The sequence below is a fragment of the Epargyreus clarus genome, unplaced genomic scaffold, assembly GCF_041222505.1.
Source record: "Epargyreus clarus isolate Ecla_fem2 unplaced genomic scaffold, WU_Ecla_fem_2.2 ptg000018l, whole genome shotgun sequence".
Taxonomy (NCBI): domain Eukaryota; kingdom Metazoa; phylum Arthropoda; class Insecta; order Lepidoptera; family Hesperiidae; genus Epargyreus; species Epargyreus clarus.
In genome coordinates this window covers 583,612-871,969 of record NW_027332226.1, presented here as the reverse complement: position 1 = coordinate 871,969, position 288,358 = coordinate 583,612, and the positions used below count along the sequence as shown (strand labels likewise).

The 288,358-nt window shown below is 36.2% G+C and overlaps 21 protein-coding genes and 2 long non-coding RNA genes across 27 annotated transcripts; 10 read left to right on the top strand and 13 right to left on the bottom strand.

Moving 5' to 3' along the window:
• Positions 1-1,019: 1,019 nt before the first annotated feature.
• CPR54 (cuticular protein RR-1 motif 54) lies at positions 1,020-14,055 on the top strand. The gene is made up of 6 exons (XM_073082817.1): positions 1,020-1,081; positions 10,935-11,056; positions 11,610-11,733; positions 12,520-12,648; positions 13,014-13,271; positions 13,668-14,055. Exons 1-6 carry the CDS (start codon positions 1,061-1,063, stop codon positions 13,986-13,988), a joined length of 975 nt encoding a protein of 324 aa, XP_072938918.1. The 5' UTR covers positions 1,020-1,060; the 3' UTR covers positions 13,989-14,055.
• Positions 14,056-16,881: 2,826 nt separating this feature from the next.
• Positions 16,882-19,057, bottom strand: LOC140749777 (uncharacterized). The gene has a single exon (XM_073082933.1). The coding sequence runs from the start codon at positions 19,008-19,010 to the stop codon at positions 17,004-17,006; it is 2,007 nt and encodes a 668-aa protein (XP_072939034.1). The 5' UTR covers positions 19,011-19,057; the 3' UTR covers positions 16,882-17,003.
• Positions 19,058-28,208: 9,151 nt separating this feature from the next.
• CPH28 (cuticular protein hypothetical 28) lies at positions 28,209-84,944 on the bottom strand. The gene is made up of 4 exons (XM_073082517.1): positions 84,803-84,944; positions 30,846-30,959; positions 30,187-30,357; positions 28,209-29,971 (listed from the first exon to the last, which is right to left on the bottom strand). Exons 1-4 carry the CDS (start codon positions 84,818-84,820, stop codon positions 28,757-28,759), a joined length of 1,518 nt encoding a protein of 505 aa, XP_072938618.1. The 5' UTR covers positions 84,821-84,944; the 3' UTR covers positions 28,209-28,756.
• On the top strand, positions 55,056-56,164 carry LOC140749896 (uncharacterized). Its single transcript, XR_012103138.1, has 2 exons — positions 55,056-55,246; positions 55,425-56,164. It is a non-coding gene; the product is annotated as an uncharacterized LOC140749896 (long non-coding RNA).
• Positions 84,945-100,334: 15,390 nt separating the features above from the next.
• Positions 100,335-104,128, top strand: LOC140749797 (uncharacterized). The gene is made up of 3 exons (XR_012103126.1): positions 100,335-100,809; positions 102,775-103,053; positions 104,029-104,128. It is a non-coding gene; the product is annotated as an uncharacterized LOC140749797 (long non-coding RNA).
• An 8,661-nt stretch (positions 104,129-112,789) lies between these two features.
• On the top strand, positions 112,790-118,727 carry wap (DDB1 and CUL4 associated factor wap). Of its 3 annotated transcripts, XM_073082823.1 has the most exons (8): positions 112,790-112,971; positions 113,143-113,227; positions 113,782-113,884; positions 114,381-114,516; positions 114,922-115,172; positions 115,549-115,856; positions 116,269-116,480; positions 118,542-118,727. In XM_073082823.1, the coding sequence occupies exons 2-7, from the start codon at positions 113,163-113,165 to the stop codon at positions 116,465-116,467; spliced, it is 1,062 nt and encodes a 353-aa protein (XP_072938924.1). In that variant the 5' UTR covers positions 112,790-112,971; positions 113,143-113,162; the 3' UTR covers positions 116,468-116,480; positions 118,542-118,727. The 3 variants fall into 3 exon arrangements, with proteins under 3 accessions (XP_072938924.1, XP_072938925.1, XP_072938923.1); XM_073082824.1 differs by lacking the exon at positions 118,542-118,727 and having other exon boundaries at positions 112,790-112,936; positions 116,269-116,841; XM_073082822.1 differs by lacking the exon at positions 118,542-118,727 and having other exon boundaries at positions 116,269-116,841.
• A 948-nt stretch (positions 118,728-119,675) lies between these two features.
• LOC140749831 (ATPase family gene 2 protein homolog A) lies at positions 119,676-124,142 on the bottom strand. Its single transcript, XM_073083042.1, has 2 exons — positions 123,590-124,142; positions 119,676-122,671 (listed from the first exon to the last, which is right to left on the bottom strand). Exons 1-2 carry the CDS (start codon positions 123,936-123,938, stop codon positions 120,777-120,779), a joined length of 2,244 nt encoding a protein of 747 aa, XP_072939143.1. The 5' UTR covers positions 123,939-124,142; the 3' UTR covers positions 119,676-120,776.
• Positions 124,143-124,388: 246 nt separating this feature from the next.
• On the top strand, positions 124,389-126,981 carry aph-1 (gamma-secretase subunit Aph-1). Its single transcript, XM_073083043.1, has 3 exons — positions 124,389-124,825; positions 124,923-125,096; positions 125,530-126,981. The coding sequence occupies exons 1-3, from the start codon at positions 124,604-124,606 to the stop codon at positions 125,854-125,856; spliced, it is 723 nt and encodes a 240-aa protein (XP_072939144.1). The 5' UTR covers positions 124,389-124,603; the 3' UTR covers positions 125,857-126,981.
• Positions 126,982-127,016: 35 nt separating this feature from the next.
• LOC140749834 (uncharacterized) lies at positions 127,017-128,722 on the bottom strand. Its single transcript, XM_073083044.1, has 3 exons — positions 128,484-128,722; positions 128,301-128,411; positions 127,017-127,919 (listed from the first exon to the last, which is right to left on the bottom strand). Exons 1-3 carry the CDS (start codon positions 128,552-128,554, stop codon positions 127,715-127,717), a joined length of 387 nt encoding a protein of 128 aa, XP_072939145.1. The 5' UTR covers positions 128,555-128,722; the 3' UTR covers positions 127,017-127,714.
• A 420-nt stretch (positions 128,723-129,142) lies between these two features.
• Positions 129,143-138,940, bottom strand: LOC140749603 (uncharacterized). Its single transcript, XM_073082708.1, has 6 exons — positions 138,880-138,940; positions 134,881-134,931; positions 134,209-134,273; positions 133,287-133,505; positions 132,839-133,087; positions 129,143-132,463 (listed from the first exon to the last, which is right to left on the bottom strand). The coding sequence occupies exons 1-6, from the start codon at positions 138,938-138,940 to the stop codon at positions 132,296-132,298; spliced, it is 813 nt and encodes a 270-aa protein (XP_072938809.1). The 3' UTR covers positions 129,143-132,295.
• An 11-nt stretch (positions 138,941-138,951) lies between these two features.
• Dorsal (embryonic polarity protein dorsal) lies at positions 138,952-170,402 on the bottom strand. The gene is made up of 8 exons (XM_073083056.1): positions 169,840-170,402; positions 153,357-153,419; positions 152,428-152,557; positions 149,497-149,649; positions 143,650-143,831; positions 141,962-142,191; positions 141,277-141,432; positions 138,952-141,196 (listed from the first exon to the last, which is right to left on the bottom strand). Exons 1-8 carry the CDS (start codon positions 169,853-169,855, stop codon positions 139,892-139,894), a joined length of 2,235 nt encoding a protein of 744 aa, XP_072939157.1. The 5' UTR covers positions 169,856-170,402; the 3' UTR covers positions 138,952-139,891.
• Positions 170,403-173,227: 2,825 nt separating this feature from the next.
• On the bottom strand, positions 173,228-181,663 carry LOC140749852 (uncharacterized). 2 transcript variants are annotated; one of them, XM_073083075.1, is made up of 10 exons: positions 181,425-181,663; positions 180,836-181,042; positions 180,112-180,274; positions 177,892-178,044; positions 177,089-177,152; positions 176,301-176,312; positions 176,185-176,232; positions 175,473-175,615; positions 174,490-174,648; positions 173,228-173,859 (listed from the first exon to the last, which is right to left on the bottom strand). In XM_073083075.1, the coding sequence occupies exons 1-10, from the start codon at positions 181,523-181,525 to the stop codon at positions 173,722-173,724; spliced, it is 1,188 nt and encodes a 395-aa protein (XP_072939176.1). In that variant the 5' UTR covers positions 181,526-181,663; the 3' UTR covers positions 173,228-173,721. The 2 variants fall into 2 exon arrangements, with proteins under 2 accessions (XP_072939176.1, XP_072939175.1); XM_073083074.1 differs by having other exon boundaries at positions 176,185-176,312.
• A 7,158-nt stretch (positions 181,664-188,821) lies between these two features.
• LOC140749843 (apoptosis-resistant E3 ubiquitin protein ligase 1) lies at positions 188,822-230,943 on the bottom strand. Its single transcript, XM_073083055.1, has 17 exons — positions 230,697-230,943; positions 214,972-215,137; positions 202,909-203,117; positions 201,441-201,580; positions 200,306-200,446; positions 199,495-199,603; positions 198,756-198,940; positions 197,955-198,153; positions 197,408-197,632; positions 197,062-197,204; positions 196,681-196,858; positions 196,138-196,283; positions 195,633-195,776; positions 193,711-193,884; positions 193,097-193,249; positions 190,211-190,405; positions 188,822-189,244 (listed from the first exon to the last, which is right to left on the bottom strand). Exons 1-17 carry the CDS (start codon positions 230,860-230,862, stop codon positions 189,074-189,076), a joined length of 2,844 nt encoding a protein of 947 aa, XP_072939156.1. The 5' UTR covers positions 230,863-230,943; the 3' UTR covers positions 188,822-189,073.
• A 781-nt stretch (positions 230,944-231,724) lies between these two features.
• On the bottom strand, positions 231,725-233,932 carry Prx5 (Peroxiredoxin 5). The gene is made up of 3 exons (XM_073083127.1): positions 233,754-233,932; positions 233,410-233,676; positions 231,725-232,054 (listed from the first exon to the last, which is right to left on the bottom strand). Exons 1-3 carry the CDS (start codon positions 233,856-233,858, stop codon positions 231,857-231,859), a joined length of 570 nt encoding a protein of 189 aa, XP_072939228.1. The 5' UTR covers positions 233,859-233,932; the 3' UTR covers positions 231,725-231,856.
• Positions 233,933-234,180: 248 nt separating this feature from the next.
• Tnpo-SR (transportin 3) lies at positions 234,181-244,852 on the top strand. The gene is made up of 12 exons (XM_073083124.1): positions 234,181-234,485; positions 234,616-235,503; positions 236,017-236,196; positions 237,617-237,780; positions 238,191-238,407; positions 238,866-239,021; positions 239,544-239,776; positions 240,221-240,541; positions 240,741-240,916; positions 241,429-241,526; positions 242,405-242,556; positions 243,827-244,852. The coding sequence occupies exons 1-12, from the start codon at positions 234,372-234,374 to the stop codon at positions 243,885-243,887; spliced, it is 2,760 nt and encodes a 919-aa protein (XP_072939225.1). The 5' UTR covers positions 234,181-234,371; the 3' UTR covers positions 243,888-244,852.
• Positions 244,853-245,212: 360 nt separating this feature from the next.
• Caf1-105 (chromatin assembly factor 1, p105 subunit) lies at positions 245,213-249,185 on the bottom strand. 2 transcript variants are annotated; one of them, XM_073083126.1, is made up of 8 exons: positions 248,923-249,185; positions 248,483-248,713; positions 248,040-248,248; positions 247,664-247,842; positions 247,239-247,329; positions 246,658-246,864; positions 246,235-246,374; positions 245,213-245,922 (listed from the first exon to the last, which is right to left on the bottom strand). In XM_073083126.1, the coding sequence occupies exons 1-8, from the start codon at positions 249,049-249,051 to the stop codon at positions 245,294-245,296; spliced, it is 1,815 nt and encodes a 604-aa protein (XP_072939227.1). In that variant the 5' UTR covers positions 249,052-249,185; the 3' UTR covers positions 245,213-245,293. The 2 variants fall into 2 exon arrangements, with proteins under 2 accessions (XP_072939227.1, XP_072939226.1); XM_073083125.1 differs by having other exon boundaries at positions 245,213-245,940; positions 248,923-249,184.
• A 185-nt stretch (positions 249,186-249,370) lies between these two features.
• Positions 249,371-250,437, top strand: RpL36A (ribosomal protein L36A). Its single transcript, XM_073082492.1, has 3 exons — positions 249,371-249,500; positions 249,641-249,814; positions 250,272-250,437. Exons 1-3 carry the CDS (start codon positions 249,498-249,500, stop codon positions 250,407-250,409), a joined length of 315 nt encoding a protein of 104 aa, XP_072938593.1. The 5' UTR covers positions 249,371-249,497; the 3' UTR covers positions 250,410-250,437.
• Positions 250,438-251,033: 596 nt separating this feature from the next.
• CCDC53 (Coiled-coil domain containing 53) lies at positions 251,034-252,144 on the bottom strand. The gene is made up of 3 exons (XM_073082491.1): positions 251,932-252,144; positions 251,639-251,803; positions 251,034-251,338 (listed from the first exon to the last, which is right to left on the bottom strand). Exons 1-3 carry the CDS (start codon positions 251,977-251,979, stop codon positions 251,051-251,053), a joined length of 501 nt encoding a protein of 166 aa, XP_072938592.1. The 5' UTR covers positions 251,980-252,144; the 3' UTR covers positions 251,034-251,050.
• Positions 252,145-252,417: 273 nt separating this feature from the next.
• BCAS2 (BCAS2 pre-mRNA processing factor) lies at positions 252,418-255,035 on the top strand. Its single transcript, XM_073082490.1, has 5 exons — positions 252,418-252,633; positions 252,982-253,145; positions 253,696-253,908; positions 254,415-254,568; positions 254,842-255,035. The coding sequence occupies exons 1-5, from the start codon at positions 252,559-252,561 to the stop codon at positions 254,977-254,979; spliced, it is 744 nt and encodes a 247-aa protein (XP_072938591.1). The 5' UTR covers positions 252,418-252,558; the 3' UTR covers positions 254,980-255,035.
• An 893-nt stretch (positions 255,036-255,928) lies between these two features.
• LOC140749451 (ubiquitin thioesterase otubain-like) lies at positions 255,929-258,734 on the top strand. The gene is made up of 5 exons (XM_073082489.1): positions 255,929-256,085; positions 256,179-256,478; positions 257,305-257,526; positions 257,979-258,089; positions 258,609-258,734. The coding sequence occupies exons 1-5, from the start codon at positions 255,978-255,980 to the stop codon at positions 258,693-258,695; spliced, it is 828 nt and encodes a 275-aa protein (XP_072938590.1). The 5' UTR covers positions 255,929-255,977; the 3' UTR covers positions 258,696-258,734.
• A 246-nt stretch (positions 258,735-258,980) lies between these two features.
• LOC140749467 (uncharacterized) lies at positions 258,981-263,367 on the bottom strand. Its single transcript, XM_073082510.1, has 2 exons — positions 263,049-263,367; positions 258,981-261,865 (listed from the first exon to the last, which is right to left on the bottom strand). Exons 1-2 carry the CDS (start codon positions 263,211-263,213, stop codon positions 259,622-259,624), a joined length of 2,409 nt encoding a protein of 802 aa, XP_072938611.1. The 5' UTR covers positions 263,214-263,367; the 3' UTR covers positions 258,981-259,621.
• A 437-nt stretch (positions 263,368-263,804) lies between these two features.
• Rsph9 (Radial spoke head protein 9) lies at positions 263,805-264,856 on the bottom strand. Its single transcript, XM_073083045.1, has one exon. It carries the CDS (start codon positions 264,786-264,788, stop codon positions 263,973-263,975), a length of 816 nt encoding a protein of 271 aa, XP_072939146.1. The 5' UTR covers positions 264,789-264,856; the 3' UTR covers positions 263,805-263,972.
• Positions 264,857-282,989: 18,133 nt separating this feature from the next.
• Positions 282,990-283,988, top strand: LOC140749693 (fork head domain transcription factor slp2). Its single transcript, XM_073082815.1, has one exon. It carries the CDS (start codon positions 283,036-283,038, stop codon positions 283,738-283,740), a length of 705 nt encoding a protein of 234 aa, XP_072938916.1. The 5' UTR covers positions 282,990-283,035; the 3' UTR covers positions 283,741-283,988.
• The last annotated feature ends 4,370 nt before the right edge of the window (positions 283,989-288,358 follow it).

Below are 288,358 nucleotides of genomic sequence, written 5' to 3'. Positions count from 1 at the left end.
AGGAAGACACGCAGTGTTCCAATTTAGACCTCGAGAGTAGCAGCGCATCGGCTGACCTCAGATAGGACTCTAATCCTACCTGGGATTGATCGTGGATAAATCGATGTCCATAGCCGATAATAGCCTCTTATCATTAGGTGAAGTGCATGCTCTTTTGGTACCTCTTTAATACATTCTTGTTTTATACTACGATTAAAAAAATATATTAGAACTCTCACCTGAAGTTCAACTTCCAACGTTCATCCTTTCTAACGATCATCTAATCTAATCCCAAAATTTCCTTACGTTTTCGTCTACAAAGCTTCGAAAATACAGTGCTGCGTGGGATTTGAATCTGGGACTCCTTGTAGAATTGGAATCGATTACATATATTTACTATTTCAGCTTTGCCAGATGTTCAGCCATATCTACGAATGAGCAACCGAGATTATTTTACCTTCCTTCACTACTACTAAGATTTGAAAAAGAAAACTGTGCAAGGCAGTTAATATGCATTTCTTGTTCAGTAGTGTTACAAACACAAAATTTTCCTTGTCTCGAAATAATATGACAATAGCTGAAATATTTTACCTTAAATCATCGTGAACGTTAATAATCTAGTATTACCTCCAATTTTACTTATCAATTTATATAAAAAACTTACTTGTTAATCATTTTTGTCATCAATCGTTTCTCAAAAATAAAACGAAATAAACCTCGATATTTCCCGCCCAAATTCTTTTGTTTTCTCCCTTTTTGTTTTATTGAAAAAGTAACCGGTTAAATTAATGGCCAGAACTATCCGAGTGAGAGGTGCAAAATTCATTTATAAGAAAAATAATCTTATTTTTGTTTATAGTTGAAAATATCAAATAAAATAAATGGAATCACTTACTGGTTTATGTGGTTTTATTATTTTTTTCGTTCCAATTATTTGACAATAGGAAGGTCATTCCACTTAAATTTAAATATGACCCGTGACAGAAGCATCCCCTAGTTGATAAAAATGAAACTAATTCAGTGAAAGGTCCTACAGAGTATAAAAGCAACACGCGCCCGCGCCGCGCCTCCGTTTGGCAACATGGCGGCATTCGCGCGATTGGTACGTTATACTCTTGTCAATTGCAAATTGTATTAAATACTATACATTGATAACAATAAAATCATAAAAAGAATGCATTTTGATAATAATACAGATCATCTAAATTTTAAACATAATTTTAAAATTGAAATTATTACAGATTTGAAATTCGAATCATTTTTTTTTTAAATAAATATTTCGTTCAGAATTTTATAAATGTTATTACTTATGCTAAATAATAATTTAAAATTATGATTTCCAGGAAATGCATTTTTATTTACTTATTGTTATTTTTTTAACTGCTTCATGTAAAATAATTAGATCATTCAGCCATATTTTAGATTAATCAATTTTAACATTTTTTTATTTAAGTATAGTGCTTTGTTCATAAACTTTCTAATTATTATTGAAACGTTGCGTGTGATAAGAGCTGATAAGTGGTTTTCAACTGGTTCCTTTGTTACCCGCTGTTGTTAATTGGACTGATGTGTGGAACAGGTTGCAAGATAGTGCAGTGCTGGTGTTAATATAGATAAGTGATCGTGTTATGGTGGAATCCGTACTTTGTGTTGAGAAGAACATCATTATTTTGGAGTGAAATTGGGAAAAAAGAAACATGGATTTATATGTCCCCAACCAGATGTTAGGCTGATTTTAAATTTGCACTTTTTTAAAATAAATATATTTATCAATACTTACGTAAATAGTTTATTTGGACATTTACATTAAATAGGGGAAAGTTTAATAATACAGAACTAAATAAATAACAAGCCCATAAATAAGTTAAAATTATTTCAGCCTAAATTACTTATAAACAGTACTTAAGTGTCTACTTAATAAATAATAACTCAATAAATCAAATGTAGGTATTCCAGTCAATAAATTGTCATATTATTACGTATAAATTAGAACTCTATTCATAATAGTATGTCAATATCATAAAAGTAACAATAAATTTAAAAAATCCTCATAGGCCACTAAATCACAATATTCAATTATTGAGTAACAAATTGTTCGCAGGTGCAAAACATTACGACATGCACCACACTTTCTAACATCGATAATGCTATAATGATACAATACTGTTGCCTATTATTGAAATAAAAACTAAAAAATATCGTGGAAACAAAAAAATAAATGTTATTGAGCAGAGAGAATTAAGTTTTATCCGCTAAATCATGTTAAAGAAGTTGCTTGACCGCGAAAGAGAAACGAGTAACGATCGAGAATGACCTTATCTTTCAAGACCTGTCAAAAGTAAGGATGACAGTTTGTGGGTGTTCCACTTAAAGGTCACAACGACAACAGAACGCGGTCCAAATATTTAATTCCAATATAAAAATAAAACGACCAAATTTTCTGTCAATATATTGGACCAGATAATCACAAAGAATACGCGAAGCTTTCCATCCTATTAACATCAAAGGATTTATTATCTTTAATTAAATTCAGATCTTCACTCTTCATGTAGATGTACCTCCTACTTAAAAGACCTTGAACTGAAATAAATTTCTAAATAATATTGGTGACAGATTCGTCCTATATCTGAGGAATAAAGTGACGTTCACACTATTGGTGATTTCCATAATATTTTCATCTATGTTTTAATTTTAAATTCCATAAACTACTAAAAAAGCTAGTACGTTTTTAGTAGAACTTGTATTCGCATCTAAATCATTATAAAAATATTGTACTAATAACAAACTCAAAGAGTTTTACTTATATTAGAACTCAAAACCTATGTATTGACTACCTTTCACAATCAAAATGAGTTCTGTGGTCTATCTATTCTGAATGAAAATATTTTGATTCAATCAATTGCTAGCTAGCAAATTGCTTGCAAGTTACATTTTTGATTATATCACTATTTCTTACTCTATTCCTTTGTCATTTTACAAAACTAGTTATCGATTTACAATTACATTACTTTTTATAAAAATAATATTGTTAGATAACATCTTGTATCGATTCGTGTTATTAAATGCTGACAATTTAGGAAATTACTTTTTATAATTTTTATTATAGGTTTTATGTTAGGTATAAAAAATGTTTTTTTTTGTACCTGGTTCATTAATATTTCGAAATTTAAATCTTTATTATTATTTAAAAAGAAAAATAACGTTAGGTTTCATATTATGGAAACTATTCAAATATTGTATTATCAACTTATACAATTATAATAAGTTTTACAAGTGCTACGTATTATGCGTTTTATAGCTTGGCATTGACTAACTAGATTCATTTACTCTTTTATTTTAAAAGTAAATGAATAGTTTTTGTTATTAGTTTATTCTAGCTATTTATAGTTTCGGAAGTAGGCTAGATTTCCAACATTATTGCTTCGTGTACACGACCTTCGCTACAGTAAATCACAATTCTTACACATTCCGATGAGCCAACACTTGACTGACCGTTACAACTAAAGGTGCGTGTCCACTTGCCCAAGTGTAATGTAACCTAAGCTTCGCTTGCTGCAATGTACAAATGTAATGTAATACAATTTCTCTGCGAATTTCTGGGCTATTTACGACATATTTTACCGGTACCTAAAACGAAGGTTTAAATTGCTAGAAATGCAATATAAAAGATGGTTTTAATTTACTACGCCAGATATCCGAAGGCTATCTAATATGTTACTGTTGTAAAATTTCGCATTACGATCCGATAAAACAATTGTCAAATTAAAATGTTCGCACAATTTTAAAAGTTGTACAGAGTAAGATACCTATAAGATAAAGGGTTGATTTTCTGTAGATATAGAGAGTGTGTCAGACATATCTCATATGTGTTTGTATATAGGTACTTATATATATGCAGATATATCGTAACACAGTCGCGTAGACACGGGCAGTGCGTAGCAAAATGTTCTATAGAAAAATATGATTTTGTCTGCCACGGCCCCTGTCTGATACGTTCAATGTCTGAAGATATAAACGAGGCCTAAATCTCTATGATAGAAACAAGTTCAAAACCAAACTTGTGGTCAAATGTGGGTACGAAAACTATCCTTGTTCGAATAATATTTTATACCTAGTCGGATTATGCGTATCTAAATCTGTTGCCTTTGCAAGTTTCTAGTCGCAGGCCAAAACAAGTTTGTTATGTTCACTCGTTTCATAACGTTGGTAATTATTTCATTATCAGGAACATTTCCATGTTTCTTTCGAGATAAAAAAGGTTTTATTATAAGATTTATAACTGATGGCAAATGGTTACTTAAGTTTTTTATAATATTAAAGTGACAAACGAACAGTGTAGTCCATCAGTAAATAGCTATTGTCGACCTTTGTTTTTTTTTTGTTAACGAGGAGGAAACCTTCTAAAGGTACCCGGTGCCGTGGGAGCGACACAGGCTTATGTGGGACTCTTACCGCACTAAAACCCCCCCGGTGGTCGTTCTCGGCGCCGCGTAGAGGTTTTCCAACGGAACGCAACCGGAGTTTACTTAACGCTGTGCCCCGTCGGGCTCGGCCCAGGTGAGCTTGACGTTCACCACACCGTCTGGTGTGCACGACGGTATGCGACCACACATACCGCCGTCCTTCCCGGGGCCGCTGGCCGGGCGGTTTGAGTTCCCACTCTTGCCACCCGCAACCCCGTAAGTCCCCTTTTAGTCGCCTCTTACGCCAAGCAGAGGATACCGTAGCCCTATTCTGGTCCCGGAACTACAGGGACAAGCTATTGTTGAACTAGGACACCTATAAGATTAAATACGATGCTACCCCTAAAAACTAAGCTGCAAGAACTAGGAATAGTATGTCTCCCTCACCACACCCTTCATACTAGAACACAGCAGCACTTAACACTGCTGTATTACGTAGAAGTAGGTAGTTATTCATCTTAGTATGACCATAGGTACACTAAACCAGTCATAAGTAAATCGTGTCAAATCGTAGTTAAATGTATTAACTAGCCGTTCCGGTCGCGAGCAAGTAATATAATCCATTCATATTATTGTGAGTGCAATGCGTGTCTAAATGCATGTATGTACTTAAACTACATATTTGTAATTGTGTAAACAATACCACGAAATTAACCTATTCATGATATGGTCATATACTATATTGTCTAACAACACATTTTCCTGATGAAAAATATGGTTTGTGTAACTCCGCCCCTGGTTTAACGTGTGTACTAGGGGCGCACGCGGAATCGTCACGGGGGTGCATTTTACCAATTGATATAAATATAGAAAAAGAATCGAAGAAAAGAATTCATCAAGATTTTCAAACTTTTTCATTCTTAGTCTATTTTTATATTTTATTTCTAGCAAAAGTATGTAGGGTTGCAAAACTTCAAATCTTTCACTATATTTGATGACAGTTTTTTATACATAATGCATAGACCTTGCTTAAAATGAGTTTTATTTCATGATTTACAGACAGATTCAAATTCATAAAAAGTCAATTTTTTTGTCATACGTCCCTGCTCCAAGTTAAAACATAAGCGTAAATAACTAATGACTTCGATATATTTTTACAAAATTGGTATATTTTTGGAAAATTTATATTTATCACCAACCGTACCATACTTTATTCGTGTAAACCAATAGAGTTTCAACAATCCTTATATTTTACGATTGTTGCAACGAAATATCGTTGTTATAACACTTATAAACGCCAACACAACATGGTCTTACTTATCACAACATTTTCCCGTCTCAGTGGGCGGTTGCAATGATAATGGCCTGTGACGGCTGTAATTCCATACTGAAAAGGACCACACTTTGTGTTGAGTCAGGGAATTGCTGGGAATATTTTTGGAAAATTTAGGATTAGAAATTTTTAAGTCAGACAATTCCGAATTTGAATCTAGATCGATCGATCTTCCGAATTCCGAAATCGATCTATGACATTATAAAAAAGTAATGTAATATTACATTATTAGAATTTATGAGCCAAATCACTATTTAAAATAATGCATTCATGGATTCCTAAATAGGATTAAATATTAAAAAAAAAATTCTACACTCAAACCACTACCAGTTGTACAACAGGATTCAATGTGTCGTGGATGTTATGAATACACACAACCCAGACCCACAACATCAATCTAAGTTCATCATCTAGATTTCTGGCTGGCCGGGATTAAACCCGGAACTCTATGCGTGTCAGCGTGCTAACGTGGTCGCCGCCACTCCGCCACGTGGGCGTCAGTACTACATTTAGATTTTCTATCTTTTTTAATACACAGCAGTTTTCAGAGATTGAATTTACATATGTACAAAGTAACGGCCATATTAATTAAAGTTGCATTCAAACAACAAGTTGTAATTATGTTAATTGTTTAGTTATTCTCAACCGCTTTATCAATTAACGTAGTAATGGCTTCTAAATAATTGTTAAAATTTAAATATCAGGTGTCTACAAAGTAGTATAAATGAAACATTGATAATAAGTTAGTATTTGTATAACTTGATTCAATAAAGATCAAATAGATTAAGTAGAACAAGTTCTCATAATACTTATAGTATTATAAGTAATTTGGTGTTTATGTACATTATCTTAAGCTTGCTGCACTGCACACATAGTTATTTCGGTAATTTATTGCGAGCGGGCTTTATTTATTTATTTATTTAATAAGGCTTACAAGCTAAGTACATAAAATGATGTAACATAATTAGATACAGTTTTATATATGCACTTAAAGGTTTGCACAAAAATCAGACGCGCTAAGGTGTACTAAGGTATCTTAAAAAGAGATCTTACAATATAAGTCGCTTTTATTTTATTCATTTAACTACTCTTACATTAATTTTGTTACTAATTAGATTGTTCTTAGCCCCAGTGTCCTTAAATAGGTAACGTCAAAAAAGAAACAGGAGAGCTGTGAGATGGTATTATTTAAAGCATTTTTTTTCGAACACTGTTATATGGGTATCAAATGAATAATAATATGATTAATAAATGGAATAATTCCTAACGCTTTATCAAACAGATTCCATTCGGTAAAAAAAAATGAATTGTCTTGTATGTAGACGGTTATTTTACTAACAATGTATTGTGATAATAATATAACAGACTCTTAGCGTCTAGTCCAGTTCATTAGTCAACATTGTCGCTCGCCTTTCATCCACATGTTAGTTTAACTATTCACATGCGAAACAGGTTATTATGACATTCAGTGCGTGTACTGAAATGTAAAGGTTTAGTTCAAGGCTACCATTTAATGCTTACACTAAATTATTATTTAGTGGTACGGGATATGTCTGTAATTTTGATATCATAGTCTGTATTTTTTAACTATAAATTTAATAAAAGAGGAATATATCTTATATCTATATTATAATGATTAAGTACTTATAGTATTCAAAATGTATATTTTGATGATATATTTAACTAAGATTACTATTAGTTACATAAATTAATGATTCATTTTAAACATAAAATAACTTAGAGAAGGGCTTATAAAACCTTTGAATTAATACCGTAGGTACTTATTTGAGGGGTTTTCATACAAATAATCGAGTTATTACAATCAAAAACCCAACGCCTTCATTCATAGATCAAATGGTCTTAAGTCTACTGAACAACGTAGATTCCTGATTCCTTATAAGCACAGATAAATAATATAATGTAAATTATATAGATACTGTAGCGATAAGGTTAACTTCTTAAGACAAGATTTTAATTAGCGGGATTCATAATAAGCAATTGATTTAATGATACTATTTATTTCCGATTTCATATGTGAAATGAGGAAGCTGATAAGTATATCCTGACAATGAATCAATCAATCATCGGAAATATATGTACAATGAATAATTACACTTATGTCGTAAAAACTTCCAATTAAAACAAAAGTAACTGGTTTAAGTTAATGTTTGTAAAAAGAAAAATATACAAATTACAAATATACAACGTAAAGGGCATGAAAAGCAAAATAATAACATAAACAGAATGCCCTTTTGTTATGTCAACCATTACGTAAACAGAAAACAAAAACAAAACACATAAAACAAATCAACAACAAATTAATCGTAAATAAAAAATAAAACTAGCCGAAAATGGTACACTTAAGCATAAAATTCATAATTGTATTACAGTATCACTTCCTGCAAGTGTCTCGCATCGTGGCCACCGCAGCAGTGAACGGCCACAAACCGGACCATGGCCTCTAAATATTTCTACTTTCCGATTTGTCGCCCTTTGTATAAATTACCGGCTTGATACGAACAAAGAACTTGTATTAAAAATATTTCAACATGTAAGTGCTCTTATTTTTAAATGACAAGCACTTTTACGTCGCTATCGATATAAGTTAAGCATTAAGATGAATTTAAATTTTAATTATTTGAAGGTTATATTTTTATACAACTAGAATAAAAAAATGAATTTATTATTATTTGCAAGTGTGCCTGACCGGTGATTTAACCCGGAAACCTTTACGTGACAATTCGCAATGTTGTAGTTTAAGGCGGTCAGAGGACCTTTAATAGAATACCCACATAAATATTTTTATTAAGGCGCAGACTTTACAATATAAAAGAAAAAAAATACATTCTAAACAATGTATCTTTAAGATATATAAGTACTTAATATGTTATAAGTCTTGTGTTATCCTTAATAATAAGAATTACTTACTTATGGAATTAACCAAATAGTTTTAACATTATGACGTAATAATTCTTACAAGTAGATTGACTCAAGTTCTACTTTATCGTTATAAATAGGTCGGTAAACATGTCTCAATTGCAAAATACGTATCAAAAATCCAATTATAGCAGACAAAGTCACGAACAAACGTTAGTTTCTAAGCACGCACTGCCCATATCGCCAAGTAAGACGGCTCAGCGAAATAAAATAGAATAGTTTGACACGTAAACTCACCAATGCGTAAACTATAACATTGTGGTTCAAGTTACGAAAGACTAACGTTTCTAGAAAATATGTGGGTTATACAGGCGGCGACTCTTACAGTAGATAAACTAAGACATTAGAAGCAGTGATAGCCTAGTGGTTTAGAAACTCGGCCTCTTGATCGAGGGGTTCGAGGTTAAATCCCAGGCACGCACCTCTGATTTTTTTTAATTATGCGCGTATTTAGATATTAATTATAACTTGCTTAAACGCTGAAGTAAAACATCGTGAGGAAACCTGCATACCTGAGAAATCTTAAAAAAAACCTTTTCAAAGGTATATTAAGTCTGCCAATACGCACTTGGCCAACGCGGTGGACAATGGCCTAATCCTTCTCATTCTGAGAGGAGACCCGTGCCCAGCAGTGGGACAGTAATGGGTTGATGATGAAACAACTGTTGTTGTTGTCCAACTTAGTACTCAAGGATAACGACGTTGATGCATTATAAGTTCAGAAAAGGAAATACTGGTATATAAAGATTGATTATATACGAAGAGGCTGTACGTCATATTGAATTTACAGTTTCTGACCAGGTAGAACAATAAAAATCACTTTATATCGAGTAGATTGAATGTTTTGGACATTAAAATATCTATTTACTAGAACTGCATTGACTAACACCGCATTTCCCAACCTGTGGTCCGCGGACCCCTGGGGGTCCGCGAGTATATGTATGGGGGTCCGCGGGGTCATCTCTGGACCATACATAAATCGCTCATTTAATGCAACAGGGCCGCTTTACTGCTGTTTTCAACCACATACCTATGTGAAAAAGTATTCTCTACTCTTGTTTATACAAAAAACAAATACAGAAACAGATTACAAGTAGAATCTGATTTGAGATTACAGCTTAGTAGTAACATCAACCCGAATATTGAAAACCTGATTTAGTTGCAAAAAAGCAACACCAACACCAACAACAACACCAACCTTCACATTATATTTTTTTCTTATTTTTCATAATAAACAGTTACAGTTACCTTATGTACACTTCATCACACATCACACTACATCCACTGATGTATTATTGTATCATATGGAGACGAGGAGACTCCCTAAATCCAGCCTAAGAAATTGCAGTTTCAAATCGAGATTTAATACATCAACAGTAATATTACACACATAAATAAGAGTCACTTATAGCTCGCCTGTAGCTTATACCATTCAATGATTTTTTCTAAATAATCGTATTTTACGTAATCATAACGAATAATAGTAAGTAGCAAGGTCAGTCGCAATTTCGTGCGCTTGAACTAAATTTGTAACATTTCTGTTTTAGCGTAAATACCTGTTTTGTCACGATTATATCTTTACGAAAATTATAACGTAAATGGTAATAGCCGGGCTGTTGCGTTAAAAAATAAATAAGCGCCAACAGACTTTTTATTGCTTGTTTTATTACTTCATTTGTCTAAAATGTTAAACTTGTAATTAAAGTGCAGATATTTCCTAATAGTAAACCTAATGTTTGTAGAACACTGTTAATTAAAAAATGAAATGCTTGGAATGTAATCTATCCGTCAATAAAACAGTGAAGGTTGTATAGATTAATTTACATAACAGGCGATAGACACCACTTTATTAATGTGGAATCATAATAGTTTCAAGAACATCAATTTACGTCTGAAAGAACAGATGAGAATATTATTTACAAATTATACAAAAAATGTTATAGAAATTATCTGTCAAACGAAAGTTTATTTATAACTTATTATAATTATAATGCAAAAAACTACAATACTTAATGTGTGTAATACTAAATAATGTGCAATATAATCGTTATTTTTTAAAATCCTTAGTGTACATTTGACGTATGAAACTAAGTGCAACGACAACGCATTAATAATGGGAGGAAAAGCTCGCTAAAACGTTTCGTATAGCGTAATACACATTACGTGCGAATTTGGTGGACGCACAGCCGGGCGTCTTAATAATAAAACGCATATTTATCAGTACTGCCATACCTAACCATTGTACTTCTAAATGTATTTAAAGGTTACATTCTGTTTTTCAGACGATCCTAGCTCTGTGCGCGTGTGCGCACGCGCAATACGCTGAGGAGCGCGCGCCGCGGTACATCGCCTCGGAGCCTAAAGTGACCTCCACCCCGGTACCCATTCTCAAACAGATCAACAGGTGAGATTTATGTCATTTTCTTAAATGCAGACTTGGCGAGGTGATCGTATCTGGGCTTGTTACTGTACACTTCCGTAGCTTCCGAACGGAGCGTCAATAAGGATATAAGATGTTTAAAAAACGTTGATATTGTGACGTAGATTTATGTGTTGTTACCTTCAGTCGGGCTGCAGTATCTTTTTTCACATGGTTAAAGTGATAACTCGAACAGTATGGTCATAGACAAAAACCTTTATTTGTATTATCAGGTCTGATGGACGAGGAGAAACACATCATAACAATCATAGTCAGTAGCGTTGTTTAACTTAACATCGTGTATTGACCGATGTTGTACTAAAAACTGTATCATATCTATATCTTTATTTAGAATTATATTTTGTCGTATCTAGCAGTGACAACGTATTATTTTTCCGTTTTCTTCGGGATCTAAAATTAACATTACCCCTTTAGTATAACCATATTGCACCGATAAGGAGTATGTTCTGGATTCAACCCCGGAGGTGTCTTTGCCGGCGTAATACTTATTACTAACTTTATACGTTATCCATTGCAGGCACAACGAGGACGGTTCGTACACGTACGGCTACGAAGCCGCCGATGGTTCCTTCAAAATCGAGACCAAGAACCCCACTGGAGAGGTGAAGGGCAAGTACGGGTACAAAGATGACACTGGAAAGGTGAGTTAATCTTGGTTTCGACTGCTATAAGAACTTACCTCAAAATAAATAAGGAGCAAATATTTACTATTACTTTGCCTACCTATACCTTTGAGATCCTAGGCACAAAAAGATATTGTCCCTGTAGTACCGGGACCAGAATAGGGCTACGGTATCCCCTGCCTGTCGTAAGAGGCGACTAAAAGGGGATTCCGGGGTTGCGGGCGGCAAGAGTGGGAGCTCAAACCGTCCAGCAAGCGACCCCGGGAAGGACAGCGGTTTTGTGTGGTCGCATATCGCTGTAATCACCAGGGGATGTGAGAGGAGCGTAAATTGCTCCCCCCAGGGCAGAACCCGATAGAAGGGCATCGCGTTAGGAGGAATCCGGTTGTGTTCCGTTGGAGATCCCGGAGTTCCTTTTGAAGGTTTCCCCCTAGTCAACAAAAAAAGGCATAGAAAGATATAGGTGTTACGGAGTATAGAACTAGAAGGCTTTATCTTTATCTATGCAGTTTAAAAGGAAATCCAATAATTCGAATTAGTTTTCGTAGGTAAAAGCAGTTCTGTGGTTGATTCGAGGTACTGCTATCTTATCTAGGTTTTATTGTAGATATTCAAGGGCAAAGGCCACTTATGATAAATAAATAAATAAATAAATAAATGATAAGATAAATCGCAGTGGTCACCTATCATTAGTCAAATCACATGATCTTTAGCTATGAAATAGAAGTGCTTCTTAAAAATACATAGATACATTTTTAAATAATAAGTACATATAATATAATCCATGTCTTTAAATATTTCCAGCTCCGTGTGATAGAGTATGGTGCGAACAAGTACGGTTTCCAGCCAGCCGGAGAGGGTATCACCGTAGCACCACCCACCCTGGTCGATGAGTCCACCAGGGAGGAGGGCTTGAGGCCTAACAAGCACCAGGTAAGGTCCTATTACACATTGCTACGCCGTAGCTATCTACGAAATTTATTCATTACGATGAGCGTAATTAGATCCTAATCCTTTGCTACGGCGTAGCGGCCTACGATATTTATTGACTCAAAATCATCTGAGTTTAACGTCATTATGTAATTATTGTTTTTTCAGAGTTACGTTATTGTTGTTGGAACCGGCTCAGATTATGATAGGAAAATGTCTACCTTATACATTATAAATCATATAATATTTTTGTTTATAAAGTAGGTCTTAAATACAAAAAGAATGAAATGATCATGAATCATCATCACGGCATCAATGGAATCGTTCATAATTATCTTTTGCTTACAAAAATGTATATCATCTTCCAGCATCAAGACGGCAGATCTCAGTACCGCGCGCAGCCCGCCCAGTCGGTGGACTACGACTACGAGGACACCGCGCCGCCGCCGCCCCGCCCCGCGCCCCGCCCCGCCCCGCAGCAGTACCGCCCGCAGCCCGCGCCGCAGCAGCAGTACCGCCCGCCGCCCCCGCAGCCACAGCCCCAGTACAGGCCCCAGCCCCAGCCCCAGCAGCATCATCAGCCCCAACAGCAGTACAGACAGCAAAGTGCTCCAGCTCCTCCTAAGGTGAGTATTCAGACATTGGCCATAGCATGACATAATGAGTAAACTTAATGATAAAATGGACACAGACTGGAAAACTCATCCAAAAATCGCCTGTACAACCTGTAAGAATCCAAGGAGTCCATTTCATTCTAGGAAAATCTTCTATGTCAGGATGTACTATATTTATTTTTTGTGTGGCACAGACGAGACTAAAAATCTGTTATACGGAAAGTTTGGGATATAGGGTGCGTCAAGCACGCCACACCTAAATAATAAATGGAGAATAGGAGATAGGGTATTAAAATATTATCATTGTGATTTAATCTATCTTTGTGCAGGCATATACAATTGTTAGTACAAAACGAAACTAATAATATACTTTCTTTATTGTTATTCATAAAATACATTATATTTCAGCCTGCCTTCTTCGCTGGCGCTGCACCTTCTCCCGTAGAGGACAACTTCTTCAACCCCGAGCCCCAGCCCCGCCAGCAACAATACAGACCCAAGCAGGAGTTCAGGCCGGCACCCCAGCCGCAGCAGTTCGCCCCGAAACAAACCCAAATCGAATACCAGGACTTCAACCAAGCCCCCGCCCAGCCCAGCTTCCCCCCCGCGAACCAGTACCAGCAGCAGAGGAGCCAGCCCTACTCCATGCTGGATCAGTTGCTCAAGGAGTACTCCCTGCCCAAGGGCAACTCCGTCCCCCTCCATGATATCACGTTTGGATCCTATTAGTCGGATTAATTAACATGTTTTGTAAATATGTAGTGTATTTTTTAATTAAATTCAAATTTTATATTTATTTTGTTTTTTATTCATTTCTTGGACTGCATGCTCGTCTGCTACTCCTATATTACAAAAATATTAAGAAAAAACGCTGTCTTCCCTTAGTTTAACAAAAATATATTTATATTTACATCTTTACTATAAAATAAACCATGTTTGTCTTATGTTATGGAACAAGGAAGCGAGAACATTGATGTTAAATGAAATTATCGCCAATAGATCTCTAGGATGAAGATCGATCTGAGATTAAGATACAGGGTGGATACTATATTAAGGCAATAAATTTAACCACATGAACCTCCCAATCCATCTCCCAAGTCCTTTCTTATCTTATACTTTAAGCACAGGATTTTTTTCCAACCCAACCACAAAGACATCTTCGTGGTTGGAACTTAGAGGTATCACCACCACACGTAATTCTGACACATACCTATGTGTTTCTCATCCGGGAAATAAGCTGGATCGGCGCATAAAGTTTATCTACATCTACAGCTTTATAAAAAATACCCTTGAAAGACTAAAATAAATCCCCCCTGGAAGAGCTCTCTAAACAGCTTTCATGGCCTTGCGGGCACTGTTTGTCCCAAGTTTTACTTTCTTTAATTTTGAAGAACAATACGTACCTATGTTACAAATTTACTATTACGTTTAGCCTACTTGAAAAACCATAGCCTAAAGTTTCCATTCTCTTTTGGTATACTCTATTCTGGCAGCTCTATCCTATCACTGAGAAGCAAAGTATGCTTATTTATGTATGTATGTATGTATGATCATTTACAACAAAAACTTCGAAAAACCATACAAAATATCAGGCCAATGTCAAAACAAACCATAACAGTCCCATATAGTATTGTAATCCCAGAAGTATTACTCAACACCTTCCCGACAGCGCACCATTGTTACAAATGTGGTTTTTAATACCGTATGAGGCCGTGGGAGGGTTTCCCATGGGCCCAGAAACAATGCCTGCCTCTTACTGCATATGCTGTGCCATATTTTCCCACCGAATTATGTAAGCTGAATAAAATTTTACGTTTGATTGCAATGTCTGTATATTTAATTTGTTTGTATTTTCAAAGTAGATCGACTCATTGTGGTACGGCCTTGATGGAAGCATTTTTTGATGTATGGTCATAAGTATAACGAGATTGTCATATTTCAGTCATACATTTTTAATGAGTACGTTTTGATCTACTATGTTATATTAATTGTTTTAAGTGGTCAAAATAGCGGACATAACTGACAGCCTGAATGAATCGTAAAAATACCTTCTAGTTAAAATTTGATTTTGTCATAGAATAGTAAAGATTACTCACTCCTAACAAGAAAAATTAACCAGTTTTGACAATTGAAATTGTCACTGTCATCCATTTTCTTGTTTGAAAAATATTAAAAAATGTAGTTACGAATGAAACGATATTTCTCCGCACTTTTTCTTCGATATCGTGTTTTTGCACCACTTAAATGCGCATGTCGGCATTGTTCCGCGTAAATTACACCATGTCAGCCATTAAGTGGCTGACAGAATTGTCAGCCGTTTAAGCCATTTAATGGCTTCCTTTAATTACAAGGCGGTGAGATATCTATACTAATCTATGGATTTAATTTAGTTATTTCATATTATCGTTCTCATAATTTACAAACATAACAGCTTTATTGGATTTTGAAATGATACAATTAATCTATGTTAAATAGTAGAAAAGTATAATCTTCTAACTCATAAATAGACTAAATTTGACAACAAATTATGAATAAGTAATTGATCTTGTACCATTTTACAGAAAAAATCTTACACATAATAAAAATGTTATTTATACGGAACTTAGCTGCCGTTTCGTACAAATTTTGGAGACAAGTGATGATTATAAGGTGGTTGCACTCCCTTATCATGCAAGACTCAGTGCCGTGAAGGCCTGAGTATTGTTATGAGCTCGCAATGGACGAATGACCTTGGCGTGACAACTGCAAGTTCTAGAAATTGTCTTCGGTACTCATAATATTTATTTAAATTTCGAACTCATAATATAATAATTAGAGATATTTTTTGTACCTTCCCTTCCACCTTCATAAATAGTTTGAAATTAAACTTCAGAATTTAGAAGTCGAAGATATCGTAATAATGTATGAATGCTGTGGATAAATATAAAAATACATATCTTATTTTATCCAAGAGTATCTAAAAGCAAAACAGAAAAATATTCATTATGCCGCTTCATAATCAATGCTTTTCTGTTTTGCATAATGATCTGCTCTATCGGAGATCGAACCGGGTACGCTCTATGTAGAAGACCTATAAATAATAATTAATAAATGCCTGGATTAATATTAAAATAAACTGCCTTAAAATTTTGAATCTCCTGATATAATTATAGATTTTTAGACTCCTGTGGTTCGACTCCGGTGGCACCACCGCCACACCTATTTCTACCTAATAACAGCAGTGTTAGGCGCTGCTGTGTTCCGTTTTGAAGGATGTGGTAAGGCCGACAGATTTTTCCAAGGCGTTCCAGCTTAGTCCTCAGGGGTAGCGGCGCATCTGTGGCCGACCTCAGGTAGGAATATCTAATCCTATCTGGGGTTGATTACAGATGTCCATGGGCGGCAGTAGCCACTTACCATCAGGTGGACTGCATGCTCGTCTGCTACTCCTATATTATAAAACAAAACTTTAAAAGTCTACCTAATAATTTTCAGCAGTAAAATAAACTGATTTGACCCAATATAACGACATAACTATTTACATAAGGAAATAAGTAATTATTTTAACTGGCGCGAAGTCAACCAGCATTGAATTCGTACTGTCTCATTAACTCGTAAATGAGATACACATTTTATACAACAATTTCGTACAAAATCTTTATTACTACAGTTCGTGTTAAAATATTTACATTATTATCTATTACAACTAAAGGTACTTGAGTATTCTAATTTAAATATCACTGTAAATAACCGAATTTCATGGAGTTAATGCCTTTGCGCAGGTTTATTTTCGTTATTCGAGCCTTCTTCTCCTAAAATTTGGACATTTCTCACCTGCTTTCTTGGAGGAGCTGCAGTTGTCATTTCAGTTGCTGGAGCAGGAGTTGGCATGTAGTCAGGACTGATAGCCAGCATCAGCATCTTCAAGAGCAAGGCCTCCCTCACTTCGACTGGCAGAAACTCAGGCATGTCTTCTATATGGTTAGAAGACGACCCAGCATTATCGTAAGGGCGGGTGTACCTTCGACGTGGCACGTACCTCTGGCTCTCGTACTGTTGGTTGTCGTAATTCGATACCTGGTTTTGGTACAGGTCCTGTCTGTACTGCTGGTCGTACCTGTAGTCATAGCGGTCATCCTCTTGGTAGTTTTGCTGCCGATTGTAGTCGTACTCCTGTCTGTAAACTGGTTGGGGTTGATACGGAGGACCGGGAAGCATTTGATCCATTAAGGATTGAAGCTTAGCCTGCCGGAGGATCAGGATATGGAGCAAGCGTTTAAGATCCCTAGTGCTCACTGGAGCTGATATACGAGGTACGTCATCAACAGGATCGTAACGTTGAAAATATGGTAGTGGGGCTCTGTAAGGATTGACAAATCTCGCCTGATAGCCCTGAATTGGAACACCTCTCTCATCAACGGGTATTGGGATGATCCTGGTAACGGGCCTCACATCATATGCAACTGAAGCAGCTTCAGGCGCTGTTGCTTTTGGCTGGGCTTGGTTTGATTCCTTCAGAAATTGCTGGTCCAGTACTTTGTTCTGGTATTCATATTGGAGAAAGGGCCGCTGGTTACCAATAGGAACTGCGGCACCAGGATTGTCTCGCAAATATTCGTGTGTGCGGAATTGTACAGCTGTAGTCGGACGATGATAAATTGGCTGTTGCTGATATAATCTACCATCAGAGTCTCTTTGAAGTGGAATGTGCACTACAGGAATGGCCGTCGATGTTAATACTGTATCTCGATCAAAAACTCGACCTGTACTAGCTTCTACCGTAGTTTCCTCTGCCTCTTGCGGGATTTCTTGGTACTGGCGATGAATTTGTTGTCTTGCCGCTACTAAAGAATGTATCGGCACAAGTCTAGCACGTGGAGTAGTAGTAGTAAATAATGGACGTACCGTTCCAAGAGAAAGATGGCTGCCGTAGACATCAGTAGAATCATCGCCCATAGACTGCTGCAGGCTGACCATGTGAGGATTGGCACTTGTTTCAGTTAACTGACGCCGAATTGCATTTTTATTTTCAGGTGTATTTTCCTTCACTTCTTCGTACACTGGTTTTACTGTTTGGGGTATTTTGGTGGTAGTCTGTTTGGGTATTAAGTCATCTTTCACTGAAGCCGGCACTGGTTTCGAAAGTTGGGTCCGTGTTTTAGCACTATCGTCTTTCGGCTTGTATGGGTTCATATTGCTTGCAGAGTCATCAATCTTATACTCAGTTGTAGTTTCAGAATTTAATGACGTTCGTGTCGAACTCGCTCTCCTTCTTGGAATCGGTTGAATCACAGTTCCCCTTGTAGTTGCACTAGATCTGGTCGGGTATACAACTGTTGCTAAAGGTCGTCTAGTTGTTGAAGATACAGTCTTGTTCACTCTCACAACCATCATCGGTGTGCTGGGAGTGGTACTAGTTGTAACTGGAACTGGCGTGCTGTCACCAGAAGAGGTATATGTAACTCGTTTTATTTCACCATCTTGATCTATGTAGCCGAATGTACCCTTAACGTTGCCTTGCACATCTCTGCTCTCGATCTTGAAGGTACCGTCGTCTGCTTCGTAACCAATAGTATATGATCCATCTTCATTGAGGCGGCGAATCTGCTTGACGATCTCGACCTTCGCCGGATCTGCTGTTTCACTGGCTTTCAAGATTTCCTTGGTCCCATTTTTGGAAGATTCGATATCCGTCACATTTTGGGTCGAGTTAGTTGCTGCGACGGTTAAGATGCACGCGTAAATTACGGAGAGGTGTACGAGGAGGTTCATCTCGCTAGGGCAGCCGCAGCGGCATGTCGGCTATACGTCGCGCCCGCGGTCTCGGGTCCCCTATATAAAATATTTCCCCACTCATGTCCTCGCCGTGCGAACGCCTTACGCAAACACCACCATTGTTGTCACTTCATTATCTGAAACGGAAAATCTTTTTTCTGCACTTACCCGTGCCGTAAGATCTCAATTGTTTAATTGTCCGTTCGAAAAGTGCGTATGAATGTGGACAATATAGTTAATGTTTGGTTATTTATTATTGGTATTGGAGTAATATTTTATAAAATATGCAATTGGACATTCTATTTTAATTGGTCCATTGTTACGAATTCTATGTCTATTGTTCACACGGCTCGTCGCCGAGTCAATGTCATGATAATTACTCCATTTTGGGTCGACTTTAAAATGAAATCTTTTGTCCTTGATCCTTTCTATTCCAAAATTATGCCTAAATAAATCTTTATTATGCCTTAATAAACGGAAAATTATAACTATATCTCAAAACAGCACATTGTAATAGAAAGACCGGCCGTCCTTACTCAGGTATTACTGGTATATTCACTTTGATTGATGCTTCAATACAAATTCATATTTATATGTAAAATTTGTTAGCCAAATAAAGTATTTCAGAAAAATTAACGTGAAGCTCTAAAACATATTTCAAATTCATAATCTCCTTTACGCTTTGTTTTATAATAAGCCTGAATTGCCCTATTGGGTAGCAATAATCCATTCTGATTTTCAAACATTCGCAGCGGTTATTAATATTATCAGTAGAACAAGAGGCGTGAGAAAGAAACCACCGAGTGTCATAATTATGTGCGAAGATTCTTTACATTTACAAAAAACATTAACTAGTTGATAACTAGGCACATAACGCAATCAAGTGGATTGCATAGTACTTGCCTACTTAGGTTTCAACAAAGTAAGTACCTACTAGGTTACATTCGACTAAACAGGAATGAAACTTTGTGTGGGTGGAGTGCAATCGTTTAATTTACTTATAACAAGTTTTTTCTTCACTTGCTATCTTCAGTTCGTATTTGAGGACTAAATCTAGCAACTGAATTTTAAAATTGAACCTTTCCGATTTTTTTTTGTACTTATAAACATTTTTATAGTGTCACCGTTTTTACACTAGCGATTGTTTTATATATTTTTTTTAATTTAGCCCTCTTCATTCTTTCTGTAACTGCGTGTACAAATTTGGTGGTGCAATATTTATTTTTCTGTTAAATACTACCTGAAAGTATTTTACAACAAAATATTTTTTTCTCAGAGAGGTCAGACCCTAATCTATGTTCTCCCCAAGTTTGTCGTGGTACTTAAGGAACATACTGTATAAAGTTTTAATAATAAAACTTATACTTAGCGAACTGTATGATTTGATGCTTTAATCTTTAAAAATATAACAATTTGACTTACCACATCTGAACCTGTTTTCATAGAGGTTTTTATGTAATCTTTTTTTCTTTTTTAACTGGATACCTTACAATGATTTAATGGACTGGATATGTAACTACCACTCATTGCTGCATTGTTATGACTGATCTAAGATCAATAAATAATAATCATCACGTATAATAATCAACTTGCGAATGGTAAGTATATTATCAACTTACACGCAAGACATAATAGGCTTGGTGTTTTGAATACTAAAACTAAGATACAATTGTTCTGACGTGGTGTACTACGTGTTGATACACGTAGCCATCGTTACAGACATTGAACGTATCAGACACGTCCCGTGACAGACAATATCATGTTTTTCTTGATAATATTTTGCAGGCACGCCTCAAGTCTGCGCGGTCGTAATACGGTAGAAATGAAAATGTCAACACACTTATATTTTAACACTAGCTGACCCGGCAAACTTTGTACCACTTTAAAAACTATTTATCAAATATCATATAAAATATAGCCTATGTTACTCGTGGATAATGTAGCTCTCGAATGGTGAAAGAATTTTTAAAATCGGTTCAGTAGTTTTTGAGCCTTTTCATTACAATCAAACAAACAAACAAATGTTTCCTCTTTATAATTTTTATTTTATTTTTTATTTTTATCAAATCACAATTATATGTATATATGTATATCATAAGTGCCTCGCCATCATAAACATCATATTTATTACATATGTTATTCATGCCATATACTCATTGTTATAGTACATATTTCCATTTAATAATGCATAACATTTATATATATTTATTATCTATAAACATTAATTTCCTATTTTTTAGTAAGATTTTCTTTAGTTAGTTAATTTTAATTAGAATTTATATAATTTATATACTTATGACATATTTGCATACCCTTTGGGTTAGGATAGGAGCACAAAACTTATGTATTTCACGCATGTATACCACCTTATCCTGCAATAAATGAATTGAATTTGAATTTGAATTGAAAGATTCATGTTAATGCACCTACCTTTAATTGCTACGCATGTTGTGTTCATACGTAACTAAAATTACAAAAAGACTAATTTTAAGAAATAGATCCGTAAGAACTGCTGTATTTTGTAATTTTGTGTATGATCCTTAAATAAATAAATAAATAAATAATATTAGTATAGATAAAAATACTATCTTTACTGCCACGACGTCTTACGATCTGTAGATGTAAATGAACCCTATATATACGAGTATATCATATAGATGTCAACAGTAGACATTTCTTCAATTTATCAATCCTCCTGAAATTTACCTATTACTGAATATTTAGTAATTACAGCGCCATCTAACAGTAATACGATAAAACAACTACAATCAAGTAGAAAAGTGTTGCGTATACACCTAGCTATTGTTCTACTACTATGAATAGAGTGTAATAACCAAAAGAGTGCGCTGTTGTCTACGGTTACTTTAAAACTATATGGTCCATATTTTTTTAATTTAAAGATTACAAAGGTTTTATACCTCTGTAATTTGTAAATAAAAAAATATATCTGTATTCGGGGGCGTAGCTTTGACAAGGAGCAGAGTTCAAAACAGTGCAGATAATTCGCCAAGTACGAGTCGAAATCGCACATGGAGGCCACCAAATGTTTATTATTTTTTAACTTATTTTTATTCATCTCGTTATTTTTAACAATACTTAGTTATATGACACAACAATAGATGGCGTTGAGGTGATGATGAGTGATACGTAAATTTTCAATAATACTTAGTTATATCACACAAAAGTAGATGGCGTTGAGGTGATGATGAATGATATACAACGTATAATAAAATTAAAATAAGTATATTAAAATGTGCTTTATGGTTCTTATTTGTATTTATTGTAATACCAGTTATAGTAGTAAACGGATTGTAAAAATTTCAACTGTCTTCCTAATACGGTTTAACAGTTAGATTGAAAAATGCAGAAATATACCAGTTTGTTGTATGGAGACTCCCTTTAATATTAAACTTTATTTTATTTTTAGTATTTGTTGTTATAGCGGCCACCATTATGCATCCCCTGTAAATTTCATGTGTCTATCTATTACGGTTCCGGAGATATATGACATGACAGACGTGGTATGACAGACGGACAGACAACGAAGTCTTTCAAATCAAATCAAATCAAATCAAATTTATTGTGGAACATGGGTACATGGTGCATGGTACAAACATATTTTGAGTTCTACATATTCCCGCCACAGGTGGGCATACAATAATTGTGCAATAAAATATAAGTAGCAAATCATTAAAAAAATATTAATTACAACAATAGAAATATAATAATTATTATTAGTCATTTGAATTAAATTATAATGGAAAAATAATTAATATTGGATAACAATGTTTATTACATAGATTTGTCATTTAAAAAGTCATTTAGTGAGTAATAACTCTTGTCAATTAAAAAATTATATAATTTACGCTTAAATAGTTCAATTTCAATAGTGGAACGGATCGTTGCGGGTAACTTATTATATATAATTGGGGCTTTGACGAATATACTTTGTTTATATAAGTGTGTTTTGGATGCTAATATACATAAGTTAGCTGCTCTACGTGCTCGAGTCTTAAACTCAAATAGGTGAATGTTAAGGTATACAAATATACTGCACTCTAATATATAGAGACATGGCATTGGTAGGATTTTAAGATGTGTAAAATAAGGTTTGCATGACTCCCATGGTTTTAAGTTGCACATCGACCTGATACAGCGTTTCTGTGCTTTAAATGCAATATCTTTATCTATTGAATTACCCCAAAATATGATACCATATCTAAGTGTTGAGGCGACACAACCATGATATGCAGTCAGAACGGTTTTTTGAGGAACTGTTTTTCTCAACATACGAAGTGCATACGATAATTTATTCAATTTTTTGCATACAAAATCTATATGAGTTTTCCATTTTACGTTAGAATCTAAGTATAGGCCCAAGAACTTTGTGGTTTCTGTTTCCTCTATTTTGTGTCCTAAATAGTTAATGTTAAGATTCTGTGCAAAATTTTTTCGTTGTCTAAAGTTCATTATTTTAGTTTTTTCTAAATTTATTTTAAGATTATTTGATTCGAGCCATTCAATTAGACATACCAAGGATGCGTTTATGTCACTTTCTAAATTATTTATGTTTTCATTGAAAAATAATATGGTACTATCATCTGCGAACAAGGTCAGTGGATATTTGATTACTTGGGGTAGAGGATTAATATAAATGATAAATAATAATGGCCCCAGTACACTGCCTTGTGGTACACCAAATTTGATTACTTTGCGGTCTGATTCATATGTAAGGTTACAATTTGTTTTAGGACAGAATTGGCTAAGTTGTGTGTATTGTTGTCTGTCTGTTAGATATGACTTGAGAAGGTCATACACGTTACCTCTTATGCCGTAGTCATATAACCTACATAAAAGGATATTGTGATCCACGTGATCAAAAGCCTTAGTTAGATCAAGGAATAGAGCAGTCATCGGTATTTTATGATCCATCTTTGACATTACGTCCGATAAAAAATTGTATATTGCCATATTGATTGACTTGTTTTTCCTAAATCCGAACTGCTGGGGTGTCAATATTTCATTTTTATCTAAAAACGTTAGCAAAGACTTATAGATAACTTTCTCAAAGACTTTTGAAAGGATAGGAAGCAAAGCTATTGGTCTATAGTTACTCATGTCAGACTTGTCACCTTTTTTAAATAATGGCTTTATTACGACCGTCTTTAACTGATTAGGGAAAACACCTTTTTCAATGCAAAGATTTATTGCATGGGAAATGATAGGAGATATAATTTCCGAGCATTTTTTAATTATCTTAGTGGCAATTTCGTCGTGGCCGGTACTTTCGGTATTTTTTAATGATAATATTATCCTATGAATGTCATGTGGTATCGTCGGGGGTATAAAAATGGAATTTAATTTTTTATATGTCGGACCATTGTTAAATTGTTTATTAAATACATTATTGTCAGCCTTTGCTAGATCAACAAAATAATTATTAAATTCATTAGAAATTTGTTGTGGGTCTATGATATCTTTACCATTTATTTTTAACGTGGGTGCAGTTATCGTAGGACATCTAGTTTTTTTATTGTTAATAATTTTCCATGTAGCTTTATTTTTATTGGTAGCATTGTGTATATAGTAGCTGTTTTGAGACATTTGGGTCTGTTTAATGACTTGCTTGTAACGTTTATTATAGATCCTAAATAAATCTCTATTAATTTTATTAGGGGATGTTCTGTATAGCCATAACAACTGTCGGTTTCGTTTACTGCACGTTTTGATTCCTCGTGTGATCCATTTAGGTTTTACCTCACTTTTTATTTTTATTTTCTTTTGTGGAAAGCACAGGTCATATAACAATTTGAACCAATCATAGAAAATATTGAATGCCATATCAGGGTCTTTACTAGTATAGACATCTTGAAATGTAAGTTGTTTTAAATTGTTCTGAAACTTTTTTATATTTTCTTTGCAGTAATCACGTCTGAAAATATACCAAAATTTTAATTTACACTCTCTTTTAACGGGACATGTTAAGATTTGCGCTGTGTGGTCAGACAATGCTAACTCGATAATTTGGTTTTTACAGCCTTTTATGTTATGAGCGAAGTTATCAATGCAAGTTTTACTAACTAAACGAGTCGGTTCTTGTAATTCAAGACTCAGATTAAAAGAAGTTAAAATTGATTGGAATTCTTTTGAGCATTTGTCATTTTTTAAGGTATCAATATTGAAGTCTCCGCATAGTATAACTTGCTTTTTATTATGAAAGTGTTTAGACAGCATATAATGCAACTTCTCCCAAAAAATTGTATAAGACTGAGAGTTAACTTTTGGCGCTCTATATACACATATCACATAAATTTGGTGATCAATTAATTCAATAGCCGAAAACTCTACGACTCCCTCCAACGATATTGAGTTGATGTCATGTATAGTATTAAATTTATGCGTGTTCCTTACGAGAATGCAACTACCACCATGTCTATTTTGCCTCATATATGATGCAGCTAATATGAAATTGGGAATATATAAACTATATTCGTCATCGCTAATCAAGTTGTGCTCGGTAATACATAATACATCAACTTGCGTACCACTATTGCATAGTTCGTCAATACATACAATTAATTGGTCAGATTTATTGATTAATCCATTAATATTCTGATGTAGAATATTGATACAATTAAGAACGAAATAAATTATTTTCGTTTATTATTTCATGTTCAGAAGAATTATTATTAATTATAATGTCATTATTAATTACAGCCGGTATGTCAATATTTTCATTAATTAATGTCCTATTACATAGATCATATTTGCAGTTTTTACATACGGGTTTCTCAGAGGTGTTATTATAAGTCAGTACTTCCTCTGTTTGGGTGCTAACGTTATGAACTAATTTAATAACAGTGTTTCTTTGATTAAGAAATTTTTGATAACTTTCCCTCTGTCTTCTATAAAAGATATGTAAAATTTCTTTCAAAAATGATCTTGCAAGGTAAGTTGTAAAAAATCTATAATTGGGAATAAATCTAGAGAAATTTAAATCTATGTACGTTACATTATCATATTTATTACAAAGGAATTTCATTTCATAATTTAATTTTTTTACATTAAGGTATCTGTTGTATGGTATCTCACCGACAATAACATTAGTATTTGTCACAGAAGTTAACCAAAGATTAAGACTGAAATTAAATTCACATGGATTTTTATCATTGGTTCCTCCTAGCAGTATAACATAATCGTTTTTATTTAATTGTTTTATGTCACATATCATTGACTGTACAATATTTGAGGTAGATGCATTTGGTTTTATGAAGCTTTTTACTTGATAATTACTGCCTAAAAGATCCTGCAACTGTTTTCTTAAACTAATGCCTTGATTATCTGCGATAATGATGACTTGAGATTTTGTTTTAATATCATTATTTAATTGATTGTAGACAGATCCAGCCTTTGTGTTGTTTATGCTTGTGTTATAAAAGGAGTCTTTCTTTGGGACCTCAGTCAGTATTGCTTCCGATTGCTTAGTAGACTTTATATCATTGTCACTCTTCGAAATTTTTGCGGTAAACTCTTTCAAAGGCGTAGAACCGAGACTTCGACACACATTTTTCCCACAGTGAAGGGGAGATGTACGAGATGTATTTATTTTAATTTTTAACATTTTTTTAGACAGGGGTGTAGGTTGATTAGGTTCATGGCTTGGTAGAGTATAATTCTTTGATAATTTTTTCAATAGATCAATTTGATTTTTTTGCTCCTCTATGGTTTTTATTAGCCGTCTATTTTCGGATAGTAAATTGTCTATTTCTTGATCAGCGGCGCTTAATTTTTCTTTCAAGTTTTTTAGTTCAATTTTTTTTAATTCACATGTTTGAGAATCACTTGCTTGCGTCAGACTGTGTAAACTATATGTAGATGCATCAAATAGGGTAGAATTATAGATTTCTTCGTTATCTGTGATGAATCCAATGTTTGTTTCGGAGGTGGAACGCCTTAACTTTTTCCGTAAAGTGATGTTCTCCATTTTTTTTTTTTTTATTTACTTTTTTTTTTTTTTTTTTTTTTTTTTTTTTTTTTTTTTTTTAAGTAATAGGGTTAGTCTTAGTAATAGGGTTCCGTTTTTACCCTTTGGGTACGGAACCTTAAAAATATTTAAAACCAGAAGTAAAAAAGAAAGTCCTCCCGTTAAAAAGGATGGTACGATTTTAGGCGCCTTCTAAATAAAGTAATAACGATTACTTTAGTTAAACTTACTATATTTATCTAACTTTATGCAGCTAATGTCTTTTTATACCTGGACTGTCCAGGTATAAAAAGACATGGAGGAGAATTACGGTTTATAACTAATCCATATTATGATAAAATCTACTGTCTACGGACGTATTCTTCTAGTTTTCTGAACTTACATTAAGACAATATCTGATGATAAGCAAGTGTTTTTTTCATTGCCAAGAATCGTTTCATATCCAAAAAATAAGTCAGTAGGTATAAGTAAATGCAGTAAATTATTAAACATAGTTAAACGTTTTTAGGGTCACCGAATAGCTTTCTCAATCGAAGATATAATTAAGTTTTTATAGTAGATACTATGTACTTATTATACGTCTATATTTTAATAGTAGTATGTATCTGATATTTATTTGTATTTGATAATAAGCCTTAAATAATAAAAAGGTGTACAACCTCGTAGGAAAATTTGCTAAGTGTCAAACGGTATCTGTAGCGGTATCTGTTATATTAATATGTATTTATAAGGAAAACAGTAAAACAAAATCTATTTGGACAAAGATGTTTCTACGCATACAATATGTGAATACTAATTAATGCTAATCTTAATATTTAAATGAAAATTACACTTCACGGTTTACTGTATTACGGACTTTTTAATTCAGTTAAATTAAAATTATCTTTAATATCATAATCTCCATTTTTCTGTATTTTAAGTAATTAACATTCACACACGCATTCAAGAGCTAAGTTTGGGTACTTAATTTATTAACAATTAAGCGGGCACTTACCCGTATAAAGTGTTGGCGAAATTCAGTGAAAATTTTAGAAAGTACAACATTATTAAATGCGTGTATGCGCCTTCCTTGTGACTACCTACTTACTTTTATTTAAAGTTTGACAGAATGTCTTTAAAAACCTGTATTGATTGAAATAAAATATACTGTGTGGCTTCTATATTAAATGTATATTAAGATTTAATACAATGTAACGCAATAAAACACCAAATTAATATAAAAATATAATTTATTATAAAACAAATATTACAAAATTACTTTACAGAACGGTCGAATCGAGCGCACGGACTGTCGCGCACAAAACTGTTTACATTTTACACTTACCACTATTACTAGATTAACTTTAAGGTACTGATTAGACACAGCGTATGTACACTCGCGCCCTGCATAATGTCCGGAACTAGATATACCGCACGACTGTACTCTATACATCGACCGATAGACTACGATATATGGCCGGATGGACACTGGTATGACGTCTAGTAAACCCTTCAAACATTCTCAAAACCAAACATTTTAAACATATTTGAAGTTTACTAAATTTAATCGCTTAAAAAATGCTACTTTATTTTTATGGATAAAATACAATCTTAAATTGAGTACCTTAATAAGTAATTTACAGTTATATGACATTGTATACGACAAAAAAAAATTAACAAAGGAATACGAGATTTGAAAACAAATCGAAGGCGCTACTAGCGTCTATACCAGCTATAACGGTCGACCGTGCCACCTAGTTCAGATAATTCACTATTCACACTAGAATTGGATGCCGTGGCCTCTGAGGAAGGCGTCGATCTGCCCCGACGACGAGGACTCCCCGCGCGGCGCCACGAAGTAGTACTGCGGCGACTGCGCCCGCTGCGGCACCTGGTTCTGCGCGGCGATCGCTAGTCGCTGCGCCTGCGCCCGTGCCGCGGCCCGGTCGCGCTGCAACTGCGTCTGCTGGAGCTGTTGCTGCTGAGCAAACAGTTGCTGCGAGTTCTGGAACTGGTTCTCAGCCTGCTGTCTCTGGTAAGCCTCCTGAGGATTCTGCTGAACTTGCTGCCTGTACAACGGGCTGGGAGCGGCGGCGGGGATCTGAGGGGAAGGAACGAACGGCCGCTGAGCCTGGGGCTGCTGTTGAGCGACGTACGGCTGGAGACGTTGGTTAAGATTTAGCTCTCCCTTGGTCTGAGGAAGAGTCTGGAAGAGCTGAGTGTCGTACTGTCCGCTAGAAGGATCGTAGACTAATTCAGTCGAGTAAAGAGGGTTTCCGCTCGGCGCTGGTGCACCCACGCCGGCGGTCGTTTTCGAACTGCCCAAGCTGGCAGGAGTGGTGGATTGAATTTGATTTTCCCGGTGGAATTTGGCGAATTCTGCCGCGAAATCAATCTGGCCAGGTCTTGCGGAGCTGAGAATAGCAGCTGGAGTGGGGGATGGAGAGTAGTTTGGCTCGGGGCTGTACTGAATTTGAGGTTTGGGCGTCACTTGAACAAGTTGCGGCCTGAATGTTGTCGCCGGAGGCAAAGCGCGGGCGGTGGTGATGGGGACTGGGCGAGGAGTGATAGCGATCTGCTGGGCTTGGTAAGGCGGTCGTCTGATCGCCTGCTGTGGACGCTGAACCACGCGCTGTCTGATGTGTTGCAGAGGTTCCTCTTCGACTTCATCTTCATCAGCGTCTCTGAAGTCATTCTGGAAGTACGTAGTCGGTGGTCGCGCGGTCGTTGGCCTCAATACAGGTCTGGTGGGATAGTTAGGTTCAGCGTCGTCCCTTTCACCAGAGTCTTGCGCAGGCGCATCAGGCTCCTCGTCCTCATTCTGTTTGTTGGGATCGCAGGGGTTGCCAGAAACATAAGTGAACTCCCTCTTGTTGCCATCAGGGTCAACGTAACCATATTTGCCGCGGACAACACAGTCGGTTCCTCTGGTTTCTTCCTTGAAGGACCCGTCAGCAGCCTCGTAGCCAAAAGTAAAACTGCCATCATCGTTAACCTGAAAGTATGAGAAAGAGTTATTTGTAGCGCTATAAGTAATATAATGCTACTAGATTGTTTCCTTAATTATTTTTAATTATTCTTTAATTAGCGCAACAAAACGCAACAAAAATCAAAATATTTTCATATACCGTAGACTAAGTAAACTAGCGGTGGTGTAAGTTCATACAAATATGAAAGAGTAAAGTACAAAGTAAAGAGTGTTTTAATAACCTTATTATAGTTGCGAATGGTCTGCACAGGTGGTTGCTTGGGCGCTTCCTGGAGCGGCTGCTGCTTCAACCTGGCAGGCTGTCGGTGGACCGCCCTGGGCTCGTAGTCCTGGTCCAAACGGTCCTGTGCCTGGTAGAGCGCGTTGTACGCATCCTGAGACACGAGAACCACCTGGAATTACATGGAGAGGAATATTAGATTTTTCCGCCTTCAACCGCTGATTTCTGGTTTTGCAGGAAGTATACAATTAAAGATATTACTGTTACTGTCCGCGTCATTATTTTCTGAGTTATTGGTATGATCTTAACAATTATTACGTAATTGTAACACCTTCAGTAATAGCAAACGTTTGTTAGAGACTTCAGTTAGAGAGTTAGTTACAGGAAACTTCTGGCTGTATTACATCAAGAATCTTATATGTTTTCTTCTACGGAAACGGTCGGCCACACCAAGATATCTGGATTTGATCTTAATGCAGGGAGATATTTAAATAATTAAGGTGTCTGTTTAAGCCTGGGTGTATGTGTATCTATTTTTGTATGTCTATAGAACCTATTCTTTGAAAATAAATTGTATTTTTTGTCATGTCATTATTTTAAAAGTTGTTTGACTGAAGAATTTCTACTGCAATTGAGTGTAAATACAATGAATATCTTCACCTGTTCTCCAGCTCCTCTGTCCTGTGCTTGAGGTTCGTAGTCGTAGTCCTCGACGGGCTGCAGACGAGGTCGGGGGCGCGCGGCCAGCGCCGTGGCTGCCATCAGGCAAAGAATCTGAAAAGTAAATAATGCTGATTATTATACTGAAGAACATTAGCAGCAACCAAGGAGACATTTTGTAACATGTTGAAAGTAATAGTAACTACAAAAAATAAGTAACTATAATGTATAATTTGTATACTCTTGAAAAAAAACCGCCGATTGACTCGCCGAACAACGACGAGTATGTAAACGCACGATTACATACGTGTAGTCGTTGCCTTCTCATTGAAAAACCTACATCCTGCGGAGAAGGGACGAACATCATGGCCAGTACCGATAAGGTTATTTACATGATCGTACTCGCATCTATTCGCCCTTACTGGACGAGTATCTTAACCTAGTATAAGATGCAAATGCTGTACGCACCCGTTAAATGCATAAGCATTGGCTTGCCTAAAAATCCAGTATTGGTACAATATCTATACAGTTTTATAATGTCAAACTTGACTCCGCGAAATATCAAATTCGCGTGCTTTAAAAGTCGACCGATCTATAATGTCCATAGCGCCGAAGTTTTAAATGTGCACGTGAAATTATTGTACGTGTGTTGTAATCTGACATGTATATTCGATACTCTATGAATAATAGGATTAGCGTCTCGAAAAGGCAACATTTGTCTTAATTTTAAAACTCGATTTCGCTTGTCATAATATGAGTCACTTCATAAAAATTGTATTCGTTATCGAGAATCGAATTCGCTGTTTCACAGAATAGTACTGTTGTACAAGGTTTTTTTTTAACAAGTTCGTCGTATCAATCCATCTCTATTTAGTACGTTTCTTTGTTCAAGATCTCTTTGTTTCGCAGGTTTCCCTTGAGAGTGATTGCTGCGATAAATAATTACTTCTGATTGACCGCGCACGACGGCCACTCTTGAACTTTAGCTAGCCTTAACACAATAACGTATGGGCCCAACACACCCAACTGACAATAATTGATGGTTACATTACCTACAAATATATTTTTATGAGTAAATACGTGATAGTAAATTCTGAGATTTTCCTTATGAAATTGTAGTAATCAACGAGAATGCAGTCCACCTGTTAAGGGTTAGTACTACCCCTGGATATAATCGACCCCAAATAGGGTTGCAGTCCTGCCTGAGGCCTGAGGTCAAATTGGTTTAAAATCAAGACTTAGTTTCAATGACCTTCTAACCAGAACTTTAATGGCTACACCCATTTTACAAATCACATTCTAGTGAGCATTATTTAGCTGATATCAGTGAGATATATAACAAAAAAAGAAGCTACTTTTATTAAGTAGTTTTTATTTTATTTACAGCTAACATTATTTACAGCCTACCAAGGTCTTAAGCTGAATTTGCCGCCCGGAGCTACTAAAACGCTAGATCGCTAATTATAATTCAATATATTGTGATACAACGGTAGAGTTAAAGGTTAATGTTCGTTAATGGCAAAGCCGTGACCTTCTCTCGGCTGTGATGGCACCGTTATTACCGAATGTCCTCAATGTCATTACCTATAACGGTAATGACCGTAAATAGCTTGTCTGTTGTCTGTCTACACAACGTATGGGTCATGTGACGGTGTTTTCCTGTTGTTGTTGTTGTAATTTACGAGAAAAGTTTATAAGTCATTAAAATCGGCAGTTTGATAGGTTGGTAAACAGTTACTTCATTGTAATGAAGGTTTGTTTCTTAATTTAACGTAATATTGTGTTTTATGCCCGAGATATTTCGATATGAATAGGGTAAATATATGTGGGAGAATGCTTCATTTCATATATATAAATATTCCGTTTTTAAAATCACATGATATTAATTTCGAACTACCGCTCCGTATTAACAATTGGCTACCCGTATCATGGTATAAAAAAGGGGCGCGCAACTGTCAACAGATCAGAAGTTGTCCAATAGTGGGCACGGCACGGTGGTGCTCTGAACTGTTTGGTGTTTTGCTTGGGTGTTATTGTTACTATGGTGGCATTAACGCTTATTCATTTAATTATTTTAACTATATTTTTATAAATATTGGTTAAATTAGTTGAATCGAAATACCATTGTAGATCTACCTACCGGCGCGCCCACATCAGAATCGGGATAGGATACGCCCTTTTATTACGTAATAGTTTTAAAGTAACGGTAACAGAAGATAAATCAACCGCGTGTATAGGAAGTGTTCTACTGAAGAATTTATCGTGGCTGTACTCCTGACGACAGTTTGGGACGCGCAATGGAGGCGATATTGACAAGGCCTTCGACATTGGAGGAGCTGTGTGTGAAACACATGATGAAACCGGTTGCGTGAGTAACGTGTACGGTTTGTCTAAATATTGTAATAATTTTATGTGCATTATTTTAGCAAGCGTGTGAAAGCAACCGCAAGCTTGGGTACCGCAAGCTTGGGTATGAAAATTGAGGTGGAAGGTGGTTAGCATCGTCCATGTTAACCGTCTACGTAATTAAGACTCATTGGCGCCGAGACTCATTGGCGAACGATTGGCGCTCCGGTATGATAAAACCAATGGTTTTTATATTTTCGATTTTGCTATTTGAAAGTTGTTAAAGACTATAAGAATCACTAATATGAAAATATTTGGTTATGCGCGAAAAATTTAACAATCACACTCGTAGGTACCGACATTTTTTAGAAATGTTTTGGGTTTTTAAAATCTTCGAGTAATTTCAACTATGCTTTTCACAGTTTCGTTGCTTATATCAACTCTTTAGAGTCGATGCTTGCTTATGCTAAATAAGTAAATGAATAACGATCATATTGTTTTAAATTATTGCGCTGCAAAAAGTATTTTACGAAGAACTTGTATTCACAGTTCTGATATCTTCCCTTTTGTATGTACCTATTCGTTGTAATGCATTTAACTTTCTTAATAACTCCCAGTCTTAAAATAAAACTAGTCACAATGAAGATTATTATTGAAGTAAAAGGTTTGATAAATCAGGTAGCATACTTTTTGCCATCGCAATTCCATGGCCCGTGAATTTCGTAAGTTTTATTTCTAGTTTCACCTGGAACACCGTGATAGTGAGATATGTATTGTGCTCATTGAAAGGTGTACTCTCAACCAGCGCTTGTCATTTTTAGTAGGATGTTATCTAATAATATTTACCTAGCGCTTGTTCCCAGAATCTGTAACTAAAATGAAAGCTGCTTATTGGGGGTTTTGTAACAACACTTGACTTGTGATGGCCGTACACGTGGACCAAAATTGAATGAAAATGTAACATTTAGATTCTGGTGGTGAGTCAGTAAGTTGTTTATCGGTAAGCGACTTTTTGCTCTTACAAATTTGTGTATTTAAAGTTATTGATAAAGGTTACAATTTGCGAAGGATACATTAAGGTAAAGCTGAAGAAAAGGAGTGGTGAGTTGGTAACGTTCGCATCACCCCAAATGGTGTATTGGACTAGGCAAAAAAAAGGTGAATTAACGTAAGTTATAACTTATTAATAAACATTTAGTCTTCTGTGTTTTTCACATTGTTTTGTGACATAATGTGTAACTATTACTTGCTATTCACTTTAAAAACTGCAGAAGTAAAAATAATCGAAGCTTAGCTGACTGTAGAAAAAAAAACAGTTACTATAATGGTGCAAAGCTGTAAGCATTTTGATCTGTCAAATGTGTTTAAAGGTTTAATTTAATAAAGACAATTCATCAGCCTCGCTCGGAGTCGATCAAGTATTTTTAATAATAACTTAAAGTTTGAACTTGTTTTACAGTAGTTTAAATTGTTATTGGATCTTATTTCTTATTTTGTGTCATAGTAAATAATACCTTTCGAGATGACGTACATCACGATCCTAGACTTTACGTGTGAAATTATATTATGTTGGTACCTTTAGTGAATACTTTAACAGTGGTAAGTCAACTATACCATCATGTAATCTAGCTAACAATCTAAATGTTTTAATTATTCATTGACATAAGGAGTTTATTGTTATTTTATTTAGTTTTGTAACTGTGTAGATGACGACATTACGTCTAGATATACGGCTGTGGATATAACAAATTCAGAATATTCACGCACGCAATGTTTATATTATATGAAACAATTCGGCGTGTTTTTCTCCTATTCATAATTTTGTCGTCGTTACACTCAAGCAGATAAAGGTTATAAAGGTGGTAGAAACTTTTAGGGTCCGGCAATACCAATACCATACAGCAGTGTTAGGCTCTGCTGTGTTGAAGATATTGATGGGCCTCAGTAGCCACTTACCATCAGGTGGACTGCATGCTTGTCTGCTACTTCTAAAATTTGGTTTAAAGTTTTTGTGTGTGAGCGAATATTATGTATAAATCAATACGGGACGAAATAACGGTATTTGTAGGTATACTTATTATTCAAATGGTTAATTACAATAACTTTTGGAGGTTATTCACAATTTCTGGTGATAACAGTTACTTAACGTATGTGTTATATTAAATTGAAGTAGGTAATTCTATTATTATCAGATATTGTATTGGAACTCGCGGTTCATACCAGAAAATATTCGTTATTATTTTGTATTCATACTGTTTCGACCGCTGTTTGTTATTCTACTAATTAAAATGTATATCTTTGCAGATTTATAAGTCAAAGTCAGGTTCGGACGAGCAATTATATACCTACTGCAAGTTCTGATAAAATTCGAAAAATCGAATACTGCAAAAAGAAACGTACATACACTACTGTCAAATTGGACTCTGCAATGTGTGATCATTATTGTGTGGTAAAGACTTTGTTTGCAGCAATGCCTATCGCACAAACGAAGGTAATTGTAAAATTCAAGGTAAAAGTAAAATGATATAAGGTAAATAATATAATGAAGGTAGGATGACTCCAATAACTTATGATATTTTCTTTACTGTATGTAAAGTTGACATTAAAACTGTTTTGAACGTGACAATTCACTTTATTATTATTTTCACACATTTGTGTTGTAGACATCAGGTTTTTCGGTTTGAAATTAACTTTTACTTTTTTATTTTTATGCTTGTTACAGCTTATTTGTTTACAGTTCTAAATAAGAAAAGCACTCGTGCATGGTTTTGAGCAGGTCTCGAATAGTTTCTTATAAAATTCTGTCATAGTCAAATGAGCTGACTTAAAAGGCATTAATGATTTTCAAGAAATCCTGTCTGAGATAGTCAGACACATTATAACAAATTCAGTAAAGGAAGACATCGTGAAGAACTACACATCGGGAAATATATTCTCAAGGGTATCTGGAGTCTCTACCCAGTGTACGTTTGGCGATGCAGAAGACTATGCCATAGATTTAAGCGAGCCAAACGAAAAGATCTGTAGATTTTACTCTCAAACCATGAACGAAACGCGGAGCTCTCTCGTTATATCGTATATAATTATTGACTATACATATAATGTAATGTGTTTTCAGACTACGAGAACATGTGCTATGGAAAGTAAACTATTTGAACATGTCAGATGACTGTGAACCCTGTGAAGCAATGACAGTATCGACAGTCAAAAATCTGGTAAAAACTTTGTGTTTCTCTTGAGTACCTGCGAACTTTGGAACGGTATGTGGATTGTAAGTTCAGTGTTATCGGGATTGTCTTGCATATCGATGATTGTCTGGCCAACAGTCATGTTTATGTTTGATAATAACCCGAGTGCCATGTGACTTGGCAATTCTTTTCAGGGAATAATCAATTATGTACGTACGTTATGTGACTTAACGAATGTTTTTGATGTCATGTGACTTGACATCAGCCATGTGACTTGGCAATTCTTTTCAGGAAATAATCAATTATGTACGTACGTTATGTGACTTAATGAATGTTTTTGATGTCATGTGACTTGACATCAGCCATGTGACTTGACATCAGCCATGTGACTTGGCAATTCTTTTCAGAAAATAATCAATTATGTACGTACGCTATGTGACTTAGCGAATTTATGATGTCATGTGACTTGACATCAGCCATGTGATTTGGCAATTCTTTTCAGATAATAATCAATTACGTACGTAAGCTATGTGACTTAGCGAATTTATGATGTCATGTGACTTGACATTAGCCATGTGATTTGGCAATTCTTTTCAGGAAATAATCAATTATGTACGTACGCTATGTGACTTAGCGAATTTATGATGTCATGTGACTTGACATCAGCCATGTGATTTGGCAATTCTTTTCAGATAATAATCAATTACGTACGTAAGCTATGTGACTTAGCGAATTTATGATGTCATGTGACTTGACATTAGCCATGTGATTTGGCAATTCTTTTCAGGAAATAATCAATTATGTACGTACGCTATGTGACTTAGCGAATTTATGATGTCATGTGACTTGACATCAGCCATGTGATTTGGCAATTCTTTTCAGATAATAATCAATTACGTACGTAAGCTATGTGACTTAGCGAATTTATGATGTCATGTGACTTGACATTAGCCATGTGATTTGGCAATTCTTTTCAGGAAATAATCAATTATGTACGTAAGCTATGTGACTTAGCGAATTTATGATGTCATGTGACTTGACATCAGCCATGTGATTTGGCAATTCTTTTCAGATAATAATCAATTATGTACGTAAGCTATGTGACTTAGCGAATTTATGATGTCATGTGACTTGACATCAGCCATGTGATTTGGCAGTTCTTTTCATGTGACACGACCATTTATTTACACTATTAGACACCGGTTATGGGGTTAACCAATTAAAGTTACGTGTTTTGTGTACCATGAGATTTGGCTTCTGTGGTTAAAATTGAGACTATATTATCCGCGAATCTAAAGTAGTTTATCCACTTCTTTAATATTATTGAATTTGATTTTTTTAAACTTTTGTTCGCGAGCCGTAACGGCTGCTCGTCAGAATGGCCGTGTGGGAGAATGCTTCATTTCATATATATAAATATTCCGTTTTTAAAATCACATGATATTAATTTCGAACTACCGCTCCGTATTAACAATTGGCTACCCGTATCATGGTATAAAAAAGGGGCGCGCAACTGTCAACAGATCAGAAGTTGTCCAATAGTGGGCACGGCACGGTGGTGCTCTGAACTGTTTGGTGTTTTGCTTGGGTGTTATTGTTACTATGGTGGCATTAACGCTTATTCATTTAATTATTTTAACTATATTTTTATAAATATTGGTTAAATTAGTTGAATCGAAATACCATTGTAGATCTACCTACCGGCGCGCCCACATATAAACGCATGTTATTCTAGGAACCCATTCTCCTTCTTAATGTGACAGAGCCGTTTCCGAAATAAGCCTACGCAGTTGCACAAACAAACATTTTATAACACATTTTTTTTCCAATTGGACTAAATTTGTTTATTTATTTCTTATTCACAACTTATATGTAACATTAAAAACACTCTTAATAATATACTCAAATTATTCCCATGTTAAACTTCAATGTCGAATCTCGTTAATTCTGCGGAAGATTTACTAAATAGGCAATGGACATTCGCTCGTATTTTCGAAAAAGGAAAACTGGTATAAATCAATCTACTCATCCTTCACTTCCCTTTCCTCATTTGACAGAACTTGACAGTAAACTATCTGAACTGTCATAAAGAGCGGAAATTTTCCCAAAAAGAGCATTACATCGTAATTAATACACGCAAGACTTTTGACACTCTGAATAGGGACCCATCATGACGAAAACACGCATGAGAATAGAGCAATTAACGCTTCTAACGAATTATTTTTAATTACAACTTCATTTTTAATGAATTTTGCACCTTATTTCTTACAAGGTAATGCGTAGTAATCCGGTTTCACTGAATGAATTATTGTTACAATTACAAAATTTGGTCACATACTCGCCCTACTTGAGACATGACATAACGACTAGGGCGGCCATTTTGGAAGGAAAAGTGAAGCGTCCCGCCAAAAAAGGAAAAGCGGCGTGACAAGAATGAAAATAGTACAATGAATGTTACGATTGTTAGCTAATTTGTCTATTGCATGCATGCATGCGTGTCGTACATCACGGAAATATTATTGCTGTCAATAATGAGAGCATGGACATGTGTAGATTATAAATTAATGTAAAATATATAGATTACAAATATTACCTACATAGGTGTTTCAGTGTCAGGCTCACGTTTATTTCCTATAAAGGTATATAAAACGTTAAAAAAACGACGACAATGAAGTAATTAATCAAAGTTCACGATATAAATAATAAATCCATTTCAGAACAGTTTATCATTAAATAATTCATAGAGTATAGTGACAATATTATTGTGAGTAAATTTTAATTATCTGTTTTTTCTAAAAAAAATATATTTTCGAGTGTGTTCAACACAAAAAAAAAACAAAATAGAATTTGGAATCCGTAAAACAAATGAAATATTATATAGAACAAAATACAAACAAATAGAAAAGAGAAAGTAATCCAAGAAAAATGTACATAATTATAATAAGGAAAAAAATTACCGGACTTATCCTAATTTTTCACGTAACATACACACATTAGTCACATAGACAAACAGTGAAAGTTCAGTGAGAATTTGTTGGTATAATGGCGCGTTTTTTAGACCATTCGCGCTAACAATTATTGTGAAAGTGTTATCTTTATGTCACTATTGCAACACCTTGTGAATTTAAGGTATAATAACATTGTTCAGACATTATTATAATTTATATTTATGTGGGTTTCGTGCGAAACTTTGTGTTTATGGTTTGTTTTAAATTCGCTACATATTATAATTATTCACGATATCATACATTATAATAATGCTTTCTACAACCATAGACACAAAGACTTGGTCGCATAATGGAAATGAAATTTCGCCATTTAAATAAAAAAATATATATTTTAAATTTAGAAGTCCTGTATATCAGTAGGATAATTACGTCGACGAATAAACGAATTGTTGCCTAAATGATGTATTCGTGCCATAAGTTAAGACGACTTTTCCTAATTTTTGAAAGTCACTCGCATAATGAGTTCACAAGATCCGACTGCGTAATCGAGTAACTGTTTGCTTAAATAACAAGTTATTATTGCCAATTGCAACATTGATAGATTGATCTTGCCATGATCTTACATTGACTCCCATTTACAATTAAGTAAACATTTTAACAGATCTCTTGAAATATCACTTCGACAAATCGATAATCAATTGGGTTGTTTCACCGTCATCACGTGTGCGATGAGCTATAAAAACTATAAATGACTGCTAACAGTATATCTAGGGGTCATTTTTAGTGTCTTTTCTTTTCGGTGAAATATATTGCTGATTTTGAAAATAAAGTTGGTTGAGAGTTGGTTTGCCTCATATACTTTATCTAGCTTAATAATTTATTTAATTACAGTAACATTTTTTTATATACCGTGTAAGATGTATTCATGTATGTAGCAAAGAAACAATATAACAAACATCGTTAACTTTAACATCAGTTTTTCAAAATCAAGTTATTTTATTTATTTAAAAGAAAAAATCTGAGAATGATAGAAACAGAATTGATTTTTTCTGAATCTACACTCACATTACCACATATCGTTAGTTAGAAAAAATATTATCGCTACTATTTTACTGTCGACGGTAAAACATATTCCTAAGTTGAAAAAGGTTAATTAATATAGGTAATATATTTTATAATAACAGCATATAAGGTCACATTATTTAAATATTTAATTGCTTAATGTATTTAGTAGCTTCTGAGATAAGTGTATATCTGTCAAGCTTATTCCTATCATCAATGTTAAAAATAAAAAATATATTACAATACGTTATATAATATTATATGTATATATATATTTTTTTTTACTAAAAGGTATGTGTTAGATTTTTATAACATTTATAAAAATATGTGACCACAAAGAATTATTACTATTATGTTCTTTATACTATTTATTTATTTTTGTACTTTTTATAGCCCACACAAGCCTATTGCTGGATATATACCTCTCCTAAGGCATGCTGAACCATACTGAGGTTATACGAACTCGGCTACGGCATCTGAACCTCGAATATTGAATCTCTGGAACCATCATAAATAAAAACCGATCAAAAAATAAGTTCACTCAAAATAAAATCATATCGAAATATTTTCGACAATCCGTTTACATGTCACTGGACATTACGCAAAGATATCTACTGAGATAAAAGATCAATGATAACAGATAAAATATTCTAAAACAGTCTAACATTCTGTCTATAAGTTGCATACCAAGCTCCGCGGTTGCCCAACTAGCGAAAGTGTATCGTGCATTAAATATTCAACAGCCAATAGTGTTCTGATACGAATTTTTATCACACCCCCATTAGAAAAATCGGAGACTTGCTCGGAAAATGCAATTAGGAGCTCTACATTTTGTTTATGCCAAGAGTTTTACGAAATTAACAAAAGAAGAATATGTTTTAAAGAGGGTAGAACTAGGATGGATCTGCCGGGATGCTTCCCTTTAGTAGGGTCTCTGAATCCCTTTTCAGGAAAGAACCACCACGTACCACTAAGTAGACTACATGCTCGTCTGCAATTTATATTATGCAAAAAATACGAGTATAACACCTCATAAAATTGCATTTAAACGAAAGCATAATAAACACACATTCCTAAGTTAACTACATATTTAATTCGTTATTTATCTAAAATATAAATTAAGCTTCTTACTGTTACGGCATTGTATAGAAGTATTCACTTGCTGCCTAATGCTCGATATATCAATTTCTGCCTATTAGAAAATTGCGTTAACCAATAAACCATAATAACCAATCTATCCGATTGGTTATTAATAAGGGATTCGAAACACATATCACGAATATCGCCGCGTCCGCGACCTCACACGCGCCGCGTTGCATACACCCAACCACTTAGACTCATAGCATATGCACATGCACAGTCAAGATCAATGCTCATATACGCTATTTAAATCGCCACATTTCCACCTGCTTAGCACTCCACACTGGTTGAACATTACGTCACACATTCCACAAGTAATTACATCGCTCCACTTTCGTCACTATTAAGTACTGATTATTAAATAAGAGTCGAAGCGGCCGTTACTAGCTCGCATAAATCAATTTTCCTCGAGCGAAATGGCACTCTAGTCCATCAAGCTGGTTATAGATAAATATCGTCATACGAATATTACCTAAGATTATTAAGGAGTCGTTGGGTTTTAAATCCACCTGAAGGTACGTGGTTTCTACCGCTTATGAACATATGTAGCTAACGCCAAATAGAATAGGGATAGCTCCTAAATACGATCACAGGTGCTTTTTCACTGTTAAAAACAAAAATGGTCTACTTATATGCAAGACATTTATCCCATGGACATTGGTTTTCAACCCCAGAAAAGATTTTGTACCCTAGGTCGGTCATACATACGTTATACCCCTATTAAGCTGGAACGCCTTATATAAATGTGTCTACCATAGGTTGGTACCTATGGGAGACACATTTGTGGGGTGACACATACACGTACCGGGTGTGGTACACCCTTCGAACCAGAATACAGCAGCGCTGCACATTGCTGTTGTAAAACAGAACTAGTTGTACCGGTGGTACCTGCGGAATCAAACCACAAAGAGTTCTACCACTCTTAAGTTACGAGCGCTTTGCAAATGCATGATGACAGATTAAACAGTGATATAATACTAATCACGCACAGTATTACACATATTACATCACGTATCTACCTACAAATCTAATTACGAAAGGTCGCGTCGCCCCGAGGACTAAACGTGCACTTTACCAGCTTTATCTCAAACCTGCTCTTAAAATGAACTAGTTCATGTAACCGGTATGCGGTGTGCGTATGTGTAAACAAAAATGTTTCATGTGGATTTTTAAACCAGTGCATATTCGGTGTATTTATCGGTCTATAAGATTCCTTTTCTACCCGTTGGTATTGTAGAAAGTAGGTAAGGAATTAAATTCTGGAGACGATAAACAGAGTCTTGCAAAGTATTTAAAGAATTGTAAATTTTCTTTCTTCAAAAGGCGAACATCCGTAGAGATCTAAAGATTTGGACGTCTTAATTGAACTAATGTCGTAAGTCCTCCTGATGTTAAACTGTGACCGCCGCTCATGAGCATCTGTAATCAGCTTTAAATAGGGTTAGTGTCCTACTTCAGGACTTCTAAAAGATAATACTTTGGACGAAAAAATTAATATGGCACACGAATCTCTGTCTTTATGTCACCTAACAACAGTCTAAACATTTCCTGCATTTTTCTACTGATTCTGTAACTACAACTATTATAAACTGGTCTTAACTTATCTTTGCTTTGTTATTATTAATACATCGTTCTATTGTATTCTGCACTTTAGTTGTAAATCAGAATTGTACATTTGGTGCCTCCATACGAATCACGAAAACATCTACCTTTATAATTAACATTAAATTTTCACACAAAATCCGTGTAGAACGGTAGCCAGTGTCCTCATTAAGACCACAATGTTAGTACCGTTTTGAAACACAACACTCCGGCTACCTGCCACTACAACGTATCTAGTTTTGCGAGCCATATTGAGAGCAAAATTAATATTAATTACTAGCTTTTACCTGCGACTTTGGTCGCTCAGAGGTTATCGACTGACCAATTCTATCACGGATCTATCGTTGTGGTAACAACTAAAAATCGACGTCGAATAATCGATTCAACTTTCGGTGGTAGACATCTATTGTTTAATGGCACTTTAAAAGTTATTTTTATCGATTCCTCGGGAACAGTACATGTATGTACAGGGATAAAAGGTACCCAAGATCCTTGTCTGGACCTCTGAGAACGTGTATACACATTTTTATGACAATCCGTTATGTACTTAAGACATGAAAGCGTAACAAACAAACTCACATTCACATTTATAATATTACTTGGTCAGGATATATAAGTTGTATTAATTACTTTATTCGTACGTTTATCTACAGTGGAATATTTGTAAGTTAGTGACTTAATTGCAACACTGCAGACCAGGTTTTACTTGTTTCTTATGCTCTCTACTTAATTTCACTAACATTTTATGTAAATTTTCTGAAATATAAATGTAATAAATAATAATATTAACAAATCGTTTTCTACTAATCCCGATTCGAAAGGTTTGGCAATATTTTCTGGGCTTGATTGTAATCACATCTGGACATCTGTAGATATCCATGGGTGGCAGTAGCTATTTACCATCAGGTGGACTGCGTGCTCGTTTGCAACTCCCATGTTATAAAATAGAGTAATTTCTAGGAACAATTTCTTAGTAATGTATCAAAATCCGTACCATCAAGTACGTAAATAAATATGCAACATTTAATCAAATACAGCTGAAACATGTGCTAAGTCCCCTGTGATAAGTTACACAGGCTTGTGGTCTTGTAAGCAAGTGGATCATGGAATATCAGAATTTTGATTTTACTCTTGTATGTCAAGTAATATGTAAGATGACAAATGAAATTATATAGGCATATCTAGAAGATTTTACTAGTGGTCGTATCAATTATAATTCTACAACAGACGTACAATATACCTATCTACCTATCCGCATTATAGCAGCATGTTCGTGTAGCTTCCCACTTGTGGGACGGAATCCATGCCTAGCAGTGAGCCCTTTAAAGTTGCAACCATATAAAATTTTAACGAATAACAAGCTTCACGACCTTTGCAACTCCATTGAACGTGAATCAGCTCATAATACTCTCAACAACCCTTTGATTGATGGTTACCTTAAGTGTCTGTTCACACGTACCACAACCACGCCACATCGAACCGTCAGAAAGTGATCAAGCAGTCATTACTTGTGAATAACCTGCAACTTCTAGATAGGTGCATTGTGGTAACGAACGTGTCTGCGATAAAGTAGACAGTCTCTCATGCGCCGTGTAGGTAGGGATTACGGGTACAGTACCGTCCACAATTGATATGGTCTACCTGGGTAAAATTATACACTTTGCGGCCGTTCACGCAGTTAGGCCACTATTTCATCGAGACATCATACAAAAAAAACCTTAAGGGACCACTTAACACCACAGTTACCAAATTAGCGACGTTGTCAATCTGCCGCCAGGTGAGATACATTATATTTTATTTGGATAAAATATAATATTTATTTTTATTTCTGGTCGCTGGCAATGTGTAAGACAGGAGCCCGTTGTAACGTGGTGTGGTTGTGCTACGTGTGAACAGGCACTAAAATTAGAGCCTTATGAATGACAGAATCATTTCGACACGGTGTAACTGTGACTAAGTATAGCTATTTGTCTCGTTAACCAGGCCTATATTAACACTGAGAGAACGTAAATTGTGTTTATTTATATTTAAATAGGCTTTTATATTTTATGCGGTAAAAAACAAACGGAAATGCAGCCGTCAAGTCATTTTACCAAGTCATTTTACCCAGGTTTCGTTATACATAATAGGTATTCTTTTTAATCTACAGCATTTAAGTATTAAACAATGGCAGTCCTAGCCTAGTGGATAAGAAACTCGGACTCTCAATCGAGGACTCTCAATCGAGGAGTCCGAGGTTCAAATCCCAAGCACGCACCTCTGATTTTTCAAAGTTATGTGTGTATTAGAAATTAATTATCACTTGCTAAACGGTGAAGGAAAACATCGTGAGGAAACCTGCATACCTGAGAGATTTATAAAAAAATCTTAAAGATATGTGAAGTCTACCAATACGCACTTGGCCAGCGCGATGGATTATGGCCTAATCCTTCTCATTATGAGAGGAGACCCGTGCCCAGCAGTGGGACAGTAATGGGTTGATGATGAAGTATTATACTTTTCAACCGTTAATAACTTTATATAATTGTTACACATAGTAAAACACATTTTTGTATGGGGATTTAGGTTATATTTCATATTGGTGATTTGATGACATTAATTAACTTATAGTACCAAGGTGTGTTTGCGCTTCTGTTTTCTTGTAAAAACTTTGGTATTTTCCGTATTTTAGACAAAGGTGTATGGAGGATTCTTTCAGAAAAAAACCGACTACTTACGCTTCGAAACTAAACAACCTATAAAATCATTAAAGTTACAAAATCAAGTAAACGTAATAATTATACATAAGTAATTTAAGATGATCTCGACTTACCTTCGAGGTATTTTACTCACTACTTACTTACTCAAATTCTCTCGTAAAACTTGTCGACACATATCTGCATACGGACTACCATAGAATATCTAGACAATTGTATCAGGTAGGTACAGTGTGGGTGACATTGCTGGGTAGTCGTGACCATGGTTGTGCAACCACTGGTACATATTATCATAACATCGCTCTATATACCATCTGTGGGCAGCGGTGTGCAATGTTCTGCATCACACGATAGGTGAAATAGCTGCCATAACTTTTACCTGCTTGCAATCTGTTGTACCTTTTGGTATCTATCTATCTTTTGCTTCGAGTATGTAATAATATGGTTTAAGTTTAACAAGAAGGTGGTACAAGCCTTCGTTGTAAGACTCTAAAAGCTCTTTACCTAACCAATTTCTGCGTAAAACTTAAAACAACAGTGTTAAACGCTGCTTTGTTTTATTTTGGAGGGTGTTAAAGCAGAGTCACTTCTGCGAGGTATTCGAACTTAGTAGACAGGGATAATAACTCTACCTATCTATTCTGAGCCTATAAGACCTATCTCGAATGGATTATTAATAGTTATTAGATACACTATTACTTTTGATTAATAAAACTTCATTTATATTGAAGTGTTCACTGGAAGTGCATATTTCATCTTGATTGTTAATTTTTTTAAAGCATAAAACATATTTAATTAATTACACCAATTAAGTATAACTTTTTACGCGCATACATACAAATACTTTCTATAGTACTACATGCATTTTCGTAGTACTTAATAGTAGTATGACTATTCACAACATTGTAAGACGTCGCCAATCATTTGCACATAGTAAAAACACCTGTCCCACACCTTCCGCATTGCTTATAGCCACGGAAATAGGTGTATGAGAGCTGCGCACAGATTATTAAGATCTCGGTAGCAGTACGTATGTAGAGTAGACTATTAATGATGAGAAGTTCGGTACTCCTCGTCGGAGGCTCAGGTTCGAAACCGATTCATTTTTGTAAATAAGACGATTGTATTTATAAACGACCCGCGTGTAGAGACATAATAACTGGTTAAATGTGTGTGTAATTAAAAAAATATTTTTCAAATTATGTACATATAAAAGAATTTTCAAATTTGAAACTTATTTTCTATAAATATTTCATAAGTCGTAGAGTATTGAAACAATGATAATTTAAATTTGAATTTTATTCGACGTTTAATGTGCCTTAAAGCAATTAAAGTGCAAATCTATGATAACAAATGTACAAAGACAAATAACATAGACAAAACATCTGATAAGTTATTGCGTTAGTTAAGCCATTATGAGATCTATATCAGGCAGACCGCGGAGCATGAAGGGTCATGCTCCCTGACCCTTTTATTCAGGAAGACCTTTGGGCTTTAGGACCGGTCTATGCCTACAAATCGTCGTAGATCGTAACCTAGTAACCTATAATGTTCATGGTCTAGAAACTCGATTACCAAACCAGTCTGACTCATTGTTAATGGTAACAACATAGTTGTCTTAAGGTGACAGAACCAGTATAGTTTGAGCGGGGAGGTACCACCGCCACACCTAATTGTAGCGTGAAACAGTTCGGCATTTCGGTGGACATGTTCAGTGTGGATGCCGACTGAGTCATATCTGGCGACCGTTTTAGCACTGAGGAGTATAAATACATGTGTGATCGACTGCAGGTAAAACACTTGTTACATGTGAAGTTTGTTACAGATATCTATGCCGACGGATACTTACGATCAGGTAAGTTGCATATTACTTCAGAGTTATAAAAACACGCCCTTCAAACTACGCCTTTTAAACTAGTACACAGCAGCGATCAAACCTTTTATAAAGGAGAAATAGGTGAAGCTCTGTAGTGAAGAGCGAAAAGCTGAAGAGGGTGGGAAGAGTCTAAGGTGAGTGAGTTTAAAGCACTCCTGTAGAGCATGACTTGCTTTGTAAATAATGAATACGATGCTATCTGGGCGTGGAATGCGGTTGGCCACAATGCGGTTGTCCGACCTTCGTACACCGAGCAATATCAGTAACGTTTTCATTAATTACTTCTCTATCACACCTACACTTGCTTTTATACCTGTAGACTCTACGTTGTATGACTCAGAAGTAATATTTCTTGGTTCGTTACTATTGGTTACCCTATAAATCACTTAATACTTGTCGAAAAAGTCTGTAATAATAGTTTTTCGGTTAATATCATTGCTAACGATAGAGTTCGGCGTACGGAGAGACAAATAGACGAAAATTTTAGCAAAAGGTTTATTCATTTCCCATGCATGAATATCAGCTTGAATTGAAATTATTTTGAAATTCCAGACTTAATTCAAAACGAGGTATGTTGAAAATGAACTTGAAAGAAACAGAGTGAATAAACAAAGGCAAACAATAATTATGTAGTAAAATAATTGCATTTCAAGTACTTAATATGCAAACTGTTGCTTCCTTTTGCTATAAAACTGAAATTATGCAAAATAATTAGATATAATCTCCGAATTACTCGGTGATCATGATAATATGTCGGCATGTGCTAAAATGGTTGGCTCAACGTGTCCGGTCTAATAAGCCTCGACCAAGGTTGCTCATATATGTTGTTCATATGTGAATGCTTCGACACAGACGAAGAAATTCAATAGACTGCTAATTCAAGACACCCATACACTTAACATATAGACCCACTTTAATTGTATAGCGCGCATTCAGCTCGAAGTTGACAAATACTGCGACGATTTCAAATAATTATTGGTGCTAAATAAGAAAACCTATTAGGAGTCTATTTAGTTATTACATCTTCGTTTAGTGCTTGGTGCTAGTGTGCCAAAGGCATCAGAAAAAACTATTAAACAAGGCCTTATTGATAAATAAAAAATCTGAAACCTATGTCCGCATCTATGATTACACAATCAGTATATGTACCTACTCAAGCACACCTACTAGCTTTATAACTTTAGTTGTTTTTTAATTATATAAGTAGCAAACAAGCTTGCAGTCCACTTAATGATACATCGTACATGCAATAGACGTCTATAATCAACCCCAGATAAGATTAGAGTATTGTGGTTGCCACGAATGCTTTACTACCCCCCTTTGGAATCTGCTGAAATGCCTCGTAAAAGTCTCTACCTTACCAGAAAGTTACTACTTTTTTTAAAGACAAATTAATTGTAACAGCAGTGCCTCGAGTAGAACCTGAAGGTGGTAGAAAACCCTTTGTGGTTCGACTCCAACGGCACCACTGCCTCACATATTTCTACCTAATAACAACAGTGTTAGGCGCTGCTGTATTCCATTTTGAAGGGTGTGGTAAAGGAGACACACTTTTCCGAGGCGTTCCAGCTTAGTCCTCAGGGGTAGCGGCGCATCTGTGGTCGACCTCAGGTAGGAATATCTAATCTTATCTGGGGTTGATTACAGATGTCCATGGGCGGCAATAGCCACTTACCATCAGGTGGACTGCATGCTCGTCTGCTACTCCTATATTATATAAAAAAATAACTACAAAGGAGTTTATCAACTTTGTAAGTTAGAGCTTCCGGAGTAGAACCGTAAAGATTTTATCACCTTCATAATTTAAACCACGGTACCTACCCTAGTCCTACATTGTAGTGTATTGCAACTATGTTAGGTAGAAGGTAGTGTCGAAAGGCTTGTCGCAAAGAAAAGTCTACATGGACGCAAACGAGAAATAAATAGCTCTAATCAAATGTCAATTTGACGTAGCTTTCGACACTGCGTGGTACCTTTCTATTCGTATATAATAGGTACGCAGGCTCCATAATATACAGGGTAGTTAATATATTTATACCCATTGTTAAGGACTGTGATTCTGACGGTGGTAGCAATGGACCTTGTTGGACACGATATCTGTAGATATAAATGCACTATATATATAATAACTAGCTGACCCGGCAAACGTTGTTTTGACATATAAATAAAAAAAATGGTAAGGGTAAACAAACCTTATCACTTAAGGGGTATGAAAAATAGATAATAGCCGATTCTCAGACCTACTGAATATGTATATAAAATTTGGTGAAAATCGGTAAAGCGGTCTCGGAGGAGTACGGTAACTAACATTGTGACACGAGAATTTTATATAGGATTTAAGTTAGGTACTATACTATAAGTTAAGTTGTTAGTAAATTGTATAAAATTTTCACGTCGACACGGCAGAATGAGAGAAGATTTGTAGCTTTAAGACCTTTTGTTAATATTTTATGCAAATAAAGAATTATGAATTATAACTTTTCTTAACCAATCTGCGTTAGATCAATGTAATGGAGTATAGTCTAGACCTTGCACAGTTGTGAAGAGTCTTTTATAATATAGAAGTAACGAACGAGCATGCAGTCCATCTGATAGTAAACGGGTAGCCCCTTATGAGAGCTGTAATCAACTCTAATTAAGATTAAATTCCTACCTGAGGTCGGCCACAGGTGCACAGCTACTACTGGGGAATAAGCTGGAACGCCTTGAAAAAGTATGTCTCCCTTATCACACTGTTGAAATACCACACCCTACAAACACACGACTGCGCTTAACACAGCTATTATTAGGCAGGAATAGGTGTTGAGGTGGTGCCGCCGGAGTCGATGCACATAATTTACCACCTAAATAAAATAAATATATGAAACCTTTATTTGCCATTCCGTTTTATTGTAAATATTTCGAGTAGTAGCAATTAATTTGATTCCCGGGGCGATACAAATCGTTCATCGTCAATAAATTAAGTATGGGTTGCCATGAAATGACTCCATCGTGAGCAATTTCCGTGATTGCTCGATTGTCGGTAATTCCAGTGAACTTTGCTCGATTTCAAACATTTTTGTTTTGCTAAATGCTAATACCGTTAAACTGTGATTACCTTAAGTGTATTTTGTGACGTTATTTTAGTGCATAGATTAGTAAAGATGACTCACTCCTAACAAGAAAACGTAACCAGTTTTGACAATTGAAATAGTTGTGTAAAAAAGTTTTACCACGTCTCCGTGCTAAATATTCCTAAAGTATTTGAAATATTTATTTATTTATTATATAAATTACGCAGTATTAGTTATTTATTCGTAAATTTTCTCTAAAAATGTTTTTTTTTGACAAGAATTCAAAAAAATAACTTACAAATAAGCCGTTTGTGGCTTCATTAAATTTCAAGGCGGCGAAGTATCTTTACTAATCTATGTTTTAGTGGCTAAAGTTAGAGTAGTTAAAGTTTTTAGTGTAAGTAGTTAGTCTCGTGGCTAATATTAGGGATGGTAGAGTTTTGAGGTTCGAATACAGCGAGACAGCTACAAAACTTAATTCTGCCTAATAACAGCGCAAGATCTAGCGCTGCTGTGTTCTGGTTGAAAGTACCGCAGACATACATTTCGAAGCATTCCATCTTAGTCATCGGGTATAGTAAGGCAACTGTTATGGTCATAACGGCTGATATAATCTATGTTTGCTACAAATATATACATATGCGGTAGTGACCACTTAATATCTATTATAACACAAGTGTAGCGTTTCACCTGCAAGCACCAATTTGCGTTTAGTCACCAACCAATTGTCTTTCCATCAAGCTATCCAAATGTTTGCTAAACTTAACTAATCCTAATGAACTTTTTTTTTTGTAATAATTTAGAGAAGCTACGATACTGAATAATCTAAAATAAAAATAGCTTATAAGTTTAAAGAAATGCAATAATGTACCTATATGCATTTTTATATATTTTTACTATGTAACTAATTATAGTGGCAAGTCATATTCGTTCTCGCTGGTGTAGGTCAAGAGCCTCGGCCAGTGATGGAAACTGCTTTCTACCATCACATGGTGCATACGCGCACAGTTACACGTGTTCATATAACTGTCGTAAGATAGAACCATCAGGGATCCATTAATTTTACACTGTTAGACACGGGTCAAACTGTGCAATTGCAGGATTGAAGGTTTGAAATTGAAAATACTCATAGGAGTGTCGGGCAAAAGCTGTCCTCATGATATGTCTACTTCCAAAAGTAAACGTACATTAATAAAAGTTTAAAATGCTGCCTGGTTATTTGAATCTCAAACTTCTGGAGTCAAATTTTAAGTCAGTGGTCTAACCGTTTTCTTCCGAAAAAATATATAAATTTTAACCAGTGCTTCTCAAATTATAAGGTACTAGCTGACCCGGCAAACGTTGTGTTGCCATATAAATAAAAAAAATGTTAAGGGTGAACAACCCTTATTACTTACGGGTTTGAAAAATAGAATATTTGAAACTACGATAGTAGCGAAGTCTGTCGAATCCAATGTGAAACATTCCAAAATCAACAACTACGTACGACTTAAAAAAATAATTAAAAAAACCTTTTCCCACGGACTAAATAATGAATCTAAACCATTCTCAAGTCCCCTTGAACACACACAACAAATTTCATCAAAATCAGTCCAGTCGTTTGGGAGGAGTTCAGTGACATACACACGCACATAAGAAATATATATATAAAGATACATAAACAGATAGAAAACGAAGTCTAGAATGAAAGCATTTCTATTTTTATCTGTGACTACTACCTCAATAGTAAACACAAATCACCACAAACTTACAAACTATAAATCGGTAAGTAATTTTAGTGCTGCACTGTTTTCAGTGTTATCGATTACGTAAATCTCGTCCGCGAATCGATTCCGCGTCGAATGATTACGAAATATCGATTCGTATCGACACGAGCGTGACGCAGTATTGACACGGATTAAGCGCTCCGTATTTTGCTTTTGAACTTATTATTTTATTTATCATTGTTTGTTTATCGCGATTATTTGTGTCAGTGTCGAATTATTACGTTTTCAACATTTTCAAGTTCAACTTATTCTGGTAATATTATGAATTATTATACAAGAATGGACAAATACATCAATGTTCTCATAAAAGATACTAAGTTTATGATTAGATATGAAATAATTAAAATTCGACCTCATAATCGTATTTCAATACATGGGAATTTTTTAAACTTTAAATAAAATAAATTATCCACACAAGTAAATAAATGTTATACGATAAGAAACTATATTTTGATTGATGTGTGCGTGCAGAAACCGACGGGTATATGAATCTGGTAGTCTGTTCACACATATATTACAAGGTAGGAAAAGTTATATCATTTTTATATTTCACTTATTTTTTGACAACGATAAATAAATGACATTTGAATATGATATAACTAAATCTACAACTACAATTTTCTTAATAAGTAATACCAAACCATTAAGCACCTTTTTGCCTTTTGTTTGTCAATGATTTTTTTTTCCTTTACATACTTTTGGAGAGCTTTATCTTTAGCTTTTATCAAAAAAAAATGAAATATTCAAATTCCTATTTTCGAATTTCAACCACTAAGCGAGCACTACAACTATATGTAATAAATATACTATAATTTTCAAGAAATTAAGAAACAAAACACTTAACAAAAAACTTTCCGATTTCTTGTTCAAATATTCCTAAGAACAAATAAATGTGAAATTGAATCGATTGGTCAATATTTTTCTCAGAGCTATAAGTTCAAGGCGTACAACGATCTGCCTGAGAATGTTACGCCGATACGGGTCCCATTGCGATGGACAAAACGAAATTAACACTTGCGAAATGGAATGTCGGTACTTCTGCAATACAATACAAGTGCTTGTGACAACCGATATTAATATAATACGAGGACGACGCTCGAGTGAAAGCATCTTCGCTCTACGTCTTACTTTGCAGATTATAAATAAAGAAAAATTATTTTTATTTGTAATTTTTTAAAATTAATTTGAAAACTAAGTATGAAACTGCCGACATCGTACTTTTTATCAATTAAAAACAACAGGAAATTCGAAATACGCGACGATTTTTAATCAATTCTTCGTCGACAGTTCATAGCACATCACTCTATGAACTCTTTACCATACACTATGACAATACCTAACATAAATATACAAATTCTATGTAACGACAATGTTATAACCTGCTTTTAAATTCTAAAATCATTTTAAAACATTTCATTGGAGCATTTAACACTTTCGCTTAAAATAGCTACGTAATAATTGGCAATTTATTTCTGTCCCAAACTTTTTCTTAACGGCGGCACATTGTAGTCTATTGCAATATCTTATTTAAAATTTCGAAGAAATAAGCAGTACTTATGTAATTTAACGTTTTTCGTTTAAGCACAGTAAATTATTATCATCGGAAACAAATTACCATTCAAGATTGTTTACTATAAATTCCAACGGTTACCTAGAGAAAAAAAAATGTTGCCATTTTTTTTGTTCCATTTATTCCACGTCGTGTAAGCAATTATATTTGGAAATATTTTTTGCTATACAGTGACACGTATTTTCAGTCAAAGCCTAAGAAATCACGACAATTATCTTCCATTTTTCTCATATTCGCACTATATTTAAATATGTGTAGACTACGTATAGATATTTGTCGTATTTTATCCCATTTAATAAGTATGTCGTATATCCTTGCCAATGCCTATTATGATCATCTGTAAGTTTTAGCAAAAAATATATTTTTAATCTACATTCTCAAAAATATGTTTTTTACATTGCCTGTGTACACACAAACTTAATCTACATGCATAAATTAGCGATTCTTGTATTTACAAGCTGCATTGCATTTATTAAGAGATTGCTCCACTTGACCCAGTCTGAAACACAAACGAAGCCGAAATTATATTTTTTAAATGCCAGTTCCATTATCATTTCGTTGCACTTACATACACATTGAATTAATTTACATCCTATCATGATTTTTTAATTTAATTATACAAATTATACAAATTATGTTGCCACGTGTATCTTTTAACAATATAATTATGAAATGTGTAAACTGTAAATTTAATTACCTCTATCGAGAATGTTTTAATTTTTTTGGCTACAATTGGGTACTTGACAGTTATAACAATAAAATATGAAATATGTCGGATATGATAGCTTATAAGTAAACATAAATTATGCAGTATTTCGTTTATTTTTTAATACGTTCTGAGTATTTTAATTTTTAAAAAGAAATTTTCGATTTTTTATCCGTGGATTTTAAATCCCAAAACGGCGACAGTGCTGCCTCAAATGTCATGTGACGTCACTACATCGAAACCAAACAAGACAAATAATAATTAAATCGTTTGCTGTTAGAGTTGGTTGAATTTATAAAATGTTGTGAACCGAAATGAAGCCATACTATATTTTATTAAAGCTGATAGCGTGAACCTGCTTAAAGAATCTCCATATATGCAGTGCAATAAATCAAAATGGATACAAAAACTTCCGTGAGATAACCTATGGAAATATCAAATAAACAACGTAAGTAAAACATTCTTTATATTTACATTTAATCATACCCGACAATTAAAACATTTCTTAACTGACTTCAGACAGAAGAAAGGTTGTCTTCAAGTGATTATTAAGATTTTTTGAAATATACTTATATTCTTATGTGAACTGTTTTAAGGTTATTAATTGGTTATATTTATATTTACAGATCTTCCCGACAATCGTATAGTGACGACGTTATAGAGTATGTGCAGTTTAAGAGGAAGGCAAGTTTGTGTTTCATGAAAAGTAAAAGTTGTCCTGAACACAAGGTACATCAATGAAAATGAAAATGTGATGACTGTCCTGCCTAGAAGAAGTGAGGAGCCAAAAGTTGCGAAAGTGGGCACCAGTCTGAAATACATAAAGTAAAGTACACGGGAAATAGTACTTCTTTACTTGCGTAACCTACCCAACAAGATGAAGGAAGAAAAGTGACCATACAGTTCCTATTATTGCATTGCAATTTAATTCTGAAAATGACAGTGATAAAAATATATATCCATTTGTTACGGAAAATAATTTTAGTAATGAAGAAAAGCAGACACGCAAGCAGCACAAAAATTTAGCTTAGGTGATCTGTAGTAATTATTGTAAGTGTAACATATGATAAATATATACAAAAGTTCTACTGTGTGTACTCACTAATAGAACCATATAAACCAAATAAACAAAGAAATCGGTTAATAAAATACTAATATTAGCAAATCATGTATTTTTAATTATACAGTCCTGTAACTTAATCAGTGCACATGCACCATCAATAATAACACAGTCATGAAATATTTTAATTGTGTCCTATTAATTACAGAATGGGCCCTTAAAATAGAATTCTCATAGACGTCTTATAATTCTATTCTTATCATAGACATCTATATAATATATTAAATATATGAATACTTCCACTTGCTGTTTTGTTTTGATTACGGCCCGTTCCAATGATTTGGAATTGACGAATCACTCGAGAGTTACTAAATTTATTCCTTTTTTTCAATAATACTTCTCTTACATAGATAGTATAAAATGTCATTGCTTGCAAACAGAGGATTTAAACATATAAGAATCTGCAAGTTCTTTAACGTTTATGAGATTTGGGTTTAGGAACTTGTATAAGCAAATTTGTTAGGATATTTAGCGATCGTACTTGAACACATCGTCACTGCACACGCCTTGTAATTTGACATTCTTGCAATTGTACTAATAAAAGTTAAATAATTCCCAAGATTTCCCCTGAAGTATGTGTAGCGTCGAAGTTTATTTCTATATTTTCAATGTGTTGACGTCACGCTACGAAATGACACTTGACCGCCTGTTTTGGCGTAACGTTCCGCTTACCGTAATAAAAATATGTTTTTTATTAATAAATAGCCCTTTTTTCGAAAAAATGATCAATGAAAGGCATATATATACGTATATGAATTCATTAAAACAGTTTCCCAAAAAGTGTCAAGTAGCCAATTAACAACTATTATATTCAGCATTATAAATTTCAGAATCTCAATCTAAAATACTGAAACATTTTGATCTCTCTATTTACTTTTTACTTAGTAACATTATGATTTGATAATACAAGTAACTTGATTTTTAAATTATTATTTTTGAGCGGTGTTTCAATATCAGGGCCACGAAATAAACTAAAAATAATAAGGCATTATCTACAGTCAAAACAATGCTCCTAAATAATGATCAATGATTACCTAATGACTGTTCATGATTAACACGATCAAGTCTGATAATTCCTTAATGCGTTTTGTTGAATGAAATCAATATTTCAATTGAAAGCGATAGGATAAAATCCAACATTAACCTCGAACTTTGAATCATTTAAATCAATCAATGAAATGAATCCACGCAACGCTCATCCATTCTGTTTCGCGCGCTTTCACTCAGACAGCTGACCTTGCACCCGCCATGTTTGATTGGAGTAATTAAAACCGCCATTTTCAACAGCCGCATGTGGAAAAAACCTTGAGAACTTTCATTAGACTGGAAATTTCTAGATCTTTGTTATGTTTCTTTCTAGAACTTAGTATCTGTCCTAAAACGGTTATACAGTTTTTGCGAACAGTGGGTAATAATGCTGTAATTAAAAATACTAAATACATATTTCTTCATTACGACATTATGTACCCATTATGTACCTAATAAAAAAAATAACTGCATACTGAACAATGACTGAGCATATTAAATTGTTTCATAAAATCAACTTTAAAACGAAAATTAACAGTTTATAATAATATTAACGTTCGGATACGTGGACTAATTTAAAACTAATTTATAATAAATTATAAACAAACTTCATCACATGCACTCTCCAAGTTTATTGACTTTAGAGTAATGTCGATGCCATGTTTGTAAAACCGGTATTTTATGAATGTCTAAGATTCCCGCGACCTAAGGTCACACACGAATGCATAAACGCAACGGGAAATATAATCAGGATATTATTATAGATATTATATTCATCCTTATTCATTAATGTAATTGTTTTGAGTACTTATATTTGTTTATAATACATCAAAAGTACTTATTTACTAAGACAAGGAACTCTTAAGTACTAAATGTCAATAGTCATTTGGCTTTATGTCCTCTGCTAAGCCAAATAATACCGGTCGGAATGACCAGTCATTGGGTCTCAGGAGTTTTGAGGTAGTATTAGATATTTATATACCATAATGATTAAATGAGCTTTGACAAATTCTAAGCTAAAATAATTCTATGAAAAACCACTAGAAAACAAATTTCACTGCGTTTGTATTACCGCTTATAATATCTACAGCGGGTTATATACCGAATAATCATCCGCTCTGCACCTCTATGATCGTAGCCTAAAGCATAACGGATACGTTTAATGCAATTTAATGGCTGGGATCATTCGAGAGCAGGTGCCGGTCACTTCGGGATCAAGATTAGAGAAAGTTATGTGGTTGATCGTGAATCGTGATGTGCTGAGTTAGATGTGATATTCTGTTGCTAAGACGCGCGGATAGCGCGGAGGTGCGTAGAGTATTGTGAAGAAAGTAGTCATTTATTATATCGTTATTCAAAGCACAGTAAATGTTTCAGGGCTTGGAAAAGTAAATTTTACATTGTCTTAGCCGTTATAAAGTAGGAATAGAATATTCGCATATTTCATAATTATGATATATCGGTTTTTTACATTACCATACCAATAAAATAAAATAAGAGTAGAGATAGAGCCACTAGGTTCGAAAATGGTAGATTTAAAATATACTAAATGAGCTACAGCCAGAGCCAGATAACATATCAAATGAAGTAATAAAAACAGCAAAACACATTTTAACTTCCCCTCTCACATGTCTATTTAATAAAATATTACAAGAACAAAAAGTACCAGAAAAGTGGACGTCATCAGATATTATACTTCTCTACAAAAAAGGAGACCCTGCGGATGTGGGAAACCACCGACCTATAAGCCTGCTTCCTACGATTTACAAGATATTTGCTTCATGCCTAGAACAAAAGATAAGTCCTTTCATTGAAAACTGTCAACCTGTAGAGCAAGCAGGCTTCCGCAAAGGATATTGCACTATCGATCATATCCAAGTAGTAGAGCAAATCATAGAAAAATACATAGAGTTTAGAAAAAACTTATATTTAGTATTTATTGACTATAAGAAGGCGTTCGACTCTATATCGCACGAAAGCGTCTGGAATACGCTAAACAAACAAAATGTTCCAAATGTGTACATTAACATATTAAAGGACATATACCAAAATAGTACAAGTAGAGTAAAACTAGATCAGACCGGCTCTACCATCCAAATCCGCAGAGGCGCAAAACAAGGAGATCCGCTGTCCCCAAAAATCTTTATAGCAGTCCTGGAGGATATGATAGGGAGCCTGAACTGGGCGCAAAAGGGTATTTTAATAAATGGAAAGTATTTGCACCATCTACGATTCGCCGACGATATTGTATTATTCTCAGAGTCAGCAGTTCAGATAGAGTCAATGGTAAACGAACTTCGTTTCGCCAGCCAAAATATAGGTTTAGAACTAAATATAGATAAAACTAAAGCAATGACAAATAGTGTTCAAACTCCGCTAATGATAGACAAAACTCCGTTACAATATGTAGATAAATACGTGTATCTTGGTAAATTAATATCGTTTAGGAAAACAAGACACGTAGACGAACTTCACAGAAGAGTAACAGCAAGCTGGGGGAAATTCTGGGCTCACAAAGAAATCTTCACATCGGATTTACCAATGCATATAAAAAAGAAGGTTTTAGAATCTTCCATCTTTCCCTGCCTCACATATGGGAGCCAAACCTGGATTTTCAATAAGAAAAACAGAGATAAGATCGAAAAAAGTCAAAGGGCGATGGAACGAAGTATCCTAAACATTCGATTAAAAAATAGAGTTCGTAGTTCAGAAATCCGTAGGAGAACGGGGGCTATGCATGTCCTTCAGCATGCCATGAAGCTGAAGTGGCGTTGGGCGGGGCATTTGGCACGCACAAATGACAAGCGTTGGACGAAGTTAGTCACGAAATGGAAAGGACCAGGGGGTATTCGAGGAAGAGGCAGACCTCAGGAGAGATGGGAAGATGAAGTAAAAGAAGTTGCTGGGAAGGAATGGACGAAAAAGGCTCAGGACAGAGAAAAATGGCAGGCTCTGGAGGAGGCCTTCACCCGTAGAGGGGTCCTTACAAAATAAATATAGTAAAATTAGACTAACAAATGTTTAAAATAATTAATTAAAGTAAGAGATACATATATAATATCATACATTAATAAAGATAATAATAAGTTGATAATAAAAATTGTAATAAATAATGTAATAATATATAATAAATTAATAAACAAATGTTAAAATATCAGTGTGCTGAACGTAAATAAAAACTATTAATAACAAAACAATGAAATGAAATAAATAATGCATGTGTATTTTATATAATATTAATGTAAGGAATAAAGGGCTTTTTTATTTTTTATTTTTTATTTTTATTTTTTATTTTTATTTTATTTTATTTATTTTATTTAAATGAGCTACATGAAGAGGACTGAAGAAGCGTCAATAAGTCAAGCATGCAAGTAAGCTATTACTTAGGTTTCAAGGATTCTTCTAATAGAAATTGGTTCTTTATCACGTACCGTGCTAGACATGCTAATAAGAGCTGAGCAAGCCTTCGTTGAAGACATAAAAACCTGTATTCTAATACAATTAAGTTAATAAGCTGATAATTACTGTCCTTCGTCGTTATTCGCCATTACATAGCTGTAATCTACAACAATAAGGTACATAACCAAGGTCTAGGAGTCATATCCGGTCTTTTATTTCACACCGCCTCGCGTACAGATCCTGCGCGATTTCACGAATGTCGTGAAATATGGCGGATTTATCGTGGCCGTGAGACAAGTCGTGAATAAGACTGCTTGAAATTTAGCCGCGATAGGCAAGGATATTATGTGATACAAATAAAAGCCAGGCTTGGATATGCTAGCATAAATGTAACGTTATGAAATTGTAACTGACTTAGGTAACTGGCATTTTATAATCAATTTTATTGTAAAAATATTAATGTATAGTAATTTGTTGTTTGTTACATAATCATAATCTCAATTATATTTCCATAGTGTAACTGTAAAGTTATACATTGAGAATCATCAACAATGATGGACTTCTTTAATTGAAGGATGTTTTTAAATAGTTAAAAGTTAAATCTTGGGCAACTAGTCTATTTTATTATACAGTTTCCTTTAGCACAGTGTACTTACATTGCAATCAATGGCAAACGATATTTCATACAAAAAGCTATGAGCAATTAACTGTTCTCAGTGAAATTCCTGTTGGAGGTTCATTTACGTTGATAATGTTGTCAGTTCATATAACTAGTTTGCATAACTTCAGCCTGACGTAATGTGTGGGCAAAAGGCTGTGATATTGACTAGCATTTATTAAATACAATCCAACACATTTATCACACATACGTTGCCATTATTCTTTTCATTATTACTTCACTTGGTGCAAAATTCACTTCAAAATGTCATGACTAAAAATGAGTGTTCGCGATTAAAATACGTAGTTATTAATGATCAGCAACTAAGATTAGACAGACAGAGGTTTTTACAAAATGCTAAATCTAAATTGTTTCAAAGGTAATAAACATTCTTTGTAATACTTAGATTGATAAATAATACGTAGATCGATAAAATTTATTTAGCTATTAAAATAAACAATAAAATCATTCATGTCTATTACTAAAATAAGTATTTACTATACCAGCCAGTTATAATCACATTATTAAATCTTACAAAACTCTCATAGCCGGTACGCGTATCCAAATTATACAATGGGTGCGTTCAGAAATTGGGCGAAAGTTTTAATTCATTGTTTGTTTAAAAGTTCTTCGGCTAAAGTAATTATACCCCATAGTGCCTTTGTCTCTCTTTCTTTTTATTTCACGCTCTTAATATTTTGATGAAAAGCAGTGATAGCCTAGTGGTTAAGAAACGCGGCCTCTTGATCGAGAGGTCCGGGGTTCAAACCTCTGATTTTCAAAGTTATGTTCGTATTAGAAGTTAATTATCACTTGCTTAAAAACGGTGAAGGAAAACATCGTGAAGAAACCTGCATGCCTGAGAATTCTTAAAAAAAATGTTTTCAAAGGTATGTGAAGTCTACCAATTCGCACTTGGCCAGCGCAGTGGATTATGGCCTTATCCTTCTCATTCTGAGAGGAGACCCGTGCCCAGCAGCGGGACTATAATGGGTTGATGATGATGAATATTTTGATGTAAATTGTTCAGTTCAACTGAAACCGACTAGTTGGTGATAAACTTAAAATATTACAACGCACAGTACCAAAACGTTACATAAAATAGGTACATTTTATCAGCGTCATTTTAGCATAATTTTACTAATGAGATCATTAGTCAATGGTAAAGTAAGAGTGTTATCTCTAGGGTCAAAATTCTTAGACAAAACGGTCACTCATTCGATCGAATAATTTGTAAAGAAATAAAACAAATACATTTTGGCGATATGTCGTAAGAATAAAGTGCAGTTAGTCTTTATTGAATTAATAGCTTTGTCCATTGAATAGTACGATAATTTACCTATGTTACCATTAAAAGTTTCGTAAGTATCCGTGTAGCAAAGACTGAAACACCGAAACGTTCTTGGCAATTTGTTTAGAAATGGTACTCTGTGGTAGCCATACCTCGTCGATTTATCATCGTTGCCACAGAAATAGCTACATGTCTTTCAAGCCAAAGATCTCATGACCATAGATATCTAAATTCTATATTAAGTTCTGTGGTCGAAACATATTGCAAAAGGAATTTATATCGAAATACATACCAAACTATTCCAAACAATAAAACCAGTAAGCGCAACCATTGAATATTACGTAAAGTAACAACATGTAATGTTTGCGTGCCTGTCTCCATTCATTATTGTTACGGATGTGTCCATCTGTCTGTCTCGATCTTCCGAATAGCTACACGCGATTACAAATGCTTTGTAACAAAATTAGTTTAACGACTCATGTAGTATGTAAATCGCTGCCTAATATGCCAATATTATTCAACGTTATATTTTTTCTGCATGCTATGAATTATCTGTGGAGAAAGTTTAGGTAGTTTAGGCGCGAAAGTGACAAAAATGAAGTCGTCATATATACGAATAGTGTCATTATTCCGCAATGAAATGACAAATTTTAGTTTGTGATTTATTTTTACGGTTCCGTGAAGATAGAAAATTTTATTATAGAAATTTCATATTATCATAATAACACTGCTCCTTCGCAGATACAGTTTAAAGTAAAGTCTGGACCCCCGACAGTTTATATTGTCGTCAATCTATTACTGTCCCTTTGCTGAGACTTGTGGACTATGGGCACTATGGCCTTCTTATACTTAAGGAGTGAAGGCTATACTGCCATAGTCCACCATGCTGGCCAAGTACGGATACACTTCACACTGGAGAAGTATTTAATGAATTTTCAGACGTGTAGATTTCCTTACGATGTAATCCTTTAGGGGTAGAGCAAGTGATAATTAGGTAATTTCTAATGTATATCAAATTCAAATGTGCGTATTTGGGATTTTAGTAGATTATATTAAAACTTATAAATATTCCCGCAACTAAGCAGTTATGCTAATTATGTTATCGATACATTTACATTGCATTATGCACACATTATCGTACATGATAATTCGTATTGTTTGTATTTGCGTGATGTAGACCTTGAAAGCTCACAAGGACAAGTCCGACAAGGGCATTCGGTCATAATTATGTATTATTATATTGCAAATCAAGATTTATTGCATAACATTTATTTATTTATAAACAGTGAATTTTCGTAATGATTTAAAACGAAAGTTAAATAAAGTATCTGGATAACTACAACTGTTGCGTTTACTTTTGGATATAACGTGCTATGCAAGATCACAAGCGAAATTATCTGTAAGATTTTAGTCGCAGTGGCCGCATCCACTCGCGATCCTGCACTACTGAACCCGATTTTAAAAAAGCAGGCTTGTATAATGAAAATATACATAGTGCCGCTCATAGATTAGTAAAGATACTTCGCCGCCTTGAAATTGAATGAAGCGACAAACGGCTTATTAGTAAGTTCTTTTTTTGAATTCTTGACAAATAAAAACATTTTAGAGACAATTTACGAATAAATAACTAATACTGCGTAATTTACATAATAAATAAATGATTATTTCAAATATTTTAAGGACATTTTAGCACGGAAATGTGGCAAAACTTTTTTACGCAACTATTTCAATTCTCAAAACTGGGTACATTTTCTTGTTAGGAGTAATCTTTACTAATCTATGGTGCCGCTATAGATTTGGAAGTCACATTAATTTACGTGGTTACAAAGCTAATAGTTCAGACTTCCCTCCGCTGTGAGGAGTGACCTACGCCCAGCAGTAACATATCGAATAGTTCCCTTAAATTCTGTTTAAAAGCTTTACCATAGGTCATAAAATATATTATCACGTTATATTACCAATATTATAGTTATATTAATAACTCCTACATTTATTTGTTTTAATTTACTTCCTGTCCATTGAAGGTCAACTACTTTTGGTACTTCGAGCCATTTTACTCGTAACGAGTATCCTAAAAGTAATTTTAATAAGGAAAGGTATTGGGCGGTACAAATTTTAGCAATGTAGGTGGATATTGTAGTAGGTTGAGTAGTTATATTGCCGTGATACTAACCGGATAGAGAATTGGAGCAATTTTAGAGTTTGGTTATATAATATGATTATTTAACGGTGATTAACGGTTGCAAATATATTCGTTCTTAATAATGCTTAGTAAAGTTGAATGCAAATTAAATTCATATCATAAACAAGCACTAAATCTAAAACAGTTTCCCTTTTCCTGTCACGCGGGTTTACGACCGCACGCTTGTCTCGTTACTCTTTGATGTCTCGTTTCGATTGACGTGCATATGAAATGACAGGAATCATGTGTCATGCGCGTGCGGGCGCGACACACGACACACGCGTGACAGGAAAAGCACCCTTACGATAGTTAACGCCCACCGTTAAGGAAATGAGGAGTTCTGAAATTTCATCCCCTTAGAGAAGGGAACAATTTTGATGATTTGGGGGAGGGATGAGAGCTTATAAAATAACGCTCTATATTTAGATTGACTTTAGAAAGTTTATTACATGATTTCAAAAATCCGTGGAATTCTATTCGTTTGTATCAACTCTTATGCCCGTTCATACATATCTACAGATCGAGCCTAAACTTCCTAAACATTACTTCGATAAGCCCGGCCCGAGTTTACGTTTACGTTTTATATAGGAGAATACCATTTTGTCAAACAAATCTGTAAATGTAAATGAACTCTTATCCGCTACGCTTAGGTATAAGACTAGAATAATTTCAAATCAAGTATATGAAATTATTAAACGAAACTTTATAGGTACTAAATATCATTGCTCAATTATTATCTGCCAACTTTTGACAACATTAAAACGTTGACAACATTAAAATTTGTCATTGGTACAAATAAATATCTGCATAACGCAATGTACCTTTCCCTTAAATGTTTAATATGTATCGTTAGTAAATTAAATTTCTACATAGCAAGTTTACTTTTCGCTCTAAATACTGTCTACAAATGACTAATGTTTTCAGACAAATGTCTAAGGTGCAAGAATTTTTATACGATTGGAATAGCAAACGCGCTTGCAGTCGCAACTGATGCTAAGCTGTCAGTCCCATCTGTAAGCGACTCTACATACAACAGGATCTGGCCAAAGCCGATCACAAATGCGTAGCAACTCCTGGGAACTATAGTGGGTATGTAAGCCGTCAGCCACATCACAAACTCAGAACTGTTTCGGACACGAAACTGGTGCTGCGGCGCTACCTCCCTGGTCAAACTATTCTGACTCTACTGAAACTGCAATATAGTTTTCAAAAATATCTATCTATACCGATTTACTTTTCCCTCCAAACCGGCCATTCGTTGATACGGTATACGGCACGACAGATCGGCTTACATCGGTAAAGGTTAGCGCCGAGCAATAGAAAGGGACCCAAGGTTGGCCCGCGGCTGCCCGTTGAATACATACACATATTAGATTACATAGGTACTTGTAAATGTATGGTAATGTGCGTGGCTAGTGACCGATAACGGTTCACTGGTGATATATTTGTTTGTAGGGTGTGTGGTAAGGGAGACATTCTTGTCTGAGACATTCCAGCTTAGTCCTTAGGGGCAGCGGCGCGGTCTGTGGCCAACCTCAAGTAGGAATCTTGGTTGATTGCAGATGTCTATAGGCGGCAATAGGCACTTAAAATCGGGCGAACTGCATATTCGTCTACTACTCCTATGTTATAGAAATAAATATTATTTTTCTGAGATTTTAACTGTTACGTACCGATGTATCAATGAGATTTACCCGACTGTAAAAGGTAGTATTTTTGAGTTGATTTGAAAAAAGTCATGAAGTGTATAAACAGTATAAAATACTTAAATAATTTAAAAAGCTATCGAGTAAATAAATTGCGTCAAGATAGAACTATCCTTTTATGGTTACATCCTTGGTAAATCAAATGAGGAGTCTTCCTCAGACTTATAAATATTTTAATTACATTCATGTGGTGAAACATGTATATTTAGAGACAAAACTATCAGAATGGCGTAAAGGTATTTTACATAAAAGTAATGTTAATGTCGTGTTATTATGTACTATCAAATTGTTTATGGAAATGTGATGATCGGTAAGGACGGCTAGTTCAATTACGAATTATTAATTAACATGGATTAAACATTTGGAACAAATTCGCACATAATTATCAAGTGGCAAATATTGGAAGTTCAAGCGAAGCGCCCATTAAATCAATGCAAATATCACAGGAAATGGGCTACTAGGGTTGCCACAAATCTTCGTGTTATATTTTTATTCAATACTATATTTTCATAATTATTTTTTCTGCCGTGCTTATTATTCGCCTTAATTTATTTTATTATGATTTCAATTATTCAAATTATAATAATGTTCAAAATGATAGAACCTTGATCGCTAAAGCAAAGACATTTACAATCTTTTCTGGATTTCTCAAAAGTATTTTTTTTTTTGCAATATAAACATATCAAAAAGATGACAACCCTAATGGACACTTAAGGTCTCTATGCACGATATGGTAACGACTTAGCGCGAACTGGTCGAGTGACTCATAACCTTTAGCTTATATACTTCGAATGGACTATGAATGATTTGCTTTAAATACAAAGGCCGTACATTAAGGACGTATATTTATAAGTATAAAGTTTAAATAGTTTTTGCCTAAGGGTCAAAATCGACCGCAATAATTATGGAAAATTTGAGGTTTAAAATTATGGAAATTTTTAGGTATAAAACTAAAGATCGTTAAAAGTTAACAAACAAAAAATTGTTGGCAAATATAAAGGAAAAATCTTAACTGTTTTAGTTAAGCCTATTTATAGAGACACGAAAGAGAGAGAGATAGAGACTTTGTACACGTATCTACCACGTTAGTTCTTGGATATAAACAAGTGATTAAACAAACCCTTATATTACTAGACGAATTATTACAAAAACAAAAAACACGGCTTAAAAAGAGCCTAGGCTGCACTAGTAACAACAGATTTTAGCCGAAACCAACGATACCTCACACGTTAAACTCTGTCATGCCGTTTGGGCAGTTTACACTCGAAAATCATTGCCCTCTCTCGAAAAAACAATATCACATTTTAACACATGATCGTATGAACTATCCAGACTGTACCGCCACAAAAAATCTAGTATAAAATCATGTCCGGTATAAAAAGTTATGTCGAAAAGTTGGTCGCCCTGGGTTTACTCATAAAGCCTTTTACGAACATCGCAATGTTTAAATGCATGCCAATGCATGTCACTGGCAGCATTTTATGCGTTTCCACGTTCTTCGGTGGATTTCCATCTACTGATATGTTTGTATGGGAAATGACGAGGTTTTTGTTCAACTACACGTATAAGTTTGATTTTTTCGTTGCACTAATGGAAAAGGAACTGTTTACTACTTATTTTTTACTGTGTTTTTCTGATAATACATTTTACAGAATAAGTACTATATTTTGGGATTGATGGAATATATTTTTGTTGTTATAAATATAAGCATCAAAGGGAGAACAGATTACAACTATAATATATTATGTATATGACAACAGCTTATGGCTAATACATCTTTGTCGCTAAATAACTAGTGTTATTCATAAGTACGTCTTCAATTCTGAGAGCTCTGTGATTTCTTTGTACATTAAGACTATATGGAATGCCAAATACGTCAATGTTTTACAAGCCGACACCGAGGATATCCGCCGCTATAAAAGATATTATGAAAATTTAAAGTAATTAATGTTTTTTTCTGTAATATTACAAAAATATCACATTCAGGTTAATTCGTAATTAAAGGAAACGTTTGAAATTGAACTTGTAGTAAACAGTTGATTTAAATATCTCAGATGTAATTAAGTAGATTACTTATCTGGTTGCCATTTGCAATCTTAGCCAAGGTTCTGGTACTTACCTGAAAAAAGAAAAATGGAATTAGTAAAAATCAACAATCACTCGTATAAGACAATCATTATTTGTGGTTAGAGAATGGGGTCACTTATGATGTTTCTGAGGTCGTAAGTACGTCTTGCACAATTTTTGCGACTTATATATGATTACCAATATCATTTTCATGAGTCAGAAAAATATTTTTTTTATATTTATCAGTAGCAAGTCAAAGAAACGATCGCATAACGAAATACTGTTAAAACTCGTGAGATTACGGCGTAAAATACGCGCCAATATATTTGATGGAAATAAACCATGACATTTGCAACAATAACTTAATTGTTGTTCTGAATAATTCAGTAAAGACAAGAGTATAATGCAGTATAGCAATAAACAGAATCATGAATAATACAATTCGAGGTTCACTTTGTAGTAAAACTTTTTACTTTTTTAATTTCTATGAACAAAATGTTAAAAGTTATCCTAGAGCTATTTTATGTCACAGACCGAACAGAAAACTCAATATTCCTTATATAGCTTGATTCCATAAAAAAATCTATAATAGCAGTTCTATTTGCCTCACTCACTCTCTATAATATACGAGCCAAAAACATACAAAAGCCATTCTGTATAGAGAGTATTACTGAATCAAGCAACAATAATGAAAAGCAAACAAAAGCTGGGTTTTGCGTAACATTTCTAGGGTGTGTGACAGATGTCAAAGTTACACTGGTCCAATTTCACAAGTGGCCTTCGCGAGGAGTGGCGTGGGAAGTGCACAACGCTCTAGAATCTTCAGCTAATTGTTTATCTTCCACTCAATTAATAAAATCATCTCACAATCTCATCTCTTAATCTCATAATCTTAATGCAATCATAGTCGACGCGTGAAAATACGAATATCTTTAGTTTATGTATTTAACATCTCTACACTATATTTATATAAATGTTTTTTTTTATAATATGGGAGTAGCAGATCACTTGATGGTAAGTGGCTACTGCCGCCCATTGACATCTGTAATCAACCTGAGGTCGGACACAGCTGCGCCGCTACCCCAGAGGACTAAGCCGGAACGCCTCAGAAAAGTATGTTTCCCTTACCACACCCTTCAATCCAGAACACAGCAGCGCTTAACGCTGCTGTTATGAGGCAGAAATAGGCGTGGCAGTGGCGCCGCCGGAGTCGAACCACAAAGGGTTCTACCACCTTCATATGTAACTTTGTTTCCTCATGTAACTTTGGTAGATAATACTGAGTAAATAATAGTGGTCTACATATTACTGTCCCACTGCTGAACATGGGTTCCCAGTAAAAGTGAGAGAGGTTTAGTCCATAGTTCATCATACTGGCCAAGTGAGGATTGATATTCTTTTGAGAATCTTTTTTTCAGAACTCTCGGTTGTCTTCACTACGTTTCTTTCGTCGTTAGAGCAATTCAAAATAAGTTTACAATACACACTATTTTTTTTTATTTCTTTGCAATTGTGTAATATAAAATTAGTATGGAGATTAGAATAACACATCGCTACGCACGACTGAAGTATGAGTGATGCTGGAAGTAACTCAAATAGAATTTTGACCGGTTGGTTAATTTTTTTTTGTGTTGTAATCGCATATGGGCATTGGGCATTGGGCATATCATAGACTTCACATATAATTTTAACAATGTGAGGAATTGTAAACCATTGGTTTCAAGGTATATTTACTTTATATAATTTTACGTATGAGTTACGTTACGTTATCTGTTACGTGGCTTAGCTGTAGCCAAGATCAATTAAACTGGGTAGAATTATCGGCATTAACGTATTAATAACCTATTATAAATACTTGTAACATAATTAAGAGATATTTACTTTTGAAATACCGTTAAAGCAAGACGAAATAATTAATTTCAAATACGCATATTTTTCATAATTATCAATTTGGAATCCTGGAAGATTGAAGACAAACTTTTGCACTAGAATTTGGCACAATAATTTATCAGCTTTTAATTAGCAATTTAATTGAGTATTTTTTTTGTAGCGGATTGTTGCGAAGTAGTTTTAATCTTAACTTAATAGCATGGATTTCCACAAAGTAACGCCTGATACAATTAACTTTTTAATTAGCATTCAACTATAACATGTTACTCCTTAATCTAAATTATATATAACTCAAAGGTGATTGACTGACAAAATGATCTATCAACGCACAGCTCAAACCACTGGACGGATCGTACTGAAATTTGGCATTCAGGTAGATGTAATGGCGTTGGCATCCGCTAAGAAAGAATTTTGATCAATTCTACCCCCTAGGGGATAAAATAGGGGATGAAAATATTACTTCGTAACACGAGTGAAGCCGCGGGCAAAAGCTCGTTAACTCACTACTTGCAGTGTAACTTCACAATTTAGATCCCTGAATAACATTATTCAAAGTAGTTTCAATACGAATTATAATAACGAGTATACTACCAAGTTAGTAGTTAAACTGAGCATAACGGTGCTTCCAGCTTTGTTTCACAGGTATGCAATCAACAATTCAATTGATACTAGTACTTATATAAGTGTTACTGCAGAACCGGTTCGAAGGGCGCTATGTAGAGCAATTCGCTTGTTAGATAATATCAACACTTATAATTATATTTTGAACGCCGATTTCTAAAAATGTATTTTATACTTGCATTGCCACATTTAACAAAGTTACTTTAAGAAATAAGCTGAGTTTTGATAATTTTATATACTTAGAAAGATATGACAATTTTTTTGGACTATTATCTAAACTTGTTACATTTTGGCCAACCATGATCTTTCTCCTTGGCTTACGTTTTTTTATAAGATAAAATAAACTAGCTAATGGTCCATCAAAGCCTCTGTCGCCAGTTGACATTTGTAACCAACCACATAAAGCACTGGAGTTCTACCTGGAGGCGATCAAAGATGCATTGCCACTCAATTGTCTTATATGTCATTTATATATAAGTCATTTTACAATATTCCACCGAATCGCAAAAACTGCTTAACGTTAGAAATAAATAAGGCCTCCGACAAGATTTATTGACACCTAGTCAATGATTACAACCGGAACTAACGGTTCAAAGTATGATATTTAGCCACTATTGATCTACCCGCGATCTCATGACTGCATTCGACATTTCTAACTATGCACAAACCGCGGGACTACCCGCACTTCAAGGACAAAATTGATAAGTTCAAATTGCCTGGTCGCAGACTGTACAAAGTATATATATGTACAATATAAATACAAAATACCTTTCTCGTGCGCTAGACAAACCTGTTTAAAATATAACATACAATGGTATTCAAAAGTGAACTTATCACTGGAGTAGCGATCTATCGTAGTCGTATCATAAGTTCATAAAGTTTGCGCCTAACCCAAGCACTACCCATAATTACAATCCGCGCAGCTACAAATAAATCATATTTTTCTTTCCTGAAACATTTCTGTCACTAACCACCGCCACCCCAAGTTGCGTCATCTGATCTAGAGAAAGCTCAGATATGACGCGACTAGGAAAACTATGCAATACTTAATGACGATATTGGCACACGACGTAATTATCATAATAATTGTAGTAGGACTTTTCATTTATTTGTAATTTGCAAATCCAACTAACGTCCGTTATTAATAGTCAATCTATCCAATTAAATAGCAATCAATCTGAGATTATAACTGTGAAGTTGTATATTTTTTTGGATGAAAATATTGACGATGTCCGTTCTCTAGCTCTATGTTATAATCTCTTTGGTAAAAACACATTATTTTGAACTGTAATTTTTATAACGAATATATTACGATCCAGTTAAATGATTCACATCATATTAAACAACATCATATGTATGTAATATTGATTTTTCTTATCTAGTGGAAAGTTCTCTGAAATTTAGAGAAACGACATTAAAGTTTGCTTTTCCACAACAATTTTCACATTTAAAATCACTTCACATTTAAACGTCATAAATAATAGCCACAAAATGAAATCATAGACAATAAAAATATTAAAGATAATAAACTTTTCTTTGCATGTTTTAATAACTAAACGTGCTGGTACAATAATACCTACATTAATACGTTACAAATTATTTAAGATCGTTTGAAACGTCTGTCATGTTTAACATGTAATAAAATATGTATAATTTATTATTACTTGTAACTGCGCCTGCGCATCAGTTACAAAATCTGCATAATATAATGACATACGTCAGTTGATTTTCTTCACGTAAGACTCTGTAGTTTTTCAATGACATACAGTTAATGACTTCAGTGGTTATATAACCATTATGTATAAAATGTAATGATTTATAAACTTCCTATACCGTCGGGAGTTGAGCTTGTTTGTTATGATATATAGAATATAGCCTACATGTTTGCATATGTCATAATATTACTACATTTAAATTATATCTATTTTAAAGGTGATAGAGATTTGTAATTATACGGTAATACTTTATCACTTAGTCCTTCGGGAGAGCAACACAAATTCAATTAATAAATAACCTTACCTTAAATAAATCCTTTTCAGATGTTGTGCCACAATTTTATCATGTTCATGATCCGCAGTGCACAGTACATTGACAAACGAAATTATATAGCGACTAATTTGGGATGGATGCCTACTGACTGTGTGAGTATCATATGATGCGACTAACTTAATTCAGAACGGGCACCTGTAATCAGGCTTCAGGTAGAATGCTTTGGTCCTACATGGTGTTGATTACAAATGTTCATGAATGGCAGTAAATTTTACCTTCAGATGGCCCGTATGGTCTTAAGATACTTTCATCTGTATAAGTGCGTATATCTGCATAGCAAAGGTGCATCACGTATAAAGGAAACTCAATCCAAATTGGATCTGTAGTGTCTGAGAAAATCGCGGACATACAAATGTTCATAAATAACGGTCGAATACAGAACCTCCTTTTTTGAAGTTGGTTAAAACGCTTAAGGTAAAAAACGCTTTCTACACTCACAGCCCCACTAGGATTCACTGTGTCGTAGGTGCCATGGACACACACATAGACAAATACACAAACACCCAGACACAGAAATCTAAATTCATTCATTTAGATATCTGTCTGGCCGGGGATCGAATCCGGGACCCTTTGCGCGTCAGACCGGTATGGTTGCCGCTCCGCCACGCGGGTCGTCAATACATATGCTAATCGAGAAATGCTATTACCCGGTAAAATAACTTCATTATGTACCCGATTATTCCAGTTGGTCCACTGTTACGTTTTAGGTAACGTGTCGCGGCCGAGCGTGACGAATTAACGCACGAGCACGAACATGCGATCATTATGCTCATTACGCCCATTATGTCCGTTATGTAAAGGTTTAACCCAATTTCTTTAACTTGCTATCAATACCTGATTAGCTTGACTTATGTCATCATTAGGTAATTGCGCTTAAATAATTTACTAGCTTCTGTATTGTTTATTGATTTTTTTGTTTAATTAAAGAAAAGTATTCTCAAAACCTCCACATGCTGAAGAATGGCCAACCATAAAGATATAAAAGGGTTGTAAAACAGAATAGCTTGGCAACTAAGTTCCCGCCGTTTTTTAAGAAGAAACTTTTCAATAAAACTTAGTAACTGACTGAATTATATGTTGTCTCCTGTTTTTATGTTACAACTTGTATTTTTTGTATGTTACAACTTCTTTTCGACTTCTAACACCATTTTCAATATATCATTGGCATAAATGATTTAGTTTCGACTTAAAAATTCATTGAGAAGCCAAGTTTCATTAGATTATATCACTGCTATTTCTCAGATAAGACTTCAATAATATTATCTTTTGTTTATGGGAGCATTAATAACTTTAGTCCCTAGCAACATTTTGATTGCTTACTCTGTCAAGTCGAAACGCCTAAATGATAAGTGGCCTATTATATTACATTACATGTATTATTTTACGTAGTCAAGTTACTTAGTATCTGTTACAATCTCTTTGCGACCTTCAGCGAATGTCTGTGAGAGAAAACTTCCACGAATCTTAGGATATAAATAAATATTGGTAATAATAATAATATACTGTGTTACACGATTGATAAATAACTGTGGCTTAAGTTTTCCGCTAAACTTTAAATGAAAGAAATAAATGTTTTTTTAAGTAGCTGTACACCTGACAGAGTGGTCATTGGCTTCCTTGGATTTCTGTAAACAAATCCTAATAAGGCTGGCCGCAGATGTACAGCTTTCGTGAACTATATTGAAATGCTCAATATACCCTTCAATTCGAAATATAGCAACTCCTAACAAGTTGTTTTACGGAAAAAATAGATGTTCAAGATGCATCTAGAGACAAAACAAGATTATCTTAAAAGATAGGGATGGATAGGTAGACCGACCTCCGCGGGCTGTTGTGACCACTTGTGGCAGGTGGATTACAAACTTTAATGTTATAAAAAACATAATATTTACATTTTCCAAAAAAACTTGTATCTGCTATAATTATGTATTAAATCACCCGGAACCGTCGACTAGGTGACCTCTGGGGCGCGGAAATGCACATTTTCCAAAGGTCATTGAAGATCACCCATTAATGGCATTTTTTTCGCGCTCAATGACCAATAAACGCATGACAACTTTTTTATGTGAATATTTATTTTATATTAAAAAAATGAAAAATAAATCTTTTTAACTTATTCTAGATTTTAGGAATCACATTACCTATTACCTAATCCCTTGGTGGCTCGCGTGACGGAGCGGTATACAATAAAGTAATACAAGTTTAAAACGCGGAGAGTTCAGCATTCGATTCCTAACAAAACTGATTTAAACCTGACTTAAACATAGTTTCTTCTGGTATGAATTATCACTTTAGGCAAATATTAAACAAGGGACTACGTTTATTTTGAAACCATCCTGCAATGTAGCCGACACCGCGGCGCAAACATAGTATCAACATTATCCGTTATACCGTTATTGTTACAAAACGTTGCCACACACGACATTAACTTTCTAAAACAATCATTTAGTTGATTAATAACCACCGCCCAACCGACAATGCACCTGTTATTATAATTAACGAGATCATTCTTCATAAATGGTTTAAAGAGCGAATGCATCAAGCGATATGTTAAACCACCAGTGCTGGGTTGTAGTGAAAGCATCATCAGAAATGGTAACCGCTGTGTTCTGGTTTGAAGGAGATACACTTGTACGAAACGTTCCAACGCAATTCTAAAGGTCATCTGTGAAATTCACGGGAAATCTTATGGTAGAGTTGGGTAGATATGGTTATCTTAAAAAAAATGCAATATAAAAAAATACTAAATGTACATACAGTAATATGGTAAGTGGCATGTGCCACTCATGAGTCTATAACCAATTCCAGAAAGTGTTCGAGACCTAACTAAAGTCGGCTTCAGATATGCATTTACACTTGACGACTAAGTTCCTACAGTATAGTGGGTCTTTCTTATCACACCCTTATTGCCAGAACACATCAATGTTTAAAGCTTAATTTTTATAAGGTCGAAATAAGTATGACGGTGGCGCTTCCGTAGTCGAACCATCAACGACTCTACATTTTTTAATCAATTTCCTACAGCAAAATGTAACAACGATGTATAGAAATGGTTTGTAGCTCTTTTTATAATATAGGAGTAGCAGAAGAGCATGCAGTCCACCTGATGGTAAGTGGCTACTGCCACCTACGGATATCTGTAATCAACAACAGATAGGATTAGATATTCCTACCTTGTCCTACCAATACGCACTTGGCCAGCGCGGTGGACTATGGCCAACCCTTCTCATTCTGAGAGGAGACCCGTTCCCAGCAGTGGGACACAGTAATGGGTTGATGATGATGATGATGATTCCTACCTTGAGTAGGCCTGTTGAGCTTTAAGTTGTGTAAATATTAAAATTGATGCCTGACGCAGCAAATTCTTAATCTACGAGAGCCGTCACATTAATGAACAGTCATCGTTGGCAGCAAATATATCAATTGACTGTCATGAATATTTATTCAATATGCATATTGCAAATTCATTCGGTTCGAGGTCGCAATAACGAGGAATAAAAAAGTAATTATATATTATTTTCGAAGTTACACTTCTGTTAGCGTGCTAGAAAAACAGATCAGTTTATTTTAGTATAGAACGAAGTTGCGCGACGTTGTAACACACGTAACACATAATTTATTTGTAGTATTTCACTCTCCGCTATTGGTTGTTTATTCACTTTATTATTTTTAATGTTTTAATAATATGTTACTAATTAAGCTAAGGTACACTTATATAAGTTTGTAGGAACACATACAATTTATTTAAATTGCCAACATAAATTATTATTTATCAACGCTGCAATTTTGAATAACGGAATAACGGTACTAATGGATCATTTATATTATAAATCTACGGTTGTAAACAAAAGAATCTAATTGAACTTTTGAAATAAACAAAGCCATGACCTCAACACTACTTTATGTATTATTAAATCATATCATGTTGATTTATTAAAATCAGATACAACATAAATTAGCAATACAATAAGGAAGTGGAAACCTGATTTTTGACGTGGGAAAGATAAAAACATCGCTGTATATTATCAAATATCCCAAGTTCAAATCGGGCTTAACGAATGTGTGTTTTAATATCATCGTATACGCATATCCGTTTTAATACATGCTTAAATATATATGCGTAATATTTAAAAGATAAAAAATAAAGATAAATTGTCACAATAACCTACTACTAATGGTATATTTGAAACGTATTTCCTAACTCTACCTGAGACCATTGATATTTTTATTTTTTTAGCCTCATGTAAAAAAAAGGTTACATTTTCGAAATACTTGTTATTTGAAAGTCTTTTGATTTGATTTGATTACACACTTACTTATTATTCTTTTAAGCAATCATTGAAGCCTAACTTATAATATTGTTACTATAAGTATCTCAAGATACATATATTTCACTTTCGTAAATTTTCCACAAACTTTTGTATTCAGAACGGCTACATACTAAAGTTGTCAATTTAGGCCCATGTTGCACCACAAGTAAGTAAACAGTTAAAGCGAAAACAATGTGATAATTATTATTATGCCAAAAAAGATTAGTGTCAGAATCACGACCAAGATTATACATTACTAGCTGACCCGGCAAACTTTGTACTGCCTCAAAATCTATTTACCAAATATATTTCATATAAGATATAGGTTATGTTACTCGTGGATAATGTAGCTTTTGAATGGTGAAAGAATTTTTAAAATCGGTCTAGTAGTTTTTGAGCCTATTTATTACAATCAAACAAACAAACAAAGTTTTCCTCTTTATAATATTAGTATAGATAAAACCATACCTATACGAATATTATAATATTCAATATATGTAAAGATTCAAAAGCTCAAAACAAGCTGATTCACAAATTGTACGAAAACGTTCCCAAATGATTATACTATAATACAAAGATGTGTCATACGTTCGAACGTATGTGTATAAATCTACTAAAATACAAAAAAAATGAAATATCGGTACAATTGGATATGACTCATAATTTAACGCATAACAACAACCTTTAGGTAACCTAATGAAAAATGCTCCAGATAATATCTAGTATAACTACTTATATAATATCCTCTAGCTTTCTCGTTATATGTTATTCGCCGACAATGCGACAAGCGTCTAAAGTATTGTAATAAGTGGCCCTCTTGCACAGTTACAACACCACGATAAAGTCACCCGATTAATATTGTACAATATTCGATAATTGTACTTTTATTACCTCACGATCGATTCTAAAATCAGTGTTGCCATGTGCTTAATGGATTTGAAAGGTGAGAAATAACTAGAAAGTACAAAATCACGAATCTACGCATTATTTTTAAAACATTTAAGTAGTGAAAGGTGACAAAGATTGTGTTTAAGATAACATATACCTAATCTAAAATCTGGAATTGCTTTGCCCAAATTGGGTAAATAATAGTAAGAATTGTATGGGTATTATTATGTAATTATAAATACTTCGATGAAGGCATATACAGGCAAAGAAACATAAATATTTCATTTCAAGATTTCTGAAATGTGGTACATATTTTACCTTAAGCCTTATAAGTAAATACGAGTACATTCTTACTATATTCAATTTACCCATTTAAAACTCCAAAGTGAAAGTTATTAAATAAATTAAATGTTTTTCGTTACGTAAATAAAATAAAAGAATAAAATAAATAAAACTATAAATAAATTTAATATTAACAGCACTTTTTAAATATACGTAAAAATCTTGACTGATGTGAAGTCATCCTTATCTTTTTACATATTTACAACTACATATATAATTTGCGTCGTATATTGCAAGATTGCTAATGAAAACGTTGCAAAAATACGCACTAGTATTCATTACGTGTATATCGTATGTACTAATATTTCGAATACTAAAAAGAGCTTGCACGATCATAATTATATGCTTCCACAGAATGGTTGTTGCGTTGCTTCTCACACCTGTCGAGAGGACGTTGAAAAAGTTATCACTCAATTGTTAGCTATAAGGTCTGCAAAATATTCACATAATACACAGAATCGGTGCTTTTACGGCTTCTGAGAACCTTACATTGAATTTAGGCAGCGTTTTTAATTGCGCTCATTAGCACAGATTAACGTCTAATTGTCTGAAGATGATCTTATTTCGTATTTAGCGTCTTTTATGTGAAATAGTTTTGTTTTTTTTTGGGTGCAATAAATCAAACTCTTAATTTGTGAACTTAGTTATAATTCTTTAACTAAGTTATACTTCTTTTTGTAAGTTTAAAAATGTGATGAGTGTTTTTTCGAATGTAGCAAAACTTGCTCGCACAAACTAACTCAAGATGAAGCGAGTCTGAAATAAATTAAGTCTCAATGCGTTTTTTTTCAGAATTTATTTACGCGTAGCAGACCCAGGTAAATGAGATATACTTAAATAAACGTACTTATTTGTATACGTGATCTTGTTTCATGCAAAGACAAGGGAAAAAAATCTGACTGTTTTTCCATTAGCAATAATGCCATTGAACAGTTCTTTTCTTTAAAATGGATTAAGCACTACGTCTATTCAAATTATTTTTTCATTCAAAAATGCTTGAAAGACAACTTTTCGGTTAACAATAGATTGGCTAAACTGTAATACTTAAGTTATGTAAAGGAATTATTCATTCTTTTCAATAATGTAGTCGTGCGTAAAATATCTAGATTTACCATTTTTAACAATTACGTAGACGAATAAAATAATAATAAGAACTAAACGTTTCGACAATCCACGAATTGAATAAATTTAATTTTGTCTATGTTATTTTCTATCGTTTTATAACTTATAAACAAAATCAAGTACCACGGAGTGCGTAACCAAATTGAGGAAAACCACGCAGTATTACACAAAAAGTTTCAGCGTGTTTTTACTATTAAAACAACGTATTGTTGCTTTTTAAGATATGAGATTTCGTAATACTACAACTCTACAAATATAGACTTAAATATATTTTTATCAAATGCTTACAATCCATTCAGCCAAATCTTACAACCTTAAGTAATATACGCACTATTTGTTCAGATCGGTCGCAGATAACGAAAACAATATAATTGAAATCTCTGTAAGGTCTATTGTGTATTTTGCACCGCTGACCCCATTGCCTGAACGTGGGCGTGATGATGAGATAATATTCAAATGGCAGGCGTTGGTAACACCGATACCTATCTATGAAATCGAGTCGAGATTCGCTCGAAAAATTATATTTGTTGCAACCTTAATGTACGGTAATTATGGGCTACTGGGCTTAATAGAGTAATTACGTCTTTACATCAAAGATTTAGTGGGATTTTAAATCACTTAATACTTTTTGTTTATTGCTCCAACTGAAAATTAAATATACTTATTACATTCTATTAAATCTACATTACATATTGCTAAATAATGGACACGATTTGATTACTTAATATTTTATTGATCTGTACATTAGTGGCGTATCCATGTACTCTAATATGTGCAATATACATTGGGAAAATAATTAATCATCACCAACCTATTACTGTCCCACTGCTGAGCACTGATCTCCTCTCAGAATGGGAAGGATTAGACCAAAGTCCACCGTGCTGGCCAAGTGCAAATTGGTAGACGTCACATATCTTTGAAAACTCAGGTATGCACGTTTCGTCGCGATGTTTTTCTTCACCGTTTAAGATAATTAATTATTAGAGGTGCCTGGGATTTGAACCTCGTACCCCTCAATCAAGAGGGCGAGTTTCTTGACCACTGGGCTATCACTGCTTCTAAGTGATAGCCTAGTGGTTAAGAAACTCTTGCAAAATATATTTCTTTATAAATTAGAAATAGTAGACGAGCATGCAGTCCACCTGATGGTAGGTGGCTACTGTCGCCCATCGACATCTGTAATCAACCCCAGATAGGATTAGATATTCCTACCTGAGATCGGCCACGGACACGCCGCTACTCCTAAGGACTAAGCTGGAACGCCTCGGAAAAGTATGTCTACAATTAATACAAAATATATTTCCTAACCCTCCTCGAAATAAAAGAAAGCCTTTCCAACAGTGGAACGGTAATGAGCTGATAATGAAGTATGTATTCAAAGAGTCATGTGCCATTTTAACACCCTTCCATTTTATTTCATTCAGAGACAAGTAGAAATTATAAGGAGCCTTCGTGACCGTCAGGAATGATCATGTTGCAATATAACCCCGTTCTCAGAACACGGAAACATACGACATGACTCCGCGGCAACGGCGTCGTGACGTAGATGGAACACGATTTTTTTATCTGTGCTCCACACATCACAGCATTAAAGCATTAAAATCACAGCAGCAGGTTAAAAAGGAAACAGACTTTTATATTAACTTGTAGACTATAAAAAATATAATAGTAAGTTAGAAGAAGTATATTTTTGTGCAAAATATTTTATATGCATTGTATGTTTTCAAATGAATTGTAATTTTTCTGCAAAACATATCATCTTTAGATACAGATATTAATTAACTCATTTTTTAATTAACTTGTCATGTTAAATGTGGACCATTTTAAACTTACATAAATATAGGTAATTTTATTGAAACTAAAACATAAGATATTTATTTAATAAATATTTGTAACAAAAATTAACTCATAATCTAAACAATAATCAATAAATTAAATCTTTCTTTCCGACCGACCATGACCTATGAAAACAAAATTAACTTAAAACTTAGCGAAAGTTTTCCACAATTGCAGCGTCGCAAGCGTTTCGAAAAGCGCTGAAGCGGCTAATTTGTATGATCACGCTCGGTAATGAGATGACCATGACTGTCGAGAACCAACTGCCAATCAAGCTGATTTGCCAAACTAATATGATAATCCTCTTGTTTTATTTTATTTTGCCTCTACTTTCTGCATCACAACTTTTGTAATCTAGAAACAGCAAATTCTACTTCAACCTTGTTTATCCAAATAAATTAAATTTAATTGTGTGTCGTGTGTCGTTTATTTATTTGCTCGAAACATAATCATAATAAACCGGATCAAAATATCTACTTTGTAAATGGCATTTTTGACGGAAGTTGACTCTACAAACGACTCTACGAAATGTAGGTAATTTATTTTTACCACTAATTCATAAGGTATACAAAAAATCATGGGCACGAAGAATCATGCTTGCTTTGTCTCAAGCGAAACTTTAAGCAAAATTTTGCACGTCATAATTATCAACGAGAAATTTCAAAATAATATCCACCGGTGAAGGTTTTTGTTATAAAAAATCATGTCTGTCGCTTCAATATGTTTCAACAAAAACTAACAGTCTGACAAAATCATACAGGTGGTATGATTTTACCAGTATAACCATACTTCCAACATGCGACAACTTAAAAAATCACCAACATAATTACACATAACTCGTTAAGTTAGACATCAAGCGACATATAACACAACGTAACAAACCCATAAACAGTTTGAAACGTAACTATGTTTTGTCGCACCCGCCACTTCCTGCGATAGTTTTCACTTTCCATACGAAAGTGAAACTACTACAACGTACCGTGCAGTCTATCTAGCGGCGTATAAAGTCAGTTTTACAGTAACAAGTGTTGATCTGATCGCGATGTGGATAGGAAACAAATGAGGCGTTGTATTTGCATTCGGAGCGCGATCGAGAAGTTACGAGTATGTGTTAAACGATCAATCGAAAAACAGTAGTAGCGATGTTCGGAGTATAAATTTTGTGTTGCTTAAGCTAGAAACATATTATGTTATGAAGTGGGAGAATTCTGTAGTTCACCTGGTAACAGTATCTTCACGTATTTTTGCCCTATAACAGTTGTACTCATTTGAAGGCCAATCAATATGCAGATTGTACTTTTCGATTAGGCTTCTTAAAAATATCCAAATGATTCCAAACTCGAAAGTAGCCATTGAAGAGTTTCACCTTTTGCTGTAAACTATTCAACTTGATGGTGGGTACTAACTTATTTCATTGCTATATGATACGACAATTAGGAATAGGCTATAACTGACTCCTTGTGTAATATCCTTATACATACAAAGTTAGATTTAAAAAAAAACATGCAAGTTATCGAAGGTAATGTAAGCATGCTAAACAGCGCCACATTTTAACGTAGCAAATGTGTTTCTAGCTTAATTTGTGCGCTTCCTATCAACAGGTGATCGGAAATGGCAATACAGGTACTTAGTGGAAGAAGCGGATGTTAAAAAGATGAAACTACTGCTTATAATCAAATGCATGAATGTAGGTAACCATATATAATTAACATGAGAAAATGCAGATAAAAATAGGCGCTTAACAGTACCAACATTTGTTTTATGCAAACTTTTATTTAAATAACACGTCTCTACTAACTCAATGTATCAAAACTGTTTTTATATTTGTAAAATAATATTGCGCCAAATATTGTTTTTATCTGATAAATTTAAATATATTTAAATATAAAAATAATAATTAAACGAAATATAAAACTAATTTTGTTTTTTGAAGTTACGAAATACAGTGAAACCTAAAATGAATGAACTTCATACTTATATCAATTCAATTAAAAAAGTATAAGTACGAGTAAACGATTAAAAAAGTAACTAAAACTTAATTATTATTTTAAAAGTTATTTTAAAACATTCACGGGGTGAACGACCGGTTCCGATATTGTCCTTTCTAGTACCGCAGGCAGTCTAGACCTAGGCATTATGTGGTTGCTTAATACCTAGCACTGATAGGCCAGTTAGCCCTACAGTTGCTAACTATTACTCACTTAAATAAAAGCGAAAGCCTTTAAGCCTTAAAACAAATTCTAACTAAATTGTACAATATCCCGTTTGCCTATTTTTAAAATAATTTATGTGTATTTTTATATATTATTGTCAGTGTCGTATCATATTAATTAACTTAAGATGTAATCAATTAAGTACTCGGAATTTTGCAATTACCTAATCAACTCTCAATAATTATGTAAAATTTAATTAATCAAAGATACAACTAGGCTGGATTTTTACTCCTTTTTATATACATAAAATTATACTTATCAATTTGACCATAATAGCGTTTCTACATTCCCGTATTTGAGAACATCACGACTTAAATTAGTCTAAATCTGTATATACCGAGCTATACTACACAATAATGTAGATTCAATCAATATCAATTAAATATTACAAAACCAGATAAGAAAATCGTTTTCAATTAATTATTTCCACAGACAATAAAATAACCCGTAAGTTAATAAATTGGTTGTTTTACAATAGCGTATCCGAAATACCAAGCGCACTTCACACGACCTGCGGATCAACACGTTCCGCTTCTAATCACGCATCCTGCTTTACAATGCCAGAAACTTTACAAGCTTTACAGCTCCATAAAGTACACAAATGTAAAAACAAATAATCAGAATGGACAAGAAAAATACATTCAAGTAACCGCTAAAAGTAGCTGAAACTTTACAAGTTATATAATATTTGACGAATAAACAAATAAATAAACAGAATTGTTAGACAAACCGTGTTAAGAAATTATCGACAAAATATTAAATTCAAACTCTGTTTGTATTTTATCTCAATACGATTTATTAAAAATACTGAAATGTAAAAATGGAAGCTATAATTTTGTAATCTTTTACATCGTTATAATATAATTTTGGAACAAAATCCCTATTTACCATATTTATAACAGCTATAAGTATAATTGTTTTTACGAATATTAGTTTTTCAGAACCGCAAATACGTAATGGAGACAAAAAGCTCGCCAAAAGCTATATCAAATGCAACCGTGCGAAAAGTATGAAACCTTGAATGAACTACAGCGCATTCAGCACCTAGTATACATTTCGCTGTTACAGATACATCAAACATTCCGTCGGAGGCGACCGCCTCGCGCCTTATTCAAATAATTCACATGCGACAATCAATAGAAATGTGGTTTTGAACCACCTTACGAATGACTCTATTACTCGAAGCTCACTTTGCCACAAAGCACTTCACTTGAAAATTAAAAAAAAATCCGTTCGGTGCGTTCGGAAACCACATTGCTATTAGACACTGAATTTGACACTTACGTAAATTTTGGCGGACATTTTGTGGGTCAACTGTCACTGTCACTTGCACTCGCGATTCGGGCGCATGCGCGGAGGGTTCCGCGGCGAATGGCGGCGCCCGCCACGCGCGCACTTTATACCCGCCCCCCCAAACTATTATTATATTAATTACGCTTGAGTTTTCACTGGACGGACCCGATCGATCTGGATCTAACGCTTCCTAGTTCGATAATCCCGAATAACCAACTTTTATTGGGAGAAAGGAAAAATATTACAGTTCCGGAGAGCATTTCCGACTCCAATTGCTGACTTTTATAATACTTAATTATGCAAGACATAGCATGCCGTATCAGTTGTTAGATCTAATAAATAACATGGAACTTTCTTGAAGAATTAAATAAAGGGAAATACATTTTATTTTCTTCCCTTACTAACAGAACTATTATATTAAAGTTATAATAGGTATGCGTTTCGTACAAACTAGTGCACGTAAGAGCTCTGAATATTATCTTCTGACCAATTGTCGGAAACAAACATATGGAAATTACTCAAAATATTTTCAATATTCAATAAATATATAATATTCAATAATTACGAAAATCGAAATCTACAGGCCATGCTAATTACATGCTCCATACAACCTTATAACACCAGTCCGCTCGTGTTTGAAAATAACTTCACTTAACTCAGCGAATTCAAAAATCTGCATAAACACAGCATGGCCCTACATCCTAAAATAGTACAAAATAAAGAATGTTCAGAAAACCAGATAGTTTATCCAGATAGCTATCGTAAGGGAGTGGGTGGTAAGTAATGGAGGCAGCGTGTCGGTGGTGCGCTACACGTGACCATAAATTTCAAACTACACGAAACTGCAATGTTGAAAGAGAAAAAAAAGGTCTAGATAAAGTGCCCGCCTTCTAATATATTTGAATTATTGGGGTAAGAATTATTAATTATATTTACACGTATAATGAATTGGTTTTCAAATCAAAATGTTTCATAGTCTTTACATTATATAAAGAAATTCTGCATAAAAATTGCCGTGACAATGTATATTTCAGTCTGCACGAAATTGTAGCGCCGCAAAGAAATTTGTTAAAAGCTAGTAGTATTAATTTTTATTTTAAATGTAAGCGATAATTTCCCTCCCTGAACTAATTATAATCTACCCCCAAATAAGATTCGAACCATTCAAGGTGCTATATTACTTGTGAGGACTAACTTAACGCCTTGTACAAATGTCTGCCTTTTACCATGCCTTTCAATCTAGAGTACAGCAGCGCTTATCATTATCGTTATTAGACAGAAATAGGCGTACCACACAACTAGTACCTAAACACACTTTAATTTTTTTTCCAACAGAATATTATCGACATTGAATTTATTTGACACTAAGTTCATCGGTACAAATTACTTCTGTGAACCCCTTTGTTCTTTGTCAAACGGACAGTTCAAATAAGTATAATTGATTACGATTCAATCAATGACATTTTATACTTATAGACAGGTTATACCCGTACTAACTTGACCGAAAACTTGAGCGAAACTCCATTGATAGCACACATGCACGTTTTTTATTTTACTTACCTTTCACTACTTAGACAAATGTTCTCTAAGGGACAGAGCTATTAGAACAATGTGATAAAAAAAGACAACTAGTGTTTGACATTGCGTTTAAAGTGTACGCCAACGTAAATATTGACCATGGAATATAGTGACCAATGATTACTTCAGTCAAAACGGGACATCGATTTTTTTATGTCAACTACTTTTTATTTGAAAAAATATGGTTTAAAAAACTAAAAACACGTTATTATGATAAAATCAACTAAAAAGTAGAAAATAATGTTCAATCTAGGGATTATTTAAGGAACAGTAAATAGTATAATTGAGGAAAAAGTGTGGGGCGCTTTTCGACAACTGATAAATGGAGCACCCCAAGCTTTTTTCACAATTTTACTATTTATTGTTATTTAATTAAACGTTACTAATAATTCAAGATGGCGGAAATTTGCTTTTAAAACATTGTTATTTTAAATTTATGGATTTTAATATTTAGTTATCATTACTGTTATTTGGGAAAACGGACCAATTTTGTGTCCCGAGGTTCTTTTCGGAGACAACGGGACGAAGCATCGAAAAAAGGGACTGTACCGTTCAAAACAGGACATATGGTCACTTATCCATTGATCCGCATGCTTGTCAAAGACAAAGAAATAATGGGACAGAAGGTAAAAAATATACAAAACTGTTGATATGTTTTAGTGCGCCGTTTACGTAGAAATTTTATAGTACATTTTAACTAAATAATTTATTATATAAATATATAATTTAAAAGTCTGATACAAAATATGTAGATTTTATGGTTTATTCTATTTTATCTTTAAATAATGTATCTATACAGATCGATTGGTTTAAAATAGACAATTTAAAAATATAATCAATTTTTTATTCAAAATAGGTTCTTTATTCTTTTTTAATGTAATTGCATCTACCACCACTTCACAAGGTGTTTCGATATGGAGAAGAAGCGAAAAATTTCTGGCTATACAAAGATTGTTTATCAAGTTCATAGATATACTACTAATAAAGACGTAGATAGGTTACTAACAAAACAATCGGCGCTTGTTAGTGGCACCGGCGGCGGCATCCGCGGCGCGCGGCCAGTCGCCCCACTCCTCGACCACTTGGCCTACGGCGGTGGGCAGAGACGGACGCTCGCGATAATTTGTAACCGATCCCAATTAAACAGTTAATATACAGTCCACTTCTTTCATTTCGAGCCCTAGGCATATTAGGTTGTCCCTGCAGTTCCGGGACTAGAATAGGGCTACGGTATCCCCTGCCTGTCGTAAGAGGCGCCTAAAAGGGGGCTTCCGGGGTTGCGGGCGACAAGAGTGGGAGCTCGAACCGCCCGGCCAGCGGCCCCGGGAAGGACGACGGTATGTGTGGTCGCATACCGTCGTACACACCAGATGGTGTGGCGAGCGTCAAGCTCGCCTGGGCGGAGCCCGACGGGGCAACGCGCTAAGAGGACTCCGGTTGTGTTCCTTTGGAGATCCCGGAGCCCTCTACGCAGCGCAGAGGACGGCCACCGAGGGGGTTTTAGTGCGGTAAAAATCCCACGTAACCCGGCGTCGCTCCCACGTTGTCGGGTACCTTTTGAAGGTTTCCCCATCGATAACAAAAAAAAAAAGGCATATTAGGTGCTCTAACACGGCACGTCTAACTGAATATGCAAAAAAAAGGATAAACATATAACTTTATGCGTGGCAATCATGATGACTATTCGTTAAAGATGAGTTTAAGTCTGATCCGTCTATATGAATTAATTGAATAGCTACCTATAATGTGATTGGTATAGAGAGAATAAATTCGTATATGCATTAATTTAATATGGTATTAGTATTAAGGGAAAAATACGTAATTCAGTGCGTGTCTCTGCGTGAATGTTGCATGGAATGGAGAAGGGTGGTCAAGAGTGTTTTATGATTAACTACTAGTATGATTTTTGGATGCAGGCAAAATAAAAAATAAATTCTTTGGTTTTGTAAGATTTAATTATCATCGTCCATGGTATGTTCAGAGCAAGTCCGACTCTAATAATTTGGATGCGAATCGTCTTCCCTTCTTTCCTTGCGAACAATGTCCAACCACTTTAGTCGCCCTATTTCATTTAATGGGAACCTAAAACATACACAGAAATACAATCACTACACAGAAATAGTATTAGAAAAAATATCGACTTAAACATCAAATTAATAAATATAACTTTCAAATTAGTAAATGATTTGTGTAGTTTCTTACGATATATATACCAATAATGTACCTTCTGGACTATTTATTAATTTAATCTATGATACATGGATACGCACAATTCATAACGCTTCTCTTTTACACTTAGTAATATGCCCATCTTTTTATTCGCTCTATTATCTGTGACATATATTTACGCTAAATTTAATTTGAATTATTGAAAAATCGATAATAACTTCTTGAAATTGAAATACTTACGAATTATAAGTGATTCCACCACCTTGGGTGATTTTTCCGCTGTAGTTTGTGCAAAATATCATGACACAAGACGGCATTTTTAATCACTTTTCAACACAGAAACTTTGACATAGACACGACCATTCTGAGAGGCGCGCGGCCCGTGACTAAGTTGTCATAGGCCAATTAGCCCATGAATCATGTGCCAAATTTCGAACGTGTATGACTCATCTACGTCTTTATTAGTAGTATATCGATGGATTCAATATTTGAATAAGACGATTACAATAAAACTATTTTTCAATCAACTGATTAGGTGCTCTTTACATCCTGTTTACATACCTATATGGAAATAAGGAAGTGATTGGAAAATTTATATAAGGCATTTTCTTTCAAGGCTGCTACGTTTTCTTGTCGGAAAACTGTCGCATAATCATATAAGGATATGCATTGCAATGGTGTGAAGGTGGTCATGCAGTTCACTGACTCTTATAATCAACCCTTAATAACATGGAAGTCACCTTTAGTTGGTGACAGAAGCGCTACCACTTCTAACAACTAAGTTGGAACAGTTGTGGCCTCTGGCGTTTAGATACCCGCCAAGTACAGACAAATAGACTCGAGTACGATTATCTACCGAAATAACCTACTCGGGTGTGTTCGATACCTACTACGATAAACCTTTTATCACGGATTATAGGTCTTTCAACGTGAATCAAATGTACTCGTGCGCTGCGTTCACACACTCGTCAATGTTTGATAGGTTATTCAGCAGACTATTCGCAAGTATCTATGTTGCATAAAAATACCCGTAAAACAGCACTGCGGCTAGATAACCAAAACTGTTACAAGAATATTGCCGCTACAGCCGAAACAAAAAATAATAAATGTATTTTTGTTAATAAATAATTATCAAAGAACTTGTATTTTACAAAGTTGATCATACCTTTCATTCTCTATTCAATGTCTTTAGGAATTAATTTCCAAGTCCTTCATTAGTGCTTGTCAAAGTTTATAATAAACCTTTTGCGTAATAGGTACTTATTATACGTAACATGCTTCATATTTCTAGACCTAGAGGTTTAAACTGTTACAATGTTATTAGGTAAAATTATAGATAAATTATACATAATTATTAGGTTACTTTTATAGCCTCACTTAAATATTACTTAAACATTACATTGTTGTAAGCACACCCAAAGATAAATGGTAGACAAACAAATGCATAGAACATTGTAACAGATTATCAATTTATAGGTAATAATCTTAGATGATTAAAATACATAGATTGGTCACTCCTAACAAGAAAGTGTAACCAGTTTTAAGAATTGAAATTGTTGCATAAATAAAGTGTTGCCACGTCTCTGGTCCAATTTGTGTCTAAAATGTTGGAAATATTTATTTGTTACGCAAATTACGCAGTATTAGTTATATATACGTAAATTTTCTCTAAAAAAATTTTTATTTGTCAAGAATTTAAACAATAAATGATATTCTGTGGCTTCATTCAATTGCAAGGCGGTAAAGTATCTTTGTATTTTACTTATCAAAGGTAATAATTATTATGAAGCATATGACAGCTAGTGTAATGTGTTAACAAGGCTGATCAAAGCATTTGACCCAGTTAAGTTTTCCTCGAGTAAAACGTTAAATAACATTTAATTAAAGCAACGTGCTTTCAAATGTAACATTGTTACGCGCGAGCCAGTTTTAGGCATAAATTGTAAAGGTAAACCCGCGATCAAACTGACGATACGACGCTGAGCGGATTGCGTTTGGTGCAAACATTTCATTCCGCGGAGAAAATCTGTTGATTCATTTGTCTCCCTGGTATTTAACATTACATTACGGTATTTACTTTATACGTTTAACTATAATGATTTTATTTAAAGTCACGGTTTCAATAGATGGATGTGGATGCGGGGTGATGCTGTTTTTCGTTTTAGTACTTAGGAGTGGCAAAGTATCTGTGTTAAATTTCGGGTAGAACGCCTGTTCTACCTGTGTATGTAGTTGGTTACAGAGGTCCATTGTACAACAGTAGACAGTGCATGCTAGATTGCTACTTTAATCTTATAAAAATATCCATGAAATGTACTGAATGACTCTAAAATAAATATAATTAAATCATTTTTAAATTCAAATTTAAGTCCCATTTATTCAAAGTCGATTCAAATAGTACTCCATTTGAACGTCAATATTCGGAAGATATTTCTGACTGGAAAAAAGCGGCACAAGAAAATTCTTACGTGTGTAAAATTTGCATCTTTTAAAAAGTAAAAATAATTATACAAGTTTACGTAGCGGAACTTAAAATTAATTATATTAATAGTGGAGCTGGAGTTATGTCACACCATGCGTATTTATGATTTAAATAGTCTATTAAATTATAATAAGCTTTATAACATAAATACCCTGTTATTTCAAAGTAACATACTTAAGCAAATATTTCATAGGATACAAAACCTGACGCACTGATAAATATATTTGCATATAAGTAACGCGTGCAAGAAGCATGCATTTATTTGCATGTATTTATATATATTTGTCGTATAAAAACCTGCGAATCCAGCATTCTACTCAAACCCACGTTTCGGGATTCGCTGATTACGATTAGTTAACTCAAACAGTTAATTGCGAAACAATCCTACTGCCAAACGCACCATGCATTATTCATTGAACGCACAGATTGTATGAGCTACTAAATACGCGATTGACAAAGGATTGCTATCTATCGTCAAACTGTAATTGCTATGTCATTAACATATTTATTGAATACGAAAAGTTGCGTGGGTATCACGCGTGATTCATGGATTTTCACGCAGGATCTAAAGCCCTTTATTTTTGAGTGTAACTAGTTTTTTTTTTAATATAGGAATAGCAGACTCAACACTCAGGACAGGACTAAACTGGAACGCCTCGGAATAGTATGTCTCCCTTACCACACCCTTCAAACCAGAACACAGCAGCGCTTAACACTGTTGTTATTGTACTTAAGCCCAAATAGATATTTATTCTTATTTTATATATTAATAGATATTCTTCGTAATGAAAGCCGACTCTGTGTGAAAATCTTCAATTTTTACAATAATTTGTTTGCCCTTGTAGTTCCAGATCAATTGTATCGAAAGTGCTCCATAAAGATGGCCCAATCGTAACCGGATATCAGCGGGTTATGATACGGCTAGGGATGTCTACCAAGATCGGTTATCGAAGAATTGTGATAAAATATCGATATTTGTATCTATAGTACGTAATAAAATTATCTACCAAACCGTTCTGAATTACCCAAAAAAATACATTAGATTTTTTCTCTTGCAATTACTTCAAAAGTGGCTCCTATATTTGTATCGATCTCTTATGTTTTTCGTCAATTTTCGTCATCGTCCGTTTTCACCCACGATACAGGGAATCCTAGTGTGGGGCTGTGAGTGTAGAAAGCGTTATTCTTCGTACTTCTTCGAGTCGTTCAGAATATAGATCTTTTACTCGATGTTTTGACATCCCTAGTTACGGCGGGCGGTACTGTCAAGCGGCTATTGTAGTACATTTCACTTTCAGCCCGCCGTCATGTCAAGGTCGTATCAGCCAATGAGACGCACAAGGTATTGGGTTTCGCTTTTTGGAATTATCGGGAACATTTCTATTTTAATACTGAAGGTGGTTCGACTCCGAAGACACTACCGCTACACCAATTTCTGCCTAATAACAGCAATCTTAAGCGAAGCTGTGTGGTTACTACCATACTATCTCTACAAACTTTCTAAAATTAACTTTAAAAAATAATTAAATTGGTTCCTTACTGAATATTTTTATATCAATATTTTAATAGTCTATTACCACGATACAAATAATTTGTTTTATAGAAAAAAGGACTACAATAAATTGAAATTTATCAAATTCGTTAACAAATCATTACCAAGAAAATATAGGTAAATACCTGTAACATAATTTGATAAGTAATGATTTTACCACGAAACGTTACATTTATTCAGTATTTATTTATGGCAAAATGAGAACATACAGCTTTATTTAGCGCCCACGTAAAAGGTACCAAACAAAGGCAACGGGTCGTAGGTTCGAAAACTGACATAAATTAATGATACATTAAATAAATTACGTTAGTTCATTTATTCCTCTTGTGAGTAAGTTTTATGGCTCATGAATTTCTCATGCGAATTTCAACGTTTTCAATAGACGGTATGTTTTGTAACTTTAAACCTTAAAACTAGTTTGGGATATGTTGGATCTAAATATATATAACTCAAAGGTGACTGACTGACATAGTGATCTATCAACGCACAGTCCAAACCACTGGACGGATCGGGCTGAAATTTGGCGCGCAGGTAGATGTTTTGACTTAGGCATCCGCTAATAAAGGATTTTGATCAATTCTACCCCCAAGGGGATAAAATAGGGGATGAAAATATTACTTCGTAACGCGAGCGAAGCCGCGGGCAAAAGCTCGAGTAATATATGAATGGCAAAATACGAATGTATTTTTTTACTACAACAATTCATTATATGAAGTGGTGGCTACTGATTGCCTTACATATAAGACGATCATCCAAGTCCGCATGGCAACACATGCGAATTTACTTCATGAAAAATACCTGTAATTAAGTATGAATTTCAGATATCCGCGATGTTTCAGATATCCATAGGCTGCAGTGACCACCTACCATAGAAGGTGGTAGAACCTTTTGTGGTTCAACTCCGGCGGCACCACCGCCACACCTATTTCTACCTAATAACAGCAGTATTAGGCGCTGCTGTGTTCCGGTTTGAAGGGTGTGGTAAGGGAGACATACTTTTCCGAGGCGTTCCAGCTTAGTCCTCAGGGGTAGCGGCGCATCTGTGGCCGACCTCAGGTAGGAATATCTAATCCTATCTGGGGTTGATTACAGATGTCCATGGGCGGCAGTAGCCACTTACCATCAGGTGGACTGCATGCTCGTCTGCTACTCTTATATTATAAAAAAAAAACCATATAGACTGCATGCTCGTTTTTAACTTCAATCTTAAAAAATATCGTTTATATACGCGCCTTAAGAGTGTACGGTTTTTCAGGAACTCTACATATTTTTGGATAATCTATGTCATTTATCGCAATGTATACTTGTTAGTGAAATTCCCATAGAAATTTATTCATCCACATCAAGATTAATCCGTGCAAACAAGAAATTTCTTAAAGTTAATCATTTTGTAAAATATATACTTCAAAATATTTCGCTTCATATTAGTGATCGAAGTTCATAATATGGCTGGCCATATCATTTTGAATCAAGGTTCTTTATTATGTCTGCCAAAATATTATACGTATTCACCCGTTAGTACCGTAACGAAACATGATGAATTACACCATAGAGCGATTGTCTATGGGTGTTTAATAGTGTTGTAAGTCAGTGGTTTTCAAAGTGTGGGTAGCTACCTATGGGGTCGAGAAAAGTTTGTACAATGAAGTCGCGAAACCTCAATAAAAACACAATATGCTCGTAATCTCAAAAACATATTTCTACGAGTAAATTTTAAATAAGTTTGGCGATGTAATCGCTGTAAGACATATGCATTTGGGTACTTAATTGTATATTTTAACCACACCTAACTATAAAAGTAAAAAATATGGTACGGATTTTATGATTCATCATAGAAAACAACTTAGAAACAGCGTAGACCAAGAGTTCGCGAAATATTTTTACATACTAAGGGGATCGTGACATGAATAATTACTAAGAAAAACGCAAAGAACCCGCCTGCCGAAAATAATCACCTGAAAAGCCTGTCATTTTCACAACTAAGACGAATCCTATGACATCCCATATTATATTAAAATCGGTGAATCAATTCAATGCAATGAAGAATGCACGTCAACTACTACTACAGCTACCCCCAAACTACAGCCCAAATGACTACATACATACACACATAAATATCCTTGAAAATCAATACCCCATAAAATTTGGCCAATAGTTTGAAAAACACTGCTGTAAATAATCAATAATCATCACTTAATGGGTATAAAGTTAATGCTAAAGGACTCAAGACTCGAGACTGCCACAATGCAAGGTCGCGTCGTGTCCGGTTGTCTATCACCGCTTATTGTTCCAAGTTCCTGCCAATAATCTACCTACTGATCTCTTGAACTTTACGGACAGTATATTTGACAACCTTGAAATTAATGTTATAGACAAACTTGTAAAAAATTAAAATGATAAGCGGAAATCAATAAAGATGGTTAATTAGTTTTAAATGTCATCAAGTTTTATGTGTCCTGTTTCCTGTCAGATGATACTAGTACATTGCTGTTATATAATTTTCCCTGTTTATTACGTATTACTTTAAAAACGAGCTTCTACGTAGCTCCATCTCGTATACAGTTCAAGGTTAATTTAAAATTCATATGCATTTTGACGACCCGCGTGACGGGGTGGTCACCATACCGGTCTGATGCGCAGAGAGTCCCGGGTTCGATCCCCGGCCAGACAGACAGATATCTAAATGATGAATTTAGATTTCTGTTTCTGGGTCTGAATGTTTGTGTATTTGTCTATGTGTGTGTCCATGGCACCCACGACACAGGGAATCCTAGTGTGGGGCTATAAGTGTAGAAAGCGTTAAGCGTGGAAAGCGTTTATTTTAGGTGATTATTTTGAAAGATCACTTTATACAAATGCCCGTTCAAATCGACTTCGCCGTTTTGTTTAATATTATTACTCCACATGAGATAGACAAGATATTTTATGTATATAAGACAAAATATAACTATATCAGACTCAAATACAAAAATAAAATCAGTTGCTCATTAATAAGCATATAAGTTAAGGAAAACGCATTTATTTTGACTTGTATTGACTTTGGAATAATAAGACCGTATGAGCTGAAATTATCCTGTAGTGTTGAGTCTTCTCAGCTCATTGTAAATATTTAAATCTCGTTATATTTTTTAACGTGGTAGAATATTTTGTGATTCGCCTCCGGAGGCACCACTGTCACTTCCCTGTTATCCTAGATGTACCGACTTAATCCTCATGGAAAACAACGCCTTTGTGGCTAACTTCATATAAGAATGTCTGGAATTGTTTTCAGTCGTGTAAGGGTGGCAGTAGCTCACAATCAGGTGGACTGCATGCCGTTTGGTACCTAAATATTGACATAAAAATCTGGGATGCTTCAAAATTTCTTTCTGCCCATGAACAAAACATTACATGCATGATTACGAAAATGATTTACATTTAGATATACATTATACAATTTTATGATATCTAGTGGCTTAGTTTGCCCAGATATGCTATACAGCTTCTCACGCCGTCAGTTTTTTGCCTACCTACATTTAATTCCGTGCTCCATTGAGTTCGTGTACAGCCTGACAGTAGCTTTTTATCGCAAATCTGGCTGTAACCTTAACTCGCGTGAAATGGAAATACTGTATTAATAGACCTTGTGTTATAATTGATTCATGTATACAAAGTAATGGTTTGCTAAGTTAATATTCCCAAATGCATGTTACCGAAAAAAGCTATTGTTTGTATATACGGCCCAACTTAGCAGAATTTTCTTTTCGCGTGCTACTCAAATTAAATGTTATTTTATAAAAAAAATACCAAACGAGTATGCATTCCATTCCATTCCACTCTATTTACCATTAGACAGTTGTCAGATAAGAGTCCTACCTGAGGTTGTTTACAGGTACGTTGCGTGGCATAAAACATACAACCTCCCTTACCACACCCTTCAAACCGGAACATAGCACTGCTGAACACTCAGTATTGTTATTAGACAGTAATAGGTTTGGCGATAGTGTCTCCACAGTCGAACCGCAATGGGTCCTGCCTCCACAATAGCGACCTTAAAAAAAATAACGAAATAATCCCCTAGCAACAAGGTCAAGTAACATTCAACTCAAGGTAACATTCACTTACGACTCAGCAATTTTGCAAACTTTTCCACAATTGGCGCCAAAACAGACGCAATGACACATGTCAAACTGCGACCACCATATTGGAGGCAAATGCATTGGTTATTCAGCCTGTAGATAGTTACGATACATTCGGCCAGCGAGACGAATAACTTTACCGCGGGCTGCATCGCAAATGAAACAAAACACATTTATTGTTGCTACAACACTGGCTTATTTTAAACCTTATTACCTAACAGTCAAAGCCTCTTTGCTTTATATCTTTAGTATGTTTAGGCCACGCCGTTGCCAATGTTTGGCCGTTCTAGATATGTCAAGGCCTATTTGCAAATAAACTTTCTTTCAATACCGTGTCATTATGTTAAAGAGCTCCGAAGGGATTAACCAACATGAATACAATTAATTAAATGGACTGATGCATCCTCAACTAAGTTAAGTAATCATAATAATTTAATTACGGATTGTTGAGTAAATGATCTGGTTTTTAAAAGTTTATAAATATCTGTAACAAAATACCTATTGTATGGTTGTAATAGGTATTTTATTATCTATCCTCCTACTATCCTCATGAGACTCGTATTATCTGAGTTTAAACATAAAACTACATCCAGATAGCTTGCATAAATATAAAAAAAATGTAACATTGCAAGGAAAATAAAAAAATACCAATAAAAGACATCAACGCGCTCAGTTTACTTTCGTTGACATTTCCACTATGTAAAAAAGAAAAAACTTCTTTCTGTGATTTCAATTACCTTTTACTAATGTTATATTACTTAACTTTCAAGTTTCAAAACTTATATATCATTTTATAATTTTATTTTTTATCTGTCTATTCATAAACTCCTAGACAGGTTCAACAGGTTGAAAGCCCTTTTCATAGCTTCTTCAAAGGTCTGCAGTAGCCATAGATTAGTAAAGATTACTCACTCCTAATAAGAAAATGTTATCAGTTTTGACAATTCAAACTGTCACTGTCATCTGTTTTCGTGTGTGTAGTATTTTTCTTCGACTTCGTGTTTTTGCACCACTTAACTGCACATGTCGGCATTGTTCCGCGTAAATGATACCATGACGTGATGCTTTTTAGTTTAATTCAATTTTTGCTATATAGAGTTGGAAAATGTCCTTGGGCAAAGTACCACATACTATGAGATGGACTGTAAGCTCGTTTGCTATTGTAGTGTTAATAAAAAGGTGCAGCAATGGTATAATAACGAAGTATTTTCCAAAGCGTACTTTTAATGATGTTATATAATTATCTACTATATAATTTTAATGATGTTATTTTTAAGGTGGTAGAACCCTTTGTGGTTCGACTCCGGCGGCACCACCGCCACACCTATTTCTGCCTAATAATAGCAGTGTTAGGCGCTGCTGTGTGGTAAGGGAGACATACTTTTTCGAGGCGTTCCAGCTTAGTCCTCAGGGGTAGCAGCGCATCTGTGGCCGACCTCAGGTAGGGATATCTATTCCCATCTGGGGTTGATTACAGATGTCCATGGGCGGCAGTAGCCACTTACCATCAGGTGGACTGCATGCTCGTTTGCTACTCCTTTATTATAAAAAAAAAAACTACTTTTTCAACATCATGGTATGGTATGTACCTACACTAACATCCCATGCCGTTGTAGTTGGTATTTCTTTATCTGTGTTACATAAGATAAAATAAATCATTGTGTACACAATAGGTAACAAGTTTTGTTTTGTTTAGCACACGATGTACGATGGAGCCGCAACACGCCTTCCTCCAATTAAGACTGCGATGTTAGATACAAAATAATTTAAAAATGAATCACCAAATGTAACTCGAGTGTTGAGTGAAAGTGAAATTACACGACTATAGAAAACCTATTGATATCCTATGTCTTATACTGTATTTTTTGTCCATTTCCTTTCATCTCTTGTTATCTCATTTTTAATTCATTATTTTAATTTCATGTATTTGTAAATGTATAATATTATGAACACTCACGGTGCGCAACTACGGCATAAATTAAAATATAAAATTCACAATGAAGTATTTATATACTATGACTTGGTAATAAGTCTTGTATTACATTTTTTATCATATGTCCACGCACACATTTAATATTAAAGTGTATATATGCTGACTCATGCCTGTTTTGAATTCATCAGTCAATCAATGATTATATTCATCAACCAATCAAATATATTTTTTTTATCCTGCACGATGAATCTGCATTGATGATATCTTGAGAAGCGTAACACTATTTATAAAACGAGACAACGTTTAAAAAGAGAAAAAAATATTTGACACGGGGCATTGAATCCAAAGACCTTTATGCGAATATCGTATCAGAATGACCATTGTGCACACGGTAATTCATGACTTCGAACGTTCGAACACGCGCTCAATGTACGACTTGACATGCTCGGACTACAGATAAAATAAAAGCACAGATAAAATAAAAGTATTCTGATCTGATACAAAGATACAGCCTACGAGTTCAAAGTATTGAAACTTAAATCTATATTCTATCTTGACAACTTTGATACGCCTTTAAAATATAATGTCTGTAAAATGGTTTAAGATTAAATCGAAAATAATATTAATCTAGATTTTGCATCGCGGAACAAAGTTGTCAAAAATGTCTAATTTTAATTGATTTGATCGACGGGCAGCTGCCATCCGGTTTACTACGTTACATTACAGTATAAGAAAAGTCCATGCAACCACAGATAAAAAAAAACTTTTCTTGTATTTTTTATACTATTTTTCCGTGAATACAATAGAGCCCTATAGTATAGGTATAAGTCTATACTTATTTGGCAAAAGGAGGTTTTCTACCAGATGATGTGATCAGGATGATGCCCAAAAAGCAGCCTTGTTGTAATTGTCTTAATTCAAAGCTTATAATTAAAATATGATGATTAGAAAACAATTTAAGCAAGATAATTAGAAACTTCAATAGCATAATTCCCAATCGTGTGGCGCCATCTTTTACAGAGTTAATGTAATAAAGTGGCATATTAATATAAAACATTTAATTGGCAGCGATTATTATTAGATTATCATTTTAACTAATTTGGGCACAAAGCACTTGAAAAAGGAAAATGTCAAATTATTATTTTTCAAGTGTTTTCCTAAATTTTACTAAAGCAATTGAAAAAGAAAAATGTTAGGTTTTCGCAACAGCGACCCAAGATGTGAGTAATGGCGAATAATTTCCAGAAATTACTTCAGAGCACTCTGCACATATTTGGAATTATTTCATTTGCATTGGGACAGCCACAGTAAGATTAACTATTACAGTGTTTTTGGCTTAACTTTGTATATGAAAACGAGTGATGATTAAGAAAATACAACTTAGACTACTAAATTTTCATATTATAGAAACCAAAAAAAATTATATACAAACAAAAAATTGGTTAAGTCCTTTTTTTGGGGTAGCATACCAAAATTTTATTTTTACGCTAACTCCAATCTTTTAAGCCAACAGTAGTCGATCAATGATCTTTGTATAAAAGACCAGTAAAAATGTTTATATAGATAATAAAATAAAATATGCATACAAAATAAAAACCTTTTGTCAAAACGTTCAGTATATAAATAGTTTGCATTATAAGACCTCGAGTATAACATTCTCATTTATATTATGACATGCTTAGTGACAGACATCTTAAAAAGAAAACACTTGTCACAGTTATCATAACATTAAAATTCGCCACCAAATCGTCAAAACCCAGAATGAATCACCAAAATCAATAGTAAAATGACATAGACCAAAATATTTAGCCATCGTTTTTACAAATTCAGCGCCATGTGACCATGAATGAACTTCCGCGTACCCCATCCGTCGGAAAAGGCTCTCTGAAGTCTCAGACATTCGCGACAAAATCCCAAAATACAAACAAGATACCAACAAGTAAACTATTAAAATCACAGATACAAATAAATAAACTATTAAGAAAAGTCAAGAAGCTTTTACACAAGAAGCCTCCACCACTGCGTCCGGGTTGTATTGAGGTCGTTAGCCCGGAGATATTCCTGTGCGATATCCTGGCGTTAACCGGTGCCCTCATCATCACTGCGGTGGTCGTCAGGTCGCTGTACCTAATGTACTGTAAGCCTGAAGGAACCTGACATATCCAGGTACTTTTTTAATTAAAATTTATTTAAAACGTGGTTTTTACCGAACAGTTACATCTGACTGACAGAAGCGTTGTATATTATTTAGTATTTAGACATGTTATTATTTATTTCGACACCCAACCAATTCTTTAACAAGTTCTATTCTGAAAAATTATGTAGAAGAATTTTCTGCTTGACAATAAGCCGCATTTTATACCTTATGTCCTATTTTCTACATTAAAGTACTTATTCAGTTCTGTATACAGTTATTAAATAATTTTGTAGCAGTTTTGTCATATGCGCTGCTGTGTTTCTACTTTGATATTACATTTTTTATATATTGTAATAATTATAATACAGCTACAGCTATGTTACTCGCTTTCTGTATTTGCATGCTGTCTTCACCTATAATTGTAATGACACTTACATCTTTTCTCTGTATTTATCCACCAAATAAAATCAACGATTGCTTTTATTTGGTATACATTATGTTGGTGATCATGAATAAATAAATAAACTTGATCATATATTTTTTACCTGTCCTTTGTACGAGTCCTCCGCCCTTTACCAATTCTATCAAAATCCATCTTGACTTAAAATGTACCATTTCCACTGCGTATACCCTATTTATTGTCTTCCCTTGATCCTGATATATATAAAATCTTCGCATCATTTATTATGGAAAATGATATTAAGATTTAATATTTATATACCTACCTTTAGTTACTGTACTGATCCTTCCTTTTCCAAATTCCATCGGGTTTTTTTTTTCTAATACTCTCGTTCCCCATTTTTATTTGTCATTGGCTGAGCGTCCATACGCCAAAGCCACAAAAAGAAAAAAATGCTAGTGGTAGAATACAGAGTACGAGTACTAATTGACAAGTACTAGGACTACAGGCTCCTTTGCCGCTATTTTATAGAAAAAGCAGTACATAATTTACCAGCACATCTTAAATACTGTAAGTAGATAAAAAATAAAAAATCAACTGGGGTATTTTGGGCTCTTCTTGGCTTAAATAAGTGCTAAGTCTGGTAGAGTCTAGTCTTACAAAGGGTATAATTTATAAGTAGATAACTTATGTTAGTAGATGTTTAAATAGAACTTTACTTTCTTAATTTTGATCGCTATTATTAATGGGTAGGTACTAAATTTAATTTGATATAGACCTTGGCTCCATCCGGTCCGTTCAATGTACCTACTGAAAGTTTAATCCTTCAAACAGCTTTGACTAAACTTTCCGTTACTTGTGTTGTTATAAAATCTTTGTGTTATTTTAGCTTCAGCCTTAAAACTGAAACGGCAAGATTTTTAAGAATAATAATAAGTAAGTGAAGATTAAAAAAAAATCAAGTATCCATTAAGGTTTAATAGGCAGAGCTCTGTGGTAGACGGACAGATGGACTGACAGACAGACAAGAGGAGTTTGATAATAGAATCCCGTTTTTACCGTTTGGTTACGGATCCCTAAGTAAATTGTATTTGAATCAGCATGGAACTGAGTGAAAAGTATAAAACAAATTATTTTTAAACAAATCCGTACTATATCTTTTGAAGGTGGTAGAACCCTTTGTGGTTCAACTCCAGCGGCACCACCGCTACACCTATTTCTGCCTAATAGCAGCAGTGTTAGGCGCTGCTGTGTTCCGTTTTGAAGGGTGTGGTAAGGGAGACATACTTTTCCGAGGCGTTCCAGCTTAGTCCTCAGGGGTAGCGGCGCATCTGTCGCCGACCTCAGGTAGGTTCCCTATCTACCCCTATCTAGGGTTGATTACAGATGTCCATGGGCGGCAATAACCACTTACCATCAGGTGGACCGCATGCTCGTCTGCTACTCCTATATTATAAAAAAATCTAAATATATACGTAAAATAAGTATATAATTTATTTACGACGAACTTACCACGGAATAGAAAAAGAAATCCCTAGGCTAATAAAACCTAAATAACATTAAGTATAAACATAAAAAACATCGTTCTTTTCAGAATAAAATTGTATTTCAACATGGCGTCTGAATGTAACAATTAGTCTAAATGTTTGACCAATTCGAGGCCGTGGTGTACCGGGTCAAGAGGACTAAGGGTCCAAAGGTTCCCAAGGTCAATGTAAAGCCAGAAAAACCGAAAAAAATTCAAAATGTGACTAGTGGAGATGACCAGCTAAGCCGCGTAGCACTATGGACCGTAGGAATACTAATAGTGCTGATGTTCCTCCGGGTGCTCTACTTGGAATACGAGAGGGAAGATGGCTGTTTTTCCAAATTTGTATGTTTTTTTCGCAGATATCATAATACGTAGTTTATAACTGTTTTCGTAATTGATATGTCTTTCGAATAAAATGCAATTAAACTGCTCTTTCTCATTTTATACTTTGCTAAATTGGATATTTACTTAATGAATTATTATATGCTGACCGAACTTGAAACCAAAGATAGCTAACATTATTTTATTTATTTTAAATGCTACCTATTTCAATTTCATTTTGACTAATTTCGAGAAATTCAAACTATTAAAATTATTTTTATGCGAATAGATCTTACAATATGTACTTTAAGAAGAACTTCCCAATTTCTCAATAAGTTTGCCACGGCTATACGGCCATACCTAGTTTTATATCTTATATCATGTTTAATTTAATCATATGACAAGAAGCATAAATTAGTAAAGATTACTCACTCCTCACAAAAAAATGTAATCAGTTTTGACAATTGAAATTGTCACTGTCATATATTTTTTGCACCACTTATCGAGAGATATGTCACCGCCCTGTATTTAAAGGAAGCCACAAATAGCAGACACACGTAAAATGGCTGACTGTTTTCCCATTACGTCTCCGATTGTCATGGTGTAATTTACGCGGAACAATGCCTACATGTGCAGAGCAAAAACAACACGAAATCGACGAAAAAAGGCGGAGAAATGTCGTTTTCTTCGTAAATGCTCCAAAAAATACCCTTTTTTTAAATATTTTTCAAACACGAAAATAGACGACAGTGACAATTTCAAGTGACAAAACTGGTTACATTTTCGTGTTAGGAGTGAGTAATCTTTACTAATCTATGTACTAATGTAATATAACCGACTTTAGGTAAGCTTACGTTCCACTTGGCGACCACAACGACTGTGGCCTCTGATCTCTGACTTTTATTGGAATGTATCAGAATGAGGTGTTCATATATGGTCGTAGTCGTTTTGGACGTGTAGTGGATTGCCGCCAAAATATTTCTGGTTTTATTTCAGATACATCGCTCATGTACATGTGACGAAGATTACATAGACTAGATCCTTACAATTCGAATGTCTCAATAAATTAAAATAAAGATATTTTATACAACTATAAGTATTTGAAAACATTGTAGAGTAGAAAAACTGTATTTACGATATTCTTAACATTACATAATCTAAATTTATAGAAATGTACTGTCTTTTTTATTGACAAGCCAATTTTTACTAAATAAATCTAAAAGTTTAAAATAAATTAATTAAGTTTCTTGTGGTTAAAACCATTTGCGACTTAAAAAATCCTCTCATGTAAGTGACAAATGTCTTCTATGAGAAATAAAGATCTTTAAACCTAAAAATCACTATCTGAACGACTAAGAACTGTAACTCAAATAATTGTTTTTAGGAACACATAAGGTTATAGTTGAATTAAAAAAAGGAAATAATAATGGAGTATAACCAAGGTATAATAGATTAAAATTGAGATATTTTGCGAATAAAATTCAATTGATAAAACGCTGAAATTTGCCTTAAAACCGATTAGTTTAATCTATTTCTTACGTTATTTATAATTCAAAACATAAAACTGCTTAATCCATGACGTTTGTTTTTTGTGAAAATCATGTATTTTCACAAAAAATAAAAGTGCCTACTGCCGGTAAATCTCAGGTATGCAGGTTTCCTCATGATGTTTATCTTCACCGTTTTAGTAAGTGATAATTATTAATAGGAACATAATTTAGAAAAATCAGAGGTGCATGCCTGGGATTTGCACATCGGACCCCTCGATCGAAAGGCCGACTTTCTTAACCACTAGGCTATCACTGCCTGCTTGTCATATCTAAGCAATCTAAATACGATAATATGTAACTTAAATTAATTAAAAGTAATAATAGAGACATTTAGCTCTATGTGGTAGATAAACCTTGATCTTTCTGGGTTATTATAAATTTAATTACGTAACATAATGTTCTGCCATTTCCTAGACTTTTTCATAGTCGTATCCTACTTGTGAGTGAACTTGTTCAAACGGATATGAGAAATTAAAATGACTCATATTAGTTAGTATTATTCGTAGTAATTAGTGGATAGCCTTCAAACCCCATGCAATTGACTTTGGTTTGAACTGGTTACTTGCAAGACCTATGTACATTTTTATAAAATTAGAAAACGCAACGATTTTTAAGTTTGCCCATTAATCAATTTCAGAAATAGATGATTCTTAAGAAATATTGTTTCCATTATTATCTAATAACCAAACTTTTTCATGAAAACCTGAAGTTTAAACTTTTGACTTCCAAATCAAATTTTTGTCAGAAGCTCTGATGTTACGCAGTTACAAGAAATATGGACATCAAATACCCTTAAGTATATCAAAATAAAGATCCAATATAAGACAAACATATTTTTTGTGACACAAAAAATATATGCCGTTGGTCAGAAAATGAATGGCCTAGCACGTTGTACCTCGCCAGCGTTGGTTCGTGTTATATTTTTTGGTTTTGCTCAATTTACGGCCAATGGATTGTAAAACCGCACACGACGGGAAGTGTTGCCACATTATTGTAATAACTAGAGGACATTCACAGCAGTAAATTCAAAGACAAATAATTGACCAAGTGCAAGTCGAACTCGTACACGAAGGGTTCCGTACCATCATATATATTTTTTTTTGTAATATTTCGCTGCTTTGCAAGAATAATAAAAAAGGTAATTTTCCAGGAGAGCCAGTTTAAAACTAAACAATGTTTTTGTGTCGAAATATTTTATTTAAATGAAAATTATAATAATGATTAATACAATTATAAGTAGTTATGTATATAACCACAGAACTGTTAAGACACATTAAAATAGGAAATATTTGGAATTAAATTGTTTTAACAGAACAGATATTAACAGAAAAATGAATTTTGAGTTGTGCCATTAGTCTTGCAAATGAGCGATTTGTTATTATAGCAGCCACTGAAGTAAATACATCGTGAAAAATTGAACTGACTACCTATTACGGTTCAATATATATATATATAACGTCGAGAAATAGCGGTTTCTTGTATGGCTCCATTTTTTTCAACTTTTTTATATTTTTATTATTTGTTGTTATAGCAGGCGCCTTTGTAAATTTCAAGTGTTTATCTATACGGTAGAGCCCTATAACAGACGAACAGACGTCAGACAGCGGAGTCTTAGTAATAGGGTTCCGTTTTTATCCTTTGGGTACGGAACCCTAAAAATGAATTATGTGTAACTTTCTTGTCCCTGTAGTTCCGGGATCAGAATAGGGCTACGGTATCCCCTGCCTGTCGTAAGAGGCGACTAAAAGGGGCTTCCGGGGTTGCGGGCGGCAAGAGTGGGAGCCCGAACTGCCCGGCTAGCGACCCCGGGAAGGACGGCGGTATATGTGGTCGCATTCCGTCGTATACACCAGACGGTGTGGTGATACAAACTCACCTGGGCGGAGCCCGACGGGGCAGTGCGCTGAGAGGATTCCGGTCGCGTTCCTTTGGAGATCCCGGAGTCCTCTACGCAGCGCCGAGGACGGCCACCGGGGAGGTTTTAGTGCGGTAAAAGTCTCACATAACCCCGTGTCGCTCCCACGGCACCGGGTACCTTTTGAAGGTTTCCCCCTCGAGAGAAAAAAAAAAAAAAAGGTGTGACTTACTGTTCCAGTGTTTTGGGTGCATTCATGCTTAACTATATATGTGTACTTAACTAATATGATATATTCCAGCGGTATTACACTTTAACACATAACACAGACTAAGAAATATTAAACAAAAAAAAAGGTTTCTCATGGTTTCATTTTTCCTACAAGTAAGGCCACGAGAGCGGCCCTACCGTTTTCCCGGGGTTGATTTTATCAATTTTTAAATATTTGCACATACTCATACAAATCATATGTCATCGTATACGCGATAGAAATGTCTCTTAAGACACCAGATAGCCTGGTCACCACCAGAAGTAGGGAGACAATACCGAGACCGAAGACCTTGAACCGTGACCTTTCTCGAACCGAAAACAATAACGTTAACTACTAGAGGGATATATGCTTATAAGAACTGTGTATAGGCACTTGTCTCACTACATTTGAGCGAGAATATAGTATATGTGTACCATTTTAAGGTGGTAGAACTCTTAGTGGTTCAACTGCGACGGCATCACCGCCACACCTATTTCTACCCAATAACAGCAGCGTTAAACACTGATGTGTTCTGCTTTAAAGGGAGACATACTTTTCCCAGGCGTTCCAGCTCAGTCCTCATGGGTAGCGGCACATATGTGGTATCTGGGGTTGATTACAGATGCCCATGGACGGCAGTAGCCACCTACCATCAGGTGGACTATATGCTCGACTTGCTCGTATGCTACACCGATATTATTAAGAAAAACCTACTTATTTGCTAGAACGTAGTATTTTAGAAGGATCTTAAATAACGAGTACCTTATGTTCTACCACATTGGGCGTGCTTTATATATTATCTTATCTAAGATACTCGTGCATTGTCTATGTGATACGAAAGCTACGTTGCCACGCCAGGCTCATCAAATTAATACAGGATGTCAATCGATATAAAATATAACGGTAACAACACTATTACGCACACATACACATATAAATTTTGGTAATGCGTTTAAACTGTTAGGCGCTGCTGTGTTCCGGTTTGATGGGTGTGGTAAGGGAGACAGACTTTTTCGAGGCGTTCCAGCTTAGTCCTCAGGGGTAGCGGCGCATCTGTGGCCGACCTCAGGTAGGAATATCTAATCCTATCTGCGGTTGATTACAAATGTCCATGGGCGGCAGTAGCCACTTACCTTCAGGTGGACTGCATGCTCGTCTGTTACTTCTATATTATAAAAAAAAAACTGACATTGTGTATCTTTGACATCCTATATCTATGGTATGAAGCGACTACCTTACTCCTCAGGAGTGGCGTCTGTGATCGGCTTCAGGTAGAAGCCCTACAGTTCTATATACAGTTGGTTACACATGACCATAGGCCGCAGCAGCCACATAGCATGTGGTTGACTACATGCTACTCAATATTAATAATAATAATCATTTCTATCTTATAAAACAAATTAGTTAGCAGTGAAACAAGAGCCTGTAATCTGTGATCAAGCAGTTTTATGTCATCATTGTAGTCGGTGTGCATACGTTACAATGATAACGTAACGACCATTTGTACTAACTAATTAGTGATTGAAATCTACATTAATTGTTAAATCTCGCCATACGAGCGCCTGTACATTGAGTGTAGGTATGTAGCTTGGAAACAAAAATCTGATTATGAACTGGAATCTGGCAATAATTGAAAGTGAATAAATGAAACAAATGGTTATTTTATTTTCTCTTTTTTTATACACGAGGGCGAAACCTGTAGGTACCCGATGCTGTGGGAGCGACACGGTGTTATGTGGGAATCTTACCGCACTAACCCAACGAACTCGGCGCTGCCTTTAGGACTCCAGGATCTACAAAGGGAAGGGCAACCGGAGTTCTAAGCTTGTTGCCGTAGTGAGAATAAAACTTGCCATACCTACACCTATGCGACCATACATTCCGCTGTCATACATTTCCTGGGGTCGCTGCACGCTGGCCGGGTGGTTCGTGCTCCCACTCTTGGCACCCGTAACCGCAGAAGCCCCCTTTTAGTGGCCTCTTACGGCAGGCAGAGTATACCGTAACCCCGTTGTGGTCCAGGGACTACAAAGACATATTTCTATTTTACCTACAATTTTCTTAACTCATGAATTTTCTCAGCTGAAATTTATTTGCATGCATATGAAAATAGTTCCTGAACTACACCAGTTACGTTTTTGGAGAATCTAAGTCGGCAACACACAACACTTAGAATTCTAAGGCTATGAATCATCAGATCCATCACTTTAATCATTCTGTCCGATTCATGCTGATTTCCCTTCGATAAGTATGTGGAGCCGCTCAGGTAATGGTCTTGAACTTGAAAGCTTAAAACTAATTATGACATTTAATTCGACGTTTCGTTAGCGCAACTTTGTTCTAAATGTCACATCGGTGATTAGGAGCTAGAGTTATAGCGAACGTTATCTATGAAACTCTATCTGGACTATTTTGTTAAGTTCTTTTTAAATTTAAAGGTTATAAAAATACAACGTCTGTCAATCAATCTACTCTATTTTATATAACAATATACTTCTTATTCTTTAATTAGACTCAAGTAAAAGCTTATAGAAATTAAATATTAAAAAGAAACGGTAATAAAATGAATGCTTATCCTTATTTCTCTTACGGTTTCATTCATGCTTACGTTATAAATTGAAGTTTAAAATCGTAAAGATTACTTTCCAACGACATACGAAGCTCTCTCCTGCCCGAGAGTTAATGTTAAAGATAATAATAATATTTATGTAAAACTTTAAGATGAACATACGACTTTCAACAGATTCTAGAACATGTACCTAATGCTATTTATCCCTGAGGATATAACCTGAGTTATGTAACCTGAGTTATGTAATATTTTTGCTCTAAAAGGAAAAACCATTTATTAGGCAAAGTTTTGGTTGATTAAATTGTTAGACAGGTTGTTTTATAAAATGATGTAGCAAATAAGCATGCAGTCAATCGGATGATAACCACAGCTACCCATGTATATCAATAATTAACCTCAGATAAAATTAAAGTTTTTTTTTATAATATAGGAGTAGAAGACGAGCATGCAGTCCACCTGATGGTAAGTGGCTACTGCCGCCCATGAACATCTGTAATCAACCCCAAATAGGATATTCCTACCTGAGGTCGGCCACAGATGCGCCACTACCCCTGAGGACTAAGCTGGAACGCCTCGGAAAAGTATGTCTCCCTTACCACACCCTTCAAAACGGAACACAGCAGCGCCTAACACTGCTGTTATTAGGCAGAAATAGGTGTGGCGGTGGTGCCGCCGGAGTCAGACCACAAAGGGTTCTACCACCTTCAAGTATTACTTGAGGTGGACTAAAAATGCGTTGCTTTCTCTGAGAGCGTAAGGAAGTGTTTCCTTTTTAACATACCCTTCAAAACAAAACATAACATCTCTTATCACTGCTATTATAAATCATCCAACCAAACCAACTGTGGCGCTGGTGCCATGGAAATCGAACCATGAAGAGTTCTACCATCTCGAAACACATATACTTGCCTTTACTTTCCCATTCTTTATAAAATTACAAAACATTATGCGTACCTACTAAGGCGTTTCCCTGTGAACAAAGTAACAGAAACCAGTACTATTATTATCTGTGCCCAAACCATGCGAACACCCACAATACTTGAAATAATTCGGCTATCGGTATTATTTCGCAGTTCAACATTAGGGGGCGTTCCTGTTTATTACTCATTGGTTAGGTCAAGGAGGTTTGCTATACAGATTAATAATGCTTTGTCTGCCCAACATTCGTCTTGTTTTGACAAGCAATGGTGACCGCTTTGTTCCCAAAGGTTACCTAGCGCTGCTTGATATAGTCTCCGAACATTCCACTAAATATGAGCCAAGTTAGGTCAGGATCGAGCCACTATGTTCGATAAGACAATGGAATTTAAATTTTATTCAGACACTGTTATTAGCGCTATAGCTACTTGACAGTATTTACTAACTGCCTATGCGTTTTAATAGCCCTTTCAGTTCACCTTCAACCATGGTTTGTCTTTCCCGACTCAAAGATTTATTTATTTATTTTATTTAAACACAGCTATAATTCCCCAAAACCGTAGGGTGGTTCCTCAATTTTTTAAACAAAATAGCACAGTAACAGTGTCGTATTTGTAAATTCATTCAGAGAGCAAGATAATATATCAATTAAATCTGCAGCGAGGTTTAGAGTACGCAAAGCGCGTGTGATAGGCGCTTTGTTAAGCTCGTAAGAGACCTAATGAATAAAAATATCTAAAGATGGAATTAAAAGTACATACACATGTAGGTAGTAAAGTAGACTTCACAAATGTATAGTTGCACAAATTTATATGTTAATCTAAATTGTATAACTACTCACGCTAATGTTCTTATTAGAATAAATAAATGAATAACAAATATATTTGGTTCAAAGGAGTTCCTATTAAGAACTTGTCTCGCCCACTACATGACGCAGATCTTACGATAAGATGTTGATTGGAGCTCATAATTTTTATCCGGTGACCGGGGTTCAATTTGTCTTATAACGGAGCTTGTTGCGAATCTAATACATGATGTAATTTCGGTAAATCAATTGTGACTCGCTCGCACGTTCATATGGTACGTTTTCATGGTCACTGTAAAAAATCGATTCTTATTAATTTTGCAATAACGTCATAGGTATGAATTTTAGATCGTGGTTGAAGACGTGTATAATTTAAAAGACGTGTATAATTTTAAAGACGGTTTATAATTTAAAAAGTTTGTAAGGAAACTTACTTATGCGTCATAGTTTTACGTATTTATATTACTTTTAATTTTCATTGAAAGTTATTGAGTACGTTTTTAAAGTATCACAAATTAATAAAATATTTGCTTTTAATTGCTACTTTTAAACATAAATACATCTCATTTGTTCTGTTTCATATTATAGCTTTTTTCTATATATAATTGGAAAGCCGTAGAGCACTTTTTTACCTAGTAACATTACTTTTCAGCGCTGATGTGTTTCGGTTTGAAGGGTGTGGCAAGGGAGACAAACCTTTCCAAGCCATTCCAGGTAAGCCCACAGCGCACCTAGAGCCGACCTCAAGTTGATTACAGAAGTCCATGTGCTGCAGAAGCCACTTACCATCAGGTGGACTGCAGGCTCATCTGCCACTCCTATATTATTATAAAATAAATATAATTTTAAAGGTAGGACAAACTAGGGTAATGATCTAAGGCATAAGACATAATGCAGTAGAAGTGTATTATTAATCTTAGTTGGAGTATGTACTTACGTCTTGATTGCATGCGTCCATCCATTGCGCTGTATTACCTCACAATCCCTAAGCGGGGATTGCGATAAGAAAGAAAGCGTTGTCCTTAACCAGAGTATGTGACGTGATCAGAATAGATATCGGAACATGTGGGTCAACTGTAGCCTTGTGAATTAGTCATCCTTATTTTTAAAGTTATACTCCTAATTCTTAGGTGTGTCAGAAAAAATCGAAGATACTTAAGATTTAATTTCAGTAAGCATACCGTCACAACAAAATGACAGGATTAAGTAAAAGAGTAATTAAAATTGTTTCTATTTTTAAATTTATTAGTCCAATCAATGAATAAAAGGGGAAATAAAAGGGGATGAGAGGAGTAGGTCCTACTCGTGTATAGGTACCTATACAAGTCGATGTCATTTAGCACAATGTTTCGTCGTTAAGCATATCAAATTAATGTTTGACAACACTAGAATATATTGCACAATATATTATGTTCTTTTTCATAACATTGGAGAATAAGAATAAGGCAGTGGTACCTCCCGGATGAACCGTATTGGCATAACCTCGTTTATGAACCTGATGCTTCGTATGCTCGCGAATAATTTGGTGAGTAGCTCGCCGAACAATGACCAATATGTAAGCGTAGCACTCGATTAAAGGCGCATAATCCTTTGAGTCACAATGAACGATCATCGTAGCGTGTACCGAGTGAGTTATTTACATACTCATCACTATATACTCGCGTCTCTTTGTCTGCACTCGGCGAGTATAAAAACAAAGAGTATAGTAACATATATAGGAACCTTCACAAAATACCAGAATCCAATTTAATAAATTTAATGTTTTAAATACTGGCAGCACTGACAAACATCAAACTTGTCATTAGTTACTGCAAACGTCAACGTCAAAGTAGAAATAAAATGGAATGACGCTTACATGTGTTATGTGTTAGGGAACATTTCGCGATATAAATAATGCCCTAATTTCAATTAGTACAGTATTTTTCACTTAAATACATAGTGCAAATCATTCATCTAGGTATAGTTTTAGTGAAAGTTCATTCAAAGCCCTAGGCAAGTACATGTTGTACTACATACAAAACATTGAAATATTTATATCTACAATATTGTTTTCCATTTGATTACGGGTTCAATAGCTTATCAACGTAATTTAACGGTGATTAAGGTGACTTGTGACTACTTTAAAAACATTTCACTGTGATTCTGAATGTATTTTTCTTTCAGATCGTAAATCCTAATCGAGGATGTCTATGCCACACAGCAGTTCAAGTACGACGAGTTCTAGTACGAAACGAAAGGAAATATACAAGTAAGAGATATAGATCTTTATTATTGTATTGATAGAGGTGTGGATAAAGTATCAGCTGTTGGTGTTATGTCAACTAACTTGTACTATGCAAAGTAATTGGGCCAGCTATAAATAAAATACATGCCCAAAGTTTGTGTGCCAATTCATATTGTAATTGTTAGTCTGCTGTCCCTCAATGTTAATGCTCTGTTGGGTTGGCATGTAGAGAGTTCCAAGTTTGATCCCTGGCCGAATTGACGTCAATTGATCAATTTAAATTTTTGTTTGGAGCCTGGTTATTTGTATGAGTATAGACACATACAAAGATAAGTACACAAATCATTGGTATCATAGGAAACTCACAATTTCCACAATACTGGGAATAAGTGTGGAAAATACACAGCAACAAAACATTACTGAGCTGAGAAGGAAAAATAAAACATAAAGTTCATATCAACAAAGACAATAGTGTAGTATATATTAACTGAGCCTGTAAATTAAAAAAAATTAAGATTTAGTTTTAAAGGTTTTTTGTATTCACATATTCTGTAAATAACAGATATTTTCTTCCACAGATACCAAGCACCATGGCCACTGTACTCCATGAACTGGTCTGTACGACCAGACAAGAGATTCCGATTGGCTCTCGGAAGTTTTGTAGAGGAGTACAACAACAAGGTATAATTTAAAAAAATAAATAGAATAAAAAGAAAATCATTTTTTTTAATGATACAGGGTTCTAGTATAATATTTTGAACATAGCTACAAATCAAATGAATTGAATATTTATTTATAGTGACCACACACACACACACACACTATAAGAGTATAATAGAGTGTGTGTGTGCCCACTATTTAGAGAGAGTCTATATGAATCAATATGTTTGTACCAGTCATAATATTTTGTCAGCCCTTATAAAAATGTATATGAGCACCAAACCATATCTTATATATAAAATTTTTGTGTCACAATGTTAATAAACATACTCCTCCGAAACAACTTAACCAATTTTCACCAAATTTTATATGCATATTGAGTAGGTCTGAGAATCGGCTACTATCTATTTTTCATACCCCTAAGTGATAAGGGTTGTTCATCCTTAACATTTTTTTATTTATATGTCAACACAACATTTGCCGGGTCAGCTAGTTTAATATAATTACTCCTCCATAGGTGCAAATAATATCACTAGATGAAGAGACCAGTGAATTCAGTGCTAAGAGTACCTTTGACCACCCATACCCCACCACTAAGATTATGTGGATCCCCGACAGTAAAGGGGTTTATCCAGACCTTCTTGCAACCAGTGGTAAGATATTAATAAATACTGTATTAATAAGTTTCACCATTGCTATAGACTTAAAATAAATTGTTTTAATATTTTAGTACTTAACAAGTGTTTTTTAAGATTGTTTTTTTAATTTGTCCGTATTACAGTGCATGTTGAGATATGTAAATATTTTTTATATTAAAATTAAGAAGAATAATGATACTTAGAAGGGTTTTGTTGTGTTATCAGCTTTATATCATACTCTAATTCTATTTTGGAAATATACAAATTAATATAGCTGCCTGCTAACTGACATAACATTGTATATACTGTGATGTTTATAAAATAAAGTGTTATTTCTTTCATTTCTTTTTTTCATTGCTCATCATAGTTCATATAATTCTATTTCAGTTGCATAATAACTCCAAATTTAATTATTTTCAGGTGATTACCTGCGCATATGGCGTGCGGGTGAGCCCTATACTCTTTTCGAGTGTGTTCTGAACAACAACAAGAACTCAGATTTCTGCGCGCCGCTGACGTCCTTCGATTGGAACGAGGTGGATCCCAACCTCATTGGCACAAGTAGCATTGACACTACATGCACCATATGGGGTTTAGAGACAGGCCAGGTGCTCGGCAGGGTCAATGAGGTCTCTGGTCATGTAAAGACACAACTGATTGCTCATGATAAGGTATGAACTAAGATACAAACTATTAAACAAGCTTAGTTATATACTTAGTTCCACTTTCGTTTTCAGGTTTTTTTTAAGATTATCTGGAATTTTGCCACTTATAAACCTCCATCGGTAGGAATAATCATGAAATAACTAGTATATTGCATTTTTCTTTCATTATTAATCCATTAATCTGTTAGTGACATAACCATGGTGAAAGTTTTCTCCCAAGATTATAGCCTATATTTGCCATATAGGCCAAATATGGACAGGTAGACAGGTAGGCACATACCCTTCAGACTTTTGTATAATTTTTAATAGGTTAAAAACACTTAAATTATTGTAAATACAATATACCTAAAAGTTAATGTATTAAATGTCTGCGTGTATACAGGAGGTGTACGACATAGCGTTCAGCCGCGCGGGCGGCGGGCGGGACATGTTCGCGTCGGTGGGCGCGGACGGCTCCGTGCGCATGTTCGACCTGCGCCACCTCGAGCACTCCACCATCATCTACGAGGACCCCGCGCACACGCCGCTGCTGCGCCTCGCCTGGAACAAGCAGGACCCCAACTACCTGGCCACCGTGGCGATGGACGCCTGCGAGGTCATCATCCTGGATGTGCGGGTGCCGTGCACGCCCGTCGCGAGGCTGAACAACCACCGCGCGTGCGTCAACGGTATCGCTTGGGCGCCGCACAGGTAACACATTATCCAATATTTGTTGCGCCGATGTAACACATAATTTATTTGTACTATTTTTTCAAGTCTATTAGTAGTTTGCTTGGTTAAAATTTAAATGTCAATATAATATCGAATACTGTACAACACATGCAATATATAAATAATGCAAATATATCTACCTATTTTTCCACTGTATTTTTCCTTTATTACTTCAACATTCACTGCCACAAACAACGCACACAAAACAACGCACGAAACTACGTACGTTTTTGAACTTATATCATTACTTCAAATTACTCATAGTATTCAAGACTCATTTGCTATTAATTCTTCTCCTACTCAACTGAGAAACGTAATGTTTTTCGTCATATCAGTCATTTGTCTAATTGGGGTTTTTTTTAAAATAATATCTTTAATCGGTCACCTCCAGCTCGTGCCACATCTGCACAGCGGGCGACGACCACCAGGCGCTGATCTGGGACATCCAGCAGATGCCGCGCGCCATCGAGGACCCCATCCTGGCCTACACGGCCGCCGAGGGCGAGGTCAACCAGATCCAGTGGGGCGCCACGCAGCCAGACTGGATCGCTATCTGCTACAACCGACACACGGAGATCTTGCGCGTTTAGACTCAGCAGTGTTGTATGTTTAATTTACAACTTAAAATATAATGCCACCTTGACAGAGCCGTAGCGTAGAGTGTGGTATGGGAGACATACTCAGGGGCGGCACTAGGGCACTGCGAGCAGTGCGCATATGGGTGCCTTCATATAAGGGGTGCCGTAAAGACTTGTCTGCAACATACCATTAAAACGTAAAAAAACATCGCCAGGTCCTAGGGAGCCACCATGAGATGTCGCACCACCTAAATTTTTTTCTAAGGCCGCCTCTGAATTGTTCTGATATAATTCTTGAGGATAGTTTCCGATATAATTCTTGAGGATTTTCTGTGGCTAACCTCAGGTAGGACTCCTAATTTTATTTGTGGTTGATTACAGATGTCCATTAGGGTGGAGTGAAAATTATTTTTTTTCGTATTGTTATCGGAATATCTGTAAAAAGTTGCTGTTATTGTTCACAAATACACACACAAAATTTTATTTAGCACATAATAAATTTAGAGGTGCCCCCAACATCATGAACTCTAGAGAAATTTGCAAAATATTGTCAAAAAGCACCAACGTCTAATATTGTCATATAATCGTTAAATAATATTATATAAAAGAATACAAGGAATTTATATGTATGGCAGAAAAGATAAGACTTTAGTTTGTATTCAGATGGAAGGCAAATTTTATAGAAAAAGAGTAACAGAAGACCATTATGTGATTTTATCAGAGCCAGGAAGTAATTATTTCGGGCATGTTACGTGTGAGTCGGGAACTGCTAAAAGTATTGAAACTATCATAATAAATCATTTGAGAACAAAATCGGTGGAATTGGATAAAATAGTGGTTGTTGGTTGCGATGGTACAGTCTTGAATACAGGTTTCAAAGGAGGTGTTATTCATTATATGGAGGTCTTCCTCCATATAATGAATAACACCTCCTTTAACTTAACAAACCATTACAACGGTTTGTTTGCCAGTTACATTCGAATGAGTTACCATTGCGACATCTTTTATTGCATTTGGATGGAAAAACTACAGGGCCTAAATGCTTTTCAGGTCCTATTGTATCTGAATTACAAAAATGTGAATCAATGCCAATTGTTCAATTTACCATCTGCATATTACCTGAAGTTGCTAGAAATGACTTGAGCACCGACCAAAAAGCTTCGAACATTTAAAGTGACTGCTTTAAATTTCTATGCAAAAGATTACACTGATCTAATTATGAGGCAAGACTGTAAGGTAACTGAGCCACCTCTGACTTCCAATTTATCTGATGAAGCCTTGAAAGAGATTGTCAAAAGTGGTTTGATTACATGTAAAACTATTAAAGATTTTCCCTGCCATACCCAAGCCGTAGAGCGCTGTATCCAATTGGTGACCGAAGCGTCAAGTGCAGTTTGTGGAGAAAAAAAACGAGACGGTTTTATAAGGGCAAGACTATTATCAAGCCAGCAAATGCCTAATTTTAAAACAAAAAAACAAAATAACATCGAATAATGTACTTATTTCTGAATTGTTTCATTCCCTGATAAGATTTTCTTTTACTTTTCTTGATTAAAAATATTTAAACTACTGATCAGGCTTTTATTTAAAGTATCACAATGTAGTTTGTTTAATAATATACAGGAAATCTAGAAAAATACTATCATTAAAAATTAGATCAGTGTTTTTCAAAATTCTGTATTTTTCAAATTTTTAATTGGGTTGGGGCACCTCATAACATTAAGACAAGTAAACAATATTTTGTACGCTGAATTTACTCATTAAAAGGCAACTTTTTACCGCTATTCCATCTAAAAAAAAAAAGAAAAATAAAATTTCATACATTTTCACTCCACCCTAATGTCCATGGACAGCAGTAGCGACTTACCATCTGGTGAATTGCAAGCTCCTTTGCTACTTCCATTATATTATAAAACAAAGATAAGTTTAGTCCATCTGGGGCAAAATTTCTTGGAGATAATTTCTCAATCACATGTTCAATTGATGCTCAAACTGCAAGTCAATATTAACATTATCTGATAATAATTTGTATGGCAATAATAAAGGCCTTATGGTTTTTCCTACATGAAATCTTTTTTCCTCACAGGGCAAATCTTACCAGCACCTCGGACGGCTAGAACGTATCCTATGTCACTGTATGTTGACAGAGATGGTGGAGTCCACAAAACTGAGGTCATAAGCTCCGTTGACGTCACAACTTTCATAAAACGAGCTTATATCTAAGAAGGAAACTAAGAAATGAAATAGATGCCACACAATACAAATAATAATAACTCTAAAATAAATAATATATTGAAATTAATAAATTATAATAATATGACATCATTGCAGAAGACACAGTGGGGATGGGCTTGACATTATCACATAGACATGTTTATTAATGGGGACATAATATAAAGGGGAAAGTATATTTCTTCAAATCAAGATCAAATCAAAGAAAATGTTTAATAGTTTTTATGTCAGGTTTTAAAAGTAAAAATGTTTACGAGAATATAATGAAATAATCAAGAGTCATAGAAAATGTATTAATGGTGTGGCATTTAATTGAATTCATATACTTTTCATAGTTTGCAGTGCAAAAATTGAGTGAGAATTTCATTTAAATTTTGTCGTCATAAAAATACAAAAAAAAAACATTTGTACATACGATCATTTATTAGGTGTAAAAAGGGTTTATATTATTATCCATTAGAATTAGAATTATCACTGGAAGACTGGGGGCTCAGGTTCGAATCTAACATATATTAAGAAATAATTACCTAATTTAATGGTGATAAAAACATGGTGAGGAAACTTTTGAGGTCAACACTTTGCGAGCGAGGTTGAAGTAACTTTATTCAAGGCCTTAACACTTATTGAATAAAGACTAAACAGGAGTAGAACTTCGTAATCATCACTGGTATCATGAAAATCTAATATGATGTAACCAAATGGATAGACAATACACTTATAAAATACTTTCACGCAATTGCTTGCAGTATCTTCAATAATTACCTTTATATATGATATGTTGTTAAGTATTCAATGTCCAATTGGTTACTTTGGTACTGTACAAAAAATACTGATAGATATTTATAAAACAAAACAAGACCTAACATAAATTTAAAATAAGAAATTATTGTAATGTCCAAAATTATATTCGAGCTATTGAACAATGAGTTTCCAGTCGCAATTATTGAAAAAGATCTGTGAATATTTTGAACAACAAAATAACTTTGTAGTAGTGTAGAACCGCAAAAGCATTTATGTAGTGTTGTATAATCCCGTAAATCCCGTGAGTAAAGAATTCCCGCGTTAGTAGGATTGTTGCATAAATATTATACCTACTTATTGCTTTATTTATAATAATTATAAGTAGAGTAAATGCACTGGCCCTACAGAAGGGACGTCGCGCGCGGATGTAGTTCATCTAGTATTATACAAAACACTACCTTATGTATAATTTACATAAGAGTAATAGGCAACGCTGCAGAACGGCCTTGCTCGACGTCTCTTCTATCTATCCAGTGCCTAATGTAAGTAAAATTTAATAAAACCAAACAACACAATTTTTAGTTGCTCATTGGGGCACAAAATTAATTAAGTACCTAATGTATTTACGATGGTTTTGATAGAAATAATATTGTTACAATAAATAAGCATTTTCCCACAAAATTATCTTAGTATTTGTATGGAAATGAGGCAATAATTTCGCTTTGCTCTGTACCAGCGTGCAAAGAGGGCTTGTCCAACAAGCATAGCATCAATATTATAATATATAGAGAAATATTACTGTTGACGATGGATGGCCTAATTCAAAAATATAAAGAAAATCTATAAATTAAATCAGTTTTCACTTAATATAATGCAATTTTTCGTACATTCTATATATTTTTGAATCTGGCTATCCGCGCCCATCAAGATCATATTACTGTATATATTGAAATAATGTATGTACCTCTATTAGTTGATTGGTACAACAAAAGCAACTCTTTCATTGACTTTGGTGACGAGAATATTAAGACTTGAAATTTCTGAACATGTTTATATCACTGACAAACTGTTATGTGATTTTAGTAATATAAGGATTACAATAATTTTAGTTATTTATATACCAATAGTAATAATGAGGTCCTTACTGATTTATTAAATAGTTTAAAGATAATTAAAACTGCAGTTTCATTCCTTTCCAATTGACCTTAAATAATTTTAAAATAAAAGTCAAATATCCCGTAAAATTCATAAAAATATATTTACAAATAAATAGGCCAAAAGATTACTGATTTAAGTAAAACTTAACTTAATATCCATTGATACATCTACTAAATTTGTAAATTCTAATTTAGCCAGATCTCTGGCCGAGAGCAAACTCTTCATACACCTTTAACAACGATTGCGAGGTTCTGGGTTTGAAGTCTTTTAAAACATTCTCAAAATGTTCCATGGTAACAGCTTGGCAATCCAGATCCTTTTCTAGTGCTTTCAGTGCAGCTTCATGACAGAGAGCCTGTAATTCTGCCCCAGAAAACCCTTCAGTTTTTGTCGCCAAATTATGGGAGTTTATATCGTCGCTTACACTCATTTTCGATAGTTTAATTTCTATTATCTGCAATCTGGTCTCGAAATCCGGCAATGGCACGTATATTAATCTATCCAGGCGACCGGGCCGAAGTAACGCTCGATCCATCCTGTCCGGGCGATTTGTTGCTGCTAATATTGTCACAGAATTTAAAGGCACAACACCATCTAACTCTGTAAGGAGCTGAGCTAACACCATTTCGTGGACCCCACCTTCGTGCTCCCCGCGCTCACCCCCGATCGCGTCCATTTCATCGAAGAATATAATAGAGGGGGCGACTTGACGAGCTTTCGTAAACAGATCTCTCACAGCTCTTTCCGATTCACCCACCCATTTGGAGAACAACTCTGGCCCTTTGATCGATAAGAAATTAAGTCCGCTTTCCGTCGCCAGAGCTTTCGCTATCATCGTCTTGGAACAACCTGGCGGACCGTAGAGTAGTACGCCACCTGGCGGTCGGATTCCTAAGCGTCGAAAACTTTCCGCGTGCTTCAAAGGCCATTCGACAGCTTGTCGCAACTTGAGCTTCAGATCGGCTTGCCCACCGATGTCGGTCCATCTTACATTAGGTACTTCTATCAGCAACTCGCGCATTGCGCTTGGCCTCACAACCGTTAATGCAGCGACTAAGTCGTCTTTACTAATAGCATCACTATTTCGCTTAATACACTTCATGGAGGCTTGGGTGCAAAGATTTACTAAGTCTGCAGCCACATAGCCATGTGCCAAGTCTGATATTGAATCAATATCTTGTGAAGACACTCTATTTGGTAGATTCTTTAGCAGAGCATATAGAATTTCTTTTCTCTTCACTCTATCAGGTACTGGGACCTCTATTTCTTTGTCTAGACGACCAAATCTACGAAGCATTGGATCTATGGAGTCAGGTTTCCTGGTAGTGGCTAATATAAAAACCCTACTGTTTTGCTCGTGTAAGCTATCTAAGAGAGACACAAATGCCGAAGTTATCCTTCTCTCCTGCTCGGTGCTACCAGATGATCGTCGGGGGCATATAGTTTCAATTTCATCAACTAAAATAATACTGGGCTCATTTTGCACAGCCTTAGAAAATAAAGTCTTCATTGAAGCTTCAGTTTCACCAAAGTATTTGCTATAAATTTCCGGTCCATTGATTTCAATGTGGAAACAATTTAAGGTATCAATCAAATATTTGCAGATAGCAGTTTTTCCAATGCCAGAATGTCCATACAATAAAAGACCTCTTGTGGGCTGAAAGTTGGCAGCAAAGCCATTTGTATTGAAGGAGATGCTTATGAATGTTTTGACTTCTTCCAAAATGTGGTCAACTCCTCCAGGGGATGGCAATTTCTTTTTGACAATTTGAACAGCATCTTTTTCCACATTCCACAATGTGTTTTCACCTAAAATGAACCATTTCTTGCTGGAAGAATCATCGCCTTCCTGACTTTTTACTTTGGTTATCTCAATTTCTAACTTTTTGCCAAAGTAATAGTATACTAGAACAGTACCTACACTTATAAATCTATTTTCGAAGTAATGTAGTAAGATATCACTTATGTCTACATCTATTTTATGGTTATTTATTTTATACGTCACATGTGCTGCATCAGTTATTTCTTCATTTAAGACTTTAACTGTTACTTTCTTGTTGTCACTACACCAAGGACCAGTAAGATCTGGAAAAAAGATGTTGAATATAAGTTATGATGTTCATGTTTCAAGTTTCTACTATGGTCTTCAGATTTTTCAAATGTATCCGTATTAGAAATTATTTTTCAAAACTAAAAATCAATCTATTTAGTTTGCGATGAACTTTCTCTAAGGTGCTTGAACAATCTCGCCTCGAAAATCCTTAATCCTGAGGATGTTGATAAGTACCCTTTGAGTACGGAATCCTAAAAATCATTCTACAAGAGGGCATTATAGATATGTTTCATAAGCTTTTGAATTTTAGGGAAATAGCATTATTATTTTCTTAACAAAAATCACGCTATAACAGTTACGCATTATTGGATTTAAAAAGCAATAATTATTTGCAATCTAACAAGCGATGAACATTCTCTAAGGCGCATGAACAATCTTGTCTCAAAAATCATTAATCCTGAGGACAATGGTACAAAATTATTAAAATCGTGTATTGTCATCGGTTTTTGATAATTCTTCAAAATTTTGAATTAAACTGAATGTTCAAAGTGGATAGAAATCAGGTTCAAAGATTCCGTTACTTGTTACTTACATACGGTATGTATGTAAGACATACATACATACAACCCAAGCTAATAAAAGTGTGTTAATAATAAGCATTTGATAACACTGTGAGATAATCTACTTGCTTTAGATTTAAATTCAAAGGTGCTATAGCCTACCAATCCGCATACGGCAAGCATAGCAGACCATGGCCAAAATTTTCACACTTTTAGAATTATTTAATAATGGCTAACTAATGAAAAAAGGCACAACCAAAACACAGTTCTGATTGATGGAAACAGTAATGTGAGCAATGCTACCATTAAGTAGAAATTGAGAAAACTACAGAAGCCACATCCAGTTAACTAGTTGAATATGATTTAGAAATAAAGTGGAAAATGGTGTACCTGAGGCTGGCAAGATGACAGCAGGAGGCGCAGAGCCCTTCGAGGGCCACATTCGCTTCACGAGAGTCTGAGCGCCCTCCCTGCTGAGTTCTAGCGGCCCGCCGATGACCGCCCCGATCATGCTCGCGGCAGACGGGTGCAACAGCACGGCGTCTCGTGGCGCGGTCTCCGGCGGCGCACACGCCCTCTCCAGCCACGAATACAACGTTTCCTCCTCCACGTAAGGACATTTCACCTGATCCTTCACACAATCCAACTCTGTGTGTAAATTCTTATCGTTAGAGGTTATACTACAGTGGCACTTTTCACACTCCACCCATAGCGTCTTCTTCGCTGATTTCGGTGCCATTTTTCACTCATAATTTCATGAGGAAGGGTTTATTTACTATTAGGTGATCTTGAATTACTTATACCGAAAGTAAGGCACGTTGCTTTCATTTAATTTGCTGTTGATTTACGAAAACTAAAAGCGTGTTTGAGTTTGGCAAGTCTCTCTTCTATTCCGATTCTTCAATCTTCAATGAGGCACAAAAATACTAATTTTAGTGTCAAAATTTGACAGTTTTGTCACTTCTTATATATGTGAAAAGTAAACATATATAAAGTTAAGGTAACAAAAATACATTTTTAATAATTGTCTATCACTACACCATAGTACGTCCACGTTTGTAATATTATTTACCATTGATCCCCATCGTCGTTTATAAATTTTATAATAATCCGATTAATGTATTATTAACCAAGATATTATTTACTCTGTTATCAAAAAGAGTCTGGTTGTCACCTTCTACGACTGACATAACATTAGTGACATGACTTTATGTGCAACATGACATTCCGCAATATTATTATAAATGTTCATCGAATTGTATAATATTAGTATGCTTTAATTGAAACATATTAAAATAGTAGTACAATATCATTAGAGCTAATTATATTAATGTGTATGAGAGCTGACACGAGGCAGTGTAATTGTAAGATTTTGTGTAGATACTCGACTGATAAAATAGCAAGATGACTCTCGCGGAGTTTTTCAGCTGCTCTCTCCTCGCTTTCGGGCCCCCACTGGCCATGTTCGCGTTGACGATAGCCAATGACCCTGTACGGATTATCATCATGATTGCAGCCGCATTTGGGTGGCTCGTATCATTTCTGCTCGCGTCTGTAATATGGTACGCTGTGGTCCCTCTGCGGTCCTACCTAGCGTTTGGGATGGTATTCGCAATTTTAATACAGGTAAGAACAAATACTTCAAAGTTTTGTGTATGACTAATACTACTTCAACGAAAAGTAATCTTATCTTTGATGTGAAAATATTTTCGATTTGTTTCAGGAATTATTTCGTTACGGCATGTATCATCTGCTACGCAAAACCGAAGCAGGACTCAAAATAATATCAGAGAACCGCGAGGTGAACAGCAACAAGTTGCAGATAGCTTATGTGTCAGGGCTGGGTTTCGGGACCATGAGTGGTGCCATCGCTCTTATCAATGTGCTTGCAGACTCTGTAAGTATTAAGTAAACCGTATATCCGAGGCTAGCAGTGTTGAAAGCAAATATTATCTCATTTCTGGGGTGCAGATGTATTTTCAGTATGTAGTAACATATAGTAATATTGCTATAGTAGTTGATTGTGATCCAAAAAATATGATAATAAATTGTATTAAATTATTTTCAATACAACATATTGCGAACTAGAATCATTTCCATGATGTCATTGTTGCATGTAAACACCTATAAATATAAACAATCTAATATCATCTGTACATATTAATAAATGGCTTATATAGGAATGCCATCTGACTTATGACTCAACACACACTCCAAACCAGGATGTACCAGTGCAAAAGCGGTTGTGAGACATATATGTGTGGGTGGTACTTTACAGTTAAAATGAAATGAGAACTAAGAATGACTAATTGGAAATTGTATTTTTGCAGGTAGGACCAGGAACACTAGGGCTTAACACTGGCACCGAGTTCTTCTTTGTGACCAGTGCAGCCATGACTCTCTGCATGATCCTCCTCAATACATTCTGGAGTGTCATTTTCTTCAACGGTCTGGATGAGAAAAATCACCTCAAAGTTATCTGGGTCATTGGATCACATTTCTTTGTGTCTGGACTGAGTTTGTTAAATAAAAAAGAACTGTACGCTGCTACTATCGTCCCATCCTACGTTGTGCTAATTATAACCGCCCTAATGGCATACAGGTGTGCTGGCGGGAGTACCAAGGCATTCTTACAAAGCTTCTCCAATAGAACATAGAACCTCGGAGCTCATGAGTTAGTTGAAATGCAAGAATGACATTGTTATGTAGCTCAATCATTGTACAGAATCGTGTAAGTATTCTAAAATGATGTTATTGTAAATTTTGTAGACAAACAATAATTGCTATTACAATGTTTTCATTATGAATGAGTTTGTAAAAATAATTAACATTCATTAACTTACTGTGTACACTCAACTCGCAGTTCGAAAATACCAATGGTTTAATTGATTAATGCATTATTATTCTATTTTGTGACATTAGCAGATCTATTTTGCAGCTTTATTGAAACCATTTATTTTTAAATTATTAATCAATAATAAACATATTTGGAACAAATAGCTTCCCAACTAGCTAAGCTTTTTTATCTTTCAAATTTGTAGCTTATCTGTCCAGCTCCAATTAGCTTAGAGTCTAAGCCTTAGAGTTAGATACCAGATAATATTGTTATATAATAAAATGGTAACATATAAGTGCATTGAAGTGTTCTGTAAGTATGTATGTATAATAGGCTACACAGTCAGTTGAAAAATTGTACTAAGTAAGGACTTTTTTACACTTAGTCCCACCAAGACATTCGATTTTGTCTTAGCCAACTAATTTAATTGTCATATAAGAAGCTCTAATTTTAAATAACAAAAAAATATCTACTCAGAAAAGAGATTTGTTTAAATTTATCACTTTTATTCATATGGTCTTTATTGTGTTACATAATTTAGTATATATTATGTGATTATTTTGAAGTCTATAATAGATGTAAACCATTAATAATAACCATTAATAATAAATTCAACCATTAAATAAGTTTTACTAATTTATTATCATGGCTACTAAGTTAACACAAAGGCTAAATGGCTATCGCCTTTTTAATTTTAATTTGTTACCTTAAGAAAATTGTATTAATTTCATTAAAAAATCTTGTATAATAATTTATGTAGGTATTGTAAAACATCATCAGGGTCATTAAAAATAATAAATAAATAAAAATACATTCCCTTATCAAACATACAAAATGTACTTTAATGTATATAATGGACAGAATTTAAAATACTTAGTAGACATGTTCATATTGTAATAAAGATGATCATGTAAGTTTTATACAAAAATAAATTATTTCAATGTGATTTGTACTTGTTTATATTCTACAACTAAGTTAATAATAAACTAATCCTTTACTACATTGCACAAATATATGAAGATAAAATTATGTTGCCATTTATTGTATTACCAAACATCTAGTAATGTTGGTGACACAAAATGTGCTAACTAATTCTAGTGAATGAACCATCCTAGTTAGTTCAGATTTTATGTCGATAAATGCTTAATTGTAACAAATGAAAGAAATTATGAACTTGCACATTAAATATAACTAAAATCTTCAAATTATGAAATAAATAAAAATGAGATCTATTTAGATCTGTTGTGTAGATACTAACATACAATATTACCACCTAATTAAAGCTAAACAAAAGAAACATCCTTCCTTATATTGAGAGTAAATTTCTATTAATTGCTTTTGTTAACTGCACAATACACATCACTTTGTGATAATTTGTGACAGTGCAACTACTCTCACTGCACGGTAGGCCAATGGACAATAACATCAGTGTTTGGTGCAGCTTTAATTGAGATTTTTTTTATAACAGAAGTACTAAAATAGTGTGCAGTCTACCTGATGATAGTAGTCACTGCCCATTAACAACTGTAACCAGCTCTATGTATAACTGTTGTTCTACGTCTATCCACACCCTTCCAAATTGTAAGAACTGCTTCACGCCAGAAATAGGTGTTGTGAGACCTTGGTCAGACACCATGGTTTGCAGATAGTTTCACCATTGTAAAGCTAAAAAGAATTGTTTATTTATCATTTTCATTAGCCTCATCTGCAAGCTGCATTAACAAGGAGTCCACAGTCCACACAGTATCAGGTTCCTCCTCCTCCACGTCAGGTATGTAGGAGTTGAGCACCTGCAGCACACCCTCAATGCCGTCCACACTCCCACTCACCCCGACACCCACTTCAGCTAAGGCATTCACTGTTTCTGCATCCTTACACTCTGTACTGAAATTAATTTATTAATTACCTCAATCACCATTTTATATGAAGTTTGTCAGAAATTAGCTCTATTAATCGCTCTAATAGTATCACTACTATATTTTACAAATAAAACTTTTATTCATCTACATTTTTAATGTTTTTCATTTTTGCCTATAAGATAGAGCAGCAATAACTGAATTGATAGATGTGAGACTGATAAGCGGTCAACGTAAAGACAGATTAGGCTAGTTTACATTGTCGGCCTGACAGTATCCTACTCAGAGGCTGCCAGGTCTTAATGTTCACAAATCAAGACTGTCGTGTGATGCCGTTATTGTTTAGTCTGTCACTCAGAAAAACTTTTATGCGGACGTAATGTGAACAGGCCATTACACAAATACTTACGGGGGCGGCTTTGAAATATCTTTTTCAAAAATATCTTGCATGTCATCTAAGTCTGGAATTGTAGGTATTTCGTCGCTAGACTCTGGAGACTTCTTAGGTATTACATATTCTCTGAAAGTGATGTTTACAATAGAAGTATTTTCCAAAGTTATTGATTTTTAGTTATTTTAAAAATAGACCTACTTTGCTTCTATATGGGTTCCTTCCGCCCAAACTCCTACTTTTCTAGGCTCCGGTATAAATGAATCTCCCATTTCCCAATTTCTTATCTTTATTTGATATTCAATTCTACCTAAATATATTATTTTGTTTTGAATTTCTGTAACCCAGTAATGACTGTCAGTGTCAAAGTCAGATTGTCAAAAAACTGTCAATTTTAATTGAAAACCGGTATTATTGATCTGTGATATTTCATAAACGATATTATATTATCGATATTTATTTTGAATAATTCGTACATTGGTACTTGATGAATGATGATAGGAGCATTCAAAACCTTTTGGGTGAATAATAATCGCATATTTTCTGTACCAATCAATACCAATATTATTCATAATATTGGCAAAAACATTAAAAATGCAAATCATTACTCTTCATGAAGAGTAATGATTTGCATTTTTAATGTTTTTGTAATAAATAAACTCAAAATCATTTTCAACAATTTTTCACCAGTATTTATATTGGAATTCCCAGATGTACATAGACTTACATCATGTCGAAAAATAAAATGGTATTTTTAAAGCAGGTGTCCGCACAGCTAGTCCCTTTCAAAACTGCACGATATTGTTTTAAGTTTTAAGGAAAGAAAGGTATACATAATAAAAATATAATAAAACAATATAAACTCTTAATATAACCTTTTTATTTCTTTTTACACAAAAAATACAACAGATAATTTTCAACACATTAAATGCGTATGTAACTTGATGCACGTCTAACGCGCCTTATTGTGATGAATCCCGGTTATTTTGAAAACGTAAGCATTACATAAAATTAAAGAAAATCCGTACATATGTATTAATGGACTAAACACGTTACACGCATCATAAAATAAAGGTCCTCAAATAAGAAATTGAGTAAAGTAGTCAGTGCCAGACTTAGTAATATTACCGTATTATTATAGTAAACGTAATTATACTTATATTTTTATAATTAGTTATAAAATACGAAAATTTTAGTATACAAGGCATTTATAAATTTAGTTTCTGTATATGCATAGTCCAATAGCGAGAGCTCTGAACTATATTTGTTGTAAAATTGATCTTTTCTTTTGTTCTTTTCGATATTTTTGCCAATAACTACTTTGGTAGAGAGCAATATACTCTGGAAGTCTTGCGCAAACCAATGCCATAATGAATTTACTGTGAACAAAAATGAAACATATTTACAAAATATTTTTGGGCTAAATTATTTATATTTGAACAGTTGTCGAGTACAAATGTTTTATTAAGACTTAACTCTGTAAAAAGTTATAAAATTAACACATATTTTTATATATGTAATCAAATTCTGAATTTGAAAAATATTATTAAAATTATTTTTAAAATCGATTATTTTAAATTCTTTATAATAATTTTGGACACATTTTATAAAATGGATAAAAAAGGATAAATCATTTAAGCTGGTATATTTTTTTTTACATGTTAAAACCCAATTATAGTAATCTCAATACCGTAGTCCACAAAATTCCCCCTTTTAACCTCAAATACAACTTCATTAACAAACGTTAAACACTTGTTACAAATGCAGTATTGGTAACAACAACCATTATACAATATTCAGATCCATTATACACGACTTCATTTTTATTTGACTTTAAAAAAAACGTTGACTTCAAATCTACAAGATTTAAAAATCGGTAACTATGAAGTAATGTGACGACCACGACCCCTCTGCCTAAAGCGTAATGTTTAAAAGAACTATGAAGCACTTGTATATACAAATCAATCGTTACAAAGAAAAATATAAAATGTAATAAGGCGTTTAGCAGATATTATATTTTAAAAACAGTATAATATACTAATAGGCGTTTGTTCGAATTATAAGCATGTCACAAATGAAAACCTCTAAATATTTGGTACCAAAATGAAAATTTAACTTCTAACATTTAATTTCAAATTTAAAAATCTATCACTAAACACAAAAGACAGTTCACAATCACAATATTCTCTTAAAAGTAACTACTCATCAATCTCAAAAGCTCTTAGGGCCTTTTCCTGTCACGCAGGTGTTCGCGCACGCATGTCCTACACACACGCGTTAATTAATCCGCTGCAGACTCTTCGTGACCTCCCGTACGTCACGCATGACAGGAATAAGGCCCTCAATAAATCTCTTTATATAAAAACTAACATAAACACAACCATGACACAAGCTCAATCAATATACATATAACATGAATTTCCTTGGGAATTCTATAAAAATGAACGATACTGATTCATAATTTCATTGATTTAAGTATAATTAATAAAAGAAGAAATATTGTCAACTCTTGACGCGAACTTAAATTTTCAACCCAAGCTTCATTTATACCATACCAAAAACTTATAAAATCTCATAAATAAGCATATCATTGTGTGCACACTTTCAAATACATAAAATTGCACCTTTTACTTTAAAATAGAGCTTGTATTTCAATTACAATCTAATAATTAAACTCTTAACTTCTATTACAGTACAACAACATATCTATTACGATGAAATTAATGACATACAATTAAAATATGATCTTCCGCACGAAATTTTACAACATTCAGTAGATGAAAACATTCACTTCCTTACTAACAAAATTATCTCTATATCAGATGTGCCAATGGTGTAAACCAAACCATGTTGTAGTATAAAAACCAGTCATAGGCATATTTATATAGAAATTTCCGAATAGCCGAAGGTGGACGAAAAAATACGTTTTATTTGCAGCACGATGGAAAAAAATAGCATTTTTCTTTTAATTTTCTGGCACAAACACTAACAAAAGAGATATTTATATAACGAAGTAAACTAAATTCATGATGTTTATAAAAAAAATACAACAACAAGGTATTATTTCTATCCTAATGGCCATTTCTAATCCAGTAGAAATGATATTGGATAACTTATGCTTATAGTCTGAATTTTATGACATCAGCTAAAGATGTCCCAAAATCTGTTTAAACAAGACTATAACGTGTGTATTAAAACAAATTGATAATAACATTAAAAATATATGTTTTTTTGTAAAAATATATGTTTGTGATTTGTCACATATAATCCAAGTTACGTAATGTCGAATAGAAGAATGGTTCTTAAATTGTTTGCACCCAATGAATTAGTACTACCACTCTAGCATAACCATAGTCTACAAGCATAATATAAATAAAATAAGGCACCTTGGTAAATTCCCTCTACACCATAATGTGGTCTTGTTATCAAACTAATATATCAAACATATATTCACAAATCGATATAGAATTATATATTCGACAGTCAATACTTGTGCATTATACATAAGGAACAGTATAGTGGTATACAGGATACATTATAGAGTTGGTAAATATTCTACACATTAGATATTTATTTGTATGATAGGATGTACGTAGAAAACTATAGAAGCCTAAATATGTAAATAGGCTAATAAAAAGCTTGTGAAATTAAAAAAATATAGAAGGTCAATCTTATAAGCTGCTGTAACCTACTACTTATTGTATAATCCACAATTATAAATATAATTATAATAGAAACGTCACTTAAGGTAGATATTTCGAAAATTGTTCATGAATCTTTGCATATCGATATATGTAATAATTCGATCGGTTCACATATACACCACAACACATACGCGGCTTATTTACGTGCGTGCCACATATTGTAAGGGAAGTAAGGTATACCTAGAGCAGTAAACTGTTAAACGATAGCTAGCTACATGGCTCGAGAGCCTGACGCTCGCCGGCTTGCTGCTGCCGCTGTCTGCTGTTGTTGCTGTTGCCGCTGCGGCTCTCCAGCGTGTGCTCTCGCCGTCACTGGTAGAGGTCGCTGGTGGAGAGGCGGTTGAGGCTGTCGCTGAGGTCGGGCGCGCGCTCGAGGAAGGCGAGCAGCCCCGACAGCGTCGACAGCTCGCCGCTCGCCGCCGCCGCCTCCTGAAGCTGTGGCTGCTGCTGCTGTTGTTGTTGTTGTTGCTGCAGCATCTGTTACGGTCAATGGTATTACATTTAACCTCTCCCAATTATAAAAAACAACACTTGAATACAAAAACTCTTTAACTGATTCTATACGCGGGGGACGAACCGTTAAAGTAGTGCAGGCGGTGGGTATGGTGCAGTTCGGAAGCAGTTTGGAAGCAATTAACACGACTGCAATTGAACTGCGCGTTTGGTTTGCAGTTCTATTGCAATCGTGTCAACTGCATTCAAACTGCCCCTGAATTGCAATTTACGGTTTGATTGCAATTGAAATGCGGTCCGTCTGTCTAGAGCCTTATTGATCGTTACTTAAAAATGCAATTTAATATTTAACAATAGTTAGATTGAAAGTCTTTTTAATAAAAAATAACCCCCATTTACCGGCTGCTGCATCACAATAGAAGAGATGAGATCAACGTGCGACCCTGAAGGCTGCGCCAGCATGTGCATGGGTTGGCACTGAGCTTGCATATGCGTAGCAGCCTGCATATGCGGAGACGGGACCTGGCCGTGCGGCGAGGGGGCTTGCAAGTGTGGCGAGGGGGCCTGCATATGCGGCGACTGGGCTTGCATGTTCGGGGAAGGAGCCTGCATGTGAGGTGAATCCACTTGCATGATCGGCGAGGCGGCCTGCAAATCAATATCTTATTAGATTATCAATTTTAAAGAGAACGGCGTTAACTACTTTCCATCAAATCACGTCTGTCTAACCGTTAGGTTAAACAGTAAAAAAAAGGTTACCGTTCACCTTTGGGGATACAGACATCCAGGGCAGGAGGAGCGGGTACAGTCAGATGGCTGCATGTAAGTTTTGAACAAGAGTGCGTACCTGCATGAGCGGCGACTGCGCCTGCATACCGGGGGACAGGCCGCGCAGCCCCGGTGACTGGGCCGGGGACGGCGCCAGGCCCGCCATGCCGGGCGAGGGCGCCAGGCCCGCCATGCCGGGCGAGGGCGCCAGGCCCGCCATGCCCATGCTGGGCAGCGGGCCGCCCGTCAGCTGGCCGTACTGGAACGACCCAACCGAAGGGCCCGCCATGTTCCATGGCTGCAATTCATTGTTAAAAACTTAGCCCTACATGTAATTTTAGACTAAAATTAGCCCTACGTTTAGACAAAGTAACGACTTATACTTCGCAACATAGGAAGCTGATTTAGGATAATCACGCAAACATGACAAGATGTGCAGATTATAGTAAGTATATTATTATTTGTTAAAATATACGATTCCGTAAATATACAAAGAAGCCCGATCTTATCTTAAAAATAACATATTATTGATTATTAATAATCAATTTATCCAATGTTTTACCTCCCAAAAATCGAAATTTGGTACCATTTCTAATAAGCATTTGTTAAAGCTCAAAGATCCTCTGAAATGATAGATTATTTATTTATTACTGGCATTAGTGATAAAGAAACCGGATTTCGTAGTATATTTACGAAAAAAATGTCAAGATATACAAAACATAAAGGTTAAAATGTGCAACCCAACAACCTAGCAACGCAACCGGTCGTACCTTCAAAATAATATGCATTTATAGTGTTGTTTATAAAAACTAGGAAAGCAATAAGAAGAGGCAAAAATTTTAGATTAACGAAATACATATTTAACATAACTATTAATATACGAGTTGAAAAACAAGTACAAGTAAAGTGATGAGAAATTATTTTAATTCAAATATTGCAGAAAATAATAGTAAATAAAATAAACCATTTTACTAGTTGATTACATAATAGAAATAACTTACCGGGTATTCCTGGTAGTAGGGGTTGCGGGGAGACATCTCCTGCTGGGGGCTGCGCAGGCCGACATCTAAACACATACAAATGCACTTTAATGGTGGTAGATCCATTTTTTGGTTCGACTCCGGTGGCATCATCGCCACACCTACTTCTGCCTAATAACAGCAGTGTTCCACGATACTTTGTTCTAGTTTAAAGGGCGTGGTAAGGAAGACATACTTTTCCGTGGCTTTCCTTAGTCTCAGGTGATTTTATCTAACGTTGATTACCGTAGTCCCTGGGCGGCATTAGCCACTGACCATCAGGTTGACTGCATGCTAGGCTGCTACTCTTACATTTAGTTTAGAAAAACTAAACTAAATGCCTGCCGTTCATAGAAATTTAAAAAGTTAAAAAATTGTTAAAACGGGTCACATAGTATTTATAAGTTTCCCTATTAGGAATTTTGCATACTTCATTTTTTTTATAATTAGCTGATCCGGCAAACGTTGTGTTGCCATATAAATAAAAAAAAATGTTAAGGTTGAACAACCCTTATCACTTAGAGGAATGAAAAAAAGATTCCCAGACCTACTGAATATGCATATAAAATTTGGTGAAAATCGGTAAAGCCGTTTCGGAGGAGTACCGTAACTAACATTGTGCCACGAGAATTGTATATATAAGATTCAACTCACCTCTGGGTTCCAACTTAATCTGCGGCTCCCGAGAGAACGACGTGGCAGGTCCTGGAAGGCATTACGATATTAATTACCATTCTAATGTCCAACACAACACAAGCAATACAAACTAACAACACGACACACTACCACTACATAGCAAAATAAATAAATACAAACAAATACATAATATGTAATGATATAATTGTAATATTAGAATGATATAGGGGTGGGTAGGTGTTAATACTGACAAATATCATGCATAATTATTATATAAAGATAGTATGAATCAGCACACCAATATGAGGAATTATAAGTTTAAAAACAAAAAAATAAAATTATTACTTTTTGTCTATGGGTTGACTTGCCCATGTCTTTAAATTATAATAGTCTACAGGCGATGTATAGCTTACGTAACTTCACACAACACCGGAATTCATTACACCGCAAACACAATATAATCTATAACTATCAAAATAAACACTATCTTCATGACTTAAATTAGCGATAAACAATAAGTAGAAACTAGAAATTATCCACAATGCATGCATTTTGATTACTGTACAGTAAAAAGTAACAATTTAATGCTAATATACATATGTGTGACAAACGAAAAAAAACTGAAAAACACAACCATGCCAAAATATGATGTCCGTACCTTCATCCCTTGTGAGGGCTACTTGCAAACATTAATGAAAAGATTTATTATAAATTAACTTTTTATTAGCACATTAATATAGAATTTCGCATCACTCAAGCTTAAGTTTATTCAATACTTCGTATGTAAAAAGGTAAAAAATCGTTAAACCAAAGAAGGTTAGTTGCAGCAGATAAAACGTTTAGAAATATATAGTGAATACCATTAGGACCTTTTTAATGTGACGCGTGTATATGTCCGCATGCGTGTATCGCTGTCATGCGTGACATTGACATCGTTATACAGATACTTTACGAGCACGCGAGTGTGTTGGTGCTACATGACAATATGTAAGAAACGATAAGATGCGAGTGGCACGCTTGCGAGTCAGGAAAACACGCGGGCGGAAACACGCGTGGCACGGAAAAGGCTCTTAAAGTCTATGGCCACAACTAACCTACCTTTCAATACAAATATCTGTCGAAAATCACTATCCTAACTAACAATTAGTTACAATATATTATTATTATGTAAATTCCTCTAAATTTTGTTAATATTTTTAATAGAGTGTAGATATGTTTACAAATACCAATCAAACAATAAACTTTGTTCACGATCTACAATACAACAGCAGGAATATAAAAATAAATTGGTACTACAAAAATTCTAACTATAAAGATTCAAAAATTTCATTTAAAATTAGGTATAAAAATTAGCGCTTTGTGCTACAACTAAACAAAATATAAAAATTATAAATCAATAACAGTTGTCAAACTACTCATAGTGGTAACATAGATGTCTTATGCATTAAGGTTAAAATACCTAAAGCGGTGGTAAAAATACTTTTAAAGTATTTATTCTACAAACCAATAGCATACGAATTGTATATTACCTTTTCCATATAATATATTGTTAATAAATAAAACCCTATATTTTAAGTACATATTTGAAATTATTTTTTAATAGTTTTAGGGTTTGCGTTGCTATCAAACATTCCTGGAGATAAAACTCTCAAATAAAATCAAAATGAAAGATATTTTATCAAATTATTTAGGCTTTTTTACTGTTTATAAATATACAGGATGTATTAAAAAGTATTTAGCAGCCAAAGCGAACCTAACGTTTAATGTCACTTTTAAATTTAATATTAATCTTTGTACACTTTTATTATTTATTACATCCTGTATATTAACATGGTTTGTCTATTGGTTGAAACGAAAATAATTTAAAGGAACTGATAGAAGCATGATTTGATCACATCAACTTAAAAATTAAAACATTGGGGCGCTTACAAACAACACCACACATTTATATAAATACCAAAAGGAAATATATACTGCTGGATTGACTAATGATGTACCTAATACATAAATATTGATTTATTAATGATTTTTATTAGAAGAAACTCACAAAGGCACGGTATGTTTTTTGAAACTTTACAATAATATTAGCATTGAATGCTGGTTATACAGATATCATAATTGTTAATACTAAGCAACAAAATATAATCTATGCAATTCCTTACCAAACTTGAAGTTAAACACACATATCCACATTAGCACTAATCAATTACTTTTTTAAATAACTATTTGTACTAATTATTTTAATGCGTTATGTGTCACACGTCTTATCCTATCGAATAATTTTTCTAAAATGTATAAAATTATGTTATTTTATTGATAGATTCAACGTAAAAAGCAACACTCTGTATACATATCTTATGTGAAATGTAGCCCAATCTACGAAGTTAAGCCTTTTGTTCGGCGGCATTAAGATGACCGAAATAGTTAAGTGCCGCACTTCCGGGATTTGGTGGGCACGTTAAGTCATCGGTCCCCGTTGTTATATCATTGGATAGCAATTGCTTAACTTTTTCGGTGCCCTTATTGGCGTAGAAACATCCGACTGAGCCGCCAGTTTCCTCCACTTATCTAAATGGGAGCAGAATGGTGGATAATAATCCGGGTCTGCCCCAGTTTTAAGCATAGACTAGTATTCGGACGTAAAAATAATTGCAGCATACATGAACAACAAATATTCCTATTTAAAAATAAAACGAAAAAGTAACGACGAATACATTTTTATATATTATTGTATTATAAAGCACTGACATAAAAACCAATTTATTGTTCGTCTAATATCCTACAAACACCTACAAACTTACAAATATTGCCAAAATCATGCAAAATAGCCTCATTATTTTACAACCTTTACTAAAGAAGGCAAAAGAAGCTTTGAACCTAACACCAAATCTCCTTTGTTAATGCATATCGGATACTAACCAATTTTATAAAATATTGTCATTCTTACGAATGTCGATTGATGGACAATATCAGATATTACACTAAGTCTAAGTATGGCATTTATGCCGTGGCATCATAACTCTAAAGCTAGGCAGCCATTTCTTTTATTGATAGACATATGACCTAGCACTTCTGCCTTAAGATACAACCTCAAAACTTGAAAATTCCACTGCCATATTAGATAATTAATTATTTCTCAACAGATGATTGGATCGATTTTCTAAAGAGCATCATGTCTTGTTAAATATAAACATATTATTAGTTTTCTTAATATCCGAATATTTTTATACTTTTTCCACACCATGTATATAATAATAAAATATTTATCGAGACTTGAAGTCGAACAATGCTTCTAAATATTTTTAACAAGTTCTTACCATAACTCAACTTCTATAAAACATTTTTTTTTAAATGAGTTAAGACATAATATCCGTAATTTTTTTATAATACTTTTATCTGTCACAAGTGTGCATAAAATTAACAACATAAACCATAGATTAGTAATACACAATAATTATATCGTAGGGTTAGTTACACCATAACCAAATTATCCTTATAATAAATATGAACTCCATAAATTGTATAAATACAAATACGACACGACATACGTAGTATAGCAATACTATAATGATATATGGTGACAAATATTTATGTATTATGTTTGAATATATGTATTATATGAATCAACACATAGTGTTTAAAGGAAAAATGTTTAAATAAAATAAATAAAGTAACTGTGAACTCGGACAAACGCTCTTGCTATATAAAATAAAATATGGGCGTCAACGCCATCTATCGGATCCAAAAGTATTCATGTTTTAAGCTGAAACCAATTTCCGATTGAAATTCTTTGAGCGGTTCCAAAGATTAGCGCGAACTAACAGAGGGTCACATGATTTATAGACATATACATTATTCCGTTGCTAAATACCAAACCTGAATGCAAGTTAACCCATGAATTATTATGAAGAACCACTGAAATGCCGATTCACAAAAATATAATACCATTAACCTTAAATCCCAAAGCTTCATACATTTTATATATAAATATAGTGGACATGGAAAATTGGAACTTACTGTCGCGTTCGTACGACTCAATTTCCCGCGTGTCCAAAATTTTCCGCTTCTTGCCGTTCATGTACGCTAGAACATTGCAAAATGTAATTTAAACAAAACATAAAATAAACAAACAACATAACAAACGTAACAAAAGATAAACAATAATAATATAGGAACTAAACATCACGTAAAATGGGGCGACGAATCTGTAAGACCACTGGTGGTGATAGTAGGCGACAATAGCAAAGTGGTATAAGATTTCCTTTTGCCAAATTACTTCCAGAGCAAGTCTTAAAATTCGACGACACCTAAGTAAAAGCGTATTTAAAGTGAAATATTAGTGCTTGGAACATAGGAACAAAAAAAGGAAATCACTAATAGGAAAGGAAAGATCTGAAAATAAATCAAGAAAAAAAAATTACAAATAATAACATTAAAACTAGAAGTGAATATGTTACCTAGAAAAGAAAAATAATGTTAGTTTAAAAATAATTTAAAATTGTGAAAATACTTTAAGTACAAAGGTATTGTGGTAATATATGTAAAAAAGGTATAGCGTTACAGACATTACAAAATTTGGCATTAACGGGGCGGATTAGAGGTATTAAAGTTTTTAAAACGAGGATTAGATCAATTATCAGTTTAGAAGAACTTTTCGATGATTATGAGAAACTGGAATAGAATATAAGTTATGATTGTCTATTTTTATTAGTTAAATTTCTTCCGTAGATTTCAGTTTCCAATTTGAACTCGTGTAAATAACTGTAGGAATGCTGGAAATTGAAAATAATTGTGTTTTATCAAATATGAGCCGATCGCTGGACGGATGTCTGGTAGATACATCAAATTGACCAGATTCTAATAAATCTTTCGTGTCATTTTCATTTCTGTTATTTTCCATTTTCATTCAGATCACGCTCGGGACTCGGGGCATCGCACATTCTCCGGATTCAAACACTCAACGACTAGGATATTCAATCGCAAGTAGACCTCCAATCTTCGCGAATCAAAATCGACCGCCCCGTCCACCCTACGCGTCCATCGGGCAGCGCGAGGCGTCCACGGGCGAGTAGTAGCAGCTGGTCTCGTCGAACTCCGAGGCCGTCGCGTGCGGCGCCACCGCCATGTACAGCGCGTAGTGCTCCGCCTCCGTCAGCTCCAGGTCGTCGCGCAGCCGCCGGAACGACGCCGCGTCCAGCGCCAGCACGCTCTCCGCCACCAGGATCGTGCCGTCCGGCGGCAGCCCGTCCGCCGCGCCCGCGCTCGCCGGCCGCAGCGACGGCTGCGACGCCGAGCGCCCGTCCGCCTCGCCGTGCAGCGAGATGTGCGTCACGCTGTCCGCCGCGCGCAGCCCCGCGCCGCCGCCCTCGCGCAGCGACCCGTGCGACACCGACGCCTTGAAGCGCGCCGGCCGCAGCCCCGACACGCTGCTCACGGAGCGCCCGACGGGCTTCGCGCGCGCCGCGCCCGCGCCCTCCGACTTGACGCTCGGCGCGGGCGACTTCTCCTTGCGGCGGAACAGGCGCGACAGGAACGAGCGCTTCTTGGGCGCCGGCGGCAGCGCGGGCTCGCTGCGCGCGGCGGCCAGCGCGCCCAGCGCGCCGGGGTCGCGCGTGACGGGCAGCGGGCGGCCCGGCCGCAGCAGCCCGTCCACGGACGTCTGGCTCGCGCGCAGCGCCTCCGCGCTCGCCTTGCGCACGCGCTTCGGTGGCAGCGGCGGCGCGCGCTCGTCGTCGCCGTCGCGCTTCAGCGGCGCGAACTCGACGATCGGCCCGCGGAACGCGTGCACCTGCACGTCCTCGTAGGGCGCCGGGTCCGGGTCGGCGATCGGCAGCGGGTTCTTGAAGGCGAGCTGCAGGCTCGTGTAGGTGCCGGCGTCGTCGAAGTCGTCCGCGTCGAGCGCCGCGTCGCCGTCGCCGGCGGCGGCCGCCTCGAGGCGCGTGCGGCTCTCCGAGTAGATCTCGTCGAGCTCGGCCACCTGGTCGAGCAGGTCGTCGAGGCTGCGCTCGGGCGGCGAGGCGAGGTCGGCCGGCTCGTCGAGCGCGTCGACGTCGAGGTCCCCGTTGGGGGGCGCGAGCGTGGCGGAGCCGCTGTCCTCGGAGGGCGAGACGCTCTCGCTGGTGGAGCTGACGGGCTCGGCGACCTCGACGACCTCGACGGCGGGCGGCGGCGCGGCGCGCTTGTTGTTGTTGGGGTCGGCGAGGAGCAGGGAGAGGAAGGACAGGTCGGGGCGGGGCTTGCGCGCGGTACCTGAGTAGTCGAATTCCGGCAAGTACTTGAACTTGATCTCGTTGCTGCACGCCTTGTCCGTTCGCCGCTCGAGGAACAGGTACGTCTGAAACGAGAGCGACCCCGTGAAAGATCAAAGTCAAGGGAAAAAATGCGAATATAACGTTTACTGGGCATGTTCCGTACCTCGACTTCGGTGGTGACCTTGGGGTTCCGGTAGGCGGGCACGGTGCACACGATGGCGCACAGCTTGTGCACGTGGTCGATGGAGGCGGCGTCGCGCCACACCGCCGCGTCGCCTTTCCGCTCCTCGAACACCACAGTTATCTCGTCGCGATTCACCTGCGAAAACATTACGGATATTTGTAAGCATTTCGTTTTGCGTGCAACGTTTCATGTTGAGTACGCTATATTTTATACTAAATCCTAATCATTGCTAGACAATCGATGTCAATCGTGTAATAACGAACAATATAACTACTATTCCAAGATAAACTTAATATAACTTTATATCACTAACCTGCATTAATTATAACCTCTTTTGAGTATAGAGTCACTCTTTGATATGATAGATTGATATGATCGATAGATCGATTGTTTGACAATATATTTGTATGCCATACATACCTTTGAAAACTTTTTTTAAGATTTCTCAGGTATGCATTCCTCACGATGTTTTCCTTCACCGTTTAAGCAAGTAATGATTAATTTCTATTACGCGCATAACTTAGAGGAGCGTGCCTGAGATTTGAACCTCGGACCCCTCGATCGAGAGCCCGAGTTTCTTAACCACTAGGCTATCACTGCTATCGTTTTATTATGTTTTTTTATTGCTTTTATTATTTTAATTATAAGCGAAACAATCGTCCACCTTATCGCAGAGCATGATGATCTGGAGTCCACCGCGCGCGGACGCTGTACAAGCGGAGACGCGGCTGATGAGCAGCTCGCTCATCGCCTTCTTGTCGTACACCACGTCGGACACCGCGGGCGGCAGGCGGTGCCGGTAGTGGCCGTTGCCGTCCTCGAGGTACACGGAGAAGCAGAGCCGCACCGCGTTCAGGTTGATGCTCTGCGGGTTGTGCCGGTGCGCGAAGCCGTCTGACAACACACACACACGTCGGTCACACAACGATAGAACACACACACACACGTCGGTCACACAACGATAGAACACACACCACGGTCAGACAAAAAGTAGATAAAAAGACAGAGAAAATGAAGATCAATCAAAATTGTTTATGGTGACTTTGACAAAGATAGTCGACGAGTATGAAACAGATCTAAAATATGTAAATTATGTTCTATTGTGAGTTGTATTTTATACTCCACATTTGATTATTTGATATTGAAGTGCTCTTCTGGTTAGACCCTTCGTTATTTTAAAATGACATAGCTTGACGCTGCTGTTTTCAATGGCTAGAAACCCGGTAATATTGCATTGCAAAGAAAAATTGAATGCTTAATATTTAGTGCACTAGTGTACAGTATGTTAGCGATTCAATAAATAAATGTAAGTTGCAGTATATTAATGAAATTAAATTTTATATTTTTGAAACTTGACAATTTGAAATGCCAAAACAAATGTAAGTAGATGATAACAGTTTAGTACTTGTACCAGTAACTTGCTCAATGTAAATGCACCTCGACTCGTGCTTGTCGTATATGGTAGCGTATCCATGCGCCATCGCCCACAAATAGAAGCCCTCCAGACGAAAATATACCACGGCGCACGGAACGCGGTCAAGTTGAGCGCATTGTTTTACCATAACACTGGTACATTGTTGTTATATAGTAGAACAAGTATACAAGTACTGATAAACCACCCAATTTCGTGTGTAAATGCTCACATATATGTTCCCTAAATATTGCACAATAAACTAACACAAAATAAAATAAACACTATATAGGTCTGTGTTTAGGCACAAAAGTAAATTAAAAATCTATATTAAATTACTTTTTTGTCTAAAACACAGACCTGTTTTGTTTGTGGTCGAAAGGCTAGCTTTACCCCTTATTTAGTCCCCTTAGGAGAGGAATTTTGAAATATCATTAGCACTCATTGAAAATATGTAAGTAAGTCATTTGTATAATTTCATAATTCCAGACCATCAGTTTAAGCTGTGTTGGCTGTCAAACAGTGTGTTTTTCCTTAATTAGGTTTAAAAAGTAGTTCCTATTCTGAAGCATTTAGTGTTATAATCACACTTTTGAATAGTTAATTATTGCTGCGCTTGTCTGTTCTGGTAAAGGGAGATCTCCCGCCGGGCTATGTGGTCATGATCGTCGGTCCAGGAAGCTTCCGTACTCCGACAGTCTCAGTTCGGAGCTTGTGTATGTACAAGATGTTGTGAAAACCTTGATAGCATGATTCAGAAACGTGTAGCGCCATCTCTTGACGAGTCGCGGCAAGTTGCCATAGAATATTTGTGTTTATGTGTGCATATATGATTGAGTATGTATGTGTGCGTGTGCGTGTGTGTGCGTGTGTGTGTGTGTGTGTCTGTGTGTGTGTGTGTGTGTGCGCGCGTGTGTGTATGTCGGTCCGCGTGTACTCACGTCGGAAGGGGTCGATCTTGGCGTGTTCGCGCTGCAGCAGCGCGTCGGCGACGTCCTTGCGCTTGACGCACTGCACGCCGAGGCGCGGGAAGGACACGGTGCGGCTGTCCGGCGAGATCTCGCAGCGCACGCTGTGCACGCCGTTCTTGCAGTCGCTGCCCACCAGCTTGTGCGGGTGCGACCTGCGTTACACACACATTGTCTTATATTTGAAGGTGGTACGCTTTGTGGTTCGACTCCGGCGGCACCATCGTCACACCTATTACTCGTACTACCTCGTAACGGCAGCGTTAAGCGCTGCTGTGTTCTGGTTTGAAGGGTGTGGTAAGGGGGATAGACATACTTATCCGAGGCTTTCGAGCTTAGTCCTCAGGGTTAGCGGCGCATCTGTGTGGCCGACCTCAGGTAGGAATATGTAATTCTATCTGAGGATAATTATGCATGTCCATGCAAAAATATTTGTTGCATGAAATAAAAAGGTAGGAGAGGTCCCTGCGCGGATCGACGATATTTCTGTTAACATAGCAACGAGGCATTCCAACCGGGTCCCTTAGGGCAGCGTTTGTGGTGTGTGTGGGAGTCAGCAGTCTTATCTATGGATATATAAATCAATAAATTAATATCAGCAAGTCAAATACTTATCAAGGCGATGACTGAATAGTAGTCACTTTCAACACGGCTGATTCAGATACCAATACCATCAATTTTTGCCGCTGTACAGGAAAACCAATTAATACAAATGACTGATGATGAGATTAATCACGTCGTTCAGCTTTGATACATACAAAGAATTTTCCTCATAAAGTTTTTCGTTGAGTTTAAAAAAGGTAATCAAGAAATATCAAAAGAAGCTCTGTAAGAATACATCACCTGCTTTTGATAGGTATTTCTCAATTAGAGGATCCTTGAAGTTGTGCTGGATCTCGCGAGCTTCTCGCGGACTGAAGCGGACTTAAGTATTATAGGTGATGCTACAGTACCTATTACATGCTCGTTTGCTAGTTCGAATTATATACGCATATGTCGTAGTATTATTATATTTCTGAAAATTAAGAAATTACGTCGAAACGAGTTTTAGTCACATATACGCAACTGCCTAAAAAGTTATTCTAACCGACAATGTAAGTGTATCCACAGTCCTGTACAAAACAAATCAATTTCATTTAATGTACGTACATCAATTAACAATTCTTGTTTTAATTACTGTATATTAATAGGTTTGTTTATTATGATGTAATTTTAATTAAAATTGTGGTTTAAATCAAAATTAAGTTTCAAAGTTGTTATAATAATTATTTATTTTATTTTATAATATAGAAGTAGCATGCAGTCCACCTGATGGTAAGTGGATACTGCAGCCCATGAACATCTGTAATCAACCCCAGAAAGGATTAGATATTCCTAACTGAGGTCGGTCACAGATGCGCCGCTACCCCTTAGGATTAAGTTGGAACACATCAGAAAAGTACCTACATCTCCATGTGTCTCTCTTACCACACTCTTCAAACCAGTACGCAACAGTGTTTAAAACTGCTAGTCCGCTCTGAAGTTATTGCGAGAAAGTGTAGTCATACAATTTGCTATGACGACGCGATTCATTTCTATATTCAGAGCCGACTAGCAGTTTTAAGCGGACTATAACAAATTACTGTATGTCGATATCGATATTAAAGTTATATGTAAATACCGACTCTTTAGGTTGAACGACTATGTGTTTTAAACAATTCCATAAATACTGAAGATCTTTTTTGCCCACTTATTTTCAGAGTGCGACAAATCCGACCTCCGTCCCGGGCGGCTTGACCCCACGCTACCCACTGGTGGCAACACGAATTAATTATCAAACGGATCCCCGATAACCGAATGGAAATAACAATAAGCGCTGACTCAATTGCTGAAACATCTAAAAATAGGTCACACATTGACGACACCAGAGTTCCTCCAGCTGAGATCAGACAGCAAGCACAGGTTAGGGAAATCCCTATGTTCATTACGTTAAATTTGTGTTTGGAATGTTACAATGTTTTTATGTAATGAAATGTTTGTGAGTCATGAAAAGGAATTTAAAAAATGCAATTATCTTCTTGAATTCCATTCGTATAATTCGCCAAAAGGTCAACGAATACCTATTATTATTGAAATCTGCATTACCTACACGTGACCTTATGGAAAATAAATTTATTTGAATTTTAACGAAACCACATTTTACATTTTTTCCTACCTAAACGTATTCGTCATTCATTCAAACATTACTTTTGAACAAATTCATTGATTCATTCATTGAACTACAAACTCATAAATCGGAACATATGATGAGAGGCATTAAAAAGTGTATTTCAGCGAGAAGTTTCTTTTTATTAAGCTCAACAATTTATATGAAAATCATTTTAAATTATACTGTATTAGACAGATTAAGAATTATCATTTATACCTACAATAAAAATGATATCGGACAGATGCTCACTACGCATACAGATGTTGATTCTTTATTTCTTAAATTGCATTTTTCAATAATATTATAATTATTGTTACATCCTTTGTTTTTTTTACTACTCTGTGACCGCTCGATGGAACATCTGAATCAGCATTGTGTTAACATATAGCAAGCTGCGTTATAAGTATACTTGCGTATACTGCGTTATAAATATAGATTAATATATGGACCGAGTTATGCCAAAATGTACCAACTGCATACAATTAATTTTGAGAAAATGGCGATTAAAGTTAGATTTGTAATTACTCATGATTCAACTATCTGTATTAATTTATTATTATATTATTATAATTATCAAGGGTGCACCATATGTTTTTGGATCATTATAGCACAATTGTTTTAAACATAGTCCTTATGTGTGGCTTAGTTCACACATACATTTTTTTGTGAAAAATGTGAATATAGTGTGGCGACCTCCCGCTACTCGTCAAGAGATGGCGCCACGAGTATTCTGAATCACGCTATCGAAGTTTTCTAAATATTCTGCATATATACAAGTTCCGAACTGAGACTGTCGGAGCACGGCCGCTCCCCGGGCATGATCACCTAGCCCGGCGGGAGATCTCCCTTTGCCAAAATAGGATGGGCTGTTTTGTCCGAGTAGTAATATATCACATTCTGATGAGTTTGGTGTCAATAACTAATTTTTTGACAATTTGTGGGTTGGAACATTTTGGCATAACTGGATCCATATACAGGGTGAATTTTTAAAACGGGCCTTCAGGGCCAAATCCGAAACTATAAGGATTAGCGAAAAATGCTGAAAGGAGTTACGAGGTCGATTTTGATAAAAACTAAAACTGCATCATTAGTTTTTTAAAATAACTTTTTCCCTAGCCGGGAATCGAACGAGTTCATTTAAAAAAAAAAATACACTCTCTATATTATTCCACTATCTGATAGTGTTGCTTATAAGGATTAAAATCTGGGAAGTAATGATAAATGACAAACTAAAGGAACAGCCTCAATTTTAAAAAAATACATATTTTTTCATATTAATTTGGCAGTTAAGTTCCCGCCATTCATCAATTTAAACATTTCGCATAATAACAATTTTTTTGGCTCAATGTTTCAAATCATTCAAAATGGACGTTTTGTTCTTCAAGAATTTATATTTTTATGTCCAACTTAGTTAAGGTTACTTTTAGGACCATTATAATAGATTTAACTTGCTATGGGCAGAGTTTCGTTTAATACAGATGTAAAATTGACAATTTCCGAGAATGTCTTTTTCGAGTCAAATCCGAGTGATAACTAAACAAAGAGATATAGAAATTCATATTTACTGTTGAAACATAGTTATAAACAACAAACAATATCAATTTACTATTTAATCACTTATCTATATTTATTAAAAATAAATCCTAAAAACGGCAGTAATTTACTTGCCAAACTATTACTTTCTCATACTAAGCCGTATGTCACGGTTATAACATCGAATAATTAGTTGATTAACCAACAAATTCTTCAATGGTATGACTTACGTATGTTTCTAAATAATTATACATAAATCATTTGTTATGTATAATCCTTAAGGATTAGTATGGCAATGTATGGAAAAATATGTATTTTCTTCAAAATTTTCCTTTTCCTTTAATTTGTCACATAACATTACTTCCCAAAACTTGTTCCTTATAAGCGACACTATCAGATGGTGGAATAATATAGAGGGTGTATTTTTTTTTCAAAATGAACTCGTTCGATTCCCGGCTAAGGAAAAAGATATTTTAAAAAACTAATGATGCAGTTTTAGTTTTTATCAAAATCGGCCTCGTAACTCCTTACAGCATTTTTCGCTAATCCTTATAGTTTCGGATTTGGCCCTGAAGGCCCGTTTTAAAAATTCACCCTGTATACACATACAGAGAGTATGTGTATATGTATATATGTATGTTAAAGATGATGTAATTACAATATGAACATACATTAGTGTGAATAAATTCTCCTCAAAGTTCTGACACATTTGATAAACAATTAAATTACTAAGTATAGGTTTGAAAAGCAGTGGAAGGTCATTTTTTCGCATATTAAGTTAAAATACTGTAAACTTAGATCATCAATCTTATGATGTTCAATATATTGAACGTCATAAGATTGATGGTATTCCTAAGCGATAAAAACTATAAATAGCCCACATAGTATATTCACCACGAATACGTCAAATCTGTAGTAAAATCCTGGCCAAGAACACTGATAAGCCTCTAAAAACCCAACATTTTTCGATTCACATTTCAAGAAACGTAATTCAATTTGACCCAAAATTCAGCTCAAACCCAATCAATTATAAGACTGCGACCATTTTATTTACTCAGAACTGAGAGCAATAAAATTAGCATAGAGCGCGTCGACGCCGATACTACAATACGTACACAGATGCGCTAAAGCTGCTTAAAACACTACAGGTATTTTATTGTTATTTTATAATTTATACTATTATGGAAAAGTTAAATGGGAAATGTTATACATTTATTAAGTACCTGATTTCAATGCCATTTGCGGTCAAATTATGACTTGTGACCTATGCCTACTATTCGTATATATGCGATTAAGCTCAATCTTTCGAACAAGTAATTGTTTTGAAAGGCGGTACTGCATTAACAAATTTAACAGACTATGGATTACAGTCTCCGATCTCTCGCAGTACGATTTTTTTAAATAAATGTGCTTTAATCCGACATAAATAAAAAAAAAATGTATCAAAACATTCTAAACGTAGTATGTATTGTATACGCCGTATACCAAACAGTATGAGAGTTTTTGAGTCAAACATGATTAAGATGCATAGATGCATTCTACACACTAGAATTTCCTTTTTCGTTGGTACCATGAAAACACGAACATCCAGACCCATATATATGTCGGAGTGGTCACCTGTGACGTCATCTAATGGGTACTTCAGAACACAAACTACACCTAAAGCACTAGATGGAGCTTCGACAGAGTCTCGATGCGGCGGTCGTAAGGGGCGAACGCATACACAGCGACTTGGGAACTGACGAGTGAAGTTGACTCGTGCGCACCGAGGAACTGTCTCCGTTTTGATAGTATCCACTTTATTTTAGTTCGATTAATTAGAGTATTCTCAGTATAGTGATTTAGGGACTATGACTGACTATGTAAAGTATTACCAGTGATTCAGTTAAGAGACATAAGCTAGTGATAAGAATATCTGTGACTGTATACCTACCTGTACCTGTATCATAATTATCCTGTCAAATAAGAAATAACAAAGAGGTCGGTTCGAGAATACCAAAATCAACAAATTCGGCCATCCTGTTCCGACATATAAATTCATCACTGTAATTTTTCGGTTATGTTTTTGTAAAGTTATAAAAGTGTGAAGTGATACTAACAGGTAGGGCTCATCGCAGGTGACGCAGCAGACCACGATGAGCACGGTGCCGACGTAGCCGCCGATCTCGATGGTGGGGAAGGTGCGGCGGTCCGGCGTCGAGTTCACGCCCTGGATCGAGCCCGCCGACCGACCCTCGCACTCATATCGAAACCTGGATATAACATGTACAGATTATAAACTATAAATTAGATATGAGAAAAATTTTGGGTCTGTGTGGTAAAGGATCTATAAAGCGATTATTTTATTCAAATTATTATAAAAATATATATGACTCGATATTGTCATCTATTTTTCTTTGTCTAAACGCAATAATATTAAAGTTGTGAAAATGCATCGCATGTAATGAGGTATAGAAATAATGGATATAATTTTAATTTAATTGTGAGGTTATCTGTAGAATTAAACATGAAAACAAGGAAATTAGTAATTTTTACAGTGCCAGATTTTTGATAACCCTAAAATCGGTTTGTTTACATTCTCTTAGCATCGTGGCGGAGATATAGTAGAAAAATCAAATAATTTTGTATCTGGACAATAGCACCATCCATAGAGTCAAACTACAATTAAAAATTAATTAAGTAAAACCCACAACAAAATCGGTTGTTGAGGAACAGTATTCCGAGAGCACATCAAAATTTTATATAAAGATATATGAGACGTGAGAGCGCGGTGGCGTCGTGAGGCGAGATCGCCGCGGAAGAGGAAAACAATCGCATATTACTCACCGACGCTTTATTACTCCAATTACGCGTTTCCTTTATCTCATTAATTACACTATATTTTTACACAAATCACTGCTTGAACTTCTTCGGTTTATCTTAGACTAGTCACACGCAAATATAATCAAATACGAACTATTTCATAGCATTAAAGTAGGTAAACCTCGTCGACGTCACTTTAATTCCTACCAAATCTCAATCAACCCAAAATGATTATCGGACGTCAGCCACAGATACCCTTGTAATTGTCTCTAAAGTAGATTCTATCATCGATTCTATTACTACAACGACATACATTTTAGACTTTTTAAAACTCTTATTAACATCATACCGAAAGTTCCTTATCCATATTGCATCTTCTTTTTATAAATTTGGAAAAAAAATTGACAGTTATTACAAGTTACGAGTAAGATATTCGTTACTCGTAATAACTGTCAATTTTGAATTGAATGTCCAACATCAACATTGAATGCTTTCCCTGTAAAAACGATATAATAGGACAGTAACATAAACAACAACAGTTTACAGGAATAAACTGTCCTCTCTGATTCATAAAGCTTAATTCCCATATCATCTTACTAGTTCACGAGACGTCACCGAACTCTCGATTACTCACTACACAATTACACATACACCGCACATACACATTACATTGAGAAAATAATGTTATGGTTTTCAAATGTACTTCCATATTCTCAGTACATCATTTTATGCTTTTTTGAACCGAAAACATAAATATTTATCTGGGAAGCTTTTATTGTTTTTGCCTGCAGACTGGTAATGTAAGCTACGATAGATTTTGACTTGTTTTCACATAAATGTTTTTTGCCATTTTTTTTGCAAATATTTAGGGTTCTATGTGTAGATTGTGTGATGTGATGTCGATGTCTCAGGGTGTACGGAACACTCTCATCTCCGTAACCATTCATCAGTTTCAAATAAATTTGAGTACCTTTATGGTTAGTTCCAGTTTGAAAGATACGATGTTTTCAAAGAGATTAAATATATTTGAATGTCTTTGAGTATTTTATACCATATGTAGCGGTACTGTGAGATCTTATTATTTGAATTGTAACAACGTGAAATATAATGTACTTTATATATTCATGGATTTTTATAGTACAATGAACAACATATTTGTAGCAGTAAACTTATTACGCGTATAGTAATGTTATTATAAGTTCGATTCTTGTAGTGTAAGAAATAACCGTAACATGAACAATGGGACACAATCTCGTGTCAATGAATGAACCGAGCAATTTCATTAATTTGTCCAACTATTGTCTGCCTGTAGGTACCTATACTGCGGTAGTGGTGAGGCTAATTGCGTAGGGATAAAAACTATGACCACAATTTTGCGAAATCATCACAGTTATGAATTGTAGATGTTTTGTTTAACATACTTGTTTCATTGAATTTAGTAACTAGTCATTTAGTAGTAGTAACATTAAAAATTGTCTAAGTAATAGTCTAAGAATTTTTATAATTCCTAAATTCGACAAATGAATCAGTAATTAAACAGAGTCCGTTAACAGAATTGGCCGACTTCAACACGAAATTTGTATATTTAACCCTTAATTTAAAGGCATCGTTCAGTGCGCTAGTCAAACTTGTATTTGTACCGTTGTACACTTCAAACGCCTTTTCGAATAGTATGGAAAAATTTTACAGTCATGCAGATCTTTTCGATATTTTTCTTTTAACTTATAAATAATTTATAACACACACATGACTAAAAAATCGGGTGTGCCCCATACGTATCATACGTACCCTAACACGGGCGGCTGGAATTAGCTATAAATTACTATTTATTACACGCTATTCATCAATACACACACTTGCACATGGAATACACACCACACTAAAACATAATCACTGAATTTTGACATTTCCTTCAATAATTATATGGTCCGTTGGATTACTTCGTATCGTTCAGGTAGTGATTTGTCGTTTGGATAATGTAGTCATCCGGTGCATGGAGCTTTTCGTTCAATACATGGTCCGTTTATTGCTAGTGATAGTTCGCGCCAAACTGCTAGTCCGCTCAGAAGTTGTTGCGAGCCGGTGTAGTCATACAATTTGCTATGGCACGATTCATTTCTATATTCAGAGCCGACTAGCAGTTCTACGCGGACTATACTTACTTAATAAAAGATCCATTAGGTGCAAGCTAGTTTGCTTAGTCCAGGTGATCCGTTGTCTGTTGTTACCTGAGTGCTTTAGGTGCGGGCTGCTCCACGATGCGCACGTACGCGTGCTGCGCGAGCGCGGGGTGCGGCTGCCGCGCCATCGCCTCGGCGCGCTCCTCCGGGGACCCGTCCGCGTCTTGGAGAACCTTCACTGCGGACACAAACGGGGGGTTAACACACGAGGGGAATGACCAAGGCAACAAGTACCAAAGAAGGTAGTAGAACCCTTTGTGGTTCGACTCTGTAAGCACCACCGCCACATCTATTTCAGTTCCGCTTTCAAGATTAAGAAATACATCCTTATTTATCCGAGGTGTTCCAATTTAGCCGTCGGGGGTAGCGAAGAATCTGGCCAACCTCAGGTAGGAATCTAATCTTATCTGGGGTTAAGTACAGAACTACAGACTACAGAAGTCCATGGTCGGCTCCAGAGGATATTTACAGAACGTTTGCAAGATTATATGAAACTTTATTATAGAGTCGACAATGCATTGGCGACGCTTCCAGAATTTTAAAATGCTTATAAATAGTTATTCTGAATTCAAAAATAAAAAAAAATGCCAGACAGGCTAAATACAACTATACAAAACTAGTAGATGGATTTTAGCACTATTCAGTGAATTTGATTCGGTATTTATTATATTGGAAAGTTTTTGGATCTCGACTATATTGGAAAATTGTTTGATTACTTACGCAAATGAAATACTCAAAAATACGCCTGTCGGCGTAGGGCGACGTTAAAGTGTCATGCATTTTGTGTTTAATTTTTATTATAAACGTGACGAAATGATTTAAGAGGATATTAAATGCACCAACTTGCATTGAAACTGATAAACTTTGAGTATACTTAAAGACTTCCGAACTAAGAATGCTATAACCCACAATAAGTACTACGTAATCGTCCATCCCACTGCTAGGCACGGGTCTTACCAAAAAATGTGGCAACTTACACACATCACTAAGGTTCAAGTCTGAGTTGCGCTGGTCGTCCTCATTCTGCTCTACAGCGTTCTCTGCAAACAAACACCATTTAAATTATAAATCGACCGTATACGGCTCATTTATATCCACAGGCAATAAACAGCCACGGGGCGTGGTATACAAAATAATATTTTCCATGCAATATTATTGGCGGCTGTTAAACTACAATATATGTATCTAACATTAATACGCATTGTATAAGAAAATATACTTTTGTCTGCCACGACCCCTGTCTGAAACGATGACTGTAGTTATAAAGGGGGCCTGAATCATATTTCAGTCTACTGTGCGTGCTATCCCCGATCCAAAAGCTGCAGAAGTCAGAAACTCAGAACGTGCGATTTTACAGTAGGTATCTAAGAATATAACGCTATTTTGTTGGTAAATGATAAACCAAACTATAGATGATGTTTTCATTGATAGCATATACAGAGTTTATCAATTAGATTTATGATTTTGTTGCCCCCATGAACATGACAAAACATTTGTATAAGACATAAATTTTTGGATCAATTAAAATATACAATATATACATAGTTGTTATATAATAAACGATGTAGTTTTCCTTTAAACGTGAACAGTATAAATAACCTCAGAGAAGACGTAACAATTTGATACACTATTTATGTTTTTTTCATAGCGTGTCTAATTTGCATACAATTATGAGACGTTTTATAAATTACTAGCTGACCCGGCAAACTTTGTACCGCCTCAACATCTATTTAACAAATATATTTCATCTAAAATATAGCCTATGTTACTCGTAGATAATGTAGCTTTCGAATGGTGAAAGAATTTTTAAAATCGGTCCAGTAGTTTTTGAGCCTATTCATTACAACCAACAAACAAACAAAGTTTTCCTCTTTATAATATTAGTGTAGATGACAAAAAGCTTGTAGATTAAAATGAAATGAAAACCAGTATTAATTAAAACCATTAGGGTATCTTTCCACCAAGATGTGCAAGCTAAGCTGTATGCGAGGTCCAAGTAAATCTAAGCGAGTAAGAAATGCTATACAAATACTAAGCTCCACTAGTTGCGATATTTAACGCGTCCATTCTTTCAACTTTTAACTCGTATCACTCCATATAATAAATATAGTTAAACTAAAAAAACACGCTTTTACGATAAAATGAACTAAAAAGTAGAACATAATTTTCAATCTAAGAATCAATTAAGGAACAGTAAATAGTATAATTGTGAAAAAAGCGTGGGGTGCTCCATTTATCAGGTTCGAAATAAAGCGCCAAATCAAAATCAGACCAAATGTTCTATCAACCTGACTTTCCTATAGCACGGCCTATTTAAAGGGTCATCAACTCATCACTAACTAATTTATATGGATATATTATTTTTCTTTGTCTAAACGCAATAATATTAAAGTTGTGAAAGTGTATTGCATTTAATGTGGTATAGACATAATGGATATAATTTAATTGTGAGGTTATCTGTAGAATTAAACATGACAACAAGAAAATTAGTAATTTATACAGAGCCAAATTTTTGATGACCCTAAAATGGGTTTGTTTACATGAATTCTCTTCGCATAATGGCTGAGGTATAGATCTTGTCGGGACAGCATTTTTTTGTTAATACTAAGTACACATTTTTCAGTGTCTGAAAAGGTTATCTGTGACATTTTAAGTCACACCTATTTATAACTACCACCATTTCTCATATTTTTGCCATAAAGAGGAAAATCGAACGCGATGTCTGCCTGACTGATGACGCATAGCGAAATAATTCTAAGTATGTGGAAGAAGTTGACTAAATATCTATTTGCTTACTATCATTAGAAACTAATTCGTAATATTATTTGGAATTAAATGCGTTTCATCGATCTGGTATGAAAATCCCTGGTCAATTAGAATATTTGCATAACATAATTACTCATTTATTCGCATGTACTCATGTATCAAACATAATAATTATATTGATTATTTATTGAGTCACATCATAACGTAGGACGAAATCCTGAAGATGTTTCAGTAAGAATACTTAGGGAAATATTTATAACAATTGGACATAATACCTTTCACTGTACTATGTTACAATAATGCTTAGCCGGCGTGGCGGAGCGTTCACCATACGAGTCTGTCCGCAGAGGCACAGTATATGGATATATAGTAATTTAACTCGGCCCTGACCTTGAATTAGATACCTACGGTTGCGCTGGGCACGGTAACGCGTTAGGGCTGCCTGCCTACAGTTTTTTAATTACATCTGCATACTTGACTTTCTTTTTAATTTTTTGATTGTAAATGTTGTATTTTTTTATTTAAACAAATGAATGCTATAGTTAATTATATAGAAAGTGTTGAATGAAAATGCATATTATGTTTCTTAATATGTATATATTACGTAATAAAAACTATTCTTATAATTGGGTACTTGACAGTTACAACAATAAAATATGAAATATGTTCGACATGATAGCTTATAAATTAACACAAATTATGCAAAATTTAGTGTTAATATCTAATAATAATTTTAATATCATCTATACTCCGATTCATAATTGGGTGTCCAAAATGTAAACATAGGTGTTGACCTATCAAGAAAATACTTTTCAAATGGTAGTTTCTTATTTTTGACGATCTTAAAATAATACAACAATAATAAAACATTGATCTAAATAAATTAAGATCAATTCTCATTTTCTAATATTTATATTACCTCATTCAGAATAGTCCCTCGGCGGCATATCGCGCGAACAAACGGGTGCCGAAAGGCCGCTAAGCCACGCCCTCAGCCTTTGTTGCGCCGCGCGACGACGAATAAATACGACGCGTGCGTTGTGCAAGCAAGCCCTTCGTTTATCAACAGTTTCGAGTTTTATTTTGCGCGGGAATAATAAAAGTTGTAAATTGGTCGAAGAAATAGTTTTATTCTATTAATTCAGAAGAGGGATAACCTCAAATAACAAGCTCTGACACCTGTCTACTGAACCAAAATTACAACAATCATACGTATTTTTTTTTAAATATCAAATTGTATTAATTAAAAACTAATCTAATTTAGTAGTAGTAGTACCTAGTAAATTAAGTATCTAGTATTAACATAAAAATCATTGTAATTGTCTTACCTTTCGGAGTTTCCAGGCAGTTTAAAAAATGTTATATCTGGATGTGTTATTGACGAATTTAAGCAACCAAAAACAACACAATATAATCTATAACTTTTCTTCGCCATATTATTCTTGAAACAACAAAATATCTTACAAAACCGTCACATCACCCGCTCGTCACCGTGGCACATTCACGAATGTTCGTGTACCGAGTTAGTACCGGCCCGAGGCGAGTAGGCGTGGCTTGCGTTTCGTGCGTTTGTATGAAGATAAAATACTGTATATCCTTATACTGTGGCAGAGGGTTCCGGGTACGTTCCCCGGGAAGATTGTATTGAATTAGGTATTTTTAAATTTGTGATATTACTGTAGTGATTTAAAACATCAGACATTATTAAAATAATATTCTAGTTAAGGTTATTTTAATGTATAATAATAATAATAATACAATTATAATATTTTATATAAATAATACTGATGTGAATATGATCCATAAGTCCGTCAATTTTCAATATTAATCAGTGCCTTTGGTCTAATAATTTATAAACAATATTTGCGTATCTCATGTACCTACGCAAATATTGTTTTTGATATTTAGATATATTTTCTGTAGGAAGATCTGCCCTCTAAATATTGTAAATTGATAAAACCGTTCTATCGTTGTAATTTTGGCTTTTGACACAGATAAATACGTTACGTAAACAAGTGCGGTGAATCCAGTCCTAAGAACACGTAATATTATAAATATAATGTATATATTTATAATATTACGTGTAATAATATCAAGCACAATTTTTACCCATAATATTTTAATATATTATAGTTAAACACTTCATTCTAGTTAAACCGCTTTTGAACTAAAAAAAATATTTTACCACCAAGCAAGTAAGCTTAATCTTATTATTTAGTTTTACATGTTTTATATTAGATTCGCCGATGTTTATGTTGGTTGGAGCGCGGGGTGATTTTTACAATCCTAAAAGTAAAGTTATGAAGCGGGTGCCGCTTTTTCTTACCACGTACAACGACAATACACAAAATCTTTAGTTTTTTTTTTTTTTTTTATATATTATATAAGAGTAGCAGACGAGCATGCAGTCCACCTGATGGTAAGTGGCTACTGCCGCCTATGGACATCTGTAATCAACCCCAGATAGGATTAGATATTCCTACCTGAGGTCGGCCACAGATGCGCCGCTACCCCTGAGGACAAAGCTGGAACGCCTCGGAAAAGTCTGTCTCCCTTACCACACCCTTCAAACCGGAACACAGCGGCGCCTAACACTGCTGTTATTAGGTAGAAATAGGTGTGGCGGTGGTGCCGCCGGAGTCGAACCACAACGGGTTCTACCACCTTCGAATAGTTCGAATAGTTCAAAATATCTTACTTTTTTCACCTTTATTTGCCATTATTTTTTAACACGCATTTATTAGCTTAGTAGCATGTATGTGTGTTTGAATGTAACGGAAACTTTGAACATGACTTTGACCTCCTTCAAAACGTCGGATTAATTTGAATCTTTGCATACTTATCAAAGACCAATGACAATACGATAATTTAAATAGTTTAATAAAAATATTTACGACCGTTGATACCATGCATCCCACGCTTTTTTATCCGACTGCCAAGGAATGGTTATTTATTATGCATTTCATTTTTTTTTCTTATGTACACTATTCATGAGTAATTCAAATTTATTTTCTATTTTAGTAGTTTGGCCGTCTAAAAAGCGTAATTTTTAGTGTTCTTTTACTATTATTTTTTTACTATAATATTTTTTTATTTTATTTTATTCGAAAAATGAAGTCAATTTTATAAATGAAAATTAATCCCAAATTAGTTATAAACTATCCGTTTCCAACGTACATGAATAGCTAGTAAAATAATAAATTCAAATTTAATTGAAACATATTCATTTCCGAAACAAAGTGTTACTAACTAAAAAAGTTATGCAAACTGCAAAGAAAGATCTAATTGGCAACAGTTCAAAATACGCTAATATAAATACTTTTCATATGTGGATTAAAAAACGCTAAAATACTGTTCGATTTGCGTTTGCTACTCTTACACAACTGAAAATTAGTGGTCAAATAAATAATAAGAATAAGGTTTAAAAGAGGCCGTGTTCGGACGCCGTTCCCATTAATTCTGTCCATTAGGTAAATAGGGTACTAAGTACTACGTTCTGTATTAGATCAGGCTTATTACTTATGGAACGTTTTTCTGGGCTTTCGCACGCGGAAGCTGAAGCGCAACAGTCAACATGCACAATACATTATATTGACCTTTTTGCGTGCTACGGCTACTATGAGTACCTACGAAATAGCGGCGGATATCTACTTATTCGCGCAAAACCGCGGTCTTTTGGATTTTAAAACGAATAGCTATTCTGCGTCCGCAGCGGAAGACACACGCCCCGTAAGTTATCAAAAAGTTTCAATAATTTAGTTATTTTATTAATAATAATGATTCCTCATTACTATAATATATTACTATCGCAATAGTTTATTTTTATTATTATATGTGATCTTAACCAGGTAATCATAACTTTAAGTTAATGAGAATGAACACAAGAGAATATTTTAAATGTTTCCATTAAAATTATACGATTAAAGTTATATTCAGAGAATAATTCTAAAAGTCATTTTTTAAATAATGAAGCCGGCATGCCTACAAATCTTGTTGGTATCATATTATACAAAATAAATAATAAATAAAATCATGTTTAGCAAAATTGTAAACCTTTGCATTGACCATATTAAAACCACGAGCCATCGGTTAATGATACTGCTAGAACTAAATAAATAAAGGACCAAACATACCAAAGGACCCTCCCTTCTTCCAAACCACGTCAGGGCGCAGAAGCAACATTTTAACGCAGACCACTGGTTCCAGCCAAATCGTCAATCAATAAAACTGTTTATAACTACGCGCTAAATCGAGCGGTTTTTATTGAACTTTGCGAGAGCACTGTGCGACGCAAGCACATCGTATGCGAACGATAGACTGATAATACGAATATTGTGGACGATGTTTTAAATATTTAAAACTGTTGTCTCAGAGACGTAGCATACCGGTTTGAAGGCGTAACATCGTGCTGCTCGAAGCGGGAGAGCCCGTGCACGTTTCAAATATGAAGAATCGCAAAGGACATCATCCAAAATCGATAAAAGATTTTTTTTGATATACAGTCATTCTCAACTTATTATATTAATTGTCATTGTTATTATTTGCGATAATTAGACTTTACCGCTCATATGTTAATGATAATACCATAAATAAATAGTTGAAGTCACAATAAATCAAATCTTCCAGAGTAACTGTCTCCCATATTAAAGTCGTTTAATTAAAATTAAACCGAAATATAAGGCAGCCATTAGGGCAACATAGCACGGCTACATCCGGCGTGTAATCATCCCATAATCTAATTCAGTCTCCCGAACGATTCGTGAACTATTTGCGTGCAAACAATCGAGGTAAGACCGCTGTAACATAAGCTTGTTTACAATGTTCACCTGAAACGTTCCTAGCTCCGTGTGCAATGTGGAACAAAACGATATCGCTGATCAGGTAATGTACTGACCGATTCGTGGATATTTTTAGCTAACAACATTTTTTATTCTTCGTTCTGCGATCACGAGGACGTGATAAACTGTAAATTAAATCTAATACAATCTAAACATTGCATTTGGGTTTGTTAGGGTTCACGTCTACAAACGCGACACGATATTTCAATAGTGTTTTCCAACTCTGAGGATACCAAATTTTAAATATATCGAATTTTGTCGCACGGATTTACGGATTTACGCAGATACTTAAGATGCAATTGGGAAAAAGGGGAAACATAGTTAATTGCCCCATACGTTTTTTAATCATCTCAACTTTATAATTAAAGCAGTAAAATCTAGCTATTTTATAGTAGTATAGTAAAAATAAAATTATAACATCAATACAACTACGACATTGCCAATACAATACTCCGCGATCCTAGAGCGATTGAGATAATTCTGTGTTTTATGCGATTATTATCAGACAGATGCCCATTTCGCGGAAATCAAAACTTTTATCAGTTTTCCTGGATAACCGGAAACATACGATTTTTTATAATCTCCGTTACTTATCAACTTCAATCATGATCGTCCGCTTTTCCCGCCTCTATCCCGATTTTACTTTTATTACGAATACAGTCACGAATATAATGCTAGAAGTAGAATGATGTTTGTAATTTCCTTTTTTTACAGGTTTATTTATTTATTTATAAGTCACACCAACAGCATTACATACAAAATATATTATACAAACTTATTCTATACACGTAGACTGGTATGTTTGCCAGTTACAGGTGCGTACATCTTTGCTAATAACAGGTAGTTGCATTTGAAAAATAAATCAGTAAAATAAGTAAATCCTTACAAGATATTTTAACAGCATTATTCAATTGAAGGATCTATAGTCACCAAATTGTCCCTTTGTTAATATTTTAAACCTTTAATCAAGTACATAAATAGAAATGAGTGTGAGGAAAATACTAAATCATTCAGAGTCACGAGCTTAATTCATAACAAGCTGACCACAGCTTTATCGACGTAAAGTTGTTTCACATTCCGTAAATTCCATAAAACTTTTGTAAACAATATTATAAGACGATGATATCTAATCGCGGTTTCATATGGAGACCTTTGCAACGACTCGATCGCAAAAACACCGCGCCGTAGTGGCGATGTATCTAACCGCTTTACCTCATGTAGCCCGAAACAATCGCCCGTTTATAGCGAGGCGCGTTCAAAAAACCCGATAGCTGCAAAACGTCGTGGGTAACTAAAAGGTAAATTTAGATTCCTGTACTGACTAATCATACAATATTCAAGAACACAAGTGAGGAAATACTACTGTGGAACGAGAGTCTTGATTATAGTTTTTAATACAAATCCAATCTCGGTCAGCAATCGGCCCACATTCTAAATCAGTCTCCCGAACACTCCCCGTTTATTTATGATACCTACTGCTTGAAGTAAAGAGTGTGCGCAGAATCAATAAGCTGTACCACTTACCTACACAATAAAGAAAACCTGTGTACTGTATTAATCACACTTTATAGCAAGTAGTATACATATATAGGACAGTTTGTTAAACATTTATGAAAAATATTTGGACCTGACACTTCTTCGAAATATTTCATTGTATGTTTACGAAATTGTGATTAAAAAACTATTTTGCCGATTTAATGAATACCAATAATACGTCATGTGACCTTTTACAATATTAAATTAAAAGAATCGGCTAGGTGTATCGAATTCGCAAACGGAAGGCTTTAGCGCCAAAGATTTTATTATTAATTATTAGCATTTATCATCCTAGCAGCTATAGAAGAACATGCATTAAAAACAATTTAAAGGGTGCACTACAAGTCAAAAGATAAACAAAAAAAAATACCGGCGTTCTATTTTACTTTTCGTATTTGTTGTAATAAAAATGAAGAAAATAATGTTAATATAATTTTGCAATTGATATATGAAAAAAACCAGAAACAAGAATGGGCATTCTCCTATATTAAAATAATTCGCCAAGTACGAGTCGAACTCGCACATGTAGGCTTCTGTACCATCAAATGTTCATTCATTTTTTACTTGTTTTAATTCATTTTATTATTTTCAACAATACTTAGTTATATTAAACAACAATAGATGGCGTTGGTGTGATGATGAATGATACGTAAACAACGTATAATAAAATTAAAATAAGTATATTAAAATATGTTTTATGGTTCTTATTTGTATTTATTATAATACCAGTTATAGTAGTAAACGGGTTGTAAAAAATTCAACCGTCTTCCTAGTACGGTTTAACAGTTAGATCGAAAAATGCGGAAAAAATCCGGTTTGTTGTATGGAGACCCCCTTTAATATTTAACTTTATTTTATTTTTAGTATTTGTTGTTATAGCTGCCACCGTTATGCCTCCTCTGTAAAAAAATCATGTGTCTATTTATTACGGTTCCGGAGATATAGCTCTGTGACAGACGGACAGACGGACAGACAGCGAAGTCTTAGTAATAGGGTTCCGTTTTTACCCTTTGGGTAGGTACGGAACCCTAAAAAGTATGAAGCAGGTAGTTCTTATACATAAACTGATAAATGCTTATCTATATGCACTCACATTTAAGATACATCGATTTAAAATTAATACGGTGCCAACTTACACCAATGGATTTATATTAAAGAAATGTACGTCATTCTAAAAAAATATTTTTATACATATACTGTTAATATATATTGCATATATTAATTTATTGCATATATTAACACGAATTTAAATTAAGTCCATCAAATAAAAAAGTTCTGAATTGAATCAGACGTTTGCACTTTAGACGATAGCGTACCTAGAAGTCTACGGTAACGTCATCCCGGCTGGGAATTTAAGATATAATTACACATTGTTGACATATTACGTGCAATAAACGGGCTATCGTAAAATAAATTTAAATACGTATCAAAAACGTCATCCGCTGATGATAAAAGCTCAAAATCTGTTAGTAGTTGAGCCCATGATGCTAAGTATGTAATTCTTAGATTGAAAATTATTTTCCACTCTTTAGTTGATTTTATCATAAAAGCGTGTTTTTTAGGTTTTTGAACTATTTTTATTTCATTAATTTTTAGTACTTGTTGTTATAGCAACCATAATTATGCATCGTTTATAAAAAAATCAAGTGTTTATCTATTACGGTTTAAGAGATAAAGCCCTGTGACATACGAACAGACAGCGGAGGGTTTCGTTTTACCCTTTGAGTACGGAATCCTAAAAAACATTCTACAAGAGGACATTATAGATATGTTTCAGAACATTTGAGTTATAGGGAAATAACATTATTTTTTTTAAAAACTAAAAATCACGCTATAACAGAACTAAAAAGCAATAATTGTTGCAAACTAACTAATAACTTTGCGATGAACTTTCTCTGAGGCGCTCGAACAATCTCGCCTCGAAAATTGTTAATCCTGAGGATGTTGATAAGGACAATGGTACAAAATTATTAAAATCGTGTATTGTCATCGGTTTTTGATAATTCTTCAAAATTTTGAATGAAACTGAACGTTCAAAGTGGATAGAAATCGGGTTCAAAGATTCCGTTACTTGTTAGTTACATACATACATACCTACATACATACATACAACCCGAGCTAATAAAAGCGTGTTAAAAATATATATCACTCAGTCGATCTATCTAATATATAAAATTCTCGTGTCACAGTTTTCGTTGCCATACTCCTCCGAAACGACTTGACCGATTTTGATGAAATTTTTTGTGCTTATCCGGTATCTATGAGAATCGGCCAACATCTATTTTTCATCCCCCTAAGTGATAAGGGTTGCTCACCCTTAACATTTTTTTTATTTATACGGCAATACAACGTTTGCCGGGTCAGCTAATCAACTATATGTGTCAGCAAATTTACCAAAAGTCGTAATATATTTTACTGGAAATGAATATTATTTACCTACAACAGATAACTAATCAGCATTATACGAGTTAAAGTTCAACGATTCTGATATCACACGAGAGGCGCTAACAGAACTTTATCAATTAAAAGTTACAGTTTCCTTAAACACATAATTATGGATACTGTAAGACTGGTAATAATAAATAAAATCATAAAAACAACTTAAAAACATTAAGGAATAAATAACTAGATCCATAATAAAATACGCTATAATAGGTAGATACCTAATAACTCGCTAATAAATATTTTTTGATTCAATTAGATAATTGAATCAAAAAATATTTTTATTTGGAAATCTTACTTCTCTCTCTATGAAAATTGTTCCAATATAGACAGTATGTCCGCATAATGCCATTCCAATGACATAAAAGTGGTAGAACGGAGGACCCTCTGTGGTTAGACTTCGGCGGTACTACAACTATTTCTGCCTAATAACAGCACTGTTAAGCGCTGCTGTTAATTTGAACTGTTCGGTAAGGGAAACATACTTTTCCGACGTATTCCAGCTTAGTCCTGTGCTAGTGGCTAGCGGCGCATCTGCGGCCGACCTCAGGTAGGAATCTAGTCTTATCTGGGGTTGATTACAGATTCATGAGCAGCAGTGGCCATTTATCATCAGGTGAATGCAGTCCAGTAGTAAAAACTAAATTTCACTAAGTTATAACAAATCGTTGTTACGCCAACTAACGCCATCTAGAGTTGGCGCTCTACATTGGTTCGTTACGTCACAGCGCAGCGGTATATCTACAGACCTATATCTAAATAGATCCCGCATGTGTACGTATTAGCGTGGTTAAAACTCGGGTTAAAGGAGGTGGATTCAACTCACTTCGATGAAATGTCATTTAGTCCGAAAGTAACATTTGTTGTCATCGGATGTCAATTGACAGCAATAAACATAAATTGTGTAAATTCTACAAGTAAAAGTAGCCGCGATAAAGAAAATATTTCCTTTCATACGTAAGTAACGTTTTTCTTAAAATATGTATTATTTATTTTATAATTAATTATTTAAAATTTGTTGTGGTTTCACAATGACAATTAGTTACAGAGTGTGTTTTATCAAATTTTTAATCCATTGCAAATTTTGGTTAAAAAGTTGTAAAGCTTCTGTATTAAAACACGCAATGAAAAGTAAAACGATCGATAATTCATCTTGTTGCTTAAAGATGATTGTCATTGGTTATTTCAAAATGAGTACCTGGGGTTGTACATGCCAGTTTCTTGTTCTCGATTATTTAATCGATTTTCGAAATGAATGAATCATAATGTTGTCTTAATAAGTATTTTGTAACATATTTTTTTTATTCTAATCATGTTAATGTTTTTTGTTCTTTTTTTAATATTTACCATTAAATTTACAGGTTTCCATTGCGATTGCGAGTGCGCCTACGCACCATCGCCATAATCAAATAACGATATGTTTACAACTATCTATGAGAACTATGTATATAAAACAGTGTAAGCTACCTTAATGTAGCAAGTGTTTTTATTTATCATTTTATGTATTTGTTCTTATGTTAAAAAATGAAGCAATATAAGTTTTTCTAGGTCTATTATCCATTTATAATACGGCATATACACGGGATCTACTGAAGTCCAAGGACTTCAGTTGGCCCCATGCTGAGACTATTTTAACACCAGAATTTAATAAATGTTTAAGCAATATTTATTTTGTATTAAATCTTTTTTCCGTAGACATCTTGTTTTATTTTGTTGACTAAATTTATGGACGACACGGTAGATTTTGATAATGATGATTCGGCGACTTTTTTACCAAAACATTCGCAGAGCACTAGTCAAATAAATCTAGACGATCGATTTCTCGAAAATCTATCTTCGATTTTTCGATTTCGAAATCGATTTTTATAGCAGAACCGAATCGACTTTTGAAACGATTTTCTCTCTGACGGAGAATTAACAATGCACATCTCTAAATCTTTCTTGAAAAGTGTCAGTCGATCGGATAAAAGTGGCACGCTTGGTTTTCATACAAATGAAGGTACATGTGTCATCTATTTAGATATAGGTCTGTGGGTATATCCCAAATGCAAAGGGTTCCGGATATGTTCTCTGACCACGTATCCTACGAGCGTTTATAATACCCTTAGCCTATGAACATTATTTATAGAAAATATTATTATAGTACTTTTGAAATAAGTTTATAATAAGCGTAAATAATTTCCAATTCCTATCCATAAAGATTTTTTTTATGATATAAGAGTAGCAACGAGCATGCGTTCTACCTGATGGTAAGTGGATACTGCCGCCCATGGACATCTGTAATCAACCCCAAATAGGATTAGATATTCCTACCTAAGGTCGGCAACAGTCTGTCGGAAAAGTAAGTCTCCCTTACCACACCCTTCACACCAGAACCCAGCAGCGTTTAACATTGCTGTTATGAGGCAGAAATTGGTGTGGCAGTGTGCCGCTGGAGTCGAACCACACAGCGTTCTACCACCTTCTATAAACATGGTTGATAATGTAGATTTAAAGCAAATCGCAAGATGCTTGCATGCGTTGTAAATGCATCACCAGAAGTTAGAAATGTTAGAGGCATGCGATTTTTTATATTAGCGAGTTATTGAAGCGTACGGTCGCCTTGACTACTGGTGCAGACTGTACGTCCCCTGGAGTTTATTTCCGGAGTCGTGTACTCTTTTAATACCGCTTTTACTCTTAAATAGTCACAAACAGAGACTGTAAGACTTTTTAAAAGTATAGTCCACCTAAGGATAACCTATCATGATAAATGACACTTACAAAAAGTAAAATTCACAATTGTAGAAATTATTTTTAAACTTAAACTGTGGGAGTTAAATACATTTTGACATAGTATAGAAATCTATCACATAAAAGAAGTAGTAGTATTTTAGGAGAAACTTTTGGAATTTTGTCTAAATAATATAAATTATTTTCACATTGATATGAAAGTTGGTCATTCTCAAACTTTTAAATAGATACGTCTTTTTATTATAACGACTCTATTGTGATTGAATCAACTAGAATAGGAATACATATTTTTAGTACCACTTTTATCAATAAAATTGTATATTACCATTAAAAATATAATATACATTCGTAGATATGTGGACAAGTATGTGTCCACATTTATTAATTATTTAACATCAAATAACACAATCCCAATAATAAATATAGTTAAAAAAATTAAATAACACGCTTTTATGATAAAATCAACTAAAAAGTGGAAAATAATTTCCAATGTAGGAATCAATTAAGGAACACTAAATAGTATTATTGTGAAAAAAGTGTGGGGTGCTCCATTTATCAGTTTTCGAAAAGCACCGATGTCCGAATATATTAATCCCATTTTTACTTTCTTTACACTATAGTATAGATATATTCAGGAATATGAATTAATTAATACAAACCTTCAGGAGTTTTTCAGCAGTCAAATTATAGTTGCTTGTCTAATTCTTTTTCACCATGGTTTTATTACCTTGACCTTTATGTAGTAACCTAATATATGTAACATTGTCCTTGCATGGATTAACGATTTTAGCATATTATGAAGTTTTCAAATTATAATTATATTAATTATTCCTTGAAAAATTTCAGAAGTTATCACCAACGGAATTTCCATATTGGATTTTAGGAAGCCTTAATTTATATTATGTAATTCATATAATGTAAATCTAAATATATATAACTCAAAGGTGACTGACTGACATAGTGATCTATCAACGCACAGCCCAAACCACTGGACGGATCGGGCTGAAATTTGGCATGCAGGTAGATGTTATGACGTAGGCATCCGCTAAGAAAGAATTTTGATCAATTCTACCCCCAAGGGGATAAAATAGGGGATGAAAATATTACTTCGTAACGCGAGCGAAGCCGCGGGCAAAAGCTTGTATTTGCATAGGAGGCAAATTACTGTATTTTTTTAATGAATATTAACAGTTACTGGCCACAACAATTCTGCAGTTATAGGCAGAGTTTCTCATATAACATCTCATACTCATATATTGCTAGTTTTTTAATTTCAGAGTTAAAATGACCAATAACTCTACGGGGGCAATAACTGTACTGTTTCCCTTAGTGGAAGATGGAATTATTCCTGTATTATAAGCCTTTGCAAGTATTTAAAATTTGATCAAAAAATATTTATACTGCAATCCCAGTTCATTTAAAACTGATGGAACAATATAATAATATCGGGATGGCAATATTCAACAACTCCATTTCAAGACAGACAGTACCTATTGGCCATGATGAGATCTAAATTTAAAATTCTATGCGGTGTTCTGGTTTTGTTCGTGTGGTAAGAGTGACATCTTTATAGGTGTTTCAACTTTGTCCTGAGTGGTAGCAATGCAATGGAGCTCAGGTAGGAATCAAATGCAGTGGACTACATGACTACTTCCATATTATAAAACATCCTCATTCCATCTACTGAAAAAGCTGAATATGCAATCAGATTAAAAAAAAATTCAAAGTGGAGGTTACAATATACCAATATACATTCTGCTGCTTTTCTATTTTATCTTATGTATGTATTTCTTTGTAAGGAACTTCACGCAATTAAGTGCTGTAGTATTATTTGATTTTATCTATATATAAGCTATATAAGCTATCTATATATAAGCATAAGCTATATAAGCTAATTTATATTGTTTTTACACAATGTATGTTCCATTTTAACCTAAAAGTGCTGACATTTATTTAATAATATGCATGTGCATACATATTAAGCAAAAGGTAATCCAATTTAAGTGGGTTACAGATCTTAACAAATCAGATTCAATATGAGTGAGATAACTGTGACAAAAAGTGTAATGATAGCTTAGTCAGAAACTCAACCTCACAACCAGGGCGACCGAGTATGAAGCAACATTTTGACATTTGATTTTTCGAAGTTATCTCATTTAAACGGTCAAAGACACCATTAGGAAATCAGTAAAGGAGACTATGACTGAACCCTCTCTAATTCTGTGAAGATTCCAATGTCTCGCAGTGGGAAAATAATGAGTTGAAGACAAAGATATGATTGCTTACTAACACTATATGCTGAAATCTTGCCATGTCAATAGGTGATGGCCATTAAAATTGAGTTGTAATAAAATTAGTAACTTAATTAAGTTATACTTTTCCTGGTTGCACTGCAACAATGTAATAATATTTTCCGATTTAGCATGCCTAATTTAGTCAAGTTTATATCAACCTACATTAGCATTCAAAAACAAGCCTGTTAATTATTAACATTTATACTGTAAACAAATAGTTATGTACAGGATTGAAAAAAAATAAGACGTTTAGTACAGCAGTTATGGTAATTCTGCGAGGTTGTCTATTTCAATGGAAACTGTTAATTGCGTCTCTCGTGTATTGATATTAGCCTGACAAGCATTCTTTACATAGCTTTAGTGCACTAGAACTAATATCAGCAAATGGTGAAATGCATTCATGTAACCAATCTAACCTATAAACATTTTAATTTGAATATTAGTCAACTAATGATCAAGGGATGCGTCAGTTTCTGCAATAACAACATGCAATTATGAAAAATGAAAAGAAATAAAAGTAAAATCTATTACAACAAATGTACAGAAACAAAACGCCCGTATATCTTCCATGGACGGCAGAGCGTCTAGCTCCTGCGATATTTATAGCTCGCACTCACTGGGCTGACTAATACATCTACAGAGAGGTTATTATTTACACAAATAATCCAAAATCTACTGTTGCAGATACGCTACACCTGAGTGCAAAGTCATAGCTTGCTCCGTCGCAGCGCAAATAAGGAAGTAAACTAAGTTTGAAACAAGTGCAAAGTGGCAGGCGCGGGTGTCAATTTGTCAAAACCAACAACAATAATTAGATCAAAAACTTCATGCAATTTCTTTGACACGGTTACCTCCGGCGGTGTCCATCGCACTATATTACGAACGCGGCTCGGCCGACACCTCACGGTGCTCCTCAGTCGCACACATTTATTTTAACATCGTCATAGCACAGGCTGATTTGCACTTCGCAGTTTTCGATTCTGTAATGAACTTTGAACGCACTCAACCTCACTTTTACGATGTTACGGTACGCACCGCACAGTCGATTCCACAAAACGTAAACTAAAGACGTACCTCCTCGAGCATGATCCTATAATAACTGTCTCCGCTCGTCCAAGGAACTAGTTATCAAGGTCTCGTCTCGAACACACCATGCACAATTCCAAGAACTGACGAACAGGTTATATTAATACTCTGCAGTGTTGTTGTTTCACTTTAAGTGTTTAAAATTAAAACTTGAAGTACAAACGCGTATATCACGATTTCAAGTCCCGAATCGAATTAGAAAAGTGATCGTCTATATAACCAAAGTGTCGAACGACTCGGTCGGTAACTCGCTAGACGTCAACGTCGTCAACTAGAAAACTACGTCAGTCAAGTCAAATTTGTGATAAACATACTGGTGTGTGTACGCGAAGTGTAACACAACTGAACGAGCCTTGCCATTGGCCGCTCGATGTCACATGGCTATGTGTAACGTACACGGACACACGCATGCGCGTTGTGAATTTAAAACTTTTTGCACGTGTTAGAGCGAGAGGGTAACAAAACAGAAACGTCTCTTCATAGTAATTTCCCGCGTTTTTTTATTTATATTATTTTTGAAACTAAACAATATTGCGTAATAATGACCAAAATTATATTTCGATTTTAGATTTGTTGCTAAATATTGTACTCTTTTAAACGAATTTAAAATTCGTCGTCAGATTTACTATTCTACCACTCTGAGGTTATGTTGGAAAAGGTGGTATTCATATTCAAAGCATTAGGAATATACGTGAATGAGAATGTACAATCGGAGTACAATTGTAAATATAGATGTTGTATGATTTGGTACCATCCATCCAGAATTTAAGTTAAGATGAGTCAGAGGGTTTATCGGCGGTGATCCTATTTGTTTCAGTGCGTGGGGTCAGTGTCGGAATGCTTCAGTGCCTTCAGGGGTGACTCATAGCAATTTTACGCATTTTGGGGAATAAGTAAGATATACAGTTTCGTTCATATAAGCCAATCTTATTTTACTTGTGTGACTCATTCTTCATTATTGATATTTACTTACTTTAAATAGCATAATCTGAAATGAAATATTGAATCATTTTTAGGTCTGTAAGTTCATGATTGACGTCTTTGTATGACCTTCGTGAGATGAATGGCTCTGTACGGGTCTCCTGTATGAACAGAGTCTCTGAATCGTCGAAATGATGGTCTGCTAATAAGAGTCCAGCGCGTAATGGCGATCAGGTTCATACCGGACTTTTACTGGATCTTGTGTGAGACAGCCTGCAGGAGAGTTCGTTGTCTTGGGATTTGGGGGCGAGAGCCTTCGCGTCGCTAAGTTAATGGCGTGAGGAGACGCACCTATCCTGAAGGCGTCCGTCCGCATAGCAAATGCTGCTCACCCGAACAGTCCGGAGACATCACTGCGTCGATTTCCACAATGAAACGGCCTAGCATAGGCTGGGTGTAAGCCTTGCGTAAAATGCAAGCGTAGTGCGCTCAACTTGAAGGTGGTAGAACCCATTGTGGTTCGATGGGCGGCACCACCGCCACACCATTACTGCCTCAACAGCAGTGTTAAACGCTGCTGTGTTCTGGTTTGAAGGGCGTGGTAAGGAAGACATACTTTTCCGAGGTATCCCAGCTTAGTCCTCAGGGGTAGCGGCGCACCTGTGGTCGATTTCAGGTAGGAATATCTATTCCTATCTGGGGTTGATTACAGATGTTCATGGGAGGCAGTAGCCACTTACTAACAGGTGGACTGCATGCTGTCTGCTACTCTTGTATAATATTAATAAAAAAAAAACATAAAACTGATTGCCGACCTTTCGCTTAGTAAGTTTTCCTATTGAATGTATAACCACAATAACGTTGTCAACTAAGTAAACAAACTATCGTAATTAGAAAGTTTATTTGACAGTGGCAGTGCGATGTGGCAACTGGCAGCCGCGGTGAGTCAGTCGGCGGCGGCGCGGCGCGGCTCGCGTGTGGCGCCGCTGGCCGCCGCACCGTACGCGCCACATTGGCGGCCTCACACCAATTTCATTTTTAAAAACATCCCCTTATTCACCCTTCATAAAATTGCGTAGTATTACGACTTTTAAAGGGTTTGTAATATTAATCGAATGCAAGGCCCGTGACCTGCCTTGCTGCAATCGCGGATATAATACAATCACGTTTGTCGAAACTTTGGACGACAAAAGATGTTATGTCAGAGGGCATTAGAATCTGACCGGATTTTGAACAGGTTTAAGAACTGGTGATTATATCCATAATTACACGATTCTAATTTGTATATGTGTAACCGAACCCGCAGTTGTTATTAAGCATGAAATAATCTATATAGGTACGTAGATAGTAAGATCTATGTTTATGCTAGATTTTTGTAAAATGCAAACGAAAAATGTCATGCCTCGAAAATGTCAATGTGACGTCACTTTAATAGTAAACAAAAGGTTTTGGTTGCTATCTTTTCATTATTATGATGTTTACTGACGAAATTACATTAAGCAGAAAACCGGAACAGTAGTTTTGATTGTATTTTATTTTTATAAAAAAAAAACTTATATTTAAGTAGTTCACAAAAGGTCGTAATAATTATGTCATTAAACCAAGCAGACTATAATTATTTTTATGTAACAAAATTCAGAGCCAATCAATTAGTAATCCTGTAGACTTCTACTTCTTATTACGGGCGACGGTTACATTAGTAAGCGTGCTTCAGACCGCAAACATGATACCGCCCGATGGTATCGCGGTGAAACGCAACGCTATAACTAGTAAAAAATATAGCTAAGATATAAACTCACCATAATACAGACTGTAGTTAACTTTAATAGGTCAGTCTAAAGAAGTGAATTTATAAATGTAACTCAAAGAAAACTCCCCTGCGGCATTAAACACAAACCCGATAATAAAGGCTCATAATTGAAATAATATACGAGTCACCTGTACCGGCTAGTCTCCCTGTCTCCCCGCCAGCGGCTCCAGCGCTTGACTCAGCGGCGACGGCAGGGCTGGCGCCGCGCGACACACCCCGCTTCGTAAATTATTCCCGATCCTATCGGTCCTAGCCCTCCGGGTTAGGGGCTTAACATTTATATTATTTTTTAACTAGGTAAAATAAGTAATTACGAGTAGGTGCAATGGGGGTATGTTAAAGGGTCAAATTTAATGAAGGTGGTTAATAAGAAATTGTAAACAAAGAAATTCAACTTGTGCGTTAAAAAATGAAACGAAAAATAAATTAAAGACGTTTATTTAATGAAATAACGAATAACACTTATAAAACTACTTCAAACAAACTTACCTAGAAAAAATTGCAATCTAGTGGCTAGATTAAATAATAAAACCTATGAAATAAATAGAATAAGTGAGCAAAATAATCTTAATAAATCGTCATACTTACCAAATAGTAGTAAACAGAGTCAAAATGGTAACACTGTCAACAAGTTATTTTTATCTAAATTAATGATAATCATTATGTAATTACATATGTATCAACAGTGTGATGAGTTGATAATATAATATCATAGGCAGACTACCCAAAAAAACAGGTAGGTAGGTATTGTCGCCCCGTTTACTCATAGAGTCAAACAATGCTAAAAGCGAGAATCATGGGATATTTTCGTATACAATTCCACGTTCGAGAAACTTCTTATATCTACTAAGCTTTAGTGCGATGCGATACTTAAATATTGAGGCAAGGGCGAACATTATTCCTTATTTTCAGGCATTCACAGGGTAATAAAAAATAGTTGTCTATGAGAAGGCGGCAACTTTAGCAGCCATGCCTGGAGGGGATCAGGGACCACATGACCGCCTCGGAAAGGGACATCGGGCGCCGGAACCAGGACCGAGCTGCCCCTAACATCCTACAAAGGAAAAATCTCATATTACGTATCTAAATTAGTAAACCAAAAAGAGTACAAATACCTAAGTAGTAAGTAAGTGAAAATGATGGATATATAGTGACACCACTTTAAATATTCTATTTCAAGTAATGGACAAAATGACACGCAGAGTCAATATAGACACGACTAAAACGTTACAAAACTTAGAAATATACGAAATATAGAATATGCGGATCATTATGTGTACCGTCCCACTATTAATTAAATTTGGTACTCTTGGAATGTGGAGGGTGTAGTGTTTAATCAATCACGCTATTTGAAGTAAGTTTACGTACTATTGGGCTTTCTTTCTAGAGAACTCTTAGGCACGTAGGTTTCTTCAGAAAATGTTTTTAGGCCAACATGTTATAACAATTATTAAAAATGCGCACATAATTTAAATAAACAGGTGCCACAGTTACATCATAACAATCTGGAACCACAACGTAAGAAGCCGAAAGTCAAAATTTAACGTACATTCTTGACGGCCAGAAAAAATATGATTACCTATGATGTAGTGTACCTATTTTGTGATAAACGTTTATTAATATCAGATTATATTGCTATTTATGACTACCACAACGTACAAAAATAGCAAATTTTTATGCGTACTTGGTAAGTGGTCGTGGCCACCAGGCGAGCTGCTCCCGGACGAGCCGCAGCTCCGCTTCGCACTGCGCCAGCTGCGCCCGCAGCGCGCTCGCCTCCGCCGCCGCCAACGAGCCGCGGGCGCTCGCCGCCGAGCATTCCAAAGCGGAGCGCGCCCGAGCCCTAAAAATCAAACGCTGCATTAACAATGCGTGTATAATCTACGTTACCGTAATGATAGATTTTCATGATATCACTCTGATAAGAAAAACCGGCCTAATGCAAGTCGGACTCGCGCATTGATGGTTCCATATGTAATTCATGGTTACATATACCTACGTAATGTTTCTCGCGTCTTTCGCAACACGCAATTGATTGATTCGTCTCTATCTGAGTTCATGCTTTCGTTAGCTAGATGGCAGGAAAAGGAGGCGACATAAGTAATTTACTATTCTGAAAAGCTATAAATTTCAATTCTAAATACTTTTAGTAGAGGTTAGTATAAAACCCTAAAAATGTAACCGCAAGCTATGATAATAACAATAAGCAAATGATAATAAACCAGCATAGAAAGTGAAAAGTGCTATAAAAACATGTCGGCTTGTCTGCCTTAAGATCATAGTATGTTATACTTACCTATTTTTTTGTTTACGAGGGGGGAAACCTTCAAAAGGTACCCTATGCCGTGGGAGCGACACAGGGTTATGTGGGATTCTTACCGCACTAAAACCCCCCGGTGGCCGTCCTCGGCGCTGCGTAGATGACTCCGGGATCTCCAAAGGAACGCAACCGGAGTCCTCTTAGCGCATTGCCCCGTCGGGCTCTGATGTGCATGACGGTATGCGACCACACATACCGCCGTCCTTCCCGGGGTCGCTGGCCAGGCGGTTCGAGCTCCCACTCTTGCCGCCCGCAACCCCGGAAGCCCCTTTTAGTCGCTTCTTACGACAGGCAGGGGATACCGTAGCCCTATTCTAGTCCCGGAACTGCAGGGACAAGCAACTAACTCCTGCTCCAAGCGCAGCCGCTCGTCCGCGTCCCGCAGCCGGCGGTCGCGCTCGGCCGCCGCGCGCCGCAGCGCCGCCAGCTCCGCCTCCGCAGACGTCAGCAGCGCCGCGTGCGCAGACAGCTCCTCCTCCAGCAAGTTCAGCTGCCGTCACAGAATGGAATAGAAATACATTGTGAAGAAGCAAATGATGTGAAAGTTGAACTTTTTTCAAAATAATGTAAAATGTTTATAAGCAAATTTGCGAAATGTCAAAATATGATAAAGTTATAATTTTCAATCATGAATCAATTGCATTACTCGCAAAGTTAATTTGATTTCTTTTGCTATCACTAGAAAATATATAAGCTGAACCCACCAATTAAAAAAAGCTTAAGTTGACGTCTTCCGCAACTACAATACAAATATAGAATGTGGCTATGCAATGCGAAAAAATAATGTCTCAACCGTATGAAGCGGTACGTAACTATAGTAATACATATCGCAAATGTAGTAACATTTGCGATATGTGGTAATGTCACGCCCTAGCATTCGAAGTAGGTAAAGGAAAGTTTCTTTACCACGCTTAAGCACGCTAATTGCAGGATAAGACGTACCTACTAGCACAGACGCTACACTACTAGCTCTCTGCTCTATTTGTTTGATGAATTCGGTGTATCCGTTTAAGGAGCTCCGTGTACAGTGATCGGATAGAGTAAAGTGTGTATAGTGACCCTGGCGTAGGCGTGGTCCCGCTGCGCGCGCGCCTCGGCGGCGGCGGCGCGCTGGCGGCCGCGCTCGGCCTCGCCGCGCCGCGCCGCCTCGCGCGCCGCCTCCGCCTCGTTGCGGCTGTTGCGCCAGCCTGGCACCACACATACATATCATCATCATTAAGCCATTTTTTATAATATAGGAGTAGTAGACGAGCATGCAGTCCACCTGTTGGTGAGTGGCTACTGCCGCCCATGGACATCTGTAATCAAAGCCAGATAGGATTAGATATTCCTGAGGTCGGCCACAGATGCTGCTACCCCTGAGGACAAAGCTGGAACGTCTCGGAAAAGTCTGTTTCCCTTACCACAACCCCTCAAAACGGGACACAGCAGCGCCCAACACCGCTGTTATATAGAAATAGGTGTGGCGGTGGTGCCGCCAAAGTCGCAAAAGACACAAAGGGTTCTACCACCTTCAAAAATTACCCATTACTATCCCACTGCTGGGCACGGCTCATAATGAGAAGAATTAGACCATAGACCACCGCGCTGGCCAAGTAGTGGTAGACTTGACATACATTTGAGATATTTTTCTTATTTTTATAAATCTCTCAGGTATGCAGGTTTCCTAACGATGTTTTCCTTCACCGTTTAGCAAGTGATAATTAATTTCTAATACGCACATAACTTTTAAAAATCGGAGGTGCCTGGGATTTGAACCTCAGACCCCTCGATTGAGGCCGAGTTTCTTAACCACTAGGCTATCACTGCGTATCGTATAGTATTTATATATTATAGTATTTATTGGGTTATAAATTTAGTACGATCGAAAACGGTAAACGAAATACCTACGAATATTCCGTACCCTTACCTATGTATTAAGTATTTTATATCTAGTTCAAGAACACGTCATTACGGAACTCACCGATGCTAAGTTCCGAGGCGCGATCCTCGGCTGCACACACATCTTTTTCTAGCGCCAGTTTTTCCTGTAAAAATGTGTAGTTTGTATACAGCCCGCGCAATTCCTTGCATGGCGTTGAGGAAAAGTAGACCGGAAAACGGTATACATTCAATAATTTCCCTAAAATGTTACATTTGTGCTGGGCTGCCGCGATATTAGTTCTTAGGAAACAGGATAAAATAATAAAAATTTCAAACATAACGATTGACTAATACTGCAATACTTATACGATGACGCACGCGTTGCTTATGATGTACGTCACGATTATGTATTATCAACCACTACTAATATTAATTCATATGACTAATAGTGGCGAGTACTGAAACTTTACTAACTACACCGTCCAGCATCCCGGCATCAATATAAATAATTAGAAGTAAAAACAATTCTAATGAAACCAACATAATAGATATTACAATATATTACATGCAAATCGAATAATGTAAATATTTATGGATATTATAATATTAATAAAAAAATATCCAATTAATAGTTGGTCCGCTTAAGATCGGACCTAGTCACAGTTTCTGCATTTAAGAATTAAGTTGCTAAACTTAGTAATTTATATACCTTTATAAATTAGAAACAAAATTGTAAAGGTGGTTGCGCGTATTCGTATTAGGTTTTTTTTCTAATTCCTTTACTCCTTCAAATAAGAGCACAGCAGCTTGACGTCACTGTTGCATAAGCTAGATTTAGTGAAACTACAAACACCTTCCGTTGTAACACCTTGATTACGATTTTAATAACTCGAATGCGTATACCCTCTCAAGCACGGCCTTCTCCAAGTCCTTGTCCCTGAGCAGCTGCTTGAGGCGCTCCAGCTCGCGCATGGCCAGCACCACCTTGGCGTTGTCGGCGTCCAGCAGCGACTTTAGCACCCACACCTGGATTCGCAGGCGTTCGGTACTCGAACGCTAGCATAAGTTCGCCGTTAAAACTTTTGGACCGCTTTGCATAAGATGAAAAAGACATTGCAATGGACATCGGACATAGTTTAAGGTAAATAGAAATATCAATTTACCCTGGACTGTATATTCGCCGAAATGAAATCAAACCGCATTTTAATGTGATGGGTGAAAATGTAATAACGAATATTTTTCCATTGAATTCCATATTGAATACATAATGGTTTCCTACAGGAAAAGCTTATTTTTAGTGACTGATTCTCCACACCGCGATATTTAATATATATGTCGGAGGAAGAGTCGAATACGACATAGAAGTTATTTAATATAGCTAGCTAGAAAGTAACAGTAACTTTAGTATTTTAGTAATGTTATTGATACTTGATCAATCGACGGGAATATTGTTTTAAATTATAATTAACAGTCATTGTATTGCTATCGTATTAGATGTCGAATCAGAGTAGAGACTTTTAAGAGGTCTCTAGCGGAGTCGAGGTATGTGGCCGCGCGGTGTGGAAACATGGATATGAACTGATGTGAGTGATCGAGGTGGATCATTATTTCGTTGTGCTTTGGAGCGTGTAGTCACTACCTTGAACCTGCTGCTCAAATCCTTTGTTTGTAAAGTAATATCAGTAGCATAGTATAGTTATTTTGTAAATCCGAAGTCATAAATGTAAAGAACAATAAATATTGTGATTGCTGTATTTGTGCCTGCATCTACCCTATGACAACGCCCACAAAACCTATAGATTCTATCAATGATGTCGATGAGAGCCGTCTTTCTCCGACATATTTGTATTGAAAATACTGTTTTAATTCAAGTTACATATTGTTTAAAGAGAATTTTTAAATTCTTCTAATTAAAAATGCTCGGAAGTCGGAGCTGAGTTACTTCGGAGAAATAAATACTAATTGAATTATTCCTCGGCTGCACATCGATGATAATTACTTGATATAAATTATGTGTAGGTAAATATTTATGTATTCTTGTATACGCCTAGTAGGTATTTCACAGGAAAATGGGTTGATTTAGCTGTTGTTTTTATTATTAAATAGTAATTAATTAACGATTATAAATTAATTAAATTATGTTAGATACCTACCATTTACTTTTTACGTAAGAGATGTACGAAAACTAAATAAATAAGTTTTTTAGCCATCTATAAGTACTACGTGAACAGTGATAAATATATAAAAACTCTTTAGTTAAGTAGAATTCAACATTTCAACCACGGTACAAATATTTAGTTCCTTATACTGTGTTTCAACCGTTCAAACATTATTGATGAATGAACTATTCTGTGGCTATCTATATCTACTAGGAAAATTAACATTGATCCGAGGTTATCTGTTTCCGAGAAAATAGTTAAGTAAAATAGTGTGGTAATGACAACTAAAATTTAGCTTGATAACATGGTTTATTATCATTTAATATTGTTTAAGAAATCAATTATCTATTTATTACCATTACTAAAGTATAATACCTAATTAGGTACTTAAGTTATTGCATCAATTTGGGTTTCGAACAGAGCTCTGTTCGAATACTTAGGAAAACATTGTGAGGAAACCTACACACCTGGGGGCCACCATTAATCTTTTAAAAACCATCATAGTTCAGGAAAGTTTTATTTCAATATTGTATCGAAATTAATTATTTGTAAATTTAATTGGATTATGGTACGAAATTTCAATGTATGACTAAAATAATATTGTTTTTAGAGATGGTAGTAACCCCCCTGTGCGTTATATAAATAAGTTTTAAAAGGTACCATGGGAAGTTTACAAATGAAGGAAGCCATTAAATGGCTTAAACGGCTGACAATTCTGTCAGCCATTTAATGGCTGTCATAGTGTACTTTACGCTTTACAATGCCGACATGCGCAGTTAAGTGGTGCAAAAACACGAAATCGAAGAAAAAGTGCGGAGGTATATCGTAAAAGATACGTAAACTATTTTTTTTATACTTTTCAAACACGAAAATAGATGACAGTGACAATTTCAATTGTAAAACTGGTTACATTTTCTTGCTAGGAGTAAGTAATCTTTACTAATCTATGGTTATAACAAATAACCTTGGAGTCGAGCGTCTTGCGGAGGCAGAGCACCTCCTCGCGGCGGCGGCGCCACGCGGCCAGCAGCAGGAAGCGCGCCACGCGCGCCGCCGCCCGCCGCCGCGCCGCGCCCGCCGCCGCCTGTACTACGCTCGGGGGGGACTCCGCCTTGTCGGTGGGCTCGCTAAACGGAATAAACATTATGTATGATACAGGAGTCCGCAAGCGACACTTACAAGTTTATATTTGGTAAGAACACCGCCGTCGGGTCGCTCGTTTGTGAACAATACTGTCAATATATGAGCATTATCATTTTCCTGGACAAGTTAAGCAGCCTATTCCTTATGGAATAAATCATATATTGTTAAATGATTAGACGCTATAAAAATATCAATAGACAACAGAATTTGCAAATCGCAGAGCAATCAATAGAGCAGAGATATGAAATGTAAAATATCTTAAGGTGTCATAATGGCTTCAGTTGTGGCTTCCAAAAACTATACATAGGTACCTACGTCTTTTTGTTTAGTAGTCCAAACTTTTGTGTATATAAATTAACTATACCGCGTAAATTAAGGTCCGCGTAAAACTGCTAGGCGCGGACTATATTTCCCTAAACACTTAAAGAAAATAAGCAAGAAAAAACTAAACAGTTATTCCAAAAAATATCAATCTTACTTGACATAAACAACAGTCCAATGATTACAAATCATACAGCCTGTAATATTATTGTCTGTCAACACACCTATCCTTCTTAACCCTTTTGTTAGGCGTGAGGTCCTCCATGGACAGGGCCTTGGGTCTGGTGGGCGTGTGAGCGGGCGGCGGGCGGCGGTACTCGTCCAGGCAGCTGCGCAGGCGCGCCAGCTGGCCGCCGCTCGCGCCGCGTTTCGCCGTGAACTTGCTCACCGGCGTCGAGAACAGCTTCTTAGGGTGGATTGCTTGCAGGCGGCTGTCAAGTGTGCACAAGTAATGTCTGTTTTACTTTAAAAGAATAACAGTCATTTATATACTTACAACTATTAAAGACCTCTTGCTCACAACTACCGCTGTCTACTTTATTGTCAATAGGTAAGTTATATAATAAGTAAATAAACTTTGGTACAAAATCGTTAAAAGGCCTAGTCATGGCCACATATTTCCATTTTCTACACAGCGTTTTTTAGTGAAAGCATACAAGTTTTCTAATGGCATGATAGTCTTGAAACGTTTACGCCACACTAATTGAACGGACCATGACCTTGAATAGAACCTACCTACGTCCATTGGCGAATTGACTAAAAAAAACTATTTGATTGGTGAGAAAAAAAAACAAAATTAACGTTGTTGCTTACGCGGGCGGCGTGGCGGACAGCCGCGCGCACTCGGAGAAGTCCCCGGCGCCCGCGCGCGCCGCCGGGGACGCGCTCTGCGACACCTTCACCATGTTCTCCATATTCCCCGCTCGGTGGAGAAGGTTCTCCAGAATATTACTATTGTATTTCCAAATTATGACTATAAAAATTTGCAACTGATTTTTACGTATGACAGTCGGTTGTTGACAGCTTTCCTGAGATTGATTGTTATGTCTTGATTGTATGATTGATTTGAAATTAGAGTTCGATGTTATTTTTAATTGAAAATATAGTTGCCTTATACTTGTCGAGGTAACAAAAGAGGTTAAAAAGCTACTTTTAAATCTATCTTGTACACCACATCGAAACATACTGCAGAATATGTGGAATGATTTTCTTTATACCCTCAGTATTTGTTTCAATAGGCCTTCACCAAGTTTCTTTTTCATCTATACAACAATTTATCTCGTTAAACAGAGAATAATCATATAGGAATAACATGTAAGGTAATAATAAGGTAGGTATGTTATTCTTTAACGAAGAAATAGATACCTTATGAATTTTACCTATTACTGCCATGAAAGCAATCGAAATATTTTTATGTGTAATAAATATTTGTGTATTAAGAAGGAAAGTAGGTGAAACGTATTAAAATAAAAGAATTAATGATATTTCATTTATTTATTACTTCAGTCTTAAATTTCTATTCAACAACTACTACAAAATATCAACATTTAAAATATGTATACCTGAAGAGCATTCATCAAGGAGACTAGAACAAGGTCGACTTGTAGTCTATGTCTTAGGTTTCCACTTAAAATTAAATTATAATACGTACAAGGAAATATTTGCAACAATATATAATCACCTAAAGTTAATCGAACAAAGTTTTTGGTATCTTACAGCAGAAAAAGGGGAATTCTCTCAATCTCGCCACACTCACAATTTTATGATCCTTATAATATAATACAATTCAACCTTACTGGTTTCATTTTAAGTTGAATTTACAAAGCACAAAAATGCAATAAAATTCTTCGCGAGGCTCGCCGCCAGAACAAGGAAAGCGTGCAGCCAAACTGCCTTTTTTATATTGTAATTATAAAATTATATTTTTGTAATTTTTAATGGTGTAATATTATGTATAATGAAAATAATTATAATCTATCTGAATGTTATTAATACTTGGATAGGAAAGAACATTAATTTGTAAGAACACCTTAGGTACCTCAGGAATTGCTGTTTTAATTAATCAACGTCGATAAGTATTTCCGGATATATCCGATTTTCCAAAGCAATCTTATACCTAATAAGCATTTTTATCTGGTGTTATGGAAATCATCTCTTTCTTCCTTCTTTGGCGACGATAAAAATCTATTCTCCATACGCAATAAATGCTAGGAGAGCTAAATTAAAAAAGGGAGGATCCACCAACAGATATAAAGTAACATAAACCAATTACACAGATATGGAACAAATAATAAAACATAATTAGATTTTAAATCCGCTCCATACATTCACTGTTCCAAAAATGTTTGCGCATGCATTGGCTGACATTGGCCAATTTAGACGACGTTAATTTTTTAAATCGGTAATTTTTGGTTCAAATTAATATTATTTGTTATATTAGAGCTTAATTATGTAAATTGTATTTATATATATTGAAAGTAACATATTCCACCGGATGAATTGTTTTGCTAGGCATTCATATTAGGTAGGTACTACTTTTGAATATACCTTGCTGCATGGTGAAACGTGTTTACATTGGCCGTGCTTTAACTGAACAAAATAAGAGCTCACTTTTAAATTGAGCTCTTATTTGGCGAGACGCTTTTTGTTCGACCCGACATCTATTGGTATTTTTGATCGAAGTATATATTACTCTTTAGCAGACATTGAAAATTGTATTTAACCAAAAAACTACATAATCTTCACTTCAATACTAAATATGTAGGATCTTTGGTATTGACACTATAATCAATCATATCGTGCAGCATGATAATCATTCAATATACGCGCCGAATTGAGAACACCTCCTTTTGATATAATTGAAAGAACATTGACAAAAATCAAGGTCACTGGAAGACCATGTAATATACATAACATAATATTATATTTACTTAATGTAAAATGATTTAAATACAATTTTGACAATTATCACCAATTACGCACAATTTCTAAAACCCAAGAAAGTATAAAGAACGAACACATAACCTCTTTCCTTCGTGAAGTCTAACCGACTAAATTTAAATCAGAAAAGAGAAAAAGACTCTTCACAAGATCCGTGACATCACAGAAGCAGCGTTAAATTATATTTTGAGGATTTCTTTCCTTTCTACATATTAGCTACAGCAACTTCTAATCTACACATTCTATTCTAATACAATTTATACAATATTATTGCGACTGCGCAAACAACAGAGATCCGATGCAACATACTAAGAACAATACATTCTTAACTATTGAGGGATTCAAGACGATACTTAAGGCATACAGGTGATGCTTATCAACAAGATAAAAATGTACATAAAATTACGAATAGTATCCAATTAGCACGTCAACGTCATAAAATGTTTAAACTCTCGAAAATTAAATATAGATTAAAATAAAATAAGCCATATTTTTATTAGTACCATGTTTACTTTAATATTATGTAACATTATAGACCCGTGCGCACGATAACTGACTTGAGAGTATACTCGTAGCTGTAGTGATTATCTGAAGGCAGCACCTTAAAAATCGACGCGGACACTGTATCATAATCATCGAAAATGAGACTACCATTAAAAATACTATTTCCAATAGTCGTCGTATCGATAAAATCATTGTTTTGACCGTGGATGAGCTACAAACTCATCCGTTCCATACCAAACTCATGCGTTCGATACTAGCTTATTTTTACAGACACTAAAATAAAATGCTGCTGAAATACAATGATATCTTAAAATCTATTTTGTGCTGGAGTTTATGATACGGAGGTACTTTTTAGTTGTAACTTTAGGCCAAAATATTTACTCAATACGTGCTCATAAATAAAACACAATATATTTAACTGTAAAATTTAAAAGCAGGCTCATGTATATCAAAATAAATGTATGTACATATGAAAATACTAAAATTAAAGTTTATTATTATATACAAGCGTTTTATATGTTTTCAATTATTTTGAAACTCTCTTCATGTTTTTTCCAAAACTCCATGATTCATGTAAATAAAATTTGCATATGTCTATAGATATGTACTTACATTAAATATATTTAAAACAAGTTTAATTTATTTACCCTCCAATAGCTAGAACAGCATTTTTGAATAATGTTTAATTTTTAGAAGTAGCATAATGATTGACCTTTCCGGTATATTATTTAATGTTTGAGTTGAAAATAGAGAAAAGTTTTATCTATTCAAATATGCAATAGTCAAAAATAAAAATTATTCAAATTTTGATGTGGTTTTCCTTCTGCTAATCTGAGTATTACTCCGATAATTTACTCCGATGTATGGTATATAATACATTTTTGTATTTCCTTAAGCATTCTAAATTATGCAAGCAAAAATAATGTTCAACTCCAAAAAGAAACTAATAATAACAACCAACCGATACAGGCTGATATAAGTCTCATTTGGGTTTTTAAAGTTTTAGGTCATTAGGAGCGAAAAAACATAGCACTTGAACACGGCGATATAATATTTACAGTAAATATATATTAAATCTATTTATTAACTTATTATAACTCTTTTCTGTGAATTTTAAAAATGAAATATTTCTTCTCAAGCGCGCTTACGCATCAAGTCTCTCTTAATATTTCGTTTCATGTATTCAAAACCTACAATTGCAGAAATTGGTATACGTTATAAACAACAATTATACCTACGACAGTTTACATAATACTTTAATAATATTTACATGACATTCTATTGTAACAATTACATGATATTGTTCGCGTATTATACATATTTTAAGCATATTTACATTTGAGCAAACGTGTGAAATTATTGCGCATGCAGAAACTTAATATGCACCTACTGATAGCGTCTCAGATATAGTGTGCTTTCCTTAATAAAATATTATGAATGGAATTGAAGGCCAAATTTAATAGCTGAGACGCTTGTAGTGAGAAAATGTGAATGAATACCTCGCTCATCAATTTAAATATATAGGTACTATCATTAACAACTTCATTTGCGTTCAATATCTACATACACTAAAGAAAAGCTACTGTCTAGTGTCTTATTTTAGCAATAAGGTTTTCTTTTTATACCGACAAATAAATAATTAATAATAATTTGTAAATAATATTTATATTATATTCATAGGATATTTCATTTATCCCCTTGAGTAGATTATATTAAATGTCCCGAAATAAGATTTCAGAGTCAAAATAATTTCTTCTCTATTTCAACTGTATATTAGTTACTAATAATATAATATTACATATAATATATACTCACGTTTTTTTAAATAAATAACGCTTATTTTATAATATCGTTTATATAATATTTTTGATCTCATTTGAATAAAATAGGCATAATATCAAAATGATATAATAACAAAGAAATGTTTTAAAACATAACAACAAATTAGTCAACCCAGAATGGTCCCACTGCTGGGCCTGAGTACCTCAGAACGGAAGGATAAACTTAGTGGTACCACACATGTTACCACCCCGAAACATTAACAATAAGAAATACTTATTCACTTGAGGAGCGACTAGACTGACTAGTTAGAATAAAAAAAGCAGAACTGGTAATTAGAATCATACATGTCCATGATATTATTTGGATGTGTGCAACATGATTTTCTATTTCATACTCCACTCATATACAGAGTATGTATGTACACACATACACATTTAATTACATTCGATACGAGTAATACGACTTTTTTCTATTTGTCAGTGATTATATAAAAATCATCAATTTAGAAGATTTACACAAAAGCAATATTCAAATGTAAGGATCTTATCTGGATCTCAGTATTTCAGAGAAAAGAAATTATGTAATTTAAATAACGAAAAAAATAATGTTTATAAAAAAAAACACTTAAAAATAAGAAACAAATTGTGGAAACTAACAGTTAATAAAAAATAGGAATATAGGAATATATGGAGTAGGTACTGAAAAATTTAAATTGCATCTGTATTTGTTTATGCCTACATAAATATGATATCTACGAAAGGATATATTTAAAACAAGGAAATATAACAAGTATTAGAGAGCAACTATTTTGGGAAATATAACAACAAGCCCAAACTGGCGAGAAATTCGTGAGTGCCATATATTATATGTCGTCATTCCGTCTTTACTCTTTAAGACTAAGATGGAACGCCTCATGACCATGGCAGCGGTGCACTGCTGCCCAATACGACAGTGATCTAACTTCAGAACATATAACACCTTGCACCTTATACATAACCGATACCACTTATTCTTTCTATTCGTATTGCAAGCCGACACTTATTATATTTCCATTTTTGATGATGGAAATTCGACCATACATTTTATATATTAAAACCACCTTCTCACTGTAACGACCCCTGCGTTCCACTGCATGTATCGTGATGACACATACCACAGAACACGTCTCTGACACATACATTCTACACATCAGCATTTTAATACGAAAACGTATACATATATTAACGATACGTGGGGATACACTAAAAACATACGACACAGCGATACGTATTAATATCAATACATTTATAATTATAATGAGTAATATTAACGTCGATGTTTATATTATACAACGTTTACTTAGCGTCACAATAAATGGTTATTGTCACACATTATCAATTCCGACGGCCGATGGACTCAGTGGCAGGATCGTATCAATACAAGTAAACACGAAGACGAACAAATATTATAGTTAACACCAACTTACTATGTAAATGTGCGTCGCATGAGTTTCCGTCTATGACTTATGGGTCCGAGGTACGAACTGGACCCATCGATTAAGTGACTTAATATTATGCAACACTGGTATGACATAAGTCAAACGGATTTTATGTTAACCACATAAAGTATTTTTTTCGATTTTATTATAATCATGCTTGTGTGAACACTACTTTATAAATAAAGCATGTTTTTAAATGACCTATTCATAATAATTCTACGTCCTACAAGTTTCACTTACGATAAGCTTAGAAGAAAATAGTATAAGATCGTCTTATAGAATACATAATGGACCCTCGTTCATTAATTTTTTCCCGAGTTACACACGACATGTAAATTAAAATATTTAAAACTTACAATAGTTTTTCTAAAATCAAAACATATAATTCGTCATATAATAATGCAAGTTTTATCAGAATCAACGCATTACACGAGGCTTTAGAAATTAAATTGTCAATTGAAATTATGTTTAGTTACAATTACATTATATACATGAAAGAAAAGATAGAATTTAAACTATATAGTAAATAATGACGCCACTTACATAAATAAATGTAAAGACTTTTAGGAAACAATTACACACATTCAGTTAACGTATATCCAATATATAGTCTGATTCATAATTAGGTGTCCAAAATGTAAACAAAGGTGTTGACCTATCAAGAAAATACGTTTCAAATGGTAGTTTCTTATTTTTGACAATATTAAGTATTTTAAACTTTTTGTTTCTTGATAATTTTGACAGTGACATTTGTTTGTTTACATTTTGGACATCTAATTATGCATCAGACTATAGTTACAATGCCAATCATTATCTGTTATGACATCACTCAAATATTTCCTATTTCAAAGTCACAGCTACGAATGTCATTTGTCTTTCTGTATAACTTGTCCGAGCCAATATGCATATAAGACCGAGGCCATCAACGTATAGTACAAAATTGAGTTGATTTATTTATTTATACAATATTTATACCTTATTTGAAGTTTATTTCTATTATAATAATTGTGCAATTTACATAACAATTGCAACTAGATAATATAACAGCGTATATAGCAGTATTGTGCCGAGAAATTAATAATTAAAATCATTTATCTTATTATTACGGTTTATATTGCCTATCATAATTATTGAAATAATCCCTTAACATATTTTAAAACACGAATGCAGTCAGATTATAATATAAATCAATATAAAATGGAATGTAGTCACTATGAGTCAGTAAATCAAAAATATTCTATAACGGAAATCTAATATGATAGCAATTAAGAAAGTATATTTAAATTCAACTAGAGACGAATACTCGCATCGCTTTTAATACTTTTTACGGTAAATACTGGTTTTTATGAGAATGATTACTGATCATCTGCTATCAAGTTTTGAAATAATTGATATTTAATGGTTTAGTTCAAATCCGGTTAGAAGAGTTATTTTAAGCGTATAATGGCGATTAACGATACTACCAAGTAAAGAAGGAACAATAATGACTGCTTTTGTTAAAAAAAGTTTTGTAGTGGATATTAGACGGCGATACCGTGCGATGGACCTAACTAATGCAAATAGCAAATAGTTTTGGTCACTTATTGACGACCTTACCTGCGAAATAATGCCTTACGTGTGGTACAATCCGAAGTCTCTGCGAGGCGTAGCATGGTGTCGTGTGGGGCAGCGTGGGGTAACGCAGGGCAGCGTGGGGCAGTAAGGAGTAGCATAGGGCAGCACGGGGTAGTGCGGGGCAGCATGGCACGGTCCGCGGCGGTCAGATCATGCCGAAGCCCTCGGCGCCCTCGTTGATGGCGAGCAGCAGCGCGCGCACGAGCTGCTCGTAGCTGTCGTAGTCGGGCAGGCAGAGCTGGTTGAAGCACGTGTGCGCCGTGGGCAGCGCGCCGAACGTGGGCGCCGCCGTCAGCTGGAAGCGCGGGCTCAGCTCCTGCGCACGACCATACGTACCGAGTTATATGATATGTAGGGTGAAATTTTCAAATGGGCCTTTAGGTCCAAATTCGAAACTAAAAAGATAAGTGAAAATGCCGAATGTGATTTTGATAAAAACTAAAACTGCATCATTGGCATTGCAACATTCTTTAAAATCTATTGTATTCAATATACACTCGTATTATTGAATTATCTGATAGTCTCGCTTATAAGAATCAAATTTTGGGAAGTAATGATAATAATATATTACGATCTTAAGGAACAGGCTAATTGGAAAGAAAATACATATTTTTAGGGTTCCATACACAAAATGTACAAATTTGATGGTACGGAGACCATGTGCGAGTTTCATTTGTACTTTATTAATTAAATTAATATTGCCAATTATTTTATATCACGTTGATAGCTAAGTTCACAGCTATTATTAATTTAAACATTTCGCACTTAATACAGCCGTTATATTGCTTATTCATCGAACGGGCGTAAGTAGGATTGCCTCAAAAGCTAGTTTAGCTCGAAGCTACCACATATGCAAGATGTCGAAAAAAATTGGATATCGCAATTGGGGTGACGACAAATTTTGAAAACCCCTTCTATAATGGACGTACACGTCTACTGATTCCAAAAATCGTATTATTTTGGCAATAAATTGAGTATTCACGAAAATAATAGTATAATAATATTGAATTAAGCGCGAAAGCGCTCGCGGGTGTCATGGCGTCCATTGGTGACGTTACACTAGAATATTTCATACAAAAGTTCAAACAACTCAGTTTCAGACAAGATGGCCGAGTGCAGTATTTTATACTTTTATTTTATTGAAAATATAATAAATCTTAAAGGTATTTTTTAAAACTGGGTTATTTTTCAATATATTGTTTTTACTTCGATTATTTATACTTTGATTTTTGAATGCTGTCATCATGTCCATTCAAAAAGCAAGTGACGCCTTCTGGTTCACCTGGAAGCCGCCGGGCGGCAGCTGCGCGCAGCCGGTGCAGAACTGCAGCAGGCGCGCGCGCTCCTCGGTGCTGAAGTTGGCGAGCGCCGCCCAGAACCACGCCAGCCGCCGCTCCCAGTCGCGCCCTGCGCCCGCCACCAGCGCGTGCGCGCGCCAGTCCGACACGCACACCTCGCCCGTGCCGCAGATCAGCAGCTGCCACACAACACAACACGTTACGTTACACATAGCTACCAGCTGCTGTCACACCTCGCCCGTGCCGCAGATTAGCAACTGCACACACAGCATAATACGTTACGTTGACACATAGCTGTCAGCAGCTACTGGAAAAACGTAACATGTTAACTTACGGCTTCACTCGCTCGCCAATACAGGTGGAGGGGACTCCCCCTTAAGTTTAGAATTTAATCAATGACAATGACAAATACTAGACATGTTATACGCCCACTAACTTGAGAGAAAACTTGAGCGAAACTGCTTTGATAGCACACATGCACGTTTTTTATTTTACTTACCTTTAACTACATAGACAAATGTTCTATAAGGGACAGAGCTATTAGAACAATGTGATAAAAAAAGACAACTAGTGTTTGACCTTGCGTTTCAAGTGTACGCAAACGTAAATATTGACCATGGAATATAGTGACCAATGATTACTTCAGTCAAAACGAGACATCGATTTTTTTATGTCAAATACTTTTTACTTGAAAAAATATAGTTAAAAATAATAAAAAACACGCTTTTATGATAAAATTAACTAAAAAGTAGAAAATAATTTTCAATATAGGTATCATTTAAGGAACAGTAAATAGTATAATTGTGCAAAAAATGTGGGGCGCTTTATGAAAACTGATAAATGGAGCACCCCATGTTTTTTTTCACAATTATACTATTTACTGTTACTTAATTGACAATGGTAACGGTTCATTTCGGAGACAACGGCACGAAGCATCGAAAAAAGGGACTGTCCCGTTAAAAACGGGACGTATGGTGGCTTTCCCATTGATCCGCATGCTTGTCAAAGACAAAGAAATAATGGAACAGAAGGTAAAAAATGTCCAAAACTGTCGATAATAGTTTTAGTATGTCGTTTACGTAGAAATGTTATAGTACAGTTTAACTAAATAAATTATTATTATATAAAAATATAATTTGAAAGAATGTATCTATACAGATGTATCGACTGGTTTAAAATATACGATTTAAAAATTGTTTATATTTATTATCATAGATTAGTAAATATTACTCACTCCTAACAAGAAAATGTACCCAGTTTTGAGAATTGAAATAGTTGCGTAAAAAAGTTTTGCCACGTCTCCGTGCTAAAATGTCTCTAAAATATTTGAAATAATTATTTATTTAATATGTAAATTACGCAGTATTAGTTATTTATTCGTAAATTTTCTCTAAAAATGTTTTTATTTGTCAAGTATTCAAAAAAAGAACTTACTAATAAGCCGTTTGTGGCTTATTTCAATTTCAAGGCGGCTAAGTATCTTTACTAATCTATGTTTATTATTATCAGTTTTATTTTACACACGACCATTAATTGCAAAGTTGTGTAAATTTTATAAATGTACTAGCTGTCCCAGCAAACATTGTGTTGCCATATAAATAAAAAAAATGTTAAGGGTGAACAACCCTTATCACTTAAGAGATATGAAAAATAGATAGTAGCCAATTCTCAGACTTACTGAATATGCATATAAATTTTGGTGAAAATCAGTAAAGCCGTTTCGCAGGAGTAGGTACAGTAACTAACATTGTGACATGAGAATTTTATATATAAGATTCTAATTTTACCGTGGTCTTTTTGAGGATTAATTTCTGGCTATACAAAGATTGTTTATTAAATTATGTTTAGGTTAAGGAAGAAATACGACCTTAATGATTGAAATATTTATTCAATTAAAGAAATTTTAAAATACCGTATACTATCCTATATAAATTTTATGGTAATATTTTTTATTATTTACCACAGGTATCGAAGGAAATTTAGAGATTAGGATACAGAATTTCCCATATATCGATTTTATTTTATTAAAATAAACTATAAAAAGTTATATTTTGACTAAAAACACACTAATATAAAATTAAGCAGTGGGATTTTAAACTATAACATACGACATATGAACATCGTCAGATTCAATAAAATGTCACTTCTGTTCTGTTGATATATGACCATGCATTTTGCGTCTTTATCACTTTCATTCACAAAAACATACTTTGTCTCTTTCTGGTTACTCACGTAATCATGGCGGATCGAACACGAAAAATAAACAAAATTTAATAATTTCTCTTCATTTACGTGTGATAGGTGATTCCATGAAGTTTGTTTCTTTTTCGAGCATAATTTTTGCATTTACGCATTGCACAAGAAGGCATTTTGAGGCTTAAAATTCAAAATAATGACGTTTAACGTGTTCAGTGACATTCGTGTGTATTACTACGCTGCGCGAGAGCGACTGGAGTCGTTTCAACTCGTTTTACACCACTTGACGTATTTTGTATGTTTCAAGTTTTGCCCGCTTGTGGCGTATCTTCAGGTTATAGATCAATGACTTTAATGGACATATTTTTATACTCAAAGTGTAGATGAATAAGCGCGAATATAACCTTATAAATAAACTTGAATGTATTTCGTACTCACCTCGATGCTCGTCCATTCTTGAAGAGATATCGATTTTTAACGCGAATCGAAAGAATATGAATCTATATTTGTGTGTTACATTTATATACACGTCATTACTCGACGAGTTACTCGGCAAATTGTTCACAAATTTGTAAATATTATATTGAGCTTCATCGTTTACCATTATACCAAATATTTAAGATGATTTACGATGTTAAGACACCTTCGTCGAGGTGCTGCAGCGGTGACGTTACCTCCAGCTCGTTCTCGTCGAAGATGGCGAGCAGGTTGTCGGGCACGAGCACGGCCAGGCCGCGCAGGAAGGCGTCGGTCTCCAGCCGCTGGCGCGCCGCCAGCCGCCACTGCGCCAGCGCGTCCAGGTATTGAAGCTTCGTTGCATTGCGGACCTGTACACATTACAACTTTTTTTTTATATATCTCTAATAAAATTGACTGAAAAATCTAATTATCTACCAAATTATTATTTTACGCAGAACAAATATTTTTCTCCACTTTCTTGTCTGAAGCCGGCTACAGACTCACGCGAGAAGTCTCGCTGAGAAATATCGCCTTGAAATTTCGCGAGAACCAAGAAGGCAGCTACATTATACTATACAGTTCTCTTTTCTCGCTCGAGAAACCCTTTGAAGCGGGCAAAACACCGACCGCGATCGGAGATGAGGCGAGCGCGAGAGCGAAAGAGCAAGAAATTGATCACATTCACGCTTCTCGGGTGTTCTCGGCGTAAGTATCTAGCCTATATAAGAATGTGACAAAGTACGGAAAATAAACAAAGTGACACAGTATTCATTGACAGACTGCCGTGTAGGATAGATGCCAAACTAAACGAGTGATAAGAAGCCCTCACCCTGAGGTCCCGGCCGCCGGGCAGCAGGTCCCGGGTGGCCAGCAGGCGGCCGCGCGCGTCGTACACGTCGTCCGCGAAGTACAGCTCGGGCAGCGCGTCCGCCGCGTCCAGGTCCGTCTCCAGCACATACTTGATCTTCGACAGGTACAGCTCCGGGTCATCCTGCTCGAAGTGCTGCAATCGTATGTTTTAACATTAAACATGATAAACCTTTATTATCTAATGGTGTAAATTTTAGTCTTTCGAGCTAGATTTTGCAAAAAATGTATTTTTTTAATAATATATGAGTAGCAGACGAGCATGCAGTCCATTTGATGGCAAGTGACTGCTGCCGCTCATGGACATCTGTACTCAACCCCAGATAGGATTACTATCTGAGGTTGGCCACGGACACGCCGTTACCCTGAGGTCTAACCTGAAACGCCTCGGAAAAGTATATCTCCCTTACCACACCCTTCAAACCAGAACACAGCAGCGTTTTAACGCTGTACGCGCCGCCCAGCGCGCTCTCGTACAGGCATTAGCCCCCAGCTCACCGCCAGCTCACAGTACCTTGTAGTGCACGCGCAGGCCGATGAGCTGCGCGAGGAAGGAGCGCGCGAGGCGGGCGCGCACGAGCTGGCGGTACGCGCCGCCCAGCGCGCTCTCGTACAGGCACTCGCCCCCAGCTCACCGCCAGCTCACAGTACCTTGTAGTGCACGCGCAGGCCGATGAGCTGCGCGAGGAAGGAGCGCGCGAGGCGGGCGCGCACGAGCTGGCGGTACGCGCCGCCCAGCGCGCTCTCGTACAGGCACTCGCCCCCAGCTCACCGCCAGCTCACAGTACCTTGTAGTGCACGCGCAGGCCGATGAGCTGCGCGAGGAAGGAGCGCGCGAGGCGGGCGCGCACGAGCTGGCGGTACGCGCCGCCCAGCGCGCTCTCGTACAGGCACTCGCCCCCAGCTCACCGCCAGCTCACAGTACCTTGTAGTGCACGCGCAGGCCGATGAGCTGCGCGAGGAAGGAGCGCGCGAGGCGGGCGCGCACGAGCTGGCGGTACGCGCCGCCCAGCGCGCTCTCGTACAGGCACTCGCCCCCAGCTCACCGCCAGCTCACAGTACCTTGTAGTGCACGCGCAGGCCGATGAGCTGCGCGAGGAAGGAGCGCGCGAGGCGGGCGCGCACGAGCTGGCGGTACGCGCCGCCCAGCGCGCTCTCGTACAGGCACTCGCCCCCAGCTCACCGCCAGCTCACAGTACCTTGTAGTGCACGCGCAGGCCGATGAGCTGCGCGAGGAAGGAGCGCGCGAGGCGGGCGCGCACGAGCTGGCGGTACGCGCCGCCCAGCGCGCTCTCGTACAGGCACTCGCCCCCAGCTCACCGCCAGCTCACAGTACCTTGTAGTGCACGCGCAGGCCGATGAGCTGCGCGAGGAAGGAGCGCGCGAGGCGGGCGCGCACGAGCTGGCGGTACGCGCCGCCCAGCGCGCTCTCGTACAGGCACTCGCCCCCAGCTCACCGCCAGCTCACAGTACCTTGTAGTGCACGCGCAGGCCGATGAGCTGCGCGAGGAAGGAGCGCGCGAGGCGGGCGCGCACGAGCTGGCGGTACGCGCCGCCCAGCGCGCTCTCGTACAGGCACTCGCCCCCAGCTCACCGCCAGCTCACAGTACCTTGTAGTGCACGCGCAGGCCGATGAGCTGCGCGAGGAAGGAGCGCGCGAGGCGGGCGCGCACGAGCTGGCGGTACGCGCCGCCCAGCGCGCTCTCGTACAGGCACTCGCCCCCAGCTCACCGCCAGCTCACAGTACCTTGTAGTGCACGCGCAGGCCGATGAGCTGCGCGAGGAAGGAGCGCGCGAGGCGGGCGCGCACGAGCTGGCGGTACGCGCCGCCCAGCGCGCTCTCGTACAGGCACTCGCCCCCAGCTCACCGCCAGCTCACAGTACCTTGTAGTGCACGCGCAGGCCGATGAGCTGCGCGAGGAAGGAGCGCGCGAGGCGGGCGCGCACGAGCTGGCGGTACGCGCCGCCCAGCGCGCTCTCGTACAGGCACTTGCCCACCAGCTTGCCCGCCAGCTCGAAGTGCTTCAGCTGTAACATCAACCATCACACACCATAAAAAATGACCTAAATAAAAGTGCTACAAACAATGACGGTACTAGAAAATTTTAGATGGTGCAACGTCTCATGGCGGCGTTCCCTAGGTCCTGACGACGTTTATTTATATTTTTTGCCTCGCACTCTCGTATAGTTACGGCACAAAATATGTACTCGTATGTTGCAGCCTAGTAGCTAAAATTTTAGGCGCCTAATGGCGCATCTGTCTTTTTGGCGCCCCTCATATGACAGCTCCCAGTACGGTTGCACAATAATAGTCCTATAATAAATGACTGACTGATCATCGTTTTTTAACCCTTTAGGTAACCATAAAAATCAATATACGGCCGGTTACCTTGAGATGCGGCGGTCGGTCGGGGTTGGGCAGCACGAGGCCGTTCCGCGAGTCGTGGAAGGACACGAAGAGGCCGTACTGCGCGTCGAACAGCTGCGCGCACACCAGCGAGAACCACTCGCGCCGCACGCCGCCCCAGTCCACACCTGCGCGCAACATTCCACCGGACATAACGTAAATTGTATACGGTACGGTACAGACTAAAGATCACTATGGTAACGCGACGACTAATACATCCTGCTACAAATAAAAAATTGTTAAGTTTCAGCAAGTAAATATAGTAGTCCTTTAAAAAATTACATTTTCAATTGCAAAAGTCAGACGCAATTTTATTGTTTAGATATTGTAACTGTTTGTCAAAAAATTAACGAAAATATATCAAACTTCGAGAACAAATTACTTTCATAACTTTTTTCTTATTATTTCACACATAAATCACACCAGAACATTCTGATAGAGGGTTTTTTAGACATAGTTATCACTCCTGCTCGGTAGTTCCTAAAACTACGGGGAGGCTAGGCATAGTGGACACTGGGCACTGACCCTGCTCGCCCTGGAAGCTGACGTCGAAGTTCTTGCACCAGTCGGCGACGGTGAAGTGGCGCGTGGCCTTGAGGCTGGAGCGCACGAGCTCGGAGCGCAGCACGCGGATGGCCAGCTTGTCGTGCGGGTGCCGCGCGTGCGCCTTGCGGATCTCGCTGTAGAAGAAGTCCTGCTTGTTCTGCAATGTGAGAACATCAATATTGCTTGTTATTGCCTTGCTTTAAAATATAACGCATAGCGAAACATGCTGAAAGATGATATGGAGTCGATTATGATTAAAATGGGATTTGTCTTTGATTCATCTTCAGCGATTAGCGGGCAGGTCCCGCTCGGGCGCGGCCAGCTGCGGCGGCACAGCGGGGTGCTGGGGGTGTGGCGTACCTTGAAGGTGTCCTCGCCGCCGCAGTTGGCCACCAGCAGCTGCGTGAAGGCGGCGGCCAGCAGGTCCCGCTCGGGCGCGGCCAGCTGCAGCGGCGGTTGCGCCCCGTCCTCCAGTGTCAGTGTTCCCGCCGGTGCCGTACCCGCTGGACGCGCCTCCAGGATCATCTGCGGACATAAACATCGGTAATTTTCATCATGGACAAATATATGATTTTTTTAGGATGATGAAAAATGGAACAAAATGAATGGAAATTTCTAAGCCCTCCTTCTAGGCATGTTTTCCTTCATCGTGACCTTCCCTTAATCAAACTGGATAAAATCGTACCCTAACAGATGTGTATTTGACAGTGTAAACCTCCCTGTGGTCGCCTACATACCTTAGTGGAGGGGCACAGCCGGAAGGAGGTGATCCGCTTGGGGATGAACTTGAGGATGTAGTCCTTGACGAGCAGCTGCTTGGGGCTGAGGCAGCAGAGCACGCGGCGCGGGCGGCCCGGCGCCAGCAGCCGCGCCTCGTACGCCACGCCGCGCTTGCCCGAGATGTGCCGCTGCACCGTCGCCGTGTCGCTCGCTGCAACACCGACATTGTTTTACAACAGAAGAAATGTGCACCAGTTAACGAGCATCTACGTAAGTTATCAGTAATATAATGTCATATTAAATTGCCGTATAGGGATTAAATGAAAAATTAATATTTTAAAGACCATTTAAGGTATTTTCATAATCATTACTACTAAAAAAAAAATTAACGACCTGTGGCGCTATTTCTTGACAAGTGGCAGGAAGTCGTGATGTCGCCGTGTTCTGAATAACGCTATCGAAGTTATCTCAACATTTTGCGTATGTACAAGCTCGGAACCGAGACAAGCAACAAGCTCCGGTGTTATACTCACGCGTGAGCACGATGCAGTCGAACTGTCCGTTGTGCAGCAGCACGCCGTCGTAGTGCAGCGCGGCGCGGAAGGCGCCGGCGCGCGGGAAGCACAGCGCCACGCACACGCGCTGGTTCACCGCGTCGTACGCGAAGCGCGCCGCCTCCGCCAGCGCCGCGTCCGACGCTCCGCCGATTTCGCACAACTCGATGGAAAAACCCTGCAGAACGTAGGTCTTTACAGAATCGTTAAACGAATATGTATCGTTTTGCAGATGGTAGAGCCCTTTGTGGTTCGACTTCGGCGGCACCACCGCCACACCTATTTCTGCCTGCCAGCAGTGTTAGGCCCTGCTGTGTTCCGTTTTGAAGGGAAGACTTACTTTTCCGAGATGTTCCAGCTTAGTCCTCAAGGGTAGCGGCGCATCTGCGGCCGACCTCAGATAGGAAATTCTAATCCTATCTGGGGTTGATTACAGATGTCCATGGGCGGCAGTAGCCACTTACCATCAGGTGGACTGCATGCTCGTCTGCTACTCCTATATTATAAAAAAAAAGAATATGTGTTGTATATAAGAAATTTTGGGCATCGCTGGAAAGATGAAGTCATAAAGGATCTGCGCGAGAATCGGATAGATAACAAGCTAGAGGAGGCGGATCGGACACTAAAACTTAATTTGGATCGTTGCGCCATCCTAGTAAGTGATTTTGGGTAATAGTTGAGTAATTATGTAGTAGACTAATTGAAGCGCTTACGTTCATGCCATTAAAATGTTAAGTACAGTAAAGTGAAGCAACATCGTGTAGAGTGTCAGTGAGGTACCTGTATGGCGGGCGGCTGCAGCGGCGCGGGGTTGTCGAACTGGTCGCGCGGGTGCACGTGCAGCGTGCGCGGGCGCTGCGCGGTGCACACCACGGCCGCGTGCGCCGCCACGCGCGAGCGCCGCGCCGCCACGCGCCCCGCCACGAACCACTTGCGGAACGGACCGCCGCACGCCGTCGCGCCGCCTGCACACGGACATACAGTAAGCATACGAACACACACACACATATGAACCTACGTTTATGCAATATGTCGCTGAAGTCGCTAGTACGTATACGTACGGACACATTATACGTCAATACATCATTACACATCACAAGCACACAAGAACTGTTAGCATCACACTGACGTATATCACACACATATTAATGTAACCTTGTAACTGAGATACAGAAGTTAAAGACTTAAATCATATCGGTCTTATATGTCATTCATAATACTATATAAACTATCTTTATTTAAATATAAAATTCATATATTAGTACAGTATGCAAAAGATATGTAAAAATTATTTATAAATTTATAAATTATTTATTTCTTATTATAACATAAATTATTTTAATTATCAAACATATTCCCTCAAATTCCAAACAGTTAAATATTTATAAAGGATGACACAGAGCTCCTTGAAATCTTTTACATAACTGACCGGCGACCCGACTACTTAATGTCATAATAGGAGCCTGCTACCAATACATTGCTACATGTAATTATAGCAAAACAGAGTGGCGCGGCTCACCGATCATGACGTTGATGATGTAGACGCCGGCGGTGCGCACCGTGAACTTGGCGCGCGCCGTGTTGGCCTGCGCCGGGTCGCCCGAGCCCAGCTCCACCACCGCTGTTATCTGAAACACAAATATGCTCTACTGTAAGATCATCATCATCGTCATCATCAACCCCATTACTGTCTCACTGCTGGGACACAGGTCTCCTTTCAGAATGGGAAACATACATACCTTTGAAACTTTTTTTTAAGATTTCTCAGGTATGCTCATGATCTTTTCCATCACGATTATGCAAGTGATAATTAATTTGCAATACACACATAACTCTGAAAAATCAGAGGTGCGTGCCTAGGATTTGAACTTCGAACCCTTCGATCACTCGAGGCACTCACTGTAACATACTCTGATACTTTTCTGGATTCTAAACATAGCCCTAATCAGCAAAGTCCAATCTAGGGGTACGTGGAGTTGTCCCAAGTCAGTCAATTCTAAGTACCATGAAAAAAATCTTATAAAAATTACTGTACTAAGCCTTGAAAATGTCTCCGTCTGTTTGTCCATGTCCTGTGTACATAGTGAGTATAGTCCGCGTCAAACTGCTAGTCCGCTCCGAATCGTTTCTATTCTCGTCGCAATAGCAAATTGCAGATATTAGCAGGACGAAGACAGCGCGGGACCCACCGGCATCCGTCCGCTGCCAGCTTTCGCCCACGGATACATAGCTGCGTTAGTGTGCCCTTACACTACGGACTATATGCTAAACTCAACCTGCGGACAGCAACTTCAGAGCGGACTATACCCTGATAAGAAAGGGTGCAGTACCTTCCTGGTGCCGTGCGAGATGGAGACGGTGAGGTCGTCGGTGTCGCAGACGGGGTAGGGCTGGCCGTTGCGCTGGAAGCAGTGCACCGTGAAGCACATGGTCTCGCCCACCGGCTGCGGCTCCTGCCACCCCCACTCCACCTGGAAACCAGATAACATTCGCTCGTTACACATCCATCTACCCATAGAGGTACCGTGCAAGAATAGGTGTACATTTATATTTTGAAGAAAAGGGCAACGCATCAGTAATCCGCTTCAGCTAGAACTCCCGTTTATGTGGCGTTGATTACAGTATAATTTTCTTTGGGTGGCAGCGATCACTTGCTATCATATGAACAGCATGATTTTTGCTACCCCTATTTGAATATTTAAAAAAAAATATATGCGAAGAAGGCAGTTGGCCTATACAGCGTATTAGTACTCTATTATTAATACACAAATCTTATAGGCTCTCCTAGATCCAAGTAATTTTTCGAAAATAAATTCATAATTTTCTTTAAAGTGAACTTATGTGAGTTACTACTACCTTCTTTGAGCGGAAATGACTATGAATATTGCACATCGGAATTGTAGTTTATTTCGCTTCTAAGCAAAAGTAATTTTTGCATAGAACTGTGCTTGCAGCCACTCATATCCCTCGGGATGGCTTTAGGAATACAGCGGTTTGTACAGCCAGCATTCGTGGTAATAAATACCTAATGAGAATAGCCGGCGTAGTTCTAACGGGCAATACTCAGTAGAAACAAAATATGAATTTTCAAATAGGACTATATTTATATATTTGCAACAAACATTACAGTACATTCATATTTATTGTACTTATTTATTACATTATACCAGTAATATCCGGGTTAATAAAACTTGGGTATGGGCGGATATGAAAGGTGGTCAGAAGGGCCAAAAGCGACGATGCGGAGAAGCAAATGTCTTCGAACAGGAGGAACTATTTTGTTTTAAGCTGACAAATTTATGTATGTAACGAATCCGGACGTCTTTTTAGCATAGGATAAGAAATATTTATGTAATTAGTTAACGAAATATGACCTGGTAAATATTTGAATAAAAAATGCTGTTTAGGTTAGGTTAGACAAAATGCGTTACTATCGTATTAGCCATGTGTGTAGCTATAACTTACTTTACAGCTGGGTGGGTGCAAGTACTTCCCGGTGACGTACTGCAGCAGCGAGTGCTTGGCCTCGGGCGCCAGCGACGGCTGCGTCATGGCCGCCAGCGTCACCAGCCCGCACACCGACACCGATACCACCAGCATACCACCTTCACATCAAAAGAATTGTTCCTAATTTATAGAATTACGGGTTTCAGTTGTCTTGATTGGCTATGCGTGAATTTCGTTCCAGCGTATCTACGGAACCAGTGCACCGAACCAAGGAATAGAAGAAGGGATGTTGAAGTAGTCGGCTTATTTACCTGTGACAGCATAAGATGGATAACTTTACAGAAAATTCTGCTAATTTTATTTATTGTATTGCTGGATATAATTCCTTGGTCCCCTGCTACATCTTCTACGGGAATATAGAGTCGGTTGTAGCATTGCGTAATTAATAGATATTTCAAAATAAGAATCAATACGTTCTATTTTGTTACGGAAGTTATAGCTTGATTAGAAAAATTGCCAAAATTATAAGTGTCCTGAGCATGAATAAATATGTTGTTGCTCTCCTTTACTTATAATACTAGTCTATTTTCTAGAAAACCCTATTGTAATCAAATGCAACTTAGTCTAAAGCTGAAATTTCATATAGTAGAAGCGAAACATTTGATGAACTCCGAGATCCCTTGTGGGGCCCACGCCACAGCAACCCCTACGACCCTTAGACACCCACCTACTATTATTTACTCTAACTGTCTAATTAAGTCCAAAAACATGAAGTTCACACTAATTAATCGAGCTTAAATAACAATTCTATCGCTGATACCGTGTTTCTAGGCAACTATGTACCGTAATACGATTTTAATCCAATTACATTAAACCGTTTTGCGCGAGCATTAGCGTCTAATACGGGTCGATACGCCTTCACCGTCCGGAAAGCAACTCCTTCACACCATAATCCAATTCCGATAGCCATTTGTCGGGTAATAACTTTGTTGATGGATCTTGTGACGCAAAGTTTGCCGTAGAGGATCGTGAAGTGGATTAATACGTGAAGCAAGTTTACGACTGAGGTATCGCAATTCTGGGACAAAGGTTTTCATACTTAAAAGTACAATTTTTATCTATCAAGTTGTCTCACTGCGGAAAATATATTTTTTCGAGCGTATGTAGGTATATTTCATTACGTATATTTCATTCTTTGGCACTCTCAGTAGCCCAAGTTGCCTTACGGAGTTTAAGATAAATAAGAGGTTTCGTTACATTCATGTAAATTGTGGTAGTGACATACTCATAGGCTATAAATTTTTAAGCAATCTTGTATTTTTTTCGTAATAATTCTCCAGAATTCATTCTAATTTTTAAGCTTAAAAATTAATGACCTGAATTCAATTAAATCGATCAATTAATTTGCAATCACAAAATACATACAGTCGGTAAACATGAACAATTCAAGTAACGTAAGTTTTTCAATGTACAGAAATTCCCTCACCCCATGTCCAGGCGTCCTGGTGCTTGCTGTTCTTCACGACGGTGCTCCAGAGGTCCGCCTTGAGAGTCTGCAGCTGGTCCTTGCCGGTGGGCAGGCTCTGGCGCGCCGCCGACCACGCGGCGAAGTCCTTCGCGTCGATCACGTGGCGCGCCGTCGAGTCCTCCAGCCAGTACACGTCCTCCAGCGAGGACACATCCAAGCTGAGGAGCCTGGAACAATAGGTGTTTGTGTTAGAAATCCAGGCGCGAGCACAGCATTCTAGGGGATCACAGGAGGAATTTGGTTAAATTAAACCACTTTTTCCTAAAGTGGTTCTCTATTTATTGAAAAGTTTAGCATATCCTCTCCACTACTCACACAGCAGAGAGAAATCAGTGCAGGGTTTAAAAAAACTGACCAAGTGCGAGTTGGACTCGACGTTTTGGGTTAGGGTTATGAACCTGGAACCGCGCCTGTAGAAATCGCACAACTTCCATACATATTAACTATTCCATAAACAATTTACACTTAATTGCTTGACATTTCCGCCCTTTTTATATTTTTCTTCGTGTCCTTTAATAATATGTTGTTACTTTGCTAATGAGATTAGTTTTACACTAATAACATTTACTGCGCTGGCCAAGTGTAAATTGACAGATTTCACATACTTTTGAGAACATTACAGATTATTATCATGCATCTGGACTTCCTCACGAATATCTATTTGCAATTTTTCCTTTCTTTAGAATAAGTGATAATTAATTTCCAATTCGCAACTTACTTTGAAAGGCAAAACCTAATTCGTACCTACTCAAGTTTTTTTTTTAGTTTTATTAGTACTCGCAAGCCCAAACCCTTCTCCTTATCATATGCCCTTGAGTACAACAGAAAAAACAGTTGTAAGTCTGTTGGTTGAACAATATTACGAACAATACTGCTAGGTGTCTGTCGTAATAAGTACCTACTGAAATAATGTAATTGGACCCAGTACCGTAACTTAATATTTCAGAACTAATTAGAACAAAAGCGTCCGTTATCAAGAAGCCATGAGAGCTTCGTGGAAGTCGTTATGAAAATAAATACGATGTCGTGCCTAATAGGAAAAGTTTGTCGAGCCTCCATTGTTCTATGACCTTTGACACGCAACACAATAACGATATTAATCTTAATATAGATAAAAGATATAGCAACGCACTAGAGCCCCATATGTGACGCTGTGTAGTTTTGGTACCAGTATATCCTAGTTCACCTATTTCTGCACCGTTAAACGTTCTGGTTTGAAGGGTGTGGTAAGGGAGACATACTTTTCCGAGGCGTTCCAGATTAGTCCTCAGGAGTAGCGGCGCATATGTGGTCGACCTCAGGTACGAATATCTAATCCTGGTTTTGATTACAGATATCCATGAGCGGCAGTAACCACTTACCATCAGGCGGACTGCATGTTCTCCATGACTAATAGATATCCCCTGCCGGTGTGCGGACGGCATGAGTGACACCTTAAACTGCCAAACCAATAACACCTGGAAGAACCCGAAGACATGGTGACCGTAAATGCTCACCCGGGAAAATATCCCAGAGGCACTGAGTACTTTTTGAAACTTACCTCCTCATCGACTAAAAAAGAACTACCTGCGACGTGGGTGTCATGGGCACAAACAATAAGGGAATACATAGACCACAGACTTGTATTTGTTTTGTACCCAATCTGTGATGTGACATAGACATGACAGGGAAAGAATAATTTTGCAGCAAATTGGATGCAGACGGCACGCGTGCGGACCAGAGCCCGTTCAAAAATATTAATCTGATTGAAGTTAGCATTCCTACAATCCTATAAGACTGAAATATGTGTGACCTTAGGAAACGAGCTTTTATACGATTACTTCAAAAAATGATATCATAAAGTATGCGCTACTTTCTCAATCCATGGTTTTTAGTCATGTATGTTATGGTTTATGTGTTATTCGCACGAACACAAAAAATAATAGGGCAGTAGGGTAGACGTAACACGCCCTTATCGCATCATTGCCAACTGTCACGCAATGAAAACGCGGAAACGCACATACTGGCCTCTTTTAAGGGATGAAAGGGCTACGGACAATAATGAGAATTTACATAACACAACAAAAAAAATAAAGGTTTTGTGTAGAAACTATTTAAATCCCCTTAAAGGGTTCGTGGCTGGATCTTCGCTACTTATGTTTACTACGGCTAATAGTGACATTCGGAATGTTAAAATAACATATAAACCATACAACAGATAAAACACTTGATATTAAGCATTTATGAATAAGGATTATAAACTTTGTGGCTTTAATTTTTCGTACAGTCGCAGTGTTTAAATTACGTTATTAATATTGTGGTATTTATAAAAATATTTCTAAGTTTGTGACAACCCTAGTCGTAACCAAAGGATTACAGAATAACATTTGTTACAGAAACTAAGCAAATCAGATGCGGCGCGTAAACTCATCCCTTATCAAGGCAAGCCCGCCAATTAACGTATGTTACGACTTAACGAGCTACGACATATGGTATGATGGTAACAACGCTTATAGCAGTGCCGCGCAGGCGTACCTCACGATATGTAGCAAATGCTCGTTAGATAAAGTAAACTGTCGTTGTAACCGATAGACGGCACAGGGCAGAGATAACTGCGAGCTGTTCTGCGAACTGAAACTCCGCAACTACTTTCACGATCCACTGATTTTCATGTTGTGTCAAGGGGGATAGGAAAGGTCCGGGTTATTTGCGAACCGATATCGGATATTTCAAATTGCCCGTGAGCCCTCCGAAATTTTAACGTCAATCTGTCTGAAATGAAATATATTTATTTATGTATATGCCTGCTGAGGCACTTTCAAATTATCAGTTACAATATTTTTTTTACACTTCTACCGGATAGGAACGCGATCTCAATTGAGAAGATCCAGTAAGAAACTCAGTGGGTTTTGTCTTATTTTCCACAATCATTAGTGCTCATTTTTTTCTTTTATATATGCAATCATTTTATTACATATAATTAAATAAAGTCTATCTATCCAATGATTATAACCGAGACCGATGGCTTACTGTGTTTTCCGTACGCATTAAGATTAGCCACTAACGGTTATAAATCGGTGATCACCATAAGCCGTGGGTTTATGTGAATTGTTATTGTATATCATTATGACCACGCGAAGCCCATAACGTTTAAAGTATTACATATTATGCCGCTACCCTGTTATAAAAATGAAACTAACATTGTAGTGTACATTATTCAGCCTATATTCGTTCGATGTGAACTTCCTGTGAACTTATATTATCTGGGCTATAAATTTGTGAACTTTCCATGAACCATTATCCGAGGAACGGAGTCATAAATCGACAAAAATGGTAAAATATGGGACATTTTATCATGATATATCCTTAACTATGATTAAAATGGATGTAACTGTAGATTTATAACGTTAAGATTAAATAAGATAAATGAAGATCTAAAATATATTTATGTAACATTAAAGTTAATAGAAACATATACAATATTTTAGATAACAAAATATGTTTAACCAATATAGAAATTTTCAACAAAGATAGAATACTACGCTATATAACAAAAATATTGGCAACGGAAGTAGCTGGCAGAAATTGAGTTATAATATTGGGTTGGTTCTCAAACGAAGAAAACGTAAACCACAAAGCTGCTTTCTTACAAATATTAATAGAGAATCATGAGTAATCCGACAAAGGAAATAAGAAACTGCATAGCTTTTTAAAATAATCCACGAGGCAAAGTGTTTCCTTAAGTGTTAGGACACGATCCACGTGTTACCATTTATTGCCGTTATTAACGTAATTGTTTATTATTGTTAAGTTCTATTGAAGTGTGTAATAAAGAATAATTTATCTATCTATCATGTGATTTGACGCGCTAAGTTTCTGGTTCGTTCCTGACCAGACGTAGTTGTTTGTATACTTGTCTTTAGGTATGTTAATGGCATCTACGAGACCCTATGTGGTTCGGCTCCGGCGGTACCACCGCCACACCTATTCTGTCAATTAACAATAGTGTTAAGCGCTTCTGTGTTCTAGTTTGATGGGTGTGGTAAGGCAGACACTTTTCCGAGGCGTTCCAGCTTAGTCCTTAAAGGTAGCGGCGCATCTGTGATTGACCGCAGGTAGGAATACTAAACCTATCTCGGGCTGTTTACAGATGTCCATGGGCGGCAGTAACCACTTATTATCAGGTGGAGTGCATGCTCGTCTGATACTACGATATTATAAAAAAATAAGCCTTGTTGTGTTCTGGATCTTGTCTGAGCATTTGACACAGAGAATTCTGGCTTGGAGCGGTGACCTTAAAATGCGTCAACGATACATACATCAATATTATTCATATACGTATACAGATACAATTGTACATCTAGATGTCCCACCCCGCAACACGATCCGACCCAATTCGCTTAACAATTAACGTCACAATTCATAGCGGACAATGTGCAGCGCTGGCCTGATTAAACCAAGCGCAGGCCTCAATGCGCGACGAGCATTAACGGATCATCCCACACTGAATGGAAGTCATAATTAAATCATTCCCCTCCAGCAGGCTTTCGTTCATTTTTGATTAAAAGCTCTTTAGTTTTTGTTGGAAACTAATTTGGAAAGGGTAACTCTCCGTAGATGTAATTATTGGTTACATTGAAGGTAAGGAAAGTATATGCATGAAGTAAGCAGTGCAATTGATAGTTAGTGACCACTGATACCTATGACAATTGACGTTAGTCATAGATGCTGAGGACTAATGTGGAATGCCCTCACATATGTGACTGTATCTTACCACAACATTCGGACCAAATCTTATGGCTAAAATAACAAGAACAATAACATTTGACGACTTCATCTGTAACTGTAACTGTTATTGGCTGTTGTCTAGGATTTATATAGTTTACATCAAAATGGTAACAGAAAAACATTCTCACGAAAATACTACATCCTCCACCGCTCAATTTTACGTTCCTTACGCGAAAGCTGCTACAATCGCTTTATTACACTGGTTTCATATCTCCAACGCAGGTTTTGTTCCTTTTGCTTTCCTTTATTTCTTTTATTGCCATTCGATTTTCGGTGTCTCAAGACCTTATTGCTCTTTGTCAATTTTCTCATACACGGCAAGTTATATTCGTAACGTTCCAAAGTTATTATTGAACTTGGATTGACCGGAAAGGTGTTTAACATAAACAGCTTAGCTGAAGTTTCGAACACATACAGTGCCATTTCTTAAGAATTTCACTGCAAAAGACTTGAAGAGAATAATAAGGGTGGAATTCAGAAAGTTGAGGAGTGTACTCCGGAATCTTAAAGTTACAAGTGCCAATTTACGGTCTCGACCTCAGTTTAAAAGTCAGCCCTTAAGATAGTATTTCAACCTCGTATTATATATGGGTTTAACTTTGGAAATTGTTGTTTCTTTATTTACTGAAACGTACTTCTGGCTTTCCTTATTCATAATCATAATGTATTATGAAGTTTGTGAAACTTTTCGTTGCTCTACTTCGATGACATCTCCGCCATAGCTCTGAATGTCTGTAGTGTTAATGTTGATGTAATTGGTTGAAAGTGAGATAACAATGAGGAGTACTAATTAAGTCTTCCAGAGTGTGTGAATGTGAACAGGCTATTTTTTCAATGGAGGCTTGATAACCAATTTTCTTGGGCGGTAGTTTGTTATCTTTATATTTTAAATTAAGTCATAAGCTTTATTAAATCTTCAATAACCTGTTTTCTCTTTCATATTTTAATAAGGTGCAAAATTTTGTTCTTCGTAACAACTTTAATAATGACCGCGAGCGAGCTTAGGTTCCGGCGAAAACAAATAAGAGAGATTTTGTTAAAGGCTCTCGTGGCGGGCGATGGAGCGGAGGCCATGAATACTTCACTTCAGTGGGCCGCGCAATACACTCACAACACGTGCTGTTAATGAGGCCGGATTCCACTTTTCCGGTATACCTGCCAGTAGGTAAAAAAATATTTTCACATTTTATAATCTACAAAATTTTCGAAATTTTACTTTTTACCCGACTAAGAGGGTTATAGAAGATAGAAGTGACAAGCAAGCATGCAGTCCATCTGACGATAGAGATTATTGCCGACCAATGATATGTACAAATAATCATCATAAGATCAGATTAAAATCTACCTTGGATCAAATATGTGTTGCTACTTGCTACCCTTGAGGACTAAATTAGAACGCCTCGGAAAAGAATGTCTCCCTCACATACCCTTCAAGCCAAAACAGAACAATTGGCATAAATAGGTGTAGGTAGTGTAGTAGTGTCTCCGGAGTGGAACCACAAAGTGTTCAACCACCATCAATTTAACTAGAATTTCTTGCAAAACATGTGTTATGGACGTTTTTCTATTTTGTTTTTTTTCATCATCTGTTTCGTTTTATTTATCTGATTAGTTTTATTACATCATCTGTCAATAAACACTGTATTTTAAATTAAACTGCCTGCATTAATTTATATAATAAATCTGTCTGTGACTTGGCGAGTGATAATTCAGCGGAATAGTCTGCGGACAATGGCCTACTAATCTCAGATGCTGATTTAGTATGGATCTGCGTTAGATAGCCCATTTTAAGTCTTTAGAGCTACTTAAATTGGAATTCAACTAAAAAGAAAGTGATAGCCCACTGGTTAAGAAACTCGGCCTCTCGATTAAGGGGTCCGAGGTTCAAATCCCAGACACCTCTGATTTTTCTAAATCTATACTAAATACCGCTTCTAAATACTTTATGTTCCTGTCCAGAAATAATTTTAGCACGAAGTTTCCGCGACAATACAAGCTTCATTCCTTGAGATTAACAAATACAGCCAGACGGTAGGACAGGTGTCTAAAAATTAAGTTTTAAAAAAGACAGCTACGAGTATTTTGGAAGAGAATCGTGTTATTATCCTATAAGTTCTTCAAAGACAACCCATTAATGCTTAATAGATTACAACCTAGATATAATACCAACAATTATAGTATACCTTTGTTACACCGAGCGAAATTCTCCGATGACCTATATGAAAACGGCCTTTCGTCAATCATCTATACATAGCAAATTTCGTGGCCCATCGACCCAGTTCACCTGCCTACAATAAATAGGCGGCAGTTATTAATAGATACACAAAAGCCTTTGTTAGTGGCGTGCATCTTGCCGTGGCTTATTTACCTCGGCTCGAGAATTTTACTGAGGCAAACTCATTGTAGTAAACTCATTTTGAAATTTTGTACTGATTATGAAATCCTTTTGCTAGGGTATTTGCTTTGCAAGTTTTATCGTTGTACCTTCTTCTGGCAATATGCGAAGAACTCGGTTGTCATCCATAAAGCTAAATAGTTGAAGAGCCAACGAGTGGTATTTTAGAAGTCGTAAGAAATTTGGGCTTCCAGAACAGATCCAGTTTTGATTCTACAGCAGAAACCTCTTTTCGAAGTATGTGACCCCGAAATATTTCGGATACATATTATAAAAAATAATTGCTTTAATCTTTTGCTCCGTGTTTAATATATTAAAAGATAAAAATCACGGTAACTTCATGTTTTCGTAACTTTTATCAATTTCACTATTAACATGTTTGGTCAGCGTGGTGGACAACAGTCTTGACTCTTCTTATTCTGAGAGTTTACTTTTGGGCAACTACATCATTTAAGGGCCGATGGAAAGATAAAGCTAAATTAATTAACCAAAGTGACAATTCTCAGAAGCTTCTTTAACAATATTCTTAAGAGTTGATTACACTTTCTTACGTATACATATTACATACATATGATACATAGAACGTACGAGTAGTATAATATAACATACGTGGAAGAAGGTTATTAAAAGAACTCTACATAGAGTGCCTTTGTTCTATCACTTCCGTTTTGTTGTTTTATATTGCTGAGGTTAAGATTAAAGTGAGCTAAGATCTTTTATAGAGTCTTTAACAGCCAGTTTCATTGAGTGACCTTTGAGTTTTAAGGAAGGTTTACGATGACACTATTCCGTTAATACAAACAAATGTAACAAATGACTATTTGTGTTTTTGTTATGTCTTTGTGATTTCAAATTCATCGTGCCTGCACGAGCTAATCTCGGTAATGGCTGAAAAAATCTACACAACGATTCTGCTTCATATTATTTGCTTTTATGTGTATTATTTATGCATAAAAATATTTATGGCATCTGGGACACAGGAATAAAATAGAAATGTGAAGTGGAATATGTGTGGATTGTGTGGCCCTTCCCCAAAGGCAATCAGGCGGAATTGTAGAAAATGGTCACTTCAAAATATACATAATGTGTGGTCTGTGGTCGAACCACGCAATTGCTAATGGGTTTGACCCGAATGGAAAAATGTCGACCGAAAACCTTCGACCGTCACGCTCAAAAACAATTTTTGACAAAACCAAATATGGCAGCGACGAATGGAGTTGTGGTCGCTTTGTTTTCGGTACCAGTACACGCTGCGATATTTGTTTTCATGCGAAGTATTGCCATTGTTCACATTTACAGTAGATGAAAACGAAAAACGAAATATACGCAGACATGTTGGACAAATAAGACAGTAAAAAAAACATTTTATGAAAGCAATTTCATTTAAAAAAAAATGTAGAGCTCCAACTAGTTCGACCGTGGTGCATGGCACATCGCCACACTTATTTCTGTTTTAGCAGTATACCCGATATGTTCTGGTTTAAAAGAGAAAAAACAAATAGTTGAGGCATTGCAACTTAGTCTTCAGGATTAGACAATCCTTCTTGAGCGGCAACGACAACTAAATATTAAGAACACTGGAAATCCTTTTGGTTTATGTAAAAGCTATTAGTAAATACTAAATAACAAAGTACATAATATACATCAGAAATAGGCATGGGATGGTGCAGAAGGTGACCCGCGAGAAATTCTATCCGCACAAAGTGAAATTTAACTTATCCGTTACTTTTAATATGATTCTACGTCAAGCGCTGGTTGTTTTGTAGACTTTTTACTCACAACAAAACGGCGAGATTCAAACGTTGAAAAATCCATTTCTAGTTTTCCACGTTATAAAACTTTCTTCATTTGAATTTAAACGGAAGAGTTCAGGGCAAATACTCAAGAGATGAAATATTCGGATCACAATACCGGTATCCGTTATCAAATGTCACAAATAATATTGGAAAGATCCGGCGTCTTTAAATTTGAAATGAATGCCGAAAAGGTGAATACATATCTCTATGTGTTATTGCAGGAGGATAGCTTAATAAGTTAATAAGAAACTAATCACATACTTTAATAAGGTAATGTACTATTTAATTTATTGCGAGTTTTTTTTATTCCTTTCATAGCTTTGACTTTCTCTCTCTCAGATCTCTCTTTACTTGGGAAAGCTTGGGAAGGTAGAGAAACAAACGTTGGTGGCCGACCCATATGGGATGTTTTTGCACCCCCCATGAAGCATTTGACAAGGATTAACGACTGACGACGTTTGCTATGCAATGATTGAACAAACGGTGTGATATGCCCTTCTAAGCGCGGAAGGGCGCATAAGATTAAGCCACTAGCAGTCACTCATCTAACTTTCAACAGCAATCAGTTACAATCCACAAAGAACACAGAGCGTCAACATTTTTTGACATGACATAATTGTTGAAATAGACAAGATTGTTGACTGATAAATAAATTCACCTTTCTTCACATTAACAAGTTTCAAAATAAATTTCACTACAAAATCTAAATAAAACCAAATAGAATTCATTTACGAGAGGTAGAAGCGAATAACTTTTCCAGTAAGTGTTATAAAATCAGAGGTACTCGTAGTAGTCGCGTCTGAATAAATATGAACACGATTACTCCGTAGGAATGTGCGATCTGAGATCGATTAATCGAAAAATCGATCTTTTGGGACGAAAACATCCATCATTTTGATAGATCTCCAGTAATGGATCGATTCAGTGAATCGATCTTTCATCCTGAAAAATCGAAAGTCGATTTTTTCGAAGTCGGTTGATTGTGTTATAGACATTTTTTGGCCGACAGATACGTATTTTAGTGCTTGTTTGGTTCCGATGACATTTTTCTTCGCTATCTTTGCCCTTCTTGGCTGAAAAGAATTGAAGATCGTTTTTTGGAGAATCAATTCTTTGTGCCTCGATTTTTTTGTGAATCCATCTATTACACCTCGATTCGAATAGATTTAGGAATCGATATTTTTCGGAAAGAACCGCCATCCCTATCCCTACTCCGCCAGTGCGATTAAAACTCAGATTGTTTTCAGCGGCGTGAAATTTTCAACGACTCCCAAACGATTCCATCGTGAATAAGGGATTATTTTCCAACACCTGCTTCGGTACTGCCATATTGTAGCGTAATGGAAATAAAAGTGTTTCTTTGTTAGAGATTTTTGTTATAATGATTGTTTTCCAACAATATACTTTTATAACATACAGAGTGTTAAGACATGAATTGCAGAAGAAATATTTGATAAGTATTATTTTATTTACGGTTTTTTTCATTGGATTAAAAAAAAAGCTTTACATTAAGATTTTTACCAAGGATAGATTGACTTTTTCATATCCTTAGTCATCTCAGGTAACCAACATTATTTAAAAAATGTCAATGTTAGGTATCATAATAAAATATAACTATATTTTAATGTGCTACAAAATCCAAAGACAAACATGGTAAATAGTAAAACTGATCCACTACAGATACACAGATAAAAAACTAAAATACTTGACTAAAACATTTTGCCCATAGATTTGACTACTAACGAGCAGAGTTTTACAAAATCGCACGAAAGCCTTTAGATAAGCTCCTATATAATGTATTCGCATATATTAGTGATCGTAACAAGCTGGCCTACATTGTTCAGTAAGCCGAAGCTACAAGTTAGAGCTTAATTAATTTTCCTATCAAATTTGTTTCCACCGTAAGCTGATCAAATAAGCAAGTTTGGAGCGAGCTTTAGTTATAAAGGGAAAACTTTTGTATCATGATAATGCGGTGGTAATTATTTACAAATAAAAACGAAAGTGTAATGGTATCGAACTTATAAGAACATAAATAATGCAATATTTCAAGTGATCAGCGCATTTAATGTATGTCCCACGTTGGGCGCCAAATAAAACATCATGAAGTTTTATAACGTTATTTATAAGCAATAACTTATACGGTAAACGCAGTGATAGCTTAGTGGTTAAGAAACTGAGCCTCTTAATCGAGGTGTCCGAGGTTCAAATCCCACGCACGTACCTCTGATTTTACAAAGTAACGAGCTTATTAGAAATTAATTAATACTTGTTTAAACGGTAAAGGAGGAAACCTGAGAAATCTTTAAAAAAAACTTATATGATCATATAATTAAAAGTTATATTGGCCGTCTCATCAACCTGCTATTGAGATGCTGCATACACTGTAGAGTTAATGCAGAGCGCATCTGTTGAACTTAACATATTCTTGTTATTGGTACGGATTTATTTTAATACAACTGAACGTTTTTAATCTGTATATAGATGTTAATTAAAAAGTCCATCCCGGGTTGAGTTTGTTTCAAATTAATTGTCACTTACTATAACGGCGGAGGATAACACCGTGAGGTAATCGACGTTCCTACGAGATATTAATATTATCAACCGTGTGCGAAGTCTGCTAATTTTCCCTTGACGTGAACGCATACTTAGTAGTGAGTTAAAGATAGACATTTTGAACTGTTTCGTTTAGAATGAAATCTAACGAAACAAAGCGGGTCATCTGATAGAAAGTGCTCTTAAAACATAAGAGTCGCAAATTCATCGCCGACTTTGAAGTAGAGTTATTTATGCAGTTCTTAAAGAGCCCAATGTTATAGGAATACCTCAAAAGAAAGTCTCATTCGTCAATTCCATTTAAATATCTTCAAGAAACACTTCTATATGGGAACAAGCATTTGAGGGATGCGGGTGTATATGACATACAGCAGAGAGTAGAAGACTAGATTTAAGGAGAATCGTCATATACTTATGATCCGAAAGCCCTCTAAAATTGCACTATTTAAGGACAATTGCAAGTATTAGAACGAATTGTAGCGATGAAAGTGAAGATATATGACGTACTTTCCATAGGCGTGTTGCAGGCGGTGCGTGGCGAGCCACTGGCGCAGCACGAGCCGCTGCTGCAGCACGAGCGCCGCGCGCCGCAGCCGACGCTCCTCCGCCGCGGGCAGCTCCGGCAGCCGCTCCAGCTGCTCCGGGGACGCGCACCCCGACAATGTTGATATACCTGGGACAAACAACCAGGAATAAGTACAACTGGTTATTTTTTATATTATAGAAGTAGCAGACGAGCATGCAATCCACCTGCTGGTAAGTGCTGCCGCCCTTGTACATTTGTAATCAACCCCAGATACGATAAGATATTCCTACCAGAGGTCGGCCACAGATGCGCCGCTATTCCTGAGGACTAAGTGGAACGTCTCGGAAAAGTATCCACCACACCCTTCAAACCAGAACACAGCAGTGCTTAACATTGCTGTTGAGGCAGAAATAGGTGTGGTGGTGGTGCCTCCGGAGTCCACAACCACAATGGGTTCTACCACCTTCAGTATTATTTAAAAAATATAAGTTATTAAAAAAAATACTTATTTTAAAAACCTTACTGGTTTAAATGCAATTCAATTCATTTATTTGTCAGATTACAGAGATCCAATATTTCTAGTGGCAGAAAACCATATTATAACTTAAATTATATAACATAAATATAAAACAATTTTGTAAGATTTGTCTCTCTTGTCCTAAATATCATTTTTATCAGATAAACCTTATTTTCATTAAAAAGCTCTTTTATTCAAAAGTAAGGAAAATTATAGGATAATTTCTAAACGAAAATCGAAAATGAAGCCGACGTTAAGCAAGTATCCAATGCAGACGCCATGATATTACAGTTTAAACACACTATTTTCTAAGTGAATAATTAAATTGGTTTGCAAGCGAAAACCCATGTTACACTCATTAATAAGTAAAATACAACGCTCAATAGGGGTACCCTAAGCTAACAAACTGAGAAACGACGATTTTGGTGGTACGGTGGAAACAATAGGTTAGGTATTTTATCGGATAGGCATAGGACAGGGATAAAAGCTACATCTTGGATATATATCTCTTTTTTTCTTAACGAGGGGGAAACTTCAAATGATACCCGGTGCCGTTCTCGGCGCTGCGTAGAGGACTCCGGGATCTCCAAAGGAACGCAACCAGAGTCATCTTAGCCGACGGGGCCACACTGTTTAGTGTGCACGACGGTATGCGACCACATATACCGCCGTCTTTCCTAGGATCGCTGGCCGGGGGGTTCGAGCTTCCACTCTTGTCGCCCGCAACCCTGGAAGCCCTCTTTTAGTCGCCTTTTACGACAGGCAGGGGATACCGTAGCCATATTCTGGTCCCGGAACCACACGGACTAGGAATAAATACAACTGAGCAAAGAAGTAGTAGTATGTTATTAATAAAACCCATACGTTATATAATTTTACATTTTTAAAATCTATGTAAAATTACTGTAAACCAAAACAAGAAAACTCAACATTCTTTGTTTTAGTTCATGAAAGCCATAACCATACAGTTGCTTTTGAAAAAAGCTTTTGTTGCCGCCAGCCAGGGAACTACGGACTTTAATTTCAAGGTTTTTATTCATTGTGTGCTTTTCAAAAGCTCATAATTACTGTCCGTACTCCAATTAATATTCCGTTTCATGGTGAAAATGGTACTAAAGAAGCAGTACTTTATATAATTTAATTATACATTCTCTTTACAAAATATTACACTACAATATGAGTACAATATTAAATTGAAATTAAATCTTTTCAGGTTTTATTGAGTACATAGAAAAAAATACTTTTATACAGAAAAGAGAAAGTATTTCCAAAGAAAACAGTTTTTCCATCATTTACAGTAATTACGACAACAATAGCAGTTTGTTGCTACTTTGTTGCTTGGTTACGGTTCAGCCTTGACCCATAGGTTCCCTTACAAGTACCTACTGTATACTATTACTTTAATATTATACATGTATGTCGCAGGTATGTCGCAAAATCCGACATTTAAGCAAATACCGACCACATTCATAATAGAATTCGATAGTCCTGTCATAATTTTGTCAAATGGCAAGAACAATAATTTACCTAGAACATTATCAAAATAACCAATTCAAGCATTTTATTATACACTGGCTTTTGATCATATAAATAGGTTTTCGTTAAACACAGGGTATTTCGAAAGCCTGCGCCATAATATTTATGATTATTTATATGATTAGATTTCTTGATATACCCTATATAGAACTCACAAATGAATTTATGTTGAATACTTTTATTAAGTATATACGTCAAAAACTCAAAATGTAAAAAGTATGTCAAACAAACATATTCGAAAAAGTTCTCCAAAAAAATATTCCACAATACATTTATTGGTGCCAAACAAAGCAATTTGGGTATTAACCTATCGTGGTTTTCATATTAATTGCAAACCTTGAACTAATTTGGTATAATTTATGCACACACGCTATTGCATAAATCATGCGAGCTGTTGTTTATATGAATAGTGGTTTTTAAAGCGGTTTCCGTTAATTACTAATTTATATTATAAAGTAAATTTTTTGGCCATTTCAGAAATGAACAAATTTAGTATTTATATTGGCTACTTATTTCATGTCGCAAATATCCATAAGCGACGATGACAAATACCAGTTAAGGGTGGTTTTCAAAATGATAATGATTGTACGTTACGTAGAATTCATGTAAACGTTGCACGAACTCTACGTGGTAATTAGATTAACCCATAACGTTTTAAACCGGATTACTTTAATCCTACACAACACCTGGAAACTGTGAAATACTTAACAATATCTGGATATCTAGTGATATAGTCTGTAACTCTGTACGAATTACAATTAATATTGAAGTGTGTCGTAGCATTAGACATAGTAGAAGATCACAGTGATTTCGCAAAATGCAAAAAGCCCCTATTTATTGATTTATTGTATGTCGATACAACGGTAAGGGCGCATTTCGGAAACGACTAAACAATATTGTCTTTAACTTAAAATTGAAAGGCTTTCCTGTCTTTGACCTCTTTGACGTTACCTTAATATTTTTTTCATATTCCCTGGATATTCTTAGAATTAGATTTTCATTACATATTTTCTACTGAAATATGCCTTTAGCTACCGAAATAGCTATAGTCTAAAATCGACGATAGAAACAGCTACAATTTCAACTTCGCTTAGTTGTGTAATACTTACCAAGGGTTGGCGCAGATGGTTGCCAAAAGAAAATAACACAATACACCTAAATTTGCAAGAAAACAAAAGGAAATTCTAATAAGGGTTCCTAAATTTTATGCAACTTTCTTTCCAGATACTAATTGAATACAAGATTTTGAAAAGAAAGACGTCGACAAAGAAGAACTTCTTAAATTCACATTCATATTAAATTTAATCAATATAGGAATGTGAATTTAAGCACAGACCTGTATCTAAAATTTAGTATAGGTACATAATAAGGAGCACAATTCATACGCGGCACTTCTCACGAAAATTAGGCCGCGCTCTGGTATATAATAAGCGCTATGTAATCATTTGAACCATCTTTTTTAAAGAATAAAACATTAAAACTGCACCTCCGGGGCGTATAAGCAGCGATAGCATCTCCAACTCAATCCAAGTGCTACGTGCCGTGCCGCACGCGAGCAAGTCATCCTGTCAGTCCGACCGGCCGTAATTCGCTAAAAACCATCCATCCACAAGTCTGAAGCTCCATTTCTATGTAACTATAACGTAGTAGCAAGAAACTAGACTTACTTGGTGGTTAGAAGAAATTATGTAACTTTGATGCTCTAACTCTTTTCTTTCTACACTCTGACATAAATCCATACTAAAATTCTTCTATGTTTTCCTTAAGAAAATTGAGGTTGTCCCTGATTTAGGATAAATATTAGTACAATTTATCGAAATACATATTTGGAGATCATTTTTATATAATTAAATATTACTAACATTATTTGAATTTCATTCAAAAAATTGCTTCGTGGCTCTTAGTGGGTTGCAGTTATAAAATGTCTCCCAACACTCACGATTTCTCTTTCTAGGCTGAATATTGTTTCTCCACAGCTCGACATCCTCCGGTATCTATTGTTAATGCAATACAAAAAAGTTTTTTGTATGTAAATATGTAATGTAACTTAATAGTTAAATGTATTAACAAGTAATTAAGAATACTGGCTGGTTTTATACAAATAACTTTAATGTTATCTACACCTCTCAAATCCTCATTAACATCCTAAAGTCCGAGGACCCAAAGCAATCCCCGTTTCTGTAAATACTGAATCAGAAATCAATTTCAGGAGCAAATATTTGCCAAAGCCTTTCAGTCAGTTGGCGACGTAATTACGAATTTACCGAGCGTAACCAGTTTAGAGAATCTAAGGTTTATCTGTGAGCCCGGAGCTGACTACCCTTTTCATAAATTTAGATTACTTGTTTGCAAACAACGGATTTTGGCAACAAACACTAATAACTCGTTACTAGTGTGTAACTGAAAGTTTGCACTGTTAGCACGTTTCAATTTGTAGTCCTATTTTGTGATTAGGTATCCAGAGTTATCCTTACAGAGGCTTGACCTAGATGATGGTAGGATTTATCAAAATAAAGACTAAAAATTGTATTTTTTAAATTTTAGCGGGTCCTAAAAGTGCGGTTGCGAGTTTTTATTTCATTTCATTTTAATTTGTCATGGGTTTATAGGGATGTGTGTATGCTCGAACCACCCAGCCAACGGCCCCGGGAAGGACGGCGGTATGTGTGGTCGCATACCGTCGTATGCACCAGACGGTGCGGTGAGCGATAAGCTCACCTGGGCGGAGCCCGACGGGGCAATGCGCTAAGAGGACTCCGGTTGCGTTCCTTTGGAGATCCCGGAGTCCTCTACGCAGCGCTGAGGACGGCCACCGGGGGGGTTTTGGTGCGGTGGGAGTCCCACATAACCCTGTGTCGCTCCCAAGGCATCGGGTACCTTTTGAAGGTTTCCCCCACGTCAACAAAAAAAAAAAAAAAAGGGATGTGTGTATATGTTCATCTCTTTATAGGGAATAAAAACCCTAGATCCGGCATTGTCTGGTAGAGCTTCTGGGTATAGCGGACATATGTACACGAAATTTCATATTTTCGTTATTTTTTATTTGGACTACCTACACAGTATAATAACAATGCGTTCTCTTAGCGCAAGCATTAGTTTTATTTGGTCGTTCATGCTAAATGTATTCCTGTTGTCGTAACAAACCATATATTATTATTTTAACCTTTGACATGACGTATCTGTGTGTAAGACTGCGAAATTTCACTTAGTATCCTGAAGTTTATAAATTAATTTGCTTGTCCGACGATTTTAGAAAAATAGAAATAACATTAGGTATTCGTGAGATAATCATATTTCTTCTTTTAAATTTTATGGTATTGACGGTTTTAAATAATAAATGTTATATTTTGAGCGTCAAAACGATAAGGTATTTTTTTACTAAGTCAGCTTACTCAGCCCTTCGTTCATTAGTGTATTTACTGCTGAGTCACTTCGGGGCCTCCCTCAGGGCGCTAATGCGAGCTGATGCTTTCGATAACGGTCGGGGTGAAGAAAATGTTCAACCTTTCAACTCAATTATATGTCGACAATATCTCACTTGATCTAGGATTACATATACATGCAAAAGCATTAATATGAAAAAAATCGAAGGGAAATGAAGATGCAGTGACCACATTACACTTACAGATCAAGATATTTGATTGTGTTTATTTCATATTCGTAACAGACTGAGGGGCACATATGTACTTAGTATTATCAAATTACCAAATCTAGAATAAAAACAGTAATAAAAACGCTTAAGTTACAATGACTACACACAAGTAATTCACTTGATTTTTAACTAAGATAATTTACTGTTCTAGCATTAAATAAATCTTTATTGTGTGTTTTAGACAAGTAGGTTAGGGCGCAAATATTGTAACGAAATATTATACAAGAATCCTCGTTCATTCATACTTCTTAACTATTGCCTTCACGGGACTGTGTTACGGCCGTTACCAATTAATCTATCCCATTCTATTCCATATTTTATGTACCAAAAATCGATATTTGACAATATCTGCCAACAAGAACTTGTTAAATTTAAATTTTTGGTAGAAAAAAATTTGTATAGATTAAATATTAAAATGGGCGTTACTAACTGTAATTTGGTAATTAGATATCAAAATCATTATCCAATCCAAAAGCCCACCGCGTTTCCACGTTTAGCGACAAACACAAACCAGCCTGTCCGGGGAACGGAAAATCAATTTCGGGGTGCATTGAACGCGGATGCAAATGCACCCCCTCCCCGGGCCCTTGCGCAGGGCACCTGTAGCCCCGGGCCGGGTCGCCGCCGGCCCAGTTGCCCGCCCTACTTCCCGGGATCAACAAGTGATGTACATGCATCGATTGCGGCCGCCCGCCCCGCCGATGTTCACCAGCCCCGCTAAACGCCACTTGGATCGGCATCCATGTCAAGAGGGAATCGTTCGCATACTCACACAGGGCATCAAGATCACAAGTATAGAAATACTAAATGCATATCGATTATTAACAAACCCGTCTCTCATTAAAAACAACATTTCTACTTTTCAATGATACTACGTAAAAGAAGTCTGAAAATTTCATTCTAAAAACCTCTATTTCTTTTGTATAGACAAAAGCGTATTGAAATTACTAAAAAAATAGACGCATAAGTTTGCAAGGTACATATATATGTACGTCTTCAATTATGTTATGGAGATCAAACAACCCATTAATTTTATTAATAAAAACGATGAGAAAACGCTTCTTAAATATTAGAAATACGTTGCCTAATATTTTCATAAAAAGGAAAAAAAAGTTTTCAAATCTTATTTAAAAATCAACGAAAACTAATTACTTACAGCAAAGGAAACCGAGGAACCGTCCTATCGTGTATTTTTGAGATACCTGTGGGATATTTTTAATTACATATTGCAAATGTTGCAACTGCATAATAAAGCGCGTAGCGTTTTCGTAGGCTCGTAGCGGCTCATTGTACCCATATATAACACGCTCGTATCGCTTGCTCGATCATGTGAGCAATTGTTCATAAAAATATAATTCTTATATTACTAATAATGGTGAAAATTATATCATTATTACTGAGACATCCTTCAAGTTCTTGGCAGTGTAGCTACACTTTGAACAGTCGTGGATATTTAAATTTCTTCAAAAAAAAATCGCAATCGGGGTTTTTGTTGCTTTTGTGACCCAAAATGTGAATTTAGAATCATGTCTTAGACTAGATGTAATACAACATTTGTATAAAATACTTCTATCACAGCATCACATTAAAAAAAAGAATTCTTAAGCTCTTAACATTCCCGCAATTCACTTTTCCAAAGCTCTACCATTCTTGCATCTCAAAATTCATCTTACTTGAGACGAGCTGCAATCTGAGACTATCATTATTTGCGGGCAAGTCTGCTTGAAACAAAGCGACACATTCGCATTGTTAGAGGCTCAAAGATGCAGGCGGACATTAAGCCCGGGGAACACAATCTTAAGCGCTTCAAGCTCTATGGAACATAAGAACGATCTACATTTAAACCACGGTCTCATTTTCTTGCTCGTGCAGTAGAATATGTATACTAAGATGCAACTTTTATTCAAAGAATGAATGAAACGCTTAAGTTTTAGGTCAAAGAACATTCAGGCATTTTATGCGTTTGCTAATTAACTTGGTTGTTGCGGGTTATTAATTACAACATACGTTATGAATATTCATACATTAATTATCATATACGCATTACTTTAAGACTGCTGAGCACGTGTGTAAACACTTAGGTCTTAGAAATAAGTTGAAGGAAAAACACACCGCGATATCTCAGTCCGGATCAGGGGACTTCATACAATTTTAGAAACATTATAAAGAACTCTTTAGTAAATCGAAGATTTATTTTCTTTCACTGTACAACCAAATTACAGTTAATTTTTAATAAGCACGTAACACATGCGATCCTAACCACTTTAAAAAGTTATAAGTGGAATAGATGTAAGCAATAATCTTGTTATATTTAGCCAAATTGCGCCAACACGGTATTCCGATGGAATTCCCAGCTCCGATCGTAACTCAATTAATATTTCAAATACCAATACTGATGCCGACAATCGACCTACAAGAACTCGCTTTTCGCATTCGATACATACCTACAGCCTTTAGAATGCATAGGTTAAGTTCTAAATGAGGCCTTTACAATACGTATGCTTGTAATGGTCCCAGATTCCGCTCCCGCCGCGCACACTGATAGCGAATACCGATTGTCTAACTGCATCATGTTGGAGCAGCGCCAAGCCGCCATGTTGCAAAATAAAACACCCTTCCACCCTTCAAGTTCTATTCAACTGATATGCAAAATAGGGTTCAGTAAGATGTCTATAAGTAAGTTTTCAGATTAGCCTATAAATTTATTTTAAGTTGAAAAGTGAATGGAAATTTTACCACCGAATCCACGAAAAGTAAGAACATACAAAACAACAACATTAAATAATAGAACTTATTATAAACCATATTACTTCCTGATAAAGGTATATCGGTATCAGGAGACTATCTGTGTATTAAGTAGTTTAAAAATAAAAATCTTGACTCAAAGAACTTAAGAATGAACGTCGCAATCGAAATTAAAATCTCGGACTTTAATTTCGATTGCGACGAAAAATGCCTGCCCAAAAACAAATCTCGAGATACTTTATGGTGAAATGGTTTATGAAAATAATTTGAAAATATGAAAGTTTCGTAAAACCATCCTAGCGATAACGAAGCAGCGAGCAGAGAGAATGAAGACTTTTTTTTTATAATATAGGTGTAGCAGACGAGCATGCAGTCTACCTGATGGTAAGTGGCTACTGCCATCTGTACTGGACATCTGTAATCAACCCCAGATAGGATTAGATATTCCTAACTGAGGTCGACCACAGACGCGCCGCTAGCCCTGAGGACTAAGCTGGAACGCCTCCCTTACCACACCCTTCAAAACGGAACACAGCAGCGCTAACGCTGCTATTATTAGGTAGAAATAGGTGTGGCGGTGGTGCCACCGGAGTCGTACCACAAAGGGTTCTACCACCTTTAAAATCAGATCAGAGAAGAATCATCAAATGATTCAAAACGATTCAAAACGAAGTCGCAATTACATCGGTATTCTGCAAACACTGACTGTTAATATTCCTGTTTAATCAACGCAAAAAGAGACATATTCCTCATTTTCTTATCATTCTAACATGGAGGTTTCACCTGAGATAAGTAAAATTTTCAAACTGCATAGCGCTTTGGAAAATCGCCAAGCCGCCGCCTTGTTCCGAACACGACATAAAATGTTCTTATCGAATGAATGCGGTAAATTAAAGTTAACACAATTTATAGACGAAGCCACTAATATGTTATCCTTCAAAGACATTCAAATATATGGTAGACCACATTTAATCTCTTTGTTTTCCTTAGAGATGCTCAAACGTGATTGCGGATAAAAACAATGTTCAAATATAATGTTTAGTTTTAACTGACGTCCACAGACGAGGTTAATATACTACGTAAAAATAATTTGCTACTAGAAATGTGAGCAACATAATAGATACAAAAAATAATAATAAAGATTAGAGATTTCCAGACTTAAACATTACCAAATGTCTTAGGAAAAACCAGGTGATCCATGAAACTGTAGAAGATAATTGGGATCCTTTGGATTCAGAAGATACCGGTAACCGGTTTGATGGTGGCAGTTAGAGAAGGTCTGACAGTGGACCGACTGATGGATGGATGAACGGTATATTTTATAGTCGAATATATATGTATTAACATCTTCACGTTTTATTTGTAGTTGTATATTAACAACTTTATGCGTAAACTTCTTCTGATGGTTTTTGGCTTTTCTCAAGGCTCTCGCAATGGGGATTGCGGTAAGTGTACTTATTTGGTCACACCATTGGGCAAGAGGTCGGTCACAAAATTCTTCCCTTCCACCTTATCCAGCATAACTAATTTCTAGACGTGATCCGATTGTCGACATGCTATATGACCTAAGTATATAGTAGGTATGAACACACATATGTACAAATAGCGACTGAAATACATAATCGCGGGTAATTAGCGTTCGTTCCGCGATGTAAGCAACAAACAAATGTGCCTCATTATAAATATTTTAATTTAATGGTAAGTCGAATTTACTGCACAAAGTAGACATTCAGATATTTCGTACCGTATGAAGTAGCTCATTAGAGCAAAGAACCGCTAAATACCGAGTAAAAAAGACATAAAAAATTTCAAAAGTATTTATTTAAATTGGACTTGAAAGAACTTAAACGATATTTTATTGATATTGCGCTTTATATGGCCCAAAGTTCAAATTTATCTAAAATATAGACAACTGATAAGACCCAAACCTATACAAAAAGTAAGACTTAGCTGACCTTTTCGTCGAATTGAAAAATATTCTATTAATTAGCAAATTACATAAATAACTTAAATTATTGGAACTGATAAAACAATTTCATACCCGTTTACAATTTTATTATTTTTTCAGATACTAAAAACAGTTGTATATAATGTTATTTATTAGTTATATCTACAAGCGCCTTATATCTTTTCCTCTTACAGAGAAATGAAAATTAGACTGTATACCACTCGGCCAGAAATTTATTTTTCCCTGGCGAGGAATATTCAATACCTCGCAGCGCATGGGATTATATTCTACAATCCCTCAGTCCGCTCTGCCCGTAAAAATATTACGTTTTACTATGCAATGCAATATACTATTTTTAACACGCTTTTATTATCAAGTTGCGTGGATTATTTAGGTCTTAAGTTTTTATGTGACGCGTTAAATTTATAAACATTGTTGGTTTGAATCGCTTATACTATATTTAGAGATCTCCTGAGAAACCTGCTCCTGTGCGACCTCAATTCCACCAGTGGCTCAGGTTTACCACGCCCGTCAAACCACTTCTTACACCATTGCCTCAGCCTTACCACACCCTTCAAATCAAACGCAGCAACACCTAACACTATAGTTAAAAGGCAGAAATAAATAGATATCGTGCCTCCACAACCAAACCACAAAAGGTTCACTCCCAATCTTTACCATGTTTTAATGGGTCTATTTTTTTAATAATATAGGAGTAGCAAACGAGCATGCTTTCCATCTGATGATAAGTGGCTACTGCCACACATGACTATCTGTAATCAACCCCAGGTAGGATTAGTCATTATGACGTGGGGTCGGCCACGAATGCGTCGCTACCCCTGAGGACTAAGCTGGAACGCCTCGGAAAAGTATGTCTCCCTTACCACACCCTTCAAACCAGAACACAGTATTGATTAACACTACTGTTAATAGGCAGAAATATGGGTGGCGATGGTGCCGCCGGAGTCGAACCAGAAAGGGTTCTATCACTTTCAACTAAATTTCTATGAGGAACCACAGATTACCTATCCTTGGGCGGTATCTAAAAAATATTTGATCTCCGTCCATGTTTTAGAAGTGAAACCAGCAATCTCATTAATAACTGTCAATGTAGAAACGAAACAAGAAGTAGCAGCAAGGTCAGGGCGCTGTCTAATGGACGGCGACCTTTTTGAATCGGTTCCAACTGGAGGCTTGGGTATAGGTACAAAAAAGCAAACAAAAACATAATTCTCCTCCCTTCTTATGAGAAGAAAGTTTTAACATACGCATAGGTATAAATATTTCACAAATTAAATTGTAAACAATATGATCCAAGCTTTTACAAATATCATATCATATTTAAATTGAAGGTGGTAGAACCTTTTGTGACCATCTCGGAACAGCCGCGTCAAGCGCCGCTCCGCTTTAAACGGGTAAAGAAGACATAGTGTTTCAACTTAGTCCTCAGGGGTAGCGGAGTCGCATTTGTGGTCAGCCTTAGGCAGGGATTTAATCGCATGTACATGGACAGTAGTAGCCACTTATATCAGGTGGACTACAAATATGTTTCCTACTTCTAAAAAATGCTTACTTCAAATGATGAACGTACTAGGAGCATTGAAATAAAATCCGACGCCCTTTCCGGGATACAGGAAATGAAAGTCGAAAATGGAAAATCCAATTTGCCAATGAAAAATTGCCTTTGTTCTCTTCGTTGTTATACGTCAATTAAATTGTTTATGAAGACGAATCAATACAAAAGCGATAGAACCGATACTCGAGTGCTTTTCCTTTTATACGTGTTTTTGACTATCTGGTAATAAAAGGTAAAAGGTACTTTTTACAGTTAAAAGCGATGGCATCACCACCACTTCATGACAGTACCACTACTTTTGTTACGTTTACGTGACTTATCGTTCTCGATCGTGTTAAGGTAGGCCAGACCCGTATCATGGGTGAGTAACACGACCATTGACGGCAGTAACCACTTTAACATTAAATATCGCATTCCACTTAGCTACTTCCATTATTGTAACTAAAATACTTCACTTTTTCATTATTCTCAGATTCAAAAATTCACACTCGAGAAAAACGCTCTCGGCAATTATAAGATGCTTAATATTTTATTCAAGCATTTGAAGAGAGATTTTTGTAAATTTATTTTAAAAATTTATTTCGCCCGCTTTCAACATTTCAACATTTTATGTGTCGCATATTCCCTTGTGTTTATAGGTCAAAGAAACTTTGTGCACAATTTTCATATGAATGTTCATAATTTGTTCTTTATCGAAAATTCCTATGCGGTAAATATTCGTCGATTTTGTAGTTGGAATGTAACGGGCTAGTAAAGGCATACAGAGATAATGCAAATAAAAGTAAAACTTCTAATACAGTCGAAGGTTAGCATAGCAATATAACTTTGATTGCCTTTAGCTTTGGCTTAAAAGTAAATTTTCTGATATTTTCGAAGTTTAAGATTTGTTTGACTGGATGACTCAGATAAATTATTTTTATTTATCTGAGCTGGATGCATATATCTTATTTAAAGACAGAAATTTGGCGTTGACTCTCGAGTCGAAATTATCCTTAGGCGACGCTTGCAACTTTCCGTATCTAATGTGATGTTTTAATTTCTTGCATGCAAAAATGATCAAAAGTAGGTACCTACCGCAATTAATTAGTAAAATAAAAATTTATAATTTATTTGAACAAACAATATATATGTTCACCGCCAAATATCTCGTCTGTCCATTTTTATCCACTTATTTTTCATTTACATTAAAAGTCAAAATTTTAAAAAGTAGCAATAACAAAAAAACATCTGCAGAGATCAACACTTAATCCCCGCAGTATAAATCACGTTAACATTTCCGTTCGAACGGTCATGATATATCCACAGCAGTTATACACAAATGCGAACTTTCTTTTTATTTCCACGCAACAATAACATTTTTCAGCTGAAACGAATTCCCCTTTATAAGCTGTACAATGTATCGTAGAGTATATAAATCAGTGTTATAAATCGTCAAGCGTCGTTACATTTGATTATTGTGTTACAAATGGGATATTACGCGTGCCCATTACTACTGAATATTTATGAGAATAATCCGGTAATATTGACTAATTGATGAATAGATAGAATAAGCAACTGGATGCAACAATAATAAAGTTGTCTAAAATATGCATTAAGTAACAATGAAAGTGAAATAGTGAAATAGTTTCGTAAAATTCTATAGTTCTAAAAGATGCAATCCAAAGTTAGTGCAAAACGAGTAAGGAGAAGTGACAAAGGTGAAAAGACAAACAAAACTGAAACTTAAAAAAACTTTAATGAACTTACGTAAACTTTGACCCGAGAATGCTAACAGTGTATCTACGAATATAAATTACCTGAAAACTGTGACACCCCAGACAACATAGACAGACCGGAGTGCCGACTGTGCGAGGGATGGATCATCCCGATGGAGTAAATCTCTGAATCCTCGAACTGCCACATTTTGGACCGAAATCTATCAGTTATTGAATATAAATGCACGAGAATCAATGGAAAAGATATATTCGTCCTTACTGCATCGAAATTTCACGTTCAGTAAAGAGTTTCATTCATTAGACGCGTCAATACGTAAAGCCAATTGTTATCACATGATAATTTAAAGCGATCATATTTAGTGATGTGTGGAGATATGCGTAGGTTGCAGACGTGCGCTCGTCGCGGTGGCTGCGGCGCGACTGAGCGAGAGGGCAGGGCGGCCCCCACCCCACGCGGCCCGGGGAGGTGGGAGGAATGTGAAAGACGTCATGGGACACCCTGCAGCCTGGGATATCGTCCTTTATCTATTGTGTCTATAAACTACGGAGCGCTTTTCGGCGCCCGCATTCGATGTTTGATAATGTCATTGTGTCGAATGTTAATAAAATCTATCAGGTTTAATGGTGATAATAATCTAGTTATGAGTAGCTGTTCCGCTTTAACTCGCGAATAATGACAATAACACCAAGTTCAACAATAGTAATAATAATTAAAACAGGTTTTTAATGACTACACCAACCTTCAGTAATAAAAGTGTCCCATGAACAATACAATTAAAGCAATCATATTTTTTAATGCAAGCATTGTACTTAATACTGTATTATTTTTTAATAATAATAATTTATATTATACAGTAGCAAAAAAACATGCAGTCTATCTTAGTTTAGATGCAACTGCCACTCATCAACAATCATCATGCCCAATGGTCAACCGCAGCTAGGTCTAACATTCCTATTGAAGTTTGATCATGGATATAACTATCACTGAAGGTTGAATAATGAACATCTCATATCACATGTGTCTTCAAGACCACATGCATCAAACCAGAACAAAAGATCACTTAACACTATTAGATAGTTAGTAGGGAGAAGTGTGACGCAGGCAGTGTAAAATATGAAGTAGACTATTTAATATTTTATAAATATGCAATAATTTTAATTATATATGATAAAATGAATTTTAAAATATATTATTAATGTTAGCAGTCAAGCGTTTTAATTTAGACATAATATAAATAATAATTATTAGAATTTATGGATATTGCAATAGTGGCAAAATAAAGCAACCAACACCAATCATTTTGTAAATGATACATAATTATGAAATGACTGAACGCAAGAAAGATTATTTCATTTATATAAAAACACTGCACAATTAAAATCCACTGTACATATAAATTTGCAACAAAAACATAATTTACGTACAGTTTTTATCAAAATTTCTGTTCTTAAATATTCAGACACAGAAATTCTTATTAAACATGTTTTGTGTTTTTTTTTCTATATCAAAACCAGTTATAGGCCGCCTGATGGAAACTTATCTTCGACTCAGACTGCACTTTCACTTATCAGAACTGTCTTGTAAGTAACTTTATTTAACATTTTATATTTCCAAGGTAAGAATGAATATTCATTTTACTTATAATAGTCAATGTCAATTATAGGCGACAGGGATTGTTAAAATTAAGGATAATTTAACTTAATAAAATATAATTTACAAGAGTTAATTAATATGTATGTACTCATAATATCTCACTTATTATACAAGAAAATATATTGTATACACATAAAGGAACATGGGAGAATAAATTTTCATAGGAAGTTTCGAAGGAAAATATATAAAATTACTTACTTATGTTCATTTAAAATACATTCTGCAGTAAAACAATATTTACTAATCAGGAAGATAGAAATTAAACTATACACTAGATATCCGCATTGCGGCTGGAATGTGGAGCTTAACAGGTTATATACGAATGAGTGAAAAATATTATTTATGAATTATGCTTCTACTTACCATAATCTCTGAATAATTTCTTATATTCGCCAAGTTCGTTCTGCTCCAACCACTCGTCCACTTGCGAGGACTCGTCTTCGAAAATTTCACTTAAAACTATACGCGAAACGTAAATTAATGTAAAAATAAACAATACAGAGCCGAAATAATGTGCTCGTGTAAACATAGTAGTCAGTTTTAGTATTTTTTAGTCATATCAATAGTGAAAATTTGAAAATAAACACCAGCATCCACCCACACACACAGCCTGACTTTGACGTTACTGCACGTATGTCAACATGTCTGACAGCCTGACAGTGGCAGATTTGACATACCCAAATTCACGCCAGATTAAAAAATTATTCATTTGTGTTTTTATATATTTTTATTTTTTATTGAACTCTATTTGTAACTTATATTTGTTTTATTGTATCTTATATTTTTATATTGTTGTAGTTCACGTTACTTCATACAACATGAATTGGACATGGAATATGTCATAGAATTCATATTGTAGGATGTAACGTGGGATGTAGGATGTAACTGTTGAAGAATCTTAACAATGGTAAATGGAAAAGTGAGTCAGAAATGCAGTTGTTTCACTTGTCTAAAATTACCCTTTATTAAATTTTAGGGAGCACTACAAAAAGTTAATCTAAGTCAGCTTAAGAACCTTACCACTGGATTACATAAAGAAAATGCAAAATTACATCGCCTTGCCGATAATTTCATGTATTTTAAAGTTTATGTTCAGCAAAACTCAAAGAGAAATCGATGGATTTACTTGAAATTTTTACACATGTTACAGTTTTACATATTGCTACAATATAATAACACCCCATTTTTATATGCCTTTTATTTTTAAACTCCCATGGAAATTAAACTTAACCACAATTGACCGTGCTGGTGTTCAGCTAGTCTTACATCTACTTTCGTATGGACAGTGCTTCAATCAATGCTATTTTTATAAAAGATTTTATAATATTTTATTTAGAATGTGTCAGATTCATTCTGTAAACCTCATACATATGTACTGAATTAAACTCACATTTGATATTTAAAAGTTATTTTTATTTCATTAGGAATATCACATGGGGTGCTTCAACAGTCTAAGACCCGTGTAAAGCTAGGTGTGTGTCACATAATTATATGAGTTGGAATCTTAAAGCTACAAATGGGAATTACTTCTTGATCTTAATCTTGTCAGCCAGAGAGCAGGACAGGCCAGTTCCATCTGGCTCCACATTCAGCTCCTCAACTTTGCTGTCATTGATCACCATGGAGAACCTCTTGGAGCGGAAACCTCCCAATGGTGGCAAGTTGGTGCCCAGATCTAAAGCCTTGATGAAGTTGCCACTGGGGTCTGCTAGCATGCGAACCTGGAATTAGAAAGAATTTTGTCATCTAAATTAGTTTTGTATAAAATTATAACTTAGCACATATAAGCTAAAAATAAAGTAAAAGTGAAACTTTCATTATTAGCATTTCCACTAGGTTAACTAGGCTGATCACAGAATGAGTACAATGACATAAGATGGTGACTTCATAAGACAAAAGTCATATATGTTAAATATAAACAAAGTATATCTAAACACTACTTTTCCTAAGAATACGAGTAAGAGTAAGAGTAGAGAGACCTATGCTGTGATTAACTTGTCTTTATTGACCTTGATTTAACATCTAAACAAAAGTACAATGATAAGTCGTATTACAGTATAAAGTGTATAACTAATATATTATTTGATTTACTCTAATCACCAGATTTATTCCATCTAATAAAATGAAACCCTCAAAAACCTGAGTTATTCCACAAATAGACCAATTCAATTTTATGATATCAAAAATATTATAAAAAACATTATGAATAACAACTGATTACTTAATAATCAGTACTACATCCCTGTATATGGTAATGTTTATTTTTTAACAACAAAAACTTTCACAACCTCATGCAAGGTGACATACCAAAGTATGCATTTGAAATAACATTATCAAAAGTGCTTTATTCAATTTACATTCAATTCCTTGTTATTTGAATGAACATAAAGAAATAATTAATTATGTATAGGTAAGTAAATTAACTATTTATAAGTGACTGTGGCCTGAAGGTCAATCAATAAGTGCCGGCCACTACCAGCTTATCTTTGTTGCATGTTTTGAAACTATACTTCTTACATATTATCAGTATAGTTTTGTTATTGTAACTGATAAAAACATGTAAACATTAAATATATGACTTTCAGCTTTAAATATAACTTTTTTGAAGTACCTACTTAATAAAATTTTAATTTCTTTTATTTTGGTTGAAAGAAAAAGCAATGAAAAATAAGTATTAATTACAGTTTTAATTTTTAATTTAAATGCAAATTAATTCCTAATAGTATTACCTTGAAATATACAGAAATTATTATGACTACACCAAATGGTACAATCTGCTCTTACTATAAAGTGGGTACATATTCTGTACAAACTAGGAAGTTATTTTTTTTAATATATCATAGCTTATTGTATTCAATCATGCTTAATACAGCATCAGACCAAGATAATAATTTTACAATACTTAGAATAACTTATTGATTATACCTTAAGTAATGAAAAATATATTAAAATACACATACCTACTATGTTTAATGGCTAACTTTTTTTTTGCCTCTGTATTGTCATACAGAGGTGTACGGCGGCTAAATTTCATACTATATACCTTTGCGTTATAACTTCAAGTACTTCAACATACCTTTCCCTTGGTGTTATGTTGGGTTCCCCACGCCGCCATCACGTACGGGTCGTTGACGGAGACGCACACGATCTCCGCGACGCCCTCGCCTTTCATCTTGTCCGCATTTTGCACGTAACCCGGCAAGTGCGTCTTGGAACACCCCGGTGTGAAAGCCCCAGGGACCGCAAACAGCACTACTTTCTTCCCCGCAGTCAACTCGCAAATGTTCACCTTGTTCGCAGGCGAATCTTCAAACAAATCCGCTGACGGCAATTTGTCACCAACCTATAAGTTTGGATTCCAATTAGCCGGTAGTTATGTAATGTCAACTAAACAAACATGAATAACAGCTAAGTACTTACCTTTACGGGCGCCATGATTACTTGTGTTGTATGTACCGCTCTCGTGTATGTCTGCTTTGTGAATGCAGAAACACCGCGAATAAATGACGAGGTCGTGAGAAACATTTGTATTTGACGACCGCTAGTTAAATTAAAAAGTTTTTTTTTACCTGATTTGACAGTTTGACACTTCACTTTAAAAATCACAGATTACTCAATACTGCGACAAAACTGATAGTGAATATTTCGTCCAGAAATTGCAAATTACTTCATAGTGATATTCTTTTTTGCATGAATTATACAAAAGCATGGTCGTTTTACTTTCAATAATGGGAATATCAACATTGTTTAATCTTTCTGCAAATAACTTCAACTCTTTCAATGATTATTGAGTGGCAGAATGAACAAAATCTATGCATGTGCCATCTTTTATTAATGTGCCATTTTTAATCTGTGTATTGTCAAATGTGGAAATGGAATACAAACGAATCGTTTTTCGTTCGTTCGTTGCTTGACGTTGCCATTTATCGTATTCGTGCTTTTTAATTTTTTAATTGTAAGTTTTAATATGTTAGTAAATGTTTACAGTGTTTTGAAGGTGAAGCTTTAAAATCATATTGTGACTAGTGGCGAAACATTATGGAGGCTCCGTCAATGGACACTGTTTACCAGGCCATAAGCGCCTTGTACAACAACCCCAATGGAACGGAAAAAGAAAAGGCTTCCATTTGGTTAGGGGATGTTCAGAAATCTGTAAGTATTCAACATTCACTTTATGTTTAATTTCTTTTCAATACCTCCGTTTGGAGTAAATAGTGTGATTATTATTTCAAAAATAGCGTTGACCTATATGCCGAGGGAATAAACATGCGTTATTTTGCAGATACACTCATGGAAGATCGCCGACCAGCTGTTGCAACAGAAGAAAGACGTAACGTCTTGCTACTTCGCGGCGCAGACGATGCGCTCGAAAGTTCAGCATAACCTGTCCGAGCTGCCTCCGGAGGCGGTCGTGTCCCTTCGGGACTCCTTAGTGTCACATCTGGAAGTTTGCACGAACACTAACGCGGCGATCCTCACGCAGCTGTGCCTGGCGCTGGCCGACCTCGCGCTCCAGATGCCCTCATGGCATAACTGTGTCAGTGACCTCATAAAACTCTTTTCCAATAAAAATGACTTTGCATTACTAGAAATATTAACTGTGTTACCTCAAGAAATCGACTCTTCAAACCTGAAACTAGGAGAGAACAGAAGAGAAGACATCAAAGCGGAATTACGAGCAAATTCTCAAGTAGTGACCCTATTTCTAAAGGAGAGCCTCAATAGCTCACAAAATTCCGAGATAGCATTAAAAATTGTTAAGTGTATGACCTCGTGGATACAAGTTAAAGCTATGAGCATACAGGAAGTGCCACAGAATGCAGTTATAGGTTTCAGTTTACAAGTTTTAAGAGATCACAATTCTATAAACAGTCTGCATGATGCGGCGTCCGACTGTATATGTGCAATACTGCACTGCTTAGAAGATAATAACAATAATGATGAAGTAGAGAGACTATTATTTGATAGCATATCATCTTTGGAGGAGAGCTACCACATGGCAGTGGCCCATGAGGAGGAGGAGAAAGCAGCTAACTACGCACGGGTGTTCACAGAGCTAGCTGAAACGTTTTTGGAAAAAATTATAGTGGCTACAGCAAGTGGGAATGTTCATTTTGCAATGCGGTCCTTAGAATTAGCATTAGTATGTGTAGGACATCATGATTATGAAGTAAGTGACAATAATTAATATCAAATAATTTTTGTTAAACACATTTTGACTAGTTTATCCAATGCTAGCACAATTGATATCAATAAAACTAGCCAATAACAAAACATAAAGTAAAGGAAAAAAATGTACACAATTAAAGAGAAATTAATTGTTAACTCTTTTACCTTGGCCTATTTATATTATAATGATGAATATATAGGTATAGAACACTAATTTCAAGACACATAGTTATTTATAATGCTGTTTTGTGTAATTCACAAGATTTCTGGACAAAATCTTAATGGCCTCAATGATTTCCTAAGCATTTCACAGGCTTAAAGCCATAAGGGTATAAAAACAGTTTTTTGTTTTATTATATAAACTTTTTTATGTAAATAAGATTTATTAAATTTATCAATCTCCCGAATATCCAGTTACAGTTAAAGCCCGTTTTTAGATAGGACCCCTTTATACATACATACATTTTAGTTAGTCATGATGTACCCTAATTTGTGAGATTTTATAATGTTTCAGGTAGCAGAAATCACATTTAACCTCTGGTACAGGTTATCAGAGGAGGTATATCAGAGAGATTACCAACCGTTGATCGATGCTTTCAAACCCCACATAGAGAGGCTCATAGAGGCCCTCGCAAGGCACTGCCAGTGTGAACCTGACCACACGCAGCTGCCTGAAGAGGGTGATGAATTTTTCGTAAGTCAGACAAATTTTAATTTTATCATATTATTTAAAATTCATTTGAAAATAACTGTAAATAAAGTATGTATTGAATCCACTGTTGATGTCAGTTGCATTGCAAGCCTTGAGGGGAGTACATTTGAATACTTTCGTTCAAACAGAAGTATTGTACCACATTTTTTAAATAAGAACAGCTGAGCAAACATTTTTGTTATTAAAAAGAAATAGATGTGCAGTCCTTGTTTGGTTATAATGAAGGTTAACACTTGTATCAAGTGGCTCAAATCTTTCTTGATAGATAAAGAATGAAGGTATAGGATAATCAACTGTGGGATAAATAAAAATTGTGGGAATGTGGGATAAATATAAAATGAATTCATAACATTTTGGACTACGCTTAATAATATAATAATGATAGCCCTTTATTTCCAAATTATATAAAATTTTTCCTAATACATTAAATACTGTATTTTTAAAAAATGTCTCTTAATTTGGTGTTCCTTGCGGCATAGGCCTCCTCTGACTCCTTCCATTGTTTTCTGTCATTTGCTATTCATAGCCAGAGGGGACCTAAGGTTAATTTTATGTCGTCCTCCCATCTCTTTGTTTTTGACCTCTTGTGCTAGATCCGTCCCGTGGGTATCAGACTTGCTTGCTCCACTTCTCTACACACAATGTAGCATGTGCCCTGTCCATCTCCACTTCACACAGTCAATATGTAGTAGAATGTCTGTCAGTTCTGTTCTTTGCCTAATATCCTCATTCTTAACTCTGTCCTTCAACCTCAATCCCAGCATGCTCCTCGCCATGGCTCTTTGACACCTGACTAGTTTGTCCCTTTGATATCAAATTAAAGCCCAGGTTCGCAGCCCTATGTTATGCAGCGGAGAATACAGATGTCAAAGGTCTATTCCTTTACCTTGATATGTCTACAGTTTCAGAAATTGTCATCATCTTTGTCTTATTCAAATTCATTTCTAGGCCTAAGTCTCTGCTTCTATCTGCTAGGGTCTGTATCATGGTTTCCAGTATTTTCGGATTCTCTTCCAATATAACCAAGTCATCGGCAAATCGTAGATTGTTTAGTCTTGTCCCGTTTATGTTTAGTCCTAGATGGACTAAGCTTAATGAGTGATAAACGATTAAAATTGTGTATAATGAATCAATCTAGTTTAAGTAACTTCAGTCACAGGCTGGCATTGATGCATTTTTGCACTTTTACACTAAAATTTCTGTACTCACAGCCCTACAGCTGGATTCCTTGTATTGTGGGTGCCATGAACACACAAAAAGACGAATACGCAAACACCCAAACCCGGACTAGATATCCAAATTCATTGTTCAGAACCCATTGCGCGTCAGACCGGTATGGTGACCACACCGCCACACGGGTTGTCATATTGAATTGAAAGATTAAATCTATAATTGATTTCAGGAGTTTCGAATGAAAGTGATGGAGCTGATCAAGGATGTGGTATTCATGGTGGGGTCGAGCGCGGTGTTCCGGCAGATGTTCACGGCGCTCCAGTCAGAGACATCATGGGAGCAAATGGAGGCTGCGTTATTCATCATGCAGGCTGTCGCCAAAAACATACTACCGTAAGTCTGTTGGTATAATAACTTGCCTCTGTCCACTAATTTATTGTGATTTTTTGGATCATTAGTTAGGTTGATAATTTATAAATAATAATGACCATTAATTATTGCTATTATAGATAAAAAGAAATTGTAAAGATAGATAATTAGAAAGATAATATAGATTGCTAGCTGACCCGGCAAACATTGTGTTACCATATAAATAAAAAAATGTTAAGGGTGAACAATCCTTATCATTTAGGGGTATGAAAAATAGATAGTAGCCGATTCTCAGACCAACTGAATATGTATATAAAATTTGGTGATAATCGGTAGCTGCTTCCGAGCAGTACGGTAAATTACATTGTGACACGAGAATTTTATATATAAGATTTTATTTTTAAGTTTATATTTGTGTTGGTATAATGTCGCAGGGAGGAGTACGAGTACGTGCCGAAGGTGGTGGAGGCGATCCTGTCGATGCCGGAGGAGAGCGCGCACCCGGCGGTGCGCAAGACCTGCATCCTGGTGCTGGGCGAGCTGGGCGAGTGGGTGCAGCGCCACGCGGAGTGGCTGCCGCCCGCGCTGCAGACGCTGCTGCGCGCGCTGCCCGACGCCAAGCTCGCGCCCGCCGCCGCCGCCGCGCTGCAGGTCAACTGCAACCGACTAATCCTAACTAATCATATTTACTTCTTCCGGGACTGGCAATTTTTTACAGTTTATTTTATGTTTCCGGGATTTTATAGACTTCATGAAAATTAGTGTGTTAATAAAAGTCAATTTGATAGTTATCTTATTATTGATAAAATAATTAAATATTACTTAAGACATCAGTAATTTTAAAGAGATAAACTTAGAGGATATATTTGAATTTTGAGTTTCTCGAGGTATTCACATAGATTTAAATAATTATCTATCAATGATTACAAATATCTTGCTGTTTTTTTAAAGAGGTTTGTAAAATGGTTCTTAGTTATAATTGGATATATATAGTAGTGTGGGACAATAGTCCATAATGTGTTTTTTATATCACTCTTAACGTACTTAAACAATAACATATGTAATATCAAATTTCTATATTAATGTGTCTTTGTGTGTGTGTCCTACAGAACATCTGCGCTGCGTGTCGGTCACAGGCTGCGGGGCACGCTGCAGCGCTGCTGCAGGCGGCGCGACTGGCGGACTCGCTGCGCCTGCCGCCGCACGCCGCCGCCACGCTGGTGCGCGCGCTGGCCGCCGCGCTCGGCCGCCTGCCGCACGACCAGGTGACGTCACGAGGGACACACCGCAGGCCAGCTACAGCGCTGGCTGCGCGGCTGGCCGCCTGCTGCCGCACAACCAGAGACTGCCTTTTATACACGCCTTGCTTATTTATACTAAAGAGCCGGTGATTGATTGAAGATTTTTCTGATGGTGCATATGTACACGTGTACAGAATTGAATCTACTAAATGGGTAATTTTATTTTAAGGGGATGGTATTTCATGTATGTTCATGATACTCACGATAATCCTAAAAAAGGTATCCTAATTCCTAATGTGATGTTCTTAAGACAAAAGTTATTACATTTTGTAACACATATTGTTAATTCCATGTTTACTATTTGGAACATAATATTTATAAAATAATAGAAAATTTTAAATATGTATGTATGACGAGACAATCTTTAATTTAAATGAAATATAATATAAATTAAAATCAAATATTATGCAAGATACTATCAATTACTGTTGTTATACTTTCATTTAAGTATGATGTAAAATCACTAAATATATCCACAAATTGCAGCTAGAGGTTGCGATGCGCGAGGCGGCCGCGATCCAGCTGTTGGGGCTGAGGGAGCTGCTGAAGGGCGAGCGGGAGCTGCGCAAGGGCTCGAGCTCGGACCCGGCGGTGTGGCTGGACCGGCTGGCGGCGCTGTTCCGCGACGTGGACGCGCCCGCCGCGCCGCCGGGCAGCAACCACCCCTGCATGCCCGCTTTCAAGGACGCCTGGCCTGTTATCAACGATATTATGGACAAGTTAGTGCGGATGTTACATTTGAAGTTCTATTTTATGAGGGACTACTATACTAAGTCCCTGTACTCGTTGCGAATTGGCCTTTATTGATTCGTTTTTGATAACGTAAAATAGACATGCTTTTATGAAATTGTATTAACCGATCAATGTGTCTACCTAGGTGTGAAATTGGTGATCTAATTAGTAATAACTAATAAGTAGTTCTTATCATCCTTTTCAATTCAGAACGCAATAATGTGTGCGGCTGCTGTATTCTGCATTAAAGGGTGTGAAGACAGATATACTTATTCGAGGCGTTACCAAATTATCAATGATATTATTGCGAACTTGAGGTAGGAATTTTAGAGGTAGTTGACAGGTGTGCGGGCACAGAAATGACCACTAACCATCCCGTAGACTGCACGCTAAAAGCTTCTTGTAACTCGGTACAATTCGTCGGCGTGCAGGTACATAGCGGACGGGCGCGTGATGGAGCGCGCGTGCCGCACGGTGCGCTTCGCGGTGCGCGCGGCGGGCAAGGCGGCGGCCGAGCTGCTGCCGGAGTTCGTGCGCGCCTTCCCCGCGCTGTACGCGCAGCGCCCGCACCCCTGCGTGCTGTACCTGGCCGCCGTGTTCGCGGACGCGCTCGCCACCGCGCCGGCCGCTCCCGCCGCGCTCACGCACCTGCTGCACGCGTTGCTGCCGCGCGCGTTGACGCTGCTCGCCGCGCCGCAGGGGTTGAGGGATAACCCCGACACTGTGGACGATCTGTTCCGACTTTGCATACGGTTAGTTTTCCAATGAGAACAACAATACATAGACAATGAACCGACACGTCTATAACATGTCATATGTGTAAACTGTACAGGCCTATAATTGGCTTACATATATAGAACAGTTGTATATGTATAATATTATAGTTTATAAGTTTTGTTTGTTAAGCTGTTGGTAAAATAAATAAATAAATAAAGACCATGTTGCCCGCAGGTACCTCCAGCGGCTTCCACTAGAGTTCCTGTCTTCGGGCGCGCTGCCGGACGTGCTGCAGTGCAGCGCGCGAGCCGCGGCGCTCGACCACCGCGAGGCCAACTCCTCGCTGATGAAGTTCCTCACAGACCTCTTGCGCGCTACCGACGCTCGCACGAACAACGAACAGGTCGTCGGTATGACATCTTTTAATTCCTCCACTCTTCATTCTTCTATGTCCGAGTAGGCATGATAACAGTATTAAAAAATTAAAGAATAAATGACTTAATTAAAAACAATATATTGAAAAGATACTCAAAAATGACCTAGTTTAAAAAAAAACTTTAAGTTTTATTATATTTTCAATAAAATAAAAGTATAAAATACTGCAGTCGGCCATCTTGTCTGAAACGCTAATTGGGGAGCGAAAGACGTCATTTTTGGGTATGACATTGAATTGCTTGTACTTTTGTAACGTGACGTCTCAAAATTTGTCATCATGCCTATTATATTGAAAAACTATACTAAAGGAATAATATACGGATATTGGCTACTTTTTGGCACAAATTCAAATAATTTATGGATTTAAAAGATAAAAACCCACGCTTTTATAGTTTATCAAACTAAAAAGGCAAATAATAATTCTTAATACACGAATAACATGATCGACGAAAAGGTTTTTACATAATTATGTGTTTTTTTTAAACAGCGCTAGCTAACACAACTATATCGACATACGGAGAGGAGCTTACCTTCGCGTTATTAGAGGCTTCCGTGATTCACTTGCACTCATACATGCTATCCGAGGTAATCAATTGGTATATTTAATTACTGATTATTTATATAACTCATAAATAGCAATATTTTTTGTGAAGTTCGATATTTGATTCTTATCATTTTAGTATTACTTAAATCATAAAATAGATCGAATATGCGTGTTGACGTGACAACGTCTTAAATTAGGTTGCGGCTGGGAGTCACTTATGAAAAAGTGTAACGCCCGGTAACGTTACGATGAGTCACCGAACGAGAGAGAGGCCCGCCGAATGCCTTGCGTCTCTCTCCCACTCAACTATGATCGGTCTGCCGCGCGCGCAGCACTAGAGACTAAACAAAATATATTTCTATAGTTAAAATTTGTGCAATTCTTATTTTCATTCAATTCCTTGTTCCTATTGTGCAATTTAATTATATTCATATCAATAAATATTCTACCGAGAAAAAGACGTTGTCACGTAAAATCTTCGCCCGTAAAACCGACTTTACAGGCAACCATTTTTTTTTTAAATACTCAATTCATTCCTTAAATCCTTGTGATTCATTATTTATATCCTTGTGATTTCACTGAAAGTAAAGCCACAAAACAAATAGAACTGTATTTGTGGTAAAGCCTAAGTTAAATGGATCTAGTTCGACTTAATATACCAAAAAGGATTGTTAAGCTTATTATTATTTTGAAGAGTTCACTCCCTCAAGTGTACTGGTTTTTTTTATGTTTTCGAGCCTTCGAGGGGGAAACCTCCGAAAGGTACCCGGTGTCATGGGAGCGATACAGAGTTATGTGGGATTTTTAACGCGCTAACCCCAAGGTGGCCGCGCTCGGCGCTGCGTAAAGGACTCCGGGATATCCAGAGGAACGCAACCGGAAATGTGTACTGGTACTGAGATGTGAACGGTTGACGCAGGTGGCGGAGGTGATGGTGGAGCTGGTGTCGTGGCAGCGCGCGCACGGCGTGGACTGGCTGCGCGGCGCGCTCGCCCGCCTGCCGCGCGCGCCCGCCGCGCCCGCCGCCGCCACCGACCACCAGTGCTGGCAGTTCCACGCCTACGCCGCGAGGTAAGCCGCCCGCCCTGCCGCCCGCCCGCCGCGCCCGCCGCCGCCACCGACCACCAGTGCTGGCAGTTCCACGCCTACGCCGCGAGGTAAGCCGCCCGCCCTGCCGCCCGCCCGCCGCGCCCGCCGCCGCCACCGACCACCAGTGCTGGCAGTTCCACGCCTACGCCGCGAGGTAAGCCGCCCGCCCTGCCGCCCGCCCGCCGCGCCCGCCGCCGCCACCGACCACCAGTGCTGGCAGTTCCACGCCTACGCCGCGAGGTAAGCCGCCCGCCCTGCCGCCCGCCCGCCGCGCCCGCCGCCGCCACCGACCACCAGTGCTGGCAGTTCCACGCCTACGCCGCGAGGTAAGCCGCCCGCCCTGCCGCCCGCCCGCCGCGCCCGCCGCCGCCACCGACCACCAGTGCTGGCAGTTCCACGCCTACGCCGCGAGGTAAGCCGCCCGCCCTGCCGCCCGCCCGCCGCGCCCGCCGCCGCCACCGACCACCAGTGCTGGCAGTTCCACGCCTACGCCGCGAGGTAAGCCGCCCGCCCTGCCGCCCGCCCGCCGCGCCCGCCGCCGCCACCGACCACCAGTGCTGGCAGTTCCACGCCTACGCCGCGAGGTAAGCCGCCCGCCCTGCCGCCCGCCCGCCGCGCCCGCCGCCGCCACCGACCACCAGTGCTGGCAGTTCCACGCCTACGCCGCGAGGTAAGCCGCCCGCCCTGCCGCCCGCCCGCCGCGCCCGCCGCCGCCACCGACCACCAGTGCTGGCAGTTCCACGCCTACGCCGCGAGGTAAGCCGCCCGCCCTGCCGCCCGCCCGCCGCGCCCGCCGCCGCCACCGACCACCAGTGCTGGCAGTTCCACGCCTACGCCGCGAGGTAAGCCGCCCGCCCTGCCGCCCGCCCGCCGCGCCCGCCGCCGCCACCGACCACCAGTGCTGGCAGTTCCACGCCTACGCCGCGAGGTAAGCCGCCCGCCCTGCCGCCCGCCCGCCGCGCCCGCCGCCGCCACCGACCACCAGTGCTGGCAGTTCCACGCCTACGCCGCGAGGTAAGCCGCCCGCCCTGCCGCCCGCCCGCCGCGCCCGCCGCCGCCACCGACCACCAGTGCTGGCAGTTCCACGCCTACGCCGCGAGGTAAGCCGCCCGCCCTGCCGCCCGCCCGCCGCGCCCGCCGCCGCCACCGACCACCAGTGCTGGCAGTTCCACGCCTACGCCGCGAGGTAAGCCCGCCCTGCCGCCCGCCCGCCGCCGCCACCGACCACCTAAAAAAATACTGTTTTTTTCAGGACGAATAAATGCAAGGAAATGACAAGATTACTTCGTGATTTCGCGCGCCTATACCGGTAATACTGCGAAGCTGAGTGACTCACTGCATCGTGCAAGCAAGACTGAAGACAGCTTCCATGGAATATATGGTGCATTCAGATTCCAGCATTACAGATTATAAAAATATATTGCAAGGATCATACTTGAAGGAATGAATAAATTTCGATTTCATTATGTAGTTTTATATTAAAATAGCTAAAACAATGTTGTGCACTAATTGTGGAAATAGAAAATTATTGTTATATATCAAATTGATGCCAAATTTATACACGGACACACTAGTAGAATTAATGTTATATACATATTTCGATACCGTCGCGGTAACAGAAATCACACATTATGTAAAATTTTAAATATATAGATTAGAGTAGAGTGTTATTCGATTCACAACAATATTTATAAAAAACAAAACGCATTTATCATAGCATATTGTAAGATCTGAAGATAAAAAATCTATGAAAATTGAAGTTTTATTACATTGTGGCCAAACACCAATTTCATATGATGTGTATAAAAGTAGTCAAATACTATTAGAAGTCAAATAAAACAGTAAATGAACTATATACTATAAGTTTTAAATATTATGTAGTTGCCTTTTGGTTATGAATGAGATTTTTTGTAATATGCAGTGTTTTTGCTTAAAACTGAAGCTGTTATGTTCCAGCCTTGTAAGTGTAAATAGTTATGTGAACCCTATTTTGGGGTTATTCATCATGTTTAAATTCACTGTCAAATATCAGAGCAATAATTAGTTTTATAAAATACTGATTAAAGTAGGTGGATGTCTTGCGGGTCGCAAGTGTTAAGGTGTAATCGGACTCATTATCTTTCATTGCGTTGAAAGGTCGTCCCAGAGCGTTAGGTAAGTACCTACGAACCTTTACTAATATTGACGGAATATATTTTGTTATATTATACTCTCTTTATTTGTAAATGTGATAAAGACCGCATTCATTTGTAAATATTTATTAAAATGTTTACTTTTATATTTTGTTTCATTGATAATTCAATTCTCTGGTAAGTGGGAAATAGAAACCTACCCAAAGCACATACATAATGCAACAAACTTATCTCTACACTCCACAATAGAACAATTAAGTCTAATTTTAGTTTTAGAAATAGGTGTGGGGATGATTAGGAAGCTCTCTAGGTCAACATTTCTCTTTTTATGTACATGTAATAAAATTGATATACTTCAAAATTATGAACTTCACTGCTACCTGCATTCATTGAACTTTCTCCAAACTGATCCACTATAGCTTATGTGCAAAATTATTTCAATAAAATATAAGTAATGTAGACAGTATATAAGTAACCACAAGATTGTCAAAAAAAATTAAGATCACTTGATTTCAATATTATTTATTTACATTTATGATTATAACATTAAAAAATACGATTAAAAATATAAATATTTAACATAGTGATTACTTTTTCTTATTCTTAGGGCTAGATAAGGTGATGAAGTTGACCCGGCGCGGCGGGCGCGGGCTCGGCAGCGACTGCAGCGCCGGCTGCTTTACGTCAGTTACCTTCGCTTGCTTCATGAAATCGTTCTCGTCAGGCTTCGACGCCAGCGTCTTCAGTTTAGGCGACTGTTCTTTTTGGGTTTTATCATCAGTCTTATCTTCAGTTTGTGCTGTATTAGCTCTCTCATTTGAAGATTCATTGCTACTGCATTCTTTAGAAGCCTTGATACTGACGTCTTTAGGAGACTGGCTCTTGTTTTCTGTATCCTCGTACACTAGTTTGATGTCCTCACTGTCTTCTATGACCATTATTTCGTTATTTTTATCGACCTCCATAGGTTCACTCTCTTGAGGTTTAATAATTTCATTGCTGGAATTGTCCGACCACGAAGGCATAGCTGTCTCCATTAGCACGTCAATCTTCACTGGAGTCTTTTGATGTACAGGTTCAGACTTCCGTCTTTTTGGAGATTTCTCTACTTTTTCAGTGGGCGCTTTAAATTTCATGAAGGAATCTATTTTGGGCGTCGAAGATGTAACTTTCGGTTCGTCTGCTGTTTCCTTGGCATCCGTTTGTGGTTCTTCCACTGGAATTTTCATTGGTTCTAAAATGAAATGAAATGTAATATATTATTATTATTATAATAATAATAATATTAGACTCATGACTTATAATTATTATATTCATATTTTTTCATATTTATATTCATTGATTTGCTTTTAAATATGGTATAAAAAATTAAAATAACAGTTTTCAACAGATTTGAAACACTTCTAAGATATCTTCAATTATAGAACAGAGGCAGACCAAATATGACAACAACGGTAACATGAAACTCTAAATTATCCATAGGTATAAGGTAGAATGCTAAAATTAACTGATGTAATGTGAAAGTAACCTGGAGCTTTCTTCTCTTCTACGTCATCAGGTAGCACTTCTCCTAGTTCGCCTTCACCAAATGTGATGACGGAGCAAAAACCATCTGTACTGGATGCCACCAGCATGCGTCCATCTGGAGACCATGTCAGGTCTGTAAGTCTGAAATGATAATATGTGTTAATATTTGCATTATTTATTTACTCAAATTGTGTTTAGCTAACTGTGACCTTGTTATGTCCTTTATATGTGCTGAACATGCATCTTTTCAAGGATGCACTGGGAAAGTCATTGAGCGCTTGCTATCATGCTGCTATAATTGGGACTATATGTTAAGAACCATGTCAGAAGATTTAAAATTAACTGTAAAGTCTCTGCCAAGGTTCAAAAAATGTACTTTATAGCAACCAGTTATTAGCTGGCGTGTGTTTAAGGGCAACGGTACCTAGTGTAGTGCACATTGGAGACGAGCGCGAGTGGCGCCCGCTGCTGCGTGTCGTAGAGCAACACACAGCGCTTAGTGGCGACGGCCAGCACGAGGCGGCGCGGCAGCGGCACCGCGGCGGGAGGGCCGGCGCCGCGCGGGGCGTAGCGCCGCGGCGACCAGCGCACCACCAGCGCGGGCTCCGCTGTCGGCACCACGCAGAAAGGCCTGTGGGGAAGGTCCTATTGTAGGCAACAATTATGTACCAATAGCAGTTTAGACCCAAATGATCAGTATACTCATCTGAAAGCAAATGGTTGCAGACACAACACTGCCAACCGGTGGCACTTCTTATCGCAGATATAACATGATGCACTCTGTTTAACTAATTTTACTTCAATTTTACCGACAGATTATTATATGTTAACCCTACAAAACTTGTCAACTGCATCTGAGATATGATTAAATTTTTAAATTATTTTAAAGTAATACCACTTTTTCAATTAAAGCTTTTTATACAAAATTGATAACAAAATTCCACCTGAATAAATTAAGCCCAAAGAGAATAAATAAACACTATAAAATAAATTAATATTACATACACTTTCAATGAATATCTTGTGTAGATGTAAACTGCATTGATAGGTTTCATATCCAATTTGCCTTGTTCTGGTTCTATTCTGCCTGCTGGCACTGAAATATAGATGACAAAAAAAATAGTAAAACATGTTCAATTGAATGTTGTTATAGAGAAATGCACAAGTCTCAATATTATGACATGATTGACGACCCGCGTGGCGGAGCGGTCACCATACCAGTCTGACGCGCAAAGGGTACCGGGTTCGATCCCCGGCCAGACAGATATCTAGATGATGAATTTAGATTTCTGCTTCTGGGTCTGGGTGTTTGTGTATTTGTCTATGTGTGTGTCCATGGCACCCACGACACAGGGAATCCTAGTGTGGGGCTGTGAGTGTAGAAAGCGATTAACTCTGTCTACTATAACTGTTTATAAGTTATAATGTACCTGCTATAAGCAGGCCATCTGGACTGAACTGCAGCCTCCTGTAGAAAGTCTGAAGAGTGTCATCATGGTACAGCCGAACTTTGATGTCATGGAGAGGATGCTCTTTTGGAAATGGCAGCACTGCTTTGCTACTTCTTGATGTCACTTTCTTTGTACTCACATCAAATGTGCGGAATACCCTGGAGATTAAATAGGAATTTGGTGTTTGATTGACATACTGATAGACAGTTACAATTTCTAAAAAAAGCAACAAAATTAATATTACTTTAGCAGCATAGTTGAAGTTTTAATTATAAAGATTTAAGTCCGTTCTGAAAAGTTTAATTTTGTGATACAAAAAAATTTATTCACAAATTTGCAATGGGTAATCTCCTACCTATCAGAACTAGTAGTGGCAATGAACTGTCCAGATGGGTCCCAAGCCACTCCCTGCACAAACCCTTTGTGGTCGCTCAGAATGCAGGTGTATTTAGCACGCCCCACATCCCACAACAACAGCTTGTTGTCCACAGAGCCTGATGCCAGGTGGCAGGAGTCGGTACTCCAACATAGGTCCAGTATGTCCTCCATATGGCCCCTCAGGGTCTAGAAAAAAAATCCAACACATCATAGATATATATATCATATATCTAAAGCATCTATCATATATCTAAATAAAATATGATATTTGTTGTAAAGAAAAAAAAGTGAATGTGTGTAATATTATGATAACAGATTGTGTGTAGTAAATTGAAAATGTATGCATAATTAAAAATTGTTTAGTCAAGTCAACTAAACTAAAGTGCAAGTATGAAATGACTAAAACTATACATAACATACCTTATGTATAACCCAAGACTCCTTATACACCTCTTCTCCAAGCTCTGCAGTAGGAGCTGACTCCTCAGTCTTTTGCTTCCATATGAAGATGATGGACTCATCATCACCTGACGCCAAGTACTGGCCGCTGGGTGACCAGCGCACCACGTTCACTGCTTTTAGATGCCTAGTAAGATCTGCTGCCACTTCTAAGTTCACTGACCCTGTATCTGTTGTTGAAATGTACCATATCTGAAGAAGGAAATTATAAATGTAGTAAATGAACCTTAATAATTAAAATATAACATTATCCGGGGTTTTTCAAAAATGGTACATGAAGTTCTTCTTTAAATAGGGTGATGCAAAAGTTAAAATGAAATGGGTGATGCAAATTTTCATGGGCGATATCGGTTATTTTCCATCATAAATATCAATGAGATAAGTTATAACATTACACTTACTAAGACATGAGAATCAGTTCCTCCAGAAGCAAGCCTTAAAGGTCCCGCAGGATCTGATTGCGGTTGGAAATCTACACTCAGCACCGGGTCCCGGTTGTGCCAGGATATTTCAGGTATTGCGAACTTCATTATGTTTTAATTTATATAGTAGAACTCGTAATTTAATTAAACTTAAAACAACATAAATATAAGAAACAAACAGTCCAGACTTGAAAGTTAAACTTTATTTGACTTGACTGTCACTTTTGGCGCGAAATTATTCCTTTGATTTTCTTTTCATGAAAATGTAAAACTTCAGGCAAAGTTTTCTTAAACAGTAGCGTCATTCATGTAATCTTATATCTATTTTTTATCCTCAACTGTTAGATATGTATTTATTGACATATTAATTAATTAAAATAATATTATTTTAAATGATAATATAATAAAATATTTTTATACTTTTCAAAATATCGTTTCAAAGTGATACTTGCAACTCAGAATCAACTGTCAATGTCATATTTTTCGTTGTCACCTGCTGTCTTCGTATTTTTTTTCTTTCTCAGTGACGTTTGGCCGAATACAAGAACGCCAAAATGGTGTGTGTTTATAATTTTTAATCCATTAAAATCATTACTAATGTTTCGAAAAACCACAGTGTGTTATTAAAAATTTGAAATCAGTGTAATCGATTTGCGTATAGTGCTCATATTTTATTGGCATCGGTTGTAAATTTCAGGTGAACGTACCAAAACAGCGCAGGACTTACTGCAAAAAATGCAAGTGCCACAAGGTCCATAAGGTGTCACAGTACAAGAAGTCCAAGGAAAGGCACGCTGCGCAGGGTAGGAGACGTTACGACCGTAAACAGCAAGGTTATGGTGGTCAGTCTAAGCCCATCTTCAAGAAGAAGGTACGTCCAACAACATAACCTCTGGCCGGTACATTGATAAATAATGATTGTTATAAAATTCAGATCTCTAAATTAGTATGAATTGTTTACGTTATACTAGGATCTGCAGTGATTATTAAATTTAAAAATAATGGGGCTAAAAACGTTTGTGAGGTTCCATTCCAGGTGAATAACAAGTAAACATTGATAACTATTGCATTAACTGGTTTATAAAAATTGATATTCGAATAATATTATTGAATAAAAGTTAAATGAAGTTGCGTCGGGTAATAATATTAATATTATTACATTTTTTTTGTCATAATCATTTGTCATATTATAATTATTCATGTTCTTGTATCATTAGTTAGCAACCAATCGATTGTTTCCTTACTTACATAATTGATGTGCTACAAATGTAAAAAAATATTCAATGTTATTGACAAAATTATTCACTAGTATATCTTGTTTTGTTCAGGCTAAAACTACAAAGAAAATTGTACTCCGTCTGGAATGTGCCGACTGCAAAGTGAGGTCACAGGTGGCCCTCAAGCGCTGCAAGCACTTCGAGCTCGGTGGAGACAAGAAGAGGAAGGGACAGATGATCCAGTTCTAGGCTGGCTAATAAATAAGATTAACATCTATTTATGCACTTTTATTTCATGACCTAAGAACACAACAGTTCTATTTAACCAGTTTAGTTTGTACTAAAATATGACATATGATCAAAGAGGTAGTTTTGTTTCTAAAAACATGCTTGTCAATTTATAAATTATAACATAACATTATCTAAAATTTATATCACAAGATATTTTTTTTACCTAACTAGCCAATCAAAAAGAGTATAAAAATAAATCTGTAAAATCTATTCTTTAACTTCTGATTCTTGGCTGGTCCTAAACCTAAATAGTTACATTGCATTCTGTAATTAAATTTTATTCATTCTTAAAATGAACATATCTATTTATAATTAAGCTTGTAAACATATTTTTTCTATTACCATAGACTCAATATTATGTTCTTATTTATAAATACTTCAAAGAAGTAATTGTTTTGATTGTTTAGTAATTTTAAAAAATATAATTCCACTTCTTTTACAAGGTTTGGCCAAGAAGCTCAAATTAAAAAATATTTTTTATAGAAAATATTTAATTTCATAGAAATACTTTGCATAATTTTCTTAACTATACATAGCATCAACATAGAATTTTATTATACAACAACAATTCACATAAGCTCCTTAGTATTTACATAAATTTATTTCTTCAATATTCTATCCAACTCTTCAGGGTCCAGTCCCTCTAATGATAGTTTTAATTTGACTGCATTCAAAGGCACACCAACTTGCACCATTTTCACAAATCTTTCATATTCTGGTTTCACTTTTTGTAGTTCTTCATTTTGAGGTTCAACTTCCTTAGCACCCTCTACTGCAGCTGTTTCTGTTGTAAGCACATCTGCTTTTTCTGGTTGCAGTTTTTGAGGTGAAATTTCTTGCGACTCTTTTGGTTGTGAAGAAACATTTACTTCTGGTATTGATGATAACTGAAATAAATAAATATTAAGTTTAATTAAACTATTGACATAAAGAACTATAATAATTACATTTAACAATATTGATAAGATTTGAATGCAATTGTTACTTTAACAATTAAGCACTTTGCTTAGGTCATTAGAACCAGGTTTATATACTTTACTCATATTTCCTGTCTGACTTGTCAAAGCCTTACAGATCAGGGCTATATAGGACACCCTCTATGTAAGGCAAAGTAAATTCTTTATAAAATAATAAAGTTATGTATTTAAGAATATTAAAATATATATTCAGTATTTTTAACTTTGTACCTTAGCCTCCAGCAAGACCATGGTGGCATTGACTTTCTCCAGTTTCCGCTCAAAGTGCATCATCTTCTGTTCACATGATTTCATGAAGTTGTTCAGAAACTGAACCGTTGTCATTACAAAGTGGTTTACAAATGCCAATGTTCTTTTTTGCTGCAATGCTGCTATCTGCAATTGGGAAAACGGAAATCTTAATAAATTACGAAATACTCCTATGTTTTTAAATATCTGCAGTATTATGTAATGCATTAATTAAATAAATTAAGGTACATAATATGCGCGACTACTTAACTTACATTTGATAAATCTACATTTGCAATGTCTGGTTCTACTATTTCTTGCATGATTATCGTAGTCTTGGGAGTTTTATTTTACTACTTGAATAGCTAGAAAACCAATCAACAGGTTCCCTATTAAAAATAATAATGTTAAAATTAAACCAAAACAAGAAGTAAATAAAAATAATACATCCCACGTCAAAAACTCAAAACTTCAAAATGAAAATATATTTTATTTATCTGTAGACTGTAATTAAATGACCATTTGTAGCAGCAGATAATAACATAAGTTGTGGTATTAAGGAACGAATTAATTATTTTTTATTAGAACCTATACACTATTAGTTTACTTATTATTAGATACATTACCAATCTTAAAACTATGTTTTAAAATATTATTACATGTTAAACCTAGCGATTGGAACTTTATGTCACTATACCTTTTGCTGTACCCTACGTTATTAAAACTTTTTTTTATCAATTATCATTATCAGCTCCGTCAGTGTTCTGTGATTGTCAGTGTCAATAACGTGAATATTGTTGGAGTTTGGCAGCAAAATAAATAAAATAGTGAACTTGAAATAAATGCATGACTAAATTCGCATAGTATTTTGATTGAAAGATTTATATTATTTATTATTACAAATGGCTGGTGAAGTAATAGTGGACGCTCTTCCGTACATCGATCAGGGCTATGATGACCCCGGCGTCAGAGAAGCGGTAAGTAACCTACAATTTTTATTTCTTCAATAGTATTTTATTGCTTTTTTAATTAAGAAGTTACATTAGGTTGTGTGGCCCCGTAATTAAAAAAGGCCATTTATTTCGTAAAGTATCGTGAAGGGGTGATATTGGATACACTTATATGACATACTGCATCTAAGATCTCAGGACCTATCTGATCCTATCTCGGGTTTGTTACATAAGTTCTCTGCTTACTATTAGCATATAGTTTATGTATGCTCATTCGCTACATCCATAAAATACATTAATTTCACTTAATACACTTAATACTCTTATACCTTTGTAAAAAGTAATGTATAAGTTATTGTTATATACAATACTTAGGCGCTGGCCATGGTAGAAGAAGAATGCAGAAGATACAGACCCACAAAGAACTATCTAGAAAATGCTGGTCCCGAACCCAGCACAGCATTTGAAACACAGGCTTTACAAAGAGAGATGGAAAGAGTGCAACAACGGTTACCTATGGAGCCACTTTCTATGAAAAGGTGGGTATCAATCTTTGCCTATGAATGTATTATATTTAAAAGAGTCTTAATTTAAGTCCATTAATTCTTACACAAATGTGCAACTTATTGAATTAAGTAACTACTATAATGGTGTAAGAATAACTTTCTATATATTCATACAATTATTATTGAGATTGCTCTTTAGTTTTTTCTTTTTTTTTTTTATAATATAGGAGTAGCAGACGAGCATGCAGTCCACCTGATGGTAAGTGGTTACTGCCGCCCATGGACATCTGTAATCAACCCCAGATAGGATTAGATATTCCTACCTGAGGTCGGCCACAGATGCGCCGTTACCCCTAAGGACTAAGCTGGAACGCCTCGGAAAAGTCTGTCTCCCTTACCACACCCTTCAAACCGGAACACAGCTGCGCTTTACACCGCTGTTATTAGGTAGAAATAGGTGTGGCGGTGGTGCCGTCGGAGTCGAACCACAAAGGGTTCTACCACCTTCAACTAGTTGCTACATAGCAATGCAGCACAATAATAGTGTAAAACGTTAATTGTAATTCTCTTGTGATTTCGCCAGATATGAACTGCCTCCACCTCCAACAGGGCGCCTGGGTGAGCCCGCAGCATGGTCAGAGGCGGTGGACAACTCGCACGCCCAGCTCTCCCACCAAGCCACCAGGGTTCTCAACCTGGAGCTGCAACTTCAGTATGGCTCGGAAGCATGGCGGTCTTACCTCAATGTACTGCAATCATTAGTTGCTAGGTCACAAAATGTGCATACACAGTTAAGGTAAGAGGCCTAGCCTAGCTCAGGATATGTACTTTGTTGTCATACTATCAAGAACTACATACATTTTCATAAAAACTTTATGCATTAATTAAAACAATTGTTCTTCTGACATACTAAAAAATAATAATATCATTTAAAAAAAATCTGCAATATTAAATATTCCATAGCTTGTTGTATAACCGGTGAAAAAAAATAAATAAATTAATTAATTCAGTTGTTCTTCTATTGTACAACAAGAACAACAACAACTGTTTTAGTAAGTTTTAAATAACATTAATAAAGCAAGAATACAGAATTGAATGAATTGGAATATTTAAAAGTTTCTTATTTTTCTTTCTTTATCGACATTCATGAATTTCCAGTGATCCTAAAAGGCAAGCCGTATTGTTCATGAGTATCTTTAGTATATAGCCTGTTTAATTGATAATTATTTTGCTATTAGAAAACAACATCACTAGATTTTATAAGTATTTTATAGTAAGATATTTTCTATTATGTTATGTTAGAAAACAGATAGCAGCAGTGAACTGGGAGCGCAAGAGGTCGCAGACGGCGAGCGGGGCGCGGCTGCGGGCGCTGCGGCGGCGCTGGGCGCAGCTCGTGTCCGACAACTACCGCCTGGAGAGGGCCATCATGCAGCTCGAGATACAGCTGGAAAAGGTACACACACTATGCCATTCTGCCAGTGTTGCCAGTTTTAAAACCTGCTTTTACCCTACATGTATGGTAAACAAAATACAAACTGCATGTTGGTTATCAAGACATTTTTTATGGAATACATTTAATTGTTTATATGATTGTTAATATGAATACTGCCTGGTCACCTAGTGACAATTTTTTTCTATAATATCTGGGTATTAAATAGCCCCCAAAAAAAATTAAAACCTCCAATTTATAAAAGTTTCAAATTAATAAATATTGTATCTTTTATAGGCGAAAACTCAAGTTGGCAATAAGGATGGTGGTGCATCAATGGTTGACATGGAAGCAGTCAAGATGTTACCAGACAAACTTAACTCTGAATCAGAGAAAGAAGTGCAGAAGAAAATAGAGGACATGTTCGCTGATTAAATAGTGAATTTAGAAATAAATTATAATTGTAATTGTAATACATTAAGTCAAGGCTTTTTCTGTTTTTTTTGTAAACCTTTTTTTATATCTAACCATAGTCCATTCCACTCAGTAATCCTACCTTGGCGTTGCTGTTGACCATGATTAAATTGTTAACAATATTTCGATATGCTTTAATTAAATGAGATTTTCAGGCTTCTTGTAGGTATTGTAATTACATTTTAAATTATTATCTTTAAGATTTTGCAAAGTTTGGGTAGTAGGAAATCACTTACCCAGTACCCACTAAGTAATTTATTATTTATTCTAATTTTAATTAATAATTAAATAACTAAAAACCATAAATAATTTTTAATTATTATTAAACTTATTGCAAGCATTAAATGTAAATGCTTATGGATTATTTTTTGTCAAACAAAGAAAATAACAACAAGCTCTATACAGGGTGAATCTCCATAAAGTGCACATATTGAAACAGGTAAAATTAAACCGCATTTTGTCGACAAAAAAAATATAAAAAAATTTAAAAAAAATTTTTTTTGGGTTTTACGACCTTTTGAATTTTTTTTTGGAAATTGTGCACCTAAAGTAAATAAATCGCTATAACTTTTTAACTAAGAGGGTTATCAGGTTCAAACAAAAATAACAATGATTGCCAATGATAGGCCGTACTGATCCAGGAAAAAAAAAAACAAAAAAAATCATCTTCCCAGGAAAAAAATGTCAGATTAGTGTGTTTTTTTATTATTTTTTTTGTCGACAAAATGCGGTTTAATTTTACCTGTTTCAATATGTGCACTTTATGGAGATTCACCCTGTATTTTGTTAAAAAAAATAATGATCACCATGGGCATACAATGGTTACTATACTGTTTGCATACAATAACAGGAATGTTTCTGTGTCATATGTTCTTGCACGGTTTCTGAACTGTTATTCGCTGTTTTGCTGGATTGTCATTTGTCGTCAACTGTCACTTTTATTTTCATAATAATCGAAAATGGCGGATGATGCTTCGAGTAGTAGCGGTTGCACCGGCAATCTAGTGGATAATTCAATAAATCAAGATGAGTTGATTATGAAACAGCAGCGAGAAATAGAAAAAGAGGTAATCATTGTATTGATTATTTTTTTTTTGCAGACTAAATTCATATTTTCCCGAAAACATGTTCCGTTGACATGTTGTTTGTTTGTTTTCCAGATATCAGAAACTATTCCATTGGTAGGTGATCTCGAGGAGCTGGCATCATTAGAAAAAGAATACAATGAGGATCCAATATACCTTGAAAAAGTTAAAGACCTCGCATCTAAGTACAAAAATATTCGGAGAACACGTCCCGACGGAAACTGTTTCTTTCGAGCATTCTCATACGCGTATTTAGAGCATCTACTGACTGATAAAAACGAATATGATAAGTTTTATGAATTAGCTAAGAACTCCAAGGAAATACTCGTCGCGTTAGGCTTCCCACAGTTCACAGTAGAGGACTTTTATGAGACTGTAAGTTTATAGGTTATGTTCTTTATTCAAATGCTTTTGTCTCGTTCGTTACGCGGTGCCGATATGGCACTTGTTAGCTTTAATTGATAATAATAAATTTACATGATTTTACGATGATTCACATACCAGTTTTGAGGTTAACTTTGATGATGTTACAATTTTCTGCTTTGTTATAATTTTTGTGACCTCAGATGTATAATTAAATTAAATACACAGCATTCTGTAGGCTTTATGAATTGTGCTCTGATATAAAACTTGTACATATTGATATATTTAAGTTGCATTAAAAATGCAATAAAAATAAATATATCAATTGTTTTCAAACAGTTTATTGAATATGCTACTCTGTGCAAGTCAAACACTCAAATAGTTCTTTATAATAAGTGTTGGTCATCATTCATATAATTAAATATCAGACCTAATTGTAATGTAGTGATGTATTTTGCCAATAGTACTTTTTATACCGTAAATTCAGCACAGATTGATCTGTGTGTACATAAGGTAACAGATACTGAAAATCATAGTTATGAATATTAATCAATGTCATACAAACAGTAGTTCAGTCAAGTAGAAGGTAGATTTGTAAGGGGAGATAATTTGCCCATATTTAAATTTGCCATAAATCACTTCATTAATGTGTTACATATTAGCAAAATATATGACATACATTAGTAAAGAAAAATTACAGAATAAATGTATATAAAACTTATTATGTCAACAAAAATTTATGTAAAATCTTTATGGCCACATATTTTCTACTAAATCGTTTGTTTGGTTTACCTGTGCCATTTAAAATCAAGTTATAAGAAAGTGAATTCTTTTTCAGTTTATGGAAGTAGTTCAACGGGTAGGCGAGCATGCCAATGGGTCTTCTGAAGAACTAGAGTCCGTCCGCAGTGAGCTGCATGACAAATTTAATAAGCAAGGCTATTCAGATTATATAGTAGTGTATCTGCGCCTAGTTACCTCGGGCCAGCTTCAAACCCAGCACGATTTTTACCAGAACTTCATAGAGGGATCAAGAACTGTTACGGAGTTTTGTAGACAGGTTTGTGAAGTAGCTCAAAATTATTGTAATTATATAAAGCTTTGCTATTTTGTTGTTTCATGCCAATTTTTATTAATGTTTACCAGAAGGTGACACTTTCAAAACCTATGTATTTGTTTAAAATTAAAGGTGGGAGTATAGATTTATGGTGTAGAAATTATCTGTATGTTTGCAAAAGTTTACTCTCATCATTTTCCCTAAATACCCCTTGAAAAATTGTGTTACATTGTCCAACTATGTTACACACTGACTAATACATTCTGGTCTACTTTTCTATGTGTCAAATTAGGTCCTCAAAGATTGTATGAACTTTGATTTGTAGTTCTCTTTCTAATAAGTGTTATGGGGCACAGAATCCTAATAATCTTGCCATTTGTGCACACAACCTTAGCTGTGACACTATTTTAATCATACATTTATTTTAGTAATAATATATTGTTTTAATGTTTCAGGAAGTTGAGCCAATGTACAAAGAGTCGGACCATATCCACATTATAGCCCTAAGCAATGCTCTCAATGTTGGTGTGAGAGTTAAGTACATGGACCGTGGAGAGGGTAGTCAGGTAAGCCCCCTTAATTTATCCCTTCTGGAGTGAAATATTATTAGATTTGTAAATAACTGAAGGTGGTAGAACCCTTTGTGGGTTGACTATGGCAGCATCACCGCTACACCAATTTCTGTCAAACAGCAGTGTTAAGTGCTGCTGTGTTCTGGTTTGAAGGTGGTAAGGGAGACATACATTTCCGAGGCATTCCAGCAAAGTCCTCAGGGTTGCGTCACATCTGTGGCTACCCTCAGGAAGCAATATCTAATCCCATCTGGGGTTGATTACACAGGTCCATGGGCGGCAGTAGCCACTTACCATCAAGTGGGATACATGCTTGTCTACTACTCCTTTACTAAAAAAAATAATAATGCCAAACATTTGCTATGAAACTCAAAATTGTCCTGCCAAAAATGTCCACAATTTACCAAAAAAGCTTAAATTAATAATAATTTCACTTAAATTACTTAGCAAATAAGTATTTTCTTAGTACATAATTTTCATAAAAGTTTAAACTGTATAAAATCATTGTTACAGGTAATAGCCCACGACTTTCCCGAAGGGTCGAAACCACTCGTCCATCTACTGTATCGTCCTGGCCACTACGATATTCTGTATGCATGATCGCCTTACGCTTTACAATAAAGTTAATTATCCTTCTTACACATTTGTTTCATTTTAAACTAACTATTACCCGCGGCTTCGCCCGCAGTCAGAGGTTTTATCCATCCCTCAGGGTTTTTCGAGGATAATGGCCATCTTATATCTTTTTCTGAGCACCCGACAATGTGAATACAAATTTAATAGCAATCGGTAATGTAGGCAAACTCACATTCACAATATTATGATAGTTAGGAAGTTAGGTTGTTGGGATGACTTAAGTTTAAAGGGGCAATAACAACCACACACTTGTCATCTAACTTATGTATTTCAATTATCATAAAACAAAGAACATGTTAAGAAAAGCATAATACTTACAATCTAATCTTAGAATAGTAGTGCAAATTAAAATCGGAACAATATAAAATATTAAGTCTAGTATTTAAAATTTACTCCAGGCCCTGTTTTACATGGATATGGTTAATGTAAGTATACACTCTTATTACTTTTTTATATACCTGTACTATAATTTTCACCACTTAATTTTAAAGCAAATAAAAAGTTCACAAGTAAGAACCTTCAAAATAATGTCTTCTAGTCTTTCTTTTTAAAAGTGAGTTTTTTTTAATTACTCTATTATTTGCAGAATCAACAATATTTATTTATTTATTTGTTTCATATTTCTTTATTTTTTTTTAATCTAAGGTAGCAATTATTTAACAATTAGTAGCAAGTAGGTAGCAACTTTAGTAATTATTTCGATGTAAAATATAGGTAGTGACCGGCCATTCTGACGGTCACAAATTTTCATTTGTTTTAAAATTAATGGTGAAAAGTACATTTTTGGGTGAGACCAATGAAAGTGCCTATTAAATAAACTAATCATATCTTTGCAAGACAGGGCCCTACAAAGGTAAGGTACAATAGAACAGCCATAACAGAAGTGTATATTATCTGCAGAAGTACACACCGTCTGGCTCCCTCACGGGTTTCATTCCCGCAAAGAACGCCTTTATATCTTCTTCCTTCACTATCACTTTCCTGTCTTTGAAGCTCTTTAAGAAATCTAATAATTTGTCCCTCATCTTCGTGTACTCTGTTAAAGCGTTTATTTGTTGAACTCTGCCTAAAGAGGATAATGCCGCCATTCCTTTTTCATATTGAGACAAATGTTCCCCACCAGTTTTTTCTTGCCCTAATTTTTCATAGGCTGTCACAGTATCTTCTGGGTCAGTTAAAAATAACACTGACAGGTCCTTGTACATTGATAAACATTCATTACAAGTACAGAGTTTGTGTCTGAAGTTTGATGGCCAAAACGTAGCGCCTTTGTGGATCTTCTTAACTCCTTTAGGCCTTGCACACTGTGTCTCATTTAGTTTTGGTTTTTTTGTTATAGAATCATCATTGTCAACTTCTGAAGAAAGTTTTCTTTTGAGAATATCTGCTGTAGCTGTTTTGTCTGATACCTCCGATTCGGCATTAGAATTGTCTTTATCATCGTCTTTTTTAATGCTTTCTTCATTTTCCGGTTTGTGTGTGCTGCTTTCATCCACTACCACATCTGTAGGATTTTCTTCACTATTTTTAGCTTGGTCCTCAGTTATTGCTGTTGTTTGTTCAGCAGTAGACGTTATTTCAGGTCCTTTCTCTGAATTTTCTTTATCCTCAAGGCTTACTTTAGGGTCAGATGTATCCATTGCCTCAGGTTCACTTTTATTTTCTGTTTCATTGGAACTGGCACAATTGGTTTCATTATTTGAAGTAATATCAGCAGCGTTTTTGGTCTCATCATGGCCTTGGTCAGATTCCACTGGGTCTCTAAGCAGCAAGTCTTCCTCAACTTGTTCTTGGGTTCGATTGTCAGGCTTTTCTGTATTTTCGGAAGGTATTGATTTCTCGTCTGGCAGAGAACTTTGGCTTTCCTCTTTAGTTTCATTGGTTTCTTGATTGCTATCGCTAGAAGATTTGATTTCTTGAGTTTGTTCATCATCTTTTTGTTCTGTTTGAAGCTTGTCTGGTTGTGTGGTATCTTCATTTACAATACTATCTTGTTTATCATTAGTAACACAGTCTTTTTCTTCATTGCTAGAATGCATTTGAACATCAGAAGATTCGTCAGTAACAAGTGTCCTAGTTGACTCTTTGTTTTCAACATCTGCCTTTTCATGAACATTTTCATCGTCAACATCATTAGAATCAGTTTGCTTATCAGAAGACTCTTCAGGTATAAGTGAATCTGATTGTACATTGTTTTCAGTGATATCTTGTTTTTTATTAATATCATCATTACTTTCCAATGTTTTTGTACCAATTTCTTCATTTTTATTAGAAAGATTTTCTTCGCCAGAAGATTCTTTAGCAACTGGAATTTCTGATTCTGAATCTTTCTTTTCAATGTTATCTTTATTTTCATCACTGTTGATAGATTCTGTACTTGTAACTTCTTGTTTTTTATGACTTTGGTCATCAGAAGATATCTCAGGTACTTGTTGACCAGACTCACTCAATTGTTGTTCAGATACTTTGATCTCATCAGCAACCTTTGTACTTTCAACCTCCATATTAATTTGCTCCTTTGAAATATCATTGATATTAGAATTTTCAGTCATGTCCATTTTTTCTTTAGCTTGAGTATCTCCATCTTCTTTCATACTTGAACATCCATTACATTTGGCATCACTAAGTTCTGAACTTGTATTTAAAATATCCACATCTACATTATCTTTATTAACTGCAAGATGACTGTAATCATGAAGAAATTCATTTTTGTCCATGCACGCTTTGCATATCATCTCTGCGTACTGTTCATTGCCAGGTACAACAGCTTCCAAATGGGAGGCATGTAGCCAGTCTTCACAAATGATGCATTGGATCATTTCTTGTTCTACAGTCGATTCGGGGTCAGGGTATGGTCTGTGACAAGTGCAGTAAACACCACTGAAGTTTTGATTATAAACATTGTCTTCATTAACTTCTGTTTTGTCTGGTGTGAACTGGCATGGATGTCCATTGAACTTAGGGTTCCCACAATCACAGCGGAAATTCCGTTTTGTGTACAACTCGATAAGTTCATGATTTTCATGGCAGTTCAAGCTGCATGCAAGACACACGCCTGCTCGTTTTGTGGGGTCATTCCTAGCTTCAGCACAACATGTCATGCAAGCATAGATTGCTTGGCGTTTGATGTAGCCCTGGAAAAATTAAACATAATGTTTGAAACAATTTAGCATTTTATGCAACCCTTTATCGTTAGTACCTATAGTATTATTACTATAGTTACTGATAAAAGTCTACCAACCATAACCAGTCATAACCAAATGTACATAAAATCAGTTGTGATTCTTCAGGATTAATTGGAATGTTCTGCAAGAATATTTCTACTTAATCTTTGTTGTTATAAAGATAAAAGGTTATGATGTCATTACAATTTTAAAAAGTATCAAGGTATATAAACTCTCCAAAAAAGCTACACATTTAGTTTAAAGTTAATGACTTATTTGCTTCATGATACATGACATTGACTACATGTGTTGGTACTGAAACTAACAGGTAAATATTGTGTATATATAAAGATTCAAGTTTTAGCTTATAGGTCACTTTACAAGAATTTATATAAGTTGGATCTTTAGACAAACACCTTAAAACTTAAGGCAAACATCAAAATTTAAGTCATGATAGTCAATAACACTTAAACATTGATAGAGGGCTAACACAGAAATGAATTTATAATAGTGAATTCTTAAGCTTACTTAAATGGAGCTATATGCATATGCATGCACATCTACAGTTACTAGATGTACAAAATAAGTTAAAGGGAAAGTTTTTATGCTACCACACCCACATAAGCAGCAAGTAGTAATTAATGTTATTCATACTATATCATTATTTCATCATCAGCCTTTTTCAATCCATCGCTAGACATAGGATTCTCCCAAAGAGTGTCACAAACTTAGTCTCTGCTATTCTCACGCAGTTACTACCGCCAGTAGTCTTAAGATTGTAAGAGTCAGATGACATCTCATAAGATATTATTGTACCAAGGTGTACTTACCACTATAAGTATCTGGGTAAATACGGCATCCTCAAAACTGAAATAAGTTATGGGAGGTAGCTAATTTTCACAATTGAAGTAGGAATCCCTCGGACAGTTTAACAGTAAATATGTGAATTATTGTGCAACATGTGCTAGAAACTGTGCAAAGATACTGCTCGATTATGGTAAATTTTAAATGTAATAGTAATTGCAATAATCATTAACACGGCTTTGAGAAATTTAACAGCTGTACAAGATGATTATTTCTTTGTTCGAAAACTGCAATCGTTATTCGGTTATTCTATAGCCTTTTTCGCTTGTCCAAAAAGCATATATCTTACCTTCGAGTAAGTGCATTCTTTATCGTCGGAGGCGCCGAGTACTGCGTTAGCATCTTCTTCAAAATCTTCTTGTTCTTTCAAGACGTCCATCATGGTTACAACTTTTTCACTTTCGCATTCCGCCATTTCTGCATCTTCACTCGTATTTGCGCCATTCGTCGACATTTTAGCTTTCCTCGACCACAATCTCTGCACACGAATAGCAATTAAAAGTGTCCACCAACTAAATGTAGCTCAAAAGCCGGTTACGTTCAGATCAGAATATTATGCCACAGTTTAACTTTGATATGCGTCGCGCCAACGCCAATTTTACTTGCAATCTCTAATTCTCTATGTATTTTTTTTGCGTTTATAAAAGCCGGGAAGGGCTTTTGGTTAACGACAACTTGTTGTCAACGGGTATATCACAGATTAATAAACCAAACCCGATTAATATTACAAAATTGTTGCCATTGCTTAAATTATCCATTTGGTTTAGGGATGACAAGCTGCATTAAAAGAAATAAAAATAAAGAAAGAAAGTAACCTTGTAATAAAATATGTAAGGTATTTAAACTAAATCATACTGATTTAGACAGAATCTGTGTTAGAATGAATGATACTGCTAATGATCCAGTTCCACATAAATATAATTATATTAATTTGAGTTCAATCGTATTAAAATTAGTCTAATGAAATTTAGTTTCAAGTTTGGATACTAACATTACTTAATCTATGACTAAAATAGGTAAATATTAAAATTATTGCAACTTTCTTTCTTCGAATATTTATTAACTCATTAACCAAAATATATGCTTGCATGATTGCTTGTATGTGACTAGGTAATATTAAATCAATGAACATATTATTATTTTATCTTATGGGATATTGTAAAACGTGAAACATTTTTGGTTTAAAATAATGATGCTTTACTTGTAACGAAAATTAAAGAAGGAATGGTACATCTAAGTTTTTATGTCCATTGCCGACATACAAGAAGCCAGAGTCAGGAGTTCTAACTTTGTGGAAATATGTCATGCCCGGCCAGTATAAGCATTTTAGGTATGCAACGCTTCCTGACCTTTCCAAAGACAGATTCCAACAGCCATTAGGTATATCCTGGTCTATGGAGTCTAAGAAATCCATGCTATAGTTGTAATCTTGGCGAGTTAACAAGTTGGAGTTCCAACGGTGTTGAGCGGGTCTGATGTGGGAATACGATTTGAGCAACTTTGCTTCTGAAAGAGTCAGCCCGTAAAAGTTAGGGTTAATGATCACGGTACCGTCGGGTTGCTTGATAAGCTGCCCTCTAGCGCATATTTCTGCCTCGTCGCATATGTTACTTATGGTTGCGGCGAGTCGTTTCTCTTCTTTCATGAACTGACATCGGTCCGGATTATTTTCTTCTAAGCTTTCGTCCATAACTTTGATTTTTAGGGAGGGATCTCCACGGAAAGGATAAGTAGAGAGAAGGGATAGCACTTTATATTTCTGCTTCGCTTTAGGCAGTAATCCCCAGAATTTAAAATCGGTAGAGTAAAAGTACTTTCGGTCATCGATGGCGTCTTTATCTATGCCGACAGCAATGTGGTAATCTCCATCTACAGCATAAATCTGTCCCCAGTACTGTATATTTATAAAATGATTCTCAACTTGAAGCAACGTTAATGAATTCTGTAATATGGAAATGAGTTCATTTGTTAGCATCATCCCGTTTACATTAACGCATTCCTTGTACTCCCATAACTTGTGCACGTTCATATTTAGGCTTCAAATTAATATAATAACAATCAAAATGTTATATAATCAATAAAACAGTGACAGTATTGATGTCAATAATGACTGTATAATATTTTTCTCGACGTTATTTTTATTGGTTCGCGCCAGTTGCTTATGTTTTTTTTTTAAATATTAGGTACCATTTAAAAACATACTTTGAAATTAGGTATATAATTATGTAACGGACGTAAGCGTACACGGGAGGGTATTGTCATGAGATTATAAAGCTAGTTTTGATCATTTATGCCTATGATTTATGCCTAGACTTTAAATCAAATGCCAGATATTGTTTAATTCCATCACATGTACAAAGATAAAATAAGGTTGTTTTATTACAATGAAGGTTTTTTATGGGTTAAATCACAAATATATATTTGTTTTGTGGTAAAATATAGTAAAATTGAGTATTGTATTATACTACCTACATGTATAGGTATACTAAGAACGTTTCTAAAAAAAATAGCAAGCGTCTTTTGTCAAATTATTCCAAGGGTCAAGGAAGATTCGAAGAGCAATGTAAATCGAGAACTCTTCTCGTATGACAATTACCCGTCATCAAATATTTGCTGGCCCTCTGTTGATCGTAATTCGTAACTTGAGCACAAAACCGTCCAGTATAGCAAGCTATGTTAATGAACCTCTCTATAACGAGCAGCTAGGTCAGGATACGTTGGGGATCTTCGGATAACCTGAGACGCAATTTACTTATTTTCACAGATTGCGACCGACTCGTGTTGCTTGTTTGGCGACTCGTGGGTAACATTTGGAGGGAAATATAACCGTCGTTTTGAAAAATAGCCGCTAGTAAAAATATGACCCATTTATGAAGCATTACGTGTGATATGTGGGGTGGTTAATATATTTCGTAAAGTTAGTACAATCACAAATTAAGTTACTTATTTAATTTACCATGAGTATTTAATATTTCAGTAACGATTTGTCTTTTTCTTAAATTATTTTATTTCATGTTGATTCATATTTTCAATCAACTACTCGACACTAGATGGCGCACAATAGTACACGTTCGATGATATAGATGGCAGTGCCAGTTTCAAATTATACTACTGCACCCATGGAACAGAAAAAACTAGTTTCTATGACTGCACCAATTGAAACTGATCCTACCTCTACCCTACCATGTTATTGTATTGAATCATATAGATCAATATAATATATATAAATCGATTAAACTGATAAAACATAGGTAATTACAATAATTATTATTTCAATAGTGGTATCACGGAGTCATATTATTTTGTTAATTATTTAAAAAATGTCTGCCCTCAACTAAGTGGGTTATCAATTTTTATTTTTTCGATGTTTAAGTTATTACTGTTAGAGATTTTTTTATTCAGTATAATCATTTAACGTCGCAGGTCAGTAAAATTATAGTTAACATTTTAATACTTAATTTAAACTAGTTGGAGTTCTAAGTGAACCGGCACACCTTGGAGAGTTAAGAAGAAGACATTCTTGTAACTTAGTGCTTAGGGGTAGCAACGCATGCATGGGGACCTCACGTGCCTACCTAAAACTCTAATCCTGTATGGGGATCAACCCCATACAGGATTAGAGTTTTAGGTTTATACAGATGTTCATGGATAGTGTACCATTAAGTGGATTGTATACTCGCTTGCGACTTCAACACTAGATACAAAAAAACATAAATATCAGAGACTGAAGTCACAGTATTTGAGGACGTCAGACAAAACTTTGTCTCAGTCAGGTCCTTAACAGTTGTCAAGGATCCATTGTTTACAAATTAATGCACATGCATGTTTAATGGCCGTTTATCTGGCAATGTGGCATTGGTGCTGCTGGCGCATCAAAAGTAATCTGAAACAATGGAGACACGTGCGTCAATTAGCCACTCGCCACGAGCCAGCGCGGCGATTCGACACGCGCTCGCCCTCCGCCCTCTTCGACAAACATGAGAGGGTTTGTTCCTTTTGTACCTGCTGGAGGATTATTTCTGCCTTCGTTACATTTTTGTGAATTTAATGTAATAAAAAAATACAGTTCATCTTATAGAAGTAGACGTAGGTCCGAAAGTTGACCGTAAAAGCGTTGCTTGCTACCTCTGAGGATAAATTGGAATTCTTAGTGTAATTAGGTGTTATTTCTTTGCCAAACTCTTTAAGTCAACACGGTTTAAAACATGTTTGTATAATTTTTATATACATTTATAGGGAAGGAAACAGACAACGACAGTCCGGCGACGGATGTCATTAGTCGCTAGCGACCTTTACCGTCAACTGCGGGCGACTGTTCCGGAAAAGTGAATCTTAGTTCTTGGGACTAGTAAAGCAATTGCGTGAAACTTCAAATAGGGTTTTGGGGGAGTAGGTATTTGTGGTACTTAATAGATGTTCCACCTGTGAGAGACTAATCCACTATAAGCTTGCCATTTATTATTCAAAATTTGAAAGAAAAATAAATATAAATAAAGTCTTAATATTTGTAATGAGGTGCCAACAGGAACAAACCAGCGAGAGGGCTGAACGTGCGATCGTCGCGATTGTCGTCCGCAGCTCTTCGTTCTTTTAGCGCGTGCTTAATTATTAAACAGAAAAAATCGATGCAAACAGTCCACCTGTTCCCTGTCCTCTGCCCCCTTCCGGAGATACCCTGATGGCTCTCGACGACGCCAGATTGCGATCAGATCTCGACTGAATCGAGTGTCGTCATGTTGATAAGTGGTGACGATTATGCCCCTCACTATCGTTGGAGTGATTGAATTATGCAAAAATTGAAATTTAAATCTTTGGGTACTTAGGTACAATGTTTTCTACAAGGAATAGAAGTTCAAAGATTTCGTTACATACTCAGATACATACATAGGAACATGCCAAGTAATAAAAGCGTGGTAAAAAGATTGTCGGCTCACTGTCTTTTTGTAATAGTTTCATTGTAAAGATATTGACTTATTCTTCACAAAATAAGCGCGTAGTTTAAGGTGCCAATGGTGTGTGTTTTAAAGCACATTATAGAATTATAGCAATTGAGCATGTAGTTCATCTTATGGTAAATAGCCAGTGTCGTTCTTTCATAGGGCAGGACTGAGTTATCTGAAAGTCACCATGAATTAGGTATATCTGAGAATGTTTACAGATGCTTTGGCTAAACAAACAGGTATGGCAGTCGTGCTACCAATCTACCAAAAGTTCCTTATAAATTATAATGCATGATTTAGTTCGAATTTAGGAGTACGCAGACTTCGAAGTTTGTGAAATACGTTACAACCTCCGGCAAACCTGCGATCGAGTCAACCGAATTTAATTCCCAAACAACAAAGAGTCCCAACAGCGAACAAATGTTTTTAAATAACCACCAACAAACCAAATGAACTTGGGAACAATGGCTCTAATTCGCCATATGGGCGTTTGATCGCAAATCGGCCGTGCGATAGACTCCGAGCGACACCGGGTGTCTGCGCCGGCGCAGGGGCTTGCGAGTGAGCAATCTGAATGTGTTCGTCGAGAAACAATGGCGAGGTTCCCACAGCCGCGCCTTAGGCCGCCCTGCCTCAGTAATCGCTCGTTTCTTTATTTTTTAGCACTAATTGTTTTCGAATGCGAGGCCGGCCGGCAAGCCCCCGGGCGGCGCCACCGATCCTCTAAAGAAAACATATCGCCTGTTACCACCCTGTCGGTTCAACTTTTAGTTGTGCAACGTTTTGTTTTCGGATTACATTCAAAAAATATTATGCTACAGTAATTATTTACATTATAGGTCGCTGGTATTTTTTAATTTATCCACTAGTTTTTTTTGATTTTGCCTAAGGCTTCGAAAGCTTAGTTATGGATCAACATCGCTTTTGTAGTTATTTGCGTATAATTGAGTTACAAATCCAATGGAATACGTGGTGATAAAATACTTGCCACTAACTTAAGTAAACTACAAAATATAATTTCTTAATTTACGTAAGTAATTTCGGTGTTTCAATCAGGCCTTAATAAGGTTAAAGCTTTATCCAGACTTGCCAAAAATAATTGAACTACCTATAACTCCACAATTTTCAATATGCACCCAGTAATTTTCATTAAAACGGCAAGAATTGAATAAATCATTAACAACAATTAATTGTTTTAAACTGCCGATTTCCATTAATTGTACTTGAAACTGAACAATGATTTTCGTAACACATTCCCGTGCAATTAACGACGAATTGAATTTCGAATAAACATTAATGACTGTGTTCAAAACTGGCGCATTATGAAAAAACTATTCCCACAATCGTGTTCGATAAATTGCAAAAATTGGAGTGTTCTTTCCCACAATTAGAATTATAAGAACGGAAAGAATGAAGGAATGAAAGTGAGCGGTGGAGTGGCGACTTGTGAAGTTCGGTGACAAAGGGCGGGAAGGAATATTGGATGTTTAATCGCGAGTGAACGTCACAAACAAGGGAGAGGCATAGCTAGGGCTGACAATTAAAACAACTGTACCGTACCAAGACTAATCTAAATGGTAAGTGGAATTATATATTTTTTAATTTGAACCATTAAGTCAAATATTTTTGATTACAAATGTGTAGTTCGCGTCAAACTAGCAGTCCGCTCTGAAGTTGGTGCGAGCAGGTGTAGTCATACAATTTGCTATGGCGACGCGATTCATTTCTATATTCAGAGCGGACTAGCAGTTTTACGAGGACTATAACATCAAATTGAAAAAAAACTGCCAAGTTTCAGTTATTAAAAAATCCTTTAAGTTTCAGTATGTTATCTGTAGAAACCATTAACTAATGCATATTTAGGGTTATTACCCATTCCTACTAAACATGGACTATACAATTTTCTATAAAAAATGAGTTTTTATATCAACCTTATTCTTGTTGTGTGTCAACCCTGTGCTCAAATCGAAGATTAAGGCTATTTGCGTGAAACACGTCGCTTTGTGAATGTGCTCCCGCCTGATACTAATTGTTTCGAGATCATTACGTTTGTTATACAGATTAGTTTGAATGGTCGAGTGTTGGGAAAATCTGCTCCGGCTCTCAGAACTGAGGAGTTGACTGAAGTGGTCCTTGCTAACTCATTGGATTTGAAATAGCTTTAGTGCTAAGTAGAATATTTGAGAATAACACCAAAATAATAAGAATTAGGATGTGAATATTAGGGATCAAATTTTCAATGTAATAAATTGCCGACTTATGTGAAGTAGCGAATGTTGGTAGATGTTTATATGCCTAATTCGAAATCTATGGTCGGGGTGATCTCTAGTCTGATCTCATAATCTTTCTTGGACTCGGCATATATCCATTGGTATGGAGTAACTATGATACGGCATCTGTGTTCGATATCATGTAATACTTCAATCCTTTAGGATTGATTACAGTATTATATACGACATATCAAAAAAACATAAATTGGATACACTTAGCCATTAATTTTACCAAACAGCGAAGTTTTGCTTAACATTTGTAACTAACATTAGATATGTTTGGACTTATGTTTGTTCATAAACAAAACAGTTTTCCTTAAATACAATTAATAACTCTGTTGTATCTATTTGTACGCCCAGGAGAATTATAATTTGGTCGTAGACAAAAGAGTTCACACATTTCCCAGATACTCGTATTTAGCAACAACTATTTTGTACTTATTTTCGCACAAGGGAATGATAATCGTCATTTAAAGTTAAAAACAGAGTCGCGTGGCGCACAGCCGCACGCGGCAAGACAAACGAGTGTAACGGTGTTGCCAACGCAGTAATCATCGCGTGATGGGGTTGCCAGCGAAATAATTGGCGCCCCGCGGACAGACGCGCGGTAATGTTTTGATAATGATGAGTGCCATTGTCCGGTACTTGTTTGCCGGATTCATGTTTTGTTTTCAGATTTGCTGTTTTCGAGGGTGGTATGTAAATACGATGTATTATATTGTTACAGAGTGGTACCTAAACTAAATGGTTCGTTTCAAACTGACATTTAAAACTACTTAACTAAGTAGTCGATTTCCAATTGTTCATTCTATTTCGATTTGAAAATAGACATTTGGATATTATTATCTCGTTATGGAAGACGGGTTTTTATGAAGTCAAACATTTGCGGTCTAATTCGGAGAAATATTGATATTTCTTTTAAGAGAAGTAAATCGAAACGTCAGGAACTTCATCAGATGACTCCACAAAAACACGTAACATCGGAGGCCAGTCGTCGACATGTCAAAAGATTTACTTCCAACAGCTATAACCTACATAAAGACATCTAAACAAACGAAATAAATTTTGTATCTATGTAACAAGCCTCGAATAAAGGGTGCGCCGACGGCATCTGCGAGGCAGGCTCGACACGATCAATTATCGCCATTGTCAGCCACCGACAATGCGATCTTAACACGTCGTCGCACCATATTGAGACGTTCGTTATAGCCCACGCATGAAAAAATGTGTTTAGAATTGGACTCTAGGGTTGGGGACGTAAGACCGATGTATACTCTGATGTCGTCGACAGGTGCGCTCAGAAAGCGGGCCAACCTCCCACTGACTGGCAACAATGCGACACTAGTTGTCGTACAAAGCGGAGGCGCTCAGCCATTCAGCCTCACGTGTCGCAAATGCTCGTAAAGACTTAATTAAATCGGATACGTCTCCAGGAACGTAGGCAGATGATTTATTTATTGATCCAGTCTCCGGAGGCTCGTTGGTTACATTTGCTATTCATGAATTCTCGTATCACGTCGCAAGTCTGGGAACACGAAGGGTAATTGGCTTTCTCGTGTGAATGTTCAGATGGTGCAAGGAATAAATCGCAAAATTTCTTGCTATTCAATTGACGCAGATAGATAATTTTTGGCTCCTCGAGTAAATCAATATACAGAATTAGTTTGGTCAATGGACTATTTTATTTTGTGAAAAAGTATATCAAATCATATAGTTCTTCAAATCATGTCTTGGTATGTGTAAATTAACAACCGCTGGTTGCTACGTATTTAGTTAAGAAAATACGATAGACAAAAACATAAAAGCTAACACATTTGTTTAAAATTAACATAAACGGGGTAAAAAGGGATTAACATGTTTAAAACTTCGTTGTCTAGTTTTTGTCAGCACATACTTTCTCTAATCCTCTTTCGAATCTGAAATGGTCCGCACAATGTGTCAGAATGGCGTTAAAATCGCAAATCCGTCACATTCGGACAATTAAAGGACGAACGGACGTGCAATAACCTTAACAAATAACAAAACTCAAAAGTAATCGTTAGTATCGCACAATCCGACCCCCCGGTGACAAATCGGATCGACTTGTAACTCGCAAAGGAGTGTGGAAAAAAGTAAAAAGAATTGGCAGAATGGACACGAGCGACCTGCGACAGATGCATTAAAAAAAGTTTCGGTGCCGTTTGGCGCGGAATCTCATTATGACAGCGATTTGTGGGGGTGGACGATGTCGAATTGTTTTGTAAATTGGGACAAATCGAGCAGTAAAGGGTCGTATGTGAGGATTAGATGAATTTGTAATAACGAAACACCTAAAATAATGGTAATGGTTACTCAATACATTTTACAATTTTTTAATTCATATTTAGATCATTCGCTCTGAATATAGAAATGAATCGCGTCGCCATAGCAAATTCTATGGCTACACCTGCTCGCAACAACTTTAGAGCAGACTAGCAGTTTGCCGCGGACTATACCGATTTACGTTTAACAAAATTTAAAAAGGAAATAGCTGACAAACATTGCACCTACCGATTACAATAAGTGAATATTAATATTTAAATCGAATAACAAAATAATAATAAGTTAGTAACAGAAATGCAAATACGTGTATAATATTTTTTTTTTTTTTTTTTTTTTTTTTTTTTTATAATGTAAGAGTAGCAGACGAGCATGCAGTCCACCTGATGATAAGTGGCTACTGCCGCCCATGGACATCTGTAATCAACCCCAGATAAGATAAGATATACCTGAGGTCGGCCACAGATGCGCCGCTACCCCTGAGGACTAAGCTGGAATGCCTCGGAAAAGTCTGTCTCCCTTACCACACCCTTCAAACCGGAACACAGCAGCTCCTAACACTGCTGTTATTAGGTTGAATTAGGTGTGGCGGTGGTGCCGCCGGAGTCGAACCACAAAGGGTTCTACCACCTTCAAGACAATAATACATAATACAATAATTGTAGATGATGCGCAATAATTATAATTATAAAATATTTATCGAAAGGTACTTGATAGCTCTTAAAATAATTACGACGCAGATGCATGGGACATCATTGAAGATATATTTTTAATAGGCCGGTAAGTTTCGTTAAACGCAAAATCGTGTTTTGTCCAAACGAATGCAATTAAAAACTACGGCATGAGTCCTGTATCAAAAACCATGATATTTTTCCCTCTCATGATCTGAAGTTCGTAATTCATTCGTATTTCATCTTTGTGTCATGTCGAATTATTGTAGGTATCTAGTGAATATGTGAATGTGATCTATTTTTATGCAAATTAATATCTATAAAATACTTAAAGTACTTACCTATATGACACTTTTTATGTAAGTATCTCCTAATCTCATGTGTAAGTTCCATCGATGCTATAAAACTAGAAATAAATTTTACAATAATTTGATTGATTGTATTATAAAATAATTAATTTTAGTATATTTTCTATCTTTGAAATTTGAAATTGATTGATTTCATGTATTAACTTAATTGGAATGTATAATAAGGAAAAACCTTAATTGAAATAAATAATAAGTAAATTGAAATGGATTAAATGGAAGAACCGAACAAGCTTAAAGCTATGAAATAAAAAAATGGTCCTTAGTTAACATTTAACAAAATTTTGTAAGAAATAACGAGTACCGTCTTACCACCAAAAAAATAATTGGCACGCTTTGAAGAAGATCAGTTGGTCTGAAGCGCGGGTGATAGAATTAACAATGAGCCACATAAGTGTCCGCAATTGCAGGCGCCTTCAGTGGCTCGGAAAGTCAGCGGGATGCAAACCCATTTAAACATCCTATTCGGAATAAAATATGCTAGAGACAAAGAGAAAGATAAATGTTCCAGTACTCTGTCAGGACAGATGTTACTGCTAACTGGAAAATAAGTAAATAATATTATTACTGCTATATTAAATAGCATTCTGCCATCGTTATATTTGGAGTGATACATACACTTTTATAACATCTTGATTTCTTAACGTGACTTACTTAATGTAGGTCAATAGAGAATAGATAAAGGAGTATCCATCAAATCAAAAGCACTGACAGTTGTTTCGTTGCTTATTTTCTTTAAAAAAAATTCAAGCCATAGATGCCAGTACATAAGTAGGTAGCTTACACTCAATACAGCTTTTTCAGGATAATTTAATTATATATTAAAAATACGGAATAATTTCGAAAAAGTAATGGCTTTAGGAAGCTTAAGCATCGTAATATAACATCTAATTTTTAATTTCCAGTTTTTTTTTTCTGAATGCTAAAAATAAGATTTAAAAGAGATAATATGTAAGTCCTTATTTGCATACTACATACCGATATTACTAACATGTTCATGTGTTACCTACCCATACTTACATAACTCAAAAGCACTTGAACCCAAAACATTATTTGAGAATTTATTGTTCTAATTCCTAATTGTTCATGTACATTATTGTTCATTAAATACTTAATAAAAGTCCTCTTCAGTTACGAATAAATATTTGAAAGCAAGGCTTGAGGCCGTTGCTAAGCGGTCTATAGCAAATAGTAAGTCGTATGTATTTGAGTGGTAATTGTTTTCCTTTGTAAATACATTTAAAACGCCTCGGTTGCTGTTCAATTGGGCGTCCAGAAGTCCGTGGTGTGCTTTTAAATATTTTTCATTGTTTAGAACGTTTTACCACTCGCAAGCGCCCCATGCGTTTTAAAACGTGAGGTTGTTATTAATGATGTTACGATGTAACGTATTTATAACGTATTGTATTTTTTTAAACTTATTTGTAGGTAACTAAAACTATAATTTGTAAGTTGTACAATTTATTTTATACGTATTGATCCTATGTGACGGTAATATCTGTCATACAGAATCATTACACATCAGGATATTGCTAATAGTGAGTGAGATTGAGATACCTAGCTTATCTTAAAAATTTGCGGTTCTTAATAAAGCAGGTTTTGAATTCACATTGATCAGGATCAGGTCCGCTCTGGAGTTGTTGCGAGCAAGTTTAGTCATACAATTTACTATGGCGACGCGATTCATTTCTACAATCAGAGCGGACTAGCAGTTTTACGCGGACTATATCTACTTATGTCTCATTAGGAAATGATACTCGTATTTTTAATATTTCTATAAGTGAATCACAAAACATGTTTACAAAAGTAGAGCCGATAGTTCAGTAAAATTAAAAATAATTGTTCACGTTTCGTTACACGCTGTTAATATAATACAAATTTTAATAAAATTATTTCCGAATAAAAATTCTATATAAAGCCGTATTCCACTTGAGAGTACAGCGTAGATATAAATATGAAAAGCGTTATAAAAATGCTCCACATTTTCGAAGAGCTCTCGAGGTCGCTCTCGACGCGACAATAGGAACAAAAACGTATCTAAACCGGAACGTTATCCGGTAGAGGGCGCGCTTCCGGCGTCGCTTCCGCCAAGGGCCAATCCAACATGGCGACAATATTAATCAATATTTCAACAATATTAGCCCGTGCCGAGCGCCTCCTTAAGATGAGACACCCACTCTCTCCGGCTTACTCGCCTCATTTTAAGGGGGATGAAGAGCTTGCGCTGACACCCGGATGAAGGAGTACCTACAAGAACCTTCCATATATTTATGACACAGCCATATACAGCAAGTAAGTCGGTACTTATTTTATGTACATCACGTAACACTTAGGTCATAAAATTTAATTCCTATGTGATAATTTTCCAGTCACATTAACTTTCCCATGATATAAGTCAAAGAAGTTCTTGTTTCATCTATTTTAATATTTACTTAACTTTTGTGTGTTTTAGAAGTGGCAAATTTGACTATTGTATTCCATATTTTGAGTGGGATAAGATACAATATCTAGGTAAACATAAACAACTTATTGCAAAATGCTGCCATCTATAACAACTCTGAATAGGAGCGTTCTAGGGTCGGAGGATGATAGGTACAGTCAGCGTAAAACTGCTAGTCCGCTCTGAATATAGAAATGAATCGCGTCGCCAATGCAAATTGTATGACTACACCTGTTCGCGTAGTGGACTAGCAATTTGGCGCGAACTATATCTAGGAACAGAAATCTTGATGTACATATAATCGGTCACATCCTTTTCAAATAGTAACTTTGAAATATCATCCAAAACCACCACCTTTGCTTCACACGCTAATAAACGCCAAAAATAATTTGCACCTTTAGTTCAAGAAATTTAAATCAAGCTCCAAAAACAATGCCCCTCTCTCAATAACATTTGCCTATTTGTGTTCACGCGGTCCGTTCACAAAGGTGGCGTGTGGCGCGCGGTCGTACGCCACTTCATTAGGAGGACGGAGGGCTGGCTGCCACTCCACAGGGTACGTGTTTAGGCGCGCCCCAAACTGCTGGAGACTTAGCATATGATGTATTAACTGCAAGAAGATCACTGTAGAATTATTTTTAGGACAATTTGATATGGGGTAGGAAAAATTAAAATGATTTGTTTTTTTATTAATTCTTGTTTTATGCTTTATCTTCGGTAACATCACTATGGCACCTTTTTTAATAGAGCCATTCATCAGCCTTTTGAGATCCGCTGCTGATCATAGGCCTTCAGTAATTAACTACTAAAATACTTTAGCCATTATGTTTCCTTACAAATCACAGTACGACACAGAATACGTACTCTCTATCTCAAAAAAAAAAAACAATGTGAGCCGTCACGGGACGCCTGGCAGATGTGAAACATCGACATTATTTTGTAAAAGTAATATGCAGAAAAGAACATATTGTGATAGGAACTAAATATGTCATAATGATAAAATAAAATATTATGATTTTTGCGCATGGCGACGCGTCGCCACATCGTACACACTACTGCATATAGACTGTATATATATACCATCGTATAGCGTGACGTCGCCACGCCAGAAATCTGTTTTACGTGCGGCTATAGATGTTTCACATCAAAAACTGAATATTAATATTTTATACGTCCTTACCATACTGGTACAATTAGGTATCCCTAAAAAGTAGCGATCTTGCAATAGGACGAAAATAAAACTGGTGGAGCGAGTACTAGTTGCTACAAAAACCTTTAATTATTTGTTTGCATTTATTTATTCAACGTACACACACATTTTAAAAATATTTCGATTATTATTATAAGGCTGTGTGCCGTATTCAAATGACAGATGAGGGGTTATCTGTGCCAATACAGAATCTGTTTTAATTTGGGGCTGAATGTTTATTCGCTCGGAGTGATTGGAGTGATTCTCAGGGCTTCATCTTGTTTGTGTGGTGTTGCATTAAGTGTCCATGTTGTTATATGGGTTCAATTTAAGAGAAGATAAAACAATAATGGAAATGTCCCATAGACAATGTTACTATTCAAACTAAAATGTAGCAGTACTGGTTTAATAGTAATTTCGAGGAATAACCAAGCCGTCAATCTGCTTCACTAGCAATTAAAAAATAAGTCTATGGTGAGTATAAGTATTCGACATTTCGTTCCAAATTTAAATTTAAGCAATTCACTACGAAGTAATGTTCTCTCATCAGCACGAAAACGCTTAATTTACTTTTAAACAGCGCACAATTCCAGCGACGGTGCGAAAAACATCGAAAAGACCAACAAATCGAAATATTGTTTCATACAGACGCGCACAGTGGGCGTAATTGCTCCAATCTGGCGAAAAACACGCGCCAACTCGTATTTATTTATTTACTTGGTATTTACTGTAACATAAAGGGCCGGTGGAAATGCTTTTCGGCTGACTTTTTGTCGGTCGCCGCTGTTCAAGGGTCGCTGATTTTGACTGACTTTAGTTTTTGTCAGCTTTTTATTTTAGTTGTTTTGGCGGTGGTGCACGTACTTATTGATGCTTTGTAACATTTAGTGTAATGGAAGAGGCGAATAGGTAGTACTGTAGGTAAGTTACGGAAAATGATCAAACAAAGCAAAAAACTATCAACCACTAATAGGAATAGGTATTCCTACGTGAGGTCGGCCACAGATGCGCTGCTACCCATGAGGACTAAGCTGGAACACCTCAGAAAAGTATGTCTCCATTGCGTAACCTTACAAGAACACAGCAACGCTCAAAACTGCGGCTATTAGGCAGAACTAGGTGTGGCAAATAAGCCATACCTGAATGTCATTCATAAAGACTGCATTGAAACATATCCATGATGAAATTGTCTTACTACTCTCCAGGTCCGAAGCTAGCAGCGCTAATCTGGTGCAATATGGCGGAATTGTAGCTATGTAACGAAGAGTTCTGACAACTTTACAAGTAGTTATTACATAAAAATGATGGCGTTTAAAAAAAGAGAATAATTATAATTAAAAAAAAGACAAACCCACTGAGTTTCTTACTGGATCATCTCAGTAGAGGTCGCGTTCCGATCCGGTAGTAGTTCAAGAAAAATATTGTAACTGGCAATTTGTAAGTGCCGCCGTTGGCCTATACAAAATAAATATCTTTCATTTCATTTCATCACATATATTAGGTACATTTCACAAGACTTTAGGTTGTAATGTGTCTCGGGATATTATAAGGTTCCATTTTAGAAGCCCTCAACAATTCTAAATAAGCAAACTTTGGAAGGTTCAATAAGTAGTAAAGTTTCAAAGTCTACAGTAGCAATCCAATCGGAAAGCTTATAACTTGACACGAATTTTCAAAATAATTTCAACAGATTCAAGTGAAAGTATATAGATACTTGTGTCGTTTATATAGTTTCTCAATACTTAAACTTAATCTGGTTCCTAAGAAAAGTTAAGTCTACCCTGAAGACGGTACGTGGTAAGCTGTTAAATGTTGACGGATAGCGGACCGGTTGTTAAATATTTGTTTGAGCGACTAAACACGCCGGCACCACGCCGTTCCGTGGGCTACTGTGGCCATGGGTGTTGCTCTAGTGAGACCAATTGTTATTTTATAAGTATAACGTGAGTTATTGGACACTTACATGGACGAGCATTACATGAGATGGACACTATAAAAAGCAGTAATAGCTTAGAGGTTAAGGAAATGCCTGTTGATCGAGGTGTCCGAGGTTCTAATCTCAGGCACGCACCTCAGATTTTTCAAAGTTATGTGTGTTATCACTTGCTTAAATGGTGAAGGAAAAAATCGTCATGCAGACCTGAGAAATCATAAAAAAACGTTTTCAAAGGTATATGATGTCTACCAATACGCACTTGGCCAGCGCGGTAGACTATAGACTATGTACTTCTCATTCTGAGAGGAGACCCGTGCCCAGCGGTGGGACAGTAATGGGTTGATGATTATGATGATGACATGAGATGTTCCAAATTAATTTTTAGGCGTAACGGAGTGTGTTTGGGTAACCTCACATGGTTATTACAAATATCTACAGTCAGGGAAATCGATGTTCAGTCAGGTAAAAATCTTTCTCTTTTGCCGCTTCAGTTTCATAAATATGACCATAATGCATTAACTGCAGGCCATTAACAACACAACCACACGTATTTCTGCCTAATAACAGCAGATTAAGCGCTGCTGTGTTCTGGTTTGAAGGTTCCGCAATGGAGACACACTTTTCTGAGGCGTTTCAGCTTAGTCCTCATGCGTAGCGGCGCATCTGTGGGCGACCTCACGTAGGAATACCTAATCCTATTATTGGTTGAATACGGATGTCCATGGGTGGCTGTAGCCATTTACCATCAGGAGGACTGCATGCTCGTATGCTACTCCTATACTAAAAAAAATAACACCTGTCTCCAAAACCAAATAGAATAGACGCTCTACCGAAATAATTAGAATAGTGATGTAGCGGTGATGTCATCACACCACACAAAGTTAAACTAGTTACTACTTATTACGGAAATAGAAACTATGAATCCTTCTGTCGGTTTTAGGAATCTCCTCCGTCTTCCTGAGGGTATGGAGTGACTACCTCGGGTAGCGCGGATTGGCTCAATCGTGCAGTAAACACGCGCGCGGTCGGCGGCGTGCTGATATCGCTTCCGGAGCCCCGCCACGTACATACAGACCGACCCACGCTTTATATATTATGTGTATATCTAGAGGATATCTGAATATTGAACCACGGTAGCGTAGTATGGATGTCGACCTCAAAGCTAGCGTTCCAGGTTAAAGACTAAACTTCATATTTTAATGGTACCTGTTTAGGTGTTAGAAATCAATTGCTTTTATGACGAAAAGGTAGGTGACACCTTCTCTAATGGCAGGACCACTTTTCTATGAAATGAAAATCAATGATTTGTATTTATTTTCAATGTGGTTGATAACTTATATCAAGGATCATTTTGGGTCCTAATGATGCTGATTATGACTAATATACCTATATCATGGTCACATATCCCGAAATCCTATGCTGCTATGAGGCAGGAATAGCTGTGAAGACAGTGTCTTACTACTTTTGATAGATAGATATAGTGGGAGTTGTTTTTTTATGGCAATTCAGATAGAGTCGCTGTAAAAAAATGTTTTAAAAATTGGCTGTCACGACCCAAGATTTGATTCCAATAGGAATTGTAAGTCAATGAACTCTTTGACGCATTTTGTGCGTACCTATATGTGTTGTATAAATATTTAATAACATGTTCCTACCGACATATATCTCGTCTCGCTAATAATCTCATTGATTATAATTAGATGTGACTTGTATTTAATAAAAAATATCCGCCATTTTTTGTTCTTCATTAAAAACATGACATACGACAAAAATATACGTATTCGTAATCACTCTGCAACTACAGTACGAGTAGTGAAAAATCTGAGTGCTCCATACTCTACCATCTCTACATAGTATAGAGTGATACCTGGATAGTGTGTGCAAACAGCGCAAAACAAAGAGTACGGGGGCGTGGCAGCGAGTGGGCGGGTCCGCTATATTTAGCTCTATGTAGAGTCCAATGTACAACTGAGATGAAACATATACAGTTATCATATAAATACAATGTTTCGCATAAGTTAGTAGGTGTCGAATATCTCTATCAAGACCACTATATATTATGTTACTAGCAGACTATACAAGAGATGTGCTAACTATAGATATTCTAAATATATTTTCCTACCTAGGTATATTTATATCAAGTTTAAATGTGTTGCAGCAAAGTTCTTTATAGCCTACCTACCTAGATCAAATTAATTATCTGAAAAGTAGCGCAATTTTGTTATAATACACGTAATCTATAGAAGGTAAACGTACTCGTAGTAGGTAGATATTAAGGAATTATTTGACAAATTACGATTTCGTAATATTTGCATTCTGCATACCTACACATAGCATACCATACTACATTCTCAAGGTGGTAGAACCATTTGTGGTTCGACTCCGGCGGCACCACCGCTACACCTATTTCTGCCTAATAACACAGTGTTAGGCGCTGCTGTGTTCCGTTTTGAAGGGTGTGGTGAGGTAGAAATACTTTTTCGAGGCATTCCAGCTTAGTCCTCGGGGGTAGCGGGGCATCTGTGGCCGACCTCAGGTAAGAATATATAATCCTATCTGGGGTTCATTACAGATGTGCATGGCCGGCAGTAGCCACTTACCATCAGGTGGACTGCATACTCATCTGCTATTCCTATATTATAAAAAAAAACCTCATTTGTCGATCCAATACCAATATAAAATCTTGTAGGTTCTTACTAGATAATATCTTGATTACGTTGCTGTAGCTACGTGCAGTGCAGAAAGTGTGTTTGAAGAAAAAAATGTTTGTATTGGTAAATACTGAAGATAATAATGTAATGTAAGTTATAAAATTACACACTAACCAGAATAACACTGACAAATAAACGAGTATGCAAGAGCGTAAGCGACCTGCAAATACTGCGCTATCGCCTAGGTAGGCACCTAGGTTGCTACACAATTAGGTATATCAGCGCGATGTCCTTGTAGTTCCGGGACCAGAATAGGGCTACGGCAGGCAGGGGATCTGCCTGTCGTAAGAGGCGACTAAAAGGAGGCTTCCGGGGTTGCGGACGGCAAGAGTGGGAGCTCGAACCACCCGGCCAGCAATCCCCGGGATGGACGGCGGTATGTGTGGTCGCATACCGTTGTGAACACCAGATGGTGTGGTGAGTTTCAAGCTCACCTGGGCGGAGCCCGACGGGGCAACGCGCCAAGTGGACTCCGGTTGCGTTCCGTTGGAGATCCCGGAGTCCTCTACGCAGCGCCGACGACGGCCACCGGGGGGGGGGGTTTAAATGCGGTAAGAATTCCACATAACCCCGTGCCGCTCCCACGGCATACCTTTTGAAGGGTACCTTTTGAAGGTTTACCCCTCGTCAACAACAAGAAAAAACAAGGTATATCAGCGCGAATAGTAGGCACGAATGAATTAATAGAGTTTATTAATTAGACATGTATGTGTGTAATTTTATTATTTTATAATTTCGTCAATTACTATTTTAGTATTAACTAAATAAAAAATATTTATTTATTTATACTTTATTGACCAAAACAAAGTTATGGTACAACAGGCGGACTTAATGCTAAATAGCATTATCTCCCAGTCAACCTTGAGGATGTGCAGAAATAAATTGAAGGCGGTTCAATAAAATAGAAGGACATAAATAAATAACAATAAGATTTACTCTTTTATCAAGCCGCCGTAAATATCAGAGTCATTAGAAATTCCATTAGACGTACTATGAATGTCGCGCGAACAAATTTGTCAGTACACAAAGCTACAATTTACTGTAGAGTCGTTACATCTGCGTCGAAAACACAATTAATGATCTTTATGAATGGGGCTTTCATTAAACCGGTCACACTAAATAAACTCCTAAACAATGCGTGAAAAATTACCAAAATACAATGTTTACAGGCCATGACTGATCGAGTTACTTTTTAATTTAACCCCAACACAACCCTATCTAAAGTGTACGTGGGCCTCGTAAAAACAACCAAACACACACTTTTTAAAGGACTTAAAACTTAAACTTTAGGATGTAGAGTCGAATTTAGTTTGTGCTACGGCGTCGTAGCCCCACACGCTCTCGTTTTACGCGAAAAGGAGGGGTTCGACGGCTGGGCGGGCCCGGAGGCGGGGCCCCGTAACCAGTTGCGCCGTCGCCTTAGTTCGAGGTGAGCGGCTCGCGATGCCGCACAGCTATGAGTCCTCCGAGTTTCGCGATCCGCGACCTGCTGCCCGAGGCCTCCTCCCGCTCGCCCTCGCCCTCCGACACCGAGCTCGACGTCACCGGCACGGAGACCCCCCCGCCCGGCTCGTCCGCCACGAACGACAAGAAAAACGAGAAGCCCGCCTACAGCTACAACGCGCTCATCATGATGGCCATCCGCAGCAGCCCCGAGAAGCGGCTCACGCTCAACGGCATCTACGAGTACATCATGAAGAACTTCCCCTACTACAAGGAGAATAAGCAGGGCTGGCAGAATTCCATCCGGCACAACTTGAGTCTGAACAAGTGCTTCGTGAAGGTGCCGCGGCATTACGATGACCCCGGCAAGGGGAACTACTGGATGCTGGATCCGTCGTCGGACGACGTGTTCATCGGCGGCACGACGGGCAAGCTGCGGCGGCGGTCGACGGCGGCGTCGCGATCGCGGCTGGCCGCGTTCAAGCGAGGCGCTGTGCTGCACCCGATGTTCGGCAACCCTTACGCGTCGCTGGTGGGGCTGTACCCGCCGCTGCTGTCGGTGTACGGGCGGTACGCGCTGCCGAGCCCGCTGCTGAGGCTGCCGCCGCCGCCGCCGAACCCCTACCACCAGCTGTACCGGCGGATCCACGGGCTGGGCGCGCCCGTCAGCCCGCCGGAGCCGCAGGAGCCCGACCCCCACTTGGTGAAGCACAGTTGATGGATGCGCGATCTTCCGGAGGTATCGGCGGATACCTCGCGCAAGCCGCGCGGACTGTGCCGTGCTAGACTGTGATAGAAGGATCCAGAGTGTGTATAGAACGACTGTATCTGTAAAAAGTGCTAGGTGCCGCTATTTATTTATTAACGTAAGATTCTATTTAATGAATATAATTTAATGTTAAGAGGCTAAATTTAAGTTTATTGAACGAAATAAATTATGTTTTCAGGCGATTTGCTTAAAATATACGCTTGTTGTTTTTCTTATTCTACTGAACATCATGTTATTAACGCACCAACTTTCCTAATGTTTCCTGTTGAAATCCTACTATGTTAAGGTAGGTCAGTAACCTGGGAACAGTTGTAAGAATACAAATCGCCGTAATGTATGTAGGATTACAATTTGATTTCTTATTAATCTTTTTTTTCATTTTCAAAACATATGATGTGTCATAAACATAACGTTTTATAGGGAAACACTAAAAACGTATTTGAAAGTAACTACTTATATGAAAATAATTGTGTAAGCATGATATACTTGATCAAATTCAGCGATTAATATAAATTCGTTTCGTTTATGAGGAGCTAATTGCTTTATAGATTATTTAAACTGGTGTGTAATTTGTCTCGTCAAAGAAGGATAATCGCGACATGGTAATATAGAGATCATGGTACATATAGGTAAGGTCCTATAGATACTTTAATATAACTCCATGATGACGATGATGATGATGATGATGAATAGAATTCTACGTTACGTGGATGCCATGAATACATATAGGTAACGAGTAGGTACACAATCAAAAAGAGACCTAGAATACAAATTGAAAATTGTCATAAATTATGGAATCAACCCCTGGGCTATTTGCGTGCCACACCTGGGCACACAAACAAGTAAAAAAATAACAAGTGGGAATATATTAAGTAAACCCAAATTTCTTTGCATTAATTGTAGGCAGGTTGGTAGGTAGGCAGTGTACATTCTTAGGTAGACTATATATCTCGATTGAATTCACCATCAACACTGCCAATTTATCATAGGCCTTTTATTCAGATTACTGATTCCCTGGGCTATGCGTGTTAGAATTAACTTTCAGATCTTATCTTGCACTTGAGTCCGCAAAGAGTTTAGGTACCTAAATACCTAAACCAAAAAGTATATGAAAAATCAAATCCTTATAGCAATCTTAGAGGTAACATTAGACATTGTATTTGCTATGTACGAAATACAATAAAAATATTTTAGCCAAAGTACGTTCTTCACACATCTCTTTTTGAAAGTCAATAACCTACCACAACATCGCAAGGGGTTTCGTTATGGAGAATAGACGATACCTAATAGCTCTATCTAAACACCTTTTTTGTGTAGGTATGCTGTAGACTCTACAGAGTAATTATACAATCAGCCAGAACTGGTATCTACACAACCAGGGATGGAATCCGGACCTTTATGCATCGTAGAGCGGTTATTAAGTCAACTGATATAAGGAAATCATTACGATTACAGTTTTACGGTAAATTTTGAATGTAGAGTTTGTCGTAGGCACCCGGAGGCTGCATCGCTTCACCTATTTTTTTCTCATAACAATGATATTGAGCTCCTTAAATTACAAAGGGTAGTAAGGGACAAACAAATAGACTTACGTGGCGTTCAGTACCCTTACCATGAGTTTTTACGTTTTGACACATATGGCTGTTTTGGTATTTGTTTACGTATTGGCCCATACTATTTCCAAGTTCTGACACAATCCGCTAGGGGCGCTAATTGGAAATTGTATGGGCTAATACGTAAACAAATACCAAAACAGTCATGTTTGTCAAAAGTAAAAACTCCTGGTATGGGTACAGTACTCAGTAACAACGCATGTGTGGCCGGCTTCCGGCAGGACTTTACTCTTGTCTAGGGGTAATTAGAGTTCCATGAGCGGCAGTTGTCACTTACATGTGGCCTGCATACTGGTTAACTACTACAAAAAAAGTAAAAATATTATGTTACGCATAATTTTTTGAACATATTTAGGCACCATTACCACTGGATTTTTTCCGTGACTGTTAAATTTCAAGAACTCTGTTAATATCCTTTGTTTTATTTAAAACTTGCTGAAACTAGTACCTATTAACACTGGATAGACTGTTCGTCCATTCCACTCAACTAACATAAAGAACACAAGCCAGCAAAACACTACACACAGCAATTATCGTAAAACAAAAGTGATCATATTCTCTAATTACTTTTTGATTAACTAACCCATTCTCACATAACATTAGACGAACCGACTACTACCGTTTGAGCATAGAGTACTATCAAATAGAATTGGTGAATTGATACAATTGTTTTTTTTTGTATAGGTAAATTCTATAATTATACAGAGTTATAATCTGGGAGCATACTTAAACAATTACAATGCATATATAGGATTCAGTAAAATCGTTCATCATCAAATGCACAATGGGACAAAAACAATTTATTTAAATGTTGTAGATGTCTTACCTCTTTACATCTTTACATAAATATGGTAAAAAACAATTAAGGACATTTTTGTTTGATTTTAGTTTTATCAATAAAGATCCTCAAATTTTCTGTTATGATTATACTCGAATTTCAATCACTCGACAAAAACTAGTGTTTATTACTCGTCAGTAATTGTCAATTACTGACGAGTAATAAACACTAGTTTTTTGTCAAAGACTAGCAGTGATAGCCTAGTGGTTAAGAAACGCGGCCTCTCGATCGAGGGGTCCGAGGTTCAAATCCCACGCACGCACCTCTGATTTTCAAATTTATGTGCGTATTAGAAATTAATTATCACTTGCTTAAACGGTGAAGGAAAACATCGTGAGGAAACCTGCATACCTGAGAGATTTATAAAAAAAAAATCTCAAATGTATGTGAAGTCTACCAATACGCACTTCGTCAGCGCGGTGGACTATGGCCTAATCCTTCTCAATCTGAGGGGAGACCCGTACCCAGCAGTGGGACAGTAATGGGTTGATGATGAATTGTCAATTTGTTTCATATACCACTACATTAATTGGATAATAATAAGAAGAATTTCAAAGTAATGTTTTTTCTATCGCGGCCAAAGGTCTCTTGCCCAATATTCTTTTGCCCTCGTTCATTATTTATACTTACCCAAAATTTTACAGGTATTTCTAGTTTACATCAGTTCTATATCAAACAACTCGCAAAAAACAGAATTAATCACAACATATCACATTTAAAAGTTGATTAACCCAACAATATTGGAGATTGAGACATGAGACATTATTTATGGGTAATACGTAAAGCTTTATTAATTACAGAAGCGGCAGCGTCTGTTGTGGATCGAATCTCTTATTTATTTCTTCATCAGTTGATCATCAATCGTTTTTGTAATGTCTTTAACGATATTTTAACTTAGTCGGTTTCTTCGGCGGCTTTAAGGTAACGGTCCTATCGCGCGCGAGCAGCGAGTAAATAATAGAATTTGAATTCAAAATTGATTTTAATATAACTACATCAAAAGTCATCCGAAATGACAATGAAAGAAGCGGAGTAAAAATGATATCTTTATTATTTTTTGGCAGGAGCTTTTTGTGTAACATAGATAATTTAAAAACATGAAATGAAAATTGATCAACTTTCTTAGTATTACCGATTTCATTTGTAGAAGTTGTAAAGTGTCATATAAGTGTAAGATTTTGAATCGTGTTTGTATGTTATCTAGTTTAACGAAAACCTACAGCGACAAAAGAAATAAGTAAATTCTGATCACGTACCTATTTATATACAAAAAAAAAAACATTTTAATTCTTACTTACAAATTTTTCAACAAATTAATTATATTATCAAGAACCGTTTTAATAGTTTCTCGCTTATCTATCAACAGTGAAGTTAGTCATTGCGCCGATGGGAAATATTCCTAGCATGCTACTCGTTTTAACTTTTATTTCCTGCTCACTGTTCCTCCGCGATGGCCCACTAAAGTTAACAAGTTACGTTGGTTCGTTTCGCGGCTTCTTCAGTTCAATCCGTTATGATTGTACGATGAACTCTCATTCCGTATTTTTATTATATCTATAGATCATTATTTCGATCTTAGCATCTTCGGTGGTTCGTTTTACCTTGGCAATAAAAGTTATCGATGGAGTGAATTTTGTCGTAGAATGTCGTAGTTGTCAGAGTATTATTTCGTCGTTTCTTTTACCAAATTAAATTAAATTTAGCTATGTGAGTTCCGGATATTTGTATTTTTGTATTTGTGTAGTCCAAGGTATCTTTAAACATTTAACAATATATTAGTACTATAACTGTGTCAAAAACGGACTGTCTTAGTTTTGTAGAAAAACTATCATTTTTGTACTCTTATTAGAATTTTAGCCATTATTTACTGAAATACATTTAAAAAATGGAGACATATTAGTAAAAAATGTGATTGAGCGTTTAGATGCGGCCGAGATATCTAAATATTTATTAAGCGGCGAATCGGAGTTGTGCCAAATGTCGACGCTGACAAAAATTAAACGGTCGCGCACTCCGCTGCCAACAAAAACATGTCACCGGTAACACGAAACCGATATAATCCGCGTAAGCCCGGCCATCTCTCATTCGACACAAAACATCTTGTGCTAGAAATATT

Bases quoted from the DNA above. Each gene is read 5' to 3' on its own strand.
- CPR54 (XM_073082817.1), top strand. From the start codon at position 1,061: ATGGCGGCATTCGCGCGATTG. The intron at 1,082-10,934 runs GTACGTTATACT...TCTGTTTTTCAG, and splicing joins TGGCGGCATTCGCGCGATTG to ACGATCCTAGCTCTGTGCGC. The intron at 12,649-13,013 runs GTAAGGTCCTAT...ATCATCTTCCAG, and splicing joins TGAGGCCTAACAAGCACCAG to CATCAAGACGGCAGATCTCA.
- LOC140749777 (XM_073082933.1), bottom strand. From the start codon at position 19,010: ATGAACCTCCTCGTACACCTCTCCGTAATTTACGCGTGCATCTTAACC.
- CPH28 (XM_073082517.1), bottom strand. The intron at 30,358-30,845 runs GTGAAGATATTC...ATGTAATTCCAG, and splicing joins ACAGAGGAGCTGGAGAACAG to GTGGTTCTCGTGTCTCAGGA. The intron at 29,972-30,186 runs GTTATTAAAACA...TCATACTTTCAG, and splicing joins CCATTCGCAACTATAATAAG to GTTAACGATGATGGCAGTTT.
- wap (XM_073082823.1), top strand. From the start codon at position 113,163: ATGTCTATGCCACACAGCAGTTCAAGTACGACGAGTTCTAGTACGAAA. The intron at 113,228-113,781 runs GTAAGAGATATA...TTTCTTCCACAG, and splicing joins AAACGAAAGGAAATATACAA to ATACCAAGCACCATGGCCAC. The intron at 113,885-114,380 runs GTATAATTTAAA...ACTCCTCCATAG, and splicing joins TAGAGGAGTACAACAACAAG to GTGCAAATAATATCACTAGA.
- LOC140749831 (XM_073083042.1), bottom strand. From the start codon at position 123,938: ATGGCACCGAAATCAGCGAAGAAGACGCTATGGGTGGAGTGTGAAAAG. The intron at 122,672-123,589 runs GTACACCATTTT...TCTTTTTTCCAG, and splicing joins TGTCATCTTGCCAGCCTCAG to ATCTTACTGGTCCTTGGTGT.
- aph-1 (XM_073083043.1), top strand. From the start codon at position 124,604: ATGACTCTCGCGGAGTTTTTCAGCTGCTCTCTCCTCGCTTTCGGGCCC. The intron at 124,826-124,922 runs GTAAGAACAAAT...GATTTGTTTCAG, and splicing joins TATTCGCAATTTTAATACAG to GAATTATTTCGTTACGGCAT. The intron at 125,097-125,529 runs GTAAGTATTAAG...GTATTTTTGCAG, and splicing joins TCAATGTGCTTGCAGACTCT to GTAGGACCAGGAACACTAGG.
- LOC140749834 (XM_073083044.1), bottom strand. From the start codon at position 128,554: ATGGGAGATTCATTTATACCGGAGCCTAGAAAAGTAGGAGTTTGGGCG. The intron at 128,412-128,483 runs GTAGGTCTATTT...CATCACTTTCAG, and splicing joins GGAACCCATATAGAAGCAAA to AGAATATGTAATACCTAAGA. The intron at 127,920-128,300 runs GTAAGTATTTGT...AATTAATTTCAG, and splicing joins GATATTTCAAAGCCGCCCCC to TACAGAGTGTAAGGATGCAG.
- LOC140749603 (XM_073082708.1), bottom strand. From the start codon at position 138,940: ATGAACGGCAAGAAGCGGAAAATTTTGGACACGCGGGAAATTGAGTCG. The intron at 134,932-138,879 runs GTAAGTTCCAAT...AATGCCTTCCAG, and splicing joins TGAGTCGTACGAACGCGACA to GACCTGCCACGTCGTTCTCT. The intron at 134,274-134,880 runs GTGAGTTGAATC...GTATGTGTTTAG, and splicing joins GATTAAGTTGGAACCCAGAG to ATGTCGGCCTGCGCAGCCCC.
- Dorsal (XM_073083056.1), bottom strand. The intron at 142,192-143,649 runs GTGAGTACACGC...GTGTGTTGTCAG, and splicing joins CAAGATCGACCCCTTCCGAC to ACGGCTTCGCGCACCGGCAC. The intron at 141,433-141,961 runs GTGGACGATTGT...ATGTTTTCGCAG, and splicing joins TCATCATGCTCTGCGATAAG to GTGAATCGCGACGAGATAAC.
- LOC140749852 (XM_073083074.1), bottom strand. From the start codon at position 181,525: ATGGAGAACATGGTGAAGGTGTCGCAGAGCGCGTCCCCGGCGGCGCGC. The intron at 181,043-181,424 runs GTAAGCAACAAC...CACACTTGACAG, and splicing joins CTGTCCGCCACGCCGCCCGC to CCGCCTGCAAGCAATCCACC. The intron at 180,275-180,835 runs GTGTGTTGACAG...TATTCCGTTTAG, and splicing joins AAAAGGGTTAAGAAGGATAG to CGAGCCCACCGACAAGGCGG.
- LOC140749843 (XM_073083055.1), bottom strand. From the start codon at position 230,862: ATGTTTACACGAGCACATTATTTCGGCTCTGTATTGTTTATTTTTACA. The intron at 199,604-200,305 runs GTACTGCACCCT...TTTGTGTTTCAG, and splicing joins TCTCGCACGGCACCAGGAAG to ATAACAGCGGTGGTGGAGCT. The intron at 195,777-196,137 runs GTAACCGGCCGT...TTGATGTTACAG, and splicing joins ACCGACCGCCGCATCTCAAG to CTGAAGCACTTCGAGCTGGC.
- Prx5 (XM_073083127.1), bottom strand. From the start codon at position 233,858: ATGTTTCTCACGACCTCGTCATTTATTCGCGGTGTTTCTGCATTCACA. The intron at 233,677-233,753 runs GTAAGTACTTAG...CCAAACTTATAG, and splicing joins TAATCATGGCGCCCGTAAAG to GTTGGTGACAAATTGCCGTC. The intron at 232,055-233,409 runs GTATGTTGAAGT...TTCTAATTCCAG, and splicing joins AACATAACACCAAGGGAAAG to GTTCGCATGCTAGCAGACCC.
- Tnpo-SR (XM_073083124.1), top strand. From the start codon at position 234,372: ATGGAGGCTCCGTCAATGGACACTGTTTACCAGGCCATAAGCGCCTTG. The intron at 239,022-239,543 runs GTGACGTCACGA...CACAAATTGCAG, and splicing joins GCCGCCTGCCGCACGACCAG to CTAGAGGTTGCGATGCGCGA. The intron at 240,542-240,740 runs GTTAGTTTTCCA...TGTTGCCCGCAG, and splicing joins CTGTTCCGACTTTGCATACG to GTACCTCCAGCGGCTTCCAC.
- Caf1-105 (XM_073083125.1), bottom strand. From the start codon at position 249,051: ATGAAGTTCGCAATACCTGAAATATCCTGGCACAACCGGGACCCGGTG. The intron at 248,249-248,482 runs GTATGTTATGTA...TTTTTTTTCTAG, and splicing joins AGTCTTGGGTTATACATAAG to ACCCTGAGGGGCCATATGGA. The intron at 246,865-247,238 runs GTATGTAATATT...CCTTCCCCACAG, and splicing joins ACAAGATATTCATTGAAAGT to GCCTTTCTGCGTGGTGCCGA.
- RpL36A (XM_073082492.1), top strand. The intron at 249,815-250,271 runs GTACGTCCAACA...TGTTTTGTTCAG, and splicing joins AGCCCATCTTCAAGAAGAAG to GCTAAAACTACAAAGAAAAT.
- CCDC53 (XM_073082491.1), bottom strand. From the start codon at position 251,979: ATGCAAGAAATAGTAGAACCAGACATTGCAAATGTAGATTTATCAAAT. The intron at 251,804-251,931 runs GTAAGTTAAGTA...TCCCAATTGCAG, and splicing joins CAAATGTAGATTTATCAAAT to ATAGCAGCATTGCAGCAAAA. The intron at 251,339-251,638 runs GTACAAAGTTAA...TATTTATTTCAG, and splicing joins TGGTCTTGCTGGAGGCTAAG to TTATCATCAATACCAGAAGT.
- BCAS2 (XM_073082490.1), top strand. From the start codon at position 252,559: ATGGCTGGTGAAGTAATAGTGGACGCTCTTCCGTACATCGATCAGGGC. The intron at 252,634-252,981 runs GTAAGTAACCTA...TACAATACTTAG, and splicing joins ACCCCGGCGTCAGAGAAGCG to GCGCTGGCCATGGTAGAAGA. The intron at 254,569-254,841 runs GTACACACACTA...TATCTTTTATAG, and splicing joins TCGAGATACAGCTGGAAAAG to GCGAAAACTCAAGTTGGCAA.
- LOC140749451 (XM_073082489.1), top strand. From the start codon at position 255,978: ATGGCGGATGATGCTTCGAGTAGTAGCGGTTGCACCGGCAATCTAGTG. The intron at 256,479-257,304 runs GTAAGTTTATAG...ATTCTTTTTCAG, and splicing joins TAGAGGACTTTTATGAGACT to TTTATGGAAGTAGTTCAACG. The intron at 258,090-258,608 runs GTAAGCCCCCTT...TCATTGTTACAG, and splicing joins ACCGTGGAGAGGGTAGTCAG to GTAATAGCCCACGACTTTCC.
- LOC140749467 (XM_073082510.1), bottom strand. From the start codon at position 263,213: ATGTCGACGAATGGCGCAAATACGAGTGAAGATGCAGAAATGGCGGAA. The intron at 261,866-263,048 runs GTAAGATATATG...TAATTTTTCCAG, and splicing joins AAGAATGCACTTACTCGAAG to GGCTACATCAAACGCCAAGC.
- Rsph9 (XM_073083045.1), bottom strand. From the start codon at position 264,788: ATGAACGTGCACAAGTTATGGGAGTACAAGGAATGCGTTAATGTAAAC.
- LOC140749693 (XM_073082815.1), top strand. From the start codon at position 283,036: ATGAGTCCTCCGAGTTTCGCGATCCGCGACCTGCTGCCCGAGGCCTCC.